Below are 241,837 nucleotides of genomic sequence, written 5' to 3' on the forward strand. Positions count from 1 at the left end.
GATGGTCGTGATAAATGAACCCCAGTCCCCAGCGTCACCGCCTTGCGCCAGAGAAGTACCTGCCAAAACCTCTGGCTCCCAGGAGAGATTCAGATGGGAAGAGCGGCAGCACTATGAGGCTGAGTTAGGCTGGGAACTGGGGTGTTGGCACAACCTCCGCCTCCGGCAAGGGTTAATAGCCCCCACCAACTCACAAGCCTCCAAGTTACCCGAAGGCAGAAGAGAGCCCTGCAGAACAGCCTGCCTGGCAAACTGTGGCAGAAGCCCCTTTGCTTTGCTGCACAACAAGAGCAGCTGGGAGGGTAGAAGAGCTTGCAGAAGCTCTCAAGAAATCCAGTGCTCACTGCAGAAGGCTCAGCTGAGGAAGAAATCACCCCCTGAACACCTGACACAGGGCAGTCCAGTTACAGAAATCAGTTCAGCCATTTGCAGGTGTGAGCTTAGGTTTAATTTTTGTTGTTTTTGTCTGTGTGTTTTTTTTTTTTTTTAAGCGTTTCCACGTTGTTGAAATGGCCTCGGCTTGCTAAGCTGTTTGTTCCTATGCATTAATGCAGTCGCATTTGATTACTTGAGGGGGAAAAAAGTCCCTTTTGATTGCAGGGCTACTGCCAGCTGTGCAAAGCCAACCTCACAAGCTGGTTCTCACCCAGCCCTCCCCACACTTGCACACATCCTGTATACACACATATATATACAATACATGTATACATGAAGCTTCCCCGGGACCACCAGCTCACCAACACCCCCGCCTGCATGCTCTGCCCCTAAGAAGATCCCTCCGTTCCCACACACCTGGAGACAGCAGCATCATCCATGGCAGCACCTGGGTGGTGTTCAACTGGAAGAGCATGTGCTGAGCTCCTGCAGTTCCCGAACACTGAAAAGCCAACCAGCTGGGCTGGTCTTTCCCTGCTTTTTATTTTCACTAGTTCCCCATCCAATATCTGCTGTAATAAAAAAGGTAAATCAAAAAAACAATGAGTTCTGTTTGTGTGTTGTAAACTGGGTGAACAACTGCTATTCCTGGGCAAAATGGGAAGCCTTGCCAAGAGAGCCATAAAAAGCAGAGTTTCCACTCTGAGTTGCTGCATTATTAGCAAAAAGCAGCTTCTGCCAGCCTTGCTGCTTTTTTTCTAACTAAAGTAGGTACAGTAGCAGGGGACGACACACAGGACACAACTCTGTCCGTCAGTGCTCTGCTGTGACTTCACAGAGCCTGAGATGCATCCGAGAGGGAGAAAAATTGTTTCCTAACGATGCCCAGCATGCAGGGGAACCCAAATATACGCTGTCCCTGGTGTGTCCCCTCCAAATCGCAGCATCACCTCTGAACACAACCAGCTCCATCCCTCCTGGAGACCTTTCCCTGCAGACCACAGCATCAACAGACACCGCATGTGGTGTGCATTTCAGATCACATTGGAATAATGTCCACCTGCAATTTAAATAAACCTTTCTGGGTCATCAGTGGACTCAGGATGTGACTGATGCTGGGGAGGCATCTCCTTTTCCCAAATGGGTCTCCATTTCTTCCTCCAGTGTCACTGCTCCAAACAGAAGCATGTGCCAGGCTTCACCAGAAGCTAAACACTGCCCTAAATTTGATCTTGGGCCAGCCTGCACATTCCCCACCATACCAAAACACACAGATGTTTTGTTTAAGCATTACTCAGCTATTTTTTTTTTCCCCGTGATTTTTCAAAAGATGCCCTAATCCCTGTGGGAGAGCAGCAGAGGCCGGGAAGGGTTTCTGCTCCTTGCATCACCACAGCTTAAACACGTGAGCCTCAAAATGCGACCGTGTGCGTATCCCACCCGCTGGGCTGTGCATCCGCTGCTGTGTCACGGCTCGGCTGAAATCCTGGAAAGCCTTCCCGGCTGCTTGGCTGGTGTCTGCTTCTCTCCCCCAGCGGTTGCTGGGTTTCTTTATCCCCAATGACAGGTCTTTTGGGGAACTGCATCGTCAGACCTAGAGCTCCTTTGAAACTTCGCACAGCTGGGGGCACAAAAAAAAAGCACAGGACCATGAGGAGATAAATAAATAGGAGATGTCTGCTCTTTGCTGAGAATAACCATGCTTGAAGGGAGAAAACTTTTGTCTTATTTTCTGTTTTATCAGTGGAACAGCACTTGACAAGACCTCTGCTCGGCTTTTCTTTTCTTGTTGTTCAGAGGGAAATATTTCTGCCTTAACAGAGATGATGTTTCCTTACAGACAGCAAAGCAGCCCTTGCCCGAGCTGCAGCACAGACAGCTCATCAAAGCTGTAACAAAGCTGCTGTTGTACCATCACACAGCAAAGCCCTGTTATCATTCACGCCTCACATATGCAGCACTGTAACGACCATTAATAACAGCATGGGCCCAATTCTCATACCCCTGCACTGATTTCAGCCTTGTTCTAGTAACAGCCCCACTCCTTTCCACAAAGCCATAAGTACAAGTCGTCACTGCGATGATACAGCCCTTGGAGCAGCTGTATGGCATCGCAGCGCATTAACCTCCTCCAGGCTCCATCAGTGCGTGGGGGTTATATCACCATTTCCTAATATTAGCTCCCAGAGGAGATTAAAAAATATATGTTATCTGCATTTCTGTCATCATAAATCAGCCTTTATAAACAAGCATCATTCAGCTGAGGAAAATGGAGGCCCAGGAGGAGGCTGGAAGCTGGAACTTGGCTGGTGAGCTGGGAAATCCCATTCCTTGTTTCCCAACATAAAGAAGGATCAGGCAGAAGAAAAGTGAAGGAGCTCCCTTTCCCCCAATGACTCCTCTTCGTGGGAAGCTGAAGATACTGGGAGATATTTTAAGAAGAGATTAGGCAAATTTGTGGGTGATGAGCAGGCAGAGGCCACTGCAGTCCACTCCTGCTTCTGCACTGGAAAGCAAAGATACTGAAAGAAGGAGGAAAAGCTGGAATTTCAGACAAAACAAGGCTGAAAATATGATTTTCAGTCCCCTGAGACATTTTTATTGGGTCCTCGACACCTTTAACAGCGGCAATTTGTCCTGCTGAGAGCATATACTCTGTAAAAGCATTTCCCGGCCACATCCACAATGTTTTGGTGTGGAGCAGGAATACAGGGCAAACATCCAAAAGGACCAACATCACCTAACCAGGGACATTCCCAAAATTCAGCATTTTGACGCAATTGAAATAAAAGCCTTTTTTTTTTCCCCACCTCAAAATGTGACAAACTTCAGCATATTAATAGAATCATAGAATAGTTGGCTTTGGAAGGGACCTTTAAAGGTCACGTAGTCCAATCCCCCTGCAATGAGCGTAAGCAAGAAATACACTTTAGTTTCAACAAAACTGCTCCTCAAACTGCTTTGTTTCGGGATTTGCTCCTCAAAGACCCGCATTTTCCCCGGAAAATGGGGATCGGGGAGGGAGGACGGGAGGAAGGGCAGCAGCCCGGCCTTTGGCTTTCCCGTAGCTCCCTCTAGTGTGTACAGTCTAAAATGTGATTTAACATACAACAGGCGCTTAAAACACATTTCCAAGGAAAATACTTGCTCTAGTAGAAATTGTGTCATTTTGCACAGAAAACCAGCTATTTGGGCTGCACTTCACCTGCTCAGAGAGTCTGATTTCCCTTGCTGTTGAACCAAAAATTAAAAGGTCAGAAAGACTCTTCTGTAATAGCAGCTCTGGCCTATTTTTCACCTATCACTTTTACATTTATTCATATCTTCCTCAGGGACTAATTTACGTATTAGAATAATAGGGTTATTTTCTGAGTCTCATCTAAGAAAATAAATTAAAAATTCTAAACCTTTCATTAGATCTGAGAGAGACAGAATTTCTCGGTCAAGGAGAGCCAAGACACTCAGGAATATATGTCCAGCAAATAACATTTATTAATTATTCATATTCATGCCCACAGCCATGGATGGCAGGTGGCCTCCACAAGAATACTCGTAGAAGGCTGCCTGCAAACTAATGTGTTAAGTAAATAGCTCTTTTATTGGTCTAAGTAGTCACATAGTAAAGGAGCTCACATTTCCAAGTATCCATGGAGCAAAATAACAGAGAAGCTATTAAAATCCAAAGAAAGATAGATTGCATTATATTGCCTAAATTAAAGCTTAAATTGGTACGGATGTAAACATTTCATTTCCAGCTTTCTTCCAGTTCTCAATACCAAGCAGAACTTGGCCAGCACACATAAATATTTTCAATAAATGGTTTTTATTGTTGTTGTTGTTTTGTTTTTTTCCCCCTATGTAATGTTTGTCGTTGTTGTTTTTGATCTTTGCATTTATTTTTAGGCCAAAAGTGTGACTGTACTGGAAAGAGCACGTCCATTATGGCTTTAAGTCAATAACGTACGAGTGACAGCTCACCCTCTCCAGTGCTGCCAGCCACGTGGGGCTGAAGGACCTCACGCCTGATGCTCAGCACCTCTGAGCTCACATGGTGCAGGGGACAGAGACTTTGTCCCCAAGGGCAGAGGTCCTGGCCAGTGCCCATGGGGAGAGAGCAGGCTGGTATCTGCTGCTTGGCAGGTGAAAGGGAGCATCAAATATTCAATCCCATGATCAGCAGCAAACTCTTCCTCACACAACAGCCCATGGCAGGGGCATCCTTGGCTTTGAGGGCCCAAGAAATGGGCTCTTCTCTGAGGTCCCACCAAGCAAATCACCCAGCAGACATGTTAGATGTGTCCCCTCTCATCCTGGCTGCATCTTCTTTGCCCCACCCCGTCCCTGGGCTGAGTCCTCCCTTGAGGAGCCAGGTTTTGTAAAAACAGAACAAGCAAGTCATACCCCAGTTCTTTGACCAAGCAAACCCAAGGTGCATCCTGCTTAATTAGCAGCCCTGAGAATTAATCAGAGCCATTTCCCAGCATCTGAGCTATGGAGCCTCATGCAAGTGCAGGGGGCACGTCCAAACCCCTGCGTGAGGTCTGAGATGAAGATGAGTGTTGCCAGGGTCAGAGATGGGAATGAAGGGCAAGGAGACTGATGTTCTCTGTTGTCACCTGCTGCGCACAAGCAATATGTAAAATGATCAACCAGTTGCAGTGCAGAAGAGCTTGTTTTTGCAGCTGACTCTGATAAAACTGTCACCCTCAGAGTAGCCTCCCTCCCACCCTGGGGTCTTTCCGACTCCCAAAGCAAGGTGCTACACCTCTCTAGACCTGCATTTCCCTGCCCGGGAGGCTATATACGGTGTGCACAAAACAGCCCTGCACAGCATCCCACTGAGCACCGCAGGGGATGGAGGCAGCAGCTACTGCAGCATCCCTGGAGGCACAGGGGACAGCGCTGTGGTCCAGTGCCAGCTGAAACGTATCTCTTCAAGGGTCAGAATGAACTGACCCATGAGTATTGAGAACTTGCACTAAAAACAAGACCTTTTTCAAGAGCACGTCACAACTGTTAAGGGTGGCTGGAATGATTAGATTGTCTCCACTGGCCCCCTGCATGTGGTGGGGCTCCCGCCACCGCTCAGTCAGTGGCACTTGCACTGGGGCCAACAACTTTGTCTGGCAAAGCTTCCCTTGCAGAACGGCAGCCAGCCTTCATCTGGAGACAGCAGGAACTGCAGAATCCCCTGCTCCCCTCGGTGCCTTGTTCCAGCAGTTAATCACCCCGCTCAGAAATTTGTGCATGAACCAGTAACGTAAAATTAATGATTTCTTTCATCTCCTGCCTTGGCAGCCTGCTTGAACTGCTTGTTCTACTGACAGTAATGATTCAGTAATCTGAAAAACATTGTACTTCGTTTACAGTATTAACAGCTGAGTGTACAGATATAGAGATTGTATTTATTCTCAAGGAAAGGCTGTTCTGCAGCCTGCAGAAGGTGACAGAATGAGTCACCTTTAGATCTTAATTTCTAGCATTGCCTCTGCAGTCTCTGGTTTGTCTTTCATTTTTGTACAGAAGCGACCGAAAAGCAGCCAGGTCAAATGGGCTTGTTGTGTTGGGGATTAAGGCAAGGGCTGGCAGATCCAGCAAAGAACTAGCAGGCAGGAGCATGCGGACTCCGGTCCCCCTTTATCATAGCTAATGGTCTGCACCTTATAAATCTCTAGCCCAGGCAGCGATGTCTTGTCCAGCACTCAGGTGGCTTGAGAGGAAAAACCGCGCTGCCAGAGCCTGTTCAGTGAGCACCATCCTGCTCAAGCACTGAGGGAAAATTGAGAGTCAGACGCTTCAGTTCTGATCTCCCTCTGCCCATCCAAAATCTGACCTGCCACTCACAGAAAATCAATGCAGCCAAACCAGATAATGCTGCCCCTCTGCCCTGCCACGGGGAAAAGAAAGAGATCAGCTTTGACAAATGCAGAGGGCCACAAAAAGTGCACTGCCTTAAAGAGCCATCAAAGTAATTTTAAAATCAATGTGATGGTTGACAAAGAGCCAGCACGGCTCCCTCCAGATGGACAGTGACATCCCAAAGGGCCCTGGGAGTCAGAATCCTGCAGGCAGCACTTTGCACGTGCTGATGCCAATGCAGTGTTTTCTCAGCGAGGCCATAAAAAGAAAAAAAAAAAAAAAAGAAAAAAGGACAGGAAAAAAAAAAGCATTGCGGTAATACGCATTGCAATAATACACATTGCAATAGTGTGACCCATTGGCGAGGGGAAGCTGCACCGTGGCGTGTGAGTCAGCAGCCCCACGGCTGCCGGCAGAGCCGGCCCCGTGTGCCGGCGCCCGGCCAGGCAGCTGCAGTGCACGCCGTGCTCTGAAGGGCACCGGAGGAAGGCAGCCCGGCATTGGCGTCATTAATTTTAATTTGTGTTCTCTCCATGACAGAGCTTGAGGACACAGTGAGAAGGAGCAGCCTTGCTCTTGCTGCCGTGAAATCGATGACCGCCTGGGAAGCATGCTGTCACAAACCTTGTCCCCTCTGCCTGGTTTGGGGATGGCACCGCCTCCCCTGCGTGCCGAACCGGCCCTGGCAGCTGGCTTTGTTTAGGCAGAGACCGATGCACATGGTGGCCCTGGGCAGGATCTGGCACAGCGCTGGATCCTGTACCCTGGCACAGAGGCAGCTGAAACGCAGCAGTGTTGCCCAAAGCACAGCGGGGCAGAGGGGCACGGGGCTGTGACAAGGGCCTGCCATGGACACCATCCTCTGTGCTGCTGCTCACCCACCCTGAGCAGTGCCAGTGTCACCACCCTGCACCAGCAGAGGGGGGGTCCCGGCTCCCCTGCGTGCTCCGAGGAGAAAGAGGGGACCAGCACGCTTGCGGCTCACCAACCCACCGTGTCTTCCAGGGTGACGGTCACATCCCGGGCTCCTCAGCGAGAGGAAGAGCTCTCCACAGCTCCTTCTTGGCAATAACTGTTGACGTGCCACCTCTCAGCTCAGTCACCTGCCAAGGACAGAGCGGGCACCGCACAGGCCATAGGGACACCTGACCTTACCTGGCACTGCCTGGGGCACCCACGCTGGTGTGAGTCTTCCATGTGCAAATCCAGGCTCCGGAGCGCGGGACCTGGGGGAAATAGTTCTGTGATTCCATCCCTGTTATTCTCATGCATTTGTATTGTAAGAATACATTTTTTCTATATTTTAAAAATTCAGCACATCGCTGTTTTTTATTCACAATTCATTACTCCCAGGAAGCACCTGTAATTTTTATCTATATAAATAAACAATGCAGCCCCATTAATTTTGCACAGCATCAAATTCAGCTTTATGATCTCTAATCAGGGGTGAGATGCCAGCTTGCACAGCCTCCCCTCTCCCATCTCCACCTCGCACTGCCCAGAGAGGATGGGCAGCTTTTCGCCCCAGCTCCAGACCCCCTCAACCCCATCCCCTCTGGCAGCCCAAGCTGTGCCAGGGAAGGTTCATATTGGCTATTGGGAAAAATTTCTTCATGGAAAGGGTTGTGAAGCACTGGAACGGGCTGCCCAGGGCAGTGGTGCAGTCACCGTCCCTGGAGGGGTTTAAAAGACATGTAGATGAGGTTCTTAGGGACTTGGACTCTATGATATTGAGGGTTTCTTCCAACCGAAATGATTCTATGATTCTATGAGGGCAACAACCAGCTCCAGCCCCCCCGACTGCGATGCTCCTGCGAGCAGCAGTCCCACAGAGTTTCTCCGTTGCTGCTGGGGATGGGGTTGGTGGCGCGGGCCGGTGCAGGGCTCTGAGTTACAGCTGCCGTCTGCCGGAGCCGAGACGCTGCAGCAAATCCCTGCGGCCACAGACAGCATTGGCACAACACTGCAACAGCAAAAGCCGCATTGACCTGATGTTTGTGCAGTTCTCGGTGATGGGAACACCTATTTAAGATGTAGGGGATCCACAGAGCTCCAGGCTCTTCCCAGTGTTGCTGCTTTATTTTTCAAAGTAATCAAAAGGTGACATATGAAAATCAGGTTTGCAAAATAGTACTGCTCAAAGCATGGCAACAGATCATCTTCCCAATGGGCACTGCTTTACACAGCTCCTGCTGCTCAGAAACACTGGGGTACCCTGCCCAGATGAGGTTTCTCACCCAGCCCCGTAAGCACTTTCTGCACCCCTTTCCCCGAAATCCCTGCCGTGGGGCCATCCCGGGCCAGCGCACTGGCCACACACAGAACACGTCTGCACGACCACAGGTGCCGCAAGGGGGACGGGCTGGTTCCAGAGCCCCCCCACTCAACCCACCCCACACACCCCATGCCCCCAGCATCTCCCAGAGCATCCCTGGGTGCTGTGGCTGTCCCCGACCTCCAGACGGTGGCGTCTGCAGAGATGGACCCACCCTGTCGTGTGTTAAGAGGGGATTGACTTCGAAGTGTTGGAGCAGCTGATGCTGCTGAGGGTGCTGCAGCCATTCAGACAGCTTTATTCATTAGTAATTAGGCAGGCGTTGTCTGGCATCTAGATTAATTCCACTTTTAATTATTTTGAAACTGTGTGAGATTTCCCAGGCATTAAAGATTTTGTACGCGCTTGCTGATTCCACAGCAATTATTCTAATGTAATGATGTCTATTAATACGCTTCCCAGCTTGCCATGCCCAGAGGGAAAAATCCCAGTTCCCCCCTACGGAGCACACATCTCCTGCACGTTGTAACCCCCCATCCACCTGCTTATACTGTGTGCAATAATAGTTTCCATGTGCTTTACCTAATATTAACAACATTAGAGAGCTGCTGCTATACTGAGCGCCAGGTATCCATTGCAAAGGGGGAGAGACCCACTCGAGGCTCCGCATCCCCTCACATCCACAGAGCAGCTGCTCTCGCTGCTGAGACCCAACTGGAAACCTGGAGCATCCTTCCTTCCCTGGGAAATGCTGCTCTGGGGCTCAGCTGCAGCCCACCCCAAAAAAGGAGCCTATGTTTGTACGGCTTATTGAAAGGAAAAAGCTACAACATTTCCCTTTTGGGTCGGGCTGAACCATTCGATCTGAAATCAAAAGTTAAATTCAGCTTCTGGATCATCTGAACTCGTTACACACTGCCTTTAGTAAAGAGTGCATTTAAAATAAGAATGTAATTTCAAAGAGGAGCAATAATAGAAATGTGGGCCAAGAACCTCAAAACAGAGAGCTGTTCTGAAATCTCACCTTTCATTTGCCTTAAATATGCCTTGAGCTCATCCCTTGTCACTAACAGCTCTCATCATTCCCAAACTTCATTTACCAGAAAACTTACCATCCACTGGCAAAACAAGTGTTGTGCCACTCGCCATCAAATTTATGCTGTGGAGCTGAGACCTCATTAGCAGAATGAGGGCTCAAGTGAATGTTGTGCCAGGAGTCATTTGCAGCCCTCTGTCCAGGAAAGCCCATCAGAAAATACATCTATTTGACATAAACCTCTATAGTTTATATAATTTACGCAGAGATTTATGTCAACAATTGCTTCTGAACATCCTTGCAAGTGAAAATCTTATTTGCAGTCGTATGAGGGAATATACAAATTCAAAAAGCTGAAAATACCAAAAGGCAGCAGTTGTATTGTCCTGAAAATGAGCACTCAGCCCTCACTATAAATATTTGGATTGCTTTGCATATATATTGTTTCAGCATCTCATTGCACCTCAAATAAAAAGCGACATAACCTCACCTACCTGGCCTAATGCATCCTCGCAGAGCTAAATTGCACGGCAAAGCTTCTGGGCAGAGACCATGGGTTATTTGGCTGATAGATCCTCTTGAAGCTTAAAGCCAAACTCGATTTCAGGTCTAAACTTGTCATTCTGTCTCTAGAGATAGCAGAGCAGCGGTATTAGCATGATGGCAGCGCAGTTGACTCTGAACTCAAGAAATGGATTAAATGAAATTACACTCTTCCCTGATGAGGCTGGTGGAACAGGGAGATTGCTTTAGGAAATCCAGAATTGAATTTCGTAGCGAAGAGTTCAGATGTTGTGCTGTTTGCTCGGGAAGGTTTTGCGCAGGCTGCTCCTCCCGCCGCGCAGGAGCCACGGCTGGATGGCACCTTTGTTCAGATCAATGCTTTGGCATTGCTCCATCCACCTCGGAGGCAGGAGATCCCAAACCCCCCGTCCCAACATCCCCATTCCCCGCCACGGTGGGGAAGGACCCTCTGCTTTTCTCCTCCCACGTGCTGCCACCCAGCAGGGTTCAGCAACAACCAAACCTTCCCCAGCTCCACCCAAACGCTTTAGAGACAGGAATATTTTTAGTGAGTTCTTTAAATCCATCACCTGCTTGGAAAAGTTTTCTCCATCTCGGTACCGACAACCTCTCCACCCGGAGCTGATCCCCGTGCGTCCCCGGCAGCGCGTGGGCCAGCCTGGCAGCCCAGATCGGCACCTGAAGGCTTCATTAGTTTGACAGGTTCCCTCAATTATCCAGTATTTCTGGCTGAAATTTAAGAGCGGAGATGTATCAGTTTTTCTTCTCCCTTTCCTCAGTGATTTCATGAAACATCGATTGCACCGGTATCTGTCAGGTCTTACTCACAGCTCGCCCCATTTTGGGCAATGCGCAGATTTTGAAAATTACATGAAAAAGCCCATTAGTTCGTTTTTACTCAAAACTTACATAGTTAGAAGCAAACGTATAACAACATACTAAAATATGTTATATAAAGAGGCTGCAAAGTTCACTGACGAAAAGCTGAGCAGTTTGCTTCCAGGAACCCTTATGTACCAGGTACATTTTAGTCCCAAAATATTAGCCCCAAATATGGCACTTCGCAAGGCCTTGCAGGTTTTGCAGCTGTCAACTTCCCAATCTTTCGGAGGACAAAATGAACCCACTCATTCCCTTTAACATGACTTACTTGTGCTTCACCTCTCCAGCCCCAAAGCAGCCCCAGGCTCCGCGGCATCTGCCCCGCGCTGCTGCTGGCAACACCGGCGTTGCTGACATCCTTGTCTGGCACAGACTTAAGAGACATTTTGGTACTTAGAAGAGTTTTCTTAACATGCATCCAGGCTTCTCAAAACTCACTGGAGGGTTTGAGTGCCACTTGATTGACAGTTGTAGCTTCTCAGCTTCTGAAGTTTGTCTATCCAAACACATCCCCCCTCGTTTCACCCCTCCTCTCCTGCAGTAAAAGTTTCCTGAATTGCCAAAGTACTCCTCTCAAAAGGCAACCCCAATTGCTTTTATGACAGGCTTCACTGCTGGGTGCTTTTCTAGTTGCAGGAAGCACCTTGCGTGACCTCCATCCCATTAGCAGCTCCACCAGCAGCTTCCTCAGTGCACTAATCGACCTGCATATAAAGCCACGTCAGTCAAACGCAGATTTGCTGGCAGATCACTCCACTCCTCGCTCCCCTGATTCAAAAAGCCCCACAGAGATAAGACGCTCCTGCAGGTACCTGCAAGAGGAAAGGCACCTCTGTCCTCACAGGGAAATTCAACACGTCAAGGCCAGGTCTCCTACGGACACCATGGGGTCCATCACCCTGCTGAGAGTCCTGCAAGACTGCAAGTCCACCAAGAAAAAAAATGCTTCAATCCAAATCGTAAAAAAGCATCTTTTCTAGCTGATGTAAGGCATTATGCTTGATTCATTCTCACCTGCTTTTGCATCCAAGTCTGGTTTAGATTTTTTCGAGCTTTAAAATGTCCCATGAAGGGATGCAGCAGGATGCACTGGAAGTCAGCAGCTGGGCAGCATCCTCCAGGAGCAGCTGGAGCAAAGATGGAGGGTATCGTGTAAAGGAAAACAATAACCATACACACACACATAGGAACAATCCCTTAATAATGCTGCAGAGCATCAACAATCATATTTAAAACAAGCAGATATCACAGCTTGTTCATCTGAGGAGGGCTGCTCAAAAAAGCCACCAAAAACTCTGTAACAATACCTGAGCCAGAGAAAGTCCAAAGTGGCTTTGCCCTTGAAAGCTGTAGGTTGAATACACTTCAGAAAAGCTGTGATTTTAAACTCATATACTTACCTGTCAACTGCTGTTTCATTCATGTCAAAACTACCATTCATTCTGAACTGTGCAATCCCTAGCATGTCATCAGATAAAAGAATAATCACATGAAAGTCAGAAGACTGTAGTTAAATTTTATTTATCAGTTCTATTGTTAAATTACACAATCAAAGTCAGTGGATCGGCCTGTAAATCTACACAATAAGACAGCGTCTACAGTGGAAATCAGTAGAATTTGATATGGTTATGACAAAACAGTATCCTTATATTCGTACATCCCCTATATACAATAAACAGTATACACAAAGAAAAATGCAACTAGTCTCTGTAAACCATGCACACCACAGCATAAAAACAAAATGCACCTTCTGCAACAGGCAGCTCACCCACCGTTAAGTCCTGTATACAGCAGTGCCTTTCAGTTTTAAGAGCAAATTATTTTCCCCCATAAAAACCAAAATACAACCGAGACATCATATTGGCAACTGCAGTTCTCATTTAAAAAAAAATGCTGTACATGAAGTTATTCTCTTTTCCAAGCTGCTAACGCAGGGTATTGGTTTGCTGCTGCTTTGCTCTCCGCTTGCCCCCCGTAGGATTGCTGCCCCCCGGGTTGCAACACAACGTCAGATGTAAAACAACTGTCACATCGGCGTGGAGCCATAAGATGTCTGGAAAGCCTTCTGCCTCATTTTATGCCTCCCTGCCCTATCGGTGTACAGAATATTACAGGCGAAAGGCAATAGTGCAAGTGAGCCGTGTAAGCGTCGTGCACATGGGGACGAAGCGCATCCTTTCCGGGTGCCTCCGTCACCGCGCCCGCACCGAGACGGCCGGTCAGCGCCGAGCTCGGGAGCGCCGCAGGCTGCGCGCGCAGTTTCTGAACTTGCTGAATGGATATAGCCCAAGCCTTGCAGAGTATTTTATTTTATTTTTGCATAGAGATTTATAGGAGTCCCTCGCACCTCCTGCCCCGCCTGCTCCCCCGTCAGTGTCGGTGCGGCCAAAGGGCTGCGGGTGAGCCGGTCCAGGTCCAGCTCCTGCACCGCGCAACCTGCTCACCCTGCACAACTATGGCTATGGCAAGACTGGTTTCCGTCACCGTGTCAGTCGTCGCTCATCTGTCAGCGCTGAGAAGGGCTCGAGAGCACAGGAAAAAAAAAAGCCCTGTTCTTATCTGGTGTAGCAAAGATTTACTGGAAGTAAATCCTAATTCAAGTGTAAATCTACTTCTTCGTTGAGCAATTCTCTTCATAATATTGCTGGGATTAGAGAGTTTTATGACTTTTTAAAGACACTACACAAATAGCCGCAACATAATTTCATCTAGTTTAGATCACCAATTATTAAGGAATGATAAATTCAGTGTTATGTATTCTAATGGGTAAGAAAGACTTAAAATTAGACACTGTCACGAGATTATAATCTGGAAAATGCTTTATGAAACATGAAGATGTGCTATACATTTTCCAGAATGGTTAAAATCATACTACCCTGAAAAATTCTGGAAACAGTGTCTTTAACATTGGCATTCGGTTCAGAAAATTATGTATGTCTTTTTCTTGTTTTTAAATATGAGATAGATCAAGCTTAAAACTCTAAACAGCAGTAGGTAGAAAAAAGTTTAAAATTTTAAATATTTATATAACTAGAGAAATTACTTCTATTCCTTTTAAAAGCCAATATTATACATAAAACTAGTCAATATTTTTCAAGATCTCTTTTGTTCTCTTCATCGTCCATTCATTAACTTGGTAAATATAATAAGCAGTTGGTGCCCTTGAAAACACATTATTAAAATAAAATTAAGATAAAATCAAAGGGAAAAGGTTTTGCTCATATACTGTATTGTGAGAGTATGCTAACTGCTCGTTATTAGGAAATGAGTTTGCTTCCCAGATAGATTTCAGCCGAGCATCATAAACATTTTCCAGCATCCCATTTTGTACTCATAACTAATTTAAGGATATTTTTTTTTTCCTTTTAAATAAACGTCCAAGCAACCATTTCCGATGAGCCTATTTGGCTCCTGTATTTCATAAATAATCCAACAAACCTAAAAAGGACAATTTAATTACACGCTAAGATTAAGCGTTCCGCGTACAGTACAACATTTACTGCAAAGGCAACTGCAAAGGCAACGTTTTAACCTCTTTTTGCTCCGAACCCTTCAGAAGCTTGATCTGTTCGGACTCCTCTTTCGCCTCCCATTCGTGGGTCGGGTTCTGCTTGGCTGCGGGTGTCCGGTGGGTCCCCCCACTACCGCCGCCACCGCTCCACGTTCCCCGTGTAGTCAGTGCTGGAGCTGTTGTCTCCCCGCTCCCTCCGCCGCGCTTGCTTCGCCCGCAGGATCTTGCGCTGCTCCTGGCGTTTCCGCCGCGCTTCCTGGTGCTCCTTCTGCCGCATGTACTGGTACCGCTGCAAAAACAGGTCTTTTGCATAATCGTACAACTCCATGTCTAAAAAATTGAGGGCCTCGATGCGCTGCTGAGTCTGCTGGTCTATCTCCACGCTGGAGGCCCTTGTGCTATTGTACTGCGTGAACGGGGAGATGAAGTTCATGTTGAAAGTCTTCTCAAAGAGATACTGAGTCTTCCGCTGAAATTCGGTCAGGCCGAAGAAGGCCATCCGCTTCAGGTTCTCCTTGGCACTGTCTAGGAGAACCTTATTCCTCTGCTCCTCGGGCATGACCGACAGGTTGTAGCATCCCACCAGGCTGAGGTCGGACAACATGCGGACCTGGCGGTTGTTGGCGAGGTTGTAGGGGCACTCCATGAACTCCTGCAGAGAACAGCCTGACCAGTCGTCCCCCGCGTAGCAGCTGGGCAGCTCCTCAGTGGTTGGGGACCGGCCATCGCAAACGTGCAGGGACGCCTTCCACGTCGCTCCTCGCTGGACGTGCCTCCATTCGCTCAGGTATCGGGAGACGGGGTCACGCAGGATGGTGATGTAGTAGAAATTCCTGCCGAGGGGAGAGGAAGGCAGAGCGTTTAGTCCCGTGTGTCTCCAGCACACAGTGCATTAATGTTCAAAATCAATAGAAACTTGAAGATGCACTTAAGAGGCTTTCAGGAGCCCTGCTGCAGAGTGCTGCTCTGCATGCTCTCCTCTCCGGGGTGAAGGATGGCTCAACAAACTCCCTGGGGGCAGCGGGATGGTTATATCTACCTGCACATATCTGGCTTAGTGAGTTTTGCCTCTACAGAGGTGGAAGGGAACCCCGCTTTCCCCTCTGTGTAGTTGCACATGTGGCTACACGGTCCCGCCGGGTGCCTCAACTGATGCTCTCCACAGATCTTGGGAGAATAATCAAAATATCTGACAGGATGGAAGCCTCAACCCAAGGACGGTATAGTAGCTCTGGCTTTTTTATTTTCCTTATGCAGCAGGACTGACAAGTTTACGTAGCCTGCAAAAAACTGCTGGTGCCACCTTTCCTGGTGAGCAGCTGTGGGTCTTGGCTGCGTGAGCCCCAGCGCAGCGTTCCAGCTCTAAGGAAGACATTTCCTTTTGCAGGCCAGATACACGGGATGTACCTAGAAGCCCCAACCCATTTGCACTGAAAAAAGCCCTTGCAAATCCTGTATTATCCTCCTGCCTTCACCTGATGCAGTGCTGCAACGATGAGAGAGGAGAGATACGTGAATAACAGGAAATTAAAGGACTCATCACAGCTTTTTGTAAGAGAAAACATTTCCAAGGGAGGTGCTGGCTTTGGTTTGGAGCAACAGGAGGGTGGCACACGTGGGGGACATGCTGCTGCAGGGAAACCTATCAGGCTGCCAGCTGGAAAAGCTGCAAGTTCAACCTTCTGTGTACCATTAAGAGATGACTCTGGGTCACACATTAATATCTACCGTCAAACACTATGTTTTCAACTGTCAGCAGTCTGAAGCCATATACACCAAGCTCTTCACACCTCCTTTAATATGACCACGACCTCAGCAATGATGCTGGAGGTACACTGTCAGGATAACAGCGATCTGCATAAGGAAATGGACTTAAAGTAGCTCAATACACAAATTCTTCTGCCAGGGAAGGCCACTCTTCCAGGATGAGGACACCAAGGAATGTGCCTGGGACCCCAGAGCCCCCAGGCTGTGATTGCCATGTCCTCGGTGCTGTGCAAGGAGGAAAAGGGACAATTATTTGTGTTCTTGAATTGCAGCATGACTGGCCATCCCGCAGCCAGTCTTCTGTTCCCTATCACTTCCTTTGGCAAAAAAGCCACTAGATGTCAATGTTTTACAGAAAATTGTCTCTGGGTGGACTAAAAAGTGAATCACGAGCACCGAAAGCATCCAACAGCACATGGTAAAGGAAACCTGGACAGTTGCCATTCCTCTTCCCATTTAGAGCATCCAAGCTCATAAATAATTAAATAAAGTACAATAAACTTGCAAAACCAAATACAGCCAAGGAGCCCAGTACAGAATCAGTGGCACCTCACGCTCGGAGAGCCAGGACACGGCAACTGGCACCATCGCTGTCCCCACACTCGTCCTGGTGCTGCTCCCCAGCTCGGAGGCCTTTGGCCGCAGGTTTGCAAGGTGGTGGGTGCCAAAGCCCACACTGTGACTCTGAGGAAGGTACTTTTCTCCAAAAGCATTATTAGATGATTTCACTGTGAAAGCTGGACTTAAGAGGGAGCAAGGACAAAGCTGACTTTCATGTCACGGACCCGGAGCAGCAGCCACCAACCTCATGTTGTCCCTTGCAAAGGCAGAAAGAGTTTCACTCCGTGTCATCTCAGCAGGTCTCTGGTTGTGCTGGAGAAGCCAACAGGGCAAAGGCCTTTCCATGAGCACTGTCACCCCAGCCGGCCGGAGCTGACCCTGGTCACTCTTGTGCACCAGGCTCCTTTGATGCAGCAGTGACACAGCCTCGTGCGGGTCCTCGTCATGGGGAAACGGAGCATCTCCAGGGCAAACTCAAGCCCCTTCTTTAACTCTTTGCCCTTGGGTCTCATATATTGGGATACTGCGCTAAAATAATGACCTGATCCTCAAGCAATAACTACTTAGTGCTATGTAGCACTAAACTCAGTGCTAATTATAGCAACTAACATACAGCAACAAACCTCTGATGATGGAAGAGGCACCAGCAAAGCTCCGCTTACCCCAGAGCACCTTGTACGACGTGGCCCGTCAGCAGTTCGGCAAGGCTGGGAGGGGAGCGGGGCCTGGGAGGGCTGCTGGCTAAGGGACAAGGCCAACAAAACCGTATGCTATAAGGTCATCACAGCAATCGATGGGGAGTTAATGCAAGAAGGGAAACAAATCCTGAGCCAAGATCGATACAGCGAGCACTTTATCATAGCTCAAACTCGTCAGCTGCTCTCTCTTTGTGCTTTTTGGTCTCAGGCAGTGACAAAGCGCCTCCCTCCCTTGGCTGCTGTTGTAAAAAACAAAAGAATGAATAAAAACTTGCATGTTGTCAGAAGAAACTTCGCTGTAATGGATCACTATCACCCCAGGTGGCCGGCGGCCTCATCTGGGCAGATATCTCCATCAGCGCCTGTCAGGGGAAAACGCCGTAGTCGAGGGAGATGGGGGAGAAGAGGCTGAGTAAAGATGCTCACTGGGCTCTGCCGTGTGTGTGGAGGTGTCTGGGCTCCCTCCAGCACCCCGCGCTCAGGCAGCCAGGCCATGGGCAGGGATGCTCATGGGATGCCCTGGATGGAGCCTGTATCCTACCTGGCCTGAGCACGGCTCCCTGTGAACAGGCTTGTGTCTGTTGTTTTTACCATGTTGTTATTTCCCAGATGAAACCTGCTTTGAAGACACGACTTACAGAGAGACACTTTGTCAGCTGCTGGGCCAATCTCAGCTATTTTGTGCACTTCTCCCCTTCTTAAGTTTCCCTGTTAAAATTCTACAGAAAAAGGTGACGTCCCTTTTGGGAACACCGGCTTTTGGTTTTGCCCTAAGCCATTCTCATCCAAGTTAGAAATCATGTCAGCTCCAGAAAAGCAGCCACACTGCTCTGCGTTTATCTGAACTGAGCTTCAAAAAGTCACAAAAGCTTTAATGCATCGTCAAGTCAAAGCCTTGCCAGAGATGGATTCGGCCGGCAGTGCTTAGAGCATCCTTCTGCTGCAACTGGAAGACTCAAAGTTTTGCAATTATTTTTAGCTCTGTACGTAACCGCTTGTTCTTTCTGCTGCCTTAACAAGGGGGTGTTGAGCTCTTGCCCATTTCTTGAAGCTTGTGCTTCAGAGCCCAAGATAACATGGTTGCAGGTAGAGCTCAAACTTTACCGTGAATCATCCCTCTGACTTAAGGAGCTGCACTCATGAGAAACGCAGGTTTTCTAATAAAATTGAGCTGGATGCCTATGAAGCAGAGAACAAAAGGAACTCATGGGCAACTCAGAAAGTAGGTTGACCCTGGAGCCATCAGGAGTGTGAGATGCTGTGACAGTCACTTGCTTTTGGTATCTCCCTGCACACAGCTATTCCCTGAGGAATACGGGGATCAAACAGTCCCACAACGTTGAGTTTGCTCCACATGCTGCATCACCCACTCTGCTTGTCACACCACTGCAAGGTTGAAGCAAGAGCATTTTTGGGAGTTGTGAATTATCTACACACAATCCATTACCACAAAGTTGCTCAGGAAAGGTCAGAGGATCCCGTCAGACAAATGCCCAGCTAACAGCTCGAGTTGTCCACTGGGGTGTGAAATGTGGGCTTTCTTGGTGCTCTGATGCTTCTACTTGAGGGTGGGACAAGAAAAACGGGAAAATGGCACAGACAGGCAGGGTGATGTGCTGGAAGTCAAGGATGGAGAGAGGAGAAGAGATGTGCTCGGCATCCCCACAGCCGCAGCAATGCCAGCCCTCACGCTGCATCCTCCCAGCACGCCAGCTGCCACATGTCCCTGTGTACCTGTGGTGCCAGAAAAAACGTATTTCACCCACAGGCTGAACCGCAGCTCCCTCTGACTGACCCAGCACAGGCAGCACCTCTGGGGTGGTGGTGCTGCCACGCAAACGCCCCATGGATGGTCCCAGGGCACTTTAATAACCAGCATGGTCATGAAGATGCTCTCTCCTCCTCCTCCTCCTGCACAAGTGCTGCTGCTCCACGTCAGCATCCCTCAGACCCCACATGGGAGCAATGCGTGCCAGGCTGGGGGGACAGCGCAAGTCCCTGCCTGACATTTTTGCTGAGATGACTTTTGCTAAGATGTTTTTTGCTGAAAGGGACCAAGAAACGTGTGCTGGCAGTGGACAGACCTGCTTTCAGCTGTCCGGTTCCTCAGCCCAGAGCAGCTCCCTCTCTCCTTCCTGCACAGCCCCTGGAGAAAATACAGAGCAAACTGAAACCTCAAAGACCTCCGTGAATTTCTCTGAGGGGTTTATTTAGACTGAGCCATCTGCTCACTTTGAAGGATAATTCTGTGGTCACACAGTGCATCTGTGCCAGCCTCTTCCCCACCTCCGCCCAGCGCAGGGGCTCAATAAGAATTCTTTTTTCCAGTCTAATGATTTTTTTAAAAAGCACCCTTGTAGCAAGACTCTAAATGCAACATTAAAGAAAAAATAAATGGAAGTCAAAGTGAGGAGGTGTGAAACCCCAGGGGATGACAGCACTGAGTAAAGCCAGAGACTTCAGAGCCCAGAGGAGCTGCCAGGAAAGGGATATCCAGCTATGCACACCGCGATGCCCAGGAGGCTCACTGTGTGTGGAGCTGCTCTGCTGAAATGAGGTGAGGAAGGAGTGACTTTGCTTAAGCATCAAAAAGGGTCAGAACCTCCTGAAGTAAGAGCACATCCCATCCCAACCCCACTGCCCCAGCTGCGCAAAGCAGGACTGCAAAGCAGCAGCGAACCAGGCGATGCAGAGAGAAAGGGGTTATGGCCCAACCTGTGGATGGAGAGCCAGGGGAAGGCTTGCAGCTCCCTTCCCTCCTCCTTGCTGTGCCACGAGAGACCTGGCAAAACGGACCATCGGCAGCTGAGCACCCACTTGAGAGGCTGAGAGCAGCGAAGGGCTCACCAGAGAACTGTCTAGGTGCTTTAACTCCTGCACTTGCTCCCAGGGCACCTTAACCCCGATGGGGAAGCTCTGAGGAACTGCTGCGTGGTCCCACCGGGTGCCATTTCCACGGGGACCACAAGCAGGGCTGGCTCCAGCTCAGCACATCTCAGCCCCTTCGGGTCAAAACTCGCGCTGGTGCCGAGGCCGGGGAGTATCGATCCCTGCCAGAGGACAGAGGCTGCCGCGCTGTTTAATGGCTTGCTGAGGTAGAGGAAGGCTGGAGGTCAGACGCTGGCAGCTGCCCGGCCTTCAGCCTGGAAACCTGAGCCTGGCTTGATGGAACGATGAGGTAAGGAGCTGTAGAGGGGAGCTGAAAGCTAAACATCCACTCACCATTACATCCATTAGTGTATGGATCAGGAGGTGAGGGACTGAGTGACCTTTTCTCATTTCTGCTGAGAAACGGGGCTGTAACAAGAAGGGCTTTGTAGGCTACAGAGGGTAAGAAACCTACAGCGTTGGCACAGGGAGCACTGCAGCCCTGGGAACACACCGACCTCTCCTTCTGACTGTGCCCTGGGGCAAACTAACCCAGGAAAACACAGCTACAGCACAGGCTGGGGAAGCAGAGCCGTGATTTCCAGGCAATGTATTGGGACAGTCCCATTCTCCCAGCAAAACTAAGGCTATCCTTCAAGCTGGCTCAAGCAGGCTGGTTTGCACTTAGGCCAAGCTCATCCAGATGGCAAGCCTGGCTGGGATGGTTTGGAGACGCAGGCAGGTTTGTGCAATGAATGGGAGGCAATTTTACACAAGTGTCTCCATCTCGATGGGTGGAGATGGGGGAGGAAGGAAGATCTGGGAATGTTTCCTATTCTGAGGGATTTTTTTTCCCCAGCTTAAGGACTTTGTGGTGCACTAACAGGGCAGTGCAAAACCAAGTTATGTGCCAGGTGAAGGTAGGTATTTTGAAAGGCAAGTTCCCTCTTGAGGGGTGGGGGCAAAGGGACAGATCACGTAACATGTGCAGCAGAAAAGCAAATAAAATGAAATAAAACCCTGCAGTAGAGATTCCGCACTTGATGCAAAGGATTAAGGACTGAGCTACTGAAAAAAGAAAAATAATCACAGGGTTGGTGCTTCGACACCAGAAACAATGCACAATCACCAAAACCAGCGAGCAGCAGAAGGACAATCAGTGTCCTTCCCACCCTCTCCATAAACTGCTCATCTGAATAAAAATCCACAGAGCTCATTTATAAAAGAATAGTCACATACTTGCTCTTTTACAAGCTGAGCAATTTGGTTTTTTTTTTTTTTGAGATGTCAACTTCTCTCACACAGCTGATCGGACCAGAGGAAGATGCCTCCACACAGCGGCCCCATGCACGGGTCCAAGATCCCATCTCCTCCTCCGCTGCTCCCAGCCGTGAGCTGACACTGCTGCAGGCTGGCTCCCCTGCTCCTCCCTCGCCCCACAGAACATCTCCACTCGGGATAATCTGACAGCAAAGTCACGGAAAATGATGGAAGGTCAGGAACGCCAACAGCATGAGTTTCGCATTTCTTGCTCTGCTCTTAAAACCCTCCCCGTGCAGCTCCGAATGTGCTGATAGATTTTAACCTTCGGCAGAGGGTCTCCCCACCGATCAATCACGCCCAACGCATCTCTACAAGAAGTCAAACTCAATTATGCCACGTCAGGCGCTGAGAGTGCTTCGTTCCCAGTAGGTGAGGTTAATTCCCATCAAGAGTGGCCCACTGAGAATCTGATTTGCTAATACTGCAAATTGTTCCTCCAAGAGAAATACCCCTGCTGCCTTATTTGTTGTAGGCAGGCATCTGTTTGGAGACTGCTCCGAGAGCAGCAAAATGTTCATTTAATACTGTGACTCATACTGATTCTTAACGAACTTTGTCACCTAGAGACATGATTAAAAGGACAGGGGTGAGCATCCTGGTGACAGCCTCTCTTGCCTCAGCCACGCACACTTGGAAACACCCCCGAAATGGGAATACTTCTTTTTCCTGCCGAGAGGTGCTCCCGCAACACAGCTCACAGAGACGAGGCCAAAATATTTGGCAAGCTTACTGATGCAGCGCTGGGATTCAAATGTTTGTATCTACACCAGATTGGTCCCAGATGCTTCGCATCAGTGATGTGGATGGCAACGGCAGCAGCCGAGAAGCATCAGCCGGGGCTTCCCACAGCGCTCCTCTCTGCTCCCAGCCCTGCAGACAAGAGCTATGGGCCCATCTCTCAGCAGAAGAGGAGCAAGGGAGGCTGCTGTGCTCCCTGGGGAGCCTAAAGGAGAAGAACTTATGTCCCACGCAGGCTGCGTAGCTGCCTTTGTGTCCAGATCTGCAGCCCGGCTGCCCACACCAGGTCCTCCCCGTCTGTGGTCGCAGTGATTGCAAGGAGGTGAGCACAGAGCAGGGTTATCGGAGCAGGTCTGCTCCTCTCCTCTCCCCAGTGACCAAATACAGCACCTTCCAAGCAAACAGGCCCCAAGCTGGGTCCTACTTGTTCTTACGAGACCTTTTCTCATTCAATTTCAGCCTAGACATGAGGAAGAAATTCTCTACAATGAGGGTGGTGAAACGTGGTCCCAGGTTGCCCAGAGAGGTGGTGGATGCCCCATCCCTGGAGACATCCCAGGCCAGGCTGGACGGGGCTCTGAGCAAGCCGAGCTGGTGAAGATGTCCCTGCTCATGGCAGGGGTGGCACTGGGTGAGCTTTGAAGGTCCCTTCCAACCCAAACCATTCTATGATAATAATGCAAATTAAACTAAACTTCCAGCTCCACTTCATCCAAAATGAAAAGTACAGCAAAATCTAGATGAACAAATGACTTCTTCATTAAAGAAGTGAAGTAAAAGGATTATGGGGAGGCAGAGAAGAAGGAGAGGGAACAAACACATTTCTCTGCAGCAGCCTGCAAAACTACAAGCATGTGGACTATATTCCTGTAGTCCGGGTCTCAGGGTGGCACAGGAGAATCGTGCATTAGCTCCGAACAAGGGCCCGGGAGGGAATGAGATAAGTATTTCAGAACTGCGAATTAAAGCCGTTAGCAAATGTAAATTTACATTTCCTCTAAGCAATCATTATGTTTTCACTTCTATCAGCACCCAATGAATCACAGAGATGTTTTGTCTAGAAACACTAATGGTGGGGGTAGGGAGCCAGCAGCCTACCCACAGTAACGGCGGCAGGAGAAAACTGCCAGAGGAGCCCATAAAAAGGAGCTGGATTTTGCAAGAACGGCAATTACACCAGCCCGTCATTGCCCGTGAAGTTATCAAATAGGAAAGATCTGTAAAAAATAAGCATTTCAGGCACAGAAAGCGGCAGCGATTTAAAACTTCGCAGCTCAAGGTATGCGTTCATATATGTGCAGGCATGGCGTGTGTACACAAAGATAATGAAAATAAGGCTTTAAATAAGTAAAAAATATGCAGCCTCACACACGCACATGTTCCCAGCGGCCTTCACGCACAAACTAATTGTCCACAGCATCGCCTGCAGAGGGGAGAGCTGCCCTGCAGATTTGCCAGAGTGGTATTAATTTCATAATTGCCTGTATTATTAAGATCTCTGCAGGATACCATTGCTCACAACCAATTCAGCAAGAACAGTGGCCTTTTTACTTTGTGTGTTTTTTTTTTTTTTGTGGTGCATAAAAAGAGAAGCAGGTTTCCATTTTTAGACTCTGCAAACAGAAGAGTGACTCAGCCACTGGAGCCAGTCCCGAATCCACCGCCTCCACACCACAGACTGGCACAGGAAAGGGTGGAAACACCCGGCAGAGGGGCCAAGACCCTTCCCACCCACCCGACCTGCTGGGAAAAGGGCTGAACTGCCCTTTGGAAACACCCATCTCCCACCACAACCTGCCCAGAACAGCAAAGCTTCCCACCTTGTTAGCTTAATTGTATGACATAGGCAACTGGATGAAGGGCAGAAGTGGTGCCAAGACCCCCCCGAGCTGCCCGTGATGGGTGAAACTGACGGACAGAGAAGGTGGCAGAGGAGCATCAGCATAAGAGCATGCCATGCTTCCTTCTTGCTAGGTCATAGAGTTATAGAACAGTTTGGGTTGGAAGGGGCTTTCAAAGCTCATCCAATCCAACCGCTGCCATGAGCAGGGACATCTTCACCAGCTCAGGTTGCTCAGAGCCCCGTCCAGCCTGACCTGGGATGTCTCCGGGGATGGGGCATCCACCACCTCTCTGGGCAACCTGGGACAGTGTTTCGCCACCTTCATTGTAAAAAATTTCTTCTTCATGTCCAGTGTGAATCTCCTATCTTATTAGCTTTACTCCTTGTCCTAGATAATGAGCCACAGTACGGGTGATGCTGGATTTGTGACATTGGCCTCGGCAGCACACAAGGGCTGGAAAGTGCTTTTCTTGCTAAAAGTGATTATCCCTCACAAAACAGGATGCAGAGCTGATCTCGCCCTTAATACACACCAGGAAAAACTCAAGGTGTGAGCAATGTCTTTTGAAAAACCAAGCTCTAAAGCCCCCAGAAAGTACCTTCCTACTGCCAGCACAAGGAACTGTCCCTGTCCCCAGGATGTCCCATCTCCCTGAGCCACGGCACGCAGCATCTTCCAGACATGACACAGCACCTCCCCATTCACAGAGCTCTTAGAGATTCATTAAAAAGCACAGCAGACCTCCCAAAGCTAAAAGGAGGCCACTGCAAAAGAGTTGGCGAAAAACCACAGGATGTTGCTATAAATCAAATCTTTACAGCAGGATTCACCCTATCTAAATGCCGTTGCAGGAACTGTTTTCAACTTGTAACTGATATTTCTGTGGTGGAGGAGATGGAGGTTTGCAAAGCCTACACTCCATAAGCAGCGGTTTACAGAGAGGGAATAGTGGCAGTTTTTCATTTTCCAGAGTCCAGTCACCCTTCCAAGAATCTTAATGCCTCATTGATTCATAATACAGTACATAAAGATTTCATTTTCTCTTACACACAATGATATATTATGAAGGCAATCTATTTTGCCACTGAAAAGTTTGCTTAGTAGAAAAATTTGGAGTTTTGACATTCAGGAAATTACAGTCATCTGTAAAGCAGGATTGATATGCCAAGGCTAACATTTTCATTGCACTTATGGAGCCGGAATACCTATGCTAAACTATTTATAATACTCTAAAAAAATAATAACAAAAAAAATCCAGGCTCTTATTTATAAAAAGCATGTATTTAATATTAACGAAAAAGCTTTATCCTTATATCCATATATATCTTAGCGATGTCTTAAATGTGCTAAGCCACACATAGTCTCTGATGAGATGAAAATACTGTTAATAATTCAATAAAAGCAATACTTCAGACAGGCTCTGCCGTGCCCGAGCGTGCAAGCGGAGGCACGAGCCCGACACGCGGCCGAGCCGAGCAGCACAAAAGCAGAAACGTGAGATGGGCTGCTGTGCTGAACCCCCCGCGTGTCCCCCCAGGCTGGGACACTGGTCCTGCCACCCACCACCCACCCAGAACATCCCTGAACCCCGCGCACTTCACTCGTGAGTTCTGTTGCCGATACGATCCAGAAGCAAGAGAGTGCAGAGGGCTCCCCTCTCAGCTTGACGCGTGCATTTGTCTTTTTTAGGAATGCAGGAATGTGTGTTAGCAGTTGTGATTTGTTTTATTTCCTGAGTGCTCATTGCAATTTGCTAATCGCTGCTTGAATTGTAGTAAAACACCTCCCAATGAAAGTACGTGCTACTGAAAATCCTCGTCTCAACGCTGGAGAAACCTTGGATGTCTCAAGAAGATCATACGATCAGCTCCAAGAGCTGACAATGGGGAATTAACTCCAGAGAGGTATTTATAAAATCATTTGTTACTGTATCAGAGCTCAATCAATTCTCTTCAATAATACATAAAAGGAGAAGGTTTGGCTCATGTGAAAAAATGTAAGGCTGATGTTAATTCCTTCACAAGCCATTTGCAGATAATCTTCCATATGCCAGTTAATATATCCCATGATAGGTTACACGAAAGTGCTTTTAAAAGCTAAAGCAGGGATATATAGCGTATAAAAAAGGCACATTAATGCACCTTATATTTTGCTTATCATGATCACTGGGCATATAGAAATCCAAGGAAAATCCTTCCCAGGCTTTCTAAAAATCTGTCAAAGGCAGACATCTATTGAAAAAGTCTCTGAGATTTAATTAATGAACTGATACTAGTATATTCTCAGTCTACTGCTAAAAGAGGGACTGAGGAATGGACAATGTATTTACAGCTGCAACTTGCTACAATTTTAATTTCAGCTTTCATTGATTTCATTTAGTACCATGAGACTATATAATGAAGAAATCTGTATCAATTGAAAATACCAAGTGTGCTCCTGCCCCACTAGGGTACTTCAGTAATATCATGTAATGGAAGGGGATTCTCATTTAATTGAATTGGAAATGAAACACATATTAGCTAAGAAAACTTAATCAGTGCAATAATATTAAAATGGGCCACTCAGACAAACTATACTGATTAAGTCACTTGCAAACATTTCCGTAATCATCCCTGAGACTTGTGGCGTTAATGATTTAAACTCACTTTTCTACTCCAGGGAACAAAACCATAATTTCAAAGCAGACAATTAGAATATTTTAAGCCCTCTCTCACACATTACAATACAGTCTCCTGGTAGAAGCACAGGACCTGCTCTTACAAGGATACATCTTGAGCTCGGGATGGCATCAAAATGTTTGATTTAAGCCAGGACACAGCCCAGAAAGCACCTTGCTTGCTGGGGATCACATCTGAAGTGCTCACTGCAGTTCCTCCACAGACTTAATCTTTAATCTTGACTAGCTACTGATCGCACACACCGATGCACCGTAAAGTTCTGAGATCCAAACGTCTCCCAGCAGACCGGGATTTTAAAAATCTTATTCACACATAGTTGACATAACTGGATTTAAAATTTTCATGGAATAGCAGAGTGCATTTCTAATAGAACCCCGTAGATCTATTTGTTGTGTCAAAGCTCAGCTGGGAGGGGCTTTATATCAGCTAAGCAAAGCTTTGCCAGCGTTACAAGATGTGCAGGACATCCCCTTTCCCATGTCCACGAGCTCCACCCCAAGCATTTAGCAAAAGCATATTTTACTTAGTATGAATTAGTTAGGACGACACCCTTCGAAATCCACGTTTATGGAAAACGCGTCTTACCCAACCCTGAACCAACACAGGGAGGTTCCTGTCGTGTTGTGCTCTGAGCAGGACCAGCTACACGGTCCAAGTGTGTGACACCCGGGAACCAGAGGCTGAGCTGGCAAAGCATCATCAGATGCTTTCCTGGGCTCAGGGGCTGCACATCCAGCACAGATATCAGCACGACACATTTATGGATTTCAGATGCCCCCTATACTGTCAATTAATATGTAGCATTAAGACATTCAAAATTCTGGTTTAGGATAGCCAAAAAAACAAATACAAGTTTTGCATCTTTTGAGTGCCATGAAGCAAACTTCAGCCAAACTGGCACCTGGACGGAGCGAGGCCGCGGCGAAGGGCTTGGCAAGGAGAGGAGCCCAGCTGTCCTCTGCACCAGCCAAAGGGGTGAGGGCTGGCGCTGCTCCGCAAAAACCACTCGATTCCACTGCCCACACACAGCACCGCTTGCTTCGGCTTTTGCTCTGGTTCTCTCGCGGAGAAGGCAACACAAACATGCATCAGGCCCTGACCTTTCTCTGAGCAGTGTCTCGCTGTGGTCCTTGAGACCCGAGGGCTGAGTTCCCGGCACTCCCCACCCACAGCCAGCCACGCAGATGGCACTTTGAACCCTTGGCCATGCCAGCTGGAAAAGTCTCGCTTAGGTTAGCTCAGGTGCCCTTAGAAACAAGCTGGTTGTAGCTGAAGCCAAATCTATCCTACTACAGCCAAGAAGAAAACCAGGAGCTCAGCCCCAGCATGACCAATAACCTCAAGCGAAACAAACCATGGATGGTAATAACCCTCCAGGGTTGAGACTCACAGCTCCTTCCAAAAGGATCTGCCATTGTTCCCATCCCTCCACACTCCTCCTCAAAATATATGTATAGAAAAAAAGGCAAAACGCTCTCCTCTGTGAGCAGTGAGAGACAGTTCAAAACAGCATCCTTCCTATCTGTGAGCATCTCTTGAATGATTTTTAGAAAACACAGTTCTACTCCTCCATGGATTATTCTGGCTAATGTGTGTGACATTTTAATTATCAAGTACAAATGTTACTGCAAGCAAGCAATGAAACAGATGGTGTCCTGAATTTTACAGTACAGCCACATTTTCCAGCTCAAATTTACAGTTCACCAACCAGCGAGCTTCAAGTCCTGCCTCTACTGCATCTCTCCTATCCATCTGAACCATAGCAACCCTTTCAATGCTGGGAGCGCAGCTTTGGGAGTAGAAACTGAACACAAGTTGTCCTCTTCCAAGCAAACATACCCCATGTTTCCAATGAGGAAACAAAACAGAGCACAACTTTATACATCCCAAAAGCATGGCAGGTAAGAAGCTGGAGAGCACTTGTTTTGGAAAAAGGATGAAGGGATGAAAGGTGGCTAAAGAGGAACTGCACTACTCGAGGGAGCAAAGAGGTGACCTTGCTACCTCCATCTCAATGAAGGACTTAATTTGTTTATCTCAGCAGCTGCCTCAGCAAATCCCACTCATATCAGTTATAATCCCACAGATTTCCTCCTCTCCTCCTCTGGTGACTTCTGCAGCCCAACGCGAAGGGACAGGATGGGATGAGTGTCCTTTAGGGACACATCTGTGCCAAGTCCCACATCACCAGAGGATAAGAGAGGAGCAAAGAAGCTCTTCTATTCATCCTTGCTGGCCTACCATCCTGCAAAAAAACCCAGCACCTATGACCAGAGTTACCCTTTCAGGGGTTTATTTCCACGCTCTTATAAAAAATAAAATACAATTCAAGAAACAGGAGCCACACAGGGGAACACCATCACACGTGTCAGACAATGCAGAGGGGGACAGGGAGAACTTGGGGCCACCTTCAGCTGACCACCGCTCCACACATGTGCTCAGACACGTCTGAGCATTATCCAGCGATGGATGCAGCCACAGCTTAGAGGAGACTCAGCTCAGCCTGGGTCCGTCCTGTAGCTTGCACGGTTCTTCTGAAAACCCCATGCAGAGCCTAATGAAGCAGGTGACCACTCATCTCCTGGGTTTACAGCACTATGCCATGTGTGGTTCTTGCTTTGCGGAGCTTATAATCCAGTTCAGACAAAGCACTAGGAATCAGCGTGGGTCCAGCGTGGGGGAAGAGCTGCAGCAGCATCCCTGGAGCTCAAGCAACAAACGGGGTGAGCTTTTGGCTGTCAGTCCCTGCTCCGTGCAGCTGTGCTATGTCCCTGACGGGCTGAGGAGCAGGTCCTGCCCTTGCTGAACAGGCTCTTGATTTAACACGCTAGGGCTCAATTTAATTTTGGGGAGCTTTCTTGATACGCCGCTCCATTCATCTCCACTATCGCAAAGGGGAGCTGCTACCGAGGCTTATGGCATCAGTGCTGTAATTACCACTAGGAAATGTTTTCTGGGAAGGTGTCCCAGAATATAATACGCTGAACACCTCCTCTCTCCGCTCTCAGCACTAGGTAATAACCCCTTCTCTCAGAGTCAGCACCAGGTCTGGGAGGATGGGCACCCCCCCGGCTGCACCCCTGCCCAGGCACAGCACTGGTGACACCCTTGTACAGACACCTCTGGGATGTGGGACTACTCATGCAAAGCCCAGACACGGGAGATGAAGCACGAGATGAGGCACAGCCCCTTCAGACCCCAAACTCTTCCCATTTTGCACTGAAACATTTCCAGGAGCGGAGCTTTGGAGGTAAGAGGGGCCAACGCCAGCTCTGCAGGCAGCCAGCAACACTTGGTTCACGTTGCTAGCCAGAAAAGCGCTTCCCACGTGAGCTTTGACTCTTGCATGCAGATTTGCTTGTTGTCACTTAATCCAGCGATGCACTGGCTTCCAGAGGTGGCGATGATGGCGAGACCCAGGGCTCTGAGCCTGCCTGTAAAACCTCTTCCTAAAGGGAGCCAAACAGGGCGCTTGCAAAGCTGGAGAGACCCAAGGGCAGAGCCTGCCCTGGAACACAGATGCCTTCACAAACACTCTCCAGTGAGCCCCTGAACACCCAAGGAAACCTGCCTGAGTATTTGGTTCCCAAGGAGAGAAGCCCAAACCCCGGCCGGTACCAGCCGTGCTGGGGTACACAGCCTGCTTTGCAGCAGATCGATGCTTTCTTGTTGAAACTCAGCAAACGGGTGCTCCAGAGCACGATGAAGTGTATCACAGCGGCACAGGTTCTGCTCTCAGCCACACCGACAGCTGGATTGCTGCGATAAATAAAGCTGAAAATCAACTGTCTGAGCGACAACAGCCTCTTCCTAGGTGTCCATCCCTGGAGGGGTTAATCTAAAACAATCTAATTTCTTGCCAAATTGCACAAAATCCAATAAGCGCCAGGCAGCGGTGTCTCTTCCCATTTAGCAGATTAAGAAACTGTGCTCTACCCAATTTATCTGAACAATTCATTCCCGCGGAATTACACTGGGTTTTGAACCTGAGGCTGATACACTCTGTTATATCTGCAGGCTGAGCCATCCACCGAGGGGCTGGATCAATGCACTGCCAAATGCCACCTGAGAGGGGTTTTCTGGCAAAGTATCCAAGCAGGGACGAGGACAAGAGCAGAGGGTGCAAAAGGGCTCACGACAGCAGCAATTTGGGCCAGGGCTCGGGCACAGAAGCAGCATCTTTAGCCACATCTCCGCCATCCTATCTTTAAAACAGCAGCACCCCCATAACTCATTTCAACATACTGAGACTGGGCTTCTCTTCACGTTATTTTAAACAATATGACACTTTCTTTAGACACTTAAATGCATCCTAGTGTCACCACATCAACAGAGGAAGCGTATTTTTCCTGTTTATGTGAAAGGTGATATTGCATGCCTCATCCATTGAAATTGTTTGCTGGCTTCCTCTCTCAACATAAATAAGGGGAAAGAAAGTCAGAGAAGATAGATTTTCAAGATGTATACATATGCATGCCCATTTTCTAACCTAGAACATTATTTAATTCTTTCATATATTCAAGTGAGAACTGCAAAAGGTGGTGAAAGTAGAGATAGTATCACTCATACTTCCCCAGAGCAAGGACTAGGGAGCTTTTCTATATATTTAAATAACACCTGTTTGGCCAAGCCCTAGTTAATATTGGCCAACAGAAATGGGGTGAACAGCTCAAGTCCCAGCTCCACAGAACAGACCTGCCTGCAGGTCCATCCCAACTCGGGCAAGACGGAGCAACAGATCTCTTATGCTTGTCAACGCTTTAACCTTTTTACGGTGATTAAATGCCTTTAAATGCCTACAGTTTCCACAGGTCTGAGTGTACTCTACTGAAAACACATCCCACACCCATCCAGCCCTCCCAGCCCCCGGAGAACTAAGCCCAACCAACCCCTGTCTGAGCTATGGTACTCAAAGGCATTGCAGAAACCTTCTGGCTTGCAAGTGATGGTAAATTCATCTGAACAGCTTTATTTATGAGTGGTGTTACATCCCGCTTCGTGGGGAGACAGATCTGCCGCTAGAACTGCCTTTTCCTGCCTGCAGAAACTGTAAGTCTGCATCAGTATTACAGAATTATTTTAAAGACATTATTTAGATAGCTCTATGGTAATGTGTATGTACACCAGTCCCAGTCCCGCAGAATTTGCATAGCAGGATTTTTTTATCATGCTTCCTAAAGATTAATAATTTAAAGCAAGTTGTATCTGTGCTAAGATTTAGCCTTATGTTTTCACCACTGCTTTATATTCTCATAAATATCCAACATTCCCAAGTATATAGGAATCTGAAGCAGTACTCAAGAGGAAAAACTGCAACCAATATATCTTCCATTTATGGAATTGAATACAAGATCATATTCAAAGTGCTGCGTTTACTGTCTGATTTTGAATACATAAAATATATAGCCATTACAAATTCACCTTTCATTGCAAAGCTTTGTTCCTGCAGTGACATAACTTATTGCCAGATTAGAGCCCTAAGTACAGCTAGACCATTTTTCATCTTCTCCATTCCCACAAACACGACTGGGAGAGACAGGTCGTGCTCTCTATCAAAGTTGTGCTTACCACACAGCAATATTGCAACACGTCCCATTAGAGTTATGTCTGCCGAGACGGAGAGCACAGACTTGGCTGCAGGCACCTCCTAATGGAATTACATAATTGGAGGCATGTCATCTAAATCTGAACAAATTGGATTCCCTTGTCATGCACTATTGAATCAAAACGGAGAGAACACTCCATGCTGTTATCTATGGTAAACCAATGACGGCAAATGCGGCATCGCTAATACTTCGCTAATGTGATGTTTATTGAAAATAGGGGAGGAAAAAGAAAAAAATAAAGACAAAGGTTTCATGTGAGGCTGTGCCAAAATCATGTCGCATGCAAAAATGAGCTCATCTGAGTTTGGTTTCAGACTGGGAATCTTGTTAATGGTTTAGGACAGCTGAGATGTTAAGAAGATGTAACAGCAGAACTATGTGAAGCTGGTTGTCTGTAGCAGCCAGGGAAGTGGAGATGAGGACTTCAGCCAGGCCCTTCCACCAGCAATGGGAGGGTGGGAGCGATGCCATCTCACCACCGACTCCTCAGCTGCTTCTGCACTGAGCTCCTGGGGACAACCACACACAGAAAGCGATAAACATGGTGGGAACGGGGCAGATTCCCATGGCAGGGAAAGAAGCAATGACAGGAGAGCCCGTGCCCTCAGACTATCCCACTGCTTCTTCAAGATCACCACATGATCCTGCTTTGATGGCTCATCTAGTCCAAAATATCGCACCACCTGGAAGAAGCGACACCCTCAAGGTGTTTTCTCAGCCCCCCCATTCGCTGTCGGTCCCTCTCCTGCACAGTCTGCGGTGTTTCAATCACATTAACATTCACATCTTGCAACCAAATTCTCCAGCCTTTGTAATTAATAAGCATGCCCTGATTTTCGTTTACAAGTATATCAACTTTAATTCGGAATTACTGAAGGAATCATAACTAGGGAGCAATAACTTTAAGCGCATTGAACTGCGCCATTCAGAGAAAATTTTCACTGAGCGCTCAGCTCGACCTCCAGCTCTGCACGTATGAAAGAACAGAGCATTAATTACATTACCAGAATCACTGATCAGCTCATTGCATCTTTACATTTCATCAGCTAACTGCTGGTGCAAAATGAGAGGCTTTTTTTCCTTTAATTTGGCTCTTCAAGCCTCATCAGGATATTTCCATGTGCACACGGAACGCGTTCATTAACAAACACAACAAGGAAAAGGAAACAGAAAAAAGAAAAAAGAATTCTGATGCCTTACAGAATTGGTGGTTCTCCTAGTAAATTAATTAATTGTGGGACAACTCGGGTTCCCCCATCCAGACGGGGCCATTTGGGTGTCTGAAGGATGGAGTCGGGTCAGCAGCGTGCAATGAGGACGGGAGCAGAGCATCGCGCCCACGGTCCAGCCCAAGGCACATGGGGCTTCGGGCGACTGGCTGGCGCTTCGCAAGAGCAAGAAGGGATTATCTGCAATCAGACTCCAGTGTGGCCGGTGCACTGCAGAAATTCGGTTTTCAGAGTGACATCCGCATGCTGTACCCTAATGCCAAGAGCTCTTGGCTGTCTCACCCCACCTCCAGCAGCACGGCACTTATGCAGTAGATGTGCCAAACGCCTGTTTATGTTCAGTGTGAAGGAGAAACGCTGTCAAATCACCAAATTACCTCAAGTTGTGAGAGCACGCCGCAGGGGGAAAAGTGTTAACTACCTACTCAGCCTCTGCCTGTAGATCAACACTGAGAGGAACCAGCTAAATATTTACTTTGCGCTCCCGGGTTTGAGCATTTTCCCCAGGGTCGCAGTACAGGATCACACCATCCAGCAGCGCCAAAAATGTGCGATCCTGGCTCTGCAGCTCCTTGCAGGAGTGACCCTGAAAAAGCTGCACCCCCAGAATCCATAAGGCTGTTCAATTGCCAGCTAGCCTAAAAGCCCCTTAATCCTTGGGGTTGCCCAGCACCATGTTTTCAGCCAAATGGGTTTCTTCTGCCCCATAGGTGGAGCGATGTCACCTCCCCACCAACTCCTCAGCTGCTTCAGCACTGAGCTCCTGGGGACAATCACACCATGGAAAGCGATAAACATGGTGGGAACGGGGCAGATGCCCAGGGCAGGGAAAGAAGCAATGACAGAAGAGCTCATGCTCCAACTGGGACTGTCCCACTGCTTCTTCAGGACCATCACGTGATCCTGCTGTGGTAGCTCATCTAGTCCAAAATACTGCAAAAACACTTAGTTACATTTCTAGATCTAATGAGAGGGAGAGGGAAAAGGAAAATCACCCACCAGCTCAGTATTTTGCAAGAGCTGGCAATGCCTGGCACAACTTACATCTAAAGATTACTGAATTACACTGAAGCTACTTGATCTCTAAGCATCTTTGGGATTAAAGCTGAGCAATTTAAGTACCTCCAACAGGAGCCCTGGCTGTGGGGATCACCCACCCAGCACTGCCCTGCTCAAACTCCCTGCTTATTTGGCTCAAGTCTTGGATGCTGTTGCTAAAAAAATTGCAAAGGATGTCCACCTGCTGCTATCAGGCTCAGTGTATCATCAGTGGAGTCAACTGACCACAGCATAAACAAAAACAAATGGGATTCATGACTGCAGCATGCCCAATTATTTTACCAAACCATCTTTTGTTAATCTGCAGCTTCAGCCTTTTCTGCCACCAAGTTGTGACCCTCCTCCCCAAGTGCCCATCTCCACAGAGACAAGTTCTCCTCCTTGATGGCAGCTCTTTGCTCTCATTGACCAGATTCTCTTAAGTGACTGCAGCGTATGCAAAAGATCAAAAAGACAGCCTAAATTACATGACACATCCTCACATCTTCACATCAAGTGCCAACCTGTCTTCAAACCTTAGCACGTCTGGTTGCACAAATGACCTCAACCATGCTGCTAAGGACGAGTCTTTCCAGGACTAACATTGAGTGACACGACTGATGCCACCAGACAACGCGTGCTCAATGGAGCAGACAGGCTGCTATTTTGGTTAACAAACCAAGGACTGAGTCAGGGACCTCCCAGATGGGCAACAACATATTTGCTCTTTGCATCAGAGCAGGAAACTGGGGCTGATGAAGACTTTTTATGTGACACAACTTAGAGCCAGGACAAACATCCCCCGGGGCAGTTATGGGGAGTCAGGGTGACTCGGTGCCTGCTGCAACAGGGTTTGTGGGGCTGTGTCACAGAGCCCTCAAGCCACCCCAGCCTCACCATCAACCATCGCTTTGCACCAACATGGACAAATCCCCCAGAGCATCTCAGCAAGAAGCGGGGATGGCAAGGGCGCACCGGGACACTGAGCAACAGCAATGTCTTCAACACAACAGCAGGAACCAGCGCCAACGTCCACACTGTCACACCAGCCATGACCCTGTACACCCACACAACATCACTAAAATCAGTATTTTACCTGTATGATGCTCCTGCTAGCACTAACGACCACAGCTGCATTCATTAACTTAGCAGGTATAATCACAACGCTCCAGGGCAGCCCCAAAATTCAGAAAACCCTACTCACCCACCACCAGAGAAGTTAGGAAGCTCCTCCTTGCACTCAGCCTCCTTTATGTTAGAAGCATCAGCTCGTAATTAATACACTACAACTAATTAATATAACCGATTAATGAGCATGAGCAAGGGCAGGGAGACAGGAGAACATTGGTTTTGATAACTATGAAAAGCACTAACAAGAGCTGGTTGGGAAATGACTCCTCTCTTTCTGGAGTTTTTACTAGTTTGATTTTCAATCAAAAAAGCTCTTGTAAATATTTGAAGAAAAAGTTATTATAAAAATACAGTGAAAAAAAACACTGCCCAGTGCCCTCAGTGTCACCCATTGTATCCAGTGCTGTTGGGCTTTACTGGACACCAGGGGGTCCATGTGGAAGAGGAACAGCACGTGCTTCAATTAGTGCTCACGCCTCTTTAAAACCAACCGACCACAAGACATAAATCCCCCAGAAAGCAGGTCCTGTCGGTGCTCATGGGGACGGTTTGCTTGGAAAGGGCCACTCTGGAGTGAGGGTCCATGCACTGGGGTGATGCTGCACTGTGGAAGGAAACCCTGGGAAAAGTCTCTCAAAATCCTCACCGCATCCATGAGACCACGGGGAACCTCATTTTCCCCCTCTCATGAGCAGGACAACCCCCTTGGATGCCAATTTGGGGATGCTGCTCACCCTCAATAGAGATGCCATGGCTGGAAGCACACTGGGAACCCAGACCTGAGATGGCTGGGGGGCTGGGGATGTGTGGGTTACACAGTAGTAACAGCTAGTCAGGACAATAAATTAGCACCTAATTAACAGGACTGTTGGCTGCAAAACACTGAGTTAATGAAATAGAAAAAAGAAGGCAAAGAGCTGCTGCTGTGAAATAAGGAGGTTGCTTTAGAAGCTGCTGTGTCAAGGACGTGCCTTGGAAGTCGAGGGTTTAAAAGCTAAAGAAAAAGGGGGAAACTTCCCCAGTCCTTACCCAAGGTCAGGATTTGTTTCCCCAGCAGGCAGTAACCTGCAGCACCGGTGGGTGATTAAGCCCAGACTCTCACTCTCAAGCAGAACAAGGGGCTGTAGCACATTGAAGTTGTATGTGAACGGACAAAGTAAGAACTCAGGACGCAGACAATACAGTCAGGACAAATATTTATTGGGTCAGTAGTTGCTGGTGAGAAAGAGAAGCTATAAAGAGGAGATAACAAGGAATAATGCTGCCAACAATAGGCAACTGCACTAATGACTTAACAGCTCTTTGCACCTCTTAATAAAAACCTCCTAAGGGAAATCTCTTATTCAATGCTGAGGGAACAGTGGTGTAAATAGGCTCATCGCTACACCTGATCCCCGGCATTCAGGGCAGCTGCCAGACCAGCTCCCTCCTTCTCTTACTGCTCCTCCACCCTGGTTTCGCCTCCTTTCTCCAAGCACGCTGCCCTAAATACTCTCCCCCAGGTTCATGGCAGGTCCCAGAAGCCCAGATGGAGCTTGGGGACTGTCCCAGCAGGGACATCGTGACTGGCACAGGCAGCGGGGGTGACCTGCACCCTCTCACACCAGCAACAGCCCCCCCAAGCCCAGCCAGCACTTGCCATGGGACCACATACACAAGGCAAACGCAGAATAAGCATCTCTGCTAGGTAGGAGACACTGAGGACACAGTTAAAAAAAACCCCAAAAAACAACAACAAAATAACACAAAAAACCTCAAGCCGTTTAACTGCCTTTAATTAATATTCCAAACGAGGTGTAAGCCTTTAACACACAGCAGGATCACGGTGAAAGATTTATGAGATTGGTTCACCTTTCGTGAGTGCTGCTTTGGGTTATCAGCACAAACTTATCGTCAGCCCATGTACCAGTGGAGAGCTGGAGCGAGAGGGGAAGGGTAACATCTGCATGAATATGATGTGACCTACTTTTACAGTAATTTGAATGCATATCTGGGAAAAAAATACCCTCTAAAATATTAAGGGAAAATTATAAATCAAAGCATGACAGTAAACAAGTAATTTGTGAAGTCGTACTGTCTACTCAGTGCAAACAAGAAATTCATCAAATAATAAAATACTACTTCGGAGGAAAACAAGCACAATTATTTTATAATTATGGCTGCTCTAGTCTTCTGAGGGCAGGAAACCTTCCTACCTCCATAGAATCATAATCAAGACTCATCAAAGTCCTGTAAAAGCAAATCAATATCTGCTCTTGGCAGGACGAGTTAATTAATACCAGAGTGTTTTTCTGCATGCCTTCCTGGCTGTCAGTCTGAAGGCGGTAAGTACAGCTTCATAAAAAAGCACCGGGCACCACTGTGGCTATGGGGGACAAAGGATGTTGTGTCCCCGAGTGCTAATGCGGGCTGTGCTCCTCTTCATAAAGGGCACAGACACCCAGGTCTTCAAAAATCAGTAAAATCCAATTAACTCTGCACTCCTCCAGACCCTTATCTCCATCAGACAAAAGGGTTGGGGGGGAGATGACTAGGGCAGCACCATGAAGCTTATTTTCTGGTTTACCTATCACCACATTCACAGGGGAATCAAAGCCACGTCCCTGTCACCACTACTGCACTCACGAGCTGGTCCCTGGTTACGTGTGGTTACCTGAGGTGCTGTGGCCTCCCACATCAGACACGGTGTGCGAGAGCTGGTTGTTATCAGATAACGGGCTCACGCCGCCAGCAGCGGTGGGTTAATGCTCTGCCAGAGACTTTGGAGAGGCTATGTCAAATATTGGCAATCAGAATGCAAGCTTTCATCTTTCCACAGCAGATTCACTGGAGCTCTATGCCATTTACTGCATGCTTCTTCCTTTTTTTTTTTTTCTCTTATGAGACCTTTAAAACAGAGGTCTTGTCCGCCCTCTGTGATTAGCAAAGCTCTTGCAGCCTTCGTGAAAGAGCAGGGAAAATTACAGCCAAGAACATGACAGCAGTTAGATGCCCAGAGCAGGAAGGAGTGAGACACACTCAGTAGATTGCTTTGAAGCAAAAGCCCAGTAAAACATTAAGATTTTTAGCCTAATTTCCTAAAGAAATCAGCCTCTCATGGGCATGCTGTCCAACTCCTTCCCTGCCCGCCTCCCAGCCTCCTAACCATTTTTCAATCAGTTCTCTTAACTGAGACTCTGCTGTCAGATTTGGGTGCAAGATAAATAAGCATTGAGAAGGGGTGTAAGGGAAAACAACCCAGATAGCGATGGAGAGGAGGCGTTGCCATGGCCAGCCCAATGGCAGAAGTACCCCCCTTCACCTGTGCTCAAGATGAGATGGACAATGATTTTTAGCATAGAAAGCTGGCAGATGGAGCAGGGGCAGAACACAGAGGTACCGCTCGATGGCTTTGCTGAACAGCAGTATTCACCATGTCCCAAGAGTGCCAGCGACGTTTACAGACCTCCTGCCAAGAGGAGCTGATACATCATCTCAAATCAGGCATAAAAATGGCAGAAAGATGCAAAAAGCCAGAAGAGTAGGAAAAGCCAGTTCTGCAAAGCACCACTGTTGATGTACTTTTATTGTTGTTTAATGGTTTTGTTGGATCAAGCAATAGGGAAGATCCAAGCACGCAGAGAGAACTGGCTGTTCCCATCTGTAGGAAAAGGCATCGAATAGAGAGGAGCAGCTCACAACAGAAATATGTGGGCTAAGAGGGGACATGAACAGGAGAAATGGGTGAGGAAACAGGCTGTAGGGTAACTCTACCCTCTCAGGAAAGTATCTGCTGGTGCAGAGACCAAGCCATAGATGATGACATTTAGCTGGGAGAAGCAGTTTTTCTTCACCTAGTTAGCACAGACTTCACCTGTGTCAGTGTTTTACTAAGAGGATGGGGAAAGGCTGAAGGCTATTAAGTTTCCACAGGGCTAAGCGATATTAAAATCCATCACTGGAGCTCAGGTAAGCGGCTGGGTAAATAAGCTGCCTGTCCTGACGCTGCCAGGTCCATTAGCCAGTGCCACCATCGTCGGAAAGCGGAGGGGAGCGCGATCCGTGGAGATGCTGGTGTTCATGAACCAGCTCTCATGTCAGCGCCGTCGGTCTCTGAGGAGACGGCTCGGTGACGGTGCCAGATCTCTGCCCCAGCAGCAAAGGGATGGTCAGGGAAAGGCTCCCTGGGGAGAGACTTAGTTGTTTAAATCCCGCTATTCCTCTCCTTCCATGTACCAATTCCTTTAGGGAGCATACATGAAAAAGCACTTTGCACACCCAGAGATAGGTTTCAGCTCATTTTATCCCCTTATCCACCCGCCATTCCTTGGTGTTTGTTCTGTTCTGGGTTTTAACTAAAAATAAAAAAAAAACCACAATCCCCCCAAAACTTCCAGGAAGAGCGAGGGCAGCCAGCCACCAAGAGCGCCTGTGTGCACAAATGTTCGCAGCCTTTCTGTTCTTCAAAGCGCTTTGCAACACAGACAGCCGGGCTCCCCGCTGCTTTTGGCCGAGGGATGCAGCGGACACGGCCGCACCACTGCACATCTGCTAGGGACTTTGCTTCAAATACTTGCTTGGCAGATCTGGCCGAGAGGCTCACATTATCCAAGACAGACAAACCTGAAGAGCTTGGGCACAGTTTGGCTACCAACAGCTGAGCCCCTCAGTGCAGAGCTGGCTGACCCAAGGAAGTTTGTTACCATGTACTGTTGTCTGTCCCAAATAAACCTCTCCCTGCACCCCACACCCAGCCAGGGGGTCTGGATACACTCCTTGGGGTGAGCACAGGGGGTCTCCCTGCAGGTACCTGCACCAGGAGCTCATGAGGGATAAACCACACTGTGGGCTGAGGGCTGATTTCAGAACATGCTTTGTGCATCCCTGGTCTGCAATGCAGACTCCTTTAGTAAAAAAAACAGTTAGAGCAAGCTGAAGAAATGGAAAGGCACAGGGCAAGCACACTTTCAGCAAAGGTTGCTTACCAGAGCAGTGGGGCTTGGCTCGGTCCTGAGCAGCCCTGGGGCAGGATGAGCTGCAAGGACAAGCAGGAGAAGGGCCACCGCAGGCTTCTGCAAGCTTCCAAGCAGGTCATCACGTCTCAGGGACAGCCTTGGTGTCCTATGCCAAGACCCTTCAACAGAGCAATGCCCCACAAAACCACGCTCACACTGGAGGAAACAATCTATTTTTTTTTAAGATGCAATTCTTGGACTTAGCATCCTCAGCTGCCTGGTTATATACAAAGACCAGACTTCCTATTTTTGCTACCTGGGGCAAAATATTTGTCTTCTCAACAGTCAAAACATTTCTTTCTTTTCCCTGCATCCCGCACTCCTATCACTCTGCTGAAGCAGTCTGTGAGAATGGGAAATGCCACAGACATTCATCTTCTGCAAGTCTCATCTTTCCTGTGGATTTGGCAATTATTGCAAACAACACAGGACGAGCTCAATAGTAGGTGAGTGAAAAATTGGATCTGACAGCCCTAATTGAGCCTGAAGTCCCATTTACTGAAAATGATCTGGCATAATTAAAAATTCACAACTGGAGACCAGTTGTGGTGAACACTATACATTATGGGTTCTCTGAATTACTCTGGGAAACACACACCCTCCAGGCTTTGGACTCAGAGCCAAAACAGCTCAAGCCACATTGATGGAGTCATTTGAGAGGGAGTGTATCCGGGTTTCGGGAAGGGAGGGAGATGTCCCCTCATGCTCCACAGTCACCACCCGTCACAGCAAAAGGGAGGCTGTGCTGAGCTCACACCAAGCACAGGTTTCCAAATATTCACTTGTGTTTCTAAAATCTCTTTTGATGCAGTTTTTTGCCATCCTTACACCTTGAGGATACTCTCTCACTACTGTGTTAGGGCGATAACACGACAGCTGATGTCTTTCCCTTTTATTTAAAGTCTTTTGTGTTATCTCAGTGTAAAGCAGATGGGCAAAGTCTTGCAGGTGCTCCCGGGAGCAGCTCTGCACACACAAGGTCTCTCCGAAACCTCTGCCCTGTGCCCACTACTAACCCAACGTCCCTGGTGCCCCAGCACAGACATACATGCAACTTTGCAATTGCTTTCTCCTTATTAACGTAATTGGGATTTAACTCCAGCACATCATTTGCAAGCTTCACTTGTCTTGAAACAACTTAGGGGAATGCAATTGGAAATATCTCTATTTCTGCTTTTAACAAACCACCAAGATACTTCCAGTAAACAGAATATTTGAATAAGCACATGCCAGTCTTCAACAAGGCAGGGTGTGGAAAGTGGTATGTTAATTCAGTTGTGGTGTGCTGGTAGGGAAATAAAAGCCTCAATAAACAAAGCACCTTCTGTTTAACACACAAACATACCAATCACAGCTAAATAAAAGGCCTTGGATCATTCATAACAACACATAACTTTCCATTTATAAGTGTTTTTAGGAGCAGCCCTCAAACAAGAGATTTAACTGAGCTGAGCATGGAAGGTACTAATCAAGTGCTCTGCTGCTGCATCTCACTCGATAGGCAGGATGCTTGCATGAGAAAAAGAATAATTACTTAATCATTAGCATTTTTGAAAGCAAACATATCCACAGTGGCAACATTGTTATATTTTTATCTAGACTAGTAGACTGGTCCTTCCATCCTATACCTAAGTCTGCAATGGATATAACATGCTGCTCAGTCTGCCTTCCTAGTGGGGTTTTGTTGTGGGGTTGTTATTTTTCCCCTTTCTCCCTGTCAGCTGCAGAGAACGGGCACAACAACCCAAACTTCCCAATAAATCGCAGAGGCAGCGGCTCGTTTAAACCCTTCACTTCAGAGGAACAGCAAGGTGTCGTCTCACCAGCGCCGCAGCAATCGTTAGCGATGCAATGCTGCTTTTCCGAGGCACGTCACCTGTGCTGCAATCCCAAAATAGGCCATCCCAAAATAGGCTGTTGAGGCAGGAGAGGGAACTGAGCTGCACACGTAGGCATTTCCAACAGGTAATGAAAACCCTACTGTGTGCCCAGGCTAGTGAAAAAAAAACCCCAGGTCTAGCCCCTGGTTAGTTCTGCAGGGCATCTGGACCTCCTTGAGCCCTGCCGTGATGCTAATTTGAGCATCTAGGTGTGAGACAAGCATTTATGCACACACAAGCCCATCTGGTTTTAAACTACATGGTGATGGTTTTAAACAAAAAGAGAGGAGATTCAGGCTAGACATGAAGAAGAAATTTTTTACAATGAGAGTGGTGAAACACTGTCCCAGGTTGGCCAGAGAGGTGGTGGATGCCCCATCCCTGGAGACATCCCAGGCCAGGCTGGACGGGGCTCTGAGCAACCTGAGCTGGTGAAGATGTCCCTGCTCATGGCAGGGGTGGCACCGGATGAGCTTTGAAGGTCCCTTCCAACCCAAACTAATCTATGATTCTGTGACTCTGTGCTACCGGAGCAGAGCCCGCAGCGGTGCTCGCCTTGCCCCCATCCTGTGCTGCGGCAGGACGACGGCTGGAGCTGGGCACCTCTCCATGTGCTGCTGTGGTGGACACGGGGCCACTGAAGATGGCTCCACCGTGGTGGGGGAGAGCAGAGGATCCCCAGGGTTCAACACTCAACTTGGGGCTCAGTCCAGTTGTGAAACACCAGGACTTGGCTTTGCCCCTCACTGAACCAGGGACAAGGGCCAGTGGGTTCAGCTTCTCTGACAGCACCCTGGGATCAATCTTTTTTTTAGCAAGGAAACCCCAAACTCTCCAAGCTTTGCAATAGATCACAAAGAGAAAAAACAATCGTGAGCCTTCCAGTCAAACTAATGCCATTTTGTTTTTGGCACCATCATCTGAGGTCACCCCGGAGGCAAGTTGAAGAGGAAGGAACAGAGCTCAGCTCCTGCAAGGGCCTATGAAAGGATTTGGGAAGAAGTAGCAATCTGTTAAAAACACTAAATTTTCAGTAATTCCACCCGTTCCCTGAGCTCTCCACAGGCTCTGCAAAGACAGATTGAACCAGAAGCACCTCTGACTGCCAAATTTGCAAAAGCCTGACTTAACCCATCCTCAAACTGCCTGAGTCCACTGGTCAGCAAGGCACAAATAACTCCAGATGACCCAAAAACCAGAAATCTAGAGGAAAAAAGGACACCCAGCGCAAACTACTCTCCCGCTGCTTTCAACTACAGAATTTCATTATATTTGCTGCCGTCTTGCTGATTTTCTGGCACAACATTGAGGACACTGGAACAGACTATTTTGCACAGCATCTGCCATTAACAAGAGACTCTGCAGTCTGCAAACTTGCAGGAAGTTTATTTCCCACATTCCTTCCCTGGTCAACTCCTCCTTAAGCTTCATACAGAAAGCATTTATAGCAAGGCTGCTTTGATGTTGTCTTACAAATTAGAAGTACACAACACCCTCTAACCCCTGGCCCCAGACAGTGGCATTTTGGATGCTTTTTTTTCCCTAATTTGATTTTAAAAGAGACATCATAAAGCTACACCTCCACCCTCCAAAAAAATCTCCACCAGACCTAGGTTACTACTGCCCTTCACCAAGCTTTTGTGTTGTCCCTTAAGGTGTCAGCAGATGTTGATGGAAGAATATTCTCCTGAGATCACACACAGCTTGTCCTCATAAATCGCTGTCGAGGATGCTTCTAAGTTTGCCTGAGAAGCATCTTGCCTCAAACAAATCCATATTTATAGGCTCCAGATATATTTTTCAGCTTGGGTTTATTTATTACAGCCAAGGCCAATAAAACAAGAAAATTTAGTTCTGTGTGTGCACTGGATTCAATGAAGAGAGCAAAATTTGCATAACTTTGAAGTATAATCTTCCACAGCAACAACTAATCTGCCACTGATTATATTTCTATTTGCTTATCGCTGTCCATATTGATGGGGAGATGAAACAGGACAGCACCGCATTAGCAGAGAGGAAGCCAAGCCAGAGTTCAAATCATCTGTAGCCAAGGCAAGTATCTATTATATGTTTGTTTTTAGTTAGGCTAAAAGTTATTCTATCTCATAAATACCCAGCCTTTCCCAAGCCGCTGGATCCCAGAGTATTTTACAGCCTTGGAAGAGTCTCCAGGGCACCAGTTCGGCTGCCAAGTGATCAACTTTCTATCTATTAAACATCTAAACCGAGCTCAAATCTGGCGAGCCGCCACTTCACAAGCCCACAGAATAACAAGCTCATTGTAAGCCCTTTTAGCATGGATTAATTGGTGCACAGAGCTGGCAGTGTGAAGAGGGCAAAAAAACAACCATCCAGCTCCCCCTTGGAAAAGGCAGAAAGCTCATCAAATTTCATTTGCTCCGGATACGAAGCCAGTTAAGATTTCCGCGCTACACGACCAGGCACAAGCTGTTGGTGAGTCTGGCTTCAGATGTGCATCACTCTGTTTCTATGCTGCTATTTGAACATTTCCTGCCATTCCAGCGCTTGTTTGGGAGAGGAAATATATTTAAAAAGCATCTGGAAACACTGCAGCTATCATCAAGGTAATTAAATGAAAACAGCCCAAAGTGCATCCGCGAAGAAAGGAAACCAGAAAACCTGAAGTTCTGCTCCCGGTGGGCTGGCCAAGCCCTGTGGCTCTGCACTCTCCATCTCCCTTGCACATTAAAAAAGAGCATTATTAGTGTCTTAATATACAACAGGGACACAGGGAAGAGTTTTATTTAACATAAGGTCAGGGGTGCTGTCACTAAGAGGTTTCTTTAAGTATTTGCACAGGGCTCTGGCTGTCACTAATCTGTTAAAATATCACTGGTGCCAAGTTTAGCCCAGGAGTTACCAGTTTTCCTGCAAATCACTGAATCCATCTCCTTTTTCCCCTCAGCCTCCAAGATGCACTCGCTGTCCTCCAGCCTGGATTTGGCCGCAGCTCCGGAGGTTGCGCCTATTCAGCCAGGCAGACTGGCATTGCATGAACCTGGCCAGAGGCTTGGGTCACACTTTTGGGGTTCACAAAAGCCCCCAACGTGTTGTTACGACCATCATATGACATGTGTGATCCCAGCAAGCAGCAGAAAGGAGAAAGAATGGCGATGAGAAATGGGATGAACATTTTGACGTCTTGAGATGCATTTTTCCTGACAGTTCACTGCGCAAAGGACAGTCAAAGGATTGTGTTATCTAATGAATCAATACTTTTTGGAGAGAATTTCATTAGCTGTGACACCTCTTCCCGATACAGGGGTAACTGGAAGTCATTCAAGTCACCGGACCCCGTGGTATTATCTGCATACTGATGGAGTGCTAATTGTATTTGGGACACAAAAAGGTCATAAATCAAACTGGCGTCTCCCTGGGAATACAAAAACTCGATTTATACATGAAGGATTTTAAAATTTAAACTCATGATCAAACAGGGAACTACATTTATTAACATTTCTTCCACTGTGCTTCAAACTCTCAGTCAAGTGGCTGAATTGTCCAAATGGGCTTAAAACTACAGTTAATCAATATCGAATGTGTTATTAAGCAGCATGAGGCCAAAAAACTGCCTGCTGTTTTGTGTCAGCCCATTCTTCTTCCAAACACCAAACAATTGGTGCACTCCCTTTATTCCAGGCAGACGACTGCAAAAAGTCAGAACGAAACCTCTGCTGATTTTACACCTCTGCATGCCTTAACATTTCTCTCCTGGTGGCTACTGAAAGTCTTGCTACACACCACACGGGCCAAAAGAGCTTGTGGTGCCGGCAGGAGGGAGCTGCTGGTGGCCTCATTCCACCCAGAAGGCACCAGAGGAACTGTAAGGCATCGCTCCAGAATCAACGTGTGCCAGCATTTATTAACTCAATGTATCTTTTACTTTGCCCAGATGACAATTAAATGTAGTAGATGCAAAGGAAAATAAAGGGAGAACACTTAAATGCTAAATGGATGACAACGTGCAGACTCGTGTGCTGCTCTGCAGTACAAAATCATGGGAGAAATGAATAACCTCATAAAGAAACATCAGCCACATTAGTGTCAAAGAACATGGATTTGGCAGTAACACATATTCACAGTGAAGCCAACCTTAGCTCCAAGTGCAAAAACCGCACTATCACTTCAGAGTGCTCCAGAAAGTAGGGGAGATAACCTCGTGTCCTTATCATTCAGGCGTTTTGCAGTCAGACCATGACTTAGTGCTCTGCTCGCCGCCCAGGGGCTGCTAACAGCAGTGAGCTCTAAGCAGAGCCAGCCCATCGCAGCCAGCTGCCGCGATGCTCAGAGGAGCAGCACCACCTCTCCGTGCATGGTGCTTGTATGTCTGTGCTCACACAGCGAATGGTGCCCGCGAGCAGGCGTCCCACTGACCAGGACACGACGGATTGCCCAGGGAGCGGGAGGAACTTCTGCCCTTTGACGTTTTTAAGACATTTGTTAGCACGCCAAGGATGGCGAAGGCACTGGAGAGCCTGCCTTGGACAAGAGGAGACAGGAAGAAACTCAGGCCTCTAGTGAGGCGGATGCAGTTTTAAAATAAAGCAAAAACTGGGCAGAAGGCATTACAGCACTTTTAGTTTGCAAATTTCCTTGCTCACATGCTTTGGGAAGACCTTCCTGCTGAAAAACATGTCCTGATAATTGGCTTTTGCACAGCACCAGCTCTGCCATTGCCTCCCTCCCCTGTAGGGTGTCTGCACCGTCAGCAAGCAGCACCTACCCAGGAATATTTGTAACAGAGCAAGATACACCAGCCTATTGCGCTCTGCATGCTCGGCTGCCTGATTCAGGCTGAATCAGCTGTCATACACTGTCTGTATCATAGATGACTGCCTTCGCTCCTCTCTTATAGCGATCTCTTTTTCACTATGCCGAGCAGCAAATATGGTCCTAAATACAGCCCCATAAAGGTCCCTGATCCTCATCTTGGCTCACAAATCCGAAGGAAAATTCCCACACTCTGATGACAGCTTGTGCCATTCACTCTCCTGCAGTTAGCTACGCAGGAGCAAGCTAACTCTTCTGGGGTTACGCAGAACAGGGCTTTACAAGCACAACACGTCAAAGCCAGCTCAACCATGGCCCCGCTTAAGAGCAGAGCATGAGAGCAGCCCTGGAGACCAGTGTGCAGAGAAGGAGCTTTTGGAGCTTCTGCCTCGGACAAGACAGCAGAATCCCTCCTCCTACTCCAACACATCCCTGTTAGCAGCTCAAGTGCAGGGCAGTCTTCTAGGCTTATTCCTGGAAGACGAGGGGCAAGCAGAAAGGAATTAACCTTTAGACAACCACATTCCTCCCCGCTTTTCTGCAAGGGAAGCCTAGCCCATGTAGGCTTCAAATTCCAAGTAATTTTTAGACATCTAAAAGACCGAGGAGACGAACTCTCTCCTGCTGACCCGAGACTGACGCAGGAGTAATCACGTTTAACAGAAGAGCTGCAGAAGTGAACTTGCAGGCAGAGACTGTGACACCTGTGAGGACCAGCAAGCACAAGACGGAAGATGTTCGTTCACCTTTCTTCAGCTCAGCCTCCTTCTGCAAGCAAGGGGAGGACATGAGCAACACGAAGCTGGGAAGGGGAGCTGTGGCCGGTAAGAGGAATGCCCAGAGCTGCTGAGCCCAGCGAGTCCCTGAGCCTTTGAAAGCTCTTCATTTGCACACTTAGGACATGGTGTAGCCATGACATGAGCAATAAAATGTAGGGGGTGCCAACACTCCTGCCTCCATCCACACCTGATCACCCATGAGGGACCTCCCCCCATGGCGCAGGTGACAGTGCTCATGGGGACAACACTGTGGGTACCTAAAGATATATAGGTCAGAATATATACATATGTATCTTGTACAGATTATATTAAAGGCTCTGATAAACATTTTTTGGTCAGCTGCCTCATTCCAAATTTTGGGTGATTTATCTTCCCACTTTTTGTATTTTTAATTAAATCAAACTCACACAATCTAAATGACAATGTAATGAACATTTTTACAAATGGCTGCTTCTTGATGTCCATCTATACAATGACAAATCCCCTACAAGGATATTATTTGGGTATTCCCAGGCTATTCTTCCGCAATCGTAACAGCCAGGGTAGTCAGTGAAGCATGAAATTATTATTTTAATGGGTTCTAAATGCGCAGGTGTTAATTTGAAAACTATGAGGGTGGAGAAGCTGCAGGTGCATTCATTTAAATGGCTCATTTCCAACTCCTCCCTCTGTTTTGAGCACCGCACCCTGCTGCAGGAGCGCGCACGGTCTGCGGGCTGGACGCCTCCTCCGTCTGCCCCTCGTACACCACGTGTGAGCAAAAGCCAGGGTGGGCCCGCACAACCACCTCTTCCTGCTGGGATAACAGCACAAGGTGCATCGCTTTCCGTGTGGTCACTCTGATGCTGCCTCTTGCATTTACTACTTGAAAAGCTACCTACTTTTATTGCACTGCTTTGCTCCTACTGTTACTTCCCCAGGTCCTATATGATCAAAGCATCATTCAGTATCGATGAGCTACAAGACTCTGAGCTCACACGATGCCTTTGGCATCTGTAGACTGATAAGGTTAAAGAATAAATGGTTGTTTTAGGTTTTTTTTGTTGGGCGATCTGCGGAGAGACCTGCTGAGATGAGACGCTGGCTTATGAGGCTCATTACGATCATACTGCAGCAGTGACCTTCAGCACGCAGCAAAGGAAAGCAGGATTTAGTGTTCATGTCAACAGCATAATGAAACAACTCAGGGGAAGGCCAGTCTCGGCCACAACTTTCCTCCCACTAAAGAACTTGCAAATCCGCAGCAGCGAGAGGAAGTTTGCAGACAAAAAGGAAGCCTTCAGCCTTTTCATCCCAGGCTCCTGAGCTACAGAAGAAGTCATAAATAAGGCAACAAAACATTTTGCTGGATAAAAAGCCATCAGAGGAAGCAATTCTCAGCTTTTAGACTGGGGTTTTCCTGGCAGCGGCCATCCAGACGAGACTGGCCTCCCTGGGGACGGGCGGCGTGAGCCGGGGGCTCAGCAGAACAACCCAGCGCCTGCGGCTCCACACACCGAGGGAGCTGCCACGAACAGAAAACCGGCTTCAACCTCTGCTTGCAGAAAGAACAACTTCTATTCCGAAATCTCCACCGACAACACCAGCTCGCAGAAAATCCCTTCACACCCCGGGTTCTTTTAGAGGCGGATCAAGCTACAGCACCCTCTGCAACCTCTCGCTGCACCCTGAAAGCAACACAAACCTGCTGCACACAGTCACGCTCAGCAAGAAGAGGACAAATAACTCCCCTCTTTTTACACCTCTCAAGTTTTTCTCCCCCTACCCTTTCTTTTTGCCAGCTCTAATCTTTTGGGTTTATACCTTGGGCATTTGCGTGACTTCTGATAGCACAGTCCCAGAATACCCCATGTCTCGTTTATATCTCCCCCACCACCTTGTGCAATAAGGACATTTCACTGTCCCTGGATTCAGGTGAGCACATGGACAGAGCGCTTCTGGTATGGGAACACACAGAACAGGCAGGTCTGTCCGGGCTGGCCCCTGCTGTGGCCCATTCAGATGCTCTGGGCTCATCCTCCCTTGGGACATCCACAGTCCACTTATCTCCACTTCAGCAACAACAGAAGAGCACCGCGCACCATGCAAAACCATCTAAAAACGCAGCAGGCCTTTTAGATCCCTCTCATTATAGAAAACATATCCGCAACCCCCGGGAACATGCCAACAAGCCATCTGCAACCACGGTCTGTCACAGATGAGGGAGAGACCGCAGGTTCGGGCCTGCTCTGCAGCTCGGCATTGCTCCTGAGCTGCAATGACTTTTCATCGTGCTAGTGAGGAAACACTGTGCGACAAGCCAAGAGGTATTTGAAAGCCCTTCCCAGCCCTCCTGCACCACGTGTGTGCAGCTGCCTCTGCCGTGGTGGCCAAAGTGTCAGACAGTAATCTATTTTCCATATGATTTAGACAGCTTGCTATTATAGATTTGATTGACTTACCAGAAATCCCAGATGACTACCTGTGCCAGACAGAGTCACCCTCTTAGACTTCAAATTAGTACCCAAATTAATCAATTCTTACATAGTGATTTCACTAATTTGATGAATTACCATCAACACTACATTGCTGATTTACCCTGGCTTTGATAAGCGTGTTGCTTTGTTGCTGTTTTAACACTGCTGACAGTATTGGGGGGACACCTCTTCCTTAGAAATGTGTTGACACATTTTGTGAAGACAGTGGTGCATGCTTATACTGATAAACTGCATTTGAGCTGGGAAGGAGCAGAAGAACGAGGGCTTGAGAGAGGGATGTGGGCTCTTGTCTCCTTATGCACCTCTCCATCGGGTACACCTTGTCTACTTTGCACCCCTTAAACAGACTAGGACCAGAATTTTGGGTGATGGGAATGATGCTCCCGTCACCCTTCAGCTCCTCCAGCCTCCAAGTCTGCTGGATGGGGCTGAATGAGGACAGCTAGGAACAATCCTCCTAAGAAATGATGGTATTTTCTTCAGTTACTTGCTAGTTTTCCTATATATCCTCTACCTTTGAGTTACTTTAGTCAATTAACACCGAATTCTAAAAAATTACTTTCTAGAATGCCTATTTCCACACAGCTACGACTCAAGGTAAATTGTGAATCAAAAATAAAACCTAGCAATTAGCTGCAAAGGTAACGTGAGGGGATCCAGGTTTGCAAGAGGGACCAAACAGTCCGACCAAACCTCCCTTCAGGGAGACACCCAGCACACGCAAACGGAACAAAAAAATTGAAACATCGATTATTTAAACCCTAGGTACTGCTCGGCAATGCAAATCACAGTTACAATCAGAAATTTAGTAGCCGCTTTCGATTTAAGAGCAGTTCATTGGGGTGGATGATTAATGCTTGTTTACTTGCGGGGTGGCTGCACTGGGGGAAAGGAAGCTGCAGCCTGTTCCCTCGGCTGCGGTTCTGAGGGATGCAGGAGGCGCCGTAGCACATCAAGGCCAGGTCCCTAGGCCAGGTTTAGCTGCCAGGAAGGATCTTTAGGCATCTGCCAAAGCAACAGCAGCAAAGCTGCAACTGAACAATGACCCAAGCAGTGTTTTTTAATGATACAGATGACACAGCCCAAGTTTTAAGTCGTTTTAAACGCTTGCTTTGGCTGTTTCTCCTTTTGTATAATGAGAACCTGCCACTGAAATGGCAAATAGTTTATTGCAAAAAACAAAAAGAAAAGAACACCAAACAAAAACAGCAACCAAAACCTGTTGTGTTTGAGTGGCTGGTGACAACCGTGCAACCAACAGATAGAGAGATGTATGAAAAAAGAAGCCTAATAGGCAAAGGAATATCTTTACCACCTTATCCATGGTCCTTTGTAAGTGATTCTTGGAAAAAGCCATACAGGGTTTTTAACATCTTTATCTCCCATAAACATGAACTTAAAACCTACCAGCATTGTTTCATAAACTTGAGATGCCGGCACATTTGTGAAGACGCCCATGAACTCACAGGCTTAGCTTTGCTGTTTCTGCCTGGTGCACCTTCCTGGCAAGAAAAAGTCATCCATGCCAGGAGGGGCTCAGGAAAAGCAGCTTCTAAAACTGGGAAAGCTCACAGAGAGGCTTCAGGGTTTTTTTTACATGAAAATTTTGTTGCATCTCACATGTTTAAGGACCCCAACCAACCTGAATCCTCAACTGGTTTAAACTCAGGTCCCTGGCGACTGCAGGTCCAACACCCTGGAAGGGCTGGGATCATGGGGCCTGATCCTGCACCTCACCAGGAATCCCCACAGCCACAAAGCTGCATGGACACCCTGCAGCTCCTTGCAAGGAAACTCTGGTTTGACTCCGTGTCCCCAAGCACCACCAAACAGGTCCTCATCTTTGCAGAAGGCTGCAAGCGCTTCTTTAGCAAACACGAAAATCCAGTTAACACCCCCTTTCAGTTTGATTAACGCGCTGTAATGCAATCCAATTAACAAAGTATTATGGTTTCCAACATCATAGCTTTTTATATCCTTTTCTAACCAGAAAAATCTAAGACATACAATCCAGCCATTAGACAGGCATAGATAGCTCTCACCCAGAAGGCTCCATAGCACCTGATCCAAAGCCAGACAGGGTCAGAAGAAAGACATTTGCTGACTATAGTGGGTCACAGATCAGGCACTAGAAATACTATAAATGCCCATGCAGCGGGGAAGTGACATTACTGAAGTCCATGAATTATGCTGGTGGGAGAAAAATCCTGGCTAAAAGCTGCACTATTTACATCTGTAAATAAACAACTCTTGCTACGGTGCTGCCTCTGCTATTAAAACCTTTCCTGGGAATTGGAGGTGGGGGAGCAAGGACTGCAAAGGACTTGGTGAGAATTACAATCAGATGGATTAGCTGAGAATCAACAGGCCAAAGCTGCACAGAAACATTAGACAAGGAGTATTTGAAAGCCAGCACAAAGTCTTTCCAGGATTAAGTCCTTCCACTGTTCTTCCTTTCAAAGTAAGTAAAAACAAGGTAAGATGAATTTCTTGTCAAGCCTGTGAAGAACAGACTCCAGCACAGAAATGAACACAAATTGAATTTACTCTGGTGGCTTCAGATAGGTCACATCAAGCCAGAACTAATGCAGTATTGACCCACTCTTACTCTAGACGACGTAACAAAGCAGCAAACAACATTGCAGGTGCTGTGAATTAATTTCATTTAATATCGTCTGGACAGCCAAGTCAGCCTGGGATCCAGGCAGCATTCAATAGGCACCTATCTATCAGCGGGAAGCAGGACGAATACTAAGAGCTGGATGTTTCAGTGCCATCTGAGACGAACGCCTGCGCTGCTCACCCCAGCCCGTCGCCCCCCAGACCGGCCGCACCATTGCTTTTACACATAAAACACATAAGACTTGACTGCAACAGCGTAAAGGCAGAGACCCACCTTTTAGAAAATCCACACTGCAGGCACTCAGAAAACATTTTAAAGCCACACAAAGCTGTCAAACTTTGAGTAGTGCAGCCACCAAAAGGAAAAACCCATCCTTGTGCAGAGCCAGGTCTTGCAGGGCTTCTCCTGCAGATGCTGCCGAGCTCTCACCCACCTCAATGGGAACCCTTCCTCCTGGGAACAGCATGGAATTCAGGTCTGATGCTTCATTTATTGATTTTCATGCAAGGCAAGGAACACGAGATCCACAAGAAGAAAGCATTAAGCTGGATCAAGATGGCACCATAAGGAAATTTTGAACAATCTCCTGTCCTCTCTGTCCTTGTACTGAAAATGGCATTGCACAAATCACAGAAACTATCTCAGATTTTCCCCTCACTCAAAGCACCATAAAATATTTATCATATTCTACATCTCCTTTAATGCAAGCACGCAGCTGATAATATAAATGCCATAAAAACTTCAGTTGTCCATTGATACCAGATGGAGCTAAGCAGACATGCACCTTCTCTGCTCTTCCATCAGACCAGGGCACTGGCCTCTTCTCTCTGCAATTAATTATCAGCCATGTAATGCAATGAAAGCCAGTGTGAAAAGCATAATGCACCAATAAACACAGCTATTGTGAGATCTGTAATGCATTCCTCTTGTTGTATGCTTCAGACTGATGTTTATAAATTAATTTCTGCCAGCTGTAATTCCATCAGGCAGTTTCTGGGACTGCAGGTCGCCCCCACTCGTTAATGCAATCTTGGGAACCATCAAAGAGTTGCTCCCACAACTTATTCACAACTGCAGTTGCACGATACATCAAAGCACAAAATAAATCAAGCCTGCTTGTGCAAATAAGGGAGAAGTAAGACCAAGGGGGTGTGTGTTACTAAGAAGTTTTCATCAGAACACTTTTGAAAGAAAATTGGGTTTTTGACAAAACTATTTATCACAAAGGGTTCTTTTTCCTCAGGGAGCTTCTGCGATCAGGAAGGCAAACATCTGAGACAAAACGATTGGAAAGCTTCTGGCCAAAAAGAGACGCTGTGCTGCCCCACCTCACCAGGCGGCCCCAGAGCTGCCCTTTCCCTGCATCTCCTCGTTCTGGACAAGTCTCCCCGGTCGGGGCCGCGCGTCTCAGCACCCGCTGCAGCAGCACACGCGGGGCGGCTCTGCTGTCGGACACAGCAGCACGAGGTCAGGACCAAACGGGCTCCCGCTGCAGCGCGAGGAGAACGCGAAGCCTCCCTGCGTTTCCTGTGTTTTATTTTCTCCTTTATAAAAGCTAAATTTCCATCAGGAAACCCACAGCCATTTCTTACCTGCCCTAGCTATTGCTATCCTGGGATGCTGCTACAGGTGCTCATTTCTTCCCTTTGCTGAGTTGAAAACTCCCAGCTGGAAACAGGGAACAGTCCAATATGCAACTTTCTTTTTGTCGTTGTTCAACCTGAAACCTCTGTCCCCCCTCCAGAAAGAGCATCTGTTTGGGGACCCAATCTTGTAGGAGAAAACGGCTCCATGAAAGGAGAGAAAAATTTAAAAGGACTACAAACATTCAGTCTTGCAAAGGAGTCCTGAGGATGTCGTCCCCTTTCCCTCCAATGATTCATGCCCAACTCTTCTCCGCACGTGAGCATGTATTACTCATATCACCTGATGGCTGGGGAAAGGTGGGAGGGAGAGATGGGAGCAAGGGAGACTGAAAACGTCAGCAATAAGTACCTTTACAAGGCCTCTCTTCCCCTTCACAAGCAGTTTGGCCGCAGCTCTCGCAACTTCTGAGTTCCCACTGAACAAAGAAACACAGATTATGCCCCAAAGCACCTGTTTCTACCCATGCAGACAGAGCAGGACCTTGTTTCCAAGGAAATGGCAGTGCAAACGCTCCAGAAGAGCATCCCTGCAGACAGGCAGAAAACCCACCTGATGAATTAACTAAGAGCCTTGCTGAGTCGGTTGCTGATCAGCATTGCAAATAAGCACTGCCTTGCACAGCCCAGGCCCCAGGAATGGATGACGGACCCACTCGCACAGCTCTACACTTCATGCCTCCAAGCAAGCCTTATTTATAGCCTCGCACTCAACCTGTAGTAAATGTGAATCAGATTAAAAAACGGTTAATAGTTCATATTTATTAGCAGTGCATGAAAGATAGTAATAAAAATAAGTAAATTATGTTGGTGCAAGCCTGCACATTCACTTATTTAAACGAGATTTTGGGTTCATTGCATATTAAATCACTTGGCTCTTGGATTACACAACATCATCTTATTCTGAGCAAGTTCTCTCAAGACACTGTTCTGCGCTTTTAGCTAGCATGCTTTAGGGCCACCATCTAAGAGCACTCCCAGCCTTGTACTTAGAGCCCCATGATTTCAGTGCATGTGCTTCAGAGCTTTCTGAGCAGCTTCTTTTGGTCTAGACATTGGAAATGTTGGTCACCACATATGACATATGGTCCACAAGCAAGTTACTTTTCTCTATGCAGAAAAAGCTACAGTCTGATATAGGAAAAGACTTTTAGAGGATCTTAATGTTTCAGGATTGTCACCAAAAACCCTTTTCAGTAGCTGTACGCCACTCACAGCTTTCTACTAGTTCATCCCTGCAAAAATGGGAAAATTCCCAGAGCTGGGGTCTTCGCCAGCCTGTCCTTTGCTGATCCAGCTCTATACCAAACTCAGGCTATGAGGCACAAAACAGTACTCACCTGAGACCTACACTTAAATGGCTTTCAGAAGAAACACTGCTCACAGAGGTGGATTTCCCAGCTCCCGCGCCTCCCACACTACCCGGGGGTAAATAAAGCAGTCATTTGGTATATGGGGTCAGTCTGGTCCTTCACACAGGCAAAAACAACTCCGCACCCAGCTTTCCAAAATCAAACCGACATATGCAAAGTCCCTTTTCCAAGGGTAAACTTTATCTTCTGGAGCGTAGGAGATGAACAGGTAAAGCCAGAAAGCAAAGGCGGGTCTCATCTCTTGGCACTCGCTGGGCAGGAATGCTCTGGCAACGAGCAGGTACCCGAGGTATCACCGGTACCTCGGCCAAGCCCTCGCTTCATATGACAACAGCAGATACAAGGATCCATTGTTTGGAGACTGAAATGCGGCCCTCACTACATACATTTACATACATTTCATTGCTTAGACAGAAGCTTGGGAAAAGACAAGACCATCACAAACATTACCTAGCAAACACAACAAATGTAATCTGGTTACAACCGACTGCAGACCTTATGATGCCGGTGGCTATGGGGAAAAGGAGAGAAAGGCACTCCGAGAATTAATGTTCTTCAAGTCTATAGAGAAACAAATGAGTTTCTGGTGCTGAACAATTAGTACTCCTGTTAATTATGCGTGCGGGTTAGAAATAACACCAAGCATTTGGGACTGCTTCCATTTCGATTGTTTTCTTTCTGCACTGGATAACAAAAATATATTCAGACAGCTAAATAAATCCTTCATAACACTGATGGGACTTCTTGTTCACAGCAAGCAGTTATGCAAATTGCTAATTATGAGACAGAGATAATCATAATCTAGCACATTTATGCAACCGCATGTACAACAGGGGTAGCTAAAGCAATAGTTGCCTTATTGTCCTCACTGCATTTTTTCAAACTCATGCTGGCTCACTGCACAGCATCGCAGCCTGGAGCAGCAGGTACCGCAGCCCAGGAGCAGCCCTGGCATCCAGAAGGGCGACAGAATAGAAGGTTTAATATACTGGAAAATAGCACAGTCACAAGAATAAAAAGTCTAGGTACCCCTGAGAAAGATAAATGGGAGAGTGCGTGTCAAAAGCATCCCCACTGGTTTTAAATGTCCCTCGAGAAGCAGCCACACCCTGAGCTTCATGTAAATGCTCAGCCCGTTTTCCACAGTGCTGGGCTTCAAACCCTGGGCTCTCAGGGCACGACAGGGCCACTGGATCAAGTCTCGCTAGCCCCAAAACCATCCGAAATCCTGACCTGGTGTGTTTGGGATAGAAATGCAAGAGACGGTAGGGATTCCCAGAGGGCCAGTTTTCTGGAATGAACTCCCTGGGCTGAAAAGAAGAAGATCTGGAGCTTCCTCAAAATAGGATCCCCCTAATGCTAATGAAGCAGATGTGTTATGTGAGCTGCAATGCTTACCCCAAAGCTTGTTTAACAAACAGTATCAGCTTCAGGGATGTCCTGTTGCCTCAGACTGAGGGACACTGATTTAAACACCAGTCACAAAAAAATACCATGAGTGAGAAGGGAGATTGCACCACAAACACAAACCTTCCCAATCTAGAGCGGTTCCTGCTCGTTTGCTCTCAGCCAGCACACACAGGTCTCGCTACTCCTGTCCAGTTTCCCAGGCCAGTTATTCCAGCTCAATAAAGCCAGCATTGCATTATCATTTTCACTTAAGGCTCCAAATTCAGAAGCATTACATACTGCAAAAAAAATAGAGGTGAGAGCACCAAGTGCTGCAATGCTGGAGAAAGTGGATGATGACGTAAAAAAAAACAATCCTGCAAGGAAATAGCCTGGAAGATGTCCTGCTTCTGCCCTAATTAGCTATCGTTTTGGCAAACGCAGGGGAAATGCAGTGAAAACAACCCTGTGACTTCACGTACCCAAAACACGGAGAGAAGCTCTGGATGGGCTCTGAACTGGAAATGATGGATGTGGCTCACTCGTGCTGTAATTACATCTCCTTCCGCAAAATAAGAACAGCGATCTATGTCCTGACGAAAAAACCTGCTGCATCATGGAAACGGAAAAGACGAATCGGGCAGACCTGGGAGGAATTGCCAAGGATTTTTTTTCTGCTTGTTGGTGAGATATTAAACTCGGAGAAAGCTTGCTGGGACCTGGCTGCCTCTGCCGGGTGAGCAACCAGAGCAGGGCAGCAGGAGAGGGGTCCTGCCCTGCATCGCGGCTGGAGGGACACCCCGCTCTGAGGAAGCAGCCGTGACACCTGGGTGCTGCTCGGCACGGTCCTCTGCTTGCAAGGAGCTGGAGACGACCAGGTAAGAGGGTAAATTCAGGCCAGACATGAGGAAGAAATTCTCTACAATGAGGGTGGTGAAACACTGTCCCAGGTTGCCCAGAGAGGTGGTGGATGCCCCATCCCAGGAGACATCCCAGGCCAGGCTGGACGGGGCTCTGAGCAACCTGAGCTGGTGAAGATGTCCCTGCTCATGGGAGGGGTGGCACTGGGTGAGCTTTGAAGGTCCCTTCAACCCAATCTGTTCTGTGCAGGGCTGGGTTCTCATTCATACCATGCCAGCCCACTTGGCACCACACATTACCTGGTGGTGCTCACAAACGCACCACCCCGGACCAGCACCCACCAGATCCAGCGCATCAGAGACCATCCTGGCCCTTGGAGCCCATCTGAGGACATCCCAGTGACCAAGGGACCATCTCACCACCTTGCAGTGGGTGAAGAGCAACAGCAGGGAAGAGCTGCACCTGAGCACAGACACCAGCTGACTAACAGAAGCAGCTTTCCAGAAGCGTGTAAGAAAGCAGCTCAAGAATAGCAACCAGAGGCAAACCAGGGTCAAGACTTCAAAACCTGAGAAAAGCCCTGAGAATCCTCGAGTTATTAGAAAAATAAAATCATCCATGCTTGGTTGTGTTTGACTTGTGCTTTCAGGGCATTTAGGTTCTTGTCCTCAAGCTGTCCTTAGGACCTACAGGATTAGAAACCTACTCTGTTCCTACCAGAAAGATTCAAGTAAAACCTTAACTCCTAGAGAGGAAACATCAAAAAACCCCCACCAATTTCAAAAGGTGATCCTCAGTACCGTAAACATTTGGCAAGTTCCTGAATGTTTGACTCTTTAACATGGTACACCAAATTCAATTTAGCCTGGCTGATGAACATTTTCCAGCACTGACACCTAATCCTTGGTGACAGAGTGGAATATACCACAGACTGATAACTTCCAACTGCTGGCAATTTCCTCCCTGAAATGTAATGTAAAACCTAGGCTAGACCCAAGATACAGATCTATGTATTTTTAATAAAAATGGGCTTACCTTCAAGTAGGAATTTCCAGAAGAGTTGTGATGGAAAATGGAAAATGCCAAATATCCAGCCATTTCAAGCATTCCCAATCATTGCAGGTGAAAGGCATTAGGAGAGAAACAAAAAGGTGCTGATTAGCATAACAAATACAGTGTTTGCAGCACGTATTTAACACTCTAATTGCACTGCTAATTCCACTAAGAACCGAGAGTTCTCATTCCAGTTTTCCTTTCAAGGATTTGCTTGTATTTGAGATTGGATTTATATAATTTTTCAGAAGGCTGGGCTCTGTCTTACAGTCCTCACTCAGGCAAAACTCCCACCACAGAAACGCAGAGAAGACAAGGAGAGCTTTGCAAAGCTCGGCCTGAAGGTCTGGGTCCCCCAGCCAAGAAAAAAAAGAAATAAATAAATAAATTAATAAATCCAGTAAGAGAAGAGCTGTGATTTACACCCTGTGGCAAGAAGAACTTCCAATTCAGAGTTTGCTCTGCTTTTAATAAGATTTCTATCTGCAGCTGGAAGGTGCATTTCCAATTCATTCTTTTTCCTTGTGGAAATCAAAACAAAGCCATAAGAACTCCATTTCAGCATCAGCCTGTTCGTTGCCCATATAACTTTATGTGACCGAGCCTCACATCACCGTAATAAAAAGAACTCTGTAAAACATAGTTTTATAATACTTGAGCACACATTTAAACAGGTTCCTCCAACCCGATGGAGCGTACCACCTTCCATCTAACTCCTAGAGACCGCACATTTTAGATGGTTTTCACACTCCTTAGTGACTCACATTTTCGCCCACGGGCTAGATGGGAACTTACAGGGCAGTTGGCTATAACTGACCTGGCTCATGGAGAAGGAGCAATTCTCATCCGGGCAGCTGGAGGAATCTACCTTTGCAGTGGAAACGATGGGCTGGGTGTTGCTACATGGAAATTCTATCTAGAATTTGCAAATTGTTGTTGTTTTTCTCCTCTTCTTTAAAAATCAAGGCAAATACATGAACTGATTATTATATATATTATTATTATATGTTTCAAACATAAAATAAGAAATATAGGACAAACAGGTAGTTCCTTACAATGTTCCTGCCTCTTTACATTTGGTTACACACCAGGCTAACTTAGCTCCTGGAATCACGTGAAATCAAAATCTGAACTGCCATAAAAATCAGTAATTTCTACTCCTTACCAGGAAAAACCTGGAAATGTCATCCCTACAGGCTCGATATAAGCAAATAAAGAAAACCTAAATTTGGCTCTGATCCTGTAAAGCACTTAAGTGCATGCTTATCTTTGCAAAATCAATGGGACTTCGTGAGCTTCTAGGGAACTCCAAGCTCACAAGAGATTTGTGGGATCAAATCAGAAAAGACAAAACAAAGCAAAAAACGAACTTAAGGTCTTAAGCCTTAACATAACGGTATTTCAGTTACTCTGAAACCTGGCTTATTACTTTAATCTAAACGCAGAGGACTGAGCTTAATATGTTTGCATAAAAACATTTACTCGGCATTCTTTAGAAAGGGGAAAGGTCTTTGCAGACGTTTGGTGGGTGCGGGGATGGCACAGGGCAGATTCCGACCAGCACCGCTCCGGTGTCCCCGGGCCAGAGTTGGGAAGGGCAGCAGACCCCAAAACCAATAAACCTCCCCCAAATCTCCATTTGCCTCTATCTTCATTACAGCACTTTTTTCAGTACCTTCAACATAAACTTTAATTCCATGTCTGTGCTACTTCCAGTCTGCAAGGCTTAAAATGGCAAAAAACATCCCTACAAAAATCTTATTGCACTCCACTGCAAGCCATTAGAGCCTCAGTTACAACCCTGAAAAGCAAAATAACACGACGTGTCTACATTTTGAAGTTTTTGCGTTAAAAAAAGAAAAGGAAAGAAAGAAATTAACAGGATTTTGCTCAAACATCTACCAGGCACCAAATGGCCTAATGAGTCTTCAACTAAGCTATTTGCTCATGTCAGCTAACAAGAAAAACTGACTATTAGCAAGGTCTCACAATTAGCTTAACACTGCTGCTTTTTTTTTAATATAAATTCATCAAATCACACAATCCTCAACGTGAACACGCTTCTGATGGGAATTCATTGTTTTAGCATCCCCCCAAGGGGCACTGCAAGAGCAAACTGACAATGGGAATTAAAAAACATCAACGCCACGCTCATCGCCAGCTTCTTCTTCCACCACGGCTTCTTATTTTTAATGAGTGGGAACCAGCAGGTCAGGGGGAGCTGCCCAAGGGCAGCCGGCAGTCCCCCCAGCCGCTGCGAGCAGGGGGGACGGCAAAGGAAAAGGACATGGTTCCCTCCCACCCAAAGCGCCCATTGGACCACGAGGGCTCTTTCTCCAAAGAACTCAATGAGACATCTTAGCAATACAAGAAAAACAATGAAATGGTGACTGCACAGAATTAAAGAGGGTAGGTGAGACCACATCTGGAATATCGTGTCCAGCTGTGGCCCCTCAGTTCCAGAAGGACAGGGAACTGCTGGAGAGAGTCCAGCACAGGGCAACAAAGATGCTGAAGGGAGTGGAGCATCTCCCGTGTGAGGAAAGGCTGAGGGAGCTGGGGCTCTTTAGCTTGGAGGAGACTGAGGAGTGACCTCATTAATGTTTACAGATACATAAAGGGTGAGTGTCACGAGGATGGAGCAGGCTCTTCTCAGTGGCGGCCAATGATAGGACAAGGGGTAATGGGTACAAACTGGAGCACAAAAGGTTCCACTTAAATTTGAGAAGAAACTTCTTCTCAGTGAGGGTGACAGACACTGGAACAGGCTGCCCAGGGGGGTTGTGGAGTCTCCTTCTCTGCAGACATTCAAACCCGCCTGGACACCTTCCTGTGTAACCTCATCTAAGTGTTCCTGCTCCATGGGGGGATTGGACTGGATGATTTTTCTAGGTCCCTTCCAATCCCTGACATTCTGTGATTCTGTGAAGAAACACAGAACAAAAAAAATGTATTGTAAAGCAAGCTAAGTGTTTTCTAGCCAGTAATGAAGTAGACTAAACCTCTGCTAGGCCCTTTGCCATCAAAAGCAGGATAGAGAAGACACTTAAAAGCCATTAACAAACTACATTTTGAGTTATTCCTTTATCTTAGCTGTTAAACTAAACCCAAGCATTTTACTAATGCTCATTTCTCATGTTTCACCCCAAATGTTATTTTTACTGCTGGATTGCAGTGATAAACACCAGCGACTCCAATATTTCTTTTACTTGCTTGAGAACGAGGGCGCATTCCCCCAGCAATGTATTCACCAAGGCACCAATCACATTTTTTAAAGTAAGTGGATTTGATGATGAGAACTGCTGAGCAAATCTCCAGCAAATGGTGTTTATTGCCTATGTGAATGTTAACGATGCCACGCCAGCTGATATACAGGTCCTTAAAGCACTCAGCTCCCTGTATTTATAGGTACGGCTCTCCCGCTCCGGAGTGCGAATTAGCTGAGCAAAGCCTGGCCATTTCCATACCCTCCCGCCACCCTCCAGCACCGTCGCGATTTACATTGCAGACTTGGCACGCTCATCCGAGTGCGCCTGCCCTGGAAAATTCATTCCTGCCCGAAGCTTTGCAAAGATTAAAAAGTCCTACACTCTGCAGTTGGTTTTCCTAAGGCTCTTCCTGACTACCTCAGGAAGGGACCTTTCTAAGCAGAAGGGTTTAGATAATTTCTTTCTGATGAGACGTTAAATGGTTTGTCCAAGTGTGGGATGTCCACGAGCGCGTGTGGATTTTCACCCAAAGGCTGAGATCACCTTGCAGTTCACACAGGCCACCTGATTCGACTTTGAAGCTGGCCCTGCTATGAACACAGTATTGCAAAAGAGATGGCCAGAGACCCCTTCCAAGGCAGCCCAGCCCCTGGCTCCTCGCTGACACTGATGTACCAGCAGAAACCACAGCCCAGAGACACCGAACGGTCAATTCTCTGCCCAAGGCGTGTGACAGCACTGTCCAAAAGCAGCTGCTGAGCACTTCAATACTGCAAGCAGCACGATACTACCATTTCAGAGGCAGGTTTCCCCAATACAGACAGTTTATTTTGCCATCTCCACAGCCTCCGTGAAAGAACACATCCCCTCCAGCATGGACCCCGAGCCCAAATGTGACATTTGCTTTGGGTGTGAGACATACCCTGCCCTCCCCTTCCTTTGTAAAATCAGTTTCTCCAGAAGCATAAACTTTGCACACCACAAGGCAGGAGAAAAAAGTATTAGAAGAAAATCTGAAGAGTAAGAATATTAAAAAGTTATGCCCTGAATACCATATTCTAAACTAATTTTTAATAGCCTGAATCCTTTTCAAGCTTTCTTAGTCAAGATCCTGTGCTTGCAGCGATCTTGAGAAGACAAGAGAAATTGCACAAACAGTAGAAATAGAGCAAGTCAAGGACAAAGATACAAACCTTATCATTGACTTGGATTTTGCAAGATTCCCAGAGATATTTTTTCAGTCAAGCTGATTAATGCTATTTTAATGTGCAATATTTTGTGTTTAATAACCCTGGCCTTGCTTCTGAAAGGAGGAAAGGCTTTTACAGTTCAGCATTTTACAGTCAGTTTTGGAAAGGGCTACCGCTACATTGCATGCATTATTTTTTCTGCTGACAGCTCGGACGGCAGGATGGCAACCTGCCAACACGGAGTCCAACCACTTGTCTGGAACAAGGTTTTGGGGCAGAGGGGGACAAAATGTGGTTGCAAAAAGAAGAAATGTCAAAAACAAAAAAAAGGCAAAGCAACATAATTTGGCTAGGGTTGCCAATAAGAATTACCCACAGTAATACCCACAGAATTACAAGTATGTCTTTATTTCAGAAGTCTCCATCCCCTCTGAGCTGCTCAAACAGGGCAACTTAAAACAAACAAACAACTTTATTCCTTTCCCTAGTCACTGCCCATCCCAGCCCGAGATTATTCGCACTAATGAAAGCAAGATGAAAAGAATATTAAATGTGTGAAAAAGCATTTGGGGTCTGTCTCCTGCATCGTTCCCCTGCAAAAGCAGCTGGGGGCGAAGGGGCGAGAGCTGTCCCGGGGAGCCATGGCCAGGCTGCGCGGCTGCTCCCCATGGCGAGACAGTGGCTCCGGCCACACCGCCTGCTGCAGACACTCGTGTCCAGGCCCAAAGCCAGGCCCAAACGCAACCGAGAGACTTGCTAAGCTGAAAACGGTTGGCTTTACTTAACGCACTTTTGCTTTTCCAAGGAGCAAAGAACTAGGGGTTTATTAGGATAAATTCCTTCCATAGGAAGGGCTTCACTTTTAGTTACATCATTTTAAGGTTATAAATTGTTTTCTGCCCCTCGTACATAATTACATATAGATGTTTTCTGAGCTTAATGTCAGTTTAAATTCCAGGCCAGAGCAGGTGATTTGTTTGCATGTTCAATGAACAAACCATTTCTCGCAGGTTTCAAAGAACCGTGGTCACACATCACCTATAAAGTCTGTCTTTCTCCAAGCTGAAAGGTCAAGCAAGGCAGACTTGAAATTACACTTGGCCCTCTAAGGAGGAAAGCAAGGCCCCCTAAAAAACAGAAATCAAACTCTTGATATTCCTGTCTTGAAAACCTAATAGTTCCAAATTTTCCAGGCCAGCTAATGCCCGAGTTGCTAGCGTGATCTCAAATGCTCCCACACCGGCTTGACACCAGGGTAACGATGCACAGATGTTGGAGCGATTGTGCAAGGACTTGGAATTACACTCCCCAGGGACATTTAACTCGATGCCGATGGCAAGCCACAGTCCAGGAGAGACCGTCAGAACAGATCTAAAAACGCCTGTAAAATAAACATCCCACGCCTCCCAACCTCTCTGCACCATCAATGTTTGCTCAAGTACAGCAGATTAAAACTGCTAGCGGGAGACTTGTGAGAAATGAGCTGATGAGGATGAGTCACAGTGGGGAGCATGGGCTCTCCTCACCTCGAGGCACCCGGTCGAGCTCTGCATGCGGCAGATGGCAGCAGGATGGCACAGGAATGCCCACATCCCGCGCTGCTGGGCAGGCACCCCCCGAACAAGGCACCGAGACACCCCCAGACTATGCTGAACCAGCAGCCACACCACAACCCTCCTGCAAAAAACTGGCCTACACCAATCTTGGTCTTCCAAAAATGAGGCCTTTAACCTTTTTCTATAAAGACCCTGCCCACCATTTATTTATTTAAGATTGCCCCTCCCAGACCTGACTGAGTTGCACTGATTTGTGCTCACAAGCAGTCACCGCCACTGAGATTTGCACAGAGCAAGAGGACTGTCAAGACACAGTCTGCCACGGAATTTCAGAGGAAACCTCCTAGGGAACAGCCCTTTTCCAGCACAGGGCTGCCAAGTCAGCCACAGCCCTACAAGGAGCAGGCTGGGTTCTCCCTGTCACCACGCCAAAAGGTGTAAGAAATGCTTTTCCCATGAGAAATCTCTAGTTACTATCCCCAGATTTTGCCCATCCACTGTGGCTGCATCCTTTCCTAAAAACTATCATTCAATCCACTAAAAAAAAGTACTGGAAGGACACCAAAATCATTCCTGCTCAGTAATCGCTAGTGATTTTTCTCAGTTCACAAGTATAGAGGTTTTTACCCCTTTTATTTCAATACCACTGCAAAAGTTAGTTGGCATGGGAAGATACGGCCCATGTCTTGATTTGTTTTGCATCATTGTTGGTAACAAATGTTTTTCAAGTGCTCCACTGAGACTTACACAGGTAACTTGTCCACAGGTGCACCTTCAAAATCACTGCAATTTTGAGGCTTCCAAGAGACTGATATCAAAAGTAGCACAACTTCATGGTTTTCCCCTTAGAAAGAAAAAGCAGTGTAGATTCACCTGGGGAAGCAGACACATTGTGTGAGCAGGCTGTCTTATTTCCAACCACTGTCCCTTGAAATCAGCCTTCCCTTTGACACCGACTCTAAACAATCCACGTCCAAAAATGACTCAAGAGTCGCAGCAAACCCCCACTTGCACTTCACCCCGTCAGCGTCGTGATGCTGCGATGCTCCCGCTGTCACCTGCAGCTTCCCACGCACAGCAGCATCACGGCGAGGGAGCTATTTTTGCCCTTTACGTAACACGGGGTTTATAACTCTCCCTCCCTGTGGTCGTGGCTCACCTTTCCTTGCTATCGAGAAGATTTTTTTGCCACCTCTTCAAGTATGTGCTGCGTCACGGGGTTTGCAAACACCCCCCGCCATGTGCAGCAGCTCCCACACCTCGTCCTTGGCACAGACCGGGGGAATGACCAGCACTGGGGGGCAAGAGGGGACCCTCACCCTGCGCAAAAACAAATGGGAATTCGGCCACGGGATTCTCCTCTTCTTGCTAAACATTTTCTGGGCTAACATAACTGCTGAATGGGGTTTGATTCCTCTCCTTCAGCCAGGCTCCTGGTTCTCCAGTTGTGTTCACCTGCAGCACTGTGGTCAGGTGTCCTGAACAGATGGGAAATGAATAAAAACTAAATAAATTCAAAACAAACCAAAAAAATCTGATAGGTTTCCTCAATCTATTTACTCTTTTTTTTTTTTTTTTTCTCCCCTAAAGTGAGTATTTCCCAATCGGCTGCACAATAAATTATTTGCTATGTCATTAACTATGCATTATTGACTTAATACATGGTAATTTAATGTTGATGGTGGCAATATTTCTCTGTGCTGAAGGTGCTAGATGCTGACTAGTCACCAAGAGAGATACCTAGGCTGAACAAAACGCTTCACAGCCATTAAAGATATCAGTAGTTTGGATGCTAAATTTCAGGAGACATAGGAAAAGGAAGAAATGCCTAAAACATCCTGCTAAAATTTCTCTTCACTGAGGCATTTCAGAACCTGTTTTGCTGTTGGAACAACAGGGTTTGGCACTACTTGATCATTTGGGGTTAAAAGAGAGAGAGAGGATGGAAGCAGGTAAGTGAGTATTGTACAGTAAACTCCATATTTCGCTATCAATAGTTAATCTACTGTGTCACATTTCTTAGACAACTAAATGAAATGCAGCGAGCGCCGTGTAAAATTTGAGCTAGGGAGCAAAATGATTTTGTAGAGCAAATAACTATCTTATAGTGGCTGTTTTATGCCCTATTGAACAACCGGCAGTTTATGAAAACAAAGTTTCATAAATATCGATGGAGATTTCCCTTCCGAAGCAGGAAGAACTCTCTGGATTTACAGGGGCTCAAACGAGAGCGGGAAGAGTGACCGCAGGGCTGCGAGCAGGTCCCCGGCCAGCGCTGGCAGGGTCTGGTCTAGGGAGTGGCACAAAGCGGGGGACCAGGACCAGGGATGCTCCCCCTGGGCAGCATCGCTGCTTCGTTCTACACAGCCACAGCTGGAGCCCTCGGCAGCTGGAGCAGCACAGGGAGCCCCAGGAAACCCAGCAATGGGGGTGTTGAGCATCGGGGTCCCCTGAAGCCTTGTTGCGGCCCCAGCATCTCCGACTGAGAGGGGCCAGAGCGCAGAACACGGCACACGGGTGTGATTGCAATGGAGAGAAAACGGCAGCTGTTGGTGCTTTCCTGGGCAATTCCCAAGAGAAGGGATGGAGGAAAACTGCTGGGATGTCCCCTGATGACGGAGAAAAGTAGGAGGGTTTTCTTAGAAAAACTGCAGGGAAAACAGAAAACCCCCATGCAAAGCACAAACAGGCTTATCGAGACTTCTTGTCACCAGCCAGGGCTCATCTTATACAGCATTAAGATCCAAACAGAAACAGCCTCACCATTAAACCACCTGGCACTGCTGGTCACACATGGCTGTTTGCATCATTAAGAGCTATTTTCACATACAAGCCTCAAGCCTTCACCCAGAGCTTCGAACGCTGACCCATCTCTTTAGAGCTGCCTTTGCACAAGCTGGCATATCCCCCACGGCGTTATTACCTCGGGCCACAGCATTAGCTGGGAGGACTTGACAGAGACACAAAAAGGTATTACTTTCGTCTCAAATAGAAACCTGTCACCTCCATGACTCAACCTCACCTACACCATCAGGGTAAGCCTGACTTTACTTACAAAGCCAGGATTTCTGCCAGATGCTATCACAATTAGAAATTCTATTTTTAACACCTCAAGTAGAGCCAGTTTATTTTTTGAAGTTAAATCACAGTGAATCTAAATTGACTTTATTAAATTAGTTGGGAACAAACACTTAATACAGCAAGCAAATATTCTCCTCTGTTGCAGTCTCTTACTCCTCACCTCCAAAAACAACTAACAGCATCAGCACAACACACAAACACACGCCAGCTTTGTTTATGGGATGCTCCAAGATGCACAAAACAACTTTTGGTGTGGATTTCCCAAGGATAAGCAGAGTTTAAGAAAAGCATACAATTACTGTGAACCATGTTGAAAGTGTTTCAGATAATCTGTGGCCAAGCAAGAAGTCTGGACTGAAAAATTACTGACTCCCTCTGAAAGCCATTTCACTGCAGGACAAAACACAATCTGAGCATCACCAGGTCTGAGGAGAAGTGCTAAATCCCAAAGTATCAAGGCCCTGAAAGCAACCCAATAAAATCGAGGTTTTATGAAGTTTCCTTGCAAGATGCCTCCATCAGTTCCAGCCCCCAGGGCAGCAGCAGATGGCCAGCGCCAAGGGCCGTGTTTTTGCCATCATGTGCTACTGCTGACTCTATTTTATACCTCTCTGGACAACACCAAGCACTCCAGCCCTCTGCTCTGTGGGACACAAGGCTGAGATTGAGCCTACCATCATTTTCAGGCCTCCTTTCGTCTCTCTGCTCGAAATACACCACAAAACTCAAGTGGTACCCCCCTCTCCCCCCCCACCCCCAGCTCTGCCAGGCTCCATCAGCAGGGGTCTGCTTGCATGGCTGGTGTGGGAGATGGCGAGCGAAGGAGAAGGTTGCTGTCGGCAGCTGACTTTCCTGCGCTGACCCTTTGATAGCTTTTTTTAGATGTTTAAACGATGTGATAAAAATCAGCAATGAATTATGCAGCATCACTTGATAAGTCCAGCCCCAACAGTTCTTGAGAATCCCATTTTCAAGTTAAATTGGAGTTTGATCCTTTATCTCAAAGCTTTAATAAACTAAGCCAGCCATGTGCTGTACTCCCCTTTCCACCGAATTACCCTCCAACACGCTGCAGTGCCCTGTCCCTCCCCAGCCCTGAGCGTACGGGATGCCTGGGAGCTCTCATTGCGATAACCGTGACCTCCCGCACAGGAACGATGCCAGCAAACACAAGGCCTTGTCCTTCCCAGTGTTGCAAGCAAGTAAATTAACAGTCAAGTTTTTTCTCTATAGTTGGTAAACAGCAACCTTGCAGATAGCTCAGCCTCACTGGCAGTGTGGAGGGGGAAAATACCCATCACCAGTGTGATCATACAGCAGCCCTGCAAGCCAGCAGTCAGAGAAAAAACACCGTTTTTCCTTGACCTTTGCTTGGTCTCAACGACTTCTCAAAGACTTCTTCACCGTGTCTGTAAGTTTGCAAGTCTCACATCTGATTTTTACCTCAGCTTTGCAGGGTTTAACCTAGAAAGCATCGCTGGTCTTACCCCAACAGTGCTCTGCTACTCTGGGAGGGTGACAACTGGCTAACTGATCCCAGGGCAACTGGCCATTCTCTCCAGTGTGGATTCAGCAGCAAGAAAAATGGCTGTAGCCATTAACGGGACAAGTATTTTGATGGATGAACTATTATGACACGCTTGCTGTAACATTTCATACTGCAGCCAGTTCCTCTTGCCAAATGATGGAAGACCAAATCAGCAAAAGTGAGGGTTTTTTTGTTTGTCCATCTGTTTTCCCCATTCTGGGCAACAATTTTAGAGATTCCAGCCATGAATACTTCAGTGGAGAGGCTGAACAGACGCCTTTCAGAAATTCTAACCACAGTTCACATTTCCAGACCACTGGGGCTTGCCCTTTGAACACTTTTTGGAGATGCTGCGGAACATCCAGCGATTCAGGTAGGATGGTTGGACCAGAAGGTAAAGCGAGCAATACCAATGCAACAGTGATGCTGCCGTCTGGCTTTATATAAACACGCACAACAGCAGAGATAGAGGCCTGAGAGACATCACACACACAGATAAGTCTGTCTCATCCCCAAAAAGACAGTCTTACTGAAGTTGAGCCTCCATGACAGCTTTTGCTCTTGCAGCACAGGAAAGACAAACAGTGAACCACACACCACACACCCTGTGGCACACACTTTAAAAGGACTCCAAGTCTGGGGACAATGTGCACATGAGCGAGGTGCAACAGTGAGATGGGGTGCAGGGGGTTAAGTGCAAGATCCCCTGTGCTCCCAGCACCCAGCAATGCAGCACAGGGGATGCTGAGCTCAAATATTTTCTGAAAGCTGAGCAGATCACTGTCGCAGGATCATTTTCCACTTGAGAGTCTGGAAAAAAGGACACTGAATAGCACAAGTCCAAACGTGCAGCATGGCAACACCCAACCTGGCCCCACCGCAGAGCTACAGCCTTAATGGAGCCACTACAGAGGGGAAAAACAGCAACATGTACCTCTAACAAAAGCTTTTATAAAGCACTTAAACACTGCGTGCTGTGAGCTGCGTCAGACTGCTCCACTCCGGGTCCTGGCTTCCCGTGCCTTGCCCGTGACATAACTAAAATGGACAATTTAATTAATTAAATTAAAATGCATTAAGCAATCCAGCAGGAAGCCAGGGCTGCCTATTTCAGTTCTTCTGAAGTACCAATTATTACAGCAGGGGGAAAGAAAACAGCCATCATCATAGCCCCAGTGACATTAAAAATAAAATCTGGGGGAAAAATAATCACGAGCAATAGCGAAGCGCGATGTGCAATGGTGGCCCAGTACAAATCGGGAACAAGAACAGCTGCTGCAGAGAAAAACAGGCAGGGACAAGAGCAAAGCAGGCAACTCTGCCTGCTCCCTGCCATTGCCTCGGGGCAGTCCCGGCCGAGCAGTGGCAAAAAATGTGCTATACCCACCCACGGACAATGCCGACAGCCAAGCCACAAAGCCCCCAAATGTGCCAGTTTCTCCTTAATTTGAAGTCAACGAATTCTTTGACGTAACTGGGAACAGAACCTGACCTGGGAAAGGGATCAGTCTTTCTCATTAGGAAAATCCGTGTATATGCCAACAGCATTTTTAGGGGGGAGGAGGATACTCCTGGAAACGCCATGGTATGAGAGTGCCTGCATCCCAGCTGGAGTACTTCAGCATCACCACCAACAACCCTTCTGTCTGGCCTGGTGACAGACATGACAATAAACACGTCCTCATCAGCTGATGCTGCATGTAGGAGGAAATTCACTGTCCCCACAGGAAACGTCCTTCAGATTAAAGCCAATGCCTTGTACAAGCTATTTGTTCCTGTACCTAAGGCAGCTGTTGCTGCCTCTGTCCGTGCACAGCCAGCCGGGAGCCACCTATATCCCAACAGAAACCTCAAAGATGGTCTCTAATGGATTAAGTGTCTTCCTGAGCACATTAGTGCAATTCCTATGAGCTCTCAATAAATAAAAGTTGACCTGCTACATGCTCCCAAGTTGACTTGCTCCCAACAAATAAAACAAACAAAATGAACAAGCAATAAAACATGCCCCCAGAAGGATGTTAGGTTGGAAGCCAGTCCCTGGCTTCATCCACAGCATGTTGTACAACCAGCCCATGTGCTACACGTTTCTCTCTTTCCCTCGTCCAAAACCTGCCTGCTTCAAAGCATAGGGCCAAGAGAGGGACACCTGAATTCCATGGGCCAACCCATCATTTGAGCCAGTGGTCAGAGACAGGCTGCAGCATCCAGATCCAAGTAAGGCCTGATTCTGCAATGACGTTCAGCTATAGCCATCCTCAACCAAGAGCGGGAAGAAGCACCAGTGGACAGCAAGATATCTCCCATGGGGAGCATCTTCCAGCGGAACCCCTTCTGCAGTGGTCCTCCAAAGCCACACAATGCTATGCTCTCCTCCTGATCCTCCCAAGTCTCAGCAGGGCCACAGTAAGGCAGAAGGCTGTTATGCTTTTATTAAACTCTGAGCTTCCTTGCCATGCCTGAAGATCTAGGCACACAGCACCTGTTACCAGTGCATTTATCTTCTGGTACAAGGTGTGTCACACATACACCCCCAAGAGCCAGAGGCAAGAGATGCGGGCACAGGGTTGGAACAGCTTGCTGATATTTTACTTTTGCAAATAAAACCAGAGAAGGGATTGCAGGCACAGGGCGCCAAGCAGATAGCTGAAAGGACTGATTTGGATCGACAGCTATGGGCTCCTGCAGCTGCGGGAGAGAGGTTAAAACAGAAATATGTTCTCATAAAATATCCGTTTATCGTGGCCACCTACACCGGTCGTCCCTCATCTTTTCACAAAAATAACAATAATAAGCGGTTTCTCCGTTATTTTGCCATTTCCCATCCTGCACAGAGTAAGCACCTCCACCAAGATCAAAAAGTTCTCACAACAGATCGCAAGCCTGATTCCTCTCCCGTGTCCTGCGGACTTCTGAAGGAACCTGCAGAGCCATTATCAGTGCTGGCTCCCATCAATGAGCCTTTCATGTGCTAAAGCCTCGTATTGACACTCACTTATTTATAGCAACTGCACTGCACCATTCATTTAAACATACCAGCATTTGTGGATAAAAGATAAAGTGGACTTTGAAGGATCAGCCTCAGAACACATCAGCCACAAACAGGAGACAAAGCTCTCTAAAGGTGAAGCTGTAATCAGTTATTGTCCCTTGGCTCCCTCCAACTTGACCTGTACCTACAGAGGATTCATCTCCATCCTCCAAGCCGCTCTCTTTCCAGCCAACCTGAACAGCACCAACGGGCTGCGAGGGCTTTGGTATTTCTTGGCTTCAGCCAGCTCACCTTTAAATGACAACTGCTCTTAATTACTTCTTTTGATTTAGTACATGCCAGCTCCAAAACACCCACCACAGATCTTTGCCATCACGCTCAGTGTTGGCTGTCAACATTTCCATCCTCATAATTCTATTTAATCACCACTTTTGATTGGAACTTACTAGCAGAAGAAGAACAGAACTACTCACAACTCTACTCCAAAGAGCAAACCAGGTGAAAGGAGAGAAGGAAAAGGGCTCTACTCCCTCCAGCTGCAGCAAACATAAGTAAGTTACAGGAATGCAAGGATAAGCCAAAAACATTGAGAAAATCCAGGGACAGTAGGAAAGATTTAGAGACCATAGTCTTTTATTTTCAGATCACACATTGGTGAGGTCAATTTTTAATTAAGCGAAAACCAATGATGGAACTCCAAGCCTGGATCTTGCACGGCAGAGTGTAAGACTCATGCTGAACAAACTGGGATGCAGATGAGAGCACCCGAAATTGTGGCCTTTTCACAAACCCTCTGCAAACACGAGAACCCACTCAGGACTAAAACAGCACAGTTCAGGGCTCGTCTCATGCCAGCTTAAAGCAGCTGAACCAGGGCTAATTTGGATCTGAGTGAGTGTAAAGGAGAAGAAAATCAAGCCTCCAGGAATCAGCGTTGACATTCACATGGCTTTATGACACAATTCACAATATTTTACATTCTTATAGTTGCAGCTTTTGGCATCTGGGTTTCCAGTTATAAAACATTTGGGTCTTTGTCATTCTGGAAGTGAATAATAAGAAAACAACCAAATATTCAATGTGATCCAAGAGCATCAAACAAGCTCAAGATACAAAAGAAGCTGCCACTCCCTCATTCTTGTGATTTTAGTGTTTTAGTCAAACATTTCATGGGGAGAAGCTGCTGCATGTGAGCTCAGGTCGTGGTTGCTGCTACGTGGAGTATCACACGCACGTTATTAGTCATGCAAATCGTGATGCATTTTGAGCTTAAATCCTCACAGATCTCAAATCTCTTTGAGAACAGCCCAAGAGCTCAGTTAAGAGGCTGGATTTCAACTTGGTTGAGCCCACGACTGGGCACCTCCGACATGCCCCTGCAGTCCGTGCACTGGGCAGATCTTAACCCGTGGGACTCCAGTGGGAACGCTCCCACGCGGCTCCCCACGCTCAGTGAACACTTCAGCATCCAGATGTGCATCAGTAGTATGACCCACTGTTACTGGGCACACCTTACTTTAGTCATATTTTTCTGGACAACTACTGGATCACAACCAAAGGGAAGCATATTCTACAGAAAAAAAATTGAGTGTTATTTTTTTTTAAACCTTTATCTTGTTATTTTGCTTCTGAAAAAAAGTCAGAAGCACAAGCAGGTGAAAAAGTAGAGGCAACGTGTGTGTGAAGCACGGGAGATGTCTGTCTTCTCCAGGTACACAGACCCCAGCTTTACACTCTGTCTGGCTGTATCACCGAATCTGGGAGAGCATCACTGATGTGACATACAAGAACAGTTGATTAACATATATCTTTGCACATAAATCAGCATAACGCCAACGTTTATAACCAGTGTTTTTGTTTACTCCATGCCATGAGCTCAGCACCGCCAGCTGCCTGCCTTAACTGTGTAAAGAGCTGGTGCAGGCCAGGGAAGCGCTTCCTTCTCCATCTCTCCCAACCCCTTAAAGACCATCATATTCCTTTCTGTCACTGGTATCTGGCCATAGCAGGATGCCCAACACACTTCCACAAATAACAAAATCCTGCATTTAGTTGGTGAGTTATAAGGAAGAAAACATCCTTCCTTCCTTGCCCACCCCCCAGCACCACAATAAGTGCTAAAATGCTATGCTTTAAAAAGGGAAGTAGTGTTTTACCTAGGATATCTTTTTCAGCCCAGAGACCACAGGCAAACATTCCCTTTCCATGAGGAGGGCTTTCTACAGGAATAGAGTATGCTTGAGCTAACACGCTTAACTGGGATGAGCAGCACTCTTGGCAGCCAGTGCGATGGGCAGCAATACAACTCAGCAGCTCTTATGGTCTTACTTGGCACAGAAAAAAAAAATACAAATCTCCCCTTCAAACATCTTTTGAACCCTCTTTCCCACAAGTGAATTCACAGCCTGTGGGAAACAACCTGGTTTGCTCAACAGTAAGTGTACAATTTTGTGCTAATGCACAATTCTGGATCCACAGGAGCACGACACTCCTGTGGCCAGGAATAGCAGGCAACTGCTGCTGAAATCAATATTGCTTATCAATGAAGGGGAAAATACATCCAGGCCTTTGAAGACTTCTAAGCTTATTGTAATGAAGCTTCCTGCTCTAATCTAGCCTGCGCACACAACAAAACTAGCCAGGCTTCTGTTTACAACTCCTGCATTTTAAATAATTCACAAAGAAATCAAGAGAGCTTATCACAGCGCACCGGGAACCGCAGTGGATGCGGTTTCACTGCAGTGCTCTTCCCTGGGACGCCTGTTGCTCCTGGTTCCGAAGTCCCAACTCGCAGCCCCAAGCAGACTCCAAGCTTTATGGCTACAGCTGGGAGTGAAACTCTGGAGACGATGATCCCAGGGAAGCACTGGGATGGAATGTGGACCCAGGTTTGACCCTGCTGCTGCTCATCATGCAAGAAGCACACATCCGATCTTTGCAGGGTCAACCCTTCTCCTCATCCCATAAACGTCCAAGGAACAGCCCAGGACAAAGGACATACCGAACCCCATGCTCCAGACGTCCTCTGCGGACTTCTCCCACCATGTGGGGAAACACTGAGACTTTATTATAAATAATAAAATAATATACAGCAGACTACTCTAGTAAAAGAGCAGTGCTGGAAAAAGCACTGCTTTGTTAGCCGAAGCAGAGGCAGAAGCAGACCCTGGTGCACCAAGTCAGGACTTGAAGGGTTTTGCATCCCTTAGGGAGCACAAAGGCTGCAGAGACCTCCTCAGCAGAGGGGACTGCAGACCCCGAGCAGGGGGCTCTGCCATGGGACCTGCATGCCGAGCAGGGTTCAGCCCCCCGGCACCGTATCCCCCGGGGTACCCTGGGGCTGGTGTTCCACAAGCTGCAGCAGTCCGGAGCAGGCCTGCTCCATCCCCAGTCCAGCCGGGGCAACCGCGGTGTCCAGGACACGCCTGGGAAGAACAGAAAGCACACGATGTTGGTGGATGGGAACACGTGTGGGCACACATGTGGGAATGGGAGGGAAGACCAGGAAACCCCCTTAGGGAGACACAGCCTGACAGCACAGTGAGGATGCATCTTCAACGCAATGTTTTTCCCTTGTTCTCTTACGCTTCAGCATTTCCACTCAACCATGTCCAGCCAAGCTGTTGTTACTGGCCACAGCGCTGCTGCCCTCGGGGCTGAATTAGTGCTTCTTCTACAGCCAGCTCTGCTCCTGCCTTAAGGGCTGCCAGAAAGGGGGTGGAAAAGGGCTCCTTCCCGCAGCCACCCTCCCGGCAGGGATGTGCAATACTTGTGTAATTCACTTTGAAGCTCCCAGCCTCTGGGCATGAAGCAGAAACCAACATACAGCTGATCTCGCTCTGTAAACTCCCAGTCAACAGACAGCATTTCTCAGCACCGGCATCTTCCCTGGTGGGTTTGTATTCATCAGAACTGCTTCACCCTCCTCAAGGAACAGCTCCTTTTGGGGGGGTGAGAAGGTAGCAACCCTTCCCTGGGTCAGATGCCTGTAGTGCCTGTGGTCCAGTACCCTCAGAAGTGAGCGCTGCTGGAAGCGATAGGATACCTGGCACACATCTGCTGCAGCTTCATCTCTTGAACCTTTATGTTTTGCTTTCCCACAATAACACACTTGCTGCCAGCAGCTATTTTTCTTCTTCCAGTTTTACATTTAAAAAACAGTAAAAAGTCAGCTTGCTTTGCTGGTAAAAATCAGGCAGTGTGAGGAGCACCTCTGTCTAAAGGATCTGTTTTTCAAACAATGAAGAACTGGGGGAAGTTGTTCCCACCAGAGCAGTTCACCTGGCTTGGAAACAACACTCTGGTTCCCTTTTTTCCCCAGAAACCTGCCTGAATGACTGCATTCATCAGCCACATGGCAGGAACCCAGCCAAAAATCCAGAGCTACCTTTTCAGGGGCTCACCTACCCCCAGCCTCTCCCCTTGGTCCCCAGTGCTCCCAAACCTCAGCCCACCTGGAAAACTGAGTGCAGCCAAGAGGCATCGCTGCTCAGCACAGCCCACAACTCACCAAGGACCAAAAGCAGCTCACTTCTCCCCAAATTGCTTGTGTAGCTGCCTCCAGACCATAAACAGCACCATGTTCCTAATGCCCCTCATGCATTTCTGGGACCTGGAAGGATGAAGGTCAGAAGGCACAAAGAGAGGGCTCCTGGAGCAGACCCGAGCAGCCGGGTGGGACAGGTCAGTGTCCTGCACACAAGGCAGGAGCCAGCAGAGCCTTCCTGAGCCAGGCCTTCAATGGAGGGGGTGAGAAAACCCCCAGGGAAAGCTGCTAACACTCTGCAGCCCATTTGCGTAAATCTAGTACATTTTCCCCTCCCCTGAGAGTCACAGTACTTGGCGGCCTCAGCCTTTTAACATGATGCTTGCATTTAAGCGTTCTCCTAATTAAACAACCCATTGCAAAGCTGCTGCTGTGGTGCCTCCCTCTCCCTCACAGCCCCCTCGCAGAGCAGGGCAGCACCACGGAGTGAAACCAGCAGCCTGCCAGCGCTGGCAGCTTTGGGAGTAAGGTGGCATCAGCCCTGGCGAGCACCACACCCCCAGCTCGGGGATTATGTTACACTTCGACTTGTCATCCATCAAAATCCAGAAACCAATCTCACCCAGTGGAAGAAAAAAAATCGATAGCTTTCTCTTTCAGCATCAGGGGATGCATTTTTTTCTCCTCTCTCAGGGTCTTAATCAAGGGACATGATCCCAGATAACGTATCAGCGATAGTTTTGCAGCAGCTAAGGACATCTGGCACATCACAGTGGGTTTTAGCCATGCGCCACTTTTCTGGGTCAAAATTCATTCCTGCTAAGAGGCTGAGGTTCAATCAAAGCATTAGATGGACCATTGCTGGCCAAGCCATGCAGGGCACTGTCAGAATGACAACACCATGTACCCCAGAAGCTGGAGACAGCACCAGTGAAAAATGTGGTTCCCACTGAACGGTACCCCAGCAGCACCCCTCTGCCAGCAAGTCACCTCGCCTTGCACAAACGTAGCCACACATCTGCAACATCTGTGAGATGAGGTGCAGGAGCACTACAGCACCCAGGAGTGTCAGAAGGGGAGGCTGGAGACGCAGAGTACTTCTTGGCAGGAAGAAAGTGCTCGTAACCTATCACCGAACACCCTGCTGAGGCTAATTGCTACATTAGACATCTGAACAAACAACACTAATCACCACATTAAACAACTACAATTAATGCTGTGCTGACAAGCCAAGTGTCACGCTGCACCCAGTGCCTCCATTGTCAGTGCTCTGCCGAACCACCCCTACACCAGGTCAGTCACCAGCTCTGAATCTGGTCCCACCACCTCTGGATGTTCCTATCAACCAAACCCACCGTGGGGCCATTGCCCCAACCATCCATGAACAGAGCAGCAGTATACAGCATCAGTGACCTGAATCCTTCTTTCGGCCTGTCCCTTGCAGAACACACCTGCAAAGCAGGCAGAGGTGTTGCTGAGGAGCATTTTACTTTTAAAACCTGTTGCATTTTGCCCCCCTCTTCCAGAGCAGACAGGGGATACTCTTGGGAAGGGGAAGGTGTTTTAGCACTGAGGTAGTTTCTGAGCTCCTGGAAGAAGCACAGTGACAAGGGACAGAGAGGGATGTGGCAGCACTTTTGGTCCTGACACTACATGCAGAGCCAGATCCTGCTCCCAAAACCATGCAGTGCCCAAGGCAGCTCACCGACAGCCCCATAACTCTTGTGGGACCAGCTGAGCCTCCCACCAGCCAGGGAGAGCTGGGCTGTTTTCAGAGCCTCTGGCTAGGCAATGAATTTCATTTCATTTATTTACAAAAACAGTATTTTTGTGGTGAGGCCAAGTTAAAAGCATAAATAAAACATTTTATGTCACACTGGATTTTCACACAAGGAATCAATATGGTTTTGATTTAGTAATAATGAGAAGAGAGCCTTCTTTATTACCTGTTAGAAAGGCAACGAAAAGCACCAAAGTGTCTCACCCTTGGCACTTCCAAGCAGCCACTTCACACCCGCGGTGCCTCGGCGCAGGGAGCAGCCTGTGCTACCCTGGGAGAACACCCCAAACCAGACAGGCAGACACACAGCTCTCCCTTGTGCTTTTTTTTTCCCTCATTCCATTGCTGGTTTGGGATCTCTAGCCCTTTCCCACCATAGTTTCCATGTGCTCAGACTGGTAGGTTTTGCATTAAAAGCAGCACCTCTGTCTGAAGCATCTTAGCTCCATGCACAGGACATGCAGCCAGGGATGCTGGGGGACAGCCCAGGCGCCCCAAGTCCCACAGCCCGAGCACGCTGCCCTCTCCCTGCACAGCATCTGCAAAGCCACACGTCCAAGACTGAAAACTGTGCTACCAACTAGCCAGGGGCCAGGGACACAGCCAGCCAGACCACAGAGCTGCTAACTTCTGCCTTTTTGTTCCCCCAAACAATCACCCTGAGTTGACTGATGCTGAACCCAACAGAAATAACAAGACAGTAGCTTTCCAGGAACAGATTGTGGGGACCATGGAGTGCTGTCAGGACAAGGGGTCACCGAACCCTCTGCCTCCAAGCACCCATCTCCACCCTCGTGCTGCAGTTGCTGGATGCACACAGGAAGGCCAGAGAAGTGGAAAAACTACGTGCGCACCGGAGGATGTCTTGCTGCTAATTAGACCTGAAACACAGCTCTGCCTCGCTGTGGCCCTGGCAGACGTCACCCAGCGTGGTCTGGGCGCAGGGGAGCACAGGTCGAGGCAGGAACCGTCTCATTAACACAGAACAAGTCTGAGACCTGCTGCATCCTCCTCCCCAGGCGGCAGCTGTTGGTTCCCCCTGGATGCTTGTCACCGGGATGGGAAAACATGGAAGCACGCACTTGTTTGCTAATGTGCTTATATGTCTGTTTCCAGGTGATGATCATGAGGGTTGCTGCAAGCCTGGAACTGCGCTGAGACCCCACTTGGTGCTGTCTCCTCTGCAGTCAAGGGAGCAGGAGCCCACGGGAGAAGAAAACCCCCCACGACATCCAGAGATTTGCAAGTCAAGTCTGCTCACGTAGTCATCATCAGGTAAACGGGACTTCCAGTTAATTAGCTTCTAATGTTATTAATTACACGTCTTGCAAGCGTTTTACATCAGATGCGCAATGTTTAATTTCATATATAAGAACCCAGAGCACTCAACTTCCATTATTAATCGGGAGGGCTGTTTTTAATGCCTGTCTCATTTTCACAGCGCTATACTAGTACTTACATGGCAAAAGCTCTGCAACATCCCATCATCTGGCACTCAGTTATCATCAAGAAGCACAAGAACCACATGCTGTTGCTTAATTAAGTCCCTGTAGCACAGCAATCTATGGGGGGGTTGTTTTGTTTTTTGTTCAGAAAAAGCCCCCCGGGGTGCTCGGCACGGCTCCTGCGGTGCGCTGAGCCCCTCTGCAGCGCACAGCCCTCGGAACTCACCAGGCGGCTTTTTTATTTTCCTCAGATGTTCGGACTGGGGTTTGCACTCGCTGCCTGTCCATGAATCGCCTGCTTCACAGTTTATTTTGGGAGGCTGAATATTGCACTTGGAGCGCGTTTAACAAAATGCTTATGCTCCCCTTTGTCACAGAGCTGCATGCTGCTTCCTTCATCGATCGCTCACCCCGAGCCTGAATGGAGGCAGGGAAGAGAGGAAGGGTGTGAGATAACAACACATTTTAGCACCGTCTGTAAAATAAAAGGGTGCATCTGTCCATGGGTGCGTTTGCACAGAGAAAATGCCCAGCCTGGTTTGCACATAGCGATAATGACCACAGCCATGAACGCTCCGTGTCACAGGCACTGCGCTCAGCGTGTGGGCAGCCTGTGCCGATGAAGGAGGAGCTGTGTTCCGTGCAGAGAGCAGTTTCGTGGACCGAAGGAGCCGTCACCAAGCCCACATTGCAAGCTGGCAGAGCCCAGCATCCCACCCTTCACTCAGGGCGGACCAGCAACACCCGGGGGGTCCCAGCCCTCGCAGCACTGCGCCCACACTCCCCCAAACCGAAAGCACCCAGCATTCCCCTGTGCTGGATGCTAACTTTACACCAGCTGGGTATTTTCTTCACTGTCTTGCATAGAAAACCGCCACAATACTCCAGCCAAGGGCTCTCAGCTGCTTCGAACAGCTCTACAACTGGGTGAAGTAGGAAAGAGTACTGGCACAACTCGGATGAGGAGGTGCTGTACAAAGTATGTTTCTATGGCAACACCGTATTACAAAGCTATTTGGATGTTCATTAGGGTTTTCTAATTCTCCTAACCCTGCTCAGTCGATAATTCCCATGTATTCCAAGATCATCTGTGTGATCCGTGTGACCCTCTGCAAAGCGTGGGGCAGACCCTTGCTTTGAAAGAGCTCTGCTTGCCTGCCCCACCAGGGAGGAGGCCTGCGCTCCAGGTGGGCCAGGGCCGCGCTGTCTGCACGTGGAAGTACGAGATCACGCTCTGTATCTTGCTTAAGGGCGTCAAGAGAGTAACAGCATTCTGCGATGCTCTGTGAAACTTCCATTGTGGCATGCAGACCAATTTAAGCCTTAAAATAGACTGAGAACAAAAGGCTAAGATCATTAGCTGGGGAAAAAAAAAAAAATATCAAAAAACCCCCGACTAGACAGTAAAAAGTTTCACAAGCATAAATCTAGAGAACAGAAGAAAAACGTTTGCCAAATCAACACCACCACATTTAGACAATTACCAGATGACAGATCACAGCCATCTGCTAGAAGACGGGTCCCACAAAGCAAGAGGGCAAATGCAGCACTGCTTATGCAAGAAAAGTCTTTGTTTCGAGAAAAATGCATGCACTCTCACCAAAGTACTGCCCCTTACACTCGTCATCTCCAGAGGTACCATCTCCTGGACTGCAGGTTCCTTGTGAGCCCCAGACCTCCCCGAGGAGCAGGAGGTCCTTCCCCATCACAAGTGAGAATGGAGAAGGGGCTGCACACACTGAATTCATCAGAAGAGCAACTAAAAATGAAGTCCACACTTCTTGGGGCACAGATTCCCTTCTCCAACACCCCTCCTACCACGTTTTCCCCTTGCAAAGAGACCAGACTGCAAGAATAGCCTCAGGGTCCATTCACAGGCATCCTGCTCAGCCCTCAGCACCTTGGGTAATGGCAGCAACAAGGTCAGCTAGGAGCAACCGTAGCCCTGAAACTGCAACCTGCTTTTATAAAATAGTAATGAATAAATAAATAAATAAATAAATATATACACACGTATAAAAATTTTATCCATTACAGCATGTAAGGTTGTGGTGGAACTCAATGGTGCAGGCAGAGGGGAGGCAGGGATGTCAGCAGGTCTGAGAAAAGGATCTGTCCCCTCCAGGCATCATCAGGATCTCTGGGCTTGTCACAAAATCCAATATTCTTTGAAACAAAGAATGTGGTTTCAGACCTTGCACGTAACTTATCCTCCTCGGTTTATGTTATGGTCTAATCTGCACTTTCCTCTGTAGCACTGTGGATCTGATCCCACTTAGCAATTCTTCTGTTTACTGCGGGGAGAACACAGGGACTGTCCCATTTACACCTTGAAAATGGATACAAATAACAGAAAGATTCAGACATTAAACAATACACTACTTTAGAAAAAACACAACGTTATGCTGGAAACTCCACAGACAGGAATCAAGACCACTTTGCTGGTTTATTTAGGGTATATAAGGCTTCATTCCCAGTGCTCGCTGTCTGCAATAAGACCCATGGCCATATCAGCAGCACCATCTGTGACTCCATCTGAGCTTATAAGCCAAGCAATGCTGGGCACGGTGCTTTCGGCTAGAGAAGCTATTCTCTGCTTCTCCCGCCATCCAATGCCAACGACAACAAATTGTGGCTGTATATTACATCCCAGAAATGGCCCTGCTGCAGTAGCAGAGGTCACTAAAAAGTTAAATCTAACATAACATGCACCTAAATATGCATGAACGCAAAAAAGAAATTAATGTGGCACTTCATGCTTGAACATTACTGAGTCTAGATGTCCATTACCAATTTAACGCACTAGTTTAAGAACAGCTGTAAAAATTACAAACTGTCCAACGCTAATAATCTTGCAAAAAGTGAAAAATTTATGGCGTGCTATAAGTACATTTCCAAAGTTAGAGGAATCACGGTGTAAACGGAGAGCTCACGAGATGCCACAGAAATGTGTCACCACAGGAACACTCTTCTGCTGGAGCAGGGAATGATGGAAAGATGTTTGCTTATTTTTAGCCTCTAGAGGTCACAGCCTCACAGTTAAATCCCTGAAGTCAGACAAGCAGTCTCCATTTTTGCTCCAATACATAATTTATAAGACATTGCAATCTTTTAAACAGCCCAATTTAAGGTCTCAATTTTGGGAACATGAAAAGAAACTCTGTCTGGCCTTTACAGCTCTATATAACCCCTGTGCTGGGCGCAGGACGGGTGTTTGCAGTAACGCTTCAGCTTCTGCAAGTTGCACGGGTCCCATTCGTGACCTGTGGTGCTGAGACGACAGAAGTTGGTAGAACTGCCGAACCATGAAATTGGTTTAAAACGATGAAGTGAAGATCTGTTTTTCTTTGAGATCAAATCACATCTGAGAACACCGGCAGCAGTCTATTTAATTCCCCTGAAATCTGATCCATACCATTGTTTTTTCATCCCCTTATTTCCTCTTTGGAAGCCAACACCGACCTACACTATACTATTACCTGCGAGTTTTTCACTTGACCAAATGTCATCAGGCAGGCTGGCAATAAGTTCTTGAAATCGAGAGTAAGAAATACCTCCCTCCCAGTTTCTCCAGATGGCGAGAGATGAAGCACAGTGACCTATGCTGTGCCACCCCAGAGACGCTTCCAAAGCCGCTGTAACACGGGACCAGCCAGCAGCAGTGGAGCAGAGCAAGCAGAGTGACGCTTCTGGCAGTGACAGACACCTCAACCCAACCACAGTTGACCACTTGTTTGGCTCAAACGTGGCAACCACTTGGAGCCACTTTAGCATTGCATGAAATGGCCAAAGGCTGCATGTTCTCCTGGGGAGAGAGGAAGAAGAGGAGGATGCTCAGATGATGATGGATGGTGGGCTCTGCTGGCGCCAGATGCTTTACTCAGACACTTGAGTGCCAGACCCACGGTGCCACCCCAGCTAGACTTTGCATCATCAGACTATGCACCATAAAAGCATGCTTCAAGACCTTAAAGGGCCTTCTTCCAGAGACAAACAAGCCCTGTCTTTTCACACTGTCCCTTGTTTATAAATAGTTCAAAGTCATTAATAACTTAAAGGCGGGTGATGCTTGGTGCGGTTCCATTACAGCTGCAGCATTTAGTGTATAACCACCCTCCACCATGTACTACCTTGTAACTGAATAACACGCATCCCCATGGGGAGAAAAACCTGCACTTCCAAGCAAGCAAACTGGAAGCAAACTGGAAGCAAACTGGAAGCAAACTGGAAGCAAACTGGAAGCAAACTGGAAGCAAACTGGAAGCAAACTGGAAGCAAACTGGAAGCAAACTGGAAGCAAACTGGAAGCAAGCAAAGCACAAGTTTTAACACAAAAGCACTGCTGCAGGTTCTCTTCCTGGACACAGAAAAGCTGTGTCAGGAAAGCAGAAGCCCAGATCAAACCCAAATGTACAAAATGAGGTCCCTATTTTGCAAATAATGCCAGTCAGGCAGTCAACCTATTCCTCTCCTTCCCTTTTGCCTCAGTGACTGACAGCCCCTATTGAAAGCCATTGATAGAAAAGTCAGACTTAAGTAACATTAAAGGACCTGTCCGAGCACTTGTAACCATGTCCTGCTATGTCCAGATTTCTCTGGGCCCTGAACAAATGTTAAGAGACTCGAGTCATAGAAGAGCACAGCAGCAGCACCTGCATAAACTTCAACAAGTCACCTTCATTTAAAAGCTACCTTTCCTTAAATCGTTTCCTCCATCCTCATTCTGGCGGTAGTCAGAGCTCATTCAGGCCAGAGAACCCTAAAGAATCCAGACAACTCCAACGCTTGCGAAGCCAAGAAAATATCATGGAGGAATAAAAGTCAGCCCCTTCCCACCCCCTCCAAACATTACATTTTATTCTTTGGCTGTTAAAAAACAAACAAACAAAAAAACCAACAAACAACAAAAAACCCATAATACCAAACACACAGGCATCTGCCAAGCACTTCTGCTTCACTGCTGGGAATGAGGACTCTCCCAGGAGTCACCCAAACCAACACCCACCGCCGGGCACCTTCCACAAACCCTGGCTCTACCACCAGCAACCATCTTCCCCTGGAAAACTTGATCTGGAGCAAGAAGGTATATTACTTGCAACTAGCTGATAACCATGCTCTTGCCATAATGTGACCACAAGCTAAAAATAAACAAAAATCACAGCCTAGCCCAGCCTGTGTTACCCCAAAGGAACCACGGAGGCAACGGCTTCAGTTGGAAAAACTATTAATACCAGAGGACAGATTCTGGATCCTTCAAGGCAGCTGAATTTGAAGCCTGGCAAAGCACAAATGGCATCCCCTTAACAACATACCTGCACTTCACTGCTTTAATGAAAGGTGTGTAAATGTAGGGAAAGCAAAGCTGACAGGTTTGTCTCCAGTTGCGACAGACCGTATCTCCAAAATTTAGCTCAGCATTTCTAAATGCAGACAAAGTAGTATTTCCTGCTGAAATCAGCTGCAGTTCGGTATATGATTTGATTAGGTGTTCGCTTCGACTGCTCCAGAAGTACGTACTCCCAGGTTGAAGGGGGACCCTGCTCCTCCAGGGTCACACAGCCTGGGGCCGTGTCTTCTGCTGCTCATTTGCATTACTACAAGGCTCTGAGAAGGGGCTGGAGGAGGCATATGTATCACTACCACTACCAATTGCCCTTTTTTTCCCAGCTCCCAAATAATTTCTCCGTTTCAAACAAGAAAATATTCTCTCTGCACCTGTTAGCTAAGCTGACAAAGGTAATTGTATTCCGGTACAAAAGGAATAGAATATACCTCACCTCCATCACCTCAGCATGGAGATGCCAAACAGTGTCGGCCCCAGTATCCTCCCCAAAGAACATCACTCTGAAATACAACCTTTAACAACTCCCCTTTGCACCTGGTGGTCCAGCCAGCTTTTCTCCTAGCTTGCCACCAGCCACCCAGTCTGTATCTCCCCAGTTTGGCTACAAGGACCCTAGAGAAGACTACAGTCCAGCTGGTATCGAGGTGGTCCAAATCCCCACCAAGAGCCCAGGCTGCAACTAGGAGCCTTCCTGGTACTAGAGCAAACTTCATTCACCTCCTTCCCTTCAGCCCCTGCCTGATGCTGCCATCCCCTTGTTGGCCCAACCTCGGATCCTGACCCATCAGCTCCCAGAAAACATTTATAAAACCATAAATGCCAGCAGAACCCATAGCAGAGACTGAAAATAACAGAGACTTACATCTGCACACAACATTCATATTTATACAGTTGGAACTGGCCTAGACATACACCCATCTACTTTTGCCCTGAATCACTGTTTAATTAAAAAGCAGTATCCCCATTTCAGTAGCATATAAAGGGTACAGCAAAGCCACACACTGTTGGCTTAAATCAGATTGAAAGACTGCATTCAGCTCAAGCCTGTCAAGGTCTAACTGAACTGGGCTGGCGGTTGTTTCTTTGGGGGTTGGTGGCAGGTTTTTTGTTGAAGTTTTTAAGAAAATATATATTAAAACCTCTATTCATGGCCACATGTAGAAAATACCAATAGCTATGAGGTGTTTTCTTAAAAAACAAACAAACCAACCCCAAAACAAACAAACAAAAAAAATGTACCTTGATACAAATAGCCTTTAAAAATGTGAATCATCTGCCTGCTATCATTTTGAGCCTGACTGCTGTTATTTTTGAACACCCAGGTAAATCAGTGTTCATACTTAAGAAGGTGGAAATCTGGAAGAACCAAATCAGTACAGACTTTTATGAACGCTGTAACTGCAGATTCATCAAATTGTGTTTCAAAACCAAATTGTCACTGCTAAAAATTTCTCAATTGTACGCCTCTGTGCATTTGGAAAGACAATGCTATTGTTAGGAAAATGCACTAATTAGGATTCCTGTGCTACTTTCAGGCTGAGTTTCTCTTCAAAATCTGCCTGTAGCAAATGCTGAATCCATTGCTTTTGTTTAACTAAAACAGGCTTATCATTTTTTTTTCCTTTGGTATATTTTCCAGCTCAGATTTGAGTAAGAATTTCAGTTTAGAAACGAAAGAGCTCTTGCCAAGAATACAATCCTGTAACATTGCAATTTGACGGTTTGTTTTACTATTTTTTCCCCGACTTGGATGTTTATTTGCAAATGATTAACCACGCTATATACACACACAACGCAAGTTAGTGGTTTTCACCTATTCTTTGTCTGCAAGGGCTTAGCTACCATGAGCCAACCTGCATATTTAATGTATTTTAAACCAGTTGTATTTGCTGCATTATTGCTGCAGAGTTTTGGATGACATCCAAGCGTACTAAGTTTAGCCTACCAAACTGGCTCTTTTAAAATAATTTCCTTGTTAAGAAGCTGACTGCAGAGCCTCCGGCCGCTGTTTGGCACCACAAAGCAATAAGGTGGGTGCTGCCACTGCTGGGAGGAGGCAGCAACCACCTGGCCCTGGTGACATTTCCCACATGGGTGCTGGGGACACACCGGGCAGGGCATCCCCAGGAAAAAGCCCTGCTGCCCGCTCCCTGCCCCTGCTGTTCGATGGAGCAGTCAGCCTGGATCACACCAACGCAACTGCGACGCAGTGATTTACTGCTGGGCAACCCGAGTGAACCGAAATTCGCCTCCCCTGAGGCTGGAAAGCCACTTTAGTGCCATAATGAATAGCAAAGGGGAGGAAAACCTTCCTGCAAGCTCTGTCAGCTCAGGTGACCCCCCACAAGAAGCCCCTGAGGTTGGGATGCTGGGGACCATCCCTCTGGAGCATCCGTGGGACTTAGGGCCAGCAAAGATGGTACAGGTCTGTGCAGGGCCCCCCAACAGCTCCAGACCCTCACTTTCTGAAAAGCCATTAGCCTGTCCTATCCAAAGGATGAGTGTGAACAGACCTGGCACTTGCCTTTGGTAGACTTCTTTATATATGTCCATATACTCCATATGCTGATGGATGCATGCCCACACCATACAGGTACCATAGGCTTTTCACCAAGATTAAACTGGATACAAAGGAACCAATAATTCAGCTCCACGCTGTCTTGTAAGTTAAGAAAAATACAGGTTTTCTGTAATGAATTACTCAATTCTATCTTTATTGTTTCTTTTAAGGCTTCCAATTTAAAATCAGTGATACTGCAAAATGGTCCCACTTCTACCCTTTCTCAGACGTGATTCTGGCAGAAAGGTAAAAGCTTTCAAGATTTTTCAAAGGCTCATGCTTAGGATCCTACCTTGGTAGTTTGGCACCATCCCAGCAAAGCTGTAACCCCACTCCAGACGAGACGGTCTCCACGCCTTAGAATATTACACTAAATTCTTTGCCCTCAGATAAAACACACCACAGCTGCTTTCCTGGACTCTGTGTAGAAGTCGGTTTCTTTCACTGACTTAAAACCAGCTTTTATGAAGACATTTATAACTACATTTAACTTTACAGAGATCATCCTCTATGAAGAAATCTGAACATTACACTAATCCCAATTAGATTTGAGAGCAAGAATAATCTATCTCTTCTATAATTATTATGAGAATGTATTCAATTTGCTATTTTCATCTAACAGCAATTACAGCTGTTTACCAATTCTAAAGCAGACCCTTTAGGAAGCCATGAGTCATACTGTTTATTTGGTATTCTCTTCTGAAAATAAAGGGATCAGTTCACAAACCCTTAAACAGAAATGATAAGAAAGAGAAAAAAATAAAGTAAGTGGTGCATCAGGCAGAGATAAAAAAAACTAAGATCTTCCACAGGCTGAATAGTTTTACAAAGCACCCATTGTAAAAACCCATCTCTAGGACAAATGCTGACTGCAAATAAGACTGTTCAAGGCAGTGCTTTGAAGCTAATTGGAAAAAATTAGCAGCCTGGTGGTACTACAAAAAAAAAAAAAAACTACCTTCAAGGAGACTTAAGCCAAGTTTTAGAAGAGGAAAGATTCTAGCAAAGAGAGATGAGATAGCCATGAACAGACCATTAATGAAGACACCATATCTCCTGGGCTGTAAAACAAGCCTGTCTGCTCCTCTCTGGGGATGATTGTGCTCACACAGCAGAGAAATCCCCTCCTGCTTTGGACACCCTGGGGTTCCCTGGGGTTGATGCGATGCTTTACCTCCGGGATGTCTCCCGCTCTCCTTGCAGCCTCTCTGACAACAACATTTTTGACAAGTCCTTAATGCCAGAAACGTACATGGCACCACTCCTTTCTAGTTTAAATCTACAGACATGAAAATATTACAGAACCTGAGTAAGATAAATATATATTATCACCAATGATTACTGTGGAAAGAAAGGGCCCTTAGAGGTTGTACATCTCGAGGAACGACATGGGAGTCATCTCTAACCACCCACCATTTACACAAGCAAATGAGGGAACCGATATTTGAGGGATCAGCAGTGGATGGCAGCCCCTGAAACAGCTCCATGCAGAACTCCGCACACATAAAACAGGCCAAAATCAAAGTCCATCTATATGCATTGGCTAATCTAAAACTAACAGGAAGCAATTCCATTTTAATCCAATTATTTGTGCTAAATTAAAATCCTTCACTAATCCTTCATCAATGCCTGGTTATTTCACATAGCAGAGAAGCTGGCAGTTTCTGTAAGTGATGGGGAGCTGCACAGGGTAAGGCGTGCATGGAACTTGCTGCATGCCACACGCAAAAGCCTGCAAACCAGCGAGGAATGCCGGGCTCCACCCCAGCCCTGGGGCTGGACCCCAGCGGCGGCGAGCAGGACCCCGCCGTGGGGCAGCCGTCCTCTCCTCTGCAGCCTGCCCGGCTGGACACACTGCGGAACAGCAAGGAAAGGGAAACCATGTCGTCCTTTAGGCTTCCATATGCTAGTTGGAGACGCGTGGTCGGTGCCGCACGCACAGGGCGTGAGTGCCTTAAATAAATAACTGTCGCCGCATCATAAGATAACAACAGCTGACAAATAAAATCTCTGTTCTTGTCTCTCCCCAAGATAAACCTGATGCAAACAGCTCCAACAAGAACCGTATGTCCAGACCAGGATCTGAAAGCCCATCCTCGGGGTCCCTCTTCCCTTCCTCAGGCCATCTGTCCCCCTCTCCTCCCACCCCCCCGTGCAACCAGCTGGGGACAACCTGGCAGGGGAGCGGGAGCATCTCCATAACCACTGCCCATAGCACACTTGCTGTCCAGACACACAGACGTCAGTCTCCACGCTGCCATCTCCACAGGCTCCACAAGACTCCCATTCACACCAGCACAACCCCCCAACAGCCACCGCCCACTTCTTTTCCAAAGCACCAAAATAAACTCATTCATTAGAACATTTGACAGCATCTTCCCCACAGAGGAGGGAGACGTGCGGAGAGTTCTTCTGAAAGCAGCATTATTCAGTGCTCAAGTTGCTATTTATTTGTCAGATGATGAAAAAGAAAAGGAGACATCCATGTACAACAGCCCTCTTGAGCAAAGCGTAAGTTTATTCCAAATGGGCACGACAGCAGGGCGAAGCCAAAAGGTGCTTCTCAAGCTATGGTGATGCAGAAAACCTGACTTTCTGTGGCTCCGGGACCCGGCAGATTCCCAAGCAGAGTCTCTTACTGGGTTGCACAGACCTCATAGTCCACAAGCGCTTCCCTCACCCTCCCACACCGATGAATGACCAAGGCCAGCGTGACGAAAACCATGGAACACCTTTAGAAACTCCAGCAGCCAAAAGCATTTTTGCTGGAATAAGGCAAAGATCAAGCTTTCCTAAACTGTATCTTTCTAAAAGGACAGAAAAAAAAATCTTCCGCCACTAGTAAAAATTAATGTTCAAATAAAGTTATATTTACTATGCATATCCACAAAAGGGCTCTTCTGCTTTAGGAGGTGTCAGCAAGGACATGACCTTTAATGCTCTGAGTTAGACCTGGGGTGGATTTAGTGTCAAGTAATTACAGCAGAAACCCACCTCAAGTGGATTTTTATCCAAAGAAAGGTTTCAAAATATAAACCAACAGGTGCCGCTGTTAACTACAAGCCCTATAAAATAACTGAAGAGGTTACCACAGGCGTGTTCAGAGTTAAGAGTTAAGAAATACTCTTTCAGTTAATAAACAAACCAACAGTCAAATCAGCCTGCAGTAAGAGTGACTCGTAAAATGGTTATTAATTAAATGGGGGGGGTGGGTGGAAATCCTTATCTTCTGGCTGTCAGTAAAGGGAAGTTTTGAAATGTCATGGGGTAAAACCTGAAAGTTAAAATGAGATCCCTAAAAACCAGCAAGAACCATTAGAAGAAATCTATGCATTCATTCCTGTCTGAAAACATGCTTTTTGCTGGCTCACGGACATCACAAGTCAAGGCATCAGCTCCTACAGCTCATGTCTCCCCTCCACATATTGCAGGGCAGAAATCAAATATTTGGAACATTCATAATTCAAGCTCCTCAAAGTTCAAAAATAAATTAACTTTTCTTAATAAGCTACACATCATGCACTTCTTCTAAAGGGCTTATTTTTTGAAAGGTTTAATAAACCTTAAATAAATAAATAAAACATTGTACAACAAGAAGTCATGAAGTTCAGATAAGATAACCTTGAATTTAGTTTCCTGCACATGGTAATGAAGCTCCAGAGTATTGGAAATTCCTGCTGCTGCGGAGAAAAATAAATTGGGAGATGCAGTGAGTGCTATCCCTTAGTACAAATGAACATAAACAAGACGCAAGAATGCAAAGCCAGCATGTGCGGCCAGCTATAATTTTCTGTGATTAGAGACTAAAACGAAATGTAAAACAACATCCCAGAGTGTCAAATTAGTGAAAAAAGTCATGAACAAGATAAAAAGAGGATTTTTTTTTTTTTTTAAAGTCTTACAACTCCCTATAAAAATGATGAAAATCAAACGTAGATTCATTTTGGTATTCAAATGATTTTTCTGCTTAGCTTCCCCTTGCAGCCACCACGGTTCGCTGATGTAGGAGGCGGCTTGGTGGGGTTTGGTAGGTGCCGGCAGAGCCCCCGGGACGGGGTGTCCAGCTCAGAGCACCCTCGGCCGGGGCTGCCTCCCGCGCTCGCCCTCAGCAGCGCCCAAAACAAGGCGACAATACACACCGAAGGTTTTTCAGACAGGAAACGTTGCAAGATGAGCACTCAGCCAAGAGCAATAAACTACAAAAAGTGCATAAGGGGAGACCTCCAGGAAAAAATATTTTGGGGCTAAAGAGCGTTCTTTCGTCCAAAGCCAGGTAGCCCAGCAGATGTTATCGCAACGCTCTGGCTGAGGTCACCAGGAGCAATGCCACACTTAGAGGTGAGTGACACAGTACCTGGCTTGCAGGTGCAATTTTATGTTTTCTGAGAAGAACAAGCCATGTCCAAGGCCAGAAGCATCTGACAGGTTCCGAAGATGAACTAGACCCACCCATGAGGAGTGACCAGTCCAAAAGGAACCATCTTCTAGAAACACAAGGGTCAACACAACCTCCACAAACTCCGGTAGCCGCAGCACACAGACACGTGTATGTACTACACGTGCAAATCCTTATTCTACGCATCCCCTCTGCAATCACAAACTTGCACAGCCAAGGTGCGCTGTTGCAGCAGGGCAAGAGGCAGTATGTGGGAAAAACGCACCCCCGGGGAAACACAAGACATATCACTGGCTTGTCATCTGTACCATGCCACAATCAAAAAATAACCTGGCATGCACTTCTACTTCACCTGAAGAGAAGCCTGACACCAAGGAAGCCTGAGAGGTTCAGGAAAAGAACAATTCTCTCATTTCCCTTAAGAACCACCAATTTCTTAATCTCATTCTGCCCCAGGGTGCTTTAGCAAGGCTGGGACACCAGCCTGGAAACATCCCCATATACTGAGCTCCCGCGCAGGCAGCTGCATCGCTTCATCCCAGCTCCTAACACTAAGAAAGCACTATCCTGGAAATAATCAGGATTTGTTTTCCCCAGGAGGCTGCAAACAACCTCTTGCTCTAATGAACATTTTGACCTCCTCAGTTCCTAGTCAAAATGTATTTCTGGCCAGCTCATCCCTACAGCAACGCACTGCCCATATGCATTCAGCTTTGGAGCCTTGCTGGCAGATAAAGATGCATCTGCTTCCCTGCAGATAAACAACTCTGCTGAGGAGGCTCCAGACAACACCTTAATCCTTCTGAAGTCAGTTGTAATTTGAGGTCATTAAACAAGTTTAAATTTAACAAACTCCATGCAGAAAGCTGGTATAGGGGGTTCCTACGGACTGTCACATCTATCAGCACATCCATGCATCAAGCTGTTTCCCAACACGGCTCTTCAGTATCCCCAGATGCAGAGAAAGCAGTCACTGAGCTCTGGAGTCAGAGTCAAGGAGAGGTGATATGAAGAGATTGTGCTCGCTCTCCTTCTTTCCTTCCACCCCAAGCACCCCCTTCTGTAGGACAAGTGGCAGGGTATCCAAGCAGCAGGACCTTACACCACTGATTTCTGACACTTCAGCAAAGTACCTGCCTGTGAGCCCCTGGTGGAGAGTTTAAGTGGAAGGAAGATATGAGTATGGAGATGAAAACTCGCTGTTTGTCAGGATAAAGGCCAAACAAAGGAATGGAGGCCTCATTTTGAAAAGAGGCTCCAAGGCCAGCAACCTGTGCACCTCTCCTATATTGATGACCATTCCCTAACGGCACCATAAAGCTACAAAGGCTTTTTGCACATGACCACCTATAACCAGCCCCAGTAACTCCATAGCTACAATTTTAGTCCATAGCTCTTCATGCACCAAGGATGGCTTAACTAAATGTGAAGCAGCTCCTCATTTACACTGGCTGAACTGGTATCAGAGCGGAGATTTCAGGGCACAGAGCTGAAAAAGTGTCTGAAGCCTCAAAGAAAAGACTTCATCTCTCTTCGTCCCTTTCATCTTTACTTCTGGCTGCCAAGGTAACTTTTGCTGGTTTATAACCGTCAGAGGGCAAGAGCCTGCAGTGGATGAGAAATCTAGACTCTAAAAATGAGTCTAGAACTGAGATCACCCACGGAGCAAAGCTCCTCATTAAAGGCAGAAGCAGCCTCCAGCAGAAAAGCGGAGAAGATAGTGCTGAAGGATCTCATGAGGCTATTTCACTTGCTGACCTGTTGATGCTTAAGCCTAAGGCAATGCTTAGTCTTTGCCATCCAAGTGTACCTCTCAACTGCTAACACTTTCAGTTTTAGTCAACAGTCTCTCCTTGTTTCTTAACCTTTCATACAGTAGCAATATCAATAATTACAGATTTTTCTTATAAGACAGTCAGCTCTGGTACACTTGAAGGGGAATCAAAGCAGGAGGTTATGAAAGTCTGGCTCTGTCATCAACCCGACCCAAGCCACAGCAAATTTCTGAACTTACTTTACTGCCGCCACAAGACTCTGATTTGAGATTTTCCAGGAGAGATCTACTGAAACTTCAGACAAAAAACACTGTGCGAAAGCTCCACACCATGCTCTTGAACCTGGCACCAGCATCCTCAACAAATTATTTTTGGGATGGACACTACAGGGACAGATCAAGCTTTGAAGAGACCCCACCACAGCTACAGAGCATCGCTGAAACACCACAAATGCACCTCTTGTTAATCCTGGGTTTGACCAGGAGCTGCAGATCACTGCAGATCACAGTTTGCCTCTCTCGAAGCAGGATTCAGGAAGAGCATGGCTGGTTTCACCAGCAAGAGAGTACATCCTCTTTAGCACATAAGGACTGTGATACTTGCTTAGGGCAAAGATCTCTAGCCCAGTATCTTAAGGTGAATTTTTCTGGTCTTTGAGCTCATACAAACTTTCAGTACCCACAGTGATGACGAGTCATCAGGAACCACCTCCCACAGGTTGTTTGTAGTTGACGCCTGCTGGCCCTTCTACTGTGAGAGACAGCAAACAGTCATCCCCTGTTCATTCCCTCCAAGCCACACGTGGCTTTGCAGGTTTTGATCATATCCTCACCCCCTGTCATCGGTTTTCCAGGCAGCACGAGCTCTCTTTTGTGCGCATCTGTAAAGCTCGGCCCTGCTGCTGACAATATAGCGGTCACAGCTGCTCACCGTGGGGTGTCACCTGTGCGGAGAGGGACCACCACCGTCCTGGGAGGGACGGGAGGTTCAGGTGTCAAGAGAAGAACTCTCATTAATAGAGGCTTAAGCTGACAGTGGTTAGATAAAAACAAACACACATACACCACCTATGAGCAAATCTATTAATCTTTTCCTCTTTCAGTTGCACAACAGAGGCACAAACACATGGCTGTACGAGATGCTCAGCAACACTCAGGGGGGTGGCAGCAGCATGGTTGTAAGCTGTCCTTCAGGCTGTTCACTACAAATAAAAGTTTCCCTCCCCTCAGACATGAAATCCAGAGATTACTTTGCACGCTGATGCTCCAGTACCAAACCTGAGTCCTCACAAAAGCAAGGATGGTGGGACAGACCAGCATCCTCCTGCTTTGGATGCTGGACTGGGCAGAGGCACCAGCAGGTCTCGCTTTCCTGCAGCATTTGGTGGGACGTCTCCCAGCTTGACCTGCAGCCACCATGCAAAGGTGACCACCACAAACAGGGGAGAAGGTAACAGGTCTCAAAGGCTTTACATGGAAGAGATAACGCCAGGCAGAAAAGTAATACTCCAGAGGGCTGCTCACAGTCCATTCCTTTCATTGGAAAATAGCAGACTATTTTTTGCTCAGATAGAAGACAGTGAGTAAACACAGCGTGGTGGGAACAGAAGTTTTAAATAGGTTTTTCCACTAATGATTTGGTCTTTATCATTTCCATTTTTCCACTCCTGCAGGGACACTGTCCCACCAGAGGGGCAGCCTGCATGATGGTGCTCGGCATGTTACCCTTTATAAATACAAACTTAATTCGGAACTATACAACTCTGTTTAAAAAAAAAAAAAAAAAAAAGAAATCTTGAAAGACTTTCACCAGACAGTATTTTGCTCTTATTTTTTTCTCCAGCAATTTGGACATCTTCATAGTGGTTATTCTTTCTCTTTTACTTACAGTAGAAAGTTTTCCTCAGCCCTCAGGAAATCCCTACATAGAATGGCAAGAATACAGGGAAATGCTTCATGGGCAAAAAAAGCAGCATACTGCCGAAGCATTTCTATATTCTCTTAATCAAGAAAAATTTAAGTATTACCAAGCTACGAATGTTAGAGAACTAATTCCACACGCTCTTCTTTCGTCCCAATTAGGCTCTGTTAAGCTTTACAATAGAGGAAAAAAAAAGGCATTTTGTATTGTAAATTACTTCCACTGCAGCACCTTGAAGCCTCAACGAGCTGCACTGAAATCCTGCAGCCAGCCAGACTGCAGAAAGGCCTTTAACACAAAAAATCCACGCTTTGCCGTAAGCCTGACTACACCCTCCTCCTTTCCTCTACATTCCTCGTAATTCCGTGGGACTTTTTAAATGACATTTTGAGCGTAAAAACCCAGCAGCTTATTCCTGGCAGAAGGGCAACGAGGGAAAAGATGTGCGTGCACCAACTTTCTGAATTAATTGGGGTGCGATGGCAGATGGAGGCAAGCAGCATGCGAGGAGAGCCGTGTGTGTGACCAATTAGCTTTTCCCCCTGTCCCCTGGGCACAGATAAATGTTACCCCGCTTCCCCGTCAGTAACAGCGGCATGTTGCAAAACCATCCACACGGACGCTGAGCTGATGGCTCACTTAATAAAATACACTGCTGAGCAGTGGCAAGGATTTCATGGGGTATTTTGACAAACGAAGTAGATAGGAACCCAGAAAATTATGCTATTCCAGATTTACTTTCACTGCAACCTATATAAAATGTGTCCCTAGTGGCACTGGGTGTTTTTCTAAATCATACATAAAGAAACTCTGCATGGAAGAGCTGTGCTCATGGAAAATAGGTTTACACTCAGGTATAATCCCACCACAAGCTACCTAGAAGAGAACAGGCACCAGCCTCTTCTGCAATGGATACCTCTGGATTTACTCTCCTCTTACAGGGTTACAGGGTGAGGTGCTCTCAGAAGGCCAAAACTGAAGACAGAGCATTTAAGGAGAAGAAATACATTCATTCTGGCACACCTCACCTCTGAAGTCAGACAGGTGTGGAACTTTTATATGAAAGCCTTGTATATTGAGCAAAATGCCCATTTCTTTCCATGAAAACACCCTAAGATCAACTGATTTGGCACAGCAGGTACCACACATTCATCATCCCAGGAATAAATCTCATTCATAAAGGCTTTTCTTCAACCTTAAAGATGCACCCTTGCCACAGGCACCTTCAGTGTCAGCATTGTACATTGCCAGCGAAAATCAGTGTTGACATCTACGCTTCAGGTTTAAAAGAACATGCAATTTACAACTAATGTACTTCCTGATGAAAGAAATCTAGTTATCTTTTATGAAAGCAATTATTTAAGCTATCAGAAATAAAACAAAGCAACATCATGTTTGACAAGTGACATGCCCCAAAACTGATGAAACAGAAAGCAGATAATACTTTTTTTTTCCCCACCAGCCTATGTTAAACAGGAGCAAGAAGTGGAGGGGAAAAACCCCCCATTTATTCGGGCATAAATTAAACTGATGTGTTCAGTATCATCTGCATTAGGAGTCCGACACTTTAAGTGACAAAAATTCCAGCTACGAGAGCGCCCTTCCCGCTTCCCCAGTGCTCAGAAAGGCGCCTTAATACCAGATTGCAACAAAATGCTGCGATGTTCCCTATCCGGTAGCTTAGCAACTGTTTTTATTTCTTAAGGCTTGTCTGAGAAAGAGGGGCAAAGGGGGATAAAACAGCACAGAGGAAGCAAATGTCATGTTTGGTTTCTTTCCGAGCGGCTGACGAGAGTCGCTAAGGACACATGGGAAGGACGTGGTCCTCACGTGGGCGCGCGGGCATCGGCGGGTGGCCGTCCCAACCCAGTGGCTTTGTCACCTCCCCATCCCCAACAGTACCGAGAAATCTCACCACATCTAGAGCACAGCCAAAGTAGAGCGAATGCATTATTTATTACCAGATGATTGGAGCAACAACAACCAAAAAAAAAAAAAATAAAAGAAAAAGATGCTCAGAGACTACTTCCTCCCAGTAGCTCTCCAGTTCTTTGGCCACATCAAAATTCTTCCTGCTTAATCTCTGCTGCCTGCTTGAGAGGGAAAGAAAAGCCTGACTAACAAAAGCCAGAGCTTGCCCAGGCTCAGCAAGGCTCTGCTTCCTCGGCACGGAGGGCCGGCAGGCTTGCTGCCAGCAACCGCCCCGTCTCACTTCCAAAGATATACATATTATTATCAGAATATTTCACCTGAACAGCCTTAATAAAATACAAGGGGATATTAACTAAGCTGTAAAAATCTATAAAAATTCTGCTTTACAAGAGATATTTACCTATGAATCAGCAGTTGGGTTAATTCATTATTCAGTAGGCTTGTTATTTACAGTGTATTACAGCTTTGTAAATTATTTATACGTGCTTGTCTCTGTCTGTGCATGATTTTCCCTTAAGAGATGAGAAATGTTTATTATCTCCCACACAGGGAGGTTGCTTCAGTCAGAGGTAGGATATTAAAGCATCCGATGCTCCACTCCAGCTTTCTTCTCATCTACGTCCTGTTGCGCCACCGTGTATGGATACAAACAGCGGGAGCACGGGGATCCCAGGGAAATCCACCCCAGCATCTGGGAGCCTTCAACTCCAAAACGTGCCTTTTTTTGCACTGTGTAGGCGAGAATCCATTTAGACAGCAGTACCGCGGGGCCACCGCCAGCCGCAGCTCCAGGAGGAAAAGGAAGTTTAAATTTTGTTTCATGTCAAAGTGTGAAAATGCACCGTCAAATCACATTCCTAACTGGGAACTTTTTAGGTGCTAACGGCAGGTCAGGTTTTAAAATCTGCTGCCTAAATCGGCAAGCGCATGAATTTTCTGTAGCAGACGTCAAGAAAACTATTGGAGGGACCTGGTCTCCATCCCTCCAGGCAGAGAATTGGACCATAGCTATGGAAAAGCCATCAAACACATGAGCTCTGCGGCACCGCTGCCCAGGGCCAGCTGTTCCGGGCACCCAGCATGAACCACAGGAACCTTAAAAGCTCTTAGATCCAAATAACATAGTAGATTTTTACAATCATCCTAAAATGGGTTGGCAACACAGCTCCCACTGGTACCAACTGCAGGTGGGTACTTCAGTCCTTACGTAGCTGTGACAAACAGGTCTTGGCACCCACACCCCTTGAAAAGGGACTCACCTGATCCTATCTTTGCTTAAGTAAATCAGCAGATAATAACGTTTAAACACTTTTTTTTTTTTTTTAAGGCATCTAGCACAATTAAGACTTTTCAGCACCAACAAAAAAATTAAGCCCACATTTCTGTATTAACTAAATTCCAACCCCCGTGCAAATGCAACTTGGTGCGCGTCCAAGATAAGCAGTTTGTAGTAAACACGAGCCGTGGCATTCGCCGTTCCCAACATAAAAATACGTGCAGACGGATGTGTGCTAAGCCACATCATTAGCTTGGAGTGTGCCTGCCTGTTCAGCAAGTGTAACAACAAATTCAGAGCAGGAATGCTAACAACTGTAAACAGCATGTTTCAATACACCTAGCCACTGATAAAAGTGAATTACTTTAAGAAAAAAACATATATATAAAAATCAATCTAACTTAGGAAGTTTGAAAAGTCAAAACATCTCTCTTGCTGATTTGAGTAGCAATGAGGGACCTCAAAAACAGAGTCAAGGGGGAAAAAAAAACGGGGGGGTAGATGAGTTTCAGCGCGAATAAAGGTACCACAAAGGTACCACCAAGGTAGAAATCAGCCAGGAAGGAGCCGCCAAAGGACTGATGGGCAGAGACACAAAGGGCCGGACCATTCCTGTGACCCCATGGAGCATCTCTAATAGTGGCAGCAGCCAAAAAATCGAATTTGCTCAACCAAGTCACGGGGAGCAGTGACCTGACAGCTCCAGAGAGCCGGAGGAGCCTTTCCAGACCAGCGGCCCCCGCGCTGGCGCATCCCACGGCAGCTTTGCGAGCTCCCGCACCATCGCTGTCTGCAAAGTGCCCGCGCTAGAGTGGAAAATTAAGTCATAAAATCAAATGACTGATGCTGTGTTTAACTTGATTAAATATTAAGAATGTTTCTATGTAAAGTCGGTGTTAAATCACTCTAATCGCGTTACCAATTATTTAGATACTATTGGCAATGTCAGGCCTAAATTATGTCAATCCACATCAGCAAAGAACTACAGTCTTTTAAGTCCCACTAAATTATGACATTTTTGACCTCCAAGAAGTCTGTCACACAGTTATTGTTTCTCTTTCATAATGTACCAATTGCGAAAACTTAATGAAACTGCTTATAGATAGGACAAAAAAATATTTGTCTCCCTTTTGAATGACATTAATGCATTTCCCTCCTGCCCTGTATCCAAAACCATAGCAGCCCAGAGATGGCCAGTTCTTTGCCCTCATGATCAGAGTTCCTGTCTTTAGGTCTTAAAGAACATTAGCTTGTTGTCTTGTTATCTTTTCCTTAGTTAATCCTCAAAATGTGATTTATTTTTAACACATTTTGACTATGCTACGGTTTCTCCATTCATAACTGACTTTCCAAGATAACAAAGATTCTTATTAACAGAAGCTTGTTTTTCCCTCAGCTGGCTGAAAAGTGAATTTATTAGAAATACTTTCAGCGACTCAAAGCCTGCACTTACACATAAGCAACAAATTTTTCAGCGGGGCTCTTGCATGAAAGCAACACAGCTGTAAAATACCAAGACAAGAATTTGAAGCAATAATTTGTCGGGAATCTGCAGGGCTATTTTTTTTTAAACAAGAAATACTATTCTCAAACCGCATCATAAATACATTTTCTTTCTCACTATCGGCTGAAGATCCCAAATGCTTCCATTCATTGTTTGTTAACCCGAAATGGGACTTTAGGCTTCGTTTTAAAGAGAAAACCATTTTATAAAAGGTATGGTGACAAAGCTTTACAGGCATTTAAGCCATTAATGCGGACTAAGAAGGTGACTTCTGCACATAGGAGCTCAGCAGACCCACCCTGCAACAAGTTACCGCGTGAGTCCAGGCTTTTCCAAACACCTTAGTTCTCTCAGACTTGAAAAACCAACTGGAATTAGACAAAGCATGGAACTTGGGCTTTCTTGCTTCTGAAGAAACAATGAGATCTGCTAACGCTCAGATTTTTCACAGCGTGGTACAAACAGGCAATAAGTCCAAATTTTTCACATTCTAAACTTCCTCATTAGTAGAGCTGTTCTAATGCAAAGGGCATTTCAGTATTTCCTGTGTGCGTCGATACGCTTCAGATGATTATATTTCAGTAGAGCTTTGCAAATGCTATTTTCGTGCACAGTAATTGAATTGCAGTTTCTTTCCAAAGAGAGTCTGAGACAAAATCACAAGCAAAACAACACTAATTAATATATCAAGAATGCTACAAATCCTAACACACACACACACACACACACACACACACACACACACACACACACACACACACACAGATAAATCTATACAACCTATTAAATACGTATGCATGGACTCTGGATTTTTTTCCTGGCTGAGAAAGAAGGAATATCAAATCCAACACAACACAGCCACTCTTCCTCAGTATATTTTATGGCTACCAGCCAACGAGAATCATTCAATAAATATAAATGCAAAAAGGGAGATTCAAGTCAATTATTTAAATGAAGGCTGTTGCTTGCCGATCTAAATCGTGACTAAACCCAGTGGTTTAAATCAATTAAACCTAACACATTTAAGAGGTCTGATGCAAGTGTGCCCATCACTATCCCATTGTTGCTGTGCTTGCTTCACCTAATTGTTTTTAAGTAAAAAGGGTGATATCCTGAGTCTGGAGGAATCGGCGGGATTTTCGCCATCCTTTTTTATGTCCATTGCTGAAGGATTGCCTGGGAAGCTGGCAAACCAGTCTCAGGCCACGCACAGCTCCCAGGCAGCCCCTGCCAGCAAATCCCTCAGCCCTGTCACCAGGGAGGATAATTCAGCCCCCGTGGCAAGGAGATGGCTTAGTTCAAAGCACCCTGGCCAGCCAGAGCTGGGCCAAAACTGCCAGCGTGGTGGGCAAGGGGAAGGTGTCCACAGCTCCCTGGCGATGCGCTTGCAAGAATTTCTCCGAACACAGAACAAAGCACCCAAAATGAAGCAGCACCCCCCCAAGACTGCTGCGGGTCTGCTCACAACCCATCAACACAAAAGCTCGGAGCCGGTCACTGTGGCAGAGGACCTTCTATGCAACTGCTTTACCGCTGCTTTATAGAAATCCAAAACTAAAGAGTGAATTGAAATAGTGCTTTTTTCTCTGCCTTCCTGCCCTGCCCCAGCTGTAACACCCCGTCCTGGCAGCTCCCTTCCTGGGACCTGTTCAGCATTTAAGCTCTGGGTGGGCTCTGGTTTCTCCCTGGTAACAGGAATCGTTCGACTGTCCTCGGAGAAAACCCAGTTTCCCAGCTGTGTGTGTCGACTGGATAGATGCAGCGTAGAAGACTCTGTAAGCAAACAGAGAATTATGCCAACTCTTCCTCCTACAATCTGGTCCCTATTAATTTAAAATTATTTGAAAACTCCAATGAAATATTGAATTAAAATGTAATTGCAGGGGTTGGGAAAGGTTGTGGCACTAAAGCTCTTATGAAGCTGCTTCATCTACATGACATTTTGGCAGCATTTACTGCCAGCTATGCAATTTAAGCGTGGAAGCTGATAACCAAAGGGAGAAAGATCCCAAAGCTGAATATTTTGGAGCATCACTCCACACTAAGATAACCATGCAGAGCACCATGCAGAGCCACGACACTTCAGAACACCAGTCTTAAGCCTCCCTCGCAGCATTAAGACACTTCATATAAAGAAGAGGCATTCCAACAACAGCAAAAAACAGCGTAAAACCCGAAAAACTGCTTTTGGTTGGTTTCATCATGTCATCCAAGACCCAGCGTGTGCAATGTTCTTGACTCGCCCCTGCGGGCACATTTTGGCAGGCGTTCCTATTGGAGGTATGGCGTGCCACAGCCACGCTCTCTCTTTCAGCTTGGTTACTTTTCAGCTCAGTTATTTTTACCCCACATTGACTCCCCAGCCTGGTTTGCCACACAGCCACGACAAGGAAAATGATGGAGCAAAGGCAGCTTCAGCTGATGGAGATAAATTAAGCCACAGTCTGAAACAGCGTGGGCTGACGCTGAGTTAGGTCCATGTTCTCTGGCTCCTGTTTCATACTCATCATCACCCAGTAGCAGCCACCAACATGTTCCCCCAGCACTTCTGGAGCTCAGCCACCCTGCTTCCCCCCGGCACGTGGTGCTGCCCCTGGCTGGGCTGAGCCCCAAAATAACCCGACGCCACGGCGGGGCCTCCCCATTCCCAGTGCTCAGCACAGCCGTGCCTCTCCGATGGGTACCACAGCATTAAAGGCTGGATCTCTGCTGCATCCAGGTCGCATCCTGCACGTGCTGCGGTAACAGTTAGTAAAAGGATAGCAAATGTATCAGATATGTACAGGCCCAGTTTGGGAACGCAGAGCATTTCTGACCTCCCCAGCATCCATCTGGCCGTTTCACATCACCAGAGACAATACCTCGCGCAGGAGCCCAAGAGCTTTCGCACGCCCACCATCAGCCATGTGTATAAATAGAGACTTGCCTGCTCAACAGACACTGAATCTTACAGCAGCTCAAAGTAACTCAATATCCTCCCACCACACACCAGCCTCTCCCTCAGACACCCATATAAAGATGCCTTCGCAGGCACATTCAAGAAAAAACAACTAAAACCCCACCACTCCAGCAGAGCCAAAGTTGTAAGTCAGCAGATACCACATGAGCTTCACGTTTCAACCAGGTTGCTCTGCCCACAGGTCCCTCCCAGCATCTCCGCTGCTAAACTGGGACATAGGGAACCAGCCAGACTCCTGCGTTACTTCGCCATATCCCTAAATAAACCCTCAACACTGACCAGCCCCTCACTGGAAGGCAGTGGGGTGACACTGTGACACATGGTCCCGTCAAGCAGAGGGGTTGGAGAAGCACTGCCACAGGCTTGTCCTGCTCCCAAACCTGTCCCTGTGCACCCACCAAGGGACGATGGGTGCTGGGCTCAACCAACTTACGGTCCCCTGGTCACGGAGACGTGTCCCACACATGCTGTTGCTCCACCACGTGCAGGATGAGTTGGCCACAACTTGTCTTTCATGCACATTTGCCAGAAATACTGTGGCTGTTGTTTTATTCAGCCTCAAGGAATGCAGACGTTTGCCAAAAACACGGCAAATATATCACTTGTCCAGCAAAACATATTCATTCCTGTATCTTCTCAGGAAAAGACAGATCTAGAATTCAAATTAATCAAAGTCTCTCAAGCGCCTAAACAACAAGTGCTTCCCTCCCAGTCCCCAGCTCTCCACCAGCCCAACAAGGATGAAAAGTCATCACAGAGATGGACCTTTATTTATAGACACAGATTAGCATAGAGGACTTCACTGTACACAATAAGTCCCTGTGAGACAGAGTCTGAGGTGACACCAGCCACAGACAGCTATTGATTACGAGTCAAAATGAAGAACGGTCTGTTTTGAACTGAACAATTTTATTACAGTCTTTGCTACCAAGACACAGTGGCTCTGAAGACTGGCTTCAGTAAGCAAATCTCCAAGCTATCTGTCAAAGGCAATGCCAGCATATTATTCTACAGGGTTGTTCAAGTGACCTTAAAGCAACTGTACAGACCTCTGATATTTGTGCAGGTCAAAGACTGTCTTCATACATTCTGAAGACATATAGTAGAGATATGGCATTGTGTCAAAAGATGAACTTTTCTCTTTTTCTAACTAAAGTCTTTTAGATCATTCAGTCATCAAGAATGTGGGAAACTTCTAGTTGAGAACTACTGAGACACCATGAACCTCACTTAAATGTTTGTGCTTCCAACATCCACAAGGAATTTACTCAACTTCACAGCAAATGCCTTCCAGAGCCTCTCAGTCTCCAAAGCCGGTTAGTTCACTTGGCTGGGCACAAAAACCAGTTTCATCAAATGAGTATCATCTTCCAAAGTTAAACTGAATTCCCACCATGACATGGAAATCAAATATATTGAAGTAACTGCCATATATCACCATTGCTATTGGCGCATAACTACACGTTCAACAACTTGCTCCTATGCATCTTCAGTGTGTCAACAGCTCAGTTTTGGCTCTTCATTTCATGTCTAGAGCATTTATTTAATGTCTTTCTTATCTGCTTGGCTCGGTCCATATCCACCCATACTAACAGATTTCTGCAGGACACAAAAAAGTGGTTTTCTGCTAATTTGTGAGCCTGCCCAGCAGCAGTTATACTCAGGTAAGCAGTAAAGCCATGAGCTTGCTCACCAAGAACTCTCCCCACCTGTCAACAGATGCCTAGAGCAACACGATGAATACCAACCAACCAACTCACGCACCAACATTCAGCTAAGCAGCTGCTTCTTGCCTTTCTAATAAAAAAGCTGACAAAAAAAAAAAGGCAGTTTATACCTTTCTAGATCTGATGGCAAATAAGAGTGAGTACTCTAAATATGCAGCTTTCTACGTAATACACTCTGTTGTCATAATACTTCAACAGAAAAATAACCACTTCATTAAAAGCCTCGCAGCTCAGGTCTGACCCCAAGCCCTTGCCCCACACAGGTGAGGGAACACGTGTGTCTGCAAAGGCTGGGATCTGTCTCACAGCCGAAATCAGGGCAACTGCATCCTCACTCGTGCGATAAGTAACATCCCAGCGGCATTTCCCACAGCAGAGGGGCAGGTGAGCGGCCTCCAACAACGAGGGCGCAAGCGTAACTTATTGCCTGAAGGGAAATTTGTGCAACTAACCTATCTCGCAAAAGCGCACACATATCTACTTCTTTCTGGCTATGATTATCTGGCAATTTGGTATTTAGAGGAAACCAGCACTGCAATTAGAGGTTGGAGCTCTGAAAGGCTGTTGAACAAACTCTGCACAAAGGAGCTACAGGGGTGCACGGCCTTCTCACTCAACCAGCATATTTGCTTCTCAAGTTCTTCACTTGTGAAGCTAATTAGATAATTCAATTTTTCTTTGCTTGTTTCTCCCTAACACTGATTTTTGATCAAGCATGTAAAAAGATAAAATAACAATCCATCAGCCATAAGAAATATACTATTGTTTTGTTTCTGCAGTTCCCAACTGGTGCATTCTCCTTCTTCAACTACCCGCCATGTTCAGAAACACAGATGGCATCATTCAAACAAAATTAAAATAGGTAAGAGCATGCTAACATTTTTTATGCCTTACGATGATCATCTTTACGATTTTGATTCAAAAGTGCAAGAACTATGCCAGACTGAAGGTAGTATAAAGCGTGACATGGGAAAAGAATTAACAAACATCCTTCCACTCCCACAGTGAATGCAGATTCCACCAAGGTTTTGCAAATCTATAGTCTTAATATTAACGGGACTGAGGTTGGCCACAGTTTGGGAAGAGACAATTTCCTTTTGCAGTAAACAGAGGGCACATGCATTTATGTATGTTTATGCGCACACAGCAGGGGAAAGTGTGCAACACAAATGTACACCAGTCTGCATCACAAAATCCTACAGCCAAGGTGCCTTGCAAAAATTCACAGGTGCCTGGGGGAGAAGGGGTAATGAACGTACATTAAAAAAATATTTAGCTAAAACTGTTTTTACCAACACAGCAGCCAACACTGTGTGTGATGAATAGATGGACAGACTTGGGCACTTTCAGCCCTTCAATATCCTGTTTAAAAAAAAAAGAAAGGAGAAAGCCAAGGGTGGGTAGGGGAGGTTGGGATCAAGAGAGAAACCTCTACAGTTCAGACACGAAATTCATCCCTCCTAAAATTGTCCTTATCTGTAACACCAATGTCACCAAAGGCATATTTGCACATCTGGGTGCACCCATACCTCAGACTGCAGGTGTCCATCCCACACCAGGAGCCACCGTAAGGGCTGCTCGTGGCCTCACAATTTTGCTCACAGTCCATCCACATCTTGCCCAACGAGCAACTGCAGCAAGTGGAGAAGACGCTGCGTGTGTTTGTTTTTCCAGTAACGGGGAAGTGGAGAAAGAAAAGACTCAAAGTCATTACAAAGGCACATCTGAGAATGCAGCTTTGCTCAGAGATGTTACGATACGTGGAAAGCAGCGGAACTCATTTTTGAAAGCATTTTTACTCCTTCTAAAGGCTTTGCTGCCATCCTGGCAAAGTGTACCCTTGTCAGTCAGTGGCTAACCTTGTCAAGGGGAAGAAAAGGCTGGGAAGTGACAGGTTTGACAACCTGTCGGATGCCTGGTGCTCTGCCCTCCTCTTGATCGGATCACTATCAAACATTAAACCACTGTTCCTCCACAGAGGAGTGCAACTTGATGCTCGCAAGCCTCAGCCAAGAAAGATAGCGAGGCTGGTGAGCTGCCAAGATCCTTGCTTTGTCCCTTACTCACATGTTTTAGACTCCCCTTTTGTGATCTGACCATTGAATGTGTCACTCTGGGAACAGTCCCATAGGAGCCCCAAACAGGCCACCGCAATTGCCATTGGTTTTCAGGAAAATGAGAACTGGAGGTGGGCAGTATAGCTGTAACATCTGAAAGGAGACGTGGGTGACAACTGCCTGGTTGCCAGTCTGCACAGCCTCGCTTGCAAATCAACTCCCAAACTTGAAGAAACCCCAGATGAACCAAAATCTCCCCCACCCTCTTCAGAAAAGCACAGGAGCCCACCCCCATGCCACACGTACTGAAAACCCCAGCACGCTGCACACCGTTCACTCGGGCCCTAGACACCCACTGAATGAGATCATAAGGACTCTCTTCCTCTGTGTTCAGGAGTGGATAGAATATTTTAATTCATCTCTTCCCTCCACACGCAAAACCTCAGCTTTTCTGGAGCAGCTTTCAGGACTCACCAGAAAAGCAGCACTGACGGTAAAACCCTGCTCTTTATGCTCCTTATTCCACTGACACTGCAAGAGTCTAAGGCTGAATAGTCAGGAGGAAAAAGCATCTTGCAATCAGGAGCTTAGCTACAGCTAAGTGAAGTTGAAGTTGTAGTGTGTATTTGAAGAGGCCATTAAACCAACAGATGCCAAAGACAGACTACAAGTAGCACTTACATTGTTCTTTCATACTTAACTTATGGCAAGATGGTCTGTTATCTTCCTAGTTCCCAGTGGGCTTAATTCAAAACTCGCATCTGGTTAATTTGTTTCACGAAGACCTTCTCAGCAACAAAACCAAGATGCCTGCTGCAAAACCCAGCTGCTTCACCTCAGCGTTGCCATCTAACAGTCAAGTTGACTTAAGCAAAAGGCATCTTGGGGGCTTCCTCAAGTCGGAAGAGGCTTGTTAAATCTTCACAACCTTCTCTGTAAAATGCAATTGCAAACTCAAAGCAGGCAGGAGAACAATACCGAAAAATAATAGTCCTAAAGTTGCACCACACAAACAAGAGGAGGCACGACTGGATTTCCACAGCACTTTGAAAGCGTGGTCTTGTCCAACCCTACTCAACAGATCTGAAGTGGGGCAGCAGGTCAGTCACCTGCCGTCTGTTCCGGTACCACTGCTGCCCCCAAAACCCCTCCTGGACGGGCACACAGCTGCAGAACCCGCGGGGCAGGAGGGAACGGCTGCTCCTGCTCTCAGGCACTGGCAGGTAATGAGAAATGATAGGTTTTGAAGCAGAGAGACCCGTCGAGTGGGAGCGGCGGTGCTGCTGTGTGACAGCACAGCACAGCAAAGCTTGCTCTGTGGGGAGCTGTCATCCTTTAGATAAGAACAAACAATCTACCTCAAAATACCAGACAAGCTTTCAGGAACATATAAACCCTTTTCCAGGTCTTTGTAGCTTGTTTGCCTGAAAACTCGCCAGTTGGATGTTTGTTTTTTTTCATCCACACCAAACACAAGACTTCCAAACGCATTCATCTGTAACGGCCATTTCAATACTTCAGATCCTGCGCCCAGGACATCACTCGCACACCGGCAGGACGAAGCTGCCCCTTCCTCCTCCTCCTCTCCCCACCGCAAACGCCGCACGCGGATACACGGAGATCCCACACAGGAACGTGGGGCACTGCCGTGTTTCACCGCTTCGGACAGAAACAAAGCCAAGCTCGTGCAAAGCTTAATATTCAGCTGAGGATGTGGGGGAAGAAAATAGAACAGTGAGAATATTTTTCTCTTAAAAAAAAAAAAAATCAATATTTTACATTTCATATCGCTTATGGACTTCAGGGTTGCTCCCTTGCAACAAACAGCTCACTGCTCACTTTGTGCTAAGGATCCTCCCTCTCTTTTTACACTCCAAGGAAAGGTTTCTTTTTAAACAAATAAAAACGGAGGCTTTTTGAGACTGATTTCCCTTTTCAAGGCAGTACGGAAATGGATTCCTTTTAGCATGCTTCATGCTTGAAAAGGTTACAGTGGCCTTTCAAAATACCACACACTGTGCATTCTGTGTAGCATTAATGACTTAGAGGATGCACTGATACTTTCTAGTACATCTTAACCTTTTAAAATTGGGCCTTCATTGTCTTACCTTAATAAGCAGTTTGTTCACCTTATGTCATTTATGTCTCACAAAGGCCACCCTGGCTGAAAATATACATTAGATGTAAAACCACTTGTCTTGCGTGTGTAGTTAAGCACACGTAACAGCGGAGCAACGGAATCAAATAAAATATGCTTATCTTCTCCTCCCATTATTTCTCTCCGCTGTGACTAAAGCTTCCCGATAATCCCAGATGAGCAGCTCCCTGGCTCTTCACCGAACTCCTTTGAACCGCAGGGTAAGAGGGCACCAGCAAAGGTGTGGGATTTTATTCACTGCACAGAAGTTGAGCGGCCAGTGCAAGCACACCGGCTCTCTGGGAAACCGGGAGGGCAGGAATCAATAAGAAATCAACAGTGATTAATGCTGTTTGACAATCTTTTACATTAATCATGCTTCCATGCTCTTGAGAACGTGAAATGGAAAATCTATAGTCATAAAAGTGTAATTGGGAACACTCTTCCTATGAATGAGGGATAGAAAAATCTTAAAAAAAATGTTTAATTATTAAATGTCTAATTTTAAGTGAAGCACACAATAGCATTTTCTTATTCAAAGAATCCTCCCTGCCTGCTGCAAGCAAAGCCTGCCAGTTTAGCAATCTTTGTGTGATCCCTCAACTCCACCATTAACAACCTGATAAAAGAATTTATAAAAACACACACCTAGCAGAAGTTAAAATACAGCCATAACAAGGAGTCAATTACTCTTTCTAGAGAACAAGCTACGAGATGCCACGGAAAGCAATGATGTCTTCATTAGCTTTTACAGTAAACATCCCTCTTGGAAAGCAGCCTTTATGATCCACCAAGGGCAATAAAGATGTCTTTGCAAATTGATGAGACAGATACTTTAGAGGTATAATTTCCGCCAGAGCTAGTGGCACACAGGAAATAATATTCTCTAAAATCATACAGAGGAAAAAAAAAATACTCACCGTTATCATGACAAGTTCACACTTGTAACAAAATTAGGGTCGAGCACAAAAGGACTTTAACGACCTTATGAAAGAGTGAGGAGAGTTTCTGCCCAGGGAAGGTGGGTCGAGGCACCTGGCGGGGAAGGTCTGTTGGCACAATGTGAGCTGGGTACCCACGGATCCAGCTGTACCCTGAATTCTGACCTGTAACCATGACAAACATTCTCTACAACAGCTTTTCACCATTAACCGTGGGGAGTTCCTGAGTGATACAACAGAGGAGATGAAAGCAAAATAGAAAGAAAACAAGGAGCATCTGATATACAGCAAAGCTGATCTGAGATTCTCCTTGCACGAATCAGATCTGATGCTGACCAACCACATTATACAGAAAAGCCATTTTTGAGCAAGAACTGAGTTACCAGAAGCTAAAGAAATTAAATTTCCAGATCTAAACCTGCAGCCTTAAAACTGAATTTTATCCAAAGCAAGAGACTTGTGCTAGCATGGACATACAAAATGCCTTTAAAGGAAAAGTATGTAGGAATAAAGAGCTCAAGAAGAACACCTCTGTTATGAAAGGCACAATTGCTTTAAAAACATAGCACCGGAAGCAACTGAAAAGCAGTAGCATGGGTAGAACCGGGCACAGACAAGCAGAACAAAACTCAAATTCCTTCCTTATCTTTTCTTGCTCCAACTACTCGTTATGAGTGTTTCCAAATTGCATTTTGGGGCACTTGGACCACCTGGGACGGGACACCCACCGCACAGCCCTGCGGCCCCTGAGCCGCTGCGTTTGTCGTGAGCGGAACCGAAGCATTTAGTCGCTGTTTCTGTCACAGCTTTGCTGCCAAAGCAAGAATACTGCACCCTAAAATGTGACATTTCTCTTAAAATGAGCTCCTTTGAGTAAAGCCTTTATAGAGAGGAATGGATTCACCTTAACAGCTCTCCCTTGCAAGGATCCAGAAGGCCCATACGCCCTCCCGTTCCCTTCCCACCGCACTCCACACACACTGGATGAGCCAACACAGTTTTGCAAGATGTATTGCTTAATTATTAACTTTGATGTTGGCAATTAGGGTGTGTTTGAAAGAAGATAATGAATATTTTTTCACATGAAAGCACCACCTTTTTAGTCTAGCAAACCTCTATGCGAACTATAATTGATAGTTTGGTTTAACGTGGAATATACCTGCTGCAATTATGGGGTTTTATTGCTCTACGTTACTGCACTTTGCACAAAAAATATTTTCATTATCATAAATTCCTTTGCTAGCAGACTGCTTAGGATGGGAGCAGAAATGAGCATCAGCTTCTCCAGTGCTCGAAATCTCGGTTTATTCCTTGCAACAGAGCAGCAGAGGAGCCCTCATATGGACTGTTATGCCTGACTTGCTAAAAACCCGCAAAGGACCTAGGACATCTGCAAGGGCTTTACTTAGTTCCCCATTCCGAGGTGCTGCGCATCTGCTTGTACCTTACACAGAGAACACAAAAAGATGGAGATCTTTCTATGGAGAAGAGGGAGAAACCGAGGCAGAGAGCGTGTACATGATTTACGAAGAGTCACAGCTGTTTTGTTGAGGAGCTGAGGGTCAAACCCTCTCAAAAGTGCCTTCAAACCACCTTTTGTTCCCGGGACCCCAAGGAGCAACAGTTTGCCCATGAGATGAGGAGCAGCAGTGCTCACTGGGATGCTGCTCAGCCTGACCCGACTCCATCCCGCAGCCAAAACAACAAGATTTCAGCTCCAGGGTATCGATGGCTATTACCTGGACTGGAAACGCTAACTGAAGCAGGCTTTTCAGCTCACTGACAGATCAGCTTCTTCCTCAGCTCCAGGAATGAGCCTGCAAGGACGCAGAGCAGTATCAGCTCCTCTGTACCCCAGGGCATGTCCCAGGGCTACCACATTCCTTGGCCAGCAGGTCTCTGAAGGCATCATTAATTCTCTCTCTGCAGTAGCCCAAGGCACAGCGCAAGCTACTGTTCATGGCATGAGACGTCTTCCCCTTCTCTTGGAAAAACACCATTTCTCAGATGAAAACTGCACTTCACCACTTGGCTCTCCCACAGCTGCAACACGGTGTCAAACTGGATTCCCATTTTATCTGTGGTTCCTGCCTGCAAAAGGGGAAAGCAGCTCTTCGGGACAGCACGGTCTTACGGGAAGCCAGTTCTCAAGCCAGAAACCCATCTAGGGTCCCTGACCCTATCCCCTAGGCCAGCTTTCCGCAGGATGGCCCTGTAATGACAGGTCACGCGTTCTCACCGAGTCACTGGACAGGAACCCTGTGATCCCACCACCACCACCACGGCCATTTGGCAGCACCTCTTCTGAGACCACTAGTGACTTCTTAGCATGTCCTCAGCCAAGATCAGACCACTGTTGACCAGAAAATACCTTGCCCAGACATAAGAGAAGTTATACACCCATTCTCAGGAGACAAGACACTTATTCAAGTTGAATGGGAGAAAACATGAGGAAAGTTCACAGAGAGTCTCAAGGTTTAGACATGGCAGCAAACATTTTGCAAAGCTCCTTCTGGGCTGTCACCCCGTCCTTTGCATGCCCAGCAATGTACATTCACCAGCTCCCCATTTAGGAAGAGGATCTACCAACCGAGAGTTGCATTCCGTGCTCTAATCCAGAAAGCAAAACCACAGGAACGGGCGTTTCTCAGCATGAGATTTATACCGAGTTATTTTAATACCAGGGATGGTTCTCCAAGGCAGCAGAGCCCCACGGCTCCAGCCACACTCTGCCAGCCCACCAGGAGCAGCAGGAAGGCTGGTGCAGCCATCGCAGCTTCTGCAGGACTATCCCAAACCCGGCTCAGAAAGCAAAGCGCTTGCTCAGCCACACCAACAGAGCCTGCGGAAATTTGCCCAGCCTCAGCAGTGTTTGAACATGAGGTGCGCAAAGCTGCTAAACAATAAAGATAGACTTGCTCTAAAAAAAGTCTTGGGGGAAACGTCAAACTTCACTTTATTAGCACTTAAATAAATTTAATGCTATCTATAGTTGCAGCTCTAACTATAGCAACAGCTGAGCAACCCTGCAGAGTTGCATTTTAAGACATTCCTTAACTAGAAACAATTTGCATCAAGCTGTGTAAGGTGCTGCTTCTTACCAAGAACAGAAAGGTAATTTGCGCTTTTCCCCTCCTTGTACTCTTTAATTTCCCAGGAGGTTAAAAGACTCACCCGGCCATTAATATAATGATACCACTATGTTTGCAGAATTGCCGTAGATCATTAGAACAGCTGTGCCAGAAGTACAAGTTTCCTGAGTTTTATCCTAAACCTCTGCCTCTGCTCACCTTAAAAAGGACCATGAAAGAATCTCACGGTATTCCTGACAGTAAACAAGCCTATCACGCGTATGCCAAAGCAACTCATGCCACTTTTAGGATCTAAACCTTTGTACCCTGCACTGAAGACAGACTACATTATACACAAGTGATGGTTCCACGTGTCCACTGCACACCCTGCGAAGGATGACTTCTTTTCAAATGCCCCTTTCCACTTTACACTTGTTGCAGCTGCAGCCCAGATACAATTTTTCCACAGTGAATTGGGCCCTAATTACTGAACAGTTTGTGAACAACTGCCCCTAAAATGTTAACAGCTGAAATGATGATAACAATAATTCTGTTTGCAGTTATAATGGCCCCTCATTAGAGCCGCTTAATTAAATATTTTCCAAAACTATCCCAGAAAAAGAGCCTGTTCTCTCAACTGTAAAAGCCGAATCCAAAGCAGCCGCAAGGAAACGGTGGCTTTTTCCAGCTGAACTATCTCCTATGGCCAAGTACGAGGACTGACCTCACACACATCCCTAACACGGCAGAATTTGCCATCATTAATTCGTTCATTCAATAGGAAAAGATGCTTCAGGTCTTCATGAGCATATTCCCCCATGAGCGCTGCACCATAAATTAGAAATGCTTAAATCTTTCACACTTATTTAGCCTTTATGTTATCTCTCCACCCTGCCTTTGTAGGATGAAGCAATAATTTAGCCTTCTCCCACAACCGAGTCAAAAGGAAAAAATGTTCTTCCTTTAACATAAGCATAGCAGGATAAAGTGGGAGTTTTCTTTTATATAAATGTTTACAGCATAAGTGATGTTATGGCACTCGTTATCCCACCTTCCCAGATCCTCAATCCTTTGCAGAGCCACATCCTCTTAATCACATACCAACAAACTAGAGTCCTCACACTAACTTCCACCCCATGCAAAGGAGACTAAATAGGGATAACACATCACTACTTGTTACCTAATTAAGACTTAATGGCAAACCACCATTGGTTTACTCCAACACAAGCAGCTGTATACAAGCAGAGAGTTGGCCTAGGAAAGCAAACACAAACTTGTGATCTTGCCATTCATCACTAAAATATCTTGAGTCCCACTGGTGAAAATCAGACAATTCTTGCCATTAAACACACATAAAAAAGCACTTTAGCAATGCTTCACAGCTTACACTGGGTTGCTGACTTCTATTAAGTGTAAAAAGGAAAAGATCAGGATTATTTTTTATACGTGTCCCCAAGCATCTGCTGTCAGGGCAGGACGGGTCTTTAGTCTGACCTGGCAGATGTGCAGACAGTATCACATGGATTTAACTTTGCTGTATCAATGCAGTTGGCAATTTAACAGGGCCAGGAGAGAACAGCTGTGCCTCCCGGACAGGAGCATCCCTGGCACATACTGCTGGCATAAGACTTCACCTTAGTGCTTCTGGAGTAAAAACCACGTTCAGGGAGCTGGCAGACTGAAGGATGACAGATACACCCTTTATTTTTCCTTCTTTTATTGGTGCACTGACTCATGGCAGGGCACGCAATAAGCTGGGGAGATGGCTTAACAGAAGGATGCAGTGGGAGTCTATGGGGAACTGATACTAATCGGACTCCCCAGGAGATGCTGCACAGGCTGGGGGAAGGAGAAACACATATTATCTGACTCAACTGTAGGATGCAATTCTTGGGTATTTTTATTGCAAATCCACTCTGTTTCCAAATCCACAGAATATAAGGGGGCGAACGTAAGTGAAAACTGCCTGAGCTGGTTCTAGGAGCATTGCATCTTCACTAGCCCACAGTTGTTCTGGTATGAATTCATTCTCCTCTTCCTTTTTGGGGTGAACCCAACCCCAAATGAGTTATAGTACTCCTGGCACACGAGGCAGGTGTCCCTTTTCATTACTGCTGTTGCCAGAATCGCGATGTCTTCCTGGGCAATCAATGACGTTCCTTGTTTGCCCCCACACTTGCTTTCCTTCAGGTCTTTGCAAAGCTGCTGTTAAAATCCATTTTTATGAATGAATACTTTCCAAAGTGCTATACATAGCAGCAGGGTTAAAGCATCCATTGAATTCTCAGATAGGCACTTGGAGGCAACATGCAAAACGCACCATAATCCCTGAAGGGGATTACACCTTAGCGGCCTGACTAAAAACAAGTTGCCAGCTTGATTATGCATCACAGAAAAGGTCCATCCTGCTCTACTAGTCTGAGAAAGAAGAGAAAAAATAAACACACACACACAAAACAGACTCGCTTGGACAGGTCTTAATTCATTTTTATCTCTTCTCCAAATACAACTTCAAAATATTTAGGGTCTTCCTGCCACCTACGTAAGAAATAATCAACTGCAACTTTTCAAAAGCCATAGCTGTATTATCTTCAATTCGAACTCCAAATCAAGGCCATTTTAATACTCAAAAATTGTCAAACCCCAACATAAAACTGCCCTTAAAGCACAGAAACATCTGGTTGGGAATTAAAGCAGAAGGACATTCAGCCAGGGCCGAGAGGTCAAAACCAATAGCTTTGCTGTGATTTTATTTTGGCAAGATCTACATTAAAAGCCTTCACTGAAACCAGTAACAACTTCCTGAAGTACGAGGAAGATATACAGAGCCATAAGCCAGAAAAACAAAGCAAAGGTGCTAAGAAAAGGAGTGTCTAGAAGGAGCCGACCAGAGAGGAGAGAAAGCTGTTGGGACGGGGATGGGGAAGGATTTTGCAGCTCAGCCAGCACAAAGAACGAGTCCATGCCCAACACGCTCAGAGATGCTGCACAAAGCAGATCACAAAGCCCACAGAGGTGGAAAGAGGTCCCACAAGTCTGCAAGAGACAGCCCAGCTATTAACAACACACCCCCCCGAATTTGGGGCACAGACACATGCATGAGATCTAACTAGATCTGAGCAGAGCTGCTTTTCCTGCAAACTCTGTCAGGCAAACATCTGTCAGAACGTCTCAGTTGTTTAATCACATAAAATGTTTCCTCTTCATTTTTTGGCACCTTATACTGAAACAGTCTATTGCAAGATGTCTCTGTATCATGCTCTATCAGTGTAACGCAAAAGAAAAGCTGCTTATAAATAAGAGAGGCACAGTTTGAGCCTGATATGAGATTTTCATGTGCTTGCTAGCAGTCAAACATACCAAACAGCAGAATAATTGCAAATAAAGCATGAGCATATGCAAGGACCAGAGAAAGAGCCCCTGAGCAGTTCTGCACCGTGCTTTAATTTCCTCAAACATTATCTTTCTAACGAACTGGGAGTATGATGAATGATCACCTTCCTTCGCCTGGCCATGTTAGGACTGTTTCCACTGCCGTCTGTTGTTTACTGTTTCTGGCCACCTGAATATCAATTTTTTTGCAAAACAGCACTTATTCAATATTGATCCTAACACCAGCAAAAAAAAAGCAGAAGAAGGGAGAAATACATCCCCACAAATTACTGCTCTTCGCCTCCAACTCAAGAATATAGATTATACATATTGAAGATCCTGCCAAGTACTGATTTCATGGATATGTTACAGGGTAGACAGGAAAGCAGTGAACAATGCCCCCTGCTCCTCCAACTCCTATGCAGAATTTGAGATTGGAAACCAGAGATCAGTCTCAACAGCACTAGTAAAGGAAACAGCAGAAACACCCAACAGCAAGTGGTTTCACTAACACACCACCAAGTTCTTCTAGAAGCCGTCTCCTCTTTAAAATGAGCAAAGTTTAATTGGAGATTGAAAGCGGGACGGGGGGAGAAGAGCTGGTTCCAACTGGGGAGGCTGATTTGGTTTTCCAAGGAGCATCTCCGTGTGAAAGACTCCTGCTCCAACGCCTGCCCAGCCCAGCTGCAGCCACAGCCACCAGAAATTAGCTCCAAAATAACCGCAGAGCAAATTGATCACAATATCTTCTTCCTCACTGATTAAGGCCCTACTAAAATTCAGCAAACTGGGGGGAAGGGACAAGCAGAATACCAACAATGGGTCAAATTATCCTCATTGTTTAATGTCTGCCTTTCTTCCAGCTTTTCATACTACCACGCTGCTTCCTCAATGCAAAGAAGCATTCTATTTTTATGGCTTTAGGCAGCACATTATTTCTCCAGGCCCATCATCAGAAATGCGCAGTACTGGGGAGCAGCCACGCACCCAACGCGATGTCCTCAGGACCCCCAGCCCTCCTCTGGCCCCTCCTGCTCCTCACCCTGGCACGGGCTCTTCTCTCCCACGCTCAGACGCGTTTGTCTCTTCAGCTTTCTCCCTGTCTTCCCTTCATCTCTACGCTCATCGAACATGCTTTTAACAAACCACTTGAGATCCTCACAGCCAGGCTGCATCTAAGGTTTGCTGATTCCTTCTGCGTGAGATTTAAAGAACAGCTTTTCCTACCCAGCCACACGCAGCAGCTCCCACCCAGGGACCGCTCATCTCATGACTCAATTACAGCACGTTCCCCAACCTCGACAAAGGCATCTTGCCCTGCTGATCCTCACTCAGAAAGCTGAGGAGAGAGGCCCTTATCCTAGCTAGAGACTTCAACTGCACATCCATCCATATAATCCTCCATACCTTTCTACTGAACCAGTTGTTTGGCTTCAGAACCAGGGTCTTTCCCACCCATTCTTGACCATCACCTCCCAAGCCTGTCTGGAAGAGCTGATTCCCACCTCTAAGCTGCTCACATCATCCATGAGCCAAGCAAACCAACCAATCTCTGGGCTTTTTCACATAGCAAGCCCCTCCATAAAGTTAAAGGAAAACATCTGGAAAGCAGCTCCCCTCCTCATACTTTAAGAGTGCTTTGAGGTGTCTGAAAGAACCTTCAGCCGCCTCCAGCTCCTTCAGGTCTCCGCTGATGGTGCCAACAGACATGGTTGGCCTTGGCTCTCCTGCAATAACAGACATCTCTTTGGAGTTGGGACCATCGCACACCTCGGAGCACCTCCACAGGATACTCTTCCAAAATCCACTGGAGGAACAGCTGCATCCCAAGGCTTACACTGCTTTCTAACAGTACAACAAAAAAATACACATGCATTGTGGAGGAACCCTGCCAGACAAGCCAGTTTTGAAGATAACCACTATCTTTTACACAACCCACTACTTTTTACAAAACCGGGCCTGTCTGCATTTTCCACTGCAGACTGATTCTGGAGACGGTGGAAGGAAGGAAGGTCACAGCACACCCTGTGCTGCCCAAGAACAGCCCAAACTAGTCAAGCTTTGCTATTTCACTAGTGCTCCAGCAACACTACTTCTGAGCAATTCATAGCCATGGAGTCTTTTTTTATCCAGGCACCCCAGAGTAATTTGCAGACCTAAACCACTGCATTACTTGCCTATTATTACTAGATACAAACTCGTCTAAGTTAATGACGACACAAGAAGCCTTGTAAGCTCTCCTTCCCTCCACATACATCTTTCCTACAGCCACACTATTTCTTTTCCTTTTTAGAAGTCCATTTGCTGCAGACACACACTGGCACACAAATTTTGAAGTCCCCATCCCAGCAGCTTTCTTGGGACGTGGCTGGTCAGCCACATTCAACAGCGGTGACTGAACACAACCCATTGCACATCGTGAATAGCAGTGTCTGAATAGGCCCACAGGTCTGCTTCATCAACAGTCTGCTTAATTACAGCAGAAAGGCTCATTTATAATTCCCTTTTAAAATGTAACTTTTCCACTTTTGTAGGTTTTTTTTACCTTAAAACATTAGTATAACTGGGTTAACATCCATGAAGAATAGGCAGTTAGTTTTATGGATGAGATTAGCTAACAAGCTTGAACAGGTTTTATGTTTAACTTTCAGCTGATCTGGACTTAAGTCATTTACTTAGTCTCTGCTGCAAGACACTCATTATTTCACTGTGTACAATTCTTTTCTTTTTTCTTTCAAGTCATACTTGAAGTACCCATTAATTATTTGTGGTCTGTCAGAAGCTGTAATACTAACCTACTAATGTTAATGAGAGAAATACAGCACGTACAATAATTATCTGCCACTTTATGTGCACTGAAATGAAAGTGAGCAGGCTAACTTAAGCCTGAAAGCCTGTTTTAACTCTAAATTTGAAAACGGAATTTGATGGTGCATGATTAAACCTCAAATTCTGCAATTTGCACAGGCATTACTGGAGCAAGAGCATGTTAACTTTATAACAGCATGAAGTTTTATGAAATCTCCCTTGAAGAAAAAAATCAAGCTTAAAAAAAACCTACTCACTGTAAAACACCGTTTTCCTCTCCTTGTACAAATCTTTATGATTTACTTTTGAGTCAATAACTCACTAAAATTAACAAGATGAAATTATGTTTTGACAAGTTCCAGTGCTGATGAACAGATTTTCAAATCACGAATCCAGCTTCACCTCATTTTTCCACCACAGCTGACAGTCGAGAAGTGAATCATTCATTCCTTCTGGCCTTTGTGTATTTTATCAAATGGGAACAAATAACTTCAGCTCCCTCAAGTAATTTCATAAAATGCCAAACTTAATGTTCTTTCGCACTTTAATAAAATTAAGTTCTATAGGAAAGAAAACATCCGTCAAGCCAAGCTCAACCGTTTTGACCATCTGTTGCCATCAGATCAACCTAACCAAAACACATCTACTATACATAATCCCGCCACTCAGAATACATATAAAATATACCACTGGATGAGCTTTGCACCGTTCCCCGGCAGTGTACAAGGTTGTCTTCCACATAAGGCTTGGGTCCCACCCCACCAACCAGATGGGTATGATGGCTACACATCATTCAGTATAAATAAATGAGCTTATTTGTCCCTAGAGCAAAGGAGCTGAAGCAATCAGGATACACCCAGAGGCCAGGCACATGCAAGTAGAACATGCCCAAAATTTAGTGGAATTAACACAGAGGAGCTTTGAAGAGCTTCTGAAAGAGGCTGAACAACCAGGACAGCAGCAAGAATGGTCCCAGAAAATACAGACCTGAGACTCCAAGGGAAGACAAAGCAAGGACCCTTTCTAGGTTGAATGCTATTTAGAAAGAGTGAGCAATTAAACTGTTTTCCCTGGTCAGTTCTCTTCTGTGCTGAAGAAAGGGCACAGAGAGATCTCCAGCTTTACTGTCAACCTCCCCTCCTCAGCCAAACAGCTGAGAGGAACGCAGATTTTGGGTAACTGCTCAAAAATAAGTCCCTCTCTGGGAAGTTGGATAACTCTCAGTTTCTGCTTTTTCCCAGTAAACCAGAGCTGTCAGGATGCCCGCAAGCTCCTTCCACACAACAAAACTCCAGGGAAAAATAAACACCAAATTTTCATCATAGCCGCTGACAATCTTCAGCAATTCTACCAAAGCCAATGGAGAACAGAGAACACGATCCCTGTGATAATACATCACATCCATAAAACCTCTAGTGTTGTGTACAGACTGTTTTTAAAGTGTTTAAATGTGGCACCTGAGGTACTATCCTGTCCCTGCTGAAGTCAGCAATGCCAACGGGCTCCACGAGCTCCTGCATCCTGCAAGGACAACACCCAAGGTCAGGCATTGTGTGAGCTTCAAGGATGCCGCCTCCTCCTCCTCCCCAAAATTGAGCATCTCCTCCCCTTGCGCCTCTCCCAGGAGCAGCACCTACTGGAGCCACCCAACAGCCAAAGAGGCTGCTCTGTGTGCAGCTGCAAACCTTTTATTTATTCTCAAAAATTCAACCAACACAGCTGTGTGATCTGAAATATGACTCAGTGGAGTTAGCATCTCACTGCAGGCAATCACATTTATTATAATAAATAACTATAAATAAATAATGAGGTTGCTTAACAGGGACACGGGTAACCAGTCTAGACAATCGTGGAGGTGACGTACTCTGCACTGGAATGTCCTCCAGGTTTCGACAATAAGTCTTGATTATAAATATAATTTTTTTTGTTAAAAAAAGCAGAGCAATGATTGCTTATTTAAAAACACCGAAGTCTGCTTCTCAGCATTGCTGGCAAGCACCCAGCAAGTTTAGCTACTAACTCCTCACTCTCCAGTTAGTCTCCACCACTCCACCATGCAGAATTTCTCATCATTTACTACCACATAAACAAAATGTCCTACTTGGGGCAGTAAATGATACTGCTCCACCAACAGGCTGACCTACCCATGGTGCGAGAGCACCCTGCAACCATCACGGCGGTGCCTGCATAGGGGAGCACAGCCCTTCCCCTCCCCTGGCATCACGCTGCCTGCCTGATGGCAAAAAGCAATGGCCAAACTAATAGCTGGAACATGTGACCTTAATTAATTAGCAGACCTAGTGGAAAATGCCAACTCTGCATTGTCACTGCCTGCTTTCAAGAACCCTCTGCCTGCGTCAGCAGTACAGATCCGCTGGGTCCATTAACGTTTGCTCCGGGATAAGGACAGATGATGCAAGAGTGGCTTTAGCAACCTGGTGCAAGAAAGGCAAGGTCTGAGACAAAGGAGTAACCTCCTGTGAAGTGGTTTGTGGTAAAGACCTTCCCTCTCCATATGCACTTCTCTGATGACTGTGATGGGCTCTAGGAGAAAGCCACCAAGAACAAAGCTAAAGCCAACTGGAAAGGGAGAAGGAGCAGGTGGCCGCCTGCCACCTCACCAATCAGCAAAATCATTCCCTTCAACTGCACCATGAAATAATTCCTCACTTCTTCCTGTCTCCCTCTAGCTGCCTTCTTTCATCCAGGAGCTCACTCCATTTAGGCCACAAGAGCTGTTTGGCACAAGTAGGGACAGCTGGGAAAGCAAAGGAAAAACAGACCTGTACCTTCACCCACAATTCCAAAATCCTAGAGGCAGCTGCAACAAGCGATACTCCTCTGGAGGAAACACAGAAAAAAATCCCAAACAATTTCTTATTCTGTAAAAATATCCCTTGCCCTCAAACATTCCTGCAGTTACAACCAATTTCAATAATAAACTTTATCAATACTTGGCACCACTCTTCAGGAAAAGATCTCCCCTTGTCCCCCAAAGCAGTGCATCTGCCCTTGGAGGAAAAGCCCAGCACTCAGAACTTCATAGAAGCAAATTCTGCAAGCAGCAGCTCTGCTAATGTTCGCATGATGGCCACGAGGAGCTTGATCACGGCTTAGGTGCACATCTGGCTTGCAGGCCAGGTGCACTTTCACATGGCTACTGTTTCATCAGGTAGGTCCTAATGTTTGCTGAAAATCTTGTGCATCAAAGATGAAAACCCAGTATCACAGCTGCTTTGTGGGATTTCCATTTTTATTGCCTTATTAGGGAATGAAATATCTTTTAGTTTAGCAACTGCGTGTTAAGCTTTTCTTAAAGTACTGTTATTGTTACCACCTCTAAACCATTAAGACACATCGAGATGCTGTGTTAAGCCTGTTTTAGATACATATAATAAATAATAAAATAAATCCCGAATGAGCTATCCTTTTTCAGGGGACACAACCTTACCAACTTCAGCTCCTCCAGGACCACAGGCAGTCCTGCAATTTAAATGTGAATTCGCCCTCAAATTTTCCACCTTTTTTTTTTTAAGATCAAGTTCCTTCAGTATCCACCACACGTTGGATTTATAATGCTAATCAAACTTCTCCAGGTACAGACGGAGTTTATAAATCAATCCTGGGTAAAATAAATACATCAACCAATCTTGGTACAAACATTCCTGCCTCTGATTAAGTTGAATTCCAGGCCTGTGCCGCATGCATTTCAAAAGGGTGAAGCGGCAGGGAACACGCACGCTCTCCCCGCATAGAGCACAGCACATTTGCATCAATGTGACCTCCAAGCGACAATGCCTGGGCAGGTGGCAGGATGAGAGCCTGAGTTATTATGCAAAAGTGCAACTCGCTTTGCTGTTCCTTCGTGCCTCCTCACCCACGCAGCCGGCGCCAGGTGCAGAGCTGAAGGTTCGGCTGTGAATTCCCTGCTCCAGGCGCTGGGGTGACTTGGGCACACAGCCCCACACCGAAGGGCCCAAACTGCCCCCTCTGAGGCTCTTCGGATGCTCCAAGATATAAATAGGTGCCCACAACACCAGCTGTACTTTCCTGTTTTATGCTAACTACAGGCACCTATAAGAAGCGATCAATAGCAGTCTGTGCCATACCCTAAGAACCCTAAAATACTAAGTGCAGGAACCATCACAGACAAGACACTACGGCATTTATATAGGCTGAACTCCTCTATCAAAAGCTATTTATACGCTAACTCAGCAAAGCCGAAGCATTCATCTGCTAAGAAAAACAGCTGGGTGGTTTACACAGGACAGAGGGCAAGAACTTTGCAAAAGTACGAGCGGCTGTGCTGCCCGGTTTCAGGTGCGGCTCTACACCGAGAAAATGCATGAAAGCTGCATCTAAGCATCCCTGCATAGGGAATATAAGAGCAGAGGGGCATGCCAACCCAATGGGAAGAAGAAATTTCTAACCTTGAAATCATCTTGATTATACCCATTTTAGCATGATGCTAATGCCGGGGTGACCAACTTGCCGTGCAAAGCCCATGGGCACAGAAGAGGGCCCAGAGCTGTCCCCACCAGCCCAGGGGAGACCCTTCTCATCCACCCACTTGGGAGCCAGAGGAACAAAGTCTCCTCTGACTGCATCCCTCCCACCCATGGCAGTCTGGACCCACTGTGATGCCAACACCAACCTCCTCAGTTGTGCCACAGCACAAAGTCTTGATTAGTTGCCATTGATGCCTTAATTTATCATCCTTTAAAGAGAGTTGAAGCATATATTATTTATCTGATAGGCTTCACTTAAGCAGACAACAGTTGTTGTTGTAGTAGAGATGGTTTAAAGAGAAGTACTGCCCTCATTAAATGAGAACACCATGGTCCAAATCTCTGCCTTCAGTTCCACAGTGAAATCCCCTCTCTTCCATCATGGACATTATATGAGTGCCAATTAAAAAGTGAAAGCAGAATGCGACGCAATACTAAAGCAATTAAACAGGAAAAAAAGTCACGAGAGCAGGGTGAACAGTCTATTGGGGGAAAAAAAATAGTCCTTTAAAAGCAACAGTAAAAAACTGCAGGTACCAGATTTGATTTTAGGAAAATGTTAGCAATGATACATATGCTCAGTTGAGTTGCTGAGAGGAGTTAGTTTAAAACAACAACAAAAAAAAGTTTAAAAAATACGCTTAGAAAGCAATAATATAGTTCTGGTTTATGTACTGTCATTCTCCTACACTGCTGCGTTACAGAATGCTTCAGAGATCACAAAATGCTCTCCCATCACCAAAATGAAGCCCAGCAAATTGCTAATGATAACAGTTAGAGCGAAATGTGGAAACCCAGTTCTAAAAATGAAGAATGTCAAAAAACTGCACGCTTGCTTACCAGCCCCAGCCAGGCAGCCGGGTGCTGTGCACAAGCTCGTCCTCCCCGCGGACGGCTCCGCAGAGCGGGGCAAAGCAGGAATCACTCATTACGAGTATTTAAGGACGATGCAGTGACATTTCTTTGTAAGGCTGGAGCACTTTGTAGGTATCAGACTGGCTTTTAACCTCGCACCCCATGACAGAACTCTAATTAGAGTTTTGTGGTCACAGCATTAACCACGTTAAAAACAGCTGACACTGCAAAACCCCGCTCTTATCACTAATGCTAACCGAATCCTCGTCTTCAATCAGGTTATGACGAAGACAGTGCGGGGCATGAATTATCTCCTTTTCGGTGAGGCTGCAACTCTGGGGAATGAGGATCTGTTCTATCAACGGGACGGGCACCGCTGTCTGTAACAGGGATGAGCTGGGCCACGAAACCATCACCCCCGCAGAGCCTGCGATATACGAGATGGGGAGTGTGCAGATTTTGGCTACACAACACCCAGACTGGGCAGCACCAGAGATCAAGCCAAGATCAAATTCAGCAGCACCTCAGCACACAGAGGCTGTCACAGCATCCCCTTTGACGTTTCCGTGACCTTCGAGGCCTCCAGGAGCAAGCTGAGGATGAGATGCCGAAGGCACAACAACCAGCACAAACTCCTTCCCCGGTAGTCCAGGCTCCTGGTGACCTTGTTGCCATGCTACAGCTCCTGGAATACTCTAATTTCAACACAAAACTGAGGGCCTCCAAAGTTACATCTTCTAAAAGCTTATCTTTTGCTCTTGACTAAAAAGAGACCCCAAAGTAACTTTCTAAACCAAAGGCAAGGAAAGGGTTAGATGATCTATGTGTTACACAGGTTTTAAACTGTCCAAATTTTTGTGCAGCTGGTAAGAAGAAGGGGGGTTTGCCCTGAATTAGCTAAAAATTCCTAGACTTTTACAAAGGTTTACTAGTAAACTCAGCTACCTATTGATCACTGAACCTTTCAAGTTTGCACAAACTTAGAATTTCAATATCTCCTCCAAGTATCAAGAAGGAACTCCAAACCAAGGCCAAGTCTTAACGATCCCAAATAATGTTATTTTAAAAATGTGCTATTAAATCACTGGTATTAAAATACTGTCAGTGAAGCACTTTCAGGTACCCTGTGGGTATCTCTAGCACCAACGAGTGCAGAAACAGATATGACCAGACAACAAAGACAACTGAGGAGCTTTGGGATGCCCAAATGCACAAGCTCATCCTTTAATCCAAATTTTGTTCTGAGACTCTAAGACACACAAATTTAATGGGATTTACTCGCTCATCCTCTAAATCTCAGGTTTACTCATTTCATTTTGACAGCCTCCACTCCGAGCTTAAAACCCGTGACACGGAGCGCTACAACAGCCTTCAGATGAACTCGTTTTCAACTCACAAGCTGAGAGCAAGAAAACACACAGCCCCTCAGGTCATAAAACCTCCGCTCAACAAACAAAAACCAGCAAGATGCAGGTCGCTCAATTCAGGGAAATAATTCCCACCCCAGGAGGTCGGAGAAGGTGCAGCTCCAGACATCGCAGACAACCCTTGCTGGGTCAGACGGGTGAACAGGCAGCCAACTGCAACAAGCAGGTAATCATCGTGGGGAAAATATGGTATTTCCAAAGCTAAGCAGAGGCAACACCTTCTGCTGGCAGGCTGTGGTTAATGCAGGTGCCAATATATAGGTAACAGTAAGTAAAATTGTCTGTAGAGACCAGCTCTTTGCTGTCCAGGAGTAGGTGGATGCCCTGCGGTGCAGCACACGGGACTGTCCTGCTCCAGCTCCATCGGGAAGGGAAACAAGGACAGCAACCCACTGCTACCACCAACCTTCTGGATTTTAATTAAGCAGGAAGAAAAAGGCTAAAACTCTATGCGGAAAAACTGCCTGCTGGTTTGCTTCTTACAGTCAGTCATTCCTAGAGCACCTGACTGTCCCCTCCAAATTTTTTTTTTTTAATCTTGCTGTACAAAATGTCTTTTTCTTCTCCGGGAGGCTGGAGGAGCATCTCGCAGGAAGGATGACCAGATTTCACAATACGTGGTTTTGAAGGTTGGTGTTAAATTTGACAGTGTAGCTCCAAAGTAATTGTGACTAACCACTAAATCACCACGTGTAATGGGTTCTTCTGAACATTTACAGCTAGCAGTTCCATTATGCTCTAATCTGGAAAACATCTAAACGACTCTCCACAAAAATTAGAGGGGAACATAAACGTCTTGATAAAAACAAGATTCCAGAGATATTCCACTTAACCACAGCGACTTCTATAATATAATGTCTTGTGCAGTAACATCCATTACAGTGCAGCCATTTGCTATTTGATTTTTAAACCCATGCTTCAAGACATCAATCTAGTGTGCATCGAGTCTACGTGAAAGGTGAAACAATGAAGAACAAACCTCCAGGACAGTGCTGGGAGCTGCAAGGAGGAGTGAGCGGTCCAAGGGAGGCGAGCAGCACCAAGAGCCTGCCTGACAGCCGTGGATGGAAACTCCAAGTTGCCCTTGTGCTCCTGGATGCTCATCCCTGAACTCCATTTGACTCAAAACCTCTCAGCCCATAGTAAAACAAACACTGTGCTGTAAGAAGTGTCTGTCTGCCCTTGTTCATCTTATAAATAATACAATTAGCTAAGCACACAAGAAGCAAAAGAGGGAAGCATTACTGATTCATTTCATTTTCCTGGAAAAGCCTGAACTGTGGTTAAGTGGAGGACAAGCTGAAATTTTCCATTAGTGAGGAAAAAAAAAAAAAGCTTGTTTACAGAGAGAAGGGAAAAAATCCCTCAGGTTAGTGTTCAACTACAGCAACAACGAATTTTACCACAAATCTCTGCTAGGCAGATACTCACCCTGCTCCCAGCCCCAAGGAGCAGTGGAGCTTACAAACATGCTGCTCTTATTTAACACAAAAACCATGCAGAAAACAAAAACCCGTAAGAGAATCCCAATCTTCAAACAGGGAAGGGAACAGGCAGCCTTTTGACATTCCTCCCAGCAGTTTTTCCTCCAGCCTCCCTGCTCCGGGGCACAGGAGGAGGGAAGGCAGGCGGTAAGGGCAGAGCTGGCCGGGCTGTGCGCACCAGGGGATGCGGCTGCTGTACGTGACCCCAAGGAGCTTGACAACGCTCAGAGCCTGAAGTGACCGTAACTTACTCTGGGCCAGGGATGCAGGCGCCAGTCTAGACCAGGGACTTAAAACCACTTCAACGTTGTACTTTCCTGAGCAGCACTGTGCGCTCCTACACCACAACCAAGGATCAAAGCCAAGCGATGCCATAAGTGACTGCAGCACAGCCCAGCCCTGGTACCTGCATTGAAGTGAAGGCTTTTGGTTTTGTTCTTAACAGAAAGGGATGTTTCATCTTGGCTGCTCAAGCAAAGATGAAAATCAGCTTGTCAAATAAAAGGATGTTGTCCACATGTGCTGAAAAGCCTGTGTTCTGCTCCCTGCTTCTCCAAACATCCCCAACTGACTCCCACCAGCTGGCACACTGTAAATTTTGGGACCACTTACACTAGCACAGGTAGCACACTAGCACTTACACTAGCACTAGCCCTTGGGAGACAAGATGCTATTCAGCACCTATAAATTCCAGCATAACCCACTTACACAGGAAAGCACGTCTCCCAAGTCCTGTAATATAGCCCAACACGAACTCCCACAAACACAAAAAGGCAGCGACTTCTGGCAGCCCAGAATGGCAACTGCTGCCTTTATATCATATCCCAGATGTCTGCTTTCCCTTTCCCTAGAAAATTAAGTCGGTCCTCTGCTGTAACCAAAACAATTAGCTGCATTGTAAAAGATGAAGCCCTAGATGGGAAAGCCACCTGCAAATGCTCATGTGTCCAACAATTTCTACCTGCCCTGGGTTTGGAGGGAGGAGATGAGGTTTCCACCCCAAAGCTGTCCTCGATAAGGAAACAGGTTCTAGATAAGCTGAATATGCAGACGTGAGAATCATAGGAAAGCAGTTTGGTAATGCCTGCTGCCAGAAAAGAGCAACTTGCTTCACAGACTGTTTTAGTTTCTCTCGATGATGAGATTTCAGCTTGAGTATCTATCACCACGACATGTCAGATCCCAGGCTTAACCAACCTGCCCTCCATTACAAGCAACAGGTACAAGTACTGGGATTCCAGTATGTACTGTGAAACTTACAAATAACCTTAAAATATCTTTTAATCACAGGAGTAAATAGACCAGGATTTTACTTATCTTGATAGAACATTATATAAGACATTAAATATTTTTACTGTAAGGGGAAAAAATAAAGTATGATACTGTACTTCATACCCATAACTCTTCCGTGAATACACAGGTTTATTGCAGGTGCAATTCACCTCCATGACTTCAGGTGATGCATGAGGAAAAGCAGAAGCAAAACTGCCCTGCTAATTCTAGGAAAATAACATGACAGGAAAAGCAAAACAAACCCTTTAGACAAGAAACAAGAAAACATAAGATTCCTCTAAAAAGCCCGTATTTGCAGTTTCCCGAGTACAGTTAATTTGCAAGATTTAATCCATAAGTTGTCATCAGCCTTAACTCCCAATTTCCAGACCCCAGCCATACCTGGGAGAGCAGCAGGACGGGCTGAGCACACGATCAAATCCCCCAGAACAACTCCTGAGCCACCACGGCTGAGGCAGAGAATCTGCTTGTATATTTTACAAATAACCGGATCCTTCCATAATCCAGGCTCTAAGAAATTTTTATCTCGCCATGAGCTCAGCTATTCTTAAATCCCTTCTGTGTCTTTTTTCCTCTGTGCTGCCTGATACACTGACCAATTTTATAAAAGGGATTGGCCTTTTGGGTACGCTCTCCCAGATGCTGGTGGAAAAGAGGTCTAAAATCTGCCTTTTTCCCTATACCCTCAAACCAAACCCGCCCAGGAAAGGCATTTATTCCTACAGACTTCTCCTGCAGAGGTCTGGCTGTTACACTGAGTCTAAAATAGCTGTTGCTTCTAGTTCTCCAAGTCCCCAACCCAAATCCGATATACCAGCCAGGATGGACATCGTCACATGGACGCATCAACTTACCCAAAGCTGTTCTCTGGGTCTTTGGGCCCTGTAACACTGAATCTCAGTTTTCACTTGTCTCAGCAAGTCTCTAGTCCCTACACCCTCTGTTCATCTTGGTGCACACACAGCTGCAGTGCTGGCCAGTTGGAAGCTGTAGCAGAATGAGAATTACAGTATGGAAAGCTGGCATCCCTGGCAAAGACATGAAATCCCAACTCTGCAGAGGAGGAAACTTCACCACCACAGGGCAAGAAGAGACGCTGACACCATTAGACTGACCCTTATTCTGCAAAGCGCTTTGCAATACATCTAAACACTTTAAGTACATTGGTTAAGTATATACTTAAAGTACTTTTGTCCACACAATAGCATTCAGGCTTGACAAGGTATAGTTTGTGCACATCTTAAACCTAGTGATGCACAGCCTCCTTCCAATCCCTTCTCCCGAAATATCAGCACTGTTCTCAGTTAGGTGCCTTCAGTTAAACATCCTGATAATAAATGAAATAAAAAAGATTTGGGGCATATTTTTCCAAAAGCCGTGTTGTACCAAACCTCATGTCCAATGCACTCAGCCACACTTGCAGACAAGGATAGTTATTCACACACTTTTGTCCTTGCAAGCAACAGAAAAGCTCAATAATCCAAACACAGGGCAGCGCTCTAACATTTCTGTGTAATGTTTTCTGCTGACTGTATTTCTAGCAAAACTGCAATTTCTTCTTGCACATGGTAGCAGGTTGAATATTCTGCAAAACACTGGGTGATAAGACAGCTTGCAGAACTATTCCCCAGCCAAAATTCACTCCTAGCCATCGCCCTCTCTTTCAGCTGTTCTGCATCACTGCTAGCAAGCTGTGATCACCGAACTCCAGCAGGTATTATCAGCTGAACCTCAGCACTACCCCATAAATCTAACTCAATGAGGAAGTTGCCTCTATCCATAAAAATTCTAGGAATGCTCATATTTGAACCCAGAATGCTGCTGACATCCAAAACGCAAGCAGTAGCATGGAAAGTGAGCCAGCAGCTTCTCAGGAGAAGTAGCTGCAGGTGCAACTACTCTTTTCATTTGTCTTCTCTGCCTTTCCTCTGGAAAAGGGATGAAAAATAGGCATTTATAACTCTGCTTCGCAAAATGCATCAGTTATATGCAAGAGGATGGGCTTACCTGGGGCCTATCTGACCTGTTCCAGTAGCAGGACTGGTTTAAATGGTTATATAGGATAGTTTTGCAAACTAGGAGTGTTCAAGAGATGTAAGGAACCAACTACAGCTTCTCTTAGGTCTCTGCTACTACTGCCTTCCGACGGTCTAATTCTCTCCACTCTGAGCAGATGCAGCACTAGGAGTCACCCATTGTGACCAGATAAAGCAAAAGCCAAAAGGAGAGCAGCCATGTTTCATTCATGTTGACTTTGGTCAGGACACCTGGTGTTAGATACCCAATGTCTCCTACTTAGGAGAGCAGGTCCTCGCTTTTCTCATTGTGCTTTTCTGCAAACCAGAGCATCAGGCTCACAGACGTACCTTTACGGCACGCTTACACCACAGTTTAGGACAAGCATACCGGGCTTCCAATCTTCCCAAGTAGTCCTGCCCAAAGACTGAAGTCAGAGACATCTTCATCCATGAAAGGGGGTGAAAACTAGATCATGCAAGAGCTCTGGCACGAAAGCACTGAGCAGTGTGACCACACGCCAGCAGCTACATGCTTGGTGAGCTTCCCTCCTCCCTTCCCAGGAAAGGAACCAGCACCACAGACAGGATACCAGCACGGGGCACTGTACACAGCAGGCTGGAGTCACCGGCCAGCACGGTACATTTGGTTTATATTTAAAAATTACTGCTTCTCCAAATTCAATCTAAATACTTAAAAACACATCCAGCACCTCTACCTAAGATTAGCCGTGCACAAGCAATAGAGGTACTAAAAGCACCCAGGCCTGGAAATCCAACATCCTTCATGCTACATAGGCACAGAAAGATATGCTGATATAAAGAGCTGAATTACACAGGCAAGGCAGAGGCTGAGAGGAAGAAGACAGGCATGGTGACGGAGATGGGACTCATCCCAGGTGTAAAGTCCTGGCTTCTCAAATCCCACACGCACGTCTAACCACTGCTTTTCTCCCATGCAGACAAGACAGACTCCAGGAGCAGCCCACCAACAGAAATCCAAACAACTGACCTTTAAGTCAATTTTATTTGAAAGTCAAAACTCTACTCCAGTTTTTATTGACATCAAGTTATTGGAAATCACAAAAAAGCTATTGAAGTTTCAGTTAAAGACACACAGATAGGAATAAAGGGGAGACAATCCCAACACAAAAGCTTTTTCTCTTTCTAGTGACTGACTCGGAGCACAAAAGAATTGAAGGAGTTAAAGTCTAATTTATGCCATTTACGTTTTTGCAAGTCACTCAGCTATCATCAGGCAGACACATCCTGTTGCGTCTGACATTTCCTTGAGCACTTTTGTTTTACTTCTCCGTGCTACCAGTGTACTGATTAGATCCAACACCCCCACAGAAAAACAAACAGCTCTGTGAAAGGCAGATGCCACACAGCCATCTTCCTCCCCATCCACAGTTGGCGACACCAGTTCCAGGAGGAACAAAACCGGCTGCTCTTCTCGGAGCATCGCATGGACAGATGCGGCCACCCACATCCAGCCTCTTTAAAGTCCTCTGCAGGTAGCGAGGGCTGTGGGAGGATGAGTCCCGCAGCATCTTCCCTGTCAAGGTGAGTTAGCTGCTTCCAAAGAAAGGGAGAAAGTACCTGGTAAGTTTTGCTCAGGCAGGACACAAGCATGTTCCCAGTAATTTTCCTCAAAATCCAAAGAAAACAAACAAACAAAACAAAACAGCCCCCAAATGGCTTTGGGCTGCTCCAGGGAATAGCTTTCCCACAGGAGAAAGGAAATGCTCTCCCCTCCCTTACCCCGAAAACATAACTCTCAAAAGCAGCTTCTCTGGCTTTGACCAAGGAAATACTGTTTTTCTTAATATGGGGGTTCACACAGTTGCTTTACTCTGAACACAAGGAAGCTTGGACAAAATAATCAGTGGCAGAGAGTACTTTATTCACTTGATTTGGGTGTTTGCTGATGGATCCCACAGTTCAAACAGCAGTCTGAATGAGCAGATTCCCGCTGCTGGAAGCCTTGCAAGGTTTTAATTTACCCAGCACAAAATGGAGTAAAGGAAGAATTGATGTTCATGCTACTTGGGCCTCTAAGAGCATCAAAAATTAACAGTCTTTTTGATTATGGGAAATTAGGATCATTTGCTACAAGGATCTCATGAAAGGCATAGTCTTCTTCATGCTTTTATGGAGATGTGCAAAATCGTTTAATGCCGCAAGATTATCTTCCTCATAGCTGCATATACTTAGTTATATCACATCAAAAGTTTGGCTCCTTCAGAGTTGGATAAGCAGCTGAGAACCAAGAAGTAACATGATTTGAGTCTCACTCCTAATGGATCTTACGACTTATAGGTCTCTAAAGACTAATGATTTTTTTTTCAAGACTAAATAAATGGAGATTTCACTCAAAGCTGTATGTAAGCAATATCTTAAATGGATTCTGCCTTTAAAAGCATGAATAGCTGAGGAAGAAGGCTAGAGTCAGGGGAGAGGAAAAAAAGCTGGTCCTAATTGCCACTCATTCAAAAACATCTCGTTATACGCTTATATACGTACCCACCCAGAGATACGTGAGTGGATGGAAACAGCAACTGTGAGTTAAGTGTTTACCAAGAGGCTTTTTATTTCAACAAAAAGCACCCCACTGGATGTTAAACACAGGTCCCACCCAACAAAACATATTGAAGGAATCATACATTCACTGTTTATATCAGCAATAGGAACTTCAACACAAAATAATAGATTGCTTTGGCTTCTTAGTCTCGCATTAGCAAATGCAATTATCTTTCATTAATTTTACAGAGTGTTCACAGTAGAAATTAAATCATTTCTTCATGTCTGTTTAAGAAAAACTTTACTGTGTTAATTATTCATAAATACCAAAGTCTGCTACTTATTACTCATCACAAATGTGATTCATTTCCATGACGCCTGAATAATTCGGTGCTACCCTATTAGTCCCAGAACACACTGTACAATTGCCAGCGTCAGCAAATCAATCACAAACAATAATCCGGTGCCAGCTGCCAAGGAAGAAGAGGAGGAGGAGGAAGGCAGGAGCGGCACTGCCTCCCCACCCCGGTCACCACGCTGCCTTCATCCCCCCGCACAAAAACACCGTCCCGCATCTCCCGTCCTGCTCGGCTGTGCTCCCATCCAAGGTGCTTCAACCTCAGGTGAGCAGCCCAGCTCCAAACTGGGAGCAGGGCACTGGGCTCCCGAGGGAGGGAGGCAGCGGCTTGGAATGCTCCACCGCTCCGCTTCCCCGCAGATGAACATCTGGGCAGGCAGCTGCCCGGCAACGGGAATTAGCCGACTGAGAAGGGGTTGGAAAATTAATCCTCACGAGTATGTAAGAAGCCCTACAAGGGTAATTCCAAACCAGGCTCAGAGTCGCGAGGGCTGCTCGGCCACAGTAATCCCCGCAGCGCGAAACAAAGCCCAGGCACCATTTCTGCGGCTAAGTGGTTAAATGAAGAATTACTCAAGAGTTTTGCGCCCTGGCAGCCGACTGCTCCGCAAGGACAGAGGGAGCCCAGACTGGATGCTACAGGGAGGGCAAGAAGGGACTGAAAAGTTACTACAGCAATAAAATATGCTCAAATCTGCTGAAATTACAGATTTTTGTACCATTTCCTCATTAATTTTAAAAACAAACCTGGCCACACACACAAAAAATCTCAAAGTTGCAACACATTACAAATACTGTTGTTGTTTTTTTTTTTTTTCATAAGGAAGTCAGAAAATCATCAGTAGTTTGGACACAATCCTCTCCTCCTTCCACTCAGCCGGTGCTCACCGGGGCAGACCAGGCACCTCAAGACCCATGTCCTCTCGGAAAGATCCATTCCCACATCCCATTTTCAGCTACATATTAATTATTTTGCTTTCTAGCAAGTTATGTGAGCTAATTTGGGCTGATGCTGTCCAGAAATGCTGCCTTTATTATTACAGTTGTGGAGAAAGCAAATTAATGCAAAGGATTGCACACAGAGGCCTAATCCATTTGAGGTAAATCAATGCATTGAACATTTAAATTGCTCTGCTTTCCTTCAGAAAAGTACATTGAAGTGATTCATTAGCCACTGAACTGTTCACAAGAAACAGACAAATTCTCTTAGGCATGCCAGTGCATCTCTGCTAGTTAAATTTAAAAAGCAATCAAATCTACTAATAAGTCCTTTTTGCCAACACTTACATCAGTAGAGAACACGATTCCTGACAATTCAGATTAAATAAATGAGGGACAAATTAATCTCAGCTAATATGCCTCAGAACCGATGCTCAACTTGTTAAACTTGAAAATCTGTCTTTTATAAAAATAAATAACCTATTGGTGGTGCTTAATGTTCAAGCACCTTTGCTAACCTTTATTAAAGGTTGTAAAGTTATGAAGAGGAATCACAAGGCACGATCTGTGTCTATTTTAATACAGTCAACACCTGTATTTATAGCTTCATTATAATAATTATTAACTCTTAGGAAAAAAATAGCAGAAAAGCACCTTTTCAAGAAAAAGTAACTGTGTCTTAGTACAACAGCACCATGCCACAGTTTCATATCCCCCACTCTCTCCTTTAGGGAGGACCCACTCTGATAACAAATGCAATAAATAGTGCAAGGAGTTCTTGCTCTACTGCAATCACTGTAATTTAATTTCCCAACAGCTAACATTCCTCTACCCACAAAAATTCTCTGAAATTAAAATAAAAGGCAGTAGGAAACACTTTTAAATAACTAAAAGTCAATTTGCACTTTAATAAAGATTTAAAGGAGAACTGAAGAGACCTAATATGAAAAATGATTTTTTAATCCTTTTAAGAAGTCCTTTAATAAGTCCAACACTTTATCTGCAAAACCAGTGATATCAATTTAGAGAACTTTGTGTAGTCCAAACTTAACAAAACCGATGAACTTATGTTGACAATCAAGACCTTCAAGGTCAAGCCCTATAATGGGATTAGGTGAAGGAACTACTTGCACTTATGAAAGCAATCCCCTGCCCTTCCCCTCGAAGCCCCTTTTTTGCTCTGCAGGCTGGCCCGCTGCCTCCAACACCCCAAAACCAGACCCAGCTTTGGTCCCACCAGGTGCCAGGGGGGGAAATTCAGCTGCTACTGACACCAATTTACAGGTGGCAAGATAATATTCACCACATATCTCATCCTGCAGCCACAAGAGCCACCACACCAAACAAACACGGTCATTAGGAAACCCCGCTGATAAATGAAGCACTGCGGAGCCACTTGTCCCTGGCAGCATCTGCGCAGACACTTCGGTATGGTTTTGTGGGGCATTTTTTGTTTGTTTTTTTGCTGGGTTTTTTTGTGGGTTTTTGTTTGTTCATTTGTTTTCGGCTTTATAATTGTTGCAGAGTTTTTCCCAGGGAGTTTCACCACGTGTACTTCAAGGACACGCAGGCACCATCCCGGTGCTCTGGCCAGGACCCAAGTTACCTCGGGTCACCCCATCTGCTCACTCACAGCTTCCAGCTCAGCCGTGCTGCCCCCCTCCCCTCCCTGAGCAGCCCCCCTGGCCAGGCTTCACCCCCAAACCAGCAGCACTGCGCTGGGGGACCCCATCCTTGAAAATGGTGTCCGCTCCAACCAGCATCCAGAGGTTTTAAATTAACTTCTGCCAAAGCCTTTATTATCCACCCCAAGCCTTGGGGCACCACAGGATTCTACAGCATCTCTCCTGCATGCAAGGGGTTGAGTGCTGATTTATGGGGCTTAACTATTCCCCAAATTCCACTGTAGGTGAAAGAACAGTGCTCATCCCCCTGCACAGCTGTCTATCACCTTTGCTGCTTCAATCACAGCTGTTGAGTGGGCCTCTCCCTGAGAAACAAACCCCCTAAGTGATTTTGCTCTCCTTGGCAGCAATACATGATTTTTTTCCCCCTCCATACTAAAGCAGCTTATTGGGAAAACCCAAGTGCAGAGCCCAGCCTCCTCCAGCAAGATGTGAGGCCAGGGCTGACGGCAACACTTGCGCCAGCAAAGCCATCATCTTCGCGTGGCTCTGCCAGCGGTGCAGCTTGCAAGGAGTCAGGCACACCACGGTGGACCATGCAGCCCACGAGATTTGCAGATGCCAGTCCCACCACATTTCCAAGAGGAAGATGATTAATCTGTTCAGCGAACACATCCACACACAGGAAACACTTCCAGCTTCCTGGGAAATGTTTTAACATGTCTTTTCTTCAGGCTTCTGTAAGACTTAATTCAGAAGAGTTTAATTAACATGAACATGCATGTACTGCCAGGGGCTTCTCTCCCACATCGCAACAATGTGGTGCCAGCATCAGGCCTCCCAAAAGCCAGTAGGCACCATCTCTGGTCCTGGTCCAACAGGTTTGTACCAGCAGCATAAAGTTTCTTCCAATCTCAGACTTTCTGGCTCCAGACACAGTTCTGCAAGCTTGCTCTCCTCTCAACAGAGAACATCTCTTTCCTTTAATGCCAGCCAGGAGGGACACCAAATACAGTCCAACCTTTACCCACAGCTACATCTCTCACCCGAGAAGGGTACGAAGCCACGACACCACTTAAGAATGTAGGTATCTGTATTTGCTCCCATGTCTCATTACATTTTCCAGTCTAACCCCAAGGCCTTTTGTTTCTTGCAATGGTGCCACTGAATTTATTGCTATAGACAAGTCTGGTAGATACTTCCCATAATAATTAGCCAGAGCTGAGTGAAATCTCAGTTCTGTGATGCTCTCACGCAGAGTTACTTTGGATGCTGCTTCAGTTCAGTGTGCCAAAAGCTTTGAGACTTCCACAATCAATCAAGTGACCCAAGTCAGTCACTCATGACTAGGAAAAAGCACATTTCTCCTTTCTCACCGCCAGTGCCAAGCGGCTGAGACAACCCCCTCCTTTCTGCAACCAGCATCAGCCCATTCCACCAACCCCCAAGCAGCAAATCCAGAGCACCCAAAGCATCAGCTGTGCCTGTGCCTTCCCCTTCCCTCTCCCAAGATTTCCAGATGGTGAGAGGTGCTGGTGGAACGGGAGATAAGCAGGAAGGTGGACGTACAGAACATGGACCCTGATGGGACCCAAGAATGAAAAAACAAACACACACCTCTCCCCATGCCCAGAGATTCACGTTCCTCTAAGGGAAGGAAGGGCCAAAGGAGGAGGGAGATCTGTTTAGCTGCTTACTACTTATTAAGAAGCACATGCCACCCCTACAAAGGTAAGCAAATTTTAGGAATCTATATGGTCATAGACAGGAAAGCACCATCATGTTAAATCCAAAACAAAACAAAAAAAACATAATGGCTGCCATCCTGAGTATTCCTACTGCTCCGGGGCAGGAATCTGCCCTCTAAGCCTGCAAATCTCAAAGAAAACAGGCAAACTAGTGATGGGATCAAGAGCGGAGGCTGGAAGACAAATGCTGCAGGCCAACAAGGTTCTTCATGGGCACACCCTTCAGGTTGATCCCATCAGATGCTCTGTAACTAGTGCGGAACATTACCAGGTCCAGGACAGGGTATGCTCCACACTAACAAAGATTCAGCTTTTAAACAAGAGAAAAGGCCCCTACAGAACAGCCCAGCTAAGTGGCTTAGGTCTGTGGCAAAGTAATCACACACAGGCTAAAAAGTTTGCTGGAACAATGACCACTCTCTTGGCTATTCCCAGACAAGGCTACACAGCCCAAAGACAGTACCTGCAGACTGCATTATGCAGCTGCCAAGCAGTTCAAATCACTCTTACAGGAGGTGTCACTCTATAATCACCTCGACTATAAACACAGGAATTTGCACCCTTGTCAAGCCAAGCTTCACTGGAGGAAACTGTCCTCTGCTGCCGACCAAATCCTGCTCCCTGCCCTGACGATGCTCCCCAAACGGATCTTTCACTCCTCCAAGTCACGCCCCCACTCTCAGGATTTGCACAGCAGGGCTGTCCCATTCCTTCCCTTCCCACCAGCACAAACCACCCAGGACCATCAGGCCTCCCCCCAAAAAGCCCAGTGCAGGAAGAGCCAGGCTGGCCCCGCTCAGAGCCAGCCAGGCTGCTCCGCTCAGACACCCTCATCCCACACCTACTGCTGCTCTGAAAGCAGCTATTATCTGTCCAGAAAGTGCTTACATTAGCGTCTGTTACTGGCACTAGAAATAGGTGTCGGTTAACTAGTCATCAGCCGAACATTGCTAAATTGAGAATGCAAAATAAAATTTAAGACAAGGTATTACAACGGGCAGGAAGACTTGAAGGGACCATTGTTCATTTAAGAACTTCTTCTCTTCCTGTATTTTTAAACATGTAAAAGTTGCAGCCCAAATAATTGCTTGTCAAGACATTATTTGGGAGAATAACTGTAGCTATTAAACAAGCTGTGTAATTAGGTTATTAAAAATACAACATCATTTCAAAGCCTTTGAGAGACTAGACCTCTACCTAACACAAAATCACCACAGCTTCGTTTTCATCCCCCTCTCCTGGCTTGAATCCCAAGTCACGAGTCTCAGAAACCTCTCAGAAGTCAGCTATGATGATGTACGTGGTTTGCTGGACTGAGGAACCACCACTCTGAACCCTTGGGCAGGTACATGAAATGCTTCTGTTTTGACTCACAAAAGCATGTTTGGTAATCTAACAGGACAAAAAAAATACAAACACCAATGAAACACTACACATAAACCCAAAAGCTACAAACACTCAGCTCTCCAAGTCTGGTGTTCCCTTCTGCCTAAGGCGGTGGGGGTTTGGGACAAGGACTATCCCCAATTTCGGGAGAGCACAGACAGCCCTGTCTCTGGGGGAGGAAGGGAATCCCTGCCCCACAGCTACAACTCTGTAGGCCAGACCCACCTCTGGGGGAAGAGAAACGGATCACTGGAAGCTGTTCAGCAAAGGGGAGCGCGCATTATGCAATTTCCATTTCTGCTGACAAACAACATATTTATAGGACAGGTAAAATAAAGTACGTAGCCTGCAAGGCTCAGCAGCCTGAAACCTGGAAGCTAACAGACCCAGAGGGCAAGGAATTTCCTGATCTCTGCAAAGGGGATGTCACAAAAATGAGACAATTATATTTTAAAGCAGTAGGGGAAACAAAAGAGCAGGAATCACAATAGCCAAGTCTCAAAGAGCTGCTTCTTGGGTACGGGAAGATAATGACGCTAACCATTTTTCTACTAGATGGCAGTGTAGTGTCACACTACATAAAAGGAATTCTAGGAAGAAATTGCTGTCTATTTCAAGTGAATCTGTGTTTAGACTTGACTTCAGATAGCATGATATATAACAGTACCCTCATTGTAAGGGCACCTGCCATTAGTCTAACAGTGCAATAGGAGCGATACCCTAGTTTCTATTTTCCCAGCAAAGCAATGTCAAAAGACCCTAAAACCCCGAGCTGTTCTGCTACATGGTACAGCTGTGTGCACAGCCAGGGATAAGCTACTTGGTCTGTTAAAACTGAAGGCATGCTGGAATCAAACAGCTCCAGCAGCTGGGGAAGCAGGTCCTCGCTGCTCAGGAGAACGAGGCAGCTGGGCTTTGGAGAGGCAGCAGCAGAATTCAGACAACCACCTAGCTATGGTCAGGTGAGGTTAGCAACTTCAAAGGAAGGTGCACAGATTAAGGGAGCAGTGTCACTACAATTCAAAATGCAACCCCCCCCAAAAAAACAAGGTTAGGGCTGGAGGACGATGCAAATATCTGCAGGTAAAATTCAACCATAAGAGTAACCTTTACTCTGCAAGGCCACCATACACATAAGCTAAACTTCAGCTGTAACATGATATTGTGGCTCATGAACACTCTTAAAACCAGAATTAATTCCTGGTGTACACAAGAGCTATAGCATGTGTACCCAGGGAGCTTAGTACAACCAGGTGATTCGCCAGAGATGGAAAAGCTCTGGGGGAAGACTGCAGGCAGCTGGAGGACCCTGGCTTCTCTGTGAGCCCCGGAAGGGCCGCACCGGGGGGTCCCCAGGCCGGGGGTGCCCGGCCTGGTCGCGTGTCCCCGTGCGCGGTGCTCACCGCTGCTACGGGCCGGGCGTGCAACTCCTGCGCCTTCCCGCCAGCAGTGACAATCGCGACAGCCCGCGGGACACCGCGGAAACCACTCGCAGCAGAGCGGGGTCAGGTCTTGTTTGCTCCGCAAAGCTCAAGACACGCTGCACCCACCGCGGCAGCCCCGGGCCGGCTGGGCTCCCGGAGCCCTCGCCGCAGCCCGGTTTGCAGCCTGCTCCGTGCCGGGGTGCCCGGTACCGACCGAGCTCACAACCCGCTCCCCACCCCCCACCGCAGCAGCATCCCCGCCACGACTGCGCCCAGCGGGCCTGTCCCGCCGCACCGGCGCCCCGCCGCCGCCCCGCACCGGGAACGGGGTTCGGGGTCCACGGGAAGCTCCCCCGGGGAAGGCCCGGCGCTCCCGCACGGCCTCACCTGGAGGGCCGGAGCCGCACCTCCTTCTTGCTGTCCACCACGGAGGGGACGCAGTTGGTGAGTTCGGTCCAGTCGGCGTGCAGCCCGCAGCTCCAGCCGGTGGAGAAGCGGGAGAAGAGCCAGGTCTCCCGCTTGCCGGGCCGGTGGCAGGTGCACTTCTTCTGCCCGGCGCGGCACTCGCAGGGCTGCTCCAGCTGGATGTTGCGGACCAGGTGCCGGCCGAAGGTGGTGCCGCCCGTCTTCTGGATGTGCAGGAAGACGATGAGGTCGTCCCCCTTGATGTTGAAGTCCACCCGCCGCAGCAAGTCGCCGGCAGAGAAATTGAAACGGGGAACAAAACGCGCCGGCGTCTCGTCCTCCGCCCGGTACGGGTCGGCGACGGCGGCGGGGCTGAGGGCGCGGAGCCGCAGGAGCTGGCACTCGGTGCCCGGGCAGACGTACTGCAGCACGATCACGGCGAAGAGGAAGAGCATCACCAGCGCCAGCAGCACCTTGTGGGACCGGTCCTCCATCGTCGCCGGGAGCGCCGCGCATTGCCGCCACCGCCGCCGCTCACAGCCGCCGCAGCAGCCGCCGCCACCGCGGGGGGCCGGCCCGGCCGCGCTCCGCCGCCATCGCCCCGCCGGCCCTTCCCGGCAGACCCCGCGCCGCCGCCCCCCAGCACCGCCCCGGCCGCTTCGGCCGCGCCCCCTTCGCGGGGCCACGCCCTCTCCGCCGGCACCGCCCCCCCGCGCGGCGTCTGAGGTTCGGGCGCGCGCTCCGCTGGGCACGTGGCCGAGGCGTTGCAGCGGGAGCGGGACCGGGGCCCGCGCTGCACCGCGCTGCAGGCACGGACCGCACCGCCGCACGGGGACCTGCGCGCCGCCCGCCGTGCGCCCGCCGTGGGCAGGCAGCAGACACACCGCGCTCCGGGCGCGGCCCGGCACCGGGCGCTCTGTGCTCCCGCCACGGTGCTGGGCTGCGCCGCAGGCTGCAGGGTGCCTCGTCCTGGGCAGCCCACAACTGTTCCCACCCATCTGAGCGCCCGGCGGCAGCAGGCTGCCCGGGCTGGAGGCCACTGTTCCAGCGGGGAACATCCGATTTAACGGCAACAGCAATGGCAATGCTGCCGTTGGGCCTGTCCGTCACACACACCTCCATCGTCCAGCCCCTCCACCGTGCATGCCTCCATCATCCAGCCCATCCATCAAACATGCCTCCATCGTCCAGCCCATCCATCGCACACACCTCCATCATCCAGCCCATCCATCGCACACACCTCCATCATCCAGCCGGTCTATTGCACACACCTCCATCATCCAGCCCATCCATCGCACATGCCTCCATTGCTGGCACTGCTGTGCACCAGGCTGTGCTTTCTCTCCACAGCACATGCTATCACCCAGGTTTTGGCAGGAGGAATGAGAGCATTGACTCCTTTTCTTGGTGCCCCAAGTGGTTTCAGTTCATTCAGGCATCCAATATACACGCTATCTCTCGTCAGCATATTTTGAAACCCGTCTACACAATGAGAGTATTCTGTAAATAAAACAATAATGACAAGGACTCTGTGGATTTATCTCTGATTAAAGTCCTTTATATATTTACATGCAAATTATGTTCAGCCCTCTGGCTCCTGGCGTGTTGTCAATGAGGCCTGGTGGATGGGAGCACACTGGTGCTCACCCCAGCTGTGCTGTGAGTGTGCCTGCAAAGCCACCGTTCAGTGTGTTCTCCAGGACACCCTGCTCGCTGCATGCAAACTGCCCGGCAGGGCCAGGGGCAGAGCACAGCAGAGCGACCCACCCTGATTTTTTACTTTTGCTCTTGAGTGCAGCTGATGTTGTGGCAATTAACATCCGGGAAAAACGCAGCCCTGCAAGTGACTTAGAAAAGTATAAATTAAGGGTTTGGCTAAAGGAGGTATTCACGCTATCCCCAGTGTCCTGTCCTTCCAAGGAGAAGCAGCAGGGACAAGACCTGGGGTTTGGCCACCCCCAGTCTAACTGGTGTGCTCCAATGTTTAACTGGTGGGCTCAGCTGGAGACGTTACACAGAGGGGCTGCATCGTGCAACGCTTCTTCCCTCTCACTAATCCATGATTTCAGGTCAGGCTGGAAATGCTCCAGCTTCTCTTTCCCTCCCAGAGCAGATGGAGGGAACAGTCCTCCCCAGCACAACACCTCAGCTTTCGTTCTCCTGTTGCTTGTGATGCCTCTGTTTCTCTGCCTGGACAATCATCCAGGAGATGAATTTTCCAGTATGCACAGCAGATAGAAAAAGAAAATGAAAATACTCTCCCAGAGCTTTATCCATCATAAAAAGAAAAAAAATGTATGGCCTGCCCCCTTTGTCCTCCTCTCACAGTGCTCCTGCAGTTCACTTTAAGTAATTTCACCAGGTACATGTGTTTGGAGGGGATGTCTTTATGGTTTTCATCCTTGAGCAACCTATCCTGTCATCCCTATTTTTTTCCATTTGTCTTTAATATTTTGAAAACATTTACACTCACAATAACAGGCAATTTTATCACAAAGATTCTAGGCATGAGAACTACTGAGTTAATTTGCTTCTGTTTATATCTGTCTCTCCAAAATGAATGGATTGCGCCATTTAATGAAAACGCTGTGTTCTGAAATTCAAGCCTTAAAATTATAAAGATGTTTCTGTGCTTTATATCCATCACTCTCTCACAGTTGTTTATATAAAAAAATAGATTTGCCTCCAGCTTTATTTATTTTACATTATGAAATAACAAAGATGTGTGCTGGGTTAAAACCAATCCTGAATGCTAATACATAAGAATTAAAAGGAGGGAATAATGATGGCCTAATGTCTACACTAAATTAATATATACTATAAAAGATATGATGCATACTGGGTTGGTGTTCCCAGCAGAGCCATTATTTTGGAATGAGCTAAACAAACAATGATCATCCTTTCACTGATGAGTGATGGTCTCCAGTCTGCTGCCTTCTCACCCACAGTATGTAAATGATGCTCCCTAGCTTTGATCCAGGGACACAAAACATTTGCTTAGGCACTAAAGAAATTAAAATCGCCCGGAACAAGATAAAAGTAGGACAGAACAGAGCTGCTAAGGATTTTAGAGCATTGGCAAGTTTCAAGCGCTGGCACGGCAGCTGGTTTAAGTTAAGAGGTCAGGCAAAAATGCCAAGTGCCTAGTAACGTTGGCAGAAAAAAAAAATCTCTGCTTTCTTCCCAGCATGTGGTATCCCCACAGACCCCAAAACACAGACCCCACTTCCCACACACCACCATTCTCCTCTGCTGACACTGGGGATCCCCCACCTCCATGTGTGTGTGCATGGCCGTGCCTGGGATGGGTATGGCCACTCATCCTCCTTTCTCCCTCCTACGAGCATCCTCACCCACTGGCTGGTCCCTTCTGCCCCCCACCCCATCAGAAGCTGCCCCCCAGTACAGCCTCCCCCAGTGCCTCCCATCCCGGTGGATGCAGCAGTGGGGTCGAGCTGAGTTGGTGCAGGATCTCATCTTGAACTGACCCCCTCTTTAGTTAGCCACAAAATGTTCGAAAAAGTAGAGGTTTGTGTGCAAAGGCACCAGATATTTGCCCAGAGACAGGTCAATAAAACGCCTCATACCTCAAGCCCTAAATTGATCTTTGCAGCTTTAGGAAAGTATCGTTAGCTCTTCGTGTGGGACCGACCATCACATCCCTGTCTATTTTCTGTAGACCTTTGTTTCCACAGCATCTGAATTTCAGCCCTGCATTTGTCTGGCAAATGGTGACTGCTTGGCCTTAACAAAAAGAAAGCACACATCGGCTTTGAGGTAAGCGGGCTGTCAGTGTGTAAAACTGAGTTTTATTAGGCTTTAACACCTCCAGCTTATTGAAAGGGTTGAGGTTTCATGTCAGCCCAAACAGAGTAGCTCCCAGCATCTGCTACTCTGCAGAGGTACAGGCAGAGGTACAGGCAGGGGTGCGGACAAGGGTGAACCCCCTGGGCAGAGGTACAGGCAGAGGTACAGGCAGGGGTGCGGGCAGGGGTGAACCCCCTGGGCAGAGAGGCAGGATTGGGCTGTGGCAGCCCCACCAGGGCTGGGGTAACCCTGGCTGCTGAGGTACCCGCAGCTGCTGGGAGGATGAGGTGTTTTTCAAATCAGAGATATCTTCGCACAATTAGAATAACTTGATTAAAAGAAATGCAAACAAGCCATTAACTTTGCTTTGCTAAATCTCCTTGTGATTCTTCTTACAGTACCTGTGCAGGAAGGGGGAGAAGATAAATTAAATAACTACAGAAAAGCCTCCCATGTCAACAAAATAGAATATTTATTAAAATAACAAACACAACCATCACCAACCTAACTGCTGCAGCTTTCTTTTATGGAATTGTCTCTTGGCTGAACAGGTTTGAAGCCAGGGCATTCAAAAACACTCTTCCGATCATGGGTCCTCAAAGTGATGGAGTGGATGCTGCAGCCTTGTCCTCCACTGCTCCAGAAGGACCTTTCACCCCACCACTTTCCATAAGACCTGATAGTTTTACTTCTCTGTTGGGCCTGGGTAAAACTGGATTATGGAGTCAAAAGACATCACTGGGGGACAGACAGCATGAAGACACCACTCTGCTCCCTGAGGAAACAGGGCTTGGAAAGGGTGGCAAAGCACAGAGCAATGAGATAGTCATTGCACAGGAGGAAAAGCAGGGCCGAGAGCAAGGAAACAACCAGCCAAGGACCAAAGAAATGCTGTGATGGGAGAGGGACAGAAGCTCTGCTAGCACCTCACAGAATAGGGCCCTTATCTAGAAAAAGAGTATGCAAATAAGCAAAGGCATGGAGCAGCAGGGTGATGAGTAAAACTAATTAGAAAATGAGGCTTGATTATTCATGGACTTGACATATCAGAGAGCAGCTAATCAAAGGAATAATACAAGTTTGCATATTCTTTGTAATTTGGGCATCAAAGCTTTGCTTCTTGTCACTGTGGCATCACCACCGCTCATTCCTAAAATCGAACACACTTGAAGCGAGCATAATGTCTATACTCTAGATAACACAGTGGGTCTTGGAGAAGATTTTTCCAGCCACCAAAATGATCTAGCAGTTACCTCTACTTATAGATCTTGCCTTCCTGAATACAAATATTGCCCAAAGCCCTTTGGGTGTGTGGGAAACTGGGCAGCCTTTAAAAGCTTGAGCCAAAGACCTGGAAACTCAAGGGATCAACTTCACAAGATAATTGTAATATAATCCCTTATGGTTTCTTTTTGCTTCTGACTGATTGCTAAATAAACTTTGTAGAAATCACATGTGGAAAGATGGACTTGGTGGGAGGTATTTGCACAGTACTTGCTGGGTGCAGGAAGATTTCAGAAGTACCTCCTTTCCAACACATGGCATCAGAAACCATCCACCCAGGCTGTTCATTGCAGCAAATCTGGGATTTGCACCATCAGTTGGAGCCAGGCAAAAGACAAGCTAGCTTTCAAGTTACGAGTATCAACAGTATTTCCATTTCACACATAGATCTTGGTCCTGTGAAAGGTTTTATAGGAGGACCTGATGTGGGGCTGGCATCTGGATGTGTACCAACCTTCTGGGCAATAGCCAGAGGGTGAGTAAATGATACTGTCCCATCACCACTGCTTCTTATTCCAGCATGAAATTGGCTGAAAAACTGCTGAAACATCAAATTCCCTTTTGATGAGGGCAGCCTGGGACAACTCCAGGAACTGGGATCCATGGGGATGAAAGGACTCTTTCAAGTATGTCTTTGAATCAGTGGGAAAAGTGAGAATTTGGGACCGCTCCTGCCACTCTCTGCTTGTCTGAATAATTACAGTGATGGGTGTATTTAGTACCATCTGGCACTAGAGCTGCAGAGCAACCAGGCATTGACAGAGATGTCAATGGTGAGGTGTGTGAAGCACCCTTTTGGAGGTGGTTCTGAGTAGATTAGGTGGAATTAGAAAGGGCGTGAGCCAGCGAAGCCCAGGGCTGCAGTCCATATGGCCCAGGGGATATTTTGTGCCCACTTCCAAGATATACAGCAATGCAAACCTGGTGAATTTGTCCTACTTTAGAACAAAACCCACAGCAGTTGCTGGATTAAGGTAGGCAAGAGACTAACTCAGATAATGTGAAGTGGTTTCACACTGTGGTTTCAGCAGTGGTTTCACACTGGAGAGAAGGGCTGTGAAAGGACTCGTACAAATATTTTTTGCATCTTTGTAAAACCAAGGGGGAAATAATTTCATATGGCCCTGAGAGGAATAGTAGGAAAAGACAAAATATTACCTGATACTGTCTCAATAGGTAGTCCTGTGTGGAACAAATACAGTGAGATTTGGTCCAAAGGCATTCAAGAAATTTGAAAGGTGAAATCTGCCCTTCACAGTGAAATTATTCCACTTCAGTTACAGTAGTTTTTAAATAGATTTAGTTAAACTGGTACCACCCTGTTGCCTGGACACCCTTCAATTCTAGAGTAGTTAATATCGATTTAACTTAATTTGGTGCCATTCCGTGTACAGACTGCATCTTGGATGCTGTATAAATATTTGCTTATTGAAAATGATGATGAATTTGGGCAACAGAGTCTTGTGGGATTAACATGTATGAGAGGGGATCAGGGGAAAAATAAATCACAGGAAGAGGTCTGAAATTTCCACAGACGAGTTCATGCAATTAAAATGAAAGAATAAATGAAGGTGAAGCAACAAGAACCCCAAGCATTACCAAATAATAAAAAAAGGAAGCTTTGAAGCCAGTTTCTTCCCAGAGCCTCCTGAGCCGCAGAGCTAATGGATCTTCAGGGAGTGATCTAGTAGTCCAGTGAAACAAAAAACACTCGTTTTACAGTGAGATTTTTCAAAAGCAGATTTAGCAGGGATAGCAAATAAATAACTCACACTTTCTGAAGACGTGCTAAATTTTCTTCCATTATTTCAAATCTAGTTCTGCCAGTTGCAAAAGGCCTACAGCAAACATCCCCCCCAAAAAATAAAAAATGAGGGACACTGCAAGAGTTTCACTTCCCGATTTTGTGTAAAAGGACTCCTAAAAAAGCAAAATCTCACCTTTCTCTGTAGCTCCCTCCTCTGCTGCCACAAGTCCACATGGAAACAGAATATTTTTGTTATAGTGAAACTTCTGGAATAAGAAAACAAACAAACAAATCAACATTTAAAATCTAGATGGCACTACAACAGAATTGAGTGGACAGTGCTGGCTGGGCTGGATGTAAATAAAGAATCCTGAACACAGCAATTTCATGTTCTTTCCCAAAAACACTCTGGGTTCGTAGCATTACCACACTTTGTAATAACTAAAACAAAACCAGGACAGTATAAATTTATACCTGCTGATCCTAAATCCCAGCCCTTGGGTCACTTGGCCTGGGGCCAGGCTTTCCCAGGGGCTCCTGGGCAGCCCTGCATTTGCATTACTAAAGGCACAGGCTGCTCTTTGAGTCTTTTCTTTGTGGGAGATGCTGCCAGTCCCGCATGTGCCTTCTCTGCCGCTTTGCCAGATTAAAATAGTAGCAGCTATTTTAATCTGCTGCTGGAATACATCTGAAGAAATTCCTTGCAATCCCTCTCTTCTCCTCCCAGCTGACACGGAGCCGTGTGGCAGGGAGGCACATGCAGCTGGTGTCCCCTGGCTGGATCCATCCTTGCCTTGGAGGTGGATGTGGGGGTACCCGCTCCATCCTGCCTACACCCCATGGGCCTGAGGGCTGAGCAGCACGGACTGGCCCCATCGTTGTCCCAGCCTCCTGCTCAGTGCTTTGGAGTAGGTTTGGGATGCTGCAGGTCCCTGGAAAGGGTGGCAGGAGACCAGCAGCAGCCCAAGCACAGCCTCAGCTTCCCCTCACCCAGCTGATGCCAATGGGAGCTCTTCATCCTCCAGGCTGAGGGCTTCATCATCAAACATTTGCCGTGTGGGTTGGAAAATCTAGTCCAACAGTGCTTAAATAAGAGAAGCTGACAGGTGACCTCTTCTTTGTCTTGGAATCATAGATTCATTTTGGTCAGAAAAGGCCCTCAAGATCATTGAGACCAACTGTTAACCTGCCAGTGGCACTTAAACATTTGAACCTTTGTTAACTGCTAATTGATGTAATAATCAGAAAATAAGTGGGTGGAGGAAAGGGGGTTAACACTTTTGTTCCTGCCCTCTTGTGGGTGGCAAGGTCCACTGCTGTTGTGTGTGCACTAGATTACTGTAGCAAAAATTACCTGTGCAAAGAGATGGTAAAGACAGCTTTTATTTTAATGCATGGGTCTGATTTCACTCCTTTTCCTGCTCATCTTTCCCTATTAAAGACAAGCAACACGTAACAACATGGTGCTACACGCTAAAGGGTGTGCGACAGCACTTCTCAGCATCAAAATTCAGCAGGTCTCTTACAAGGAAATGCATCCTCCAATTGCACAGAGCTTTTATGGACCTGCCTGGGTCCCAAGCGATATTTTTATATAGCAGTGGTAAATTCTTGCAGTTGTTTGTGTCTGAAAATACTCGGGAACAAATTGATACATTTCTAGACACTCTTCCAACCTGCCTGATTGATGAATGCTCGTATTTTCAGAGGTCTGATCCTGGACAGACTCAGCCTCAGGGTCCAGCCCCAGAGATAGATCTCCCAAAGCAGAGTCTACTGCCACCGTCCCTGCAGGGGAACTCTGATGCAGGACAGGTTCTCCTCGAGACTGTCCAACCAGGATTACTCACCCTGCCCCAAAAGTCTTTCACCAAAATACTTTTCCCCAGCCGATTGGCGCCTTGACACATTTTTGGGTGCAATCCTCTCTCCCTTAACTAAAAGATTAAAGCTCACATTGGGTTATAAATTCTGTCATGTCTTTGCTTGTAGTCCCTACCTAGCAAAAATCTCTTGGCCATGGAGTCTACTTTCACTTGCCACCAGCTGTTGGACCAGTTCCATGGGTTTACATGAGCTGAGGAGTTCCAGGATTTCCCTTTAAGTCTGAATTTTTGAGAGAATCTGGATAAATTAATCTGTCAGAGACTTGGGACTGCCAATGGGAGGCTGTGACACTATGCAGAACACTGTAACAACCAGAAGAAAAATAACTTATCAAAAATATTATTTTATTTCATGCAAAGAATCAAACTTTAAATGATCCCATCTGTCACTTTCAACTGCACCGTGTTCCATTGGCTGGATTTTGCTCATTAAGATAAATTTCAAGCCAGCAGATCATTTTTGCCTTCCGGGCTTTGGTAAAATGTAGTGTTTTGGACTTCCTCCCCTCCTCCATTTTTGACAGCCACAACAGAAGAATAAGCGTATTTCTCTGATAATGCTTCGCAATTGTCTGGAATGGCTTTGACCTTCCAAAATGGAAAAAACCACTACATTCAAATCCCTCCTCCTTTCCCCCATGGGACTAGAAGCTCGCCAAGCCCCTTCAATAAAACTTTCCCATCTGACCTTGCATCGTAAAACCCTCTTTATTACTCCCTCTCCTCAAAGCTTCCCCGGCAAACCTTTAGCCCTTTCAAGACTTGGGCTGGAGAGCTTCTATGTTGTGCAAATGTTTCAAATGTCTTTGTCTCTTCCCTGAAAAGACATAAAAGAGATTTGTTGGATCCCTTCCTCATAACCAAACACAACTGTATACCGTGCACTTTGCATGTTACAGCTCCCCAAGCTTTCAGCCCCAATGACTTATTTTACTGTAAGTGTAATTATGCATTGGAGTGGTTTCATGAGGGATGTGATAAATCATCTGCCACTTAAAGTCTTTAAATCATGACTGGGTGTTTTCAGCGGGGTCCCGCTCCGTGTCTGGAGCACACAGAGGCTCTCAGTGCATTTACAGGAGGGTATATAATCACATGGTCATGGTCCAACGTGGTATTGAGGAATTAGGGGATGGGCGGGATGGCCTTTGTCATGCAGGATGTAGGATTAGTTGGACTTAATGGTCTGGTTTGGCCTTTAAATCTGTGAATAGGGAAAAGGAAAGAGGAAAAGAAACAAAAGAAGAACAAAAGTCCCTATTAGAGCCAGCATGTTTCCACCTTCTGAAAGCAGAGCCAGAGGGATTGCAGGCAGCTGGGGCTGGAAGTGAGCGCTGGGGAAAACCAAGGGCACCCTGTGCTCTGTCTTCTGCACCCAGAGCCCTCACAAACCCCCCAAACAGCCTCTTGAAAGCAAACTCAGGAGCCCAAACCTCCTGGGATTTGCTGGCATCTTGTATAAAACAGCAGATGTGAGGACATGCACAATACTCAACTTAGTTTCAATTTCTTTTTCCCCTCTTTATGTCATTTTGGGTGTTCCAGAACTAGAAATCTAATGCTTTTTCTATTTCTAAATTAAGCTCATTGAAATTTTAATCTGGTGGACATTATCTTATTTCATAATTAGAAGAGCTTATAATGCAGTGGTTTGGTTGCTACCAATCCCTTTTTGCTTTAAATCATGTTTCATTAATTGAACAGAGCTTAGATAGGTGCTTATAAGGTAATAAGCTAACTATCCGTTCTTAACAAAATACTCCAGCTGTACCTGCTCTGAGCCCGCGTGCTTTGTGCTGTAACAGTTTTACTTTAGTGACGCGTGGGCGATTACACCTGTGATCCACAGGGGAATTTCGGGGGCTATGGACACCCCTTGTAGACACTGGTGCAGACTGGTTCCACGTAGCAAACACAAAGGATCCTCTTTGGAAAAGGACAAATCCAAACTCTACCCACCAACTGGCCGATAACATCTGCTTAACCATGGGCTATTGCATAATTAATTACTCCCAGGTCTTTATGATGTCCCAAAGAATCTTTCTATAGACTAGACTGGCATTACCCTGCCATACATTTTAAGGAGATTACTGTTAATTAATTTAACGTGTCTGCATACCTAAAACTCAGCAGCTAAGCCCTCTATTGTGCCATCTGCTGTCATTTCAGACATGTGGGACTTCCAAACTCCCATAGAAACAGAAACAGATTAAAACCATCTACTCAGATATAAATCAATTTAAGGAATAAGTTGCTTTTCAACACCTCTTGCAGTGCCCCATGGAGGGCAGGACCGGGGAGCTGCCCCGGGCGCTGGCAGAGCCCTTCGCACAGGTTATCTGTCCCACCGGGAGTCAACTCCCCTCCAGGACTATCGACCCAATGCTTTCCAAAGACACTAAATTCCCTGAAAGCGTAAATAAAACATTAAACCACAATTTATCTACTCCTAGGGCTAAGGCACCCACACTGGTGAATGTAAATCACTCGGAACATTTATGATCTACTGACACATTTCCCTCCTAAAATAGGAGTCCGACACACGTAAATCCTCACAAACGCTTCTCCAGAGCAGAGCTGAGCAGCGGCACAGCCGATGTGGAGGGCTGTGCTGGCACCCCTTGCACAGTCCATGCTCTGCACGTGGGGGCGCGAGGGATGCTTACCGAAAACAGGGTGTCATCCCCATGCCGTTCACCCCAGCACATCGCCATCCCCAGACATGGTCACCAACTCTACATGGGAACGTGCACGACGCCCAATACCGATAAGCCCATGGCCAGTTCAAGGGATCTTGCTGCTACCACAAATAAAACAAATAACAACATTAATAACGAGCCAGACCTTCCAGACCAAATCACAGTACTTGGAGTATTTTTTGTCAGTAAACAATTTTGAGGAAAAAAAAAAAAAGCCACTCTTTGTCAAAACCAAACAGCTCCATGCAACAAGCATCCCCTGGATAGAAATTACTATTTTTTCCCCTAAGAAAAGCAGAAAACAATTCAGGTATAAAAATTCTTAGTTTTCTGCAAAACACATACAAAAACCCTCAGAAGAGGGTTTGAAAAACACTGTTTATTCATTTCCCAAGTAGCAGCTGCCTCTGAAAATACGGAGATTTTTTTGTACACAGTTGCCACTAACATTTAAAAAAGAAAAATAAAAAAAAAAGAAAAAGGAGTAATTTCCACCTAGCTCTATTGTCAGCTCCCTTCATGAGCTGTTTTGGAATTAATGGTAGGACAGCAGCTGCCTGGCACCCCACAGGTTCCAGCAGAGTTGCCTCTCCCAGGAGCATCTTCCTCCCCAGCGGCACTTGGCTATAGGGAGCAGGGGAACGTGTGGAGCTGGTCCGGACAGGCAGAGGTGTGCTGTGCAGCACCGTGGCCTGTGTCAGGGCCAGATCTGCTGCCCTGCATCGCTGCTGTAGGACACACCACCCAGAAGACCACTCTTGTCCAATAGTCATGTTGCAAAAAACCCCTAAGGGCTGCTCAGACTCCAGATAGAGCTCTGTCCGCCAGAGATACAGAGCCAGTTAATGAGGCCAAATTGTCCATGCAGGAACAGGAGCCCCATGCAGCCCGGTTAGTGACCAGAGAGCCATTTTGGTCTGCAGGGATGTGGAGCTCACACCATGGAAGTGAGCCATGAGGTGCATCTTGCAGCGCTGATTTAGGCAGGGAGCAATGCTGGAAGTTCGGAAGACCCAAGGAGCTGCCATCTCACCAAGCTGAGCTCAGGCACTCACCTGCTTGTGCAGAGCTTGTTTAGAAGTCGGCACAAAATTGCTCTGCTGCTCCAAAACAGGCAGCGCTTAAGCAGAATCCATTTCCTAACCAATAATTCATTTCCAGAGTAGTCGGTAACTCTGCACAAGGTGAATCCCAGCAGCCCTCGCTCAGTTTAATTTGCACACTGGTTTTGTTCAGGACACAGTCCCTGCATTGCCATCTCTCCAGCACTGGCGTTTTCCAGGCTGGCAGCCAAAGGGATGCTCAGGCAGACATTCATGCAGACAGAAAGCTAAAGCTGGTTCTCATTACATTTGTTCCAAGAAAGGTTGGATGGAGAGCAGTGGTTTGCATCTAAGCAAGGGGTCTGAGCCAACGTATCGCTCAGACATTGAGTTTGTTTGCCGTGAGTGTACCATCCTGCTCATGGCAGGGAATGGACTCTGCTGATACCAGACTCTCCACCTCCCTGCCAGCGTAGGTGTGTCAACAGTGAGGTGATGAAGGGTCAGACTGCACTTTCTTCACAGTCAAAACCCAAGGTATATTTGCTATGAAGGGAAGGGTTCAAAACCCATCATATCACCCTTCTTGAGTACCCTTTCAGGATTACTAAAGCATGGGATCATGCAGTATTGATGGGAAGGGATCTCCAGAGCATCCAACCTACTTCTCAAAGTAAGGCTATCACCATCCCTGAGAGAGTTTGGCCATGGCTTTGTCTAGCCAGGGCCTGAAAACCTGCCAGGTTACAGATGCTGCAGTCCCAGTGGGTGACCAGGGATGCATCTCTCTCACAGGGCAGAAATCTCTCCTGATTTCCAGTTTTAGCCCCCCAAGCTATTGATGACCCTTGCAACACCATTTGCCTTTACCAAGAAGAGTTTGGCTCCATCATTTCTGCAGCTTCCCTGCAGGTAGCTGTAGACTGCTGTTAACTCATCTCTTCACCAGTCTAAACCAGTCCAGCCCCATAAGCCAGTCTTGCAGGGCAGGTGCCCCAAGCCCCTGAATGTCTCCATGAACCTCCTCTCCATTCTCTCCAAGTTAAACTGGGATCAGCCAGATCTAGTAGTACAGGCCTAGGTCTTGCTCTGTACTTCACAATGTACATCCCGCTCTGTTGGAGCCAGCCCAAGACTGCCTCAGGCCACCACTGAATGTGGCACAGGGACCTCCCACACACATGCACTGACAGCAGCGCTCAGGAACCCATGTTAAGCAAGCAGAAAAGAGAAACCATTCAGTTATGACTTATCCCATTCACTGAGTAATCTGAAAGCTGCAGCTTGGGTAGGCATTAAGGCTGCTGTGGTGTCTGTGGCTCAGCAGATGTTCACTATTTGGTGGCATCCAGCTACGTCCTAAAGCATTCACAGCCTCCTGCCTGAATAAAGTCCTCCCTCTCCACTTCACCACTTAGTTTACATGGCAAAACATCTCTCCCAAATATTCTTGCAGCACACCAAACAACCTTGCTGCCAGGCCTCAAATTTCAGTGTGATTGGTAATCAGTGCATCAGCCATCAGAAGTGGGTTATTAACATATCCGTCATGATGAACAATGTAAAATAAATGCAGATAAACTGTATTACTCTGGGTCATTTAGTTTTAAGTGCAGCAGCCTCTGTGTTTTTTTACCACTTAAGCGATATGCAGCATGAAACAGCACAAATAAATACAGATGTAGAGAACATTAGATATACTTTGTAAGAGCAAATTATGCACGTTCACATTTCATTCTAGTTAGATCAAAATTAGATGGTTTTCCTCCATTATCTCAGTGGATACACTAAAAGCTAGCGATTTATGAAAGAAACCGGTGTGAATGCCATTATAATTGATTAACCTAAAAGACTGGTGACCTACTTATAGGTATACAAATATGATTATAATTGTGCAGTAAGTAATTGAATGTTCTGCAGGATTTCTTTATAACGTGACTGCAATGCATAAAACAAGAGGGAGACAAAAGGTTTCAACCCTATGCAATATGCTGGGGTCCTACGAGAGGTGCTGAGTGCTTCCTGCTCCCATTGAGGTGAATAGGTGTTGAGACCTTGCAGAATCAACCCCCTCCTGAACAGCAGCATTTCCCATAAATAGACTATTGCTTGAACAAAAAGCTCCAGCTTGCCTTGTCGCTGGGATAACTTTTCACGCGCTGAGCAGATCTCATTGCCTGGGAGATGCTGCACACAGACCTGCTCCTAATTCATCACTACTGGAGCACCTTCTCAAGGACTTCCTTTGGGTCAAGAAAGGAGGAGGTGCAGATCCAGATCAGAAACCATGTAGCTATAAAATGAAGCTATGGGCCCATATTTCTAAGCCACCCCTTTGCAGTGGGACTTAGCACCACCACGGTGGGTTTGGGAATCTGATAAACCTCAGGTCTCTTCCAGCTGTGTCTGAGAGTGCACTGCTGCTGCTGCATCTGCTAATGGATACCAGTGGTCACATTACTGGTGTTACAGTCACGGGCAGGATGCAACAAAGAGCCAGATCATCTCACTGCCTCCAGTGGTTTGCAAGCCACATACAGAACAGGGGAGACAGATGAGAGATGGAGACTGTCCCCAAGCATTGACAGCTCATGAGTTGAAGCCCAAAGACCTTAGCTAGACCACGCAAATCGCTCTAAGCCTGCAATCCCAGGCAAAACTCCTTGCCAATTAAGTCTCCCAACTCCTTGACAGTGTGCATCCTGCTGGCCTGCGTACCAACATCACCCAGTCCACAGCTGCCTGGAGGCTCTCGTGACATTCTGTGTCACAGATTTCCCTGTATCTTTTGCTGCCAGTCACTTCCTCCAACTCAGTTTATCTGAACTCCTGTGCATGGACAGGGGCGGCAGAGCTAACCTCTGGCAATGACACACCCTAGCTTTCTGCAGAACAGAGTTCTAACTTCCTAATTTGTATGGCTAAATATACTGAAGCCTGGAGATGAATTATCTAAAATCTATACACAGTTTGATGCTACACACTAAATTAGAGACTTGAATGCACCTCTGCAATCATGAGTCCCTCTGCCTATGGCTCCGCCATGGAAAAGCATCCATTTAAACCCCCTAGGACAAAGGATCTGTTACAATTCCCTGAACTGGAAACCCAAGAGATGATGTGGGAGCCAGGACTTGCTAGGATGGGATTGAGTTAATTAGCACTGTGTCTGAGGAGAGCCGTAACAGCATAATGAAACAAAAAAAAATAAAAGCAGCCTAAAGTTACTCCAGTGGATTGATTGGGTGCTTGCTGCTGTGAAACAGCAGGATTGTACCCATGTGTGCATGGTGATGCATTTATCATGCATTCCTCATGCTGAAGGAAATGGATGGGGAAGAGGGTGCTGGTAGGCTCATCACAACCCTGCAAGAGCTTGCTGGTATGATGTGTGCTTGGGGCAGAAAGGTGGAAGCCGTTTCCAGCAGCCCCGTGCTGCCACAGCACACCTGGCTCAGTGTCAGCCCTGCTTAGACCCAAAGCCTCATGCGGGATGGACTCAGGTCCAGCATGCATGGCTCCTGCAGAAGCCACAGCCGGAGATGCACTGCAGCACCAGGAATGCCCGGCTCCCCAGGGATAACCCCACACACAACTCCTGCATCAGCTAAAGGTGTCCCACGGCTGGTGAGGGGCCCTGGGAGGGCTTGCGTGGGACTCCTGTCCCCTCTGCACCCTGCCTCAGCCTCTCGTCATGCTGGCAATGGCCTCGCTCTACCCCGTAGCAGATTCGTACATCCACGCAACTGCAAAGTCACAGACATTTAGGGCACATCCCAGAGAAAAGTTTGCACCCACCTGTCGAGGAGTTACCTCTAAGCTAGGCACAGAAGTGGCTAGATGAAGGTGTCCGTGTTTGACTTCTGCATCCATCCTTTCCGATGCTGACAGCTGCTGGGAGTGACTGACAGGTTCTGCTTTTTCAGTGCATTTTGCATTCTTTTCTATATTCAGTTGTCTGGAAGAATAATACATCTGCCCCAGCAGTGCTGCATTTGAGAGAGGTTCTGGTTTCTTCAATTTAAACAGTTCAGGATGTTTTTAAAGTCAGTATAAAAATACTGGCACTGCCTGTGTGGATAGCTCTCTCATGGTGCCAGAGGCCAATAAGGACAGTGTAAGGAAACAAAAACAAAAAAAAACAAAAAAAAAAAAAAAAAAAAAAAGAAAGAAAAGAAAGCAACAAGTTAAACCCATACTTTACAGCAACCAGACTCTTCCTTTTAATTTTTGAACTTCTCAAATTCTAGCTTCCACCAAAATGAATCAGAGCTGCCAAGCTGCACTATTTTGAAGCAGAGAAATGACTCCCAGCTTGGCCAACTATTCTGACTGCCAAATATAGTATACACTTAAAATGACAAAGCATAACAATGCAAAAGCTACGTACTATCTCCAGCCCATATACAGCCCTATATCTATCTCCACCACCGGGAACTGGAGCTGTGCACAGCACTTGTATCTGGACCTGAGCATTGCCTATCTACCAAAAACTAGAGAGACCTGCTGGGCACAGATAGCAGCTATTAGCTGAGCCAGTGAAGTGATACCTGCAGCTTTGCTTAAACAAGAAGAACATGAAGAAACCCAGCCTGGCTGTCTCCGTAGTCAAACTCCACTGCTGCTGCAAAAGCATTTCTATCATAGTTTTGCCCAACACACCATTGCTCAAAGCATGAACAAGCCTGACCCACACAAGCCCCACCGAGATTTAATTGCTCTAGTGCTGTGACACATCTCTTTCTACATAGCTTTTCCTCAGCCCTTCCACCAGCAGCTGAATCAACACCCTGGCTTCTGTTTGCCCCTCCATTTCAGACCTCTCCTCCTTTCAGTTGCAGTCCTTCAAGCCCAAGGGCAGGGACAAACCTGCTAATATGAGCTGTGGGGCCAAATGAATCCCTATGGGTGGCACCTGTGCTCTCTCATTCCCTCCGCATACATCAGCTGCTCCTCCTTCCTAAGCATTGCTTCAGGTGAAGATAGTCCTGCAGAGAAATAATCCCAGCTTCAAGCCTATTGCAGAAATTAAAAATTACTTGCTTCTAGTTGAATGTAAGGCTTACTAATTACCCACCAATACTAGGGTGGCAAGTTTGCCACATGAATAATTGTGTGCCCACAAAAATGTTCCACTGGTAGGGTTATTAGTGAGAAAACGGGAATTCAGACAGAAAGCATTAATAAACCTTGAAGACAACAGCTATTACAGTGATTGATCCACTATCCTAGTGTACACAACTCATGCAGGATGGAGGAGCAGAGGTTATTGCACAGGGAGGGTGTGCTGAGAGGTGGGAAGGGAGGCAGAGTTGTTATCGAGGTCAGGGCTAAAAATCGGTACTGCCAGGTTCAAAAGTGTTTAAAAAACACACACGTCTTTTCCAAAGCTGCCTCAAAATTAGATTATTTTAGTAGTCTGCAGCATTTGCTACTTAGGCTGTTGCTTGTTTTCCTTTTATAAAACAACAGGCAATGGAAGCAGAAGAGGTTGGTGTGTCTTGGGGCAATTTCTGTGTTCAGTCCCAAGACCAGTGAATACTGCAATGTGGAGACAGCAGATGCCCCGAGGGACAGACCCAAATATGCCCAGTGCACCCCTGCCTCCTCCTGAGGGGTGTGATAAAAACACAAAATTGCTTTAAGGGCTGAAATAAGGATTAAGGACAGAGCTGAGTTGCCCAGGGATTTCTTCCCCAGCATGCTGGGGCTGCTGCAGGGCCCTCTTGCCCATGAATAGCTGTGCATTGCAACCATCTCTCCTTTCTGCTTGTGTGCACCAGGTTTGTACTTTGGTTCTAAGTGGAGTAAGTTTTCAGGCTGTCTGGATAATGATGCTGGTAAGAAAAGGAGAAAATGAACCTAAGCTGGCTTGTCTGGCGCGTTAGCAACACACAAACCTGAAGCTCTGCAGCATCATGCTCTTCTGCAGCTCCCTTTGCCTCCCTGGAAACATCCCCTTCCGCAGAGGTATTGCATCCCATCCCAGCAGTGCTGCCTTTGCGAGAGCTGAATAGAAAACCTGTGGCCATAGGGGAGATAGAGCACAGAGAGTTCAGGTCCCCCCACCCAGGAGCAACCCCGGGGCTGGGTGCAGTCTGTGATCCACCCCAAATCGTTCGCATCATGGTGTTAGAGTTCATGCCAGCTGCACTACAGGGCGTTGAGCTCATTGCAGTGTTTTTCCTTCCAAAAGGAAACAAAACCAAACTCTTGCCAGTTTATTATTTCAGCTAATTATATGAACCAACAGTATTTCATCCAAACCATTTTAGGAAAATAATTGGAGAATGTTTGCAAAACCCAAGCAACCATTTTTCTCCTGCCAGGGTGGCAGATGCAAACATAAAGAGTAACATGTCCATACATCTCCAGTCTCAACTTCTTATGAAACAAAATAAAAGCAATCTGGTTGTGAACTGATCCAAAACAAATACAATATTTCAGAACACTCCACATTCAGTTGGTTGGGCTGATTTATATAACGCAATCTAAAGACCAGTGTGCGAATTTGGGGGGAAGACTATTTCCCCTTCACACTTTCTTACCTCGCAGACATAGGTTTTGTTTTGCATGCAGGTGAGGAGCCCTTGGCCTACGCAGCAGCTGTCTTTGAAGGATGAGCACTTGACAGGTTTCTATGGCACTTCCAGAAAGGATTGTTTTACAAGCCAGGGGTTTCCTTTGCATATCTAACACTTGGCCGTTTATTGTGTGATCCGTGAGATCTTTACACAGTGGTCTGCACAATAAGTATTGCCATAAGCATCCCCTGTCTGACTTAGATTTGCAGGCACTATCTCTAGTCCAAATTTGCAGATGGAAAGAGGCTGAGGGAGAGGGTGGCACCTTTCTTAGGGCAGCTCCGTGCACAGGCTGAATCTCAGCGCCAGCAGCAGTACCCTCTCTTTTGTCACACACCATCTTAGAGGCAAAGATCTTGTTGTGTTTGAGGTTTCCACCATCCCTTTTCTGAGGGAGTGTACAGCCATTGTCTCTGTTCTGTTTTTAGATTTCACAGTTAGTTTCTAAGATTTCATGGCTTTTCGGCAAGCAGAACACTTTGGGTTTGTGGCACTGCAGTCTTAGAGGTAATTGCCAAAGTAAATCAGAAACAGGGGGAGACCTAATAAAAACTGGAAATCGTATGCTTTAAAAGTGAAAATTAAAAAACAAAACAACCGACAACAACAACAACCACGAAACAAAAACTGAGAAAGAAATACCAAAAGAATTTCGAAGAACAGTTCTGTCCCAATTCTCAGTTTGCCCTGCTAAACCTTGGTCTGTCATTTTACAATGAGCCTAAGTGTCCATTCTTCAGGGACCCTCAGGATTTCTGAATGCGATCCTCCTGCCCTCCGTCACAGCTGCAGTCAGGAGGGATGCCAAGCGCCTGCTCCGGAGGCTGCTGATGCTGCTTTGGATAGAAATGCTCCTGAGTCCTTCCCCAGCTTCACCCCCATCCCACACTCCGTTCTCTGGAAGAACCAAAGCTGCACATTGCTCGAAGGCTACATGTGGTCAAATCGATGTTTTACATCCAGGCACTCTCAATGTTTGGGCTGCAGCAGCCTCGTAGCGTCACAGGCAAGTGCAAGATACCACTAGGCTGGGGTTGCTCTAGCATATGCCTCCCCGGAATGAGGGCAGTCAACAAGAGGAATAAATACAATACATAAATTTAATGCTTTCTTTGCTGCTTTCACCTTGTTCCCAGCAGTTGCATTTATGCATTTTACAGACCAGAGGTGTGAGGAGCGCTCTCGGGGAAGGGCCACATCCCAGGACCCTTACACCTGGATTTCATGAGCGAGGCAAAACAGTCGCTCTGTGGGTTAATGGAAAATCTTACAGCAATGCCAGTACGCAGAGATACTAATTAATACCTGCTTCAATTCAATTCATTTAGGACTCAAATTGCTAACCAAAGCTCTTCTTCCCCCACATCTGGATATTGCAAACCTTCAAGCAAGGCTGGATGTTTCCCTCAGCTCTGCGAGGAATCTGGCAGCTCCCTGAGCAATGAACTGTAGAATAAGGTGATTTACTGCAAGGCCCAGCTGGTGGGTGGGCCAAGATTCCTGCAACGGTCAAGGCCTTTTCTGCAATGAAATACGCTTGACACAGAGGTCAAGTAAGCTGCGCTGTGTTGCATTCATAAGCATTTTTCAATTAGCACTGAAAACTGTCTCCAATCTCAAAGTTCAGTCTGGGGGTTGTTTGAGGTTGAGCATTGGTTCAGCTGGGCATAGCCCTCCATGCATTTTCTAAACATTGACTTTTCTGCCACCTTTATTTACCATAATTAATAATCCCTTAATGTAGACTCTCCCTGGACTTGTTCTGGGATGCGCTATACGCCTTGTTCTTGTGCTGAGCAGCATTCCCACACCAGAACACAGCCATGGCTCTATGACTTGAACTTGCAAAGGCGCTTTGTTTCTTATGGAATTCCTATTATCAGCGCAAAAAAAAATCCCCTTTTTTTGTTATGGCAAAGTGGCCTGTTCTGCTCCAAGTGAAAATGTGAACGTTTCCATAATTACATACTGACCTGTGTTGAACAAGCCAGCTCAAATACTATCTTAGCTCTGCATGGCCAGACTTTATCAGATTTATTTGATCTAGAGGAAGTCATATAACAAATAAATAACTTCAAGGGTACATTGGAGTGTTTGAGAAGCAAATTATTTGGCAAGTATTCCCCCTTTCTTCCCCTCCTTATTCACCCAGTTTATAGGGCCATTAATGAATGCACCCTGGGCTAAAAGTGTAACCTTAGAAATGATGAGACAATCTCACCACTCTTCTACTTCATGAAGTTTTATTTTGAGTCCCTTTCTCCTCTTGCCCTCTAGAGAATTCATGTGCTGCGACACTTTCTGAGTCTCTGCTGCCAGCCTGAGAAGGTGGCCAGGAGATGAGCATCTTGCAAGAGGGGGGACTTTATCCTGTGCCCTCCTTGAAGGACATAGTTTCCTGTCTCTAACTACAGTTCTGCAAGTCTCCTTGTGCATCGCAGACATCTCACCTTGCACACACCCTCCTGCCACCCACCTTTGCCCCTAAAGCTCTCCTATGGTAGCTCCAGCCAGCAGTGGATCTGGTCATGGGTAGTAGGAAGGATGAAGATGCCCTCTTGGACAGGTTAGGACTGGCTCTCCCCACAAGGTGTGTTTTTCATTGCCAAGGTCCCTTCTTGCTGCAAGTACGACAACTGCCAGAGCTCTTCAGCCATTTTCCCCTAGGAGAATCAAAGTTTTAATGATTAACCTTCATAAATTACTACAGCAATGCTCTAAATAATAAATAGTTTCTGGCCAGGTCTAGCCCTCTGAGCTATTATTTTCCAGCATGATATGCTGAGCCCCCATCTGCATTTATTTTCCATACTGTATTCAAGTCCTCTTATGTCATTGAGATAAGCAGTAAGGAGATATGTGTTTTCCAAAATGATGTCCTCATTCATCATTTCTTCCTCGCTGCTCAGGCTGATTACATTTAATTCAAGAAGAAAGAAGCCTTGCCTAGGCCCACTGAGCATATAAGGTTAAAAAAGCAATGCAAATGAAGCAACAGCTTCCTGGAGAAATGGCTACAAACACAAAATAACAGCATCCCTTATCAGCACCAGGACTGTGTACGCTCTTCCTCATTTCCAGAGAAAACCCAGAGCACGAACGACCCATTCATCAAGATCAGCAGGTACAACTCTGCTTTGAACACGTATGCACAACAGCAACCACCCTCTCGCTTAACAGGGAATGAGCTTTGAGCGTTAATTTTATCTGATATTAATGCAAGCCTTAATTATGAATAGAGATAGGGGAGTCAAAGCTTGCTGTAGCCTGAACCCTTTCCAGTGACACTTGGCTTAGGGAGAAATATCTTTTGTTTCTACTAGTTCTTCTCTGTTGCAGTATTTGGCTGCTCCAGGATGCAGCAGGGAGAAATAATGCCAAAATGTGCCTATGCACAATGTGAGCAGCAGCTTTTCAAGCCCAAGGAAGGATTCTTCATGACTTTGCACACTCACCCTCTCCATGGCTGCCTGGGATGCAGCCTTTGGGTGCATGGAACCTCCTCAATGAGCAGCGATGGAAATGCAGCCCTGATCAAAAATGCTTGCTCATCTTCTGCGGGGCTGCAGCCACCATGAGTTGCTCTTTGTCAGCCTATGCAGAACAGTGCAGCTTGTGCCAGTTCTGAGCCACAGAGCCCTGCTCTGCCCTGGGTCTGGTGTGCCAATCCTGCACCCTCCTGGGCATCAGCACAGCCGCTGCTTGTCACTGCATTGCTCAATGGTGAAGATTGTGCTGTTGGAAAGACCTGTGTGGTGCAGGAGGTGGCTCAGCTGCTCACACGGTGCCAATGGGAACAGGCGTTGCAGATCCTGGCTGGTACGTGGCTCTGCAGGGTGGCAGTGACGACCCCCCAAGTCTGCTCCCCCAGACAAGCTGGGCTGGCTGCTACCGAACCAGGCGGGCACCCGTGTGTTTGCAGAAAGAATTTCCCACTAGGAAAGGCAGTTTGCATATTTGCTCTGATCAGACTTCAAAGAAATGCCAAAGGAGCCAGGGAAATGAAACACATACTGAGCCAGCCGAACGGACAAATAAACACAGGCAAAAAAGCCAGAATCTCTGACCAAATGAACTCAGACCAAAACTCTGGATTTAAAATGGAAATTGGAAGGGTCTTAAAGAGCTGGGTGGCTTCCCAGCGTGTCCAAAGGGAGCAGATCCACGGCTCCAAGCTTTGCCCTGCAGCCACAGCACCAGTGCAGGTGTCAGAGCAGCTCTGGGGCAGCTCATCCCACCCATCCAAGGGGAGAAGGGCTGTGAAGGCACAGGGCTCCCAGCTCCCCCTGCCTCTCCAACTTGTTTTTTGTCTGTTTAGAGAAGTTCATGTCTTCTATAGAAAAATATTTAATAATTTTTGGTAGCTATTCTGAAAACAAAACAAAACAAAACAACTACTCTCACATATGTTTTGATCAACACTGATTTGGGAGAGTCCACTGTGACTCAGTTTACATCAAATGCAAATAATTAGAGGCAGTTCTTAGCACTGGGGCTGTTTTTCTATATGTGCATCTGAAAATAGCTAGCTGAGATGTTCTGCGTTTCCTAAAGCTCCTCTCCAAGACTATGACACAGCCAACAGACAGGGTGTCAGCTGTGTCACACCATTTCATGATGTTTTGCTCACAGTGCCCCATGAATGCTTTTGAACACATCCTCAAAGGGACGGAGACACCTAATTCCCATTGAGGCAGCTCTGAAGAATAATTCATCCCAATTTGGTTCTTCTGCCTCACCATGTTCAAACTCTGGCTAAGCTATAGGCCTAGGGTTTCATTCAACAGCTATGACTCTGTCTAGAAGTAGTTCCATTGGCTTCAGTGGATGTTGGATCCTGACCCATAACTTGCCTTTAAAAGCATTCTCCTAGGACCTAATGCAACAGGCTCTCCAAAAGGTTATGCAGAGCAGACAGACATCTCCTAGATACAGGTGCAAGAGGCAAAACATTAGTAAAGATTCATTCTTCTCCACCTGGAGCAGATGGGCATGTTATTTGGGTTGATTGTATGGCTGTGAAAACTCAAAATATAACAATAAAAGAGTACAATAGCAGGAAGGCACCTGTTTTGCAACCCCATACAATACAAGTGGTCATGGGCTGAATGGAAAAGCAAGATTGTGTATAGAAAGATTTTTATAGCAAAGCCATGTTGAGGGGCAAGATAAAACAGTGAGGTACAAGTAAATCTCCCAAGGGTTCTTTTTACAGCGAGCAGTGGAGTTACTGGGGATGCAGCCAGTGTACAGACTGGGTCTTCTGGTGTGGAGACATGAGACTCTTTCTAGGGACCCCGAAAAGCAAATGGAGCTGTGAAGAAAGCAGCCCTTTCCCCCAGAAAGGGCCTGGGCCAAGCAAACCCACATTCAACCAGCCTTTGTGGGGGAACCCCCAACACATGGCTCGGGGAACAGGGCAGCCAGTGATGCTGCCCTGTACGACAGGCTGGGACAACAAGGGAGGGAAGTTGTATTATCCATTTGAAGTTACAAAAGCAGGCAAAATGTAATTATAATCACCCAAACTGGAGTTCTGCCAGGGCATCAGGGCTAATGGTCTTGCTCTTGCAAGAAGTGCCATGGGATTTTTCTAATGATCACAAGTGGTCAAGACCTCAGTTTCACATCTCATTTGGAAGATAATGAAGAAGTCTCCCATTTATTTTTTGTCTGAAGGGAGTTAAGGACAAATTGATTATGTCAAAGGGCACAAGGACTTAGAAATGTAGATTCTTTTGCTCGAGAAGTGCCTGGGAGCTCTGACAGCCAGGAGGGATGGCAGAGGGAAAACAAGAAGCAAGGAGGAAGCACGTTTGATTTCATACGACTCCTGTTAGTGCTTCAACTTTTTCTGAATCTGCTGTGACTCCGGTGACATTGCTGAAAGGAAGGTGAATCTTTTTTCATATGAGTTATTCCCGCTGTAAAATATATTTTGAGGGAATGAGTTTATAAAGCTATCTCTGAGATAATTGGCAAGGATACTCCACTCTCCCATGAAGGTTATGAGTGGGTTACGAGAGGGTCTTCACTTTAAACTCAGAGGAATGAGAAATTAATAGATCTTGCAGTGTCAGTCCCAAGGCAGAGGATCATGATAAACTGGAAACAGGCAGAGAGGCCCTCTTTAAGTTAGGGAGGGGGGAAAGAGAGACATATCAGACCTCTGGGATTTACACAAATTCATACCGACACCTCTGCTGAACACAAGCGTGGTGATTGCCAATAAAAGGTCAGTGCAATTGGAGAGTACAGATATTGCCTTATCCTCCAAGGAAAAGCAAGCCTGGCATCTCCAGAGATTCTGCCTGTTGCTTGCCTGGAATAGAGAACTCTGCCCTGGGAAGCTGCACCATAGTCAGCACGGGCAAGTGCTGCCTTTTAAAGTGAAAGCTGCTGCGCATACAGAGAATTATTTCCCTCTTTCCAGCCATGATTATTTTCGTATCTAAGCCAGTTGCACAGCCTGCATCCCCCCCACCTTTTCTTTTTCTGCCAGAAGCATAAGAAAAAATGATCACATCCTAGAAAACCGTAGAGAGGGGTTTGGACAAGAGGAAGAATTGGCAAGGGCTGTTCTGGAAGGTCATTACGTGGGTATTGGCTGTTGTATAGATGGAGCTGCCGGAGTGGAGAAAGAACTGGCTGTGATATTGATGAGAATGAGTAGTTAAATGAAAGCAGTTTGGGTTGCAAAATATAGACTGCCATTGAGATCAATACTAGAATCAGTTTAATTAATTTGTGTAATCAATAACCTAGAAGGATGAAGGCACAGACCAGCAATGCAATTTGTTCACGGTACAGAACAATCACAAAGGAGCTGTCAACACGTGGGACAATGTTCTCCAGCTCAGGCCAGGAGAAGCAAGGTGCATGCAGTTAGCATGTGAAATGATGGTGGTAAGCCACCAAAAATGGGGTCTGTCTCGGGGATCTCACACAAGAAAACAGAGGCTAATAACGAGCAAAGCTCAGCCCTCAAGTGCAGCACTTGAGCACAAGAGGCACATCCACGGGTGTGCCAAAGGGACCTCAGCCAGCGGTGCTGGTGTCAGGAGGAAAATGGACAAATCCTGCAGCACCGTGGGCTTTGATTTCATTGTATGGGGAAGAGCATAAGCAAAACATGGAGTGAAGACCAAGCAGAGAGAATTAGCTACCCCAGGATCTGGCATGACAACTGGAAGACTTTCTGTTAGGACAAGGGTCCCTGAGAGATGTGGAAGATGGGGCACAGCACTGCCAGAGTAGGAGGTGGGAGAACTGGGCTTCTTGCTCCTCCTTTAGGTCCAAGAACACCCTGCATTTCAGCCTTCAGGTGAGCAGGGAGAGGATTTAAGCTGAAAGCACAGTGGTGGGGTTGTCTGCGACTACACCGCGCTCTTCAGGGAGCTGTAGGAGAGCCCTTCAGAGAAGGGCTGGTGCTGCTTAGATGAATTTCTCAAAAGACTTTGGATAAAACCCTGATAAGACAAATTCTCTCTCTTTTTTGTTTGTTTTGTTTTGTTCCTCCTCACCCCCAGGGGCCAAGAGTCTCTTCTGCCAGCACTCAAGGGGGCTCTTGCAAACAGCCTCCCATTGCTGGGGCGGCAGTGAGGGGGAACGTGCCTCAGGGTGAGTGGGGAACATCAGTGCAGCTCCTATTTCTGGAGCCAAGGAAAGGGAGAGAGCATACAGGAAGGTAAGGACACAAATGTCAGTCCTTGGGGAGAGAGGCTGAGAATTCCCTCGTGTTTGCTGATCTGCAAACCTTGTCAGAGCATTTCGATTCTCCCGGAGCAGAGAAAGGAAGAGACAGATGCTGAGATAATTACTACCCTGGCAAAGAACTTATTCTTGTATCCAGAAGGAGAGTTACAGCCTCACAGCTGTCTTTAGGATAGAGTGAAAGCATTTTTTCCATGGTACATTGCAATGGCAATTTATTTTCATGATAAGCTTAAACTAACCTTTATTTTAAAAAGGAAGATAGCTTGTGGTATGAAGCATCTTCTAACCTGGCATTTACCAAGGACAACGGGATAATCATTTGAAAAGCAATTAAAGGTACCTTTTGTTTTTAAGCTTCCCAGTGCCTTTTTAAGGTGCTGCAGAGCCTATGGCCCCTCTTGCTCAGGATGACTCAGTGTTTCTCTTTCCACAGCACATTTCCAAATGCTCAGGGCCTCACAGAACCCAGCCTTTGGGGCCAAACCTTGGCACAGGCTCCCTAATACAGGAACCATTGTCTGCTTGAGGTTTGATCAGAGGGTTGGATCGTTTTCCTGTGTAGCAGATATGTGAAACAGGCCTCTCCTAAACAAAATTAGTTGGGAAGTCCATTTGAAAAGTTCCAACCTTTCAGCAGATGATGAAATGTTAAATTCTGCAAGGTCTCCCCCTGGCCCCAGTGCTCTCTTCCAGTTTTTACAGAAAATATTTTCCCTAAATTAACTTGGCTAAAGTGCTTTGAAGAGGAAGAATGCCATATAAGTGTTCAACAGCTTTCTATTATACTAAATAATCCCTTTATCTTAATGGAAACAATATTTGAACCATTTTAAATAGTGCATTCTAGTTTTTTAATCAACAAAACCTTCATAAAAATACACATGTAATTACTGTCAAGAACACAACCATGTCTCATTCCAAATTACAATAGAGGAGGCAGAAACCAGCCGTAAGGTACGGTTCATGGGAAAACTATCAGCTTGGACTTGCTGGTGCTTTTCTTATGAAGCATTTGGTCAGGACTTAGCACACAAGTATGACTAGCTCCAAAATAAAAGAAGTCAATCCTGCAAGAGCACCAAGGTGGGAGCCTGTGGGATCAGCACTATGCAGATAGCAATTAAGCTGCTGCAGGGAAGCTCTCCCCAGACCCACCTGTTGGAAAGAACCTTAGCCACGGATTTCACTCTTATTATTTATTCCTACTAGTAGAAATGGGCTCATGCCAAAAGGAAACCTGATATGGGTGACCCAGAGCAAGGCTGTGTTACCCATGGGCACTTGTCCAGCTTGCAGCTGGGTACTGAGGGCCCCGAGATGAAAAACTCTCTGCGCTTGCACACTTGGACTGCACTGCCACAAGATTCTCTGCTGGGAAGAGCTGCTGAGTGATCCCAAGGTGGCCTCGGGCTGAGCTGCTCTGGACCATGGTGGAGCAACCTGTGGCAATGCTGTTCCCAGGGGTGACACGAGCTGGGCTTTCGCCCAGGGCTGAACCATGGATAGCTGGAGCAGGGGAGAGCCCAGGTTTTTACCTGTGGTTGCCGCAGCCAATTTAGGTCAAGAGGAGAATGTCCCAGCCCTAGAAGCTCTGGGTGACAGGAAACATGTCTCCTGCCATCACTCTAGAGTTGCGTGTGACCTGGACACCATAGCTACTCTGCATTGTGAAGCTCCTTGTCTCACTTGACCAGCTCCACCTACCTTGCCCTTGAAATCAAATCAACATGTGAAGAAAATATTGCTATGAAGGCAGAAATACAACATTTTACTTCCAGTGCAAATAAGTACAAGGTGTGCTAGCAAGAAGAGAACCAGCCCCACAGCAGTAAGACACAGCAACATACCAAAGGAAGCCACCAAGGCAAATTCAATCAAATATTTCAGGAAACTTATTTGCTGCATTTTGCAGCTGTTTGTGTACTCGGTCCAAATTCTCAAAGGATTTTCCTAAACAGTTTGTTGTAGCTGAAAGCAGATGGATAAAGTTTTTAAGAGCCACAACCTCAGCTCGTATAAGTCATCCTGCATCTGGGGAGCGGGAGGAGAATCAGACAGGTCCCCACAGCAGCAGCCGCTAGCCCCAAAACCATTGTTTGTTTTGAAGTTTTCCTACCTGCATGTCTTTGACATGTAGCACACACAGCAACATGATAAAATACCTCCAGTCCCAACTAATTGTTTTGTGGGTTGACCTATTAAAGCTCAATGCATAATTAGATCATTCCATGCCTTGTTGTTATCAGGAAGCTTTGTGATCCTTGAATGTCAAGCTATCATGGAAGTATCCTAACCTTTGAAATCACAGTATGTTAAAATCAGGGGTTATTTATTGTTGGCAATCCTCTTTACATGTCATTAGTGCAGAAGCACTGCAATAGAATGGAAAGCCAAAAATCCAAGCCACAATAACAGCAATATGCAGCAATAACTGCAAACATGCAGCAAAATGGGATCTGGTAGCATAGTCTCTGCAGAAGTCAGCAGCACTGCAGAGAGCTTCAGAAGTGCTCATGGAGCACCGCACCTTGCCCTGACCCGTCTGCTTTAATATTTGTTCTCTTATACTGGTTTCAGACACTCCAACATGATATCTTGGGGATTCGGATCTCTAAAAACTATGCTGCTGAATTTTAGATGAATGCAGAAAGTCTGGATAAAGCTGCTTACCAGAGGGAATTAGGTTACAATATTATGTTAGGGAGAGAGACCTGTGAGAAAATAAATTATTTTATATAAATATCTCCTGCGAAAGCATAAGATGGGCCTAGGATGAATTGATAAGAGAAAAGAAATTACATGCAAACATGTTTTAACAGACCAAAAACACCTAGCAATCATATTGGCCAACCGACCAGAGAGGTATCAAATGTACTGCGAGATGCTAAGGGGGGAAGGCTGATGCACACTTGTAGCAGCACATGCCAGGGACCTATCCTGTTCACATCACCCCGCTTTGCAGATGACCTGCCCGTGTCCCTCTGCCAGCCTCACCGGCACGGCTGCCGTCCTGCACAGCAAACAGGTTGTGTGCCAGGTATGTCAGCTGGGTTGGTGGGCAGCCTGCAAACTAGGTATCCTGCACCCCACCTTGGCCACAGACATTGGGAGAAGTCCTAGGAGTGAAACATACATATCTCTGAAAACAAAACAAAACACAAACAAACAAACAAAAAAAACCCCAAAAAACCCAAAATGTCTGGTTACTAAGATCTCCAGTGGTGGAGAACCTGCAGCCATTGCAATGGGTTTTTGCCTTGGCTGTCAACAATTTGCAACTTATTTTCCTCCTGAATTTTTGTGGTTTAGAGGTGGAAGAACTCTTCTGCATCACCCAGCTGCCTTCCTCCAACATGTTCACCAACTGTGATTGAAAGTACTCCTTAACCTTCAGTTTGATAAATGAAATGAGCCAACTCCCACAAGCTCGATAGGATGGTTTCTTGACACTTTGCTCATTCTTACGTCTCTCCTCCGACACTTTGCAATTTTCCTCCATACTTTCTGAATTGTGGACACCAGAAACGAGCACAGCACCCAGCAGCTGTGCACCAAGTGCTAAACCCAGAGGTAATACAACCTCCATACTCCTACTGCCTACTATACTTAGCCATACACCCAGGGAATCTTACTGGTCTTTCAGCTGCAACCACAAGTGGGAAGTCATCTGCATTTAGTTTTCCATCATTCCTTTCTAGAGTTTCCCCTTCCTGAGACAGTCTCCTCCTCCACAAGCCTGACCTACATTCTTTATTTCTAAATGTTTGACCTTGTATTTGCATGTCTTGAAATACATATTTGTCTGCTTGTCCTAGGCTTAGCTAGCTGTCCAGTGTGTATATCAGTGAGTCTCTCCTTGTTTACCACATTTCCAATCTTCAGATCTCCTGGGAATCTTATCAGTACTTACAGAATATAAAACAGATAAAAACCTTACCAAAAGCATAGGAACAAGAGCTGATCCTTAGGAACAAGAAATTAGATAAACAGCTTTCATTTTGGATATTGGCTGACCACTCTTTAAACCATTCAATATGTTCCCTAATGACTAAATATCATTCTTGATCAATAGTAAAAAACTACAAAATTATAAATGCTTACAGACATCTATGTATACTAGGTCAATACTATCGCTTCTATTGACCCCAGGTGTAATCTAATGAGAAAACATCATCATGTTAATGTTCTCACAGTCCTGCATTGACTGACATGAATTATCTCACCTTCCTTCAGCACTTCATTCACCAGAATGTGCCCTTTTATTACTTGACCCAGTGTCACAACCCAGTCCATGCCACTCACCTTTCCTGGAGCACTGGGCAGATGAGGGCTTTTCTCCTGGCCCTTCGAATTGTCCCTGATTTCTGAGATTAAACATTTCTGTCCATCCTAATGAATCAGGACAATTTTTGCACAAATTGCTTAAATGGGGTGCTGCTTACCATGTTGCAAAACATAGCTCCTTTTTGGGGCTTCCTTGGGTGCTCTTAGAGTGGGATACAGCTGCCACACATCCCAGCTTCGTCACCCTAAAGTGCCATGCTGGAGACATAATTGTGGAAACATCTCTACTAAGTTTGGAATCGCACAGTAACACCACGACTGCCTCTGGTGGCCCTTCCTTCACTGCAAAATTAAATTCAGCCAGTCATGGCACACTTTCACAAAACTTGCCTTGATGGAGACCGTGTACTACCTTACTGCCCACCTATTTCTTGCAGAACAGCTTTTACCCAGTTCCTAGCAGAGAATTCCCTCAACATTTTATCAGTGATGGTTATTTGCCAGGAAATCAGTTCGACATTAATTGGATGAGTATCAGATATAGGATTGTTGTTAGGATTGTTAAAATGATTCTGCTAATTCACAGTGATTTTATGACAAAGTTGCATTTCCCCTTCTACCATGTGATCCCCCAGAAATTACCTAAACCAAGGAGCACAGGTTTTTATCACACCTTCCCAAGTCTTTGCCTTTTATGAAAGTAAACCTCATTTTTAATACTGAAGGTAATTACCTGCCAGCTCAAAGGCTGTGGTGAATTCTCTAGCACTTGGAGCTTCTACTTCAAGAGATATCAAATAATAGGTATGGCCTTGGACAAGCACAAGAAATTTGGCTTAATGCAAGACTCAGTGGAGGGACCCTGCTCTCCCTAGGATTTCTAGGTCAGACTGAACTATCAGAGAGGTCTCATCAGATGCAAAGCCCAGGCATCTGTCAACCTTACCCACCTATTGAACAGGGCTTCTAAATGGTCCACATCAAGTCACACTGCTCTTACACTCCTCATGCGTAGAATTCCTTCTAAACCTCTGTTTTCACAGGGTCAACAGTTTTGTTTGCCTCTTTATGACACTCGTAGTGTACAAGACCTACAAGATGTTGGTGTTCCTCTTGCCCTTTGCACAGGCAGCAACAAGGCTACAACTTTGTGCCATGTTTTTCAGCCAGGAGGTTATTGATATTTATAGCGGTGATACAGCAGATCATTTGGACACGGAAAAGAGACAGGAAATCAATTAGCATCGATACATGTCTCCAGAGTGTTAACTTGCTCATACAAATACAAACGACCTTCCTTCTTGACACCTCATGGTGCTCAGGGTGGGAACAGACCCTGATCGTCCTCCAAAGGGATTCAGAAAACAGGAAGAAACAGAAATGGTAATTCTGGAAGAAAATAGTAATTTCTTTACATGAAATAAGGAGCACGATTGGCCTTGCTAAGTGCTAGACAGAATTAACAAAGCGCCAGCAGAATAACAGAGCAAAAATATTAGAACTGAGCCATAAAAGAGGCACTACCAATTCATGTGGCAAGCACAGGTTTTCTCCCACCTTTCTGCTGTCAGGGGTGCGTACAGCAGGCAAGGTGCAATACCTTGCATGGCTCTTCTAAGCCCACTGCAACCAGATGTCCTGTAACCACTGTCCCACACTGAGCTTCATACTCTGGCCCAGGAAAGGCAAAAATTTCTGTCCTCAGGAACCCAGAAATGCAAGCCAAAATTCTTGTATAACCAAAGGGAGGGCTGAGAAGGTGGTAGGATCTCTGCTACACTGGCACTGGGAGATGCTAATGCTCCATAGATGCCCCTTGCCTTGCATGTCATATGTATGGCACATACGTGGTCATCTCTCCTGCGTGGCAGTCCTCGGTGCCCAAATACTCCAACAGGCTTTTTGATAGAGAATGTTGCAATCTGGGGGAGTAGGAGGGTGAGATATGCTGGTTATCTTCTTGTAGATAAATCTAGGCTTTCTAGAAGACGTAAAGCTCTACAGTTAAGCTCAGAGAGCTGCAAAAAACAAACCAACATGAGCTGCGTGATATGCTATGAAACCAGTTCCTTTTGAATATCATCTGAGAGTGAGAACATTCCCACTGAAGCTATGCATAGATGAAGGAACTAGTCCATATGGGAAGGAGATGCAGAGCAGAGCAAGCAAACAAGATCCCCCTGCCATGATACCCACAGATGTCACTGAAATGTGCCAGCACCCCATCTCCTGCTGGGCATCCCAGCACCCTGAGCTGGAAGGAGAATGGACAATCTGAGCAAAGCGTGGCCAAGGTTCATCATCTCCATGAGTGGACCCAGTGGGTGTTGACAGTAACCCACACCCATAGTAATTTAAGTATCACCTTCCAGTCCAGGCTTTTTGCCTTGACAAGTCCATTCCTGCCTCCCCAAGGCTCTTTCCTTCATGAGCACAATCCCTTTCATCAAGCGAGGCATCTCACAGCCCCCGTGGGAAAGCCTATGCATACACATCCAGACTAAATGCCTCTTTATTTGGAAGCCAAGGCAGATCTCGGCAGGAGTCTCGGCAAGACGCGGGCGTACGTTGCCATGCTCTGGGCTGCCGGGCTCCCCCGGGGGAGAGATGCATCCCACAGAGGCTGAGTAATGACAGAGGCACGTTCACATCTGCCCACTCCCGCCTTGGCTCTCACTCTCCAAAGGTAAACCAAGCCCTTGCTGAGATCCTAGCCCAGCTCCATCACCCCCTCCCAGATGCAGGTAGCGGCACAGAGCCATGCTGTTTGGTCTGGAGCAGAAAGAGGGCAGAGTCCCAGCAGGAACGCAGCTGTGCAGCTGGGGGTGTGCAGAGCAGCCTGTGTCCCTGCACACCCCAAGGAGCTCAGAGAGGGACAAGATGTCCCATTTGCCTGAGCTTCTTCAGACCACTCCTCCTGGCATCCTCACCAAGTGCTGGGGCTTGCACCCAGCTCCTGCTCCTCTCCCTGCAGGCAATGCACACACAAATTTCAGAAAGACTGTCCTCCTCTAAAAATGCAGTTCACCAGCTCTCAAGCTGGCTGTCCCCAAACCAACAGACTTTTGAAAACAAACAAAGAAAAACTTCTTGCAAACATCTGAAGGATGCTGTGGTCCAGGACCAAGATGCTCCTCACAGCTACCTCGGTACAGCAAATTCCTTCAGGATTCTGCAGCCCCAGCTCAAACCAAGCATCTCATCATCCCCAACATTTGGTGATTCACCAGCCTGAGTGCACACTAGGCAATTCTGCGTACATCTGCTGTTCCTGTCAATCTGTCTCCCTGTGTACAGACAGAGAGAGAGAGAGAGAGCAGAGATCTCTGACAGTGGGCAGATTAATAATACATTTATTTTCTCCATGCATCATGAGGAAGAGGAAGAGCCATAATTCAAGAGCCTCCCTGAGAGTTTTGCAAATTCTTCATGATAGGAGACAAGAGCTGGAAAGGAGCTTTTGTGCTTCAACTCTTTAAAGCTGATGCCACTCTGTATTTTAATGTAGCATTTAAAAGGCACACAAAGGACTGTGTGTACCATAAATATACAGTGAAGATATTAAACCAGTCGATACAACCAGGTCATCGTTTTTCATAAGCTCTCAGGATCAGGAGACTGCAGCAAAATGTGGGTCTCTGTGGCACTGGGTGCTCCTCAATAACCTTAAGGAAGAACTTCTCTAGCACCCATAAGGGGTTCGAACTGGAGCTCATCTCCATGGGGAAACCACCACGGTGCTACAGAGCAGGACTGGTCTGTGGCACCAGGGAAGGTCTGGTTCTCCTGCCCTGCCTTTCTCATGGAGAAATGTCTGCTTGGCAAGTGAAACATGCACTTTTTTAGGGAGCAATGCTAGGCCTAAACAGCCAAGGCGGAAATCTGGTAAGGCCAAAGATAAATGGCAGCATTTCAAAGCTTGCCAGTCCCGCCTGCCCGTGCAGTGCCTTTTGCCGCATTTCCCACCAGCCCAGAGCTCCCTGCCACCTCCCAGCTCTCCCTTCCAAGATGGGTTTCTGTTCCCATCTCCTCTTTACCTCTCATCTTCCTAAATTTCCTCAAGACCTGGATGAAAAGAATGAGGCAGGGAGAGCACATGCTGCATTTCTCGTCTGCTTGAACATGGGTGCTCCTGTTTAGGGAAGGAAATAGTTATTTAAAAAGTCATTTATTGCGGGGGGGGGGGAGGTGTTTGTTTGTTTTTGCTTTGTTTTTAATATCCTACCTTGTTTTCACATTTACCCGCTTTCAAATGAAGGGAAGAAGATGATAAGATTATGAGATGATCTGATATTGGCATTGCTTTACATATCTGACGGATAAGTACAAACCAGAGTGATAATGAAGGCATGTTGGCGTGTATTAATCAGAAACACACACAGAAAGGCACAGGCTGAGACTAGTAATTTATATGTCTCTGTTCACAGTGTTTTTTGAAACCTCAAGAAGAAGATAATGTCGAGAAATCAGAATGAAATTACCATTAGATGTCTGCATTTCAGAGAGCAGATCTGAGCAGGTCTCCCCAGGCGCACCAGCTGTGTGAGGCCATGGTTTCCCGAGGGCTGCGCAAACTGGAGCAAAACCAGCAAACTAGAGCAAAACCCAAAATAAGACACATAGACCAGGGTGTGCTGGGGAAAGCTGAGCTTCTTTCATGGCTGTGAGGCCCTCAAGCTAACCTGGCCAAGAAGCTGTCTTTCAAATAGACAATTTGGCCAAGAGGTTGTAGGGAGAGAGCAGTATGGAGAATGTTCTTGTCTTTCCTACTTCCAGCTACTGGCCCAAGACCACAGACACTCTCAGTATATGTAGAAAAATCACTTTTCTTTTAAAAATTAGTGATAAAAATGACAGCACAAGCCAATGCTGTTTTACAAATAGGCCCCATAATCCATGCCAATAACCTACCAAAGACAACCCCTGTAGTACCTGTGACCTCATGGGCCAGTCTGAGTCTTTATGGTATCATGCAGAAACCAGGTTCCATAAGAATGGCAAACCCCCCCAGTTTTAAAGGAACCGAATTTAGCTAAGAGTGTAAGCCGTAATTTTCAACCTGCCCACAATTTTGGGAACTCTTACAATCATGATGTAGCTTTGTGCAGCCTCATATATGCTCATGTTAGATACTGTTAGGACATCATTTGATTCAGTAAAGCTGCTGTTGCATCAGTGTTTCAATTATAAAACTCCTTTGCAGAGATTAATAACATTGCTCATGCTTTAAACCAAGAAGCAATTTTTTCCCCCTTCAAAATTTCATTAAAGTCTGCTGATAGAGCAAAAAGCACAGTGAGTTTTTTGTAGTTTCAGATGCTACTTCCATACTCTCTCACTACAGAGAAACTTTGCTCCAGGCAATTAGTTCTTAGCTGGGACTAGTCGTTCCTGACCTCTAACATTTCAAAGAAAACCCAGATCCTGCAGAGACCAAATATCACTGCAAAATGTCTGTCCAGCAACAGTGACTCTCCCACTGTAACGGCTATGGTCTAGATAGCAGACCTATATGTATTATTCTCAATATTGACCACATCTCATGCTGGATACAACCAATTCCCAGAGAAATAACATATTAAGCCTTCTGCAAAAGCCTACATATGTGTTTACAGACATGAGCTGCACTGTGGGGTTGGATGGGTCTAAGATGCCACCTCAAGCACGTCAGATCGCTGCATGCCCTGCCTGGTTTCCATCAAAGTAATGGCTATAGACTATGAACAAAACATATTGCTACACCATTTCACCTCAGTCCATTATTCCAACTGATCATCACTGTGAGTTACTGCTGACAGTGCATTCAAAACAGTGGGAAAAAAACCCCATCATTTGTGAGAAAGAGATCATTCTAGCAGGTTGTGGAGCAGCGAGTGGAGCCATGTCAGGGAACCACCTCCCAGCCTCTGTTCCCATCACCCTTCTACACACGCCATGCTGGTATGGGACCAGCTCCGCACAGGATAAGCCTGGTCCAGCAAACAGCCAGCAGCAGAGATGGGGTTCCCAGCTGGGTCTCATATAACACATTCCCAGCACTGGTTTAGCCCCTCATTCTTTTGCTGTTGTGTGATGCCCTTCACAAAAGACACCAACCTCAGGGACATGCCACCGGTGTTATGTTCAAACTCTACTGTGCTGTGCCAAAGGGCTGCTGTCCCTGAAAGACATTCCTGTGCCTCTTCCAAGCCAAATTTATCAGATGGATTTGGAATATTCTCCCAATTTTTATTTTTTTCTCCCACATTTCTGTCTTCCCTCTGAGGCTTTTCCTGGGCTTTAGTGAGCCAAGCAGCATGATTGCAAAAACAATCAACTTTACCTGAAGAGAAAATGAATCATAACATTACCGGATTTCCACCCATAAGCATTCAGTTCTCCATTTCAGCATGTTTTGTCTTGCTTTGCCTTAACGGTCAACAAAAAGATTCCCTAAGACCTTGATAGGATAAAAGAAAACTTGTTAACATAATAACAGCACCTCAGGGAATTCATTGTGAAGCCGCCGAGGGCTTTCTGCTCCTTCCAAGTTGCCTCGGCAGCTTAGTCCTGAGTGCTGCTGGCAAAGATCGCGTCCCATTCTCCCAGCAGAGTTCTGCAGGACGGGTCCAGAGCCATCTGTAAATTAGAAATTCACGTTATTAGGTGAAAAGATGGCTGCATACACACAAAAATACACCTGTTCTGTTATTAACAAAAATATGCAAAACACAGCACAAAGTCAGAGATAAAATGCCAGACCCTTTATAACGTACAGCAGGGCTGGGGAAATGTGTGTGTCTCACCTACACAGTGCAGGCTTTTAGACAGCACCTCACCCTGGCGTATCTTTAATTAGCGTTCCAGGAAAGCAGCAAAAACTTGGATTTTTGCATTTCCCATCTCCAGGGTGAGAGCTGTCAAAAAATGAAGCATTTTGCTACAGAGAGACCCTGACTCAAACTGGTCTTTGTGGGAGGAGCAGAGAGCTGAGGTTTGCGATGTTCCTCAGGTTCCAGGAAGCTCATCCCCTTCTTTGGAGAGGGCTGCTGGAAAGCCAGGCTGCTGGGTCAGACAGACGTTATGACAGTGGCACCAGGACGTGCACTGCTGCTGCAGTGGGTGACAGTGTTCAAGTCCCAAACTCTTTCTGGTGAAGATGCAAATCAAAGGGTAGGGAATTTAAGCCTTGGGGTTTTTTAGCTGCTTTGCGTGGGTTCCTGGAAATGACCCACACAGCTCCAGAGGGTGGCCCGAACCACAGCATGAGAATCCTGTGGCTCTGTGCAAGGGACCGTCACCTGCAGCCCTCACTTGTGGCATCTGCATGACCTATTAAGCAACTGCACACAAGCAAAGGATGCTAAAGGCCAAGCCGATACCCTGGACTCCATTCTTTGTTTGATGAGAAGCCTAAAGCAGAGAAACAACAGATCTATCATGGTTTGCAACGGGCCATGGCACAGCTCAGCCTCATGCAAGATCGACACAGGACACAGTGATGCTCTGCTGCCCACACAGTGCAATCCAGCCCAGCTTTCGTAAAGGCAAAACCACATTATTAAATCACAACCTGAGTGTACTTTTAGAAGTACAGTAGCTAGTCGTTTGCCTAATTAAACTATTAAATTATGCTGGAAAATAAACATTTGGAAGTTTCAAAAAAGATAAAGCCATGAATACTAAGAACTCCCCAACTTAGCATGATTGATTACACAAACAAACTGTATATATTGGAGAAGTGTTATGAAAAAACATCGCTTTCATCAAATTCTAAGTGAACAGTTGTAGACTGGGGAGGGGGAAATTAATTAATTACATCCTGAAACATTTTACTGATTGAATCCGTGACCCCAGCACTTGTAAGGTCATCAAATGATAGATTAGTGCTGCACAGAGTATCACAAATGGCATTTGCACTGGGAAGCTCATTATATGAGACGTCAGGTCATGTAAATCATAGGAAACAAATACAAACATCCATCAGAAAAATGCAGATAGTCATTACAGGCAGCAGAGAGGAGCTGAATTATTATGCAAGATTTATTTTGACTGTTAAAATACAAAGAGGTGGCAAAAAATGGTCCTTTAAACAAACATAAACTACAAGCACTCTGACAGGAGGCTTTGTTTATAAATGTTTCATCTCCTCACTATACCATGGCTGTAAACAACACCTGAAAAACAAAGGAGGGAAAAAAAGAAAGAAATAAACCAATGATCCAATATTTGGATCTTCAGATCTTTTCTTTAATTCAAGAGAGAACTATTCTTTCTACATCTGAATAATCAATGCAAGATAGGAAGAAATAGAGTGTAATTACTGCATGTGAGTCATTTGTTACCAATCCTGTCTGCTCCGAGAGAACAGAAGCAAGTACTGCTTCTTGACAAGCAATTTCATTATTTTTTTTTAGGGAGATGCACTAAATGGTTTGGCAGAAACATGCGGGTGCTCGAGAAGAGAAAACCAAGCGGCAGGAGATACTAAACCGGGGGGGCTATGACTTACCCTCACCTATTCCCAGTACTATCCATGATGCCAGGAGGGGCATTGGCTTCTGCTGGAGTTCATTTCCTTGCTCATTAAAATAAACCTCTTGGTGTCCTTCCTATTGCTTTTTCATTTGCTTGATGAAGCCCCATTCATACCTGTTAAAGAACAGACAAGAGTATTTTTGGTTGTGCCACCAGGGAATCAAGTTCTTTCTAAAGTCCAGATACAGCAGCTAAGCACCTTAGCTAATATTTGAGGAGCCATAAGTTACAACCAAACTATAATTTCTCCATGTTGAATACAAATAAAAGTATCTTTTTCACTTTTGAATAGCTCAGTGACACAACATTTAAAGGATGCCATATTATAAAGAAGACTAGTAGGTCAGAAAGGAGTTTTGGGAGCCTTCAATCTGAATTTCTTGGTTGGTTTTACACAAGATAAAAGCAGGGCTGGTGGGTCAGGTTTTCAGATGGAACACAGACATTTGGTGCTGAAACCCCTCAAAGCTGTATCTGAATCTCCTAGACTGCTTTGGAAAATCACAGCACATCCTCCTGCGTGACCACAGCCACAGGATAATGTCTAATGAGTCACATCTCCTCTTAGTCTTGTTCCATCTCTCACTATTGTAAATCACTCTAATCTCATTTTATGAACACTGCATAAGAAGGCAGGCACTGAAAATTACAAATAATAGGTCAAACTGTGATTTGTGAATAGTGAATGCAATATCCTTTCCATTACCTGGAAGCTGTTTGTATTGTGGAAAGGAAGAACTGGACCTTACCATGGAACAGAATAAAGCAGATTTATTGGATCTTTTACCATCTGAAAAATGTTTACAGTGTTACTAATGTAAGACTGATTGATACCAACTGTACATTTCTTCTATTGCTGCTCCATAGTGGGATGAATTAGTATGCTCTGAACTTTCCTTGGGTAACAAGACGTGAGTGTCCAACCACTGCCAATCTCAGTACGCTCAGTGCTGCCAATATAAATTGCCTAGTCCCTTTGCAACCAGATAAATGGAGTACAATCCCAGTAAAATAAACACAATTCCAGCACTGAAAGATACTGCATCTGCTGGTGATGCCTTTTCTGCCAAAGCACAAAAGAATGTTGTGACAAGGAGCTAAACATGGTGGTTAGAGATTCAGTGAGCAGCTCTCGATTCACCCAGAGATGGGGAAGAAGAAAGATACTGTGGCATCCAGTTCCTCCTGGCCATGTTTTTGGGAAGCGTTGTGGCTACAGCTTTCACAGGGAGCCTGGGTAGTACCGGAGCAGTGAGCCCAGCAAGCCTCTGCCAGCACCTGCAGGTAGCTGATTTTCTTGCAGAGATGCTGACAAAGGAGAATGAGAACAGTACAATAGAAATAGTGGGTGAGGGCGAATTAAAAATCACCGGCTTCTGTGCTGTTTTGTGTCAGGAAAGGCTCCTGACCTTGTTGGAGATGGTGACCTCGAAAAACCATGAGCCTGGTGAGTGTCGCTGAGAGGGGCAAAGCATTCCCAGCCTCAAAATACAGGCAGGTTCATGGAGGTCTGGTAACACACAGGGTATTTTGATTGCTAGACCTACACCTGAACCGCCGGCTGCGGGACTGCTGTGGGCAACACTTCTACTCCTGGGCAGTATTTAAGATTTAAAAACCTCCACAGAGGTTCTTGCAAGAGTACAGATAGTGTGATCTGCCTCTGGGAAGCGGTGCCTGGCACAGCCCATCCCAGGGAGCCACCACAGACCAGGGTCACCCCCAGTTCCCCCCCAGCACCCCACAGCTGAGCGCTGGCACTGATGTCCCCGCACGTCTGTGATGCCTGGCTGAGACAGACTGCACCGTCCCATGGGGTTATAGAGTGTCTTGCTGCTACGTCATGGTGTGGCTTAATATATAATCCTAAAGGAGCTCACCTGGTGACATCTTTATCTTCGAAGCAGCAGCCGGTGTGTGCTATTTTCAGCTTTGCAGGCTTGTTTTGAGCATCTCCCCGCTGTTTCTCGAATCGAAGCCTGGGATGAGTTCATCCCAAAGGGAAAAAACAGCAATGCCTTGGGCGAGCACACAGGAATGTGTGCAGAGCTGGGAAGGAGCCCTCTGGTCTGTCCTGACCCATTCCCAAACACCAGCTGGGAGACGGGATCCTCACCTCTTCACCTGGTCCAGCAGCCCCGTGCTTGCTTGCTCACCTCCGATGTGCACTCCTGACAAACTACTGCTGTATTATTTTAAACAGGGGAGACGTATTAGAGTCTCCTGCAAATCAGGCCTGAAACTACCACTGTGTTTTCTCAATAAGCCTGAGTCCTGCTGAACAGCTCATGCAGCTTCTGGTTGAATTTCCTATTTTAAAACCACTTTTGTGGCTCCCCCATGAAAGCAGCTCTATTTGTAGCTGTACACCACGGCGCAGCATGGCCTGCCAAGCTGGGAGAGGCTCTTTCCCTTTAATGACAGCCATCTGCAGGTTCCTATAACTTAGCAATGTTCCCAGCTATGATTTATGGCGGGTGCTTAGCTTTATGGTATAATCTTTACTATTTTACAGGGTTCCCTTTTTCTCAGTTAAATGTTGTTTTCTGAATAATTCCAAGCTGCCAGTAGGTTTACAGAGGAGAAAACTGGAATGAATGTCTCCTTGCTTTTATTTACTCCTATTTGAGTACTGTGTTTCTGCATCCATTTTGGAGATTTACAATGGTATTAAGGTTGCTTCCCTCATCCTCATTTTATAGATTTCTGCTGCAATCATTTTGAAAGCCAGAAAGCTGACAGGAAAATTAGGAAATTAGATAGCATGTTCCTATTCCCTCCAGTGCCCTGATGAAGAAGGGGAGAAGAAAAGGAAACTGAAGGCATGATAAATAACACTATATAGCCCAGAGTCCCCTCACCAATGCTGGCACCTCCTCTAGGCATCCCACCAGATCCCAACCCGCCAGCACCGCTGTGACCCTGGGAACACCGGATCATACAGCAGCTGGGGGAGGCAGCAGTGGTCTGAGTGCCAAGTTCACAGGCTAATTGTTTATCTAATTTTAATTGCTAATCGTGGCCTGTGGCGTGGCAGCTCCCTGTGCTGAAGTTATCTCAGCCAAGTGTTCAAGTTTATTGAAAATAATCATTCCAGGAAGAGAAAAGTGATGGTGGTGACCACAGGATTTGGGGATGACAGGGGGGTGTCTTACCATCTGTTACTTGAAATACCATCTCCATCACCCAGCTCCCCGTGGGCCCCTCCAGGGGCAGAGGAGTCTCATAGGCAGGATGAGCTGGACTCATTGTCACACCAAACATTGGGAGAGACACTGCTGGAAGAAACAACGTTTTAGCTTTCACCTGAGCTGTAGTCAGAGGTGGCCTTGGTGGCAAAGTGCTGCCATGTAGGGAGGACACCGGGCAGAGACCCTCCTGCAGCTCGCTGCACCCAGGGAGTTGCACTAACTTGCTCCAACACCACCAGCTCACCAGAAAAACAACCTCCAAATCAACCTTTCCAGTCATTCACGTGACTGTGTGGACCAAACTTAAGCCTTTCAAATGAAAGTAAGCACGCTGAGACTTGCAAAGGAGTTGCTTATCTCGTGATGAGCAAGGGCTGGTTATCTCCTGAGAGCTGGTGCCACCTGCAACTAGTGACAACCTCACCCACAGCATGGGCACCGTTCACCTGGGGGCAGGTTTCTGCTCTGTTGCAGCTGTTAGTTGTTGCAGGCAAAACAAAAATGCTGGAAATCCTCCCAGCTCACAAAGTTATCTATTTCTTCTCATTTCTTTTCGTCTTGGATTATGAAGATGGGTGTTTTACACAGTTTATCCTGCTCCCATTTCCAGTGATGTGTTGACTAGGGAAGGGTTTTGCTCACTCATTTTACCCCAGATATGGTTGATTTTCCGTCTACCTTTAAAATCTAATCCATGCATTTCGTGTAATACATTAACCTTGAGTCAAGTTAAGAACAGGTATTTTCATTTAAACAGAAAGAACATCCAGTCCATGTTTCCTGGTCTTAATGGAAACATCTGTGAAATGAAGCAACCAAACACAGCAAAATGTTGAAATTGTCCAGGGAGTGAAATTCTGAAATTGCATCCTACAAAAACACCATTGCCGAGTTAGAAAGAGATTCAAATGTAAAGTATCATTTTGGCTTCATGGACTCAACCTTTGTACAACATAAAATATGACTTTACATTAATATATTTGACACGAGATACAAATAAAAACAAAAGCAACTTTTTACTCCGTGCGTTCTTTAGATTTGTATATTTTTATACCTTAAAAGGCATGTCTAAAACTCATTTAGGTTATAATATAAATTATTCTGATTGAGTGACTTGCACTTTGATTTTACACACAATGTTCTGGTAGGTAATAGGGGATTTTCTAATGCTGTAAGTACACTGGATATAGAATATGAAGATTAAAATGGAGGGGAAAATGCAATATAAATAGGGCAATGATGAAATAAAGAGAAATCAAATGGGCTGCTGGCTGCGGCATGGGGGCCCAGCTGTCCCAGGGAGCCAGCCAGCTGGGCAGCAGGAAAAGAGGCCGGGCAGATGTCTGGCTTCTGCTGCCGGCTTTGATGGCATTGACATGTTCCCACAGAGCATCTTGATACCATCGAATCAGCATTTTCCAACAGAAAGTGGCTCAGAAAACTATTCTGCTGGAAAATTGTTGACCCGCTCCACTGGTGGCTGATCATTCAGCGATACAGCTGAGTGTCGCACTTCAAAGTAAATTAATAAATAAAGAAACAAGTCCTCCCCAAACCAGGAGTTTGACGCTCTCCCTCTTGCATTACAATACGAGCAACGCTCATCCCTGTCCCACTTCACATCACTCATGATGCGCAGACCTCTACCCTTTTCCCTTCAATCATGTCCTTTCCAAGCAAGAGTGCTAAACATATTGAGCTTTTCCTAGCACAGAGGCTGGTGCCCATGTCTAATGAGATTTGTTGCCTTCCCCGTAAATTCTCCAGCTCTCCTGCAGCCTTTCTGCCATGCAGGATTTGAGGGGGGGTGACAGTGCCAGCATTTGGAGAGGAGCAGCCGCAAAGGCTCCAGCACATTTTTTCTGCTTAAGGTTAAGTGCTAATTCATAGCCCATTATTCTGTATATGTAGGTAGACCTGTTTTAACAAGGGCATTAATTTGCACTTACCAGCACTGAATTTCACCTGCCAGTTTTGTGTCACCCAACCACTTATTTCTCTAAGATACTTCTGCAAGGCTCTGCATTAGATCTGGCTGGCCTGGCTATATCTGTGTCACCAGCAGACTTTGCCACCTCACTGCTCGTTTTCCAGGTCGTTTCTGAATACGCTGACAGTGTCCAGCACAAGTTCCTGCAGGATTTCTACTCTAATTTCTGCTCACTGTAAAAACTGACATAGGACTTCATTCCTAGGCCTGGTTTCCTACCTGTTTTCAGTACATAGAAGATTAATCTTGTGGAGGCTTAGTCCCATTGAGTCCTTTTGGTGATTCTCTTCTGTTGTTCAGCCCTGCTGGATTGCTTTCTGGTACATTTGCATGCTTTTGGTAAGCATTAAATGAGCAATCTCTGCCTGTAGGTAGCATTAAGGCAACTTCTCTGTCTTTTTTTTAATTTTGTAATTTAATTCCTTCTAATTTCTTCTTAACCTGTGTCCTCATTCTCCTCTAGCTTATTTGTTTAAAGTGAAATGTAGCTGTGGTAGGACATCTCTTTCCATAGGGATGCTGAATTTGATAACAGTCACTAACAGAGTAGCTCATCAGTACTCACCTCTTCAAGGAGGTCCTCAGGAGTAAATCAAGAGCTGCTTCTCCTCACCTGGGTTCTCTTACTGTTTCAGATTTTTAAAAAAAGGTCACTTAAGGTATTTCCAAACCTGGCCTGTGTGCCATCACCCCACATGACATGATTAACTCTTTATGGAGAAAACTGAAGTCTCCCTTGTTAACAAGGGGACATTTTCTTTGCACGAACTCTGAGAGTTTGTGAGATTTTAAAGATATTCAGAAAAGCTGTGGCACAAGGAAGCTGGGAAGGAGATTTTAAAGCTCCCAGAGAGGGGTGTGTGTCAGCCTCAGCAAACCCAAACCCCAGCACGCTGGGGAGGGCGGGCAGGACAGTCCCGTGGGTGACTGTGCAGCATGCATCCAGCGCAGCGAGACCACTCTGCATTGACCCGTTTGGAATTAGAATTGATTTTCATAGAATCACTTTGTTAATCCTTCTGGAGCACCAAACGATTGAGTTTCTTTCTTCTCTGGCTGCTTGCATGCTCCTCAGCAAAACTGGAGCTTGCTCCCCCGGGGGTTCGGCATGTACATAGTTCTGCTAGTGGGCTGGGAGAGATGGGGAAGGGGCTGCTGGCGCTGGGAAGCAGGTGATGAAATACTACACAAATCCTTCCTAGTAAATCAGATTTAAGACTTTTATGCTCTTACGAGCTCTATTGAAAACAGTGCAAAAACTCTTAGTAAATCTGTCCCCTAGGTGCCTTATGTCTGTATTTATTCTGTCTTCTGAAATTCATTCATTTACCCAGTTCAGTTTTTGCTTCTGGGTGTTAGTTTTTAGCCAACATGATTTAATTTTATACTTGGGATTGGGTTTAAAGCTTGCACCATGATATCTAAATAAGTTCATTAAATGCTCTAAGTTTCTCTGGTTACAAGTATAAATTCATCAGCATGGAAATAATGATATCTTAAACCTATTAAATTTAAAATATCTTTATGCTCAACCCCAGAGCTCAGATATACCAGCCAATGATAATCAAATGCCACCCTACCACTCAAAAATTCCAAGGAAGAGAAAATGAGCTAGTTGGAGGATGCCTGCGAGGCAAATCAGGCTGTCAAAATCCTATCATTCTTGGGAGGAATTTACATAGCTCATATTAAACTCACCAGAGCGACTGGAAACCTGGAGTAATTAAATGCTGGGGGTGGGGAGGCGGGACGCTGGATGTGCCTTAGCCAGGAGGCCCTTGGAAAAGGAGGAGGTGCAGGAGTGGTACCCAGAGGGAACCAGGGTGCCCTGGGGACACACTGAGCTGGGCTCCCACGAAGAGGAGAGGAATGACATCTCAGGGTCCCTGCCACCACTTTGCAGGGTGGTGGCTGGATGGCCAGGGGGCAACAGCAGAAATCACATTTCTCCCAGGCTGCAGAGAGAAAGCACTCTGCCTTATTTCCATAAAGAGGACTGCAAGCCACCCCCAAACCTGCCGATTCGCTCCTCTTTCCATGGCAGATGGCTCTGGCTCCAGCCACCCTTGGCCCTGGAGCAGGTGAGCCCGGGGGGCTGCAGACCGAGCACAGTCACTGATTTGCACAATCATCCTTAGGTTGCAATAAATTAAAGCAGAAGCAGCTGCCTCTCTCCGAATCCCCGGTCCCCAGTTCCAGAGCACAACTGCACTGCAGTTTTGTGGGTTTTCTGTTTGCTTTTTTAAGGCAATCGCTTTTGTTTAACACCGGTTTGCAGCAGATAGACTCTGTCACTGCACCAAATGTAAGGGACCTTAATCCTCCTCTTATTGACATGACATATCGTAATGGCTTCTTTGGTTACCTATCAAGTTCCTGTGTACTTAGAAAGCTCTAATCTGTAGATTATTTACTCAATAGACTGTAACGGCTTCGCATAATAGCCCATAACAGCTTCCGGAGGTTATGGCCTATTGTGTCATGGGGAGTTTGTGTTGATTTTTCCTCCCTTAAATCTAAAACAAAGCATCTGAGATAGCATATAGTATTGTGCTGGCCTAATGAGAAGTGCCTGAACTCTCACTTCTTTTTGTTTTGTTTTGTTTTTTTTTAAAGTCAATATTAAGAATAGCGTTTGTTTTCCAAAACCAGCAAGAAGAAAAGCAGAAGCCCTTCTCCTCCAGCAGCCAAAGAGCTCTCCGATCTCACCTTGCTCTGTTGCCCTTCAGCACAGGCGCTCCTTTGGGTTCTCTCTCTTTTCCAGCTGTGGATTTTCACAACACCTGCAAGAACTTTGTGTTTTTTGGAACTTCTGTCCTACTGCCCAATGTGGCCAAAAGCGGGCAGAGAGCTCAGAGATACTGGAGGCTGAGTGTAAGAAAACCTGTATCCCACTCGTGTTCAGCAATCACATTAGTGGCACAAAAACAGACTTATTTCCCCACCTTCCTTATTTACCTGTTAGTGTAAGGGCTGTGTTGCACCATGAGAAGTTGTAATAAAAAGGGAAAACAGTATATTTGAGACCCTATAAGCCAGGTTTGACATAGGTTCTGGGTGCTGCATGTCTAGAAAATGTTGTGCAAATGCTGGCTGTAGCATACATAGACTGAAAGGCTCCAAATCAGACTTATTGTTGTCATAGCAATTACAGTAATGACAGATAATCAGAATACTGGCCATTCTCTGGGTAAATGGGAAAAGGAAAGGGAACCATGTGGATGCAATTTCTTAAAGGCATTTTTAATTTTCATCGTCTTTAAGATGGTCAGAATTTGAAGGATATTTCCTACCAGGTGAAAACAACTTTAATTTTGAGCCTCTCTGTTCCAAATTGATTTGATTTCGTTTTAAACCTAGCTAATTAATTAAAACCACTTGACGATGCCCCTTTAATGTTTAACCAAAGAGCACATCGTACTCCAGCTGAGCTGCTAAATGTTTATGTCATCTTAGCAGGCTTCCCAAAGCTTGGAGAAAAGGATTTCCATGCAAGTTCTCACCCCATCTTTTAATTACACCTAAACTATTCAGCTCATTATAACTCTACTACAAACTTTGCTCATCAAGAGCATCCTGCAACATGCATTCAGCAGATACCAACAATACCTATACCCACACAGGTACTCACATGTGTCTCTCCATTTTTTAAGTGGAAGTTCCCCAGCTGAAGGCCTCAGAAAGTCACCCTGCTTCATTTCTGGCACAATGAGCACTTTGAAATTAATTTCAAAAATATGAAATAAATACACTGTTAAGATATGCATTATAACCAAGTTATAATTAAGCAATATGGAGATTTGTACCAATAAGCTCAGGAAACTTGCAAGTAGCTGAGGCTGTGGGCAGCGTGGGGAACGGGTGTGAATGTCTCTCCCTCGTAGGGTGTTTCACCATATGCTTCTCCCCATTTTCCCCCGTAAAAGCTGTGCGTGCATGGAGAGCTGTGCTGGCTGGGGGTGCGGGTACCTCCGCGGAACTCGCCTCTTCCAGCCACCCTCCCTCCCTGTGGGTTTCTGTCTCCACATCAGCACTATCCCCATCCCTCTCCAGCATCGCCTGTGCCCCCTGCACCTCCCACCCTGGGGCTTCCAGGTGGGGAGCAGAGCCCTTAGGGCCACATTCCATAGAATCACAGAATGTCTTGAGTTGGAAGGGACCCAGAAGGATCATTGAGTCCAACTCCTGTCCCTGCACAGGACAACCCCACCGTTCACACCATGTGTCTGAGGGCGTTGTCCAGATGCTTCTTGAATGTCATCAGGCTTGGCGCCGTGACAGCGAGATGCAAGTTCTGCTCTGCTAGACAAGGGGTGGGGATGGACTCTGAGCATCTCCTGTTGTATTTTTCCACAGTAACAGATCCCTCCCAACTTGCAGATGTTTAGTCAGGCGGAACAGAAACAACATCGAATTCAGTCTTCAGGCATCATCAGATCTGACCTCCCTTCTTAACTTCACCTGGGGGCTGGGATGATAACTTGCCTGTGCTTAAGGAGTAATTTTTGAAAACATAAACAACATCTTGCCATGTACTGGCCTTTTTCTGTTTGCTGGGTTTGATTTCATGCCTGAAAAAAAGCCCATTGCGACATCCTGGTGGAAGGATTCTGCAAGAACATGTTGGCTGAGTGAGTAAAATCGTTAATGCCAGCTCAGGAGTCTTAATTGCCCCAAATGAGTTACAAGCTAAAATAATCTGGCCCAGTTATTAGCAACCACCATACCCATAAGACGGAGGAAAGGCTGCATGCAAGATGTGGTTCTCAACCCTCTCTCCTTCCCCACTGCTTTTCTAAACAAGTCCATTAGGATTTACGCTGCCGACATGGGATTATTCCCTATACTTCTATTTCTTGTTCAAATGTATAGAAATTAATTTTCTGGTCATAATTTCAGTTCCTTTGGGACATTAGCAGGCTGGAAGTAAAAATAGAACATCATTACAGTGTCAGGTAATGCGGATGAGTGTGACTAATAACCTGAGTGTCATTGATTTAATAATCTAATAACGTCTCTGCACACTCAGCGCTCAGACTCACCGATTGCAGATAAAGATTTAAACCCGGCTGCAGCCGCAGATTAGAATCAGCACCTCGGCTTTAGGGATCAGAACCGATGATAAGCAACCCGTGGCTGGTATCCAAAAAATTAAAGTGGGGGAAGGAGCCGGCTGGTATCTGCAGCTCGTGCCGCAAAGGAGGCAGGTTTTCCATTCCCTCGGTTGACAGCGGTGGGAGGTCACATCTCCTCAGGCTCAAAGAGACTTGCTCACCAGCTAGCAAAGGTCTGACAGCTTTCAAATAGCCACTGGCCCACCAACAGCTTGGTCTATGGTGGTCTAAAACACAAAGGAAAAAATTGTATTAAGGTCAAATTATGATGGCAACCTGGAAAGGTCCGATCCACAGCCTTGAAACAAGAGGGAGGGGAGGGTGAAGTGAGTAGGCTTTGAATTGCGACACAAACCTTCCGATTTGGGATAATCTGGTGTATTTGTTTGGAGAAAAGCTACCACAACAGTGCACTGCCACGGAAAGACCTCCCTCCCCTTCGAGCATCCCTTTAGCCAGGCCAATCCCTCAGCCCCACTTTTGTGAGTACAGCCCCCTCCAAGCAGCGATGCCAGGTCCAGACCCACCATCAGATGGGTCACGAAGGTGTTGCTTCCCCTGGCAGCCCCAGGACGAGCTGGGAGATGGATCTCACCCACAGAGTGTGAAACCACACGGAGAAGCCCGCTAATGAGACACGACACCAGGTTTATTATAATTTGGTTGGAACGGGGACTATCGATCTTGTCAAACTGCCTGTAAAAATCCCATTCCCCGGTGAGGCACTTCCAGGCTTGGCCAGTTTGGGCTCCATATGCTTTATTATTAATGCAGCAAAATTTGCCGTTACCTGGACTGCGCTGGCACCGTGGAGGGCAAGTGTACTTCAGGCAAAATCTTTCAAACCCCTTCCACGGGAGATTTCCTGCAAACAATTCAGCTTTTTTCCAGACCAGACTCTGAAGGCCACATCACACTTTTCCAACACCACTTAATCTCAAGCATATTTGCTTGTTTCCAGTTAACTTCACCCAGATAAGAAGAAAACTCCCCAGGGAGTTGCCATAGAAACACCCGATGGAGACAAGGCAATATTAGGGCAGCGGAGCCCGAAGATACCGTTAAGATTAAGAGAGATTTAGCTCTCACTCTATAAGTATCATTCGCCTGGAAAAGGAGCAAAAACAGGAGTTAAAATGGAAAATGTCCTACGTGGTTAGTGATGGAGCGGCTGCTGCTAAACTCTGCTCCCTCGGGGAGATTCACCACCACGAAGCAGCAGAAAAACTTTTCCAGAGGTCTTCTCTGAAGGTTTCCGACCTCAGCAATCCTCTGCTGAATTTCAATAGGACACCTGCAAAAAGGTGTTTGAAATGTACCCGGATCTTTTCCATTGCCTGGTGACATTGATAACCCTTTAAGCAAAGCAGTGTCCTTCTGCATAATGGACTGAGAAGGATAGGATTAAATGCAAGAAAGAAATATAACAAGAACTCAAGGAGCTACCTACCATTAGCAGCTATTTGAGTGTCAGGCAGGCTCGTTTCGGGCGATTTACCAGTGCTTTTGTCCAAGCCATTCATTCAACAAAACACTATTATGAAAATTGATGTTGTTAAAAGCACTTTTTAATATATTTTTTTTTTGCTATTCGACAGTGTACTCAACTCCATTTTCCTATTAAATTCTGTTAAATTTCCTAGAGTTTGGACAGAAAGCCCCAACAGTAAGAAAGTGGTGTCCTGGTCTTCTGCATAAGCCACATTTTTGGGAAAGATAGTGTGCTTCCTACTGTTTGACATTCATACACACAAATACTGAAGGTCATTAGAAATTAATTATACTGAAGGGGATTCATCAACAATATTGATTTTGCTTGTGCGTGTGTGTGTAGCTCCTTTGGCGATTAGCCGTGGAACCGCTGTTTCATTCCCGTGAACCAAATTTTAGCTGCAGAGTGTTCTTTATTCTAGCAGCAAGCTTTCCTTTGCACTGTTTTTCCTCGTGTGGATTGTCAGCCTGGATTTGCAGTCTTATTTCTCTTGCAGCCAATGGGGTGGTTAATTAAAACGTACTCCATGAGTCAAAAGTGGAGCTGATTGGGAAGCCTAAAGAAAACGTGATTGTCATTAGGAACGGATGCACGCCTGCTCGGGGACGGGCAGCCCTTAGGAGGCAGCTAAAAGCACATGCAAACTCAGAAAACTCCCAAGCTGAAGGGAAAAAACAACATTTAAATATATTTAAAAAGCCCAAACAAACAAAAAATGGTGCACACCAAAAACCCAAAAGAAAACAGGAAGGAAAAAAAATACAGTAATTTTATAGAAAAGGCAAGCCAAAAATCCACCTCTAATTCTAAACTGAGAGGTTTGCAGGGCTCGGTGGAATCCGTTGAGGGTTTGTGAGTACATTTATCTTAATTCTGTTCATGTGGCTGTGAGGTTATTTGATTTGATCTGGAGATAACTGATGTCTGATGTTTATGTGCATTTCTGGCAGGTGCGAAGGACATTCAGAGCAGGGGTTGTATCTATGTGTGAAGTTGTGGAAAATGTTCTTAATGGCAAAACAAAGTCAGGTATTAAATCTCGAAAAGAAACAGGCAAATTCTGCATCGAACAACTTATCATGTAAACTTGTAGTCAGAGTAGGTTATATCCATTTCTGGGGTTTATGGGCACCAGAGAGATGATTCATCAAAGGAAGAATAATACAATTAAAATTAATGTAAAATACCAAAGAAAGCATCACTTTCAAAGAAAGCATAAGTTTCATTTTTCCAATATGGGGACTTCTAAAACTAGTTAGAATAAAATATTCTCAGAGCGTATTGCTTTCTACTGTAAGTACACACACAGAAATTAATGCTCCTAGAAACTAGCATTTTCCTGAACAACAAACCCATAATTGATCAACAACCAGCTTCGTCATCTGAGCAAACGCTCACCCAAATCAGTCAGCTGCTCCGGGTTCATTACTTGGTGTGCAATAAACACAACGAATAAAAGCAACAAATGAAAGATGGAATTACTCTATCCACAAAATCATTACTAATTGGTAATTCCCAGCATAGCAAGATTCAGGGAAGAAATAACCTCTCTGAGCAGGTGCCTGCCCAGTTCCTCCTGGACAACCTTTTGGGGGTGAACCCTGCCTGGCACAGAGGAGTGGGAGCTCAGCACCGCCTGGGCAAACTGCCTGTCCCTGCTCAGGGAGGTCACTCTGCCCATTCCTCACATCTCCGCACACTGAGGTTTAGCATCCCGTGCTGCACTGAGTCATTTCCATTTCATGAACTTATTTGCAAAATTTTATCTCAATTCTATTTCCGCCTAGACTATTTATCCTTAAATTTCATGCTGAGCCATAATAATTGTCTAAAAAATGATGCAGCCAAACTTTTCAAATCCACGTTGGCTGGATTATTATGGAAAACATGGCTTAAATACTGCTTAAGTTGATCTAATTAACCCATTTACAGGTTAATCTTGTTCTTACCTTAGTTTTCTCATTACATGCAAAAGAACCTGAGAATTTAGGAAGTCATTTCCAGTTTTGCATTGCAGTTCAGATTGCGCCACCTCTCCTGTTCACAGTCCCAGCCATATATCATTTAGTCATTTTGAGGATGAGACAGTTGCATCAGTGACCCATGAGGGCTTGTCAAGTAACACGTCCCATTTGCAAACCCCTGTATTTTCTATGCAGCAGAGAGCCCCCAAATCTGCTCTTGCACAGTCTGAAAAGAATTGCTGCGTTTTGTACCTCCCATCAGAGCTGTTAATTTACATTCAATTAGAAATTAAATAACACATTTTATTAGTGAAACAGTATTTAAGTCTCAACAAGAAATCAGCCTCCTTTCAAAACTGTGGCATGACCTGTACAAAACTCTTCTGGCTTTGCTCATGAGCAGGAGTGGATCTTTTTACCATCTTAGACATGCTTGAAGGCTAATGAAGACAAAGCCCAAGAGAAGAACATGCAAAAAGGCAAAAATATTCTTAGCTATAAAAATGCATCTTACATAGTGCAGTGTTCCAAGCACCAATGAAGTCAAATTACTAGCAGAGTTAAACTTGGTGTAAAGTGTCCTAATGTTAACAATATAAAAAGACAAATTAGCCACACATGTGTGTTGGACAGAATATTGGAGTCTGGCTTGGCAGGGCAGTATATAATTCTCCCATTCTCACTGAAAGGTAAGAAGCTTCACATTAGAGCTCCTTCAGAAATTGCTGACAACATTTCATCTCTCTTTCCTGCTCTCTCTATTCCTCACACAGGAGGAAAAAAGGGTTTGTGGGGGTTGAAGTGTGAACTTGTCACAGGGCTGCATGAGGTCTGGGTGGCTGTTCCAGCACCACAGGCCCTGGCTCTGCAGGGGCACAGCCTGGGGAGGGCACCTGGGACCCCAGGTTTGACCTCTCTGGACCGCCCAGGTAAATCCCTGACCCTCAGTCCATGGCTTTCTCTTTGTCCTTTGAAGAATGTATTTCCTTATGGTAGCTTGTGGTGGGGTTATTTGGTTTTGTTGGTTTTGTTTTGGCATTTTTGTTTGGTTGTTTTTGTGTTTTTTTAAAATTATTATTATTATTTCTCTTTGTGTGTTTATGTTTGGTTGGTTTGTTGTTTGTTTTGTTTGGTTTTGTGGGTTTTTGTTTTGGTTGCCTTTTTTTAGTTTTTTTTTTGTTTGTTTTATTTTGTTTGTTTGTTTGTTTGTTTTTGTTGATTTGTTTGGGTTTTTTTTGGTTTTTCCCTCACACAAACACTGAATACCATATCCCACCTAGGTTTTAGATTTAGGAGACACAAACAGAGAGGCTGCTGGCTCAGCACTCTTAATTCAATATACCCATGTTTCCCTTAAGGAAACATCAACACACCAGGTAAGAAATACCCTTAGAAATGCAGGGCCTTTTGATTAAGCTTCCCCTTGACAGACCATAGGCAGGGCCCCTGCATCCCAGCATTCCCAGTCCAGGGTACGTGCATGGACCAGTGGCTCTGAGCCAGAGGGCCCAGCACAAGCCTGTTCCCCCCATCCCAAAGAAACCGGTATCCCAAGAGATGAGAAGTCCTGTGGGAACTGCTGTTACCTTTTAATTTACTGAAGCAGCTGGCACGAGTCCTTCGCCATGTGATAACTGGCTCTCCCCAAAGCTCTGTCAGACCTGGGGTCTCCAGCTGCGGCCCCAGGAGCCATCACGTCGTTTAATGAAGTTGTCCCTATCGTGGCTCTCACTTAGTGAACTGACAAGAACCGCATACATCTCTGTTCTCCCCTGCCAGGACCACCTACTGCTGGTTTTGGAAACATAAAGCGAAAATCCACTAGTTAGTGCAGTTCAGCAGGAGACTGGGGATTCCCCCCCACTTTCTGAGTTAGAACAATATCAAACCATAAAATGTTTGGGTTTTGCATTCACCTGGATTTAAGGATACCCATCAACCCTAAACACAGGCATGGTATCTCACGTGTGACTGATTTCAGCTCTGGTCTCTTAAAGTGTTTAGGAGGGTCACCAGAATCCCAAGATCTTTATCATCATAAACCTTCTGGATTTAATAGTGACAACTTCTACTGGGCAAATTAGGCAAGTCAATTTTACAGCAAAGGCAAGTCAAATATGCTATAATTAATTCAAATTAACACACCCACAAGCTCCTGAAGCCTATCATCAGTAAGGTGTCATTTCAGGGATGCCTGCAGAAACATCCAAATACAAGCCGTTATTAAGAACCTTAAGACTAAATATTTCACAGGAAACCAGAAATACCCTGCACAAAAGGCGGCTGCATTACAGAAACCCAGGTGTTATCTTCTTGCAGAACTTTATTATTAACATGGCCAATGAAGCAAAACACTTTCCTGTAAATCTGATTCTTTAACATTACATGTAACTGTTCAATATTAAGCCTCTATGGAGAATTACTGGAGTGTAACCCAGGCTGCACATGGTCTACAATAGGAAATGACACCTCTGAAGCTCCAAGCAGCACAACACCATTCAGGAAATGAGAAAGGATTGTGGTTTGCAGTTACCTTCACATATAGCTTGCTGACATTTTTTTTTTCCTCTAGAAAAGCATAGCGTTCAGCATGGATATTTAATGTGATCAGGTGTTTGTGAGAGAAAATATCAAACTAAGAGCTCTAAGGCAAAAACCACTTATCTTGAAACAACAAAATTATTATTTACATGCAGAAAAAAATCAATTTTTATGTTAGAATGTGAACATGGTCCAATTGTTCCAGCTCTTTATTTTGTGAACTGGACAAGGCTGCTGGAAACAGAGGCCAGGGAGCAATTTTGGAGCATTAGATTGTGGAACAGGCTCATAGACCATTGCTGGAGCACAATCAAGCTTTTCTGAGCTGTCAAATGTTAAATAGTTAATTGGAGGGAGAATAGCCAGAAAAATGTTGCTAGGCGCAGAGGACATTATTGCTGGTGTACTGACAGCCTAAATACTGTGCACGCTGCCCTCATGCAATCTTGGACCGAGCTGGGGTAGATCTTGTCTGTGGCACAGCTTGGGTGCTTGGCACCAACTTGCTGCTCCAAGAATATTGCTTCGGATTTGATGTTCATGTGAGAAATTTACCTCTAATAGAACAAAAATGGCCACGTTTGCCACTATCAAAAAAAAATGGGCCTTGTGTGGTGACTAAGATCTCCCCTAAGTCCAGGCAGGCACTAAGACAGCAATGAAATCGGATGCTGAGCATCCAGAGAACCCAGTGACCGGTGAGAAACAGGGAAACTCCAGCAGAAAAGCACAGCAGCCACATACTGAAACAGGCTTTTGGAGCAGAGATTCATATGAGAAGCAAAGAAAGCTGGTGTGTTGAGGCTGGACACCCAGCTCTGCCCTTTGCCAGCCCTGCGTCAGCCATGGTTCCACCTCCCATCCCCAGGGCAGAAACCAGAGGTTCAGCAAAAACAGGAGGATGCTCCTGCTGTACTGTAAGCACCTCTGTGCTGACACTCCAGACATCAGGTTTCCTCAGGTTGGGTGAACCGGGGCTGCTCTGGAGATGCTTTGCATTAGATGAGACTCTGCAAGCGCAGAAACGCCCACCGGCGCGGCAGGGCTGGGCAGGCACACGTGTGACAGGAGGGGGGCTGAGCAAAAAGGGGCACGTTTTCTACAGGCTCTCTTCAGACATCAACGGCACTTCTATAAGAGATGTTAAATGACACCACCCCCCCTCCACCCCTCACTCCCAGTTGCCTACTTACATTAGCATTTGCCAGCTGTCATCTCTTGCTCAGTTCCACTGAAACCTCCAGTATTTTCTCTGCTTCCAGTGATTATGTTGAACTGCTGGGATCAGCTCGTGCTAACACTGCAATTCCCAAATCACCCTCTGCTTTCTTTTTCTTTTAACCCCCCCCTCCTCTTCTCCTTACTAACTTGAACCCATGCAGACCCCAGCACAGACACGATGCTCTCTAGCAGGACACTCAAGTGACTGCCAGCCTCCTCAGAACTGTCTCCTAATGGAGAACTGAGGTTCTTTATAGCAGAAATGGCTCTCACAGACACTCAGAGCTCACATCACTCACCAAAGAGATGGTACAGGCTTAACACCTTCAAGTGCTGTCTGAAACAGAGATGAAAACAACTCATCTTCTTCTGCTTTATGAGAATGGCCAGGCTGGCTCAAATGAGAAGTCCCTCTGGTCCAGTACCTTGTCTCTTACACCAAGTAGCTGTAGATGTCTAGAGAAAAAACCATGAACAGGACAAACACACAACAATAATTGCCTGGGCTGCCTTGATGGTACTCAGTGATCTGGGCTTTCTGAGCCATAGGCAGCCTCTCAGTATGTTATAGCCCTTGCTGCATCACTCTGCCATGAACTTATCTAGTTGTTTTTGCACCGTTTAAGCTTCTGGTCACCACAGCCTCCCGCAGCAATGAGTGCCACCATTGAACAAAGTGTTGGGGGAGGAAACAGCTCCCTTGCTGGTGCTGGCAAGGTCTCAAGCTGCAGCTAATTTCGCCCTGCTCTGCAAAAGCCCCGTGCAGCAGCCACGGCATCACTTGCCCACCAGCCTCCGAGCTCCAGAGCAAGCCCAGCTTAGGGCCTCACCCACGCCTACCAGCCCTGGTGCCACTTTCTAATAGGCAGAAATAATCATTAGAAGGCAAAATGAGACCTGGACCCTAATGTGACTTACAATAAATATGCTTAACTAAAAATTACACATGGTTGAAGTTTTACTGTCTCAGAGCTCAGCAGCTGCATTTGGACAAGTCTTTAGACATCTGGCTTACCTGAACACCTTTGAGCCACTTTGGGCTTTAGATCAGAAAATTTTACCAAAAAAGCAGGCACATAGATGCGAGATGTATGTAGGCATGTAGGCATAGCTCCATTCCACTCATGAGGATTTTTGAAGTAATTTTTTCCTAAAGCCCAATTTAGCACCGCAGTAGAGACTTGGTGTTTTTATGCAAATTCTCAAATTTACAGAAGTGCTGAGCTGAACTGGAATTGGAAGTGAAGGCTTCCTTGATATTCCTCCTGCCATTTAAACACCAAGCAGGGGTACACTGGTAGAGGCAGTCAGAAATAGATCTGAATCTTCAAAAAGTATAAAATTGAATCCTGATGAACTAGGGATTGAGAGAGAGCAAGCCAGCGGAGGCTGGGTCTCAGCAGTCTGAGCACTCACCTGGGGCTTCAGAAAATAAGGTTCGGATAATAAAGTCATCACTGGTGAATGCTATAACCCTCATGCTTTGCTGGAGCTAGTATTCTCTGCCAAAAGTATTGGGCTGGATAAACCAATATTTTCCAATGAGAAACTGTTTTGCTAAAAGTTTCTGACCAGCTCTCTGTGTCATACGGCACCCAGATGTGGGATTGTCAGATAACACATTTCTGCACCGTGACACTCAGCCTGGGCCAGGCTGCAAAAGTCAATTTACTGTGAGTTACTGAGAGTGCCACTGATGGTTTATCATTCCTGGACTGGTGTGTCTTTACCCTGATTTAAACTGGTAGCAGCTTGGATCTCGTTTTTAACTGCCATTTGAGTATAGCTGTCCGGTTATTTGTATGGGAAAAAATATTGTTGTGCCAAGCAGGTCACAAACCATCACTCAGACAGATCATATAGAGTAACAGTTAGAATGCCATGTATGTTACCGTCACAAGCATCACTCCTAATCGTCATGTACTCCATGAAATAGCACTTTTAGCAAGTTGTGTTTCAAAAAACAAATTGCAATTCTGATATGCCCTGATGACAAGATATTTAACAGACCTGCGCTGGCTCTAATGTCCCTCTTTTGCATCCTTTCAGGGACCAGAATAGATACATCACCATCGTGACAAACGTGGAGACTGCAGACACTTCATGAAATAAATTGGGAACGGCAGGCTAAGTACTCGAATTGACGATGCGGGAACCTCTGGGCCTGTCACGCTATTGCTGGAGAATCGACAAGGAACCTCGCTGCCTTCAGCATTAATTGACTGCAGCTTCGTCAGGCCTGCGAGCCAGGGGTACAGCTGCAACGTCACCTCCACACAGCCCAGGTGAGGCACAATTAAGAAGCTGGTGGGTGATCTTACAGAGCCGCTGCTGCCCTGCTACTCAGCCTGACCTGTACTTCACCTGCTGCTTTAAATGTGTTTTTTCTCTTTAAATGCCTCAAACACACTGCAGCGTCAACCTGTCGGAGTGCCTTCATAAACAAAATGGCCTGCTAGCCATAAAGCCCTTGACCTGATCTTGGACTTGATGAAAGAATACTGAAGAAGAAAAAAAATATTCCATTAAGAACTAAAAATAAAATATGTAAAGATAATTACTTAATTTAAACAAGAAACTGAAAAAAACAGGCGATATATTCATGTATTTCTAATCCAGGAGGAGAGTGGCATTTCCAGATAGCCATGAAATGGGGTGAACCACAAGGAAACATGACTTTGACGTTCAGCAGATACAGACTGTGGATCCAGAGCAGTCTCCTCCATGAGTGATCGCTCCCATGGCCATGAAGGAGGCACCACAGGAGGCACAGACCCACCAGGACAAACTATCACCTGCCAAAAGACCAGGTGAAACAACTGAGCAGTACGTGTCCAGTCTGACAATAAGAAGGTGGGAAACAACCAACAGATTCCCCAAGCAAATCACGGCAAAACAATTTGTCAGGATAACTAGCATGGAGGCAAAGGGGAGTGGTAGATGTGATACATCTTGGCTCAGTAAAGCTCTTGACACCATCCCATTTGACATTCACAGGAGCAAAATGAGGAAATGGAAGCTAGATGAAAACCTACCACAAATGAACGGTCTCAAAATGATTATCAGCAGCTCACCGTCAAGTACAGCCCTGTCCTGTAGCCCATCTTTCTGCTGGCAGGACGGATAGTTCAACTACAAAACTATGAATGCATGGCTGCAGCAGGGCACATCACTGAGCAACGGGATCATGGTTCAGGATGACCTCCCTAGATGGGAGAACTGGCCCAGTATCATCATGGTGAAGTTCAATAAAACTTTATGGAACACCACAACCCAACGGGTACATTGAGACCCTAAAGCCACCTCTTTTCCTCTTGGAGGAAGAGACAGTTCCTTTCCTTGTGAAACGTTCTGCTGAGCCTGCCTTGAGAGCTTCACCCTGCACTTAAAACTAAAGAGCATTTCAACAACAGCTGGGTTTCATCTGTGCTTCATTTCCCAATGGAGAACAGTGTGCCTCGTTCCTGGCCCTGTGCTGCTGGCTCCTGGGGAATCTTGGTGCTTACCTTTGTCCCCAAGCTTTGGCCACAAGCCTTTAAGTGACTTCTGCAAGAAAGAACAAATCCTGGGGAAAAAAAATAAGAAAAAAAGAAAAATCTAAGTTCTTTTCCAAATTTTGACCCTGCCCTCCTACCTTTAAGTTTTTTCCTTTTGTAGGAGGTGTATTTTTACCTTTTAGCACAATATTGCTTTTAAAACACCACAAACAACGCTTCAGCAGATAAACATTTTAAAGAAAATAGATGCTTTATCAGAGAACCCAGCTGTTCAGCCATCCGGTGGGGCACGCAAGGCTGGGGATAGTCGAAGGCTGCACATAGATCTGATTGCCCATTAAAGAGACACACATTTCACCATGCCACAATCAAAGCTCTCGGGAGAATTAAGCATTGTGCTCATGTGTAATATGTCAGTTATTTGCCAGCAGGGGAAACACTGTAAGAAGTGAATGAGTTTTCCTCTGTTCAGTGACATTACTAATGACTCATGCAGGATTATGGGTAACAAACGTTTGAAATGAGAGGTTGAGTCGTACACTACATTATACATCTGAATTTCATGGTATATTAGTGACAGTGATTGGTAATACAATATGATGGGAAATTGCTAACATCAGAGAGAAGTTAATACGATGCACTGCAATTTCTCAAGGAGTCCCATACTTTTCCTAGCACCACCCATAATCTGCTCATTACAGTTTGGCAAAGAGCAATCCCTCTTGTAGAGTAAGGGGCAGCAGCACTCTGACAGCTGGTCATAAATTTGAATAGAAGATACGCAATCTAAAATGTTCATGTTTCCATGGATCGTTACCCAATTGTATCTCCTCTAAGAAGCAGGTGATTTTTTAACATCCTGCAGCAGTTTGTTTCTGATTATATTTTCTCTCTCTGGATAAATCTGGTGCCAGCTCGGGTCTTACAGCATTTCTTCCCTTTCTTGTTCTATTAAAATGGCTGATACAGTCTACACATGTTAACTAAACACCAATTAATGGAGCATAACTAAAAAAAATAATATATATATATTTTTAAAGTATTTTTAGGCCATTAAAATAAGTATAAAATGTCTCACATAAGGCATTAAATTTAAAAACATGACCGTAGATTTATGTTTACAGTCTCTGGCAAACCTCATGGCCACATGTGCACCTCAGTCATTCCTGTTCCAAACAGCATAAGCAAATGCTTAAACTCTTCACTTGATAGTATACTCGGTGGCTGTTTTACAAGGCCAGTAAATATCCATCCGATCATGTCAATTTCTAGAAGATTTGATGTTTCCTGGTGGAAGGGCCTATGAACGGAGGAGGGTTCTGGAGTGATGGCCCTGAAGACCAAACCACACACATCCATTTAGAAGACACACCAAGAGCATCACCTTTGCAAGGAATTTGAAACAGGGAGTCATTCCCAAGACAAGGTGGGAACCCCAGTCTCCATGCCTTGTCCATACTCATACCAAACCCGCCCTTGCTGATATTCATTTCTTCTCTTCTGTCTGCATTGGTAGACGTGGCCATGTGCAAATGTTTCTGGCTGTTTCTACGTTATTTCCTAGCCAAGCCATGACTGTGGGGAAACACTCCAGGTTTATAATCGAGAATAGCTCAAGTTTTTGGTTCATTCATCACTGACACTCACCTGCTGACCAGTAGCAAAAATAATATCTGCTTTATATTGACCTGTGAAGCAAAAGGGATGACTAAAGGGTCGTTTATAAGCTTCCGCAGCATCAAGTGCATCAATACTCACATGAATCAGACCCATCTAGGGTAAGATATTGAGTTAATTGGGTCTGAGGGCTGAAGCAAAGACGCCCTTGCACAGTCACCCACTCCTCCATGTATCTGCTTGATCTTCTACCACTGGTCCATTCTGTGCATCCTCACCTCAGACAACCAGACATCTCCCAGAGCTGTTCATGCAAAGTGTCCAACAGAAAAGGAGTCATCTTCTCTCCTAGAGGCCTCTGGTGATACCTTGAGACAGGCAGAAGACAGAAGAACTACACATCCTGCCTCTGATACAGCTCAGCTTCCATGCCAAAGCAATGGGTTCAAAGATGGCATTATTTGATCTAATCCTGTTTTTTCTGGAGAAGCTCTTGGAGGGAAGCCCAACACTTTTTGTGGCAAGTCCATTGAAAACCATAGCCGAGATCCCATCAGCAGGTAGGATGGGAACTGGATGGTAATTATGACAAGCGAATGGAAGAGAGTATCTCCCTCCAGCATTAAATTCAAGCCCTGACCTTTTCCAACATAATGACTAACTCAACCTTTACATAATAATGTGTGTGATATTTGGAGAGTATAACATACGTGTCATTTTAATTAATTGAACAGAAATAGATTCACAGAAGAAAAATGAATTAACCAATCAGCTATCACTTTTCTTTCTATTTGATTAGTTTATCCTCCTAATCTCTTGACCCCTCTAGAAATCACAACCTTGCTGACCTCCTGGAGAAAAGGAGCTCATTTGAATAGTGCCATAATTGTGCTCTGGGTGCATTTATGTCTATTTTCATTTTTATTAAGGTAATTTTATCCCTTCTTATTATGTGTCTCTCCGAAAGGCTGACCCAAACCCTGTGGAAGGCTGCAGGACTTTGCTCAATAACATTAGTGTACTTTGGATCAAGATCATGGCCAGCAGAATCCTTCTTCCTAAAAGACAGGTTGGTTTTGTTAGCTGGAGGATCAGCAATAAATTTACTGCCATTCTGTCTGCAGACAGCAATATTCATACACATGTCCTGACATTGGCAATTGCAGACTCTTACCAACTAGCAAATGCTTAAACAAGATCACAATTTGTTCCAGAATGATAAAATGACCCTACAAAGTGAATTACACTGTGAAAAATAAATGTAAAATACTGTGTAGATGCACAAATGATTATTTCATTATCTGGCCAATGTATGAACGACAGATACAAATTGTTGCAATCATAGAGTGATGAAAGAGTAATGAACAATGGGTTCTTGAATGAGCACAGGAAGAAAATAATGAATTGCACTTTAAATGAAATCAGGAGTCAATGGACTAGATCACAGACTGTCCTTCAGACATAGGAATTCTGCATTAGTTAAGCATTGTCATTTGGAGAAACGTCCTTTAAGAGGAAGGAGTCTAAATGGGTCAGAGAATGAGACAAACATTATGAGCCTGGCCACTGGCTTGCTTTAGCAAGTTGGACTGAAGCACTTCCATTCCTGCTGCTTTGCTAATTCACACAGTGATCTACTAAAATTAGCAGCTTGCACTCTGCAAAGTTATCGGACCATTTGCACTTTTGCCTTTTTCCTATTTTAACCTTGCTCTTCCTTTACTAATCAATGACATCTGATGAGATCCCTTGTCCACCACATAATATGAGCATAGAATGAAGACCAAGACACAAAAAGCTTCTGAGAAAGAAAGTGTCAGTTATGTAGAAATAATATATGTGGCAAAAGCTCCCTTATTTTTTTGTTGGAAAACCTTCTGCAATAGACGGATTTATCTTCTTTTCTTTCGTTTCATACCAATAAACCAGGAATAAAGCAAGGATTTCTAACATTGTTTTCAAAGAAACTTGTCACATTTAGTGTATTGTATCTATCCATCACACTGCACAGCATCTTGTTAAATCTGTACTGAAGCTACTTTTCTCTTGCGAGCACAAAACATCTGACCATTTTAGCTCGCTGTACAGAATTTCTTTGCACTCTAAGAAGACGTCACAGAAACCAGTAGAAACTGGCTGGTTTCACAGGCAGGGCTCAAAGAGTCTCATAAACCAGCTGACTCCTACTGCTGCTCTGCTCCCGGCGTGTCCAGGGCCCACGCTGTTCCCCAGCATCTGCCCTCCTGCCCCTCACACAATAGCGAGCGACAGCCCTTTGAGCCTTACACGCCTCAGCAAAGGACACAGTGCTCTGGGCTGAGCATCCCCAAGGGAAAGGTCATCTTTCATCGCCCGGTCCTCAGTAACCTCAAGACATTTGAAAACAAGAAAGTCCCAAATCCAGCAAGCATGAGCACCATCAAAAGTCAAACAGTGATGGCAACAAAGTGAAAAGCAGGAGAAAACAGGGTTTTTTTTCTTGCCTTGTGGACAGAAATAAATATTTATTGGAGAAAAAAACAATGGAGAAAGGTGGCATCTCTGCTGTGTAAGTGACTGCAAGGCCACCTGCTTCCATCGAATGCAATGACATTTTCTGTGAAGGGTCTCTCCCCTGCAAGGTCAGGGTCAACTTCACATGCCTGCTATGTACGTGTACCTACAGCCCCTCACTCTTCCTCTAATGTTAAGCACTCAAGCCCCTCAGCAAACTGCCCTGCAACTCCATAAGCAGGCATGCTGAAACATAGGCCAAGACAACCAGCCCACCACACTGCAGGCAGCCTATGGAGCTATAGGACACAGTCATATAGGGAGCAGTGGTAACATGCCTTCCTGGGGAAAGTGCTGAATATCCAGGAAAAACTTTCCCTCGTTGACTCAAAGAGGCAAAATTCTCCTCATCTGACAGATGAGTGTTACAAAACACAAGAACTGCAAACTCCACAGTATCTCAGTTTCCCCCTCCAAGCCTGGTACGGGAATAAACCCCCTCTGCAGCTCCGTGGAGGGAGCACTGAGGATGGGATCTCCTCTCCCACTGTGCTTGCTTTGCAGGGGTGCTTTGAGACACTACGACCTCCACCGCCCCAAGTCCCAGGGGCCTTTCCCACATGAAAACAACTGACTGCTCTGCCCTGACGAGAGCCTCGAAACAAGGAGACCTCATTCCCCTGGAGTTCGTTAAGTATCGCCCTGTTGAGCTCTTCAGCAGAAAACGCCAGCATTAGACCCAAAATCAAGCTGATCAAACGCATTAAGTCATCACAGGCTTGCTGTCAGGCCTCCTGGCTGATGTGGGGTCTTAGGTCACCTATGGCATAGCATGACATGATCCTTCATGGTCTCCTCCAAGCCAGCCTGTTGTCAGAAGTTCATTCAACCAAGTGAAACTGCAATTCAAACATCTGGCTCTGAAGAGCCACCCAGCCACCACCTCGGATTTGAAATCAAATTGAAAAATATTCCCTGGTGCACACTGCAGAGAGCCCTGTTCTTGTCCAGCGGTCAGATCACCACTGTGCAAAAATACACAGCACCCTGCCTGGGTGATTGGAGAGGCCTGGGATAGACTCTGGCATGTGGAAGGACGGAAGGATGCTCCCCACTCCCCCAGCACTGGCTCCAGTCCCTGCTGTCTGGTTTGATAATAATCAACACAACCTTGATCTTGAAGACGCTTGGGCTCCAAACAGCTTCAGGATCAAAACAGTGAGCTGCTTCAGGATCAAAACAGTGAACAACACTGGCAGTTCCGGGTTTTAGATAAGAAAACAAAATGCATTAGATAATTTTGGGTAGTCAGTCTTGAGATGTGATCTGGCACAGGCTCCAAAGACAACCAGGATAGCCCAGGCACATCATGTTAAGAGCATGGCGCTCTGAGACAAGGAGAGAGCCCAGCTCCTCGCCCGCAGCGTGTCTGCCGCTGCTGGCAGCCGTCTGCGGGGAGCCCTCGCCCTGCCGCGCGGAGGAGGCAGATCTGCCTCGCCAGCAACCCCGCACAGCACCGAGCTCATCCCACACAGCGTGACAGCCCTCAGATGCTGCAGGGGCTCTCCACAAACAAACCAAAGTGCAAATTACAGAAAAGATACTCCGTGTGCTAAAAGGGGTGCGCTCCAACCCAAGCTCTCCTGCTCCGGTGGCTGAGTCCTCCCTGCCCAGCAGAATAACTGTGTCACCAGAGGATGTCAGCACAGCCCCAGCCAGCTCCAGTGACAGCAGCACCAAGTGCTTAAAGTGGACTAGTAGCTAATACCCAGCTCAGATCAGACCCGTATTAAGGCCTACACTCCTTTGGCTTCACCACTTTTGTTATCCTGGTAATTCAATGACACCAGGAGAGGCACCACCACCTGCGTAGCAGTGCTGTGAGCTGCACACTCACCCTGCGAGACCAAAGCCTTCTGCCCAGCTGGGCTCTCACATTACCCGTATCCAACATACCTCCCTGGTGCGGGGCTCAGACACTGCTGAACTTCCAGCATACGTGGGATGGACAAACAGCTAAGTCCCAGAGGTGAGCAGAGCCCTCCTGCAACAGTGCTGGGCTCTGCAGGCTGCTCTCAGCAGGCTCAGACTTGTCTGAGGCAGCAAACAGGTAAGAACATCCCTTCTAGCACATCTCCATCCAGGTGCTGCTGCTCACGCCGTGCATGCAGCAGCCACCAGATGTTAAACTGTGACATTTCTACCTGGCACCAAGTAGCATCGCTGCTGGGAAAACTGGGGAAGTTTTAAGTGACACCTGAACACACCAGTCCAGAGCCCATCTCTTGTGCTGCTCAGATCTGGAAGTTGAAAGCAAACTGATAAAAACTGTGAGCCTCATAGTCAGCTACTCAGTGCCCCCGTCCCTCCTGGCTGGCCAAATTCCTCTGTATGTGATGCTCACCCGCTTGAAAAACACCCTGACAGGCAGGAGCTGCTTGCCAAAGGGTTGATCATACCTCCTCACCCTGCTCCATCATTACAGGTTTTGGAAGCAACCACAAATGCCTCCTTGCTTCCTTAACAGTCAATGAGGGCTGTCACAGTGGGAGGCGATGCTGTAGGTCACAAGACAGCGCAGGAGGGAGGGGGTGAGCAGCAGGAGCCAGGCTCTTTGCCAAGAGTAATCCACAGCAAGAAAACACCTGGAAAACAGTGGTCTATACATGACCTGTGAAAAAAAAAAAAGCCAGAAAAGACTGCGTGCACAGTGGAGAAAACAACATTGCTTCTGCCAGGTGATATGTGGAGCGGTGAGCACTGACACTGGGCCTGACACAGCACCAGGCTGTGCCTTAGGAACGTGCTGGGGCACCGCAGGGCTCGCTGTAGGCGTGTTTGTTGGGCTGGCTTTGCTCTGTCCTTGCCTCTGCATGTATAGCTGCACAAGTAATGAATGTGCCTATTAAAATTCAGCCAGAATATTTGTCTCTAGCTGGCAGAGAGGCTTCCACACCCTGGCAATACGCTGTATTTCTCTGTGTTTGCTCTGAATGCTCCACACACTTGGTTATGTGCTTTTAGACCCAATGCAAACATCTGAAGCAGACTTGGAGGCACAGACTTTACTGTATTACGCCGCAGCTTCCCACATACTTCATGTGGTTCCAGAGCACAGTGCCTCATTCTGGGTTAATATTCAATAAGCAGAAGCTTCAATTACTCAATTGTACACCAAAGGACATATGCACCATCAGTAAGAGGGTGGAGCTTCATTGAAGTCATTACTGGTCACATCTCAGTCACTTGGTTTTCAGTATTGAAAACACCATTCATTTGATTAACTATTTCACTCAAACTTAGCTGTTTACACAAAACCTGCATTAGATTTCAAGGCTTAATTTTATTTTATTTTTTTTAAGTCCTTTATCATCTGAAGGGCTGTTAATACAGAAGTTAGAGAGGTTCAGAATGGGCTTTCAGCACTCAGCACTTCCTGACTCCTGCACCTTTGTTTTTCCTTTCTTATTGTTACATTAACACCTTGTGTTATGGAATATTTATGACACACGCCACATGCTTAATGGATTTCCTCCTTTATTTGCAGCAAGCCTGCATTAATACAAGACGCACAGTATTCAATCTGAAATCCATCAAGGATTGCTGGGCTTAATACCACCGCTGCTTTTAAGGAGAAAGGAAATCTGTAAATCGAACCTGCAAAAGCAAAAACAAAGCCTGTATGGGAGCAGCACAAGCAGTTCAACAGCATCCCTCACATTAAAAGCACCTGGAAGTAAACTTCTGTCAATTGAACAAGTTCTAAAGCTGCGAATTACAATGTAACTCTCTGCCCTAAATCATAGCAATAGTTGCCCAAAATAGATGCCATCACACCATCATGTGTTCCTCTCCCTATTGCCTGTCCTACAACATGGGGATACATGAGCAAGGTGAGGTGGACTGGAGCTGGTCTTGGGACTCCAGTGGCACCCAAACCACTTGTATTTATTTGCTCTTGTGGGAGTTAGAAGACTAGGCACACGCTATGGTATATTTGCTTAGATCTCATTTGCTAGGCATGAGCTGGTTGGCCTTGTGCTGTCGGCACAATTAGATGCAGATGAATACCCACCATTCCTCAATGCTGTCATGTCTTAGTAACCTTCTCCCAGCGTATGTGTGGGGGTCTGTCGCTGGGGAAACATGGAGCATCCGCAGCAAGAGAATGCTCTGCCCAACTTGATCAGCTAGTGCTGCCAACTGACATGATTTCCCAGAGTTCTTCAATATGTCTGTGTTTATAGAAGTCCCTACCAACATTTTCACATTATTATCTACACACATACACACAGAAGTTAACCCTGAGTATTAACAGAAGCAACAAATCTTGCTCCTAATGAGGCTGCTGCAACCCCATATCCAGTTGCATGAAGTAACAACATAACATTTAATGCCATTTTGCTACAGGACGTGCACTGAAAATAAATATGAATGTGCAAATACAAGCTGATGCATCACAGGTTCAAAGAAAAAAAAGAAACCAGTAGGTGATACTCACATGAAATAGACCTAGAAGCCTTCAAGGCCAGACCTTCTTGCATATACATTATCACGGACACAACAGGTTCAGCAGAACACCTCAGATTTTTCCAGGGGAGGATCTAATCCTGCGTACTTACCCTCTGTTAATGGCAACTGTCCCTGCGTTGGTGTTTGGAAAGGAACCTCAGCACCAACCCTTGTGTGCACACGCTTCTCCAGCTGCTTGGAGCAAAGTCTCAGCACCAGTAATAGCAAATTTGAGCTCCTCTTATTCCTTCTGTTGTCAGGCTCTGTTTCAATAAGGGACCTCAGGACATGCCTGACTTCCAGCTACAACTCTCTCCCTTTGAAGATAATGGGGTAATCACACATTTAAAGTTAGATGCCTCTCCCTCTGTTGGTACAAACTGTCCTTAATACCTCCAGGTTTAAAGGAAAATCTTGCAATATTTCTATTCATCATAATGCAAAGGGTAGAAGTTGCAGATTTTAGAGTGGAAGGTAATTTCCCCTTCTGCACCCAGCAACAAAGAATAGTGCCATAGGCTCTCCAACAGCAAATCCGTTTTGGTACTTCACTGACAAGGTTAAGACAGTCAGAAATGTATTGTGCCACCCTTAAAACAGAGGGGTTTTTTGCTCATAGACATCTAATTTCTACCAAGATGTTGATTAAGGGAGAAGCATTTGATAATCTGAGTTTGTAATTGGTGGCAGAGTCACTAGGTGGGAAGCAGAAGAAATTCAAACACAGGCTAATTTGCTATTTGCCAAGCATTTAATTTCTAGTTAAATGAACACAATCAGTGAATCAAAGTGAACCTGACAGTGCAGGAGCAGAGCTGGGGCACAACATATCAGTCCTGGGATGTGTTCAGGAGAGAAATGGGGACTGACTGGATGTCACAGGCTGGAGACAAACTACCCCGAGAAAGCTCCTCCGTAAATCCTGGGTGCACGACTGGTCAGAAATGGGATGCTGTCAACTCTGGAAACACGTCCCAGACAACTCTTGTTCTGTTCTTCCCTGGGTGCCTGCAGGTTCTCTCTGCAGAGCTGACACTGGCTGCAGCTCACTGCAACTCATGGGGTGACACTGATGGGGAATGGTACCCAGCATCTGACTGGATCCAGAGGGGAGGCTGAGGTAAACTACAAAGGAAACCCGACGTCTAAATCAGCATGTGAAAAGAAGCAACCAGAAATAAACAGATCAGTCTGCACTACAGTGTTTCTGCTCAAAACCAGAAAGGCTGCTGCAAACTCAGACTCAAGGAGAGGGAAAAGCCCTCAGGAAAGCAGAGGGGCTCAGGAGCAGCACCTGGAATGGGCCCTGCCGATCTCTAAACAAAACACACACTAGGTTTTGATGAAAACTTCGGCAGAAGGTATCTCAGCAGGATGGACTCCCCAGCAACACGCTGTGAGGAGCCCCTGCCAGCACCGCGCCACCCGCATCCAGGACTTGGCTCCAGCCACACTGCAGCATCCCATCTGCAAAGTGCACATAATGCTCCCGTGGCCACCTGCCTGGTGCTTTGAACTCTAGGCTTGCTGCAGCACAAACCACATTGTGCACAGGGATCCTCCAACAAACCAGCCCCCAGGGTGCCACAGCATCCTCACCCTGAGGAGTGGGTACCGCCAGCTGCACTGAGACGAGCTGCAACTTGACCCAGTATGCAGCTAAACCCAATGCCAGGGCTATCCTGCCAGCACTGTCCCTGTACCTGGGCAGGCTGGAGGTGGCACAAGTTTGTGCCAGAAACATTCAGCTTCTGGAGAAAACATTTGGAATCTCATGGTTTTCTGATCCCCTCTGGGGAAGGCCAGCTCACACACCTGGGCATTCTGTGCATTCTGTCAAACTTTTGCATTACGTAGTTTAATCTTCCCCAAAACATTACATTTTGAAGCAAAGTTATTTCTTTCCTTTTTCCCCTGCTCCTCCAAAGATTAAATAATAGTGGTAGTGGAAACAGAGGGAGTCAAAGCTAAAGACATGGTCATTTGGTGTGACCTTTTGAAAAAAAAAAAAAAAAAAGTAAGAAATAGCAGCCTGGATAGAGTTTGAAATGCCTGGCCCCTTTTTGGCTGCTTGTAGTAATTAGCTCCTAGAGGGGCAGAGCCCTTGCCCTGGGTGTAACTTACACCAATGAAACCAAGTTTCATAGTCAAGAAGGGGAGAAAGGTGTGAGGGAGCCCACTGAATTAATATCAATCCCTCAAAGAGTGTTCAAGCTCCACCAGCAAGCACGGAGCAAGGTGTTACCTCCTACCAAAAGTGTATCTTGTGTGTGTTGGCATCTGGAGGTGATGAGAGGTCCAGGAGAGTGAGCTCAGCCCTGTGTGGGGAGAAGAAGAGGGAAAACAAGCCTCAGAAAGGCTCTGGATGGGCACAGATCCGAGGGCAAAGCATCACTTGGCTGATGCTGCCACCTCCCTAGGGGACTTGCCACATGAAGATGCTCTGGGAAGGGGGGAAATCATGTCAGATGGGGGAATGCTCAGGATCAGCCAAGAAATGCTGCCCGAGGGGAAACCATAACCCAGCCCACACCTATTTGAGCTCTGGCTCACCATAGGCCTAGCACGGGCAGCACTGCTCTATCCCAAATATCTTCCACGCACACCACTGTCAGCTCTGGGGTTGGCTGGGCACTGCCTCCTTGGCTTCAAGGCTGACATTGCATCTGTAAGCACAGTTGAAGTGTGGGTCAGAAAAACTATATGCAGAACCAGCATTTGCAGCAGTGAGTTTTGGCTGTGCAGTGGATGCCTTGGTTGAAATTCAGCAGTTCCACACCATCAGATTTTGCTGGTGGCTGAGACAGCCCCCTCCAGCATTTTTAGATGACTTTGTGATAGTTATCTTCCCTTTCTACTATTTGCTTTACACTTGAAAAAAAAAAATAAAAAAGATATCTCATGAGTCCTTTGAACATTAAAATTTATGCCATGCATCCTCCTTTCTTCAAATATTTAAAAATACTCGAAACGTAAGGACCTTGGCATAGCGCCCGGGATCCTGTCTTTTTGGATAAAAGTTTCAGATAACTGACACTTCCAATTACTATTTCTCCCTGAAGAGGTCATCTTCACTTCGGCTCCAGAGCAGAGGAGGGGAGGTACCGGAGGTCCCTGAATTTCACAAAAGGTTAAAAAAAATCTGTGTGGTTGCTAATTAAAGCCAGCGCACTCTGTGTCTGACCTAGTTCTGCCTTGCTTTCAGGAGCCTTTACCTGAGTATCTTTCAAACCACTTAAAAATTAAAATGGTTAATAATGCATCAGAGCCAAGCGTTGCCCAGGGGCTCGCTGTGTGGGGAATCTTATTTTCGCTTGCGGATGCCATTGTTCGTTGTCACTGTGGGTAGAGAGGTAGAGAACACCACCTGCCTTTTCTCCAACCATGCACACCTTTATGGCACTTATTGATGCCCCAAACCTCTTTTGGCTGATCTCTGTAAATGTTGAATATCACATTGGCCAAATCAGGAGGCAGAAGTTGGCTGAACTATTTATTCATCTGGTCCCCAACTCATCCATCCGCACAGTCAGCTTCTCCTAAGACAAACCTTTATGTATTCCTACAATCTCTGCTATTGCCATCTCCTCCCGAGGTTTAATTTCCCAATAAGGGCTTAGAAATTTTCTTTTTGCTTCTGCACCTTGCGTTGACACCAGGCAAAATATTTATTCAGCGAAGTTTCATTTCACTATATTTTTTACTTGACTGCCACTTAGTGGCAATGTAAAGTAATAGCTCGGGGAGGTGCAACAGCAAACCCACAGCCCCGCAAACCAACCGGTATTTCAGTGACTCTTAGCACTAAGTGTGAGTCGGGTTGTTTGCTCAATAATTCACTTTTCACCAAAAGCATTTTCCACAGGTTATGAAGAAGGTTATAAAATCCCACCTCCTTTGAAAAAATATTAAAAATTTCAAGGCCATTATGAAGGCAACATCCATCTCGCAGTGCTTCTCCTTCGTTAGAATGTTGGTGGTGTCCACCAGCACACACCTAGAAGGGACTTCCAGAGGTCAGGGCTGGAGGTGCTCAGATGTCCATCTGCACCCCTGCTAAGGCAGATACAGCATCTCAGGTGGCTCTGCTGCTGCCATACGCCATGAGAAGGGCCTGTCTTCTGTGGGGAAAAAATATAAACATGTTTCTTGCTGAAAAAACAAACTTCTGAAAAGCAAAGTGAGCTGTTTCAGACACTCCAGCACCATTGCTCACGGGAATTCCCAGCACAAGGGGAGGGCACATCCAAGCTTCTACTTGCCTGCGATGTCACGACTGCTCTTCTGAAGCAAAACAGTTGGTTTCTCAAGTTTCTGCTGAAATGTCAACATTTTCTATGGAAGCAGTGAAAACAAATCATGGCATTGTGATTTTACAGGGAGCAATAACAGCAACACAGTAATTATCTCACCAGGGCCAAATTTTAAAAAGTAAAGTGAGATTTTCAAGAGAGGGAGCTTGCACGCTTTCTGTGGAAGCTCTGTGATGAAGTCTGGCATCTCTGAGATGCAGCAACTTTCATTTCCATAAGTTTTGTTTCTATCTCCATAATTGCACTGGAGATGTGAAAAACAACATTTCTTTTTTGGTATTCTCCATGGAGGTGGAAGAGAAGGGGCTGAAATTACAGCACACTGGAGCCTTCACATTGCAAATGTTCCAAGTTTCTCTTTTTTTCTTTTCTTTTATAATCTGCATTGATTAATGTCATGACAAATCTCTTGGTGTGAAATAGAGGTAAGTCCTTGTAACCAGACCCTGAACTCGAAGTGGCAGTCATGTTATCTAATTAAAAAAAAAAAGTCAGCCAAGCTAAAAATATAAGGGTAATATTCAAACCTCACCCAAGCCCTCAGTTTCACTTCTCACTCTAATCACAGCTCCCACAGAAGTACAACCTTGCAAAGTCACCTGAAAGGCTCTTCTGCACCCGATGAGCATCACTGCTCACTGACATCCCCTGTGCACTAACCCAGCACACACCAGAGCACCGGCCCGTGCTGGAGGGGGTGGCAATGTGTGTTGCCTTTCACTCTCACATTGAGCAGATAAGGGACATCATAACTCTATGTCCCCAGTAAATCTGAACTCATTTGGAGACCTTGTCACACCAGGACCAAGTTACAGCTCTGCATTGCTTAAAATGTCACCCTGGGGGGTGAAGGAAAAGCACCCTCAGCCCATGTGCAGAGGCACTCTGGACCTCCGGGTCCTGCTCTCAGCATGTATGGGGGCCCCCCATCTTGCCTGTGGAGACCACAGCAGCACCCCAATACAGCAAGCTCAGAAATAGGTGGAAAAAAAAGCATTTTTTTGTGCTGTGGATTGCTTTGTTATGAATTTTAATGGTACTTCAGATTAGTTCGACTGCTGAGAGTGGTTTGCAACCCATTTGAACAGCTCTACCCACACTGGCATTAAGATGAAATGTTTACTTTTCATACATCTGCACTTTAAGCTGTGCTGTGGGAATCCAGCTTTTCAAAGCTTGAGCTTGCCTAGGAATTTAGATCCCTTTTCATCCTCTTTATCAATTGTGTCCTCGAGGAAACATTTTGCCAACGCTGCAGATGATTAAAGGCTCAGGAGCACGTGCCAAGAGACAGCCTGGACCGCTCTGCCACAGAAATGTCCCCCAGCAAACTCAACAGCACCGTACGTGGGATGACTTCGTGTTCTGCTCTCCATGTTCCTCTCCAGGAGGCAACACTTTGCTTGGTGTGCCTCAAAAAGCCTTGTTTCATCAGATACTCATTTCTGGTTAACTCACAGCCATCCCATCCCACCCAGCCCGTTTGCAGTAGAGGGAAACTGGAGAAAGAGCTGGGTTCTGGTGGAGCTAGTCTCTCCAACTCGTGGCATAGCACAGAGTAACATCTAGCTGACCTGCTGATGAAGCATGCACAAAAAAGAATCTCCATAGCTGCTGTGACTCTGACTTTGCTGGACTCATTTCCAACATATTTTACTTATTTTGAACCATGGGCAAGACTCAGATGGTGCATCTTGGCTGGTGCAGATGAACACCGTTGTACCTACGAGAAAGCAGGGTAACTAACAGTTTTTCTAACACTTACATGTAGTTTTTAAGGTCCAGGAAGAGCCATCTATAACAAGCAGCCACAAGATCAGGTAACATTTAGTTCATCCCTCAACAAGAAAGACATGATAATAACATGGAATCAAGAAATATAAATGCACACAGTAAAATAAACCACCCAAATGGGATACAACACAAGAAAGTTATCTGGTCCAAACTCACAACATTCAGGGCTCAACTGGTTATTGGGGGTTCTCTTGATCTACAGATACTTTGCCTTCTTTGGAAAGACACTTCAAAACATCCATAGGCCCTGGTGATTTTTGCTTGCCTGTACACAGTGAGGGGCAGAGGCAACAGGACCCCCGGGAATACACTCGCAATGCCCATTTCACGCTCCCGATGCAAAGTTCAAGGCACTTTGCAGGTGGGAGAGTTTCTCCTTGTCAGCATCCCGGAGCGATGGGCTCGGCGGGATGGCACTTTTCCCTTTGAGATAATATTTTAGGGGAAATGGGCTAACTGCATTTTGGTGAAAAGGGGCAGCATTAAAATTCTGCTGTGCTAGCTTTGCCTTGCCCAGGGCAAGTAATTTTTTTGACAGGTGAATAAAATATCATTAGTTTCTCCACTGTCATCAATCATCAAAGTGAAGGCTGGGCGAGTAACCTCTCCAGACAGTCCTGGGGGCGGCATTAGCCCCTGGTTTCTAAAGAAGCAGAGAGGGGCCGAGCTGGGAGGGTCTCTTTATATCTAAATGGATGAGAGGCAGACAGCTAAAACCAATCCCCAACTTTGACTTTTTTTTCTCTAAGTGTTAGAAGCTGACAACAGCATAGAAATGGAGATTTCACGTTGTCATTTCAGGCCTTGCGCAGCTATTTATGGCCAGGTAGCCCAAGCTGGGCTATATAATGTATCAGGGCATTGCTGAGAGCATGGCATAAGCTAAGGACAGAGAATGACAAATCTTAAGCTTTTGTGTAAAGGTCACACACTTGATGCTTCTTTCGCATTTGTGTGAGTTAATTTACTTTGAAAAAAAAAAAAAAAGAAAAAGAAAAAGAAAAAAGAAAAAATCTTCACAACAAAGAAAAATGAACAGAAATCTGTCCCTGAGACTGCCGTGGCCGTGAACTTCCAAAGCTATTGTGGTTTCAATAGAAGAATAGGAGACACTGCCATCGAAAATTCCATTGATATTGTAACAGATCATTGCCTAAATAGACCATAACAGCCTCTATTTCAATGGTTACTGAGAAACACATTAACCCCTTCCCATCTGAGCGCCTGCACAATCTCTGCGTGACACATCAAAGGAGACACACCAGATAGTATGAATTTCACACCCTTTTTTTGCGTCTGTCAGCTCCTCTGAGCTTCCCCGTCCCTTTCCTTTTCCACACCGCATCAGAGCTACCCGCAAGGACAAATCCTTTTAAGCACAGTCAGAAAACCTGAGGTTACTGCATTGTCTGGCCCCAACCCGCCCCCCCAGCCCCGCTCCCCAAACCACCCAGGAGAAGGCAGAGCCTCCCCCAAAGGTCTCAGCCTCAGTGGCAGTTGAAGAGCCAACACTTCACAAAAGCACACACATATATATGTATAGATAGATAGATAGATATAGATGTGTATATATATATATACACATATATTTTATATATACACATATATTTTTATATGTTTTAATTCCCAGTGGACCAAGCCCTTCCAAACCTGAAAGGGCTTTTGAAGAAAAATTAAGAAAAAAACAACAACAACCACACACACACAAAAAAACCCACACACCAAACAAAACCAAACAAAAAACCACACCAAAACCAAAACCACACCACCAATACTAGTCTTTTGAACTATGTCTCTTCCAGACCCAGCAAGGCTAGATTGCAGTAGACCCCCATTAGGCTCCTCTTTGAGGTTGCTTGTTAAGCTTGTTCTTAAGCACTTTGCCATGTCCCACCACTGGGATGTCCTGAAATATTAAGCTAAACAACTTTCAAAATGCGTTGTGGCCTCCTTGTCATGTTGATTTAAAGACCTTGGGGAGGCAAAGAATGAAAGCAGGTTTCTTTGGAAAAAAAAGGACTATTTCCATAATGCTCCACATTGATTGAATCTCAGTCCTTTAATTCTTCACTAATTGAATCTGGGACCACGTTTGCTGTTACTTAGCAGAGGACAGATGCCAGGTGAAGCGGCACTGGCTACACAGAGCATCCTCCTGCCTTTCCTGTGACACACTCTGGGCAACCACTGCTCTGGATTTGTGATATGCTTTCATTTCTTCTCATGCATGTACGCAGAGGTGTTACCCATATATGTGTATTAATAAGCACAAATAAGGCATGCAAACCCCCCTAATTTCCCCTCTTATTCAGTTGCTCATCTTGAGTTTCTCCAGGCTTTTTTTTTTTTTTACTAAATGCCACCCTGTTACACTCCAGCTATTTGCTGTTTCATGAGTTTAAAAGCTCCTTGCTACAGTCCTGCAGTCTCTTCTCCGCAGGAATACAAGCAAGAAACCCACAAAAAGCTTTCCACAGAGCAAGAGCATCTGCCCTTGAGCTGGGAACCTTCTCCCTGGCTGGAAGCCCATGGCCACGGCCCCAAGACCCTGCTCAGCAATTTGCCACCCAAAAGCACCATGGAGTCACCGGCCACAGAGATATAGGGATATGTCCTGGGGCTTCCAGCTGTTACCAGACAGCTCTGAATTAAGAAATAATTGCAAAAGGTAAATACACCTTTTTGGTGAGTCCTGCAGGCAATGGAGGTCCTGGGAGGACCCGCCTTGGGCTGAGGCTTCATTAATCCTAACGAAAGGACCAAGGGTTCATTAACCCTGCACAACTCAGACTCCTCAGGCCTTCTTGGGGAGCTCCCCAGCTCCTTCTGACATCCCAGGGTGAAACCTACCCTGTGTGGAGCCTCTGGAACATCCCCCAAAGGGGCTGATATGGGATCAAAGCTCTTTGCAGCCAGGAGCAGCTGGACCAGCGGCTGCTTTGGGAGGTGCCGCAGGGGCGGTGAGGATGGTCTCAGTGTCTGGCATGGATGAACGCAGCACCGGTGCTTCAGCCCACTTTGCTGCTAAGGTCTGGGCAAAGCCAAGAAGACACCAGCTGTGACACTATTTGCTTCTCACTTCTAGGGAGAAGGTGGCTATAATTTCATTTCCATGCCATTATTTATGAGCCTTCATTACTTGTACTTTTTTCCAGAAGATTCAGAGGCAAATAGCTATAACAGTCGCCCCTCTCTGCAAACAAAAAGGCAACTGATTCAGAGAGTTGCCACAAAATGACTCCTATAATCCCCTGTCCTGTTTCATGAAGGCCTTTGGGAGACCCCAGTACAATGAGAAATAAAGCTGTGCTTTACAGGGCTTCAGTGGCAGTTTCCTCCTCATATGTTTCTCAAGACACTCTCTTAAATTAGTTTGTCTATAATGAATTTTGTCATTATTCCAAACATCCATTCTCATGACCTAGTCTTATAGCATATCACCACCAAGTATCTTTTTTTGGCTATACAATCTCCCCAGGGAACTGAAAATTGTCTCCGTCTGCAGCACAACTATGCTGGGGAGCAGCCTGGAAAACAGATCCGAGATTATTCCTTTCTGTGTCAGTCATTTAAGCCTCTTTGTGCTAAAGTTGACATTTGTCTCGATGCTGTCTCAATAGGCCCCGCTGGCTGGAATTCATTCAGTGCTTTAAGCCGGGGGGGGAAAAACTTGCCTCTTGTTTTACTTTCAGGCCATTCTTGTGCCAAAGCATGAAGGGAGGGAGCTGAATAACCACAAACAGGTGAGGCGGGGAGAGGCTTTCTGTCTCTGCTCTCAGCTTGCAAGAGCTGAGCTCTTTGGATGCCTTTCAAAGCCAGGAGAAGCCAAAAGCAATAATCCCCACCATGGGAGCAGGCAGGAAGGAAGGGTATCTGGTGTTGGCCAGAGATGTCCCAGCGCAGGGGAAGCACATTCCCGCACGGTGACATCGTGGTGAGCCAGGGCAGCCTCAGCGGGGCCAGAAATACAGAATTTGAAAAACGTCCAAGCTCCACATCCACCTTGACTGGAGCTGCAGAGGAACGGGGTGGTCAGGGATGCTTTTTAAGTCTATGCACATGAAATGGCTGCTGAGAGTAAGGGCTCTTTTCTTTAGCCACCGCTGTTCTGCCTGCCCCACGAGCAATCTGTAGGTGTCAGCTGTAGGCTTTATGGCAAGCCACAACTGTTTTTCTTCCCTCTTCCTCCTGCCTACCCCTTGCTGTCACTTAATCAGCCATGCAAAAAGAGCTATGATTTTTGCCTGACCTCCACACACCTCTGTGGGCTGGCTGGCAGCAGGTGGGTGCCAATGGGAAGCACAGGGAGCATCCTTCGCGCAGGGATCGGATGGGGAGCTCCTGCCACGTGTCTGCTGCTCGTGGCCTTGTCTTCATCATACATTGCTTTCATATGCATGTCTTCAACATCAAGCCAAGAAGATGGCATTTTTCTGAGGCACCCCAAAAGTGTCCTCTCCAAACTGTGGTTACAGCCTCTCAGAGGTCCCTGGGAGAAGCACACGCATGCTCTTGGAGGCAAACGGGAACAAGTGTTATTCTCCCCCATATTCCATCCACCCTTGAACTTCAGCGACAGCTCCAGAAGGATTGTTTGACTCGTGGTCACCTTGTTTAGGGGTCTCCAAGGGGAAAGCTCTCCAAGACAAGGTAAAACACATAGCAAAGCATCCCTCCATTGGAGAAGTACCATTAGGCACCCATAGTAACACTCAAGCAATATCTGCACCCTCACCCCAGACAGCATCCTGGCTTTGTCCCAGCCCACGCTTGCTCCACGTCCTGGGGAAGTGTAAGATGTTAAGCCAGCATCGCTCTGTAAAGTGAGAGAGGGAACAAGAGTGCATTGTTTGGTAGCATCAGGCTTAAGCCCCCACAATTGTGGGGGCTAATCAGCAGTATTACATGCATCTTTCTCATGCAACTTCAGGCATCTCACCCCAAAAGCTCCTGTAACAAGGGATTAGACAAGAGGCTCTACAGAGGAAACTTGTTTCTAGATGTTTACAGCCAGCTCCTCTTCACAAAAGAGGTTGTTTTGTCTGTGCTTTACCTCACCAGCCTGAGGACCACACGTGCTTGGGATGTGCTGCCGAACAGTACATACCTCTGCCCCACTCTCACCAAACAGCCCTGTCAAGATAAAAGCAACCAGCGGGAACATGGTACCCCAGGTTGAACCCATGTTGAGTTGAGGACAAAGCATCTCTACACTTCTTGTTCTCTCGTGGTGGAAGTCCCGGTTTAATTCAGAGAGTTGCACAGGCATGCAGGATCCCTTGGTGGCAACCAGCACCCCCCAGAAAGCTTTGTGCAATGGGAACAAGCCCATTCCCTTCAAAATACCCAGGGGCCACAGTCACTGATTTGGGGTATTGGAGGCAATACCCCTGACCAAGTTCAAAGGCATTATCTATCCCCAGCCCAAAATCTAAGTGTATTGCATGAAGCAGAAAAAATATCCAGAACTCCGGTGAAAAGGTGAACAATATTTTCAAAAAGAGGAATATACCAACAGGGGCTGTTCATACAGTACAACTTACCTGTAGGAACCGTATAGGTATATAACCCCTGTAGGTTTGGTCCAAGCAGACACCCCAAGCAGCCTAGCGTGTATGCTGGCCCACGCATGTCTCTGGAGGTAACCCAGGGTCTTCACTCAGCATTGCTTCTGGTTACACCACAGATCCCCAAGCCCTCGGGGATCCTTGTTGAGCTCTTTCTCACCTCCTCTTGTCTTGGCTTGTGTTTTCAGAATTTAAGCTCATGGACAGAGCCCCCATGGCACCCTTACCACCGGCACTCGCTGCATCCATCCCATGAGCAGGCACAGAAGAACACCAGCACTCACAGCCAGGACCTCCTTGTTACAATCACAACAGGTCTGGAAGTGTTTGTGGTAGAAACAGTGATTTCTCAGTTTGGACTAATGCATAAAAGAAAAGGTTTCCCAGCCAACATTAGCTGGCAGAACTGGTTCGTAATCAGCCAGGACAGATGGGAACACACAATGCCTTGAACCCAATCAAGCAAACATCCCAGGAATGCCTGTTAGTGCGAACCTTTAGGGGATAAAACAGTCATACAAATCAGAGCAGGGTGATTGATTCAAACCTAAGAGAAAAGCACAAATCAAATTTATTCCTATCCAGGAGGAAAACAAACAAACAAAGAAACAACAAACAAAAAACCCCACAGCACACCAAAACACAAAACCACCACCACAACACACCACAGTCTGATCCAAAGCAAGCCTTGACAGCAGATGAATTCAAGTTCTTTCAGCTTCCAAGATAAACTAATACAATGGATGCATAGGCACTGAGGAAAGCTGTATTTCTAAGTCGCATTTGTGTATTTTGCAAAACCAACTGTAGGTTTACACTTAAACTATTGTAGGCATTATTCCCCTCCCAGGAAGCAACCTTTGCTTTCTTGCTTTACCTGTATATCACATTTACCCCCAGGTGTGTCAGTGTATCAGTAAATAAGAGCTGTCCCCTTGGAAGAGCTGGGGCAGCAGCTTTGGTTTGTGTGAGAAGTTACCTTTCCTTCTTAAAATTTCCCTCCAATGCAGAATTATAATCTCATGTGTCAGTATGCATTTTGGTTTATAAAACAGGCATGCAACACATCTAGAAGAAAAATTGCACCTGTCAAATGCCCTACCCCATGAAATAAACCTGTGCAATCTCACTTTTCACCTAGTAAATACCCAAGCGCTCTCCAGAGCGGCTCCTTCCAGTATTCAAATCTGTTTCCATTAATATTAGAAGTTAGGAGGTTTGGGAGAAAAGGAAGGAATTGATTAAAAGCAGATGGTATTCATTATCTTGCTAATCACAATCCTGCAGGGTTTTTACAAAGAAAAAAGAGAAAGAAAAAGCAACATCAAGAAAAGGTCATGCTAGGACTTTTCAAATAAAACATTAGAAAAATAACACTTCCAAGGATTTACTCCCCTCTCATGAGAAAATCAGCTTGTTTCATATCACAGCTCGGCCATGCTGGGAAAATGCCTTTGTGATACAGACATCATTCTCACATTTTGTGCTGGGACTGTGAACCTTTGCCGAATGTCTGAGAAAAAAACCTGTTGAAAGGGTCGTTACCACGTGCACCGTCCCACAGCCTCAGTGGTACTGCTGTACCTCACAGCTTTTGCTTTTTTCCCCTAAAGGGAAGTCACAAATAAGCAAAAAAAGCAAACAAAACAAATAAGCAGTTTACTTGCCAGAACCAGTGTACTGGGAAAACCCAAGGATGGATTATGTTCAAGCTGACTGTTCACTCAGAACAACTTTCTTGAGAGGATTTTCACTCTTAGTATCTGATCCTACTCCCAATAAAGTCAAGAAAAATGTTGTTATTAACTGTCCATAACACTGGGAGAGATGCCTATAACACAGGCCTTGGCACCTTTTCATGTTATAAAGTCTCCAGATTCAAACTGGTCATACTCAGCTTTGCTCCAGGACAGCAGAACATGATGCCATTCACAGGGAGGTGGCTCACGAAAGAAAATCCCAGTGGTGTTCTTCAGCTGCAGGAGCACAAGTACTTCACCACCACGCTCTCCTCTGCCTTTTCAAAACCCACCCATCCTTCCCGAAAACTACCCAGAAAGCCCCTCTGGTGTTAAACCCAATCTGTGGGTGCTGCTGATCACCGTGTGGCTCTGGGTAGTTGGGGTAGGGGGTACCGGTCCCTCCAGGGCAGCAGCATCAGGGTGGGTCCAGTGAAGACAGGATGCAAAATCCAGTTAGGACACGCTCAGTTTCTTGGAATGAGAGGCACTAGAAAACCACCAGCAGTTGTCACTGACAATAGACTTAATTCTTTTCCTATAATTTCTTTCTTTTTTTTTTTTAATTTTATTTTTAATAGGAAGCGGTTTTATGACATGCAGCCAAAACGTTCCACAAGTAGACATGGTGCTACATAAGCCAAAAAAGCTATGTGCTTGTAATAGCTTGTGGTCTTTGGGCTGAGATTCCTAAGCAGCTATTTATATGATAATTTATTTTTTAAACCACAATGACTCAAGACTGCCCTGAATGGCAGCAGATTCATTGTTAATGGTCTTTCTGTGCCATCTCACAAAGTGCTAAATAGCTCAGAGACAACTGAGTCACAAATATGCCTCAGCGTCGCTCCTGCTTCCCATCTGGGGATGTACAGCACATCTACGCTCATATTTAGGTTTGACCTAAGGTTTTACTTCAACTATACCCAGATTCTCCTGCTGTCATTTTCTTACTCTCAGGTCAGTCTTTTCGTGAGGCAAGGGTCTTGCCTGCAACACATTTCACTTTTGAGATGGGGCAAAAAAGTGTGAAATGAAATGAGATAAAGATAGCTGTAGGTCCTGTTTGCAGGTACACATTCATGAAAGAGAAGATGTGTGAATAATTTAAGAAACTTAGTTTTCTGCAGTTTTTGCCTGTGGGTTGTCTGAAGGCAACTGACCAAGGTTGAGACTCATACTAGAACCTTCTCCCCAAAAGGAGCAGCTTGAGTACCCCTCCACCACACTGCTACTTGTTTTTATAAAACTTAAAAAGGCTTAATGTCTTTGGGATATTGACCCATGTGTCAAACATGTCTGGAATCAAGAATCAGGCAATTGGGTCAAAAGCTTTTGAAAATGAAAACCAAGCAAATGAAAACCCCAAGGCCATTCCTTGGAGGAGGCAGCCTGCTGCATCTTCATGGACTTATGGGTGATCTCAGCCTCCCATGTGCATATGGAGCTGCTGTACATACCTTAGATAACAGATGGCTGTGCAGAGGCTGCAATGCCCAGCAGCTGGCTGCAGAATCGGAGAATCATTTTAGTTGGAAGAGACCCTCAGGATCATTGAGTCCAACCATTAACCCAACACTGGCACCAAACCACGTCCCTAAGAGCATCATCTACACGTCTTTTAAACCCCTCCAGGGATGGTGACTCCAGCACTGCCCTGGGCAGCCTGTTCCAATGCCCAACAACCCTTTCTGTGAAGAAATTTTTGACAATATCCAATCTAAACCTTCCCTGGCACAACTTGAGGCCATTTCTTCTCATCCTATTGCTTGCTACTTGGGAAAAGAAGTTGGTCCCTGCTGCAGCAAAGAGTACCAGGAGTGGAGCATCACGTCAGGCTTGGCTTTCACTGGGAACTGGGTGGTGTGGGAGGCAGGAGACACCCTCACAGCTCTGGACCAGTGAGTCACTGCTCACATCCAGTGCCTGTCCAGCATCGTGGTTAACACCCCTCTTTTGAGGCCCAAGCTTTGGATACGCCCACCATGAGACAGAAATAAAACCAGAGCAAAACTGGGATGGTATGAGAAACACCCAGAAGAAAATACGTGACTACTCTATCTCCTCAAGGAGGCAGTTTCCAACACCCCCAGGATGCATGGGTCTGCTCCCCAGCACAGAGGGTTAAAACCAGACCGTGCCTGCACCAGAGCATTGCAGGCAAGGGCCCACCATTCCCCCGAGCTTTTGTTTGCCCGTTATCTGGCCTGTGAGTCCAAGTCTCTGCGGTATTTGCGAGAGGAAAGCCGGAAAGCATATATTTCTGGTTCGCACTTATTAAATAAAAAGATCCCAGATAAAAGAAAGGAATACTGTACTAATGCTGACACTGCAGAAAGATAAACGGCAGCCTGGAGTCCTCTGGGGCTCTAAGTTATCTGGTTAAATAAAACACCCCACCCCGCCTGCCAAGAACAAAGCGGGGTACATGGTCACGGGGCGCTGCGTGGTGACCGCCCGGTGGTGAGCTCAGCCCGACACCCGGCCAAGAGAGACCACCACACCCAGGAGAAGAAAAACCCTGCAGGAAACATGATTCTCCTCCATTCGTTTTTGTTTTAATATTTCTGGTTTATTTCCATTTAACTTCCTTGACCTGCAAAGCAATGCCGCTGGGTCAGTTTTCTGTTTGCCCAGAGCCACCAGCCAAAAGCTCCACCCTTGTCTCTCACTCTTCCTCCCTCCATATGTATAGATGTATTTAAAGAAGGAAAAAAAAAAACCAACATACCTCAAGACATCTTTCATTGTAACTTCATAGTCAGCATCACACACAGCTATTTTGGAAAAGCACAAGGAGATATCCTGCTCCCCACACCTTTGGCACTGGAGCCCATTTCCATCCCTCCCCAGTTGAACACAGTGAGCTGCCAGTCACACAATATACCACGATCCTTTGGCAAAACCAAAAACCAAGTCACCTAGGTAGAGGTAAAGGCAGAACATGCCAGTAATGCTTCCAGTCTGGCTGGGCTTTAGGGCTGGGGATGGGTGCCTGAGCCCAGTAGGCTTGGTGGCCCCAGCTGCAAACATTCCATGCAGAGAGAGAATCAGTCTTTCTCCTTTGCCCAAGTTACACAGCTGGATCCAGACTATATCTTTAAATAGTCATCTTTTGGGCTAGGACCAAATATGCCAAAACTTCAGCCAAAAAGGCCAGCTTCTCAAAGGACAGCCAGCTTGCCAGGTTAGGTGCAGACAGTCATAGATGGAGGAGGGACATTCATTGCCAACAGCAGGGCCATCAAAATTTAGCCAGAGGGGTCTTTCTCAGCTGGAAAGGCACCACCAGCCAAAAGAAATGCTAAACATACTCTTTGCAATTTTTTTTAAATTTTCCTTATTTAAGCATGGTGATCCGGGGGCATGGGGAAGGTTTGCTGGCTGATGCCTTGGGAGTTTAATCCTGGGAAGCCACCAGCATCACTCCTGCACACGTGGTACAGCATAACCATGTTATCCAAGCCTGGGGAGAGCATCCCTGAGCCCTCAGTGCACAGAGCAAAGGAGCGGCCATGGGAAATGCCAGCAGCTCCCTGGGAGCGCAGCTTTGCAGGGAAGGGCTCCCACTGAGCACATGAGCTTTTCCCCAAGACAAAATGTCTTTCTTCCCCCCCAACCCACAACAGAGTTGAGGGGAAACTATTTGCAAAATTAGAAATATCCCCTATGGAAAAGTCTGAAGGAATTCAAAAAGAGTGAAACAGTTGCATTCTTTAAAAGTCAGTGGAGTGGAATTTGATGGAAAGTAAGATCCTCTCCATAGTGTTTTCTAATGCCTTCAAGAATTTGGTGGCAGAGATCTAATTTTCTGTTAAGTTCCACAAGGAGGTTACGAACAAAATCAATTGAGATAAAACCCACTGTTCAGTACTGTATGCCTAAGGTTTTCTTTCTTTCTTTCTTCCTAGATAATCAAACCTTCACCTAGATACTAAACCTCAGAGGTTTAGCTGTAGCTTTAAGACAGAGCTTACACATTGAAAGACAGATAATGTCTCAAACATATTCTGAAACATACTTTAAGGTATTAATTCTGTTATGAAAACACTAACATCAGCCTCCAACTTCGACAGAGCTGGCTCTGCATTTACAACAGTTTACCATGCTGATACACGTGAAAACCACAGCGTACCTTCCCCAGGCATCCCATCAGGAGCCTCTCACTACTGGTTTGCAAGCTGGACTCACAGGTTTGCTGGTCACTGGGAAAATTTAGGAGCTATTACCTAATTTTTGGAGACCACCTTCAGAAATGGGTAGTTTGCTATGAGGCTACTGATTGAGGCCTGGATTTTGCACAGGGAACGTGAATGGTCTGAGATCACACAAATCTAATGCGATTTCTTTCCTGAGAGTGCAGTAAAAGCGCACATTTCCTGTCCACCTCACAGTCCCCGACACAGATGTTCTGGTTCTCTCAACATGTCACATCACCCAGGTCTGCAGGAATACCAAGAAGTGAATTGCATTCCAGTTTAGTCAAATGAGGTGGGGGCAGCAAATTTATATGCTTTATGATGGCAGATTTTTTGGTTACTAAGACAATTAGTATGTTCGCTTAAATTAAAGGAGGAAAAAAAAATTACAGTGCAGCTCAGCATTAAAATATGAACTACCCAGTTTTTGGAGGTTTGCTCAGCAACTCAAGCATGAGATCCGGCACTCACGGCTGGCTCACGTTAACAGCAGAATTGCCATAATCAGCTATCTTAGGTCTTCGCTGCAGGTAAGGGTTTCTATCTGTTCCTCCAAGGGGATAACAGAGGCAGAGAAGTGACCTGCCCAAGTTCATATAAAATAGATCTTATGCAGAAATGACAACAAGAATGGTTGGCTGACTGTGCTGCAATGGCCCAAACAACAGAGTCAGGCGAAGTCCTCCTTCTGGGAAGCTCAACTGAGCACAAATGCTTCATTTTCCAAGAGCAGCTCTGCTCCAAGCCTTGCACCTCCCAGGCAGGAGAGGCAGCCAGCTCCCTCTCCATGGAAATTTGAATACCCGAGTGGTGTGAGCAGCTCTCCCCACAAATGAACACATACACACACAAAGTTTTTTTGCAAGTCTGCAAAGCAGTGTTGCATCAAGAAGTCTCTTGTATTGCTAGTTTTCAGGGGGTTCCAGTAGGACAGCCGATGGCACTGCCCAGGGGGAGATTTATCCTCAACATTTTTCCTGAGCATTTCTGCAACACCAATGCTGATCACATAGCCAAGCAGCTTGGAAAGTCTGAGGACACGGATACTTTGAGATGCTAACACAACACAAGTACTACTTTTGTTGATCATTTGATCTATCGGCAGCCACGTGCGAGTGCCCTGTACAGACACCCTGAGCAACTGAAGGGAACTCTGAATGAAAAACAGGCTGAGGTCAACCTGAGCACCCCAGGACATGAGCCAGAGATGGCAAGATGTTTCTAGGGGAGCACATCCCTCCCTGACCACCACCTGAGAAAGCAGGAACTGAATGCTACTCAGGATTTTGTTTTCAAGAGAAACTGCAAGGGAGGATACAAACAAGGACACGTTTGTCCCAGCGAAGCCTCAGGGCTGGCACTGGCAGGGCCAAGAGAGCACCAAGTAGCCCCAGCTGCTCATCCCCAAGTTGTTCAGCATCCCAGGGCTGCGTGGTGGAGCGGGTACCCTGGAGGAGCCACCCTGGGATGGGCTCTGTGCTCTCCGGGGTACAGCTGTGCAGCAGATCCACCCCAGGCATCCCTCCTGGATTTTATCCACTTGGTTTGCTCTCTGCAAATGGATGGAGGGATAGAAGAGCACACAAATAGCAGTGAGGCACCTTTGGCCCTTAAAAAGAAGCTTGGATTCCGAGGAGCAAGTGACAGTTTAGGAAGATTCACAGGTTTACAATTCCTCGACCTTTACAGGCATTTTGTGCCAGCTGCCGTACCCAAGGGACCAGGTAACAACTGCTCAGGTGCATGCTCTTCCCACGCCGGTCTGGGAGGCTGCAGTGTTACCAACCTCAGTCTAGCACACACAACTGCTGAGAAACCGAGACAGGGAGGACGGGTGCGAGTCTCTTGTCAGAGACAGCGAAAGAGAACAGACCGAGCAGGGAATCAAGAGGTGCTGCTGAACTCCTAATGTCTCCAGCATTAAGATGCCAGAAACCCAACCTCTCTCATACTTGCCCAGCTCACCTGTAGGGTTTGTAAGCAGCAGCGAAGACCATCTCTTGCTGTGTACTCAGCCAATGCCCAAAAACAGGACCTGGGGCTGGACCAGAGCCATGATGGTTCAGCACAACCCATGTCCCCGTCACGCTGACCGCACCAGCAGCTCTGGGATGCCCCAGCACTGGCACCCTGGCACCAGCTTGTGTCAGACACCGCAGCTGTCTCTCACTCACAGAAGCTTAAAAATAAACAATAAAAATCACAAATTACCATCAACAGAGTGCACAAGAGCTTGGATCCGTGCAAATTACACCTTTTTCTGGATGCTCACCAGGCATGACCCCAAAGGATGCTCTGGGAGAAGGCAGGGACATCAGGGTGCCAGTGGCACTCCCTTAGCTAAGTTGGCAATGCCATCTAGTGCATAGAGACAGAAATAGCACAGTGTCCAAGAGCAGGCAGGCATGCTCAGCACCAGATGTGCAGTCCAGATGTGCTCTCAGCCAGGGCAGTAGTGATGGCGGTGGCACCAGGCTCTGGCCGTGGCCCCCGGGTACCAGCACCCCCAGCTGTGCTCACAGCCCTCGTGATGCACATTCATGCAGGATGATACATCGCCTGCACTGGGGTTTTTTTCTCCACCCAAAAGGAGTCCAGCATTATGCAGAAATTCCCTGCTTGCCTTGAGAGGGAGGGGAAATCCTCCCCTTTCCCCAAAGGGTTTCAACTGAATTGTTCCAGCTTCATCAAGCCTGTGGTTTTTTACAGCCAATATAGCTCAACATTTTGGCTCTCTGGCATCACTCGAATGTAAAACATCTCCCACAGAAACATTTTTTTCATGCAAGGCAAACACTTTCTCAGTAACAAGAACCATTTTTCTTAGACATGAACAAAGGGTGAGGTTTCTTCAGACAAAGGAGCCATAGGTTTCCTTTTATTGAGAGCATTCTCTGACACAGACTGAAGTCTTCTGCATTTTGGGGTTAGACTTGTTTTTTTCCTGGGTGCCTACTTTTTCCAAAAATATATCTAGGCTGATTATAATTTTCTTCTTGTGCAACTTCCCTGTAATTTCACTAGTAATTTAAAACATTTTTTTTTTAATGGAAATAACTTGGCTTTAAAAATATTTTTAACCAAAAGAAGATAACGTCTTTCATTAAGAATGTGTGACCTCTACAAGCAAAATATTTCAACAGCTATTGAAAACAGATATTTTGCGAAGAAAGTTATGAGTTATGAACTTTTTGTTTTGTTGAAAAACGGGTTCATTTCTAGCTTGGTAAGATACAAGTCTATCTCCAACCATTTTCTTAAGTTATTCTTCAATCTGATTTAAAGAAGACAACTTTTTTTTTTTTTTTTAAAGCTTTCCATACCTTTAACAAAATATTCAAGACAACTCTGTTCCTCATTACAAACCCTTTGCCTTACAAGACTTTTATATGTTTAATAGGCACAAAAAGTCAGGGGATCGGGGAAATTGGTCTACCTGGGCTTGATTTAGAATTTAATAGACCAGCTCCACCCTACTTGTCGCTGCTGATGGTTATGGGTGTAAGAGCCAGGTTGGATCCCCACTGTATACTGAATTAGCAGAATGATGTGGAGATAGAGCAGAGGCGATATTTCACGGTCACTACTGGTGTGCTCCAAGGGTTAAATCCACCTTGGTCATGCAAGGACCAGCAAAGCCTCTCTGCAGACAAAGCCGCAGGGGCTGGATGAAGTGGGACTCGGAGCAGGTTCAATCCGACTGTTGCTGGAGTCGGCGGGAGCCGCTCCACAGGCTTGGAGCTAAGTCAGGGCTTAAAGTAGCAACTGGAAGGATAAAAGCTTGTGGGATCAGGCCTTAAACCAACAGTTCCCGACTGTGTACAGCCTCGGAGAATGCCTAAAACAACCAATATCATTACAGGCTTGCATGTTAAAATAAATGAAAATCAATAACGTTAATAGACATTAATTCATGCTAATAGAATCACTGCTCCAAAAGCTGAGTTAATAAGCTCAGCTAGACCACTACCACTGTCTACATATTAAAAAGATCTAAAACATTTAAATATTGACCACATTCCTTTGAAATTAATAGTATTTCCTTTGGATTACGCATTGATCTTGGCTGAGCCGTCCTCGACATCTGGAGCAGTTAAAATAGCAACCTGAACAGCCAGCCATAGTCTGCCACTAATTTTGAAAGGAGAAAACCAGTTTTAACTTACGTGCTCTCATTAAAACCACTCCGCTGTCTTAGTGCTGGGCTCAGAAGAGGAGAGCCCCAAATCCACCGCCCGCAGACGAGCTGAGCCACGGCTGCTGCCGCGGGGGGACGGCTGCACCACCACGTGCCGGCTTGCCCAAGGTTTACAGGGCTTAGCCCCGGGGCTGTTTACGTGGGTCCCCGAAATCCCCGTCTTCCTGGAGGAAAGGAACCTTGCACTGAGCCATGGGAGTGACCGTTATTGTCATTTTACTGCTTACATGTGCATAAAGGACCTTCAGCACTGCCGACTCCTAGGAAGCCTCCTGGCATTGCCTCACCCAACTAACGTGCACGTGGCAGTAAGGCTGGAGAGATTTTGGGTGTTGGTGGGTTTTCCCCCCCCAGTGCTTTTGAAAGCTGAAGGATGCAACCAATTGCTCCCTCCATCCATTAACACAGGGCAAAAATACAGGTTTGCTTGTAGCTTTACTCAAGCTTTCCATGCACCTCACAATTGTACAGGTTTAACAACTCCTCACAGATGGAGCTCCTGCTTCTTTAATGCTTCAGGTGTGAGCAGCAAGGGCATGAAAACAGAGGAGGGGAGAAAACCACCATTTGCAATGCAATGGGGACAAATCCTAATGGGGGAGGTTTTCCCTTCCAGCAGCCTCAAATTCATTTCTGATCCCTGCAGTCACCTGGAGGGTGCAGCACAAACCCCACGTACAAACAGGGCTCCTGTGCCCTGCTGTCACCTACAACTCCTTCCCATCTGAGCTGCACATGAAACGCTCTCACCCTGCAGCAGGGTTCAAGTGCCACCGTAAGAACCACCTATTTGGTGAGCACGGCTCCATTGGGAGGGTGGTCAGCCAGAGCCTCTGCAATTTTTGTTGCAAAGGTGGCCAGGAAGAGAGCGAGCCCAGGAAACGTTGCAATCCTGCTGCCTTTTGATGGAGATTGCTCCATGTCGCTGAGAGAACCAGCGCTGGAGTGTGGGTCAAAAGATGCTACAGCCAGCCCCTCTCAGGAAAGAGGCTGCTAATACAACGCCCCCAGGGTGACCTTCATTTAAGGTACTTTAAATTAAGAACAGAGTGAAAGAAAGGACACGAAGCAGGTGGCAGAGATGCAGCTTGAGTGCTGCCCAAGGCACTTCTCTCCTGTCTCCCTCCCATTTCTTAACCTGTCGGTCCCACAATGCTGGAAGCTCCTGGGTGAGCCTCTAACTCACCGGATACCATGTGCCTGCACCAATGTGATGGAGCACGCCTTCAAGGAAGGGAATTTTTACCCCTTTTCTAAGGTTTGCAGTTAAACGCATCCCCCATGGCAAGGCACGCTTGCACAGGGATGCTGAATGGCAGCTCTGCCCGCCCACCATCCCACCGGCCAGGAGCTCCCCAGGGACCTCATCCCCATAACCTCTGGTCAGCATGAGGCTCCCCAACAGCTTCTCTTGCCCGTTATAATCTCTGCAAGGTGCAGCCCCCTATCTCCTCCATTGCCGCTCCCCCTAGGTGGGGGGCAGCGAGCTGGGGGTGTCATGGGGACGGCTGACAACAACTATCTTCTGCACATACATTATCCCTTCTGCCAGGAAGCCAAATGTCAGAATTACTTAGCATAGAACACATAGGGAATAGAAGCCACCTAATTTATTTGGCTAATTATTTTCAGACAATGAGGCTCCAGAAGACCTTTATCGAAGATAACAGATTCTTGGTAACACTGACTCGCTTGGCCTCCGGCCAGCCGAGAGCCCTCACCCTCCCACATAAACGCTGACCCCCAACTGTCCCTGCTCAAATCTGAAAATCCCACCACTCTTTCATAGCAACAAATTCTTATTCAATGCTGAAGTGGTTTTGAATGCACAGCCAACCAAATAACTTAATAATGAATAAAGAGTGATTATTTCCCACTTGCCGCAAGCCACAGAGGTACTACAGCCTCTAAGAAGTCAGTGCCTTGCCTCATTCTCTGAGACTTTTTACCTGAAGCATCCTCATGAAAGCAGCATGGTCTGTGCTGGTATATGGGAAGTTCAGAGCAAATAACAAAAGTCATTTAGGACTGTCCAAGTGACAGACACTTCTTCCTCTCACTCCACTATCCCATGCATTTATCAGGGTACCCAGCTCCTTACCTGCAAACAGAGCAGGATGGCCACTCACCCAAAATCAGACACACACATTGAAAGCTGCCTCCAGAGCCCTCCCAGACAGGCAGAGCTTTTATTTAGGATTGCACATTCCAGCTCTGATACAAACACACTCCATTACGGTGATGTGAACGAAGACAGCCATAAAAAAGAATAAGGGGGGGAAAAAAATAGCTCTTGGTTAAACCAGAATACTTTTTCTACTGCAGCAACCCAGTTGCTGTACAGATCTGTGACTTCACCTCCATTAAAGAGACCCTGGAAATGCAGATGCACCTACTGTTGGCATCAGGGAAATGCCTCCTACAGACTTAACTGTCCTTGCATCTGCTTCTTGCACAAGACAGCAAGTACGTGTGTGGTACTGGCATGGGGAAAATGGCTGAACATGTACAACAATTAGCTTTAAAAACGTAAGATTTTGGCTATTGTTTTAGTTGCCTGTCCCTGTGGAACCTCGGCATTGCTGTATTATTGATGATGCTAAATAGGGTTTTCAACAAAGCTGGTTTGTGAATGCCAAAACAGCATTTCAACCCATTAAACTTCACAGACGAAACAACTTCTTCTAAAAATAATCATCAGTTCTTCCCACCAGAAAAAATAAAAGCCTGGCCAATTCCCAACATGCCAAGTTTGCAGGCAGGCCTGATTTTTACGGCTGAGCTTATAAAGCTCTGAAGAAAAGCAAGTTTATAATGGAAACACCGACAAAGCTGAATTATAGGTGAAGAACAGCCACCCTACACAATAGGGCTGCCAGCAACCACCAGTAAATGCATTCCACCTTGCTAATCCTGAATTTTCCTGTTCAGAGGAAAAGATGAGATGTCTTAACTCCTGCTAACATCCTCGCCATTATGTTGATGCAAATACAGTCACGAGGCAATTACCAGCCCAGCCAAGGGCCAGCCATTGTAAGGCTGACAATAGCTTGTGGAGCCCTTTGGAGGAGAAAAAAATACCCTCAACCTTCCCCAAGATTTTAAGTCTCATTAGTATAAATCAGGAACCCAATTCATGAGGGGCTTAGCATATTGATTTGCATCAGATTACTCGAATTAATGACACATGTAGCGGGGGACAATGCAGCAGGGAGGATGAACAGCTATGTAGAGGGATTGTACTAGGTTACAGGCACCCCAGATTTTGTGATGGGGATGAAGCTGTTCCCACTTAGCCTCTATGCAGGCATCGGGGAGATGGAGACATCACCTGGCTGTTGAAATGCCTAACAACCTGAGGCAGGTTTGCTGATTTTAAGAGCTGCTTTTTAAACAAAAACTCCCACTTTAACGGTTATAGCAAAATCTGGTGGGGAGTTAAACAGAGATGGCTTCCAGGGGAGGCCACCAAGGTCCATGGGTGAGACACATTCCTGCTCTGCTCCTGCTGGGATATGGGGCACACACAAGAGAATCCACCACAAAGAGCAAAGACCAGGGGAAAAGCAGCCAGGGCAGCAAGGAAACATGGGGCAAAGCCATTGGGAGGGGGCTGCAAGGAGCCCAAAGGGCAGAGGCCAACATAGCAGAGCAGATTCAGGGAGGACAAAGCATCTCCACCAGCACCCAGCCTACAGCACGTGGACACTGAACAGAGGAAGGCGACATGTCAGCATCCTCCAAAACCTGCCAGGTTTAACAAAAACCTCCTCCCCAGGGCTGCCTGCCCCTCTGCACCTGGCACATCCCCAGCTCCCGCCAGGCTGCGGAGCACAAGGGACCACTGGGAAGGATGCAGAGGGACAAAGGGACGGGCCATGCCCAGGGTATCTTCCCCTCCTCCCAGGGCAGGCAGCCCCTCCTTGCTCCAGTAGTTATAAAAGGGCTCTCAATCCATGTAATCCATTAGATACAAATTACAGCAATTTAAGCACACTTGACCCAGAATTACAGCAAGCCCATAAAGAGCTGTGTCTTCCCAGGCAATTTACACTGTTACCAGACCTCAAACAAACCACAGCAGAGGATTAAAAAATAACCACTACAAAAAAAAAAAAAAAAGGCAAACCAAACCCAGAAAGCAGGATATGTGAAACAGTATCATCAAGAAATGAAAACCATTGCTAGGGCTGGTTCATATTCAAGTGGTCCTACAAAAGCCAGTATTGCACAATCTCTAACCAACACGTGTCTTGCAGCTACCTTAAACCATTAAAATCACATGCACTTAAAGACGTCATGAAGCACAGCACTAGATAACCATTGCGGAGGGGACTGAAACCCCCAAGCACAGGGGACAGAGTCAGGAGGGACAGCTGATGGCTGATCACCCTCCCGGGGTGGCTCCTGGCTGTGAGTCCCCCCTGTAGCAGCTCAGGTCACCACAGATCCCGCCAGCCAGGAGGAGGATTGCAATATTCCTGCATCAATTTTCACCTCCTCCTATGCATTTATTTAAATTACTACTTGCCCTAGGTGGCATCCCAAGGGAGAAAAGCAGCAAAGAACAGGGCACCCTTCCGCCAGCCCCGCAGGTATCACTGTATTGACATATGGACCACTGCAGGCAGGCGGCCACTAGTCATCACATCAGAGTTGAGGCAGTGACACTCTGCAGTTATCTTAGAAAATCAGCCTGCCTTACATGGAAAAATAAAGCCAGCAGCATTAAAAGAGTGCGAGTTAATTTCTTCCAACAGAGATGGATTTATCCAGGTTCAGGTTTTCCACAGCAGCCATGCCCACCAGCTTCCACACACACCATCTGTGGACCTCAGGGTCCCCAGAATGGCCCAGGACTGGCTGTGCTGGCAGGACCTGGCTGTCCGGCCGTGGAGATGTGCTGGTGGCACGGGCCTTCCCAGGGACAAGAAGAAATGCTGCGTTTTGTGCTGGCAAGCAAAGGGCATGAGCAGGGCAGCAGCCCCCAGAGCTGGCGTCACCATGGGGGGACACTGTGACATTCACATCGGTGACTGCAGGAAGGTAGGAGGGAAGAGAGTGGCTTTGTGGGGAGGGTGACTAACAGGGGCAGCAGGTACTGGGCGACACACAATAATTAAAAGCACCCAAACAGATGGAAGGGATTTGTATGTGCCTTGCTCCAAAATACCCGACGCCAGATGTTACCATGAGAAAGGAGGCAGGACCACGCCAGAGGTCTTGCCTGGTCCAGCAATTCTTACATCCAGCTAACGCAATCAGAGGATGGTGACGGAAACTTCACCATCAGGTCTCAGAAGTCACCACTGAGGTTGCACCTTCCACAATTAACACACCAACTTGCACGGGAGGACAAAACCCGGGTTGGCTCAGCAGGACCCTGCGGGACAACTCCTCGTGCTGCCCTGGTCATTTGTCCCGATTTAGGGTCGCACCACCCATCACAGCACACGAGAGACCCTCTGACTACCAGCATCTGATTCTTCTCTCCTTTTCCCCCTTCTTTGCTTCCAGAAGTGTAAATATGGAGGCTGCTTGGCTGTAGGAACCCAGAGCAGCTTGCATGTGCCATTGGGGAGGCTGTCACAGCACAGATTTGTGCACACTGGAGCAAGAGAGGCACAGAGCTGTTCAACCCAGTCCTTCCAAGGGCTGTATTGTTTTAATTCCGACTCTTTGGGAGACGGCACCTCACTTGCCACCAAGAACGCCACCTCTCTGGTTCATTTTGCATTTGAAGCTTGTTACCATTATCTTAATTATTAAATCTATGTATGAGACTTTTTCTTTAAAACACGATCATAATGGCAACGGTTATGTGGAAAAAAAAAATATAAATACTTGAAGGAAGGGAGCACATGTTATCCTCAAAACCAGCAGCATCCCTTGTCCCTACCTGCATGGTTTAGTTTACAAGCTCACATCAGAGAGCCAATTTCACACACAAACACAAAATAAAAGCAGGAACACAACTTTTGATCATCCTACATTGATGTTTACTCTTGTTTCCTGTAGCCCCAGGTGACAAATCTGTCCTTTATAGAGCAGAGGATCGTTGTGCTATTAACAAAGTCAACCGGACACACTTAAAACTCAGGGCAGGTCTTTGCACTGTTGGCTTGTACCGAACTAAGGAATAATAATTAGTAAGCAATCAGATGTGAAACGATAAATATTTTAAGCAGAAACACTTGAAAGCAGGAGAATTTACAAGCACCTTTCTTACATATGAACACTTACGCCAAGAAGGGAGATGTTGGAGAAGTCAGCCCCTCCGAACACAGGGGTTTTTGTTCCACCGTTCTCCGAGTCAAACCTTACTGCGATGTATTTCCAGTGATAGTGCATCTAAGGTTTGTTTATTTCAGGATTAAAATTCAAATGGCTAGAACCGTTTAAATAATTAAAGGGCAATCAGAAAACGCCATGAAAGCAAACAAATCAGGAAAAGTCATGGAAACCATCAGCAATATTTAATTCAGAAATCCGTTTTGTTAGGGAACTTAGCTGAAAGAAAACAGCTGGATGTAGTTCAACCTTCTAAATTAAAAACAATCTAACAAGGTCTATAGGGATAACTCTTTCAGCTACATATTGGAGACCAGATTCACTTCTACCAAGTAAATGTAATAGCACTCAAAGCTAGAAAGGAAATTCCTCAGAACTGAGGTAGTTTCTAAGTATCAGCACATTTTCCAATTCCTTGCAAGGCAACTTAGCTATTTACAATCCGTTTTTTCCCACACAAATTTATAACTTTTTCAATTTTATGCTTCCATGATTTATTTTCTAAAGAAAAAGAATCTAGCCAGAATATCCCTATTCTACTAACAACATGTTTTAATAAATAACTGGCTACTTCTAGTAACATTAAGCCTCCAGGATTGTTTATACTAACCAAGAATACCCCGTCTTTAGAGCTTTGCAGAAATTTGGTGTGAAAATAAAGTTGAATATAATGCTGACCCTGAGCTAACAAGTAATTAATGCTTCAATATAAAAATAGAAAATTATCCTTACAACACAAGGGCAGAATAGAGCAAACCCTCTCTCTCTGGATTGCTCTCCCGGCCAGATCCCAGCATCCAGCCAGACCTAAAAAACTACCTAAAGCAGGAGGAGACATGCAGAATAATTTTGAGTCTTTTCGAAGACTTTGTTCTCCCTAAATTATTTTTAAAAATTATTTCATCTCTTTTCTTAAAAATATACATTTCTTTTATTAATGAGTTGCCAGCTCCTGCCTGCACCCACCCCAATCTGCCTGCAACTCCTTCCCTTTTGCCTGATGGGAGAGGAAACAAAACTCTTGCAAAAACAAACCCAACCCCCCCACCTCCCCTCCCACAAAGTATTCCTTTAAAAAAAAAGAAAAAAAAAGTAATAATCCAGCATTCAGCTAAAAAATTTGCAAACAAGACACACGTTGGCATTTGGATCTGCATGACGACAAGTTGCTTCCAACCAAACAGGATTTACAGCTAATTGCAAGGATCCCAGGGAACAAACGACAACTCTTCTCAGCATCACTTCTCTGTATTCTCTTCCAATTTAACGAAACCTTCAGTCAAGAAAGTACAACCTGCTCCTGGCATTAGCACCCTACGCAAACAGGGCACTTGGCACACTGACCAGCTCTGCCTTCCCCTTCTGTTTTACCGCATAATAAAGACAAATTACTTCCACTTCTTTCCAGATAAGGCAACTAACATAACATAGATAAATGGGAAGTTAACTGCATGAAACATGTTTTGTGCTTGTTGGGCAATTATTTTTTCTTCCTGTAAGATAACGTGATAAATAAAACCTGCTTCTGTACAGATATTTCTCATTTCAGAAACACATACTTGTTACAGGCCAAGAGAGGACCCTGGGGTTGTTTTTTTTGTTTTCATAAGAAACATGGTAAAATAAAATTAAAACAAAAGTGATAAAGACACAAATGCAGAGCTAACTACAGGCTTGTATATACATTTTTGTTATCC

At 46.2% G+C, this 241,837-nt stretch overlaps 1 protein-coding gene across 1 annotated transcript; it reads right to left on the reverse strand.

Moving 5' to 3' along the window:
* Positions 1-12,454: 12,454 nt before the first annotated feature.
* Positions 12,455-143,445, reverse strand: HS6ST2 (heparan sulfate 6-O-sulfotransferase 2). Its single transcript, XM_082062065.1, has 2 exons — positions 142,823-143,445; positions 12,455-15,296 (listed from the first exon to the last, which is right to left on the reverse strand). Exons 1-2 carry the CDS (start codon positions 143,332-143,334, stop codon positions 14,594-14,596), a joined length of 1,215 nt encoding a protein of 404 aa, XP_081918191.1. The 5' UTR covers positions 143,335-143,445; the 3' UTR covers positions 12,455-14,593.
* Between the last annotated feature and the right edge of the window lie 98,392 nt (positions 143,446-241,837).

This window comes from Streptopelia decaocto (genome assembly GCF_964273445.1).
Source record: "Streptopelia decaocto genome assembly, chromosome: 10".
NCBI lineage: Eukaryota > Metazoa > Chordata > Aves > Columbiformes > Columbidae > Streptopelia > Streptopelia decaocto.

What these genes read in the sequence shown, in the direction of transcription:
- HS6ST2 (XM_082062065.1), bottom strand. Translation starts at nt 143,334, where the DNA reads ATGGAGGACCGGTCCCACAAGGTGCTGCTGGCGCTGGTGATGCTCTTC. An exon ending in GTGCGGCTCCGGCCCTCCAG is followed by an intron (nt 15,297 to 142,822) that starts GTGAGGCCGTGC and finishes TCCCCTCGGCAG; the next exon opens with GAATTTCTACTACATCACCA.